At 36.5% G+C, this 203435-nt stretch overlaps 1 protein-coding gene and 1 non-coding gene across 7 annotated transcripts; one reads left to right on the top strand and one right to left on the bottom strand.

The window, feature by feature from the left end:
• Positions 1-15583: 15583 nt before the first annotated feature.
• On the bottom strand, positions 15584-164803 carry SLC23A2 (solute carrier family 23 member 2). Of its 6 annotated transcripts, none has more exons than XM_074208066.1 (18): positions 164655-164803; positions 160890-161006; positions 157098-157156; positions 115193-115460; positions 102730-102828; positions 100381-100497; positions 97435-97592; positions 95013-95101; positions 93914-93984; positions 92683-92864; positions 90024-90144; positions 89261-89417; positions 80626-80773; positions 79504-79609; positions 71919-72048; positions 70942-71079; positions 68846-68941; positions 15584-36442 (listed from the first exon to the last, which is right to left on the bottom strand). In XM_074208066.1, the coding sequence occupies exons 4-18, from the start codon at positions 115295-115297 to the stop codon at positions 36315-36317; spliced, it is 1845 nt and encodes a 614-aa protein (XP_074064167.1). In that variant the 5' UTR covers positions 115298-115460; positions 157098-157156; positions 160890-161006; positions 164655-164803; the 3' UTR covers positions 15584-36314. The 6 variants fall into 6 exon arrangements, with proteins under 6 accessions (XP_074064167.1, XP_074064127.1, XP_074064141.1 ...); XM_074208026.1 differs by lacking the exon at positions 15584-36442 and adding an exon at positions 66569-66898 and having other exon boundaries at positions 164655-164802; XM_074208040.1 differs by lacking the exons at positions 15584-36442; positions 164655-164803 and adding exons at positions 66569-66898; positions 161485-163822.
• A 28582-nt stretch (positions 164804-193385) lies between these two features.
• LOC141510615 (U1 spliceosomal RNA) lies at positions 193386-193547 on the top strand. Its single transcript, XR_012475061.1, has one exon. It is a non-coding gene; the product is annotated as a U1 spliceosomal RNA (small nuclear RNA).
• Positions 193548-203435: the final 9888 nt, after the last annotated feature.

The raw sequence follows: 203435 nt of genomic DNA, 5'->3' as shown, positions 1-203435 counted from the left end.
CCCCTCCGATTGTCTGCCTGTCTCTGCTCTCCTTTTTCTTCCCGGGGCGCGGGAGAAGGCTAGGGGTTTGGGAAGACGGACTGTGGTCCCTCTGCGAATGCCCTGGACACCCCTTCTCGTGGGGGTGCGGGGAGAATCAGGGACCGGAGACTGGGGGGACACTTCCCAGGGGCTTAATTGAGCAACTAGCGTTTATTTAGCGCCTACTGTGTGCTAGGGGATATAACGACAGAAATTTCCTCAAGGTGCATAATATTAATGCACACATACAGATTCACATATATGTATACATACGTATGTTTGCAGGTGGACAAGATGAAAGGATCGCAGATTTCAAGCTGTAGGAGACCTCAGAAGTCATCCAGTTCCACCCCCTCAAGATGAGGAAGTTGGGGCCCAGGGAAGTGACTTGCTTGCCCAAAAGTCACAAAACTTATGTCTGAGACAGGACAGGAGTCTAGGTCTTCTGAGTCCAGAGGCGATGAATGCTTTTTTCACTCCTCACCCTACACCCTCTGTCCCTTCCCAGCCCCACCACAACTAGTCGTAGAATTTAGAGCTATAAATTAGGGACGTTACCAATTCTAGCCCCCACCATACAGTCATTCTCTCTCTCTCTCTCACCCCAACATTCACTCAGTTGCTATTTTTTTATTTGTACAATATAACTTAGAATCCTTTCCTCTTGTCTCCCAAATGCCATTGCCTTAGTTCAGACCTTCAAACCTCTCCTCTGGTCTGTTCATCAATCACCAGGCATTTATGAAGTGTTCGATAATATATCATACAATGAAGCCCTGAAGACTTTTTCCCAAAAGAGACAAAAGCAGCCCCTGTTCTCAGTTCTAATGAGGAAGACACAAATAAGTATCAACATACATACTAGATTCATAGAGGTAAAGTAGAAAGTACCCTTAGCAGAGAGAATCATAGGATCTTGGATTTAAAAGCATCACCAAGTCCAACCCCTCATTCTGTAGATAAGAAAAACTGAGGTTAAGTTATCTGTCCATGATCACAGAGCTAGCTGAAGACTTCAAACCTAGATCTTCCTGACTCCCCATCATATCACAATGCCTTCAATTAAGAGTATTTGTAGAGTGCTTTAGTTAACAAGGAATTTAAAGATTGTACTGTGGAGACCCGAGTTCAAATTTGATCTCCAATATTTACTATCTGTGTGATCCTAAGCAAATCACTTATTCTTGTTTTGCCTCAGTTTCCCATCTATAATATGAGCAAGGAGGAGGAAATGGCAAACCACTTTTAAGATCTTTGCCTAGAAAATCCTCCATAGGGGTCAAGGACAGTCAGATATGATTAAACAATTAAAGTTTGCAAAGTAAATTGCAAGAATCTCATTCTAGTCTCACAACAATTATAGGAAATATGAACTATTATTATCTCTGTTTTAAAGAGAAGGAAACTGAGTCCCAGAGAAATTAACTGACTTGTCTAAGGTTACTGAGACAAGTTTTGAGCTCAAGTCTTCCTGTTTCTAAACCTCCATCTATCCACTGAATCATTTCTCTGACCCTATTTCCAGTCTATTTCACATAGTCCTCTCTCACCAATTATAAGAACATAGAAATGGAGTTAGAAAGTAGCTCAGGTACCACCTAGACCAATTCCTAGAATTTACCAGTGTCTCCTAGTCTTAGCCCAAATCACATGAAGTGGGTCAATGGTAGTACCAGGGATAAACGTTCCATCTTCTAATTCCTATTCCATGAGTTTTCCGTGGCATCATTCTGCCAATCATAAAACATTGTCTCTGCTCTCATGAAAGTAAAAATATAAAATTAGTTAGGGAAGCAAAGCATATATCAAGTAATTAGAGAACAATTTCTATATCGGGATGGCAAATCTTTTTCTTCCCAGCATGCAGCTGGTGCTGAGGTTTTTCCGTCCTCCCTAGTCTAGAAGTTTAAGGAAGTAGCCCTGGGGAACTTGAATAATTTTGCTCAGCTGTTCATTAGAGAAAGAAAAGTCACCAGAGAGAGGAAAAAGACTCATCCTCTCCTTCCTCCCTCTCCCTTCTATCTTCACCCCAATCCCTGGGACTTAGCAGACAGGCACTAGGGGAGAGAGGATGCAAATGGTAACAAATCACTGTGAAAAAACCAGGAATTGGGGGGGATCTGCTTTTAGGGTATAACTAAGTCCCCTGGGAGACCTTTTGTATGTGATACCATAATCAGTACAGACAGTCTGTGAAAAAAAGTTTCTGAAGAAGAGAGGAGCTCAGATCATATAGATGGAGCTGGGAGGGAACTTAAAAGAGTTCATCAAGTAAGAGGCGCCTACATGGTGTAGTGGATAAAAGCACCGGCTTTGGAGTCAGGAGTACCTGGGTTCAAATCTGGTCTCAGACACTTAATAATTACCTAGCTGTGTGGCCTTGGGCAAGCCACTTAACCCCATTTGCCTTGCAAAAACCTAACAACAACAACAAAAAAAGAGTTCATCAAGTCTAACCCTCATTTTATAGTTGAGGAAATTGTGGACTATAAAGGTTAAATGACTTGTTCAGGATCTCAAAGTCATTAAGTGGCAGGTCTGGGACTCAAACCCTCATCTTGGCTAGCATTTTAATAATAATTAATAATAATTATTATTATTATTATAACTTCTGCTTATATAATGCCTGCATTTTCTCATTTAAGCTTTTTAATGATCCTGTTAGGTAGGTACAGTTATAATCTCCATTTTACATATGAAGAAGATGAGATTTGAAGAACTTGTCCAGTTCACACAGCTAATAAGTCTGGAGGGAGGAAAGATTTCAGCCTCTGACACTCAATCCAATGTTCTTTTCATCATGCAAGGGACCACAGCTCCATAAGGTCCAAGGTCTTGGCTAGGCCCTCTCAAGGTGGGGAATAAGGGCAGTCCATAGGACAAGGATGTGGGGATGAATCTTCTATTGAGTAAGGAATAATCAGAAGTTACTCATACAGTTCTTGGAACAAAGATCATAGTGAAGTCTGAAGTAGTCCAAGTCACATTGTGGAATGAGGTCAAATTCAAAACAGGATGGTGGATCAAAACCAGAAGTTCAATCAAGCCAAGTGAGGTTGATATAAGGTGTAAGGTAGAGTTGAAATTGAGAGAACTAAAGAATTAAAGACTGGGTACATGGCAGGGTGACAAAATAGACAAAAGTCCAGTTTGTCAGTCTTTGGGTATATTTATTTTGGATGGGTCACATTTACCTTATTCCAAATTCTGGATAGCTGGAGAATTTTTACTTTCCCCAACTCTGATAGGAATTGGGGAATCTATGCTGAGGGAGCTAGGACTTGTTAATTATGATCAGAGGACTGAGAAATAGGCATCACATGAGGAAAATCAACCTTGCAGGGGCCAGAAGAGTGGACTAGAGAAACATACCCTAGAGACTGTTGGAATGATTTAGATCTTCTTGAGATTGAGATAGGGAGGGGAGGAGAATGTAATTTGTGCTAGGGTTGATGACCTGGAGGGAAAACTGAGAGGTGTAGGGAATGGAAGTAATAGTAAGAAAAAAGAACAGATTTCTAGATTGTAAAGCACATGAAAGGACAGAATGATAAAAGAATATAAATAGATAAAGAAATTTCTGAATTCATAAGATGGAATTGTAATTCTTTTGGATGTCAGCAAATTTAAGGTTATGACCTTTTTTGTGGGCTGTGATGAACAGAAAAGTATGTGAGAGTAAATCTGAGGAACTGGTAATTTATGGCATTCAAAGGACTGCTAATGTATATGTTTAAGTACCCTAGTGTTAATTCAGGTGTTGGAATGGAGAGAAAGACTCAGTGAGGAAGAAGAAGAATGTTTAGGGAAGTCAATAAAAACTGGCTACCAGGATCTGGATTGGGTGATAAATCTGGATAGCATATGGCTAGAATAAATATTCCTAAAATGTCACTGTAATCCATATTAGTGATTGTATTAATCATGCTCTCTGGACATAAGACTGAATCTAGCCAAAACCAGTGTCTCAGCACTTATTGGTTTATGGGCACATGTGCAACTCGGTCCCCTATATCTATAATTTTTGATTCCATTTACCTAGAAATCTCCCATTATCACTCTCTTAACTTCTAGAATAATTGTGGAATCCACTCTGAAACCTGGAGGCAGAACAATTTTATATAATGTAGTAGGCAGAAGAGAGCCTTTTAGATTATTAAGCAAAGGAGAGCAGGATATACTTTGTATTTTAAGAGGATTAACATGGTAACTACAGGTAGAGGTCACTTTTTAGTGACCTCTGGCAATCTCATGTTAAGCCCACTTTATAATTGGAGAATATGTCTTTAATCCATGTCACAGGAATTTCATACATTAGCAAATAGGTGATGTAATTTTTTGGCAGGGGATCTCTCCATGCTCACCTAACATAGAAGCTTAAGACATCATCACTGTCCTCAAGAAATTTACAATTTGTAAAAAGAGGTGAGACATAAAATACATAAAATAAATGACAAAATGATGGTTCCATTGGAGCCTCAAAAGTTCAGGAAAAAATGGAGATGAGTGATGACAGGCCACTTTTCTACTCAATACCATCAGAGTCACCAGCAACAGCAGTTCTTTTTATCTAATGTTTCCCTCAGCTAGTCTTTTGTGAACCACCTCAGTTCCCAACTGGTAATAAATTAATAAAATTTAGCCTCTGTCTGGGTATAGTAGAAAGAGCACTAGACATCGAGTAGATGACTAGGGTTCACATCCCAGGCACCCACTATCTATGTGACCCTGGGCACCTCATCTGAATCTGTAACAATGAGAATAACAGCACCTGCCCCACAGGTGTTGTAAGAATCAAATGAGATAACCTATGTGAAGCACTTTGCAAAACTTAGAGTATCACATAAATGTTACCTGTTGTTACTGTTATTCTCATTATCATTAAACCTCTCTGGGTCACAGATTTTTCATTAACAATCAAAGGGGTTGAACTAGATCAGGGGTTTTTATGTGAGACGAACCACTTTGGGAGTCCCCTCTTCAGAAAAATAAAATACATGAAATTATAAAATAAATCAATTGCTTTGAAACAAAGTTAAAAATTATTTCAAGGATACCTGATCTAAGAGGCGGCTAGGTGGCGCAGTGGATAGAGCACCCATCCTGGAGTCAGGAGGACCTGAGTTCAGATTCAGCCTCAGACACTTAATGATTACCTAGCTGTGTGGCCTTGGGCAAGCCACTTAACCCCATTTGCCTTGCAAAAACCAAAAAGAAAAAAAGGATACCTGATCTAGATTACCTTTAAGGTTCTATCTAGGCAAGGATGTGTTTTGTAAATTTTTTTGTGGGGTACATTAAACACATTCTAAAGTTTAATCTACATTATTAATATTTTCCCCCATTTTAAGACCTTGGGTCCTTCCTTAGATGTTCTTAAGTCTAGACAATCAACAAAAAAAGTAAATGAAGCCCTGATTTGTAATGTTTGCAAATTTCTAAGATATAAATATGCACTCTGAAAATTTAAGTTATTTCTGTTGAGTCAATTCAATTTCCACTGAGTTAATTCAAACTGACTCCAGTACATCTTGGATTTAAATCTTCAAATGATGTCTTAACCTCATCCTCCTATGACATACATCCAACTAAAAGTGATTCCATGTTCCTCTGCTTTCTCAACAAAGCAGCACAATGGATAGAACTTGGATCCTGGGAGATCAAGACGACTCATCTGAATCCAGTCTCAGACACTTATTAGTTGTGTGACCCTGGACAAGTCACATAACCTCTGCCTATATTAGTTTTCTCAACAGTAATATGAATATAATAATAGTACTTGCCTCATAGGGCAGTAGAGAGGATCAAATGAGATAATAATTAGAAAGAATTTAACACAATATCTGGCATATAATAAATCCTTAGTAAAGACTTATTTCCTTCTAAATTCATGTCAAATTAATTTTACTAATGCATATGGCCACATTTATGGACAGGAATCCATGTCAGAATAGGACAAGTTTTAGACGATTATAACATGCTAGAAATGCCTCCATTATGGTCCCAGCAACAGACTGGGGGCAGGCATCAATTCTGTAAGTACAGAAAAGCTCATCATCATCATCATCAATAAGCTGGCTACCAGGCTATAAGTTTTAGAGCTCCCTCTTATTTTAAAGATGAGGAAACAGAGAACTACTAAAGATAAGTGACTTACCCAAGGTAACTTAATTAGTAAGTGACACATGAGTGATGAATTTATTGACCATGAAAATGCATGAAACAAAAAAATTTTAAATGACTTTCAGTCCTGGATGGCCCTCTTCCAGTGAAAGTATAGAATAGTGGAAAAGGCAGAAGATGCTAAGAATCACACAATTGTGGGGTGTTTTTTTTAAGCCTATAAATATTAACTTAGCTGTTGATAATTTATTCGTATTCTACAACCAACAAGCTGCCATACATTTAGAGAAACTGAATTTTTATTAACCTTCTCACTTTAAATGATACCAAAAGATATTTGAATGTAGTTGAATGGAAGAATGGAAGAATGACACACAGCTTTTCCTTGGAGAGGCAAGTAAAGGTATTGGAAGAATTGGTTCTATCATTTGCCTAAAGGCAACAAGACATCACCTCATGGAGTCACTGGTTACCTTGCCTTGCCAGTACTCAGAATGAGCATAAGCAAAAAGACTACCATGATAATATCCACAGCTCAAACATCAACATCTTTACCTTTACCAAACCAAGTCCATATACTCCATAATACCTGGCAATTTCCTTACAAAGATGGATATAGGGAAAATTCTAATGAATATGTGCATTTATATACATAAATTTATTATGACTAAGCACAGCACTCCCCTCACTCAAATCTAATTAATGTGCTTGTCATGGCATTGCCATGTAGTCTTCTTCAAGAGTGAAGGACATGTCAGATTTATGGAAAGGGAAGCAGTTTATGACTAAGGAAGAGATGGAGAACATCACTAAAAACAAACTAGATGATTTCGATTATGTTAAATTAAAAAGTTTTTGCACAGACAAAGCCACTGTAACCAAGATCAAAAGAAATGTAGTAAACTGGGAAACAATCTTTACAACTAATGTTCTGATAAAGGACTCATTTCTAAAATATACAGAGAACTGAGTTATATTAAAAAAAAAAAGCCATTCCTCAAATGAAAAATGGTCAAAGGATATGCAAAGGCAATTAACAGATGGGGAAGAGCAAAGCAATCCATGGTCATATGAAAAATTGCTCTAAATCTTTACTTATTAGGGAAATGCAAATTAAAGCTTTTCTGAGGTACCATCTCACACCTCTCAGACTGGCCAATATGACCAGAAAGGATAATGATTATTGTTGTAAGGGTTGTGAGAAATCTGCAACACTATTACATTGTCGGTGGAGCTATGAACTCATCCAACCTTTCTGGAGAGAAATTTGGAAATACAACCCAAAGGGCAACAAAAAATGTGCACACCCTTTGACCCAGCAATACCACTACTGGGTATATACCCTGAAGAGATGATAAAAAAGGGTAAAAACACCACTTGTACAAAAATATTTATAGCAGCCCTGTTTGTGGTGGCAAAGAATTGGAAATTAAGCAAATATCCTTCAATAGGGGAATGGCTTAGCAAATTGTGGTATATGTATGTCATGGAACACTATTGTTCTATTAGAAACCAGGATGGGAATTCAGGGAAGCCTAGAGGGATTTGCATGAACTGATGCTGAGTGAGATGAGCAAAACCAGAAAAACACTGTACAATCTAACAGCAACATGGGGGCAATGATCAACCTTGATGGACTTACTCATTCCATCAGTGCAACAATCAGACAATTTGGGGCTGTCTGTGATGGAGAATACCATCTGTATCCAGAGAAAGAACTGTGGAGTTTGAACAAAGACCAAGGACCTTTAATTTAGAAAAAAAACTGATATCTTATTGTCTGATCTTTCTATCTCTTATACTTTATGTTTCTTCCTTAAGGATATGATTTCTCTCTCATCACACTCAATTTGGATCAATGTATACCATGGAAACAATGTAAAGACTGACAAACTGCCTTCTGTGGGGGGTGGGGGAGGGAAGTAAGATTAAGGGAAAAATTGTAAAACTCAAAACAAATAAAACATTTAATAAAAAAGTGAAGACAAACATCATCATCTTGTTATTTATAAATAAGCATACATAGATATGTTCATATATATACATTTTCATGTGTATATGTGCATGCATTTGAAAACATAATTCAGGAGAACTTAGAGCAGATGAGTAACTAACAAAATGAAAACAATTATATACATACAGGATGCCCCAACAGGCTTAGTGCCATATTAATCTTTAAGACTTTGATGGACTTAAAAATGACTTTTGGGACACATTGTTTAGTGCCAGTCAATGAATAGGTAATTCAGTGAACAGAGTACTGAGCTCCAAGTTAGGAAGATGCATCTTTCTGAGTTCAAATATGACCTTAGACACTCAATAGCCATGTGACCTTAGACAAATCAATTAATTCTTTTTGCCTCAGTTTCTTCATCTGTAAAATTAGATGGAGAAGGAATGGTAAATCACCCCAGTATCCTTTTCAAGAAAACCCCAAGGGCCACTAGGTGGCACAGTGGATAGAGCACCCGCCCTGGAGTCAGGAGTACCTGAGTTCAAATTTGACCTCAGACACTTAATAATTACCTAGCTGTGTGGCCTTGGGCAAGCCACTTAACCCCATTGCTCTTGCAAAACAAACAAAAAAAAAAAGTAAAAAAAAAAAAGAAAACCCCAAAAGAGTTATGAAGAGCCAGACACCACTAAAACAACTAAACAATAAAACTTTGGCCAAAGAAATACTCTCCTTAGTAAGTGGAGAGAGATATAAAATACTAGTTCAAAATATAAACTCATTTGTAAAACTTTATGGGACAGGACAATGAAAAAGTAGTTGTATTGCCTCCTGAAGAGGCAAGAAGAGGCAGCAAAGAATGAGTTTACTCATGGTTAGTATGAGATACAACTAAGCCAAATAATAAATGGGCCAAAAGTATATTATCTGTCTTCATCTCAATAACAAATCATTTTCTCTAATAATAATTGAACCATAAAATTTAAATTCCAGTATCTTTGACTCTGATGTGATATATGTCTGAGGAAGTGAGAAAGGAACTAATAAAGTTGAAAAGGAAAAAAAGCAGCTTGACTTGACTAAAAATACCCAGAAGAAATATATGCTGAAGGCAATTTACAGATGAGGAGATCAAAGCAATCCATAGCCATATGAAAAAATGCTCTAAATCATTAATTATTAGAGAAATGCAAATTAAAGCTTCTCTGAGGTACCACCTCACACCTCTCAGATTGGCCAACATGACCGGGAAGGATAATGATCATTGTTGGAAGGGTTGTGGGAAATCTGGGACACTATTATACTGTTGCTGGAGCTGTGAACTCATCCAACCCTTCTGGAGAGCTATTTGGAACTATGCCCAAAGGGCAACAAAAATGTGCATACCCTTTGTTCCAGAAATACCACTACTGGGTCTATACCCTGAAGAGATGATGAAAAAGGGTAAAAACATTACTTGTACAAAAATATTTATAGCAGCCCTGTTTGTGGTGGCCAAGAATTGGAAATCAAGTGAATGTCCTTCAACTGGAGAATGGCTTAGTAAACTGTGGTATATGTATGTCATGGAACACTATTGTTCTATTAGAAACCAGGAGGGACTGGGATTTCAGGGAAGCCTGGAGGGATTTGCATGAATTGATGCTGAGTAAGATGAGCAGAACCAGAAAAACATTGTACACCCTAACAGCAACATGGGAGTGATGTTCAACCATGAAGGACTTGCTCATTCCATCAGTGCAACAATCGGGAACAATTTTGGGCTGTCTGCAAAGGAGAGTGCCATCTGTATCCAGATAAGGAGCTGTGGAGTTTGAACAAAGTGCAAGGACTACTCCCTTTAATTTAGGAAAAAACAGATATCTTATTGTCTGATCTTGTTACCTCTTAGACTTCTCTTCTCTTCTTTAAGGATATGATTTCTCTCTCATCACACCCAATTTGGATCAAGGTACAACATGAAAGCAAAGTAAAGACTGACAGAGTGCTTTCCATGGGGGGGTGGGGGGGAGGGAAGCAAAGATTGGGGGGAAAAATGTAAAACTCAAATAATATCTTTAATAAAAATAAATTTAAAAAAGAAGAGAAAAAAGAAATATATGCTGGATGTGATATAATTTCAAGGGTGTTCAAAGATGAAAATATTGAATGATTAGGAAGAAATCATTGACATTTTTATTACCAAAATAAAAGTAATCTAAATGAAAATGATAGTTTCTAATTCAGGAAGGAAGGAAGGAAGAAGGGAGAGAGGGAAATGGGTATTTCTTAGGACTTACTATGTGCCAGACACATAGGAATGAATTATATATTTTTCAAGGTGGATCTTGATGAAAATATAAGGAACACTACACATCAAACCACATCAGTACAATACAATGGAAAGAACCCTAGATTTAGAATTCAAGGTCCTGAGTTTTAAAATCAACTTTCTCTGGATTTGAACTTTCTCATTTATAAATAAGATAGTGGGAGTAGATTTCTTTTTCTTTTTTTAGGTTTTTGCCAGGCAAATGGGGTTAAGTGGCTTGCCCAAGGCCACACAGCTAGATAATTATTAAGTGTCTGAGGCTGGATTTGAACTCTGGTACTCCTGACTCCAGGGCGGGTGCTCTATCCACTGCGCCACCTAGCCGCCCCTGGGGGTAGATTTCTAAAATCCTTTAGCACTAAATAATTCCATAATCTTAAATCTAATTTCTCTTCTACATACCATCCCTTTGCTATTTAAAGAAATATAGGACATCTGTCAGCAAACATTTAGTAAAAGGCTATCACATCCTAAACACTGGGGATACAAAGAAAATTAAAGGCAACATGCATTCTAATGGGGGAGGACCATATATAAATAACTAGGTGTAGACAAGATGTATAAAGTTGATGAAAAGTAATCTCATTCATCCTCCAATCTTCTTTTCTCCAGACTAAAATATCCTCACTTCCTTTAGTTGTCTGATTCCTTGCAACCACGTTAGGGGTTTCTTGGCAAAGATATTGGAGTGGTTTTTTTATTTTCTTCATCAAACTCATTTTACTGATGAGGAAACTGAGTCAAACAGGTTTAAGTCACTTGCCCCAGGGCACAAGTTAGTAAGTGTTTGAGGTCAGCTCTAAACCTAGGTCTTCCTGACTCCACACCTAGTTCTCTATCCACTGTGCCACTTAAATATCCTCCCTTCCTTTAATCGACCCTTATTTGGTATGATCTCAAGTATTCTCACACATTGTGATCACTCTTCAGATTATTAATGGATGTTCTTCCAAAAATGTGATGCCCAGAACTATTCTCAGATTCCAGATGTGAAGTTGATTAGGGAAATTTCTTTCTTTTTTTTTAATCAGGACAAATTTCAAAGGGATTATAGCTTTCCATTGGCCCCTCCCAGAACTAGAACTAGAATAGTCCAATTTCTAGAAGAATTACTTCTACAACTGAACCAACGATTCTGGAGAACAATCTGGAACTATGCCCAAATAGAATTGTACATACCCTTTGATACATCAATATCACTAACAGATCTGTATCACAAAGAGATCATAGGAAAGGGTAAAAAACCCACATATATATGTATATATATCAGCTCTTTTTGTAGTGACAAAGAATTGGGGATGCCCATCAATTGGAGAATGACTGAACAAATTATAGTATATGAATGTTATAGAGAACTATTGTTCTGTAAGAAATCATGAGTGGCCAAAACTTTAGAAAAGTCTGGAAAGATTTGCATAAACTGATATTGAGTGAAGTGAGCAGAACCAGCATTGTGAGATAATTAACTCTGATGGATGCAGCTCCTCTCAGTTGTTCAGTGATCAAAGACAATCCTGAGAGACCTGTTATGGAATGCCATTCACATAATAGAGAAAAAAAAACCATGGGAGTCTGAATGCAAAGCAAAGCTTAATATGTTAACTTTTTTTAAAAATTTTTTTATGTTTTTCCTTTCTCATGGTTTTCTTCCCCTCTTAACTCTAATTCCACTTTCACAACATGATTAAAATGGAAATATATTAAATGTGATTGCACATGTACAACTTTTACCAGATTGTTCACCACCATGAGAAGGGAAGGAAAGTTGGTTGAAAAATATGGAACTCATAAACATGAAAATAAATGAATGTTGAAAACTACCTTTGCATGTAATTGGAAAAATAATATAAAGTTATAAAAAAAAAGAATTTCTTTCACATCTCTAACTTGTGATCATAGGATTTTTGGATTTAGAGCCATAAAGAACCTCAATTAAAGAACATATTTTCATTTTCAAATGAAACTGAGGACTAGAGAAATGGTTTGCTGGAGATCACACAGCCAAGAGAGTCAAAGATCAACCCTCAGGACCTTTGTCTCAAAGTCTTATGCTGTTTTCACTATCAATCATCTCTTAAACACTTACTATGTACCAGTCCCAGGAGATTCAAAGTAAAAAAAGAAACAGCTTCTTCCACTAGGAGTTTATGCTCTTTCCGTGGAGACATCACGCGCATCTTTAAGTATATACAAAATAAATACACAAATACAAGATGGGGAGAAGTGCCAGCTACTGGGAAGAATGAAGTAAGGCTTTGAAGGTGGAACTTGAGTTGAATTTAGAAGAAAACTAGAGATTATAAGAGGCAGAGATAAGGAGGGAGTACATTCCATGCATGCTTGAGGAGTGGAAGGAGAGAAACAATTGAGCAAAGGTGGGAGATGGAAAGGAACTGCAGGAAGAACAGTAAAGCTCATGAGGATTAATAAGTATTTAGTCTAGAAAGATAATTTGAAATAAGGTATTGAAAGACCTTGAATGACAACGTCTTTATTTAATCCAAGAGGTATTAAGGAACCACTAAAATCTGAATAATAGTGACAATTTAAAAAATGCATCATGGCTGAAGAGTCTCCTCATTTCCATTTGTTCTAACTGATATAAATCAGAGTTGGAGACTCTACCAAGGAAAACTGGAGAAGGGAGGTTGAGGACAGGGTCTGAACATCCAAATCATTTAGACATAAATCTGACATGGCAACTTGGTGAACCCTAGCTCAAGGGGTCCCTTGATGGTTCATTCGAGATTTTGGAATGAGTCTTTTTCTGACTCCAAACTTAGGAGGAGTCTGACTTTGGTTTTTCAACAAGTTAGACAAAATCACTGAAAAGATGCTGGCACAGAGACAGACCCAGAATGTACTCACGCTCCTGGCTGCTATGCCTGTTTTTGTTTCAGGACAAGCAGCTCAGAAATCTCTCTAAGCCTCACTTTGTTTTCTCCCACCCCTAAGAGCTCTGGGACTGTAGTTCTCCATCCCCCCATGTATGGCCTTTGTCCAAATAGCAGGATTTAGAGAACATGCTAACCCCTCCTTTCCCAAAGCAGAGAAAGCAAACTCCTTAAAATGAAACAGAAGGCTAGCAACCCTGTTTCACCCATAGGGTGAATCAATCCCATTCACAATCAAAGGGACTACTTAGTCAAAGACATTACACTTTCTCTTCCACACTCCATTAGATTGACTTCTATACACAATATGGTGTGATGGGAAAAATGCTGAATCTGCCATTTACTAACAGCTCAATTCTGGGTAAGTCACTTCTCCGTAACTCAGTTGCCTCCTTTGTAAGTCTCTGACCACTCTGACCACAAACTCATGGTGATAAATTCATAGGATTGTAAAACTATACCAGAGGTGGCCCCAGGCCCACCACAAATCTCACCACTTTCAAAACTTTGCTCTTCCCCCTTGATCCCACTCCTCTCAATTCCCCTGTGTTAGCTGAGGCAAAAGTTCAGTGTCTTCATTTCTACAACCTACCTAGTTGTTCTGCCAAGGAACCTTCCTACAGACTAGTCAAACAGCCCCCACGCCTTCCTGCTGGGTCCTTGATTAAGAACAGTCCTCAGCAGCCTGGGTCTTCTAGTTCCCCTAACCACTTCCTGCTTAAAACAAAGGAGGGTGTCTTAAGATCTAACAGGTTGACATCTCCATTAGAATATTACACTACTCCTACCACACTCAAGTAGAACACGCTTCACACACAATATGGTGGGATGGGGAGAAATACTGAAACTGTTCTATCTTGAGCAAATTACCTTGGTTGAATTATTTGTAAATAAAGACAAAATATTAGGACAGGGGTTCTTAATTTGAATGTGTCACAGACTCCTTTAACAGTCTGGTGGCGCCTATGTAGTTGTTCTAAAAATAATGTCTTAAAGTAATTGAAGAAAATGATATATTTCCATTAGAAGTTAATGAAAATAAAGTTGTCGTTTTTCCTCATCCAAGACCACACACATCTTGAAGTCTATTCATGGACTTCTAGGGGCTCCATAGACCCCAAGTTAAGAGTACCTTGGCTAAATGATTTCTGAAGTTTCTTTCAGTTGTTATATTCCATAATTCCCTGAATAAAAGCATAAAAAACTAAGTGGCTCATTAATTTAGTGCAAATCATGTGGGAAGTTTACAGGGTACACAAGGCAAAGGAAGATTCTGAGATAATTCAAATCCATAAACATTTATTAAGTGTCCATTGTGGGCAGTTCACAGTCTTTCTTCTAGGCACTGTAAGAAATTTAAGATTTAGATAAGATATAGTTATTGTTGGAGTGTTGAACTCTTTGAGACCCCATTTGGGGTTTTCTTAGCAAAGAGACTGGAGTAGTTTGGCATTTCCTACTCCAACTCATTTTATAGATGAGGAAACTGAGGCAAACAGGGATAATAACTTGTACAGCTAGTGTCTGAGGCCAGATTTGAACTCAGGAAGAGGAGTCTTTCTAGCTTCTCTTAAAGATATAGTATCTGATGCATATACAAATTCAATTGCAATATTTAAGTGCATAAGGATGTCTTTGAAGAAGCTCTGTAATATTCTGGAACTTTATACAATCAGCATATTATCATTTACAAACCAAGCAACTGGAATACCCCGCCCCCCCCATCATCTTTAAAGAATCTCTCTTTCAGTAGAAATAGAACTTATTTCTCAGTACTGAAGAACAGAAGAATATGCAAACATGGAGGAAGGATTAGGGAAAATGGACATCTGGCAAGCTTCCTTATCTGAAATGCACAAAGGAAGGCTGAACATATATACACACAAACTTTTGTGTAGAAATACATCAAACTAAATAAAGAAAAAAGCAGGAAAGGAAGGAAACAGTTAAGAACTAAGATAATATTAGGGAGGGGAATAGCTAAAAGCAAAATAAACTTCCTGATCTAGAAGGGGGGAGTAAAAATTAAAAAGAACTAGAATGGAATAGGATGCCTTTGATTACATGTTATACAATTGGATAATGGCTGATCAAGTTCTAGTAGAAGAATGCTCTAGAATATTATTGTGACAATGGAAACTGATGCAGAGTGAAATAATCAGAACTGGGAGAACAATTTGTTTTTTCCTTTCTTTTTTTATTAAAGCTTTATTTGAGTTTAACAATTCTCCCCCCATCTTATCCGCCCCCCCCCCCAGAAAGCAATCTGTCAGTCTTTACTTTGTTTCCATGGTATACATTGATCCAAATTGAGTGTGATGAGAGAGAAATCACATCCTTAAGGAAGAGACAAAAAGTATAAGAGATAACAAGATCAGACAGTAAGATATCTAGTCTTTTTTCTAAATTAAAGGGAATAGTCCTTGCACTTTGTTCAAACTCCACAGCTCCTTATCTGGATACAGATGGCACTCTCCTTTGCAGATTGTTCCCAATTGTTGCACTGATGGAATGAGTGAATCCTTCAAGGTTGATCATGGCCCCTATTTACTGTTAGGGTGTACAGTGTTTTTCTGCTTCTGCTCATCTCACTCAGCATTAGCTCATGCAAATCCCTCCAGGCTTCCCTGAAATCCTGTCCCTCCTGGTTTCTAATAGCACAATAGTGTTCCATGACATACATATACCACAGTTTGCTAAGCCATTCCCCAATTGAAAGCCATTTACTTGATTTCCAATTCTTTGCCACTGCAAACAGGGCTGCTATGAATATTTTTGTACAAGTGATGTTTTTACCCTTTTTCATCATCTCTTCAGGGTATAGACCCAGTAGTGGTATTGCTGGGTCAAAGGGTATGCATTTTTGTTGCCCTTTGGGCATAGTCAGGAGAACAATTTAAAGGAATCATCACAGTAAAGGAAAAATAACTTTCAAAGTTTTAAAATCTCTGATCAATGCAGATGACGAAATCATATCATCAGAGGATCTATGACAAAACATATCTCCTGGCAAAAAGGTACAGGTTATGGGTGCATATGGCCTCTAGGTGGATTTGGTTTACTTAGTTATGCTTATTTGTTACAAGGGTCTTTATTTTATTTTATTTTCTTCCAATCTCTCAAGTTTTTAATTGAAGTTTAGGATAGGGGGAAGTTAGTGATAGTGATGCCAAAAATAGAACAGCCATTGAAATATTTTTTTAAATGAACAAAATGAACAAATATACATTGAGAAGGAAGTACAAACAAGCAAAAGAGTTTTGAAAGCAATGCATGCAAAATCTATTGTACACATTTTTAAAAAGCAGAATGTGATAGAGATTCAGCTTCAAAGAAAGTCCCCTTTAGTATACTGCTACATTTATACTCCATTTTTTGATGTTTTAAATTCAGAATATTTAACAAAATGCTTTTTGACATTTCTCTTCCACCGATTTGATAAAAATAACTTCCCTAAGTACTATTCTGACCATATTGTTCCTGTCTTTGGTAGCTAACTATGCCCTCTAAGATAAAAAAAAAAAATTCTTCACCCTGGCATCTAAAACCATTCAGTTTCAGTTCAGACCTTTTTTTGGTTTTTGAGGCAATCAGGATTAAGTGACTTGTCCAGGTTCACACAATATTAAGTGTCTGAAGCTGCATTTGAACTCAAATCCTGATTCAGGGTTGGTGCTCTATCCTCTGCTCCATCTAGATGCCCCTTCTAAGGTATCTTCACAGATTTTTTCTCTTTTATTCTTATCTTCTATTTGCTAATTAAACTGTCGTATTTGCCATTCTCTGAACTTTTTTGGACCTTCTGGTTCAAACCTTTATAAAAGCTGTCTCACTCACTGCTCACTATCAGCTCTTGGAACCTTAGCTTCACCTCAAAGGTGCCACTCTCTTACAGAAGCCTTTCTTGATACCCTAGTGGTCAGTACTCTGACTCTGCTTAAATTTTCTTTCATCTTTACTTTTAACTTAAGAGTTTTTATCCCCCAGTAGAATATAAACACTTTGAAGGCAGTATTTTGGTTGCTGTTACTTTATTTTCTCCTTTGTATCTTAGGTGGTTAATAAAAGTTTATTGAATTAAAATTTTCTGGACCTTACCTAAAATATCCTCTATGATTGTTGCATACCTTCTCTGTCTCACTTGACAAAGAGTCACTGAAGGAAGTTATTTTTGTGTTTACATTGATCAATTAATCTTGTATCACTTTAACATACACCTAGGAGACAGGTTTTTGATTATGAAAAAACACAAAAAAAACACTGTTGGGCTCAGGTTTGCTGAACAATTCTCCCAATCCAAGGAGTCTCCCTCAACTGGATACACAAGCATTTATGAACTAGGTTCAAACCTGGGGGAGCTTATGCCCTAAAGAGAGAGGGGTCAGGCTCTTTTCTTTGAACTCTACGACTCCTGATGCTTCAACACTGGAACCCTACAGAGACTCATTTAAAACTTAGAATTCATCTGCTGTGAGGGGTGGGGAGGGTGTAGAAAAATTCTCATTGAACAATGGAGATCCAGTAGAGGACAACTATTTATTTCCTACACTGCAACACAAAAAGGAAAGCTTGACATAAAAGACTTACAAGAGCAAATTGACCAAAGACTTAAGCAAGCAGCAGTAGTAACTTTTAGCTATTATTAAACTCTCCTGGTAGAATGAGATTTAAATATAAAAATATTAACTTGGTGGGAAAACTGTAACCTTCACCTCATGCTATACAATCCAAGCACTTTCTTGTGGCTCAATGTCTTCTGTCAAGCCAGGTTAAAGGTTGTATTCATCCCCTCTGTCTATGGTCCCCATGCTAACATGGTTTACAGGAGTTCCTTCTTGGCTGAACAAGTTATGTTATATGAATGTAATGACATACTATTTTTTAATTATACAAATATTTCGTTTTTCCAACTACATACAAAGGTGAGGTGTTTTTTTTGCAACATTTTGTGTTTTACAATTTTTCTCTCTCCCTCCCTTCCCTTTCCCTTTTCACCCTACAGAAAGCAAGCCAATATAGGCTCTACATTTGTAACCATGGAATACTATTTTTCTATAAGAAATGATGAATAGGGGCGGCTAGGTGGTGCAGTGGATAAAGCACTGGCCCTGGAGTCAGGAGTACCTGGGTTCAAATCTGGTCTCAAACACTTAATAATTACCTAGCTGTGTGGCCTTGGGCAAGTCATTTAACCCCATTTGCCTTGCAAAAAAAAAAAAACCTAAAAAAAATGATGAATAGGTGGATTTCAGAAAAACCTGGAAAGACTTACATGAACTGATGCTGAATGAAGTGAGCAGAACCAGGAGAACACTGTACACAATAGTAGAACATTGTCATTGATCAACTATGATAGACTTAGCTGTTCTCAGCAACAGAGTGATCAAAGACAATTCCAAAAGACTCATAATGAAAAATGATATCTTCAGAGAGAGAATTGTGGAGTCTGAATATAAATCAAAGCATACTATTTTTTCACCTTTTTTGTTTTTTGTAGTTTTTCCTTTTTGTTCTGTTTCTTCTCTCAACACATGAAAAATGTGGAAATATTTCCATGATTGTGCATGTATAACTTATGTCATATTTCTTCTTGTCTTAAGAGAGGTAGAGGGAAAGGGAAAGAAGAAGAAAAAATTTGGAATTTAAAATCTTATAAAAATTGAATGTTAAAAACTGAACTAAAATAAATTTTAAAAAATTTCTCCTAAAAATATAGCAGTCAATGAATGATTACTTTAATAGGAGGAAGCTCCAATGTCTCAAACTCCCACTGGAATTAACCATTTCAGAGTCACCTGTTCTCAGGATATAAACACAAAACAAAAAAAACCCATCTAGGGTTTTGAGATTATCTTTTTTTTCCTATTGAAATTTTAATTTTTCCAATTATATGCAAAGGTAGTTTTTCAACATTCATTCATTTTGGGGCAGCTAGGTGGCACAGTGGATAAAGCACTGGCCCTGGAGTCAGGAGTACCTGGGTTCAAATCCAGTCTCAGACATTTAATAATTACCTAGCTGTGTGGCCTTGGGCAAGCCACTTAACCCCATTTGCCTTGCAAAAAAATCTAAAAAAAAATTCACTCATTTGTAAGTTTATGAGTTCCACATTTTTCTACCACCCTCCCTTTATTCCTTCCTCCCTGTGGTTGTGATTAATCTGATATAGGTTGTAATAATACTGACTGTCCTTCATTCTCAAAGAAGACCATGACGTCAGAGAGGTGATACCATGACAAGCACATGAATTGGATTTGAATGAGAAGTTGCTTTGCAAGATCACTAGGCTCACTTTCTCCTCCAGAGTCAACTTGTCCAGTGGCCAGATAGGAATCAGGACAACTGGAGATGGCTCTGGATGTGAGGCAATCAGAGTTAAGTGACTTGCCCAAGGTCACACCAGCTAGTAAATGTCTGAGGCTGGATTCAAACTCCCGTCCTCCTGACTCCAAGGCCAATGCTCTATCCACTGCACCATCTAGTTGCCCTAATATAGGTTGTACAGGTACAGTAGTGATAACATAATTCCATGCTGGTCATGTTATGAAAGAAGAAGTAGAATTAAGAGGAAAATATCATAACAAAGATAAGGAAAACATAAAATAAGTTTTGAAAAAGTGAATATAGTATGCTTTGCTCTGCATTCAGATGCTATGCCCCCCCCGCAAGATATGGATGGCATTGTCCACAATAGGTCTCTCAAGATTGTCCTTGATCACTGAACTGCTCAGAGGAGCTGCATCCTTCATAGTTGATTATCTCTCAATGTTAGTTGCTAATTTGTACAATGTTCTCTTGGTCCTGCTCACTTCATTCAGCATCAGCTTCTATAACATCTTTCCATGCTTCTCTAAAGTCCAGTTGCTCATGATTTCTTACAAAACAATAATACTCCCTGGAATTCATATATCATAATTTGTTCAGTCATTTCCCAATTGATGGCAACCCCTCAATTTCCAAATTTTTTGCCAATACAAAAAAGAGCTGCCATAAATATATTTGAATATGTGAGACTTTTCTCATTTTTTATGATCTCTTTGGGATATAGACCTAATAGCAGTATTACTTGGGAGATCAAGCCTTAAGCTTATCTAGGTCAATATATGCCCTGGTTGCCATGTGTGAACTGGGATGGAAGGCTGCAATTCCCTCTCTTAGTCCTACAGGAAGAGACTCTAATAGTCTTAACTCCCCTTAGCAGAAGAGAAGAGAGTTCCAGAGGAAAGAATCACTTCCCCTAAGATCCATTAAGTCGGTCAGAGCTTATCACAATGACTGGAACATTTGTTGTTGTTCAGTCATATTTCTAGTTATGACCCCAGTTGGAATATACTTGGTAAAGATAATAGAGTGTTTTGCCATTTCCTTCTCCAGCTCATTTACAGATGAGGAAACTGAGGCAAACACATTAAGTGGCTTGCTCAGAGTCACAGTTTCAAAGAGTCTGAAGCTAGATTTGAACTCAGAATTTGACCCCAGGACAAGCACTCTTTGCTCTACACCACCTACCTGCCCCTCCCTAGAATATAGTGGGTACTTAATAAATGCTTGGTGACTTGGGCTATTCCACCTATCTCGGTTTCAAATTCTCTGAAACAACCTCTCCTACCCTTACCCTACAGTTAGGGAGGAGAAAGGAAGAGAAAGAAACCCAAGACTTGCTGTTATCACAAAGTGGTTAAGTACTTCAGATATATAGTAGTCTTTCTCTTTCCTGGAGACTTCTATTACTGAGACCTAGATTCAATTTAAATATCTTTACCATAAAGAGAGGCTGAAGTTGGCTACTTCATAGCATAGCATAACATAGCAAAAATCAATAATGTTTGTCTACTGGATTTTCCAACATCAGGTCTTTACCTGAATAAATTCTCTTCCATGTCTCCAACATAATCCCTCCTTATTGTTTTCCTTCAAGGATCAGTTCATTCATCACCTCCTGAAGGAAGTCTTCCCTGATCTTCCCAGCTAAAGGTGCCATTTCTGCTATGTTTTTCCTAAGACACTTTTGATCTCTCCTGTGCCCCTCTCCCACTTTATCTTGGATTATATGATTTTACATGCATATTGTAGGCATACATAAAAGTTAAGCTCCTTACAACCACAGACTGGGTTTGTTTTGTTTTGTTTTATCCATTCATCAATTTCTTTTTTTGCATTTTCAAATCCAAGCACAGTATCTTGTGTTTAATTAATATTTCTCAGATTTAACTTGAGAATACCATATGCTCTACTGGACAGGTTCTTTGGGTTCATACTCAATTCAATTCAGTAAGTTTCTTTTAAGATCTCCTATATGTTTACTTATGAATTAAGCATGATGAGAGACAAAAGTATACATAAGACATGTGCCCAAGAAGCTTGTTAGGGAGCTAAGACATATATATATATATTATATATATATATATAATATATATATATATATGTGTGTGTGTGTGTGTATGTATATGAAGGGACAAAATGAAGAATATTGTTAGGTCAGGATACTGCTCTTGATCCAGGAAAGAGATGAGAAAATGATGAGAAAGATGAGAAATTGAGGATGTGATGATGAGAAAGTTATAATCCTGCTCCCAACAAGGTTGTCTTACTCTCTAATAAAATCTATGCTTCTGAATATACCTGTAGAAACCCCAATCAAACCATTGACATAGTTCTTGAAAGAGATTCAGAAACCAAAAGCTCTCTTTTGGAGGTTGAGGATGAGTTCCTGGATTTATTGGAAACTGAGTCTGCCAAAAAAAAGTGTAAGAGCAGAAAGTGCATTGGGATTAAGATGAGGGATACCAGGATATTAGCTCAATTATTGGTCAGATGATAGGGAGCAAATCATTTAATCTCTTGGTCTAATCACAGAGCTGATTCATCTATAAAATAAGGGATTTTAAATCAATGTTTTCTAAGTTATGTTCAATTAGATTCCAAAAGAGATTTTGGAATCAGAGATCTAGAAGGGACTTTTGAGATTCCTTCTAGACATTCCTTTGGACATCACTTTGATGTCCAAGCCTCCCATTTTACAAAGGAGGTAAATGAGATGGTAGATGGTTCTGTGACCTGGGTAAAGTCATCCTGGTATCAAAGGCAAAATCTTAACATACTCTGGCTGCATTTAGTGATCTCCCCACTGTAGAACATTGTCAGCATGATGAAGAATGCTGGAATTGGAATGAGTGAAAAAATGTGGTTTGGGATCTTTTGCTCCAGTTTAGGCAAGATATTTGTCTTTTCTCAGGTTCAGTCTCCTCTACTGTTAAAAGAAGGGTTTAGATAAATGGTCTATGTTTCTTTTCAGCTCCTGAATCTCTGAATTTCTTCCTTCCATAGATGATGTGTAAAATAACTAAAAATTTTTTGAAAGTCAGAGTTTCCTTCTTTCACATCCAGAGAGTTCCAAAGAAAGTAGAATCAGATACTCTAAGGATTTCAAATGCTCTGGACACCTTGCACCACGAAGGGTTCCTCCAGAGAGCTATCCAGGGTCCTAGGTTATCGTTGCCCTAAATACATACTCTGTGACCCAGGGGCCCTCCATTCTTGTGTCTGACCTACTCATTCTCTCTCATCAGAGTGGTGGGGTGGTACAATAAGGAAAAAAACACTGGATTTTGACTTCAAGAACATGTATTTGGTTCTCTAACCATATGACTTAAGAAATAAGAAGACCATTAAGATTTGGACAAAAAATTAGAGGTAATGTAATAGAGAGCTGAACTTGAAATCAGGATTGTAAAATTGCAAAACCTTGGACAAGTCACTTAACTTCTCTTGGCCTCAATTTTCTCATCTGTAAGATGAGAGTGTTGAACTAGAAGATCTCTAAGTCCCCTAAAGGTATTATGATGCTAAGTAGGAGACAAAACTGTAGTAATAATCTGGAATCAGTTTGGGAGTGAAAGGAATTGAATGACAAGAAAAGGAATTTAAACTTTATGCTTTAGGCCATGGGAAGTCACTGAAGGTTTTTGAATAATGGAACACAATTATGAGAATTGCCTTTCTTTTTAAAAAAAATTTTATTTATTTAAGGCAAAGGGCTTGAGTGACTTGCTCAAGTTCACACAACTAGACAACTATTAAGTGTTGAGAACTGCATTTCAAGGAGTTCAGGATTTGGAGACTTCTTGGGCTGACAAGAAGGGAGAATAATGAGAAAGTGATCAGAGGACATAAAGGTTAATGTGAGTTAGAGTAGCTTGAGTAGGTAACCTGGAAAAGATGGAATATAGGTTGGACTTTGAAGAATTTAACTAGGTGAAGAGATGTGAGGAAAGCAACAAAGAATCATAAGATATCTGAATTCCTAAGTAATGATCATCCATTTGATTGAAGGCCTACAATAAAAGAGAATTAAGTACCTCTGGAGGCAGCCCAATTCAGTTTGAGACCTAATTATAGGAAATATTCCTTACATCAAGTATAAACAGAGACCAATGACCTGGATCTTGAATTAAGGTTAGTTCTAACTCCACTCATTTGTACATTTTTGCTAAAGGAAAATAGAAATGCCTTTTCAGGGGTTGTAGCAAATGAACTATAGAATCCCAGACTCTCTGTGGGCCTATCTGGCTCCCTGCATAGGTTCTTTAAAAGCTTCACTGAAACTCATCAAGAATACCAGGGGACCATTTAGTGAAGTATAACTTCAAGGCACTAAATAGTCCTCAGATGGCCTAGAAGAATTAACTGCTTCCAAAGTGGTGACTCAGAAGGGGAGGAAAAAAAAAAAACCTGACTCCATTAGTACAATATTGGATAAGTCCAATTAATAAACAAATATCATTCTTCTAGGAACTACCAGGGCACTGAGCCTAAAAATGGGAATAAAAGAAGTATAAGAAGTAGTCCTTGTCTTTTATCAAATAGACACAAACAGAGGCAATGAAGAGTCACTGAAAATTTTTAAGTAAGGAACAGTTTGAAGAAAGCTCTATTTTATATTGTGTCCTCAGCCAAGAAAGGCTTGATTGGAAGATTGTGATATCACTTTTGTTCTAGGATCCTATTTTGAAAGACATCAGAAAACCCCTAAGATGTGAATACTGTATATGATTTTTAAAAAAATGAACTCTTCATAACATCCATTTAAGATAGGTAGTGTTGTTTGTCCTTGGTCCTTGATTTGCTTTTTTTTTGGGGGGAGTTAGGCTTTTGCAAGGCAATGGGGTTAAGTGGCTTGCCCAAGGCCACACAGCTAGGTAACCATTAAGTGTCTGAGGCTGGATTTGAACTCAGGTACTCCTGACTTCAGGGCTGGTGCTCTATTCACTGCACCACCTAGCCACCCCCTGTCCTTGGTCCTTGAAAAAGATCAGGTGATGCCATGACAAGCATGTGAATTAAATTTGAGGGTGTGCTGTGCTAAGTCACCAGCCTCACTTTCTCCTCCAGAGCCACCTGGGTCCAGTGGCCAGATATGAATCAGGATGACTACAGCTGGCCCTGGATTCAAGGCAGAGTTAAGTGACTTACCCAGGGTCACACAGCTAGAAAGAGTCAAAAGTCAGAGGTTGGATTTGAACTCATGTTCTCCTGACTCCAGGGCTGGTGTTTTATTCACTGTATCATTTAGCTTTCCAAGGTAGGTAGTACAAGCATTATTAGCCCTATATTAAAAATGAAGCAGTTGATTATCAGAGAGAGGAAGTGATTTACCTAAGATCTAGTAAGTATCAGAGCTTGACTTTAAACCCTTTACCCAGTAAAGGAACCTGCTCCCCTTCAGTCACAAATATTAGTGTTCTTCTTGATCCTGGAACTGTGACCAAGTCTCCTACTCCCTTCTGATTGAACACAAGTGCTCCTTTCTGCCTTTGGAAATTGAGAGGATGCCCATCAACTGGGGAAAGACTGAACAAGCCGCAGTATATGATTGCAATGGTACTGTAAGAAATGATAAGCAGAATGATTTTAGAAAAATATGGAAAGACTTCCATGAAATAGTGAAAAGTGAAATGAGTAACACAAGAGAACATTTGATACAGAAACAGCAATATTGAATACCTAAGTTATTCTGACTATTGCAAATACTCAAATCACCTAAAAAAGGATCTCTGAAGGAAGATACTATCCACCTCCAGAGAAAGAATTGATTTAAAGAAATATTAATATGGTTTTACATATATGTGCATATATACATATACAAACACATCAATATACATATATGCACAATTACATGTGTGTATGTGTGTGTATGAGAGAGAGAGAGAGAGAGAGAGATATGGTGGTCTTCTCTAATGCAGGGGTTGGGAGGGAGGAAGAGAAATAGTTTGGAATTTTAAATGTAACAAAAAATAATAAATTAAATCAAACCCTAGCCTTTTGGGATTTTATCACTGTACCACACTGCAAATGTTTCATGATTAAAGAATAATGATCCAGAAATGAATAAAAAATGTCCTTTTCTCAGATCCTGAGGTCTAATTTCTGAGCCACAGTACAATTCAGCTTGACAAACGATATTAAACATCTACTAAGAGCAAAACTTAGTACTGGATTCTGGGGATACAAATTTGCTATATACATGTCCTACCCTCAAGGTGCTTATGAAATAGCATTCTTTCTAGTTATCTTATTGTCCTCTTCTCTGAGAACTGTGCTTGGTTTTCAGGGTCCTATTTTAGGAAGGACATTAATAAGCAGAAGTATCCTTAGAAAGGCCAGCAGGATGATGATCGGCCCTCATGAACCTGCCACATGAGGATAAACCAAAGGAATAGGAATGTTTACCCTGGAGAAGAAATGAGTTAGGGGAACATGATAACTATTTTCAATTATTTTTCAATTCTGTCACATAGAAAATAGATTGAACTTGTTCTGCTTGTTCCAAGAAAACAGAACCAGAAACACCAATGAGTAAAAAAAAAAATTTGATAGACTTGGCAAAGGCCAAGTCCTGTTTGTTTTACCTTTGTAACATTTCTTTTAAAGTCCCTCTTTACTTCTGGTAAGTCAACCAACCTAGCTCAGCCCCTCATCACCTCAGACCTGAATTGTTACAAAGGGGTCTGGTTACTCTGACTACCATGTTTCTCCTTCTCCAGTTTATTCTCTAGTGAGCTTTTCCAAAAGTAGTTATGTCCATGTCAGCTTCCCCCCCCCCATTCAATAAACTTCATCTCATTACCTCCAGGATCATATATAAAATCCTTTAAAAGCCCTTTCCAAATTGCCCCTTACCTCCACCTTTGCAATCTTCTTACATTTTATAGTCACTCCAAAAAATTTTTTTGATCTAGCTCCATTGACCTCCTTGCTGTTTCACATACATTACAATCAATCTTCTGACTCCATGAATTTCTTTTTTAATTAAATTTTCTTTTATGTTTGTGAAGATCTTTGTTATCTTTCTCCTATATCTCCATCTCCCATAGAAACAAGAAAAATAAAACCCTGTTACAAACATGTATAGTCAAGCAAAACAAATTCCTACATTGGCCTTGAGCCTAGGCATTTTCACTGACTGTGTCTTGTGCCTGGAATGTTCTCCCTCCTCATCTCCACCTTATGGCTTCCCTGGCTTCCTTCAAGTTTCAGATAAAATCCCACCTTCCACAAAAATTCATTTTCAGCCCCTCTTAATGAGATTTCCCTCTGTCTCTTCCAACAATTTATCCAGCATATATCATTGTTGTTCATAGTTGTTGGCATATTATTTCATTAGATTGTGAGCTCCTTGAGAGCAGACTATCTTTTGTCATTCTTTGTATCCTCAGAATTTGGCAAGGGCTTCATAGATGCTTATTGACTGACTACTTTTTAAGTTGAGTTTACCTATAAGACTAGATGGTCCCTGAGGTCTCTTACCTCTCTGAAAGTTTGTGAATTTGTAAGAGATTATAAGGACAAATTCACATTAACTGATATAAGGAATAGTGCCTCCATAAAGTCCTATTTTTATAAGTTATCATGGCATGAAGATGGCTCTAAGTTCTTTGAAGCAAACTCTGGGAAGTTCTAACAAGTTGGAAAGGCTTTGACCACAGTCCTGGAAACAGATATTATTTGCTATTCGTGGACCAATCTAGTTCATCAAGAACCTCATCTCCAAGATGGCAGCTATTTTGTAAATTCTTCAGCCAGATTAACTCATTAAATAAAATCCAAAATGGCCCTCAATCATGTATGAATTCCTTTGATTTATTCAGACAGAAAGAAAAGAAAGCAAAAAGTGCTAAGAATCATATGGTTGTTAGAGTACTTATAAAATGTATGTTAACTACTGATACCTTGAATATGAGATTCTTGTACAATGACTAATGAGTGCTTATGCCACTAGAACTGAACTGTATCAATCATGATATTCTCACTACAAATAAAATTAAAATAGAGAAGGAAAGTACCCCTCCATGGAATAATGATCCATAAGTTCTTCTTGGGGAGGCAAACAAATAAGTCGGTAGAGTTTATTGTGTTATATTTCCAAAGGCAAAAAGAATTTAATTTCTGGGATACTGAGTTATCTTCTATTGCATAGTTTATAATAAGTAGTTATAAAAAGCCAACCATGAAAACCATTGTAACGTTTGCACCTTCTCTTATAGAGGGTAAAGAAATAAATTTTTAAAGACTTCTACAACACCTTCCAACTAAAATTAATGCTTTCTTTGATGAAAGGCAGCATGTCATAGCTGGCCTCAGAGACAGAATGACCTGGATTCAAGTTCTGCCTCAAACATAGGACTTAAAAATAACACAAAATCAGTCTTCCAATTCTGTCCTTTTAAGTTAGAAGGAAACTTAGGGATAGAGTTCCCTATTATCATTCAGTCATATCCAACTCTTTGTGACCTTGCAAACTATGGCACACAATAATGTCCATTAGATTTTCTTATCATAGATACCGGATTGGTTTGCTATTTCCTTCTATAGAAGATTAAGGCAAGCAAAGGTCAAACGACTTGTCCAGTATCACACAGGTAGTAAGTGGTCAAATTTGAATTCAAATCTTCCTACCTACAAGTACAAGTTCACTGAGTCACCTAAAATGCCTTCAGCATTCCCTATACCAATGGTATTAAAAGTCCAAACCAAAAAAGTAATACTTAATTTTTACATTTTTTTTACTTCAATGCGAGATTAAAAATAGTTGTGCACAATGAAAAATTATGCTGGAAAATTTGAATAAAGAAGTCAAAAACTTGAAGTTTACACAAAAAGTTCATGTCTGTACTTACAAATTCCATCTTCCAAAAATAATCATTAGAAGGTACTTGGTATGATAATGCCTAAATAACATCACCAAACCCATAAAAAAGAAATTGATTTTACTTTAATAGATTATACATGGATGTGGGGGGAGGCTAGGTGGATAGAGGCAGTGGATAGAGCACTGGCCCTGGAGTCAGGAGTACCTGAGTTCAAATCTAGCCTCAGACACTTAATAATTACCTAGCTATGTGGCTTTGGGCAAGCCACTTAACTTGCCTTGCAAAAACTAAAAAAAAAAAAAAATGATGTGGGAGTCATTATTGAATCAGTTCTCTACTTATAGTTAGGCCATTGACCTATTAGAGCAAAGATCAAAATTAATAACAAACTTGAAGAAAGAATAAAAATGAGGGAAAAGTATGGCATGCAATAAAATACCTATTGAAATATTTTTGATAGCAAAAAATGGGATATGTATGGAAGGACAAAGACACTAATTACAATAATTTCATGGAGAAATCTGTTAGCTTTATAGCTCCAGTTTGTTGTTGTTCAGTCATTTCAGTCATGACCAATTCTTTATGACCCCATTTGGGGTTTTCTTGGCACAGATAGTGGAGTGGTTTGCCATTTCCTTCTCCAGTTCATTTTATAGATGGGCAAACTGAGGAAAACCATTTTCCTGACTCCAGGATCATCACTAATGCACACTACCTAGCTGCAGACAGAAGTTTAGAAGTTGGCTTATCAGAAGCCATAAAGAGAATATCAAAAGAACCTAGAAAGTTCTTTGGTTAGCAAATACTTGCCTTATCTTGCTAAAGAAGAAAGATATGACAACCAAGGACAACCCCAGTTTAGAAATATGTGTTTGTGAAATCTTGTATAGAAGGATGCAGAAGATTATGAACAGTATTGCCTCACTTTAAAACAGAAGGAAGTGGAGAGTAAAAAATGTTTGACAAATGACTAAACTCTGAAAAATTTATTCCAATGATATTTAAGGGTGAAAGTTGCAGGACAAAAAAAAATATGGAAAAGATCTACAAAGATTCTTTATAAAAAACTTTTTATTATTAAGGATTGTGGAAGTGCTTGTATTTGGATTCTAGATATGCTTATAGAAAATGTAGAATACAATACTTCTGTGTGTGTATATTATTTGTTGACTACTTGGTTAAGTAGAGGAAAACATTGCATTAAGATCTCTCTTCTAACAAGATATCTTACAGGAATTCATCAAGATTATGTAAGAATTATTGAAAAATAATTGAAAAATACTATAACAGAGACTACTTTGTCTGACCACCTTATGATCAGGCAAGGCATGCCGCAGGGAGATGCATGGTTAGTAAGTGTTTGCCATTGTTATGAATGTGGTCTAGTTCAGAGTCTATGCTGAAGAGGGATTCCCTGTAGATAGCAATGTTCTCCAGATTCTCCCAATTGTGGGTGAAATTTTGTGGACTTCAGCAAGCCCTAGCACTAACGTTGCAGAGTTCCTTGAAGAGATATATAACTACATAAAAGAGGGGAAAGTTCAGCAATATCAGCCAACAATACATTGATCAAGTGAGTGGAGTTATAGTACAATTATTTGACATTTTCTTTCCAGTAATTATGATAATGATTTGATGACTGTTCTCAGAGGAAGAGACAGACAATGGTAAGGAAGTGTCCTGAAGATGCCTGTAGGACTGTAGTGGCATTGAATTGGGCTAGTTATGATTATAGTTTATCAATCAGAAGCCCAGGGACCTAGAGCTCAGATTAGAGACTGACAAAAAGGTCACCAAGGTCCTGGGGTGGGTATAGAAGAATAATAAGAATGAAGATAGCTCACACAGAATTTTTCCCATCTATAATATTATGCAGTATAATGATTGTTTAGCATAATCATTATCTCCATTTTATAGGTGAGGTTTAAAGAGTTTGATTGATTTGTAAAACGTTTCACAGCTAATAAGGATCAGAGTTAAGACTCAAACCAGTGTCTTTTCACTCTAGAAGTCAATGCTCTTTTCATTCTACCACACTGTCTCTCAAAACAAGCACAAGGCAAGAAGATGAATTAACAAATGTTTACCAGGCACTAACTTTGTGCCCATCCCTGTGGTGGTTCTTTAAGAAAAAAAGGAAGAAAGAAAAAAAAAGTATACATTTGATACAAAAGACTGTAGACTAAAGATCTGTAAAATCCAGACTAACCATGGGAGGAAATATGTTCTTGCTCATTCTCCAACCTCAGCAGGTCACTGCAACTTTAAGAACCCAAATCTCACTGTCATTAGATGCCAAACATGATGAAAATCTTGAATTCTTTTGTCTTGGGACCATATGTTTGTGGTCATGTGTTATGTGTGGGCCAGATGGCAACAGTCTTCACTGTTTCAAAAGTCAAATGTTTGTGTCCAACACAAACTCTTCAGTGTAGCTCTAGGGCTTTAATTTGGAGATGAAGGAGTGGAGAGAGACAGGATGGGAAGGAGGGGCTGTTGAAATGTTTCATTATTGTTTATCTAGGGACAGAGTTGGCCCTAGGCAAAATGATAGATTTTGAAGTTGGTCAAGTCTGTGCCCAATGGAACATCCTAGATTTCACCAGTCTCTGCTTTCTTGCTTCTTTTATCCTATTCCACCCCACACCTCACTCCTACTTCAGGCGCTCATGTCCTTGAGTCAGAGAAGAAAACAATTTAATTTATACCAGGGCGGCTAGGTGGCGTAGTGGATAAAGCACCAGCCCTGGAGTGAGGAGTACCTGGGTTCAAATCCAGTCTCAGATACTTAATAATTACCTAGCTGTGTGGCCTTGGGCAAGCCACTTAACCCTGTTTGCCTTGCAAAAACCAAAAAAAATAAAAATAATAATTCATACCAAAGTATCTTTATGAAGTGAAAAGAGGACAGATTTTATTTGGAGTTCAGAGACATAAGTTTTAGTACCATCTTTACAACTGACTAACTCTGGAATCTTGGGAGAATTGCTTGACCTCTCTGGACCTCAATGTTCTTGACTTTAAAATGGAGGACTATTGCCTATTCTGCTTACTTCACAGGGTTATTCTAACTCAACATGTTCAAAACTGGAATGATCTTCTTTCCCCAAAGTCTTCCCCTTTCTAAATTTTCTTTTTTCTATCCAAAAGATGATCATCCTTCCAGTAAATTGATGGTGAGACATGAGACACACTGGCACAGAACCTCCCAACACAGTATGCCCACATCAAAGAAGCACTGTGCTCCATCAACAAAATAGAAGTGTTGTAGTTCAAAAGAAATGCAAGATGTGCAAATTTAGAGACTTCTACACTCCAAATGTTCATATGGACTATTTGTGCCTAACCTATGGTAGAGTCTTCTGAGCTTGTATTAGATCAGCCACAGATGAATATAATATACCTTGACACCAACATAGTGATGTCATTCTGGTCCCCTTTGAGAATTTAAGGCAATCATTCCAGGTTTCTAGTCTTGGCATTATCTTTCAAATCTTCACTTTCCCTCTACCCAATATGGTTGCTAAATCTGGTTATTTCTACTTCACAAAAATGTCTCCCATCTGACTCTCTCTTTCTTCTGAACCACATTATTTCAGCCCCTCATCATTATTCTCTCAGCCCTCTGTTAGATCTCCCTGTCTTGAGTCTTTCCCCACTCTCGTCCATCCTATATACAGCCACCAAAGTGTTCTCCTTAAAAGGAGATCTAGGAGCGGCTAGGTGGCATAGTGGATAAAGCACCAGCCTTGGAGTCAGGAGTACCTGGGTTCAAATCTGGTCTCAGACACTTAATAATTACCTAGCTGTGTGGTCTTGGGCAAGCCACTTAACCCCATTTGCCTTGCAAAAACCTAAAAGAAAAAAGAAAAAAAGAGATCTAATCATATGACTCTTCCTTTTCAGTAAAATGCTATGTTCACTATTTTCTTTAGGATAAAACACAAATTCTGGCTTTATTCTTTGACTTGACCTTGGGGCAAGTAGGTGGCACAATGGATAGAGTAGTGAGCCTGGAGTTAGGAAGACTCATCCTCCTGAATTCAAATTTGAATAAAGATATTTAGGATCAGTGTGACTAGGTAAGTTACTTGCCTCAGTTTCCTTATTTGTAAAATAAAGAGAAGGAAATAGTAGACCATTCCAATATCTTTGTCAAGAAAACCCCAAATGGCATCACAAAGAATCAGATATGACTGAACAAGACAATCTGAACTCAACTTATACTTCTGATCTCATTGAACTCAACTCTTCTTCATTCTTTGATCCAGCTAAATTAGTCACTTTGTGTTTCTCACGTATAAGAATGTACTTTCTTGGGGCGGCTAGGTGGCATAGTGGATAAAGCACTGGCCTTGGAGTCAAGAGTACCTAGGTTCAAATCTGGTCTCAGACACTTAATAATTACCTAGCTGTGTGGCCTTGGGCAAGCCACTTAACCCCATTTGCCTTGCAAAAAAAAAAAAAGAATGTACTTTCTCTTCATCTCCACTTCAAAGAATTTTTCTTTTCCTTCATGATGCATCTCCAGTTTGAGATTCTGTGAAGTCCTTTCTGATGCCCCCAATTAGCTAACACCCAACCATTCTTCATTGTATTTAACTATTCTATGTTTTCTTTTTATTTATTCATAACATTTATTATTTATTTTCTCTATATAATATATTTAATATTTGTTTTCTCTTTAAAATGTTTATTATACACATATATATATACACAAATATATTTTCATGTATTTTTCTTATATACTTGTTTTATCCCTTTAAAATGCAATTTCCTTAAAGGAATGATTGGTTTTCTTAATTGTCTTTATAGCCCCAGCACCTAGCTGGCACACAGTAGGTATATAAATGCTGTTGATTGTTGCTTTATAGACAAAATAGTATGATGCCTATGAAAATGCCCTATGAAATGTATGCACGTTTGTTTGTTTATACAGCCAAGATTTAAACACAAGGTCCTCTGGCTCCAAATCTGGCTCCTTTCCCATTACATTATGCTGCTACTAACCTTTATGGTTGTTAGTGACAATATATTCTCTCTCCTAGAAATGTTAAGATTTTAAGAAGCAGCTCAGGTAATGCTTAACTCAAAGGAATTCTACAAACATTTGCTAATCACTGTGTATGAGACACAACAAGAGAGATAACATTATCCCTGCCCTCATGGAGTAGCTTACTATTAAAATCAGCAATAAATATAGCACGGGACGGCTAGGTGGCGCAGTGGATAAAGCACTGGCCCTGGAGTCAGGAGTACCTGGGTTCAAATGTAGTCTCAAACACTTAATAATTCCCTAGCTCTGTGGCCTGGGGCAAACCACTTAACCTCATTTGCCTTGCAAAAAACCCTAAAAATAAACAAACAAACAAACAAACAAACAAATAAATAAAGCATGTAATATAATAGCCTGAGACAAATAAAAATAGCTAGACGTGTCCTATGCAAGGTCAGAGAAAGAAAAGGCCATTTTTTCTCTCTATTTTATTTTATTTTTCTTCAATTACATGTAAAGCTAGTTTTCCTCATTCATTTTTTGTAACTTTTTGAGTTACACTTTCTACCTCTCTCCCTTCCTTCCCTCCTCCCCTTGACAGAGAGTAATCTGATATGAATTATACATATACAACATGTTTAAATACATTTCCATACTGGTCATGTTGTAAAAGAAAAATTAGAACAAAAGGGAAAAACTGTAAGGAGAAAAATTCATAAAACAAATTTTGAAAATAGTATGCTTTGGTCTACATTCTGTCTCCATAGTTCTCTCTCTGGATGTAGATGGCATTTTCCATTACAAGAGAAAAGACCGTTTTTGAAGGGAAATCCAGAGAGACACTTTGGAAGAGTTAGAATTCCAATTCATTAATTAAGATAGGAACATAAGGGTATTCTGCTCAATGTTTAACAAGCAGATCTCCAGAAAGTTGGGCATACTTTTAAGTTTGAACTACATCATCAACATTTTCCCCATCATTTCTTAAAGCCTAGACAATGGACAAAATGATAAATCAAGAGCTGATTTAAGATATACACTGAAATTTTTAAATTGACTCTCTTGAGCCAGTTACTCCTAGTTCCAGCACAAGCTTTGAAAGCAATGGTCCTTTATAATTCTACATTTTAGTTTATACAAGAAAAAACTTGAGACATAAAGACATTGAGACAGAAGGAAAGGGTTTCAAGACAAAGGATGATTGTCAGTCATAGGAGACAAGGTAGGGGAGGGTAAGGAGAGACAAGAATAGGACTAGATCAAAGTTGTCCAAGGAACAGGATACAGACCTCAGTCAAGGAAATACAACAAAAGCATCTCAGTCAGCAGTGGTAAGCCTTGGATGCAACGAGCCTCAGGCCAGAGCAGGAGGAAGGAAAAGTTGATGGTCTTTTGAGAAGTCCATCTTTATACCTGGACTTGACCCTCCAGTTTCCCCTGGCCCTTGTCATTCCTGCTTGTTTATTATGTTTTGATTCCATCTCTCACACATCAACACTACTCTGCTGAGCAGAATAGGGCCAAGGTTTTAATTGGGGATGGTGGAAGGAAGCATCTCTAGCAAGTGTGTCTGATTGGTTTCTGGTCTCTTATGTCTCAGGCCATGAGAAGCCAGGAAGGATGAAGAGGCTCAGATAAGAACAATCTAGAGGGGGCAGCTAGGTGGCACAGTGGATGGAGTACCTTGGAGTCAGGAGGACATGAGCTCAAATCCGGCCCCAGACACTTAATAATTATCTAGTTGTGTGACCTTGGGCAAGTACCTTAACCCTATGGCCTTGTAAAAAAATGAAAAAAATTAAATTAAATTAAATTAAAATAGAAAGAACAATCTGGAGCTTCAAATTTATAACCTGGAAAAAACTAGGAAGAATATGGGAAAACAAGAGTGATGAGACTAAGCATATGCTTCTATTCTCATTCTCTCTTTCTCTTTTGAATGGGTCCCTTGGAACCCTCTCAGCCCTCCCTTGGACATCATGACCGGAGTGGAGAGAAGAATTTCTCTTCCTTCTCTCTCCCTGGTAATATCCACTGTGACAACACAGACTAATTCATCCATGTACTTGGCTAGGCAAGCCAGAGACTGTCCCTCCTGTCCCTGGCTGTTTGCGGTCTGTTGTGTTTCTTTCTCTGAGCTCAGGTTGACTTGATCCTGAGATGAATGTTTCTAGTCTTGACAGCGACCTCCTATGTTTGAAAGTTCAAGGAATTCCATAGTCCAGCTGCTTCTTGGCAATGGCAGTGCTTATGGGGGAAAGCGGATGATCACTGGTGATATCAGTGGAACCTGAAAGCCCAAGGTGTAACTCAGCTGACCAGAAGACCTAGACCTTCAGTTACTACTTGGACAGTGTACAATGAATGAAACTGAAATCTATTCAACACTCCTTCAAGTTTCCTGAGAGTCTTCACTCCTAGGGAAAATATAATTGAAATCGGTGATGGATATGTGATATATGTGTATGTGTGCGTGTGTGCATATAAATATAGAAGGAAATATATGATCTTATATAAAGATGTATGCTTTGATATCCATTTATGGGCTACTGTATTTTGCATTCTAATATTTTGCATCCTCAAATCCCAGATATTTATATCTTCTAAGAGATTAGGAATACTGGAATACAGTTTCATGTTTTAAGTAACTGTCACTATATGCTTATGAATGTTTTGTGTTTCTCACTTTTTCTTTTTTTTGAGGGAGAAAATAAATAGCTGTCCTATACTTGCTATTTACTGCTTTGTACATCATTTTTTTTTGTAGAAGGGATTTTGTTAATTCCTTTGTAATCCAAATCTCCACTTTGGGGAGAGAAGATAATGTAATTTGAAAAACATGATCCTAACTCTTAAGTGTCAGATTTCACCAGTAATGAATTTGGTCCACTTGAGTCCAGAGCAGGAACCTTTTGTGGGAGGAGGGTATTGGCTTCTTCACTAGCAGATATCGCCACAAAAGAGGCAGAATAACAGTGGTGGGCAGAAGAACACCTATTTAAAAGAGAAATAGTACATTTGAAAAAAAAGTTAAGCACAAAAAGCCAGAGAAATTGTTAGAACAATGACAGTTTGGTAGGATTGTTTTTTTACTTCTTTTTTAAATTGTGGGTTTTATTTAATTAGCATGCACCTTTTCTTAGTTCCACTTGCAGAACAGCACATGGAAACAATAATCAATATCCAATAAATATTAATTAAGCACCTACAGATACTTTCCTAAGCAGAGAATATAAATATTAAAAAGAAAAACAGTTCCTGCCATCAGATATTTTACAATTCAATGGGGGGAAACTACCCACAAAAAGAAGCTGAAAAGATGAGGGTGCAGAGAGGGAAGGTTGAAGTTTCTCAATGAGGCCCTTGCAGCTTGGGGTTGGAGTGGGGGACTAATTTGCATGGAGCAGGCCTAGACTAGCCTACCTTTAACTAATATTCTATATTGCTCCTTTTCACAACCAAACTTCTTTCTCTATTATACTTATATAATGTGTGTGTGTATATGTATATATTCTGTCTCCAATTCTCTTCTCATTCACTTGAAAAAACTTTTCTTTATATTGTTTCTTAGGGAGCCATACCCTATAACAGATATTTTTGTAAAAACGAAAAAGAAAGAAAAGATATAATCAAAATCATGACAATAAAAGCTATCTTTTACACAGCACTTTAAGTTTTACGAAATACTTTACAAATATTAACACATTTTATCCTCACAACAATCCTGGAAAATATTAACTTTATTCTTAAGATAATGAAATTGAGGCCATCAGTTTAGTTTTTTTTTTTGTAAGTCAATGGGGTTAAGTGGCTTGCCCAAGGCCACACAGCCAGGTAATTATTAAGTGTCTGAGGCCGCATTTGAACTCAGGTCTTCCTGACTCCAGGGCTGGTGCTCTGTCCACTGAGTCACCTAGCCACCCCGAGGCCATCACTTTAAATGATTTTCCCATGTGACAGTAAATTATGAAGATACATTTGAACATGGGTCTTCCTGACTCCAGTCTAGTCTTCTATCTACTGTATCATCCATCAGTATGAGCATGAATCATATTGAAAAAAACTGTAATATATTTTATGTTATATGCAATATTTTTTCCTGATGGACCTTGACCTCTGAAAAGTAGGGTGAGAAATATCTTCTTTTATCTCTTTGGTTCCAATGTGTTCTTTGCAATTTTACATAATGAATTTTCAAATTTCTGTTCTTTTTCCCCCCCATTTACATTGTTGTAATCATTGTGTGTATCATTTTCCTGACTCTACTTACATCACTTTACATCAGCTTATTTAAGTCCATGCTTCTCTGTATTCATCATACTCATTTCTTATGGCACAGTAGCATTCATATATTAAATCTGTTTCATTCATTCCCAATTAGCATCTACTTTACCTCCAATTCTTTAATACCACAAAAATACTGCCATAAATATTTTTATCTTTATGGAGTGTCTAGTTTTATAGAAACGGGACTGCATGACAAAAATTTTCAGTATTTCTTGTCTCTTTATAGTACATTCATAGCAGAGTTTGAATTTGCTTAATATTTTATAGAGTTGTCTATGAGAATTAGGAAGATTAGGCAGGAGGAACTACTCAAGTTAGGAGCTCAAGGTCACACAGGAAGTTCAAAATAGAGATAAAATTAATATTTTATTTCCTCTTCCTCCTCCTCTCTTCAACATGACCCCATTTCCTGTGTCAGGTCAGTCTCTCCACTTCTCCCTCTCCCCACTTGCCTTGCTCAATAAATCCCCCCTCTCTATGAAACTTTCCTAAATTACCCAGACCCATGGAGCTCTTTCCCTTCTTTGAACTCATGAATTTAGGCTTTGTTTCAACCCCAGTTAGCTCTTGAGTTTTTTAATTTTTATTTCTTTTATTTTTAATTTATGGAATAAAACAAACATTTCCATAACATATCATAATAAAAGAAGATTGCACATGAAACTCCAAATTTCTTATGTACAACTTATTTCTTTTGTTAATAAAGTTATCATGTATATTTTTATCCTTCCCTTCCCTCAGTAAAGACTACTATTAAGTGACTACACCTATATGTGTGTATGTATGTAAAATCTATACATCTATTTACCAATACTTTTTCTGAATTCAGATAGCATCTTTCATGTCCTTTGTAGTTAATTTAAATATAATAGTCAAAATGACTTATTCACCCAATATTATTACTAATTGCAATGTTCTCTTAGTTCTGTTCATTTCACTCTTCATTATCTTGTGCAAGTCTTTCCATGTCTTTTGAAGATCATACTGCCTTACATAATTATATAAATCAATGGTCACCAACTCCAATTCCCTCATTTTGCACTATCATTATCTAAATCTTTTTTAAACCTTTGTTTCTACTCACAATGATTTATTGATGCTTCTGCATAGTCTTTTAAACAAAGGACTACATTATTACTTTCATACATACACACACACATATATGAATGTATAAGGCAGAATGGATGTTGTCTTCAAGGAGTCTAAAGGAGCTGGTAGGTTTGAGATGCTCGCTTTATTTTTTTGTGTGTATTAGTCCCATCTCCTAAACTAGTCCTAAATTCCTAAACTGCAGAGCAAAGAACATGTATTCTTCCTTTCTTTTAGTCTAGTTTGAGTACACAGTAAAGACTGCCTCTTATAAAAAAAAGTGTTGAATTTAGAATCAGGAAGACCTGGGTTCAAATATCACATCTAAGGCTTAATGATTGTATGACCATCACTCACAACTCTAAGTCTTAATTACAAGTCTGTAAAATGAAGGTAATAATAAAAATACATATCTAGCCCACAAAATTTTGTGGAGGCTCATGAGAATATCAAATGTTCTGTAAATATTACAGTCAGTTATTAAGAGATGTTCAACAAATACTCTTTGTCCTACTTGTCATTAAGAAAATACATTGATAAGGCAATAATTAACTGGACTCTGGGACAGACTCTATCTCTATGCCTTAGATCCAAATTAAGAAGCCTACATAAGGATGGACCAAGTCCTTAGCCTGATCTAAACAACTGAACCACAGGGATAAGGTGTGGCTCATGAATGTGGTTTAATGATTAAATGTGTACTGAAACAACACTGAACATCTGATATTAGAGCTAAGCAAACTCTAGATGATGCAAGTTTTTCTACATTTTTCTACATTTGATTTCTACATCTGATTTCCATTTTCAAAGTCACAATTAATTGGGCAACTCAAGTTAATTGGTCATTTCATTGCTTACAACAATGAGACTTTCTCTGTAGCTTTTTTTTAATGTTAAGTTGACACATAATTATACTGTCTATTTCCTTTTTAAGAGTCTATTCTTATTGGGATTCAGGAACTAGAAACCATTCTCCTTCTCCCTGATCTAAGGCTTTGGTTTGGGATACCATGGGTGGGTTGTACACTATATTATGCAGTAGTGCTCAGGGATGTGGGAAAGGGGCAAAGAGTTCTCAGAATGAAACTTCAACCAATTATTCAAATCTTTTGACCCATATTGGTAATTAAAGTCCATATTAGCTTTGACTAGTTCCTTTTCAGACCTTTAGGACAATGAGTGGTCAGGAGAAAGAATTCAGTTATAGCCTGAAGAACAGGAATCAGTGGAAAAACACAGGGGGTTGGGTTTCATGACATCTTAAGACTTCTTTCAGTTCCAAGTCTATATTCTTATGATCCAAACATTATTCAAACAGAGTTTCCTACTGAGGAGTCATACCTGGTTACTCTGATGGACTGGTCATTTGTTTGAATTTAAAACATACATTTGCCTAAAAGATAATTTTACAGAGAATTCACACAAGACAGGCACTCACATGGATGTCAGGAAAAGTGATACAAGGACACTCTCAAAATTTCTCTAAAGAATTTTGGAATCAATTGTGAAACAAATGGAAACATTGGCACAGAACCACCCATCATGGTCATGTCCACATCAAAGAAGGCACTATGCTTTATGTGCAGAGTAGATTTGCAGTAACTCAAAAGAAATGTGAGATGAACAAATTTAGAGTCATCTTCACTCCAGTATAGACTATTTGTGCCTGACCTGTGATAAGTGTGATCTGAGGTCATATTGGTCTGATCAGCTAGTTGGACACACTATACCTTGATTCCAACATAGTAATGTCATTTTGGTCCTCTTCAAGAATTAAGGACAACAACCCACCTACAATGTTTCCCTCTGTTTCTGGTGCTCATTTGAATATAGAAATATGGCTTCTGGAAATGCAGTTTAGTAATCTAGCTGAACAGATTTAAGGTCCTAGAGATAGTTGTGGAATGGGAGAAGGGTGGAGATGGATAAGAACTGTGATTTATAGCCTAAGGGCCAACAACAAGCAGTTGATAGAGAATAGAATGCCCTATTTTAAAGGAACTGGTTAAGAATATAGTTTGGTTTAGTTATCTTAATGGATTGATCTACACATTGGTAAAAATATCAGTTTTTGGTAAGATATGACTAGGCAGACTACCCACCTATCTAGAGGAGACAAATTATGCAGATCTTCACATGGAATGTTGTGAACAGCATAATCAAAAAGTAATTAATCAACTACAGTTATGGTCTCATATGAAATTTGAGGGCAAATTCTGGAAATCCAAGGAAGGTCACTGGATGAGATCTTAATTGTGCAGACTCTTCTCTAGTGAGCATTGGATAACAACTGGAGGAGATTTAGCTTAGAGAAGGGAAGAAAAGATTAGGGGGTGGGGAGATTGTATGACTATAGTCTTCAAATGGCTGTCACATAGAAGAAAGATATTTGTTTGGCATAGCTCCCAGATAATGATAATGATTAATAATAACTAAATAATAACTATCATATATATCTATGTGTGTATATGCATGCTACAATGTGCCAGAAATGAAGTATTTTACAAATATTATCTCATTTAATTCTCACAACACTCTTGGGAGACAGATGCTATTGATTGCTCAGTTTCACATTTGAAGACACTGAGGTAAACAGAAATTGAGTTATTCAGGTTCACACAGCTAGTAAGTTGTCTGCGACTGGATTTGAACTCAGTTTTTTCTGAATCCAAGCCCCACATTGTATCACCTATACTACCTAGTTACTTCTAAAAGACCTTATTATTACCAAGAATAAGAAAAATCATATGACAATATCAATACATTTCAAAAAAGTTTTTGACAAGATAATGCACATCATGTATAAAAATTTTTTAAAAGAGAAAACAAAAGAACAAATACTTTTCCTTAATCTGTATATATCTATGTAAAACCAAAAACCAGCATTATATTTAATAGGAAATCATGAGAGACCTTTCTAATATAACAAGGGTATAATGTTATTCAGTGTCAACTCTATTTGATGTAGTGTTAGAGATGCTAGCTATAGCAATAAGTTAAGAATAAGAAGTCAAGATGGTAAAAATGGGACAAAAGGAAACAAAGTCACTGCTTTTTGAAGAAGTTATGACAATAACCTCAACAAAGTTATAGAATATATGATAATTTTACCAATAAATTCCATCAGGAAGAGATAAAGTCCATTTCAAATAATTACAAAATATGTAAAAATACCTAAGAGTTTGCTTACCAAGATATATAGAGATAGATGTATACATATATTAGATTATATTAATTAGATTATATTGTTTTATATATATATATATATGAATGCAACTAAAAAGCCCTCTTCATGGAAATAGAGACCTAAATAATTGGACTAATGTTAGTTATTTATGAGTAAGTCAAGTTAAATATAATAAAAATGATACTACTATCTAAATCAATCTATTTACTAAGTGGCATGCCAGTTAAACAATCAAATAATTACTTTATAGAATTAGAGAAAAATAATAAATAAACCATCTGAAGGAATAAAAATTCAGAATCTCAAAAAGAAATTATGAAAAAGAAATCAGGAAGGGATCCTAGAAGTACCTGATCTTTAACTATATTACAAAGCAGTAATCAGAACAATTTAGTACTAGTAAAGAAACAGAGAAATCAATTGTGAAACAAATTATATGCACAAAATACAAAGGTAAAAAACATAATAGTTTAGTGTTTGATAAATCTAAAAATTCTAGTTACTGGGATAAGAATTCACTGAAAAAAGACTTTTGGGAAAGCTGGAGAGAAGTCTGGAAGAAGGTAGGTATAGATCAGCATCTCACAGCATTTAACAAGATAAGCTCTAAGGGTGGCATCATAAATAAATTGGAGGAGCAAGGAAAGCAAGATCTATATCTAGGGGAAATATTCACAGTCAAATAAGGGAGAGTGAGAGTCACAGAAGATAAAATGGGCAATTTTTGTTTCATAAAATCAAAAGATTTTTCACACAAATAAAATCAATGAAATGAAAATAAGAGAACAGACAATTTCAGAAAGAAATCTTGTCAGAACAATCTGATAAAGATCTTAATTCCAAGACACGTAAGACTAAGAACTATTCCCCAATGGACAAATGGTCAAAGGATATATGCACAGGCAGGTTTCAAAGGGAAAAAATCCACACTATCAACAAACATATGAAAAATGCTACAAATCAATAATAATTAGAGAAGTTCAAATCAAAGCAACTCTGGGTTTCTACTTCATAGCAAAGTGAATTAACAAAGTCAATAAAAATGGAAACAAATGACAAAGGAACTATGGGAAGGAGATACATTAATATACTCTTTTTTTTTTTTAGGTTTTTGCAGGGCAAATGGGGTTAAGTGGCTTGCCCAAGGCCACACAGCTAGGTAATTATTAAGTGTCTGAGACCAGATTTGAACCCAGGTACTCCTGACTCCGGGAACGATGCTTTATCCACTATGCCACCTAGCTGCCCCATTAATGTACTCTTGATAGAATTGTGAATTGCTTTTCATTCTGGAAAGCAATTTTGAACTTTGCTCCACAAGTTATTAAACTGAGCATATTCTTTGATCTTGCCATCAGACCTTAAGACCTGTGCCCCAAAGAGATTCAAGAAAAAGGAAAAGAACTCAAATGTACAAGAACATTTATTGCAACTTTTTGTGGTAGTGCAAAAGAACTGAAAAAGAAAAGGGTACCTATCAATTGGGGAATAGTTGAATAAATTACAGCATATGTATGTGGTGGAAAACAATTTGTATCTTAATTTACAAAAGGGATGGATTCAGGAGAAATATAGGAATATATCTATGAATTGTTGTAGTGAACTGAGAACTGGAAGAACATTTTCTGTAACAATAATACTATAAAGGCAAACAACTTTGTTTTGTTCAATGCAATGGCCAGTGATGTCTCAAGGGATTATTGATGAAATTTGCTACCCAACCCCTATCAAGAGAGGACTCAGGGTGCATAATGAGACATATGTCTTTTGGACAAGTCCATTTTGGGAATTTGTTTTGTTTGACTAGGTATATTTGTTACAAGGGACTTAGGACATTTTTCCTTTTCTTTTAGTTAGTGGGGTGTGTGTATGTGTGTGTGTCTGTGTGACAGATACAGATTGACAAAGACAGAGAATATTTTGAAACATCTTGATGTACTAACAATGTACAAATTCCCCAATTACTTGTTGGTCTAATATTACAAAGTCCCAACTCATATGCAAGGACGCTATACAGCAGTTGGTTTCATCAACTCTTGCAAAAAATGCTTGCCGTCCTTGAACAAGAAATCCTGCAGTTGGTTTTTTGTTGTTTTTTTTTCCTCAAAGGACTTCTTTTACAATTGTCAAAGTACTTGGTCTCTTCCCCTTCTCTCCTGCCCTTAAACAAGAAATCTTTTCTTATTTCAATAATAAATCTTGCCATCTATTGCATTCCATGCATTCCCCTTTCCTCTTTAGCTGACCTTCCTTCCATATCCCTCCCTCTCCTTTATTTATCCTAATTTACCATAGAATACGCTGTTTGTGCACAATATGCAGGCTTAAAAGGTTATCAAAACCCAATCTGTTCCCAGGAATATGAATCTGTTCTCAGTGAATCCCAAGAATGCTAAAAAAAAGTTCTACCTTCCTTTTGGCTTACCATCTTTGAACCATGGTCATGGGATGCCTGCAGATGGATGGTGCTTCTCTCAAGAAATGGAGAGAAATGGGGCGGCTAGGTGGCTGAGTGGATAAAGCACCAGCCCTGGAGTCAGGGGTACCTGGGTTCAAATCTGGTCTCAAACACTTAATAATTACCTAGCTGCATGGCCTTGGGCAAGCCACTTAACCCCATTTGCCTTGCAAAAACATTAAAAAAAAAAAAAGAAATGGAGAGAATTCTCAGAGTCCACAGGAAGCTCTCTTTGAATGTGTGTGCTTCTTGGTTGTAGTCCAAAGGTCAAGTCATCAGAGAGTTGCGAAGCTACAATTCTTCCTGACTTGATATTATTCTCCCTGAAGTTGCCTTTCCTTGATGGCCTTCATCGGGCCTCTCCAAACTCCTTAGATGGATTTTTCCTGGTTCGGGCTGTCTGACAACATGATCAATTGAAGAGAGGGAGAGAATGACTCTCTCTATTCTCCCAATCCCTCCTTTGCTGCCTTCATGTTCTGTCATAAGGGCCAGATGGAAAAAGAGATAAGAATGCTCTCTGAGGAAAACAAATCCTTCAAATGTAGAATACAGCTAAAGGAATCTGATGACTTTACGAGAAGTCAAGACACAATACCTCAAAACCAAAAGAATGAAAAATTAGAAGAAAATGTGAAACATTTTATTAAAAAAAAAATTGATCTGGAAAACAGATTCAGAAAAGATAATTTAAAAATTATTGGGATACCTGAAAGTCATGATCAGGAAAAGAGCCTTGACCTCATTTTTAAAGAATTCCTACAGGAAAATTGCCCTGATATCCTAGAAGCAGAGGGCAAAATAGAAATGGAGAGAATCCACTGATCTCCCATAGAAAAAGATCCAAAAAAATACAAACCCCAGGAATATCATAGCCAAGTTCCAGAACTCCCAAGTCAAAGAGAAAATATTATAAGCAGCCAGAAGGAAACAGTTCAAATATCGTGGAGCTGTAGTCAGGATCACACAGGACTTAGCAGCAACTACATTAAGGGCTCATAGGGCTTGGAATATAATATTCCAGAAGGCAAAAAGAGCTTGGAGTGCAACCGAGAATCAACAGCCCAGCAAAACTGAACATCCTCTTCCAGGGGAAAAGATGGACTTTCAATGAACCAGGGGAATTTCAACTGTTCCTGTTGAAATGGCCAGAGCTGAATGGAAAGTTTGATCTTCAAATACAGCATTCAGGTGAAGCATAGGAAGTAGAGGAGAAGGGGAAAATATGAGGGACTTAATGATATGAACTGCATGTATTCCTGCATAGAAAAATGATATTGATAATACTCATAAGAAACTTCTCATTTAATAGAGCAGTAGAAGGAACTTTTATAGATGAAGCTCAGGAGAGAGCTGAATTTGAAGATATAATATAGTGTAAAAATGGAGTCAATGGCTAAAAGGGAAATGCAGCAAGAGAAAGAAGTGGAATAGGCTATGATATTTCATATAATAATTTTTTATTACAATGAGTTATTGCAATGATATGGAACAGGGGAAGGCAAGGGAGAATGAGGGAAACTGCTCTCATCAGAGGTGGCTAGGAGAGGAAACAGCATATATACTCAATGGGGTATAGACATCTAGAGTAAGAAGGAGAGAAGGGGGATGGGGGAAGAAGCGTGATGTGAGTGATGGAGCAGAGGATGGACCATGGGGGAGAGTGGTCAGATATAACACATTTTCTTTTTTACTTCTTGTAAGGGGCTGGGATTGTTGGGTGGCCTGTCTGGGACCACGGGGCCGGGTGGTTGCTGGGTCTCAGGTGTGGTTTGTGGGCTCGGGGCCTCTTGGCACCAGGGCCAGTGATAAGTCTTCTGTGCCTCTCAGCTACCTTACAGAATATTTAAGAAGTGGGACAGAGTGAAAGGAGAGAGAAAATATAGTATATGGTAGTGGGGAAGTATGAATAGAGGGAGTTGCGATCAGCAATGATAATGGTGGAAAAATATGGAAATAGCTTTTGTGATGGACTTATCATAAAGAATGTGATCCACCGGCAACAGAGCTGGTAGTGTTGGAACACAGACTGAAGCACATTTATTATTATTATTATTATTGTTATTATTATTTTCTCTTTCCTTTCCTTTATTGCTCATGAGGGTCTATATCTTTTGGGGGGGAGGGGGTATTACATTTACTCTTAAAAAAGAATATTTTAGTAATGTATAAAAAATCATTTGTACAAAAATAAAAATAAATATAATAAAAACTCAAAAAATGGAGTCAATGGCTAAAAGGGAAATGTACTGGGAGCAAGAGAAAGGAGAGGAGGAATGGGCTAAGATATTTTGTATAAAAGATATAAATTTGCAATGAGCTTTTGCAATGTTATGGAAGGGGGAAGGGGGAATGAAGGAACCTTCACTCTCATCAGAAATGGCTCAGAGAGGAAACAGCATAGACACTCAATAGGGTATAGACATCTAGAGTAGAAAAAGAAGGGGGACAGGAGGAAGGGGGGGAATGTGGGTGATAGAGGAGAGGGTAGATCATAGGAGAGAATAGTTAGATATAACAAATTTTCTTTTTTTACTTTCTGCAAGGGGCTGGGATTGGGTGGCCTGTTCAGCCTCAGAAGTGGTATGTGGGCTCAGGTTCTCTTGGCCTCAGGGCTGTACCATTCAGCTACCCTACAGCACATTTTAGAAGAGGGACAGATTGAAAGGAGAGAGAAAATATAATATATGGTAGTGGGGAGGAATGGATGGAGGGAATTACAATCAGCAACAGCAACAGTGGAAGAATATGGAAGTAACTTCTGTGATGGACTTACGATAAAGAATGTGATCCACCTGAGACAGAGCTAATGGTATCAGAACACAGACTGAAGCACATTTTTTTCCTCTTTCTTTTACTTTATTTCTCATGAGGTTCTACATTTTTTGGGGGGGAGGGGTATTATGTTTACTCTTAAACAAGAATATTCTAGTAATGCATATTAAAAAATCATTACTTGTACAAAAATATTTATAGCAGCTCTGTTCATGGTGGCAAAGAATTGGAAGCCAAGTAGATATCCTTCAATTGGGGAATGGCTCAACAAAATGTGGTATATGTATGTGATGGAACACTGTTTTTCTATTGGAAGCCAGGAGGAATGGGAGTTCAGGGAAACCTGGAGAGATCTGCATGAACTGATGCTGAGTGAGATAAGCAGAACCAGAGGAACTTTGTACACCCTGAGTGGGGGGGGGGGTGATGATCAACCTTGATGTACTAGCTCATTCTATTGGTACAACAATCAGGCACAATGCTTTATTTTTCTTCCTTAAGGATATGATTTCTCTCTCACATCACATTCAAATTGGATCAATGTATACCATGGAAACAATGTGGGGACTAGTGGACTGCCTTCTGTGGGGGGTAGGAGGAGGAAAGCAAGATTAGGGGAAAAATTGTAAAAAATTAAAAATTAAAAAAAAAGAAATGTTAAGTTTAAGATGCCCATGAAACTCTTTAAGTGAAGATTGTGGATCACATAGTCGAAAACAACAGATTAGAGTTCTGAAGATAGAGAAAAACTGGGATATGTAGATTAGGGAGTCATTTATAGTCATTTACAATTGATGGCCAAGGAAAATTTATAATCAAAGAAGCATTTGGGGGCGGAGCCAAGATGGCAACATGAAGGGATCGAGTCTTAGGAGCTCTCTGATAAAAACTCATAAACTAAGGACTCTAACTAAACTTTCAAGAGACAGAACCCACAAAGGGACACAGTGAGGCAGTTCTCCTATTCAAGGTAACTTGGAAAAAAGCAGAAAGGCTCTGCTCCCCAGGGTCTGAGGGGCAGCCCGCCAGAGGGGTGGCCCACCAGAACCAAAGAACTTCAGCCTCCGGGAGGCAGCCCCAGGGCGCTGGGAGGTGCGGCTCACAGCAGCGGTGGGAGTCTCCTGAGCTGCACCCCGGGGAGCACCGGCACAAAGTGGGGGAACAGAAGGGGACCTCTGCCAGAGTGAGCACGTGGAGCCCAGCCCTCAGGGCACACAGCCAGAAGCTTGGTCTTTCTGCCGCCTAGACCCAGAAACAGAAGCAGGCAGAGCCGGTAAGCAGGAGCCCCCAGGGCATGAGCCCATTGAGCTGAGGGAGGGGAGTGAAGAGAGACTGTGAGCTCTGTCCTCTGCCTCTGGAATAGGACTCTGGGGCTCTGACCACATTCAGATCCTGATCCCAGTCTAGGCCCCCCCCCCACCTCGGCCCCATGGCAGAGAGGGGCACTTATGTTCATTCACAGACCAGGAGGGAGGACAGAACCTCACACACTGAGACCCTTGTGGGAGTGTCCCAAAAGCTCAGGAAGCACCCCCAAAAGCAGGCTTAGGCTGGGAAAATGAACAAGCAAAGAATCAAGAGGAAGACCATTGAGAAATATTTTGCAAATGAGCCCAAGAAGGATCAAAATACTCAGTCTGAAGATGAGGAAGCACAAGCTCCTGCATCTAAAGACTCCAACAAAAACAGAAATTGGGCTCAGGCTGTGACAGAGCTCAAAAAAGACTTTGAAAATCAAATGAGGGAGTTGGAAGAAAAACTGGGAAAAGAAAGGAGAGAGATGCAGGAAAAACATGAAAATGAAGTCAGCAGCTTAGTCAAGGAAATCCAAAAAAATGCTGAAGAAAATAGCATGCTAAAAACTAGCTTAGGTCAAATGGATAAAACAGTTCAAAAAGTTATTGAGGAGAAGAATGCTTTAAAAAGCAAAATTGGCCAGATGGAAAAAGAGATAAGAAAACTCTCTGAGGAGAACAAATCCTTCAGACAAAGAATAGAATTTAGGGAGATTGATGAATTTACCAGAAATCAGGAATCAATACTTCAAAACCAAAAAAATGAAAAATTAGAAGAAAATGTGAAATATCTCATTGAAAAAACAACTGATATGGAAAACAGACTTAGGAAAGATAATTTGAAAATTATTGGAATACCTGAAAGTCATGATCAGGAAAAGAGCCTTGACATCATTTTCAAAGCATTACTACAGGAAAATTGCCCTGATATTCTAGAAGCAGAGGGCAAAATAGAAATGGAGAGAATCCACCGATCCCCCAGAGAAAGAGATCCCAAAAAACCAACCCCCAGGAATATTATAGCCAAGTTCCAGAACTCCCAAGTCAAAGAGAAAATATTACAAGCAGCCAGAAGGAAACAGTTCAAATATCGTGGAGCTGCAGTCAGGATCACACAGGACTTAGCAGCAACTACATTGGAAGCTCGTAGGGCTTGGAATACAATATACTGGAAGGCAAAAGAGTTCAGAATGCAGCCAAGAATGAACTACCCAGCAAGGCTGAATGTCCTCTTCCAGGGAAAAAGATGGACTTTCAATGAACCAGGGGTATTTCAAATGTTCCTTTTGGAATGGCCAGACCTGAACAGAAGGTTTGATCTTCAGATACAGGACTCAGGTGAAGCATGGAGATTGGAGGAGAGGGGGGAAATATGAGGGACTTAACGAGGATGGACTGCATGTATAGAAAAATGATACTGATAATATTCATATGAACCATCTCAGTTAATAGAGCAGGTAGAGGGAGCTTTTATAGTTGAAGCACAGGAGAAAGCTGAATTTGAAGATAAAATATGGTGTAAAAATGGAGTCAATAGAAAAAAGGGAAATGTAATGGGAGAAAGAAAAAGGAGAGGGGGAATAATCCAAGATATTTCACATAATAAGATGTGTTGTTTTTTTTTATTACAATGAGCTATTGCAATGATATGGAAGGGAGGAGGCAAGGGGGAATGAGGGAACCTTTGCTCTCATCAGCGATGGCTAGGAGAGGAAACAGCAAATATACTCAATGGGGTATAGACTCTGGAGTAAGAAGGAGCGGGGAGCAGGGGGAAGGGGTGGGGATGTAAATAAAGGAGGAGAGGATGGACCATGGGGGCACAGTGGTCAGATATAACACATTTTCTTTTTTACTTCCTGCAAGGGGCTGGGATTGGATGGCCGGTCCAGGACCATAGGGCCAGGTGGATTCTGGGCCTAAGGGGTGGTATGGGGGCTCAGGGCTTCTTGGCCCCAGGACCAGGGATCTGTCTGCTGAGCCAGTCAACGACCCTACAGCAGAGTCAGAGTGAAAGGAGAGAGAAAATAGAGTACATGGTAGTGGAGAAATAAGAAAGGAGGGAGTTGCGATCAGCAATGGCAACGTTGGAAAAATATGGAATTAACTTTTGTGATGGACTTATCATAAAGAATGTGATCTACTCACGACAGAGTTGATGGTGTTGGAACAAAGACCGAAGCACATTTTTTGTTATTATTATTTGGGGGAGGGTGCAGGGCAAGTGGGGCTGGGTGGCCTGCCTGAGGCCACATAGCAGGGTGATCTTTGGATGTCTGGGGCTGGATTTGGACCCAGGTGCTCCTGGCTCAAGGGTCAATGCTCTGTCTGCCACCCAGCCACCCCTACTATTATTACTATTTATTTATTTTGGGTCTTTTTTTTTCCTTCTTTTTGGTTTTTGCAGGGCAGTGGGGATTGGGTGGCTTGCATGTCACATGGCTGGGTGATTATTGGGTTTACAAGGCTGGATATGGGCTCGGGTATTCGTTGGCTCCAGGGCTGGTGCTTCATCCATTGCGCCACCTGGCCATACCTACAATTATTACTATTAGTTTTTAAATTTTAATTTTTTTCTCTCCCCTTTACTTTTTCGCCCAAGAAAGTCTATCTATATTCAAGGGGGGAGGGATATTTTGTTTACTTGTAAACAAGTATATTTTATTAATGTAAAAAAAACCCATTTGTACAAAATGAGAATAAAAAATAAATTTAAAAAAAAAAAGAAGCATTTGTACCCCAAGGTCTGGGCAGGGCCAATCTTTCATAGATAAGTTGGTACATGGTATATACCTCTAATTGATTGAGGTCTAGGTCCAGGAATGTGCTAGAGTCTGCTCCTATCAGCTTACCCAGTAAAATTTTTAGGGGAAGCATTTACATCTCATAAACTGGCAAACTTTGCAAATTGGGTCTTGATTTATTGTTTTGTTGATTTTCTAATCTTAAGAAATAGTGGAGAGGAAGCAAGGTGGATAGACCCTGGAGTCAAGAGGACCTGATTTCAAAACCAACCTCATACATTTAATAATAATTACCTAGTTGTATAACCTTGGGCAAGTCACTTAGCTCCATTGCCTTGCAAAAAAAAAAAGCAGTGGAGAAATACGATGAATAATTCAGATTAAACTTAAAAGGCTGCCAAACATACATTTTTTCCCCTGGAGAGCTGGTTGGTTGTTAAAAATTTACAATATCACTGCTAGAGCCCACTGTAAGCAGGGGTGTAGCATTTTGATGGAACTGCTGATATATGGAGCCAGTATTTGGGCAAAAGAATTGGTTTTCTACTTCATACTTTCTCACATTATTTCTCCTAACTCATCATTCTGCAAGATCAAATCAACTTTGAAATGTCCCCCCCCCCCAGATCATTGTTCACCCTATGTCCCTCCTCTGGTACTGCCCTATTCTCTCCTTTCCCATTTCTGTTCGTGTGTTGTCTACCTTCCTCCCCACCCTACCCCCCACCTTAGACTGCAAACTTCTTGAAGGCGGGGATTATTTAATACCTTTCTTTATATTCCCAGTCCTTAGCACTGAGTCTGGCAAATAAATGTCTATTGATGCTGACTCTGACTCTGAAGATAGTAGAAGGCTTATTACATCATAATAAATGATGGAGATTATTTCAGAGAATCAAGCCAAGAAAAAACAGCAGAATAATTTTGCAAGGACAATAACATTGTAAAAGGAAAAAAGTGTGAAAGACTGAATGCTGGTTAATGAAATGAACAACCAAGACTCCAGAAGAATTTTGAAAAAGTTTGTTATCTTCCCTAGACAAAAGTGCTTATGGACTCAAGGTCTGGGGAGAAATAGCAGTTTTTAGCTTATCTTTATTTGTTACAAGGCTTTTTTTGTTTGTTTTCTTTTCTTTTCCCTTTTCTTGTTTTTTCATTGGGAAGGTCTTGAGTGGGAGAGGAATTAGCAAGCAGTGATATAAAAAACAAAAACACAAAAGGATTAAAACCATGGCTATTGAAACATTTTTTAAAAATTCACATAAGATAACAGGAAGAAATTCAGAAGGAAATACAGATAAGTAGGACAGTTATGAAAATCATGTGTAGAATGTTACATGCTTTTAAAATTATTTTACTTTTCTCCAACTATATGTTAAAATTATTTTTAACATTTATTTAAGTTTTGAGTTCCACATTCTATTCACAACCTTCCTCTCTTCCCTTCTCCTTGAGATGGTAAGCAATCTGATATAGGTTTTATAGGTGTGATTATGTAAAACATTTCCATATTAGTCATTTTGAACAAAGCCAAGAGAGAAATAAAGAGAGCAAGGAAGGAAGGGTGGGAGGAAGGGAGAGATGAAGAGAAGAAAGGAGGAATGCTTCAGTCTGTATTCAGATGCCATCAGCTGTTTCTCTGGAAACAGATAGAATTTCTCATCATGAGTCCTTTGGGACTGTCTTGGATCATTGTATTGCTGAGAATAGCTAAGTCATTCACAATTCATTGTACAATATTACACTGTACAATAATACTGTGTACAATGTTCTCCTGGTTCTGTTCTTTGCATCATATTATATGGAGACCTAATTTATATATAATCTTTTTGTGGTTTGTTTTGTATGCGGAAGTGGTTCTCTCTCTCATTTAAGTTTAAAACAAAAAAAAATTATTTTAATGAATGCCAAAAAACAGAAGTACTAGGAGCAAGTTCATGATCTCAGACTATTAAATTTGCTCTGAAGTTTTTCAAAGTTTCAGAATGTCTTACAAGGTGTGTGGAATGCTTCACTTACACCTTCTTGCTTTTTCCCCCTAGGACCCAAATTCTGAATTTGACTTTGTTAAAGTCTAAACAAGACACACTCACTTCCTCCCCTTTCTTTCCTAGTTCCTACACCTGTATAAAAAAATAATAAAAAATTTTAAAAACCCAGTCTACATGATAAGCATTTTGATGCAAAGTCACCCAATCAACAATTTATCACCAGGCAAGGTGCTGGGGATACAACGAAAAGCGAAACAGAATCCCTGCCCTCTAGAAGTGTTCACAGTCTCATGGAGGAGACAACATGCAAAGAACCATGTGCAAACAAAGACAGATGTAGAATTAAATGAAATATAATCCCAGAGGGAACTAAGATTAAAAGACTATGGGGGTGGCTAGGTGGCATAGTGGATAAAGCACCGGCCTTGGAGTCAGGAGTACCTGGGTTCAAATCCGGTCTCAGACACTTAATAATTACCTAGCTGTGTGGCCTTGGGCAAACAGTTTTACTGACATGCAAAATTACATAAGGACTTTTGGAACACTATCTCCAAGCATTCTCACAAAGATCAACACCCTTGACTTCCATTGCAAAGAAAAGTAGGGTTCTTCTGCAGTCCAATTTGGGAATCATGGTTGACCCAACAGAGAGCCAGATGGACCATATACCTCAATTTCTTCTCTAAGAGCAGTTCTGAAGTGATACTTTACACTCACCCAACACTTCCTATCTCTTGAATACTGCTCTTCAACAATTCATTAAGCCTCTCTCTTGAGAGGGGAGTATTAGTTCCCCGATGAGTAGATTAAGACTCAGAAAAGGTGTCCTAGTTACTTAATATCATAGACTTAGTGCACACTGGAAGGGAGCTTCAAGGTCATTCAGCTCAGCCCTGGGCCTATGCCAGAAGGCATCAGAATGGGGACAGGACTTGTTCCTCATCTTCTCACTCAAGTCCATTGATCATGACATTTTGTTTCAGAGACAAAGTTACTTTTAAAGGAGCAGAGGAACACATTTTGCAGATAGACATAGAGGCAGTGATTTGACCCCAGATTGTTGGAACAGAGTTGGTAGAATCAGCTTTAAGAAAAAAAAATCTAACATTTATATAATTTTAATAATACATATTACTTGTCTCATTTGATTCTCAAAACAATCTTGGGAGCTTGTATTATTATCCCTATTTTACAGATTGAGGCAACTGAGGCAGGTCACAACTAGTAAGGATCTGAGCCTGGATTTGAATTCAGGCATTCCCAACTCCAAGTGCAGTGTTCTATCCACATAATAGTCATTTATGCAGCTTTAAGGTTTTCAAAGCACTGGTTATATATTATTTGATTCTCACAACAATTCTTTGAAGAAATTGCTTATTATTATCTAGAGAAGAGGTCATACAACTTTTAAATGTCTGAGATGACATTTGAACCAAGTTCATCCTAACTCAGGTCCAACACTCTATCCCCTGTACCACATACCTCCCCCCTTCTTTAAGGGATTTAAGTGGCCAGTTTTTGTCCTGTCAATATACTTGGCTCCTTTTAATTCAAACAAGGAAAGGATGATAGGGAATGGACAATCAAACAAATTACATCCACTAACTCCATCATAGAGAAACTTGTCTATTTTGGGGTATGAGTATTAATGGTTATTAACTAATGCAACTAAGATTAAAAGGAATGCAGTAAGATGGGAAACAATTTTGATAGCAAGTGTCTCTGATAAAGGCTTCATTTCTAAAATAAGAGAACTGAGTTAAATTTATAAGAATACAAGTTATTCCGTGAATTGGGAAATGGCCAAAGGATATGAACAGGTAGTTTTCAAACAAATTAAAGCTCTCTATAGTCATAGGAAAAAATGCTCTAAATTATTTTTAGAGAAATACAAATAAGGGTATCAACTCACACTTATCAGATTGACCAAAATGAAAAAAGAAAAGAAAAAAGATCACATGTTGGAGGGAATGTGGGAAAACTGGGACACTAAATACATTGTTGGTGAAGTTGTGAACTGATCCAAGCATTCTGGAAAACAATTTGGAACTATATGCCCAAAGGGCAAGAAAACTGTGCATATCCTTGTTACAACAATATCACTACTAAGTCTTTATCCCAAAGAGATCATAAGGGAAAAAACTCCCATGTACAAAAATATTCATAGCAGCTCTTTTTGTAGTGGCAAAGAATTGGAAATTGAGGGAATGCCCATCAATTGGAGAATGGTTGAACAAATTGTGGTATATGAATGTGCGGTTCTGTAAGAAATCATGAGTAGCAGGACTTCAGAAAATGCTGTAAAGATTTGCATGAACTGATGCTGAATGAAATGAGCTGAACCAGAACACTACTCAGCACGTTAACAGCATTGCGTGATGACCATCTATGATGGACTTGATCTCAATAGTACAATGATCAAAAACAATTCTAAAGGACTTGTGATGAAAATACCATACTGAGGCAACCAGGGCTAAGTGACTTGCCCAGGGTCACACAGGTAGTATACATCTGAGGCTACATTTGAGCCCAGGGCTTTCTGACTCTAGGCCCAATGCTCTATCCACTGTGCCACCTAACTTCCCATGTTGCAGGCTAATAATGTTTAATTGAAAAGAAGGCAAAAGTTCCTCAATTGCAGTTAGTTTTTGAAACATGAAAATTTCTTTTGCATTGAGGTCTGAAAATATTACTGGAATAGAAATTTGAGATTAGAAAATAATTTCTGTTGCGAATTTGTTTGGTGATGAAGGTCTTGTTTGTTGTTTGAACTTTTTACAGCGATGGCAATGATTAAAACAGCTTGGAAATGATTTGTGATACAAAAATATCAAATTGACTTTACCACATTTGAAGTTTCAATGTATAATTTTACATTGAATTCATTAAGAAGCATGATCAAATCTGCTGTAAAATCTAATTTTTGAAGCCCTTGAAGTGCTTGATAAGTGGTTGAGTCCTTAAAAAGTTCAAAAAAATTTCAATCTTAAAATAAAAAGAAAAAAAAATTTCAATCTTGACTATGAGCTCAAGAAAATCAAGAGAAAACTTTTTGTTTTCAAGTGATGAGCAGTCACAGTGATAAAAAAAAAATGCAATACAGAATACACTATTTAAACTAACATGAAGTTGTACCAAGTAGCATATCAGAATCAATGAGAGCAGCTACTTGCTTCTGTCATGGTGGTGGTAGAATCAGTTGTAAAGAAAGACATAAATCAATGTGCATGGTTGTGTCCTAGTAAAGCTGTTTGTGGAAAAAAAAATTGAATTTTTGCCTATCACAAAAATTATTGTTTTTGTAAAATGATATTTTATTTTTCCTGATACATGTTATGAAAGTTTTTCAAGATTCACCCATATGTATATACAAATTTTGAAGTTACATAACTTCCTTCCACTCTCCCTTCCCACCCCCCTCCCCTCAACAGTGAACAGTCAGATGACACATTTGTGTTAAATATGTTTACAGATTTGTCATTTTTGGTATGAGGAATTAGGATTAAGGGAGAGAGAAGCATAAGTTATTTTTTAAAAAGTGAATGTAGTGTTCATCAGATTCTGAAGGGTTTTTTGTTTTGATAATAGTGGTTGAGTTCTTCTCTGGATGGGAATAGCATTGTCCAGAGCCAGTCTAAAAGGATTGTCCTAGCTCTCTGGACTGCCCAGAGGAGCTGTCTCCACCAGGGTTGATCAACTCATAATGTTGTTGTTCATGGGTACATTGTTCTCTTGATTCTGCTCCCTTCACTCAGCATCAGATCCTGTAATTCATTCCATGTTTCTCTTTTAGCCGTGTAAAAATAAAAATTCTTTGCTCTTGAGAAATACAAAAAAAAAAAGGGCTAGATTCAACCCATGGGCTATTATAGTACAACAACCCTTTCATTTTATAGATAAGGAAACTGAGGTCAAGAAAAGCTAAGTGATTTACTCAAAATCATAAAAATAGTGAATGGTGGGCGGGAATGTGAAACAAGATTCCCAAGTCTTTAATCTAATTCCTTTTCTACTGCATCATACATCTTAGTAATAATAATAATTATATTAATTAACATTTATATAAAACCTAAGAACTGATAGTATCAATAGACTGAGGCATGTTATTTTTCACTTTCATTTTTTTCTTTTGAATTTTCTTGTACAAAATGACTATTATGGAAATATACTTAATTGAACATATAAAACCTAGCTTACCATTCCAGGGAAGGGTGGGAGGAGAGGAATAAAAAGAGGAATAGAATTTGGAACTCAAAAGTTTAAATAAAAATATCTTTTTAGGGGCGGCTAGGTGGTGTAGTGGATAAAGCACCGGCCTTAGAGTCAGGAGTACCTGGGTTCAAATCTGGTCTCAGACACTTAATAATTACCTAGGTGTGTGGCCTTGGGCAAGCTACTTAACCCCATTGCCTTGTAAAAACTAAAAAAAAAAAAAAAAAAAATTAGCTTGTGATTCCTAGAAACATATCATGACAGGTAGTGGTTAAGAACCAACTTTGAGGGCGGCTAGGTGGCGTAATGGATAAAGCACCGGCCCTGGAGTCAGGAGTACCTGGGTTCAAATATGGTCAAAATGGTCTCAGACACTTAATAATTACCTAGCCAGATGGCCTTGGGCAAGCTGCTTAACCCTGTTTGCCTTGCAAAAAAACTTAAAAAAAAAAGAATCAACTTTGACCTCTCTCTCTAGTCAATGATTTTTTTTTCCTGATTCAGAGCTGTAACTTCACTGGTTTGTAAGAAAACCCTCTTAAGCCATTTTTCTGTAACCCTTAAGTGACCACCATGGTCATATAGTTGATATAGATTGGACACAGGAAGGACCCAAGTCTGGCTCACCTTCACTCCCAAACCAGTCTTTTTTATAACTCTTTGCTTCGTTTTCTGTCTCATTCCTTCTAAATTTCCAAGTGAGGAGTTTGAAAAATGGGACAGGCAGTTTTTTTAGAATTAGAAAGGACTTCAGCCCTGCCTAGACTCTTCCCCTACAAAAAAAATCTTCATTATAATATTATGTACTGAGGACATCCAACCTTTGCTTAAGATGGTCAAATGAGAATAAATCTACTACCTCCGGAAGCAGCCCTTTCTTTTTTGTGATAGGAAATATTGTCTAATTTCCTAGATTTTCCCCTTTGAAACTTCTACACACTGCTCCTCCTCTTACCTACTATCAATGTAATCCCTCCTTCTGTGGGTCAGTCCTTTGAATAATGGTCTATTTCATAGTGGGAGAGGGTAAATGGGACCAAATGAAAAATGTATGGAAGATTCATAGAATACTTCCTGGTCAGGAAGAGATTTCATATATACAGACAAATCTCATTTTATTGATATTTACTTGATTGCACTTTGCAGAATGTTTTTTTTTACAAATTGAAGATTTCTAGTAACCCTATAAGAAGCAAATCTATTGGTATCATTTTTTTCAACACATGTGCTCATATTATGTGTCACATTTTAATTCTCATATTTCAAACTTTGTCATTGTTACATTAGTGACCTGTGATCAGTGATTTTTGATGTTACTATTGCAATTGTTTCGGTATGCCATGAATCATGTCCATATATGATGTAAACTTAATTGATACATGTTCTGTGTGTGTATGTGTTCTGGTTGCTCCACCAACCAGCAGTCCCCATCTCTCTTCATCTCTCCTTGAAATTCCCTATTTCTTAAGACATCACAATACTAAAAAAATGAGCCAATTAATACTGAACAATAGCGTCTTAGTGTTCAAGTGAAAGAGTCAATTGATTCAGCAAACTTGATTGTTGTCTTATTTTAGGAAATTGCCATATCACTCCAACCAACAGCAATCACTACCCTGATCAAGCAATAACTACCAACACCCAGGAAAGACTATCAACAAAAAAATTTTGATTCACTAGAGGCTCAAAGATAAGGTTTTTTTTTAAAACAAACAAAAAAATAAAGGTATGTACACTGGGTTTTTTTTTTTTTAAAGACAATATATTGCACATCTAAAAGACCACATGCTGGTCAACCTTTTTTTTTGCTAAAAAAAATAAAGGTATGTACACTGCCTTTTTTTAGACATAATATGTTGCACACACAGTATATTGGGGCGGCTAGGTGGTGCAATGGGTACAGCACTGGCCCTGGAGGCAGGAGTACCTGAGTTCAAATCCGGCCTCAGACACTGTGTAGTCTTAGGCAAGTCACTTAACCCCACTGCCTTGCAAAAAACTTTTAAAAAAAGAATACAGTATAATGGAAACATAACCTTTATATGCACTAGGAAACTAAAAAATTCATGTGACTTGCTTTGAGATAATTCACTTCATTGCAGTGATCTAGAATCAAATCCACAATATCTCCAAGATTTGCCTGTATCAATAAGTGTGCTAGACCTATAATTAAAATCTGAATTCAAATCCAGCCTCATTCACTGAGACCTCCCTGAGTGATGTAATTTTTATCTACCTCAAGTTTTCCCATCTGTAAAATGAGAATAAAAATAACATCTACCTCAAAGGGTGATTGTGATATTCTTAATAGTGCTTTGCAAACATTAAAGCACTATAGCTAAACCAGCTATTAATTAGTTCAATGATTTCCACATCTGGAGGTTTATGACTACATCCTCTTCAACCATATTACACTTAGCAAAAATTCATCTTAGAGGGTGGGGAGTAGTCCACATCTGCTATGACACCTCTACTCAAACATTCACAAATCACTATTCTTCACTCTTCCTGTCTTCTCCCCTTGAGTATACAATGCCAATTTCCTTGTCTGCAACAATTCCCTTAATGTTCATGAAATGTTTTCTGTGTGCACCTTGTTTGTAGTTGTATGGAGCTTCCAGTCTAATGGAATCATGTTTCAGTTCCAGAGTGGAATTTGACATTTATTCCTTACAGCTCATCCTTTTCTCATTACCCAACCAAACCTTCTGAATATTTTTTGAACCCACTGAAAAGCAGGAAATCAAGTAACTCAGAAATGTTACTTCCCCCACCAGGCTGCCATGTCTCTTCCAATCTGGCTATTCATCTCTATTTTTCAAGTCATATGGTATCAACTTGCTAACAAGCACAGATTCCCAGTGGGATCACACCCTTGTAGGAATGAGGTGTTCTATACTTATTAAGCACTAAGCACTTACTGTGTTAAGTGTAAGAAGACAAAAGAACCCCACTTCTAATGAAGCATGGCTATGAGATCTGTTAGCAAGCCAAGCTAGGGGAAGCTTCATAGAAATTGGGTGTAGAAATGGGCAAAGGGCCAAACCAACATGTGCTGAAGCTCTAATCCCTCCATTTTGGTTGTAAAGAATGTATCCATACTTCATTGGATCAATGACTAGGAAGGGACTTGGTTACCTGAAATTTTAGTAAAACTAATTTAGTAAAATAATTTTAAGCAGTTGTTTGAAGCATGGATAAAAGGAAACAGTGTGAGTTAAGGAGGACAATTAGAATACTACTGCAATATCCATATCAAAGTTAAAGAACTCATTAACTAAGGTAGTGGTTGTAGGAGTAGAGAATAAAGGGACAGATCAGGTCACTGATTGGATATGTAGGAATGGGGTACAGATAACAAAATTAAGGACACATTTTAAGTCAGGGACAAAAACATGGGTGACTAGTATCCTCAGCAGAAACATGGAAGTTTGAAAGATGGGTGATATCTGTGATCCAAATTACAATCCATTGATGCCTACATATCCTTTGCCTCATTCAGTTTGACTATATACTTAAAAGGGTTTGTCCTTCAATCTAGGGGTTAAGGAAAAATTTCCCCAATGGCACATACATCAGTTGCTGCTAATTAATTCAGGTTATAATTGCCACAGGGGCTTTCATCTTAAAAGTGAGGAAATTAGGAGTCTGAATGGCAAAGGAAGAGATCAAGAATAGTAGACTATTAGAGCTATTTCAGCAAGAGTGGAATCCAGTCTTTCTCCCTCAATCCATCAGAAAATTAATCCCTTGGAGTCAAGGTTCAGACAACCTGAAAAGACAGCTTCTTCCTTTCCACACTTTGGAGACACTGACCTACAGTGAAGTTATTTCAAAGGTTTCCAATCCCCCAGTTCCCCTGCATAAGACAAATACCATTGAAAATTCTCATAATTTGACCATGTCAGTGAGACACTTTTCAAATGTCTACCCACAAGAACACAATGACACCTTCATCCTCCCTCCCACCAGAAGTTAGTGGGAAGTCTTTCAATTGAATTAAATATGAGTGGTATTTTTTTCCTCTAAGAATCTACCCATTAAAGATGATGACACAGGAACACAGGATTGCATCTAGGTCAGCTTTTATTTATACTGAACAGCTTTAAAAATACAGAATAAAATAGCTTTATCTCTACTATTTATTCACAACATCTGGTCCAAATATTACATATTTTTAAATATTTAAACGTTTAATGAAGCCATGTTAGAAAAACAATATGAAATCTTTTAAAAACTCCATAAAAGAATTACACATCTCAAACCCTTTCCCCTACCCCACCCCCCAAAAAACAAAAAAAGAAACCCTTGGTATGCAAATAAAAGACAAACAAAAAAGAAAAATAATCCCTCCCCCCATAAAACACCAAAAAACCTCGAAAGGTTTACTGCCAAATTCAGCCACAAAACTCATGAAAAATATAGGCATCCCCACTGTTTTAAGAACATCCAGTCTGTTAACAAGTCAGAGGCTGTTATGAAACAACAACAAAAAAATACAATAATTTGAATTATCAGCGAGATGGCAATATTGGTCAAGATGTCCTAAGTGCCTGAAAAATACAAACAGCAATCTAAGCACATTTGATAGTAGTAATAATATATACTGATGACAAAGCACAGTCACAATCAACGTAACAAGACAGGAATGTTTTTGATGTTGCTAAAAATGAATTCCTCAATATAAAAGCAGCCCAACCAGAAGGATGGATCCTTTGGCAGAAGCAAACAAGGGTATGGCCTTCTTGCAATACTGCTTGCTAATGACTGGCAGACTGTATGGTGATGCAGGAGGTGTCCTATTCTCTTAAAAGCCACAACAGGTAATACTATGATATATACAGCAAGTGGAAATCAAGCCATTGGTCACTACTTCAATTAGTCTCTTTGTAATAAGGGAGAGAGTTGCCTTGTTTTTCATCTACGGAGTTAAAGAAGGCCACTCCCTTGGAGCAAGACCATTCCATTGGAGCATGGCTTTTGTGTTAGTGCATTATACACTGTACATTAATATATGAATTATGTACTTTACCACAAAAAGGGATGCGAACTGTGTGTCCAACATCTAATGGTAATCTTATTTTCAAACTAGCTATGTCAGTTATGGTTAACAGGTAGTCCCCCCTTACGCCACAATTAAATGTAATCTGCTGAATGTTCTCTCTGCAAAACCCTGAAATTCTTGGTGTAAGGATATTACCACAGCTGACTGTTCTCGACTGATGCATTTGGCTTAACCACTCTTGTGGCACATCAAAGCACTGAGGATTACATCTGCAAATGTTCACTCATTTCCTAATATCAATACTTCAGCAGGGACATGAATAAAAGAAATCACTTCAGCTCTTCGTTATAAAACAGAAGCATGGGCAAATAAAGTATACACAACAACTAGAGATTCATCAATGGAGAAATTCTATTATCACATGACATTGTCATGAAAATCATATCACTCCCTCCCTGGAAACCTGTGACCATTATCCTGGGTGGAAATGTTATTTTAACATATGGAAATACTGCGGTATTCATGTACAAACCAAGCTGATGTATTTAAAGTCAGTATCCAAAGGTACAAAGCAAATCCTGTGTTATCTTTCACACCTGGAAACAGGAAGAGTGACCATTTCATTGATCTGACATTTACCATCGTAAATCAGATAATTTGCAAGACTGAAATCTAGGGGTTCCTTTAAACAAGAACCTGAATTTTAGTGTACTAATTCTCAGTTACACTGCTCGTAAGTTGGAGAAATCCAGGGTGAGTTTCCAATTCTTCTAATGACTATGGTAAAGAAAGTGACTATTTCTGCCATGAATCAAGGATGAAATACTTTTTTATTGTTCATTCTGAACATGACAGGCATTTTGTAGATTTTCTACTATATAAGTGATTTAGTGGATAAGCCAATTCACTAAATTGCTTCAATCCACAAGAAAAAATGTAGTGTGACAAGACACAATCAATCCACCCTTACATTACCCTCAGCTTCAAACCCATTTCTGTAAACAGGAAATAAAGACACATCAAATTATCAACCTGAACCAAATTAGCATCTTTTGTTCCACAGCTTATTTGCTAGCAGTTGAAACTACACTGTATTATGTGATTAACTTTATGCACTGTGCATATGCAAGAAATTTATTACTGTCCAATTCAGACACTGGACTACTATACCACATCTAGTTACAGGGACCTGGTATATTGTTCCTTTCACCACACTTCAGGATCTGCTTCAAAAATAGTTCAAAAAGATCCCTAATCTGGTGACTCCCAAAGTTCATCCCACCAAACATCATATCAAGTTGAGACATTCTAGAGGAAGCTTAGTTATTGTATATGTCTTCCCTATTTGTTTAAAGAGATATTACATGTGGGTGGTTACAAAGTAAGAGATTCTCCTATGCTGATGAGTTGAAAACAAACCCTGAAAATCTTTTGCACATTATGATTTCAGAAGCAGTTTGGCATCTGAACCTTAATATACAAGCTTTTCACACTGTTCTGTGGAGGAAAAATATCAAAAAGGCAAGCCACCATCAATGTTAACCAGGATGTTACTGAATTACTGTGAAAAATGTTTTGAGCCTTCTCTGAGATATTTGGCAGCACTACTGTGCCAGACAGCTAGAAATAGTGTCACAGCACACTTACCAAATATCAATTTAGCAGTTTTCTCCATTTGTCAGGGCAAAGGAATCAAACAGGGCTAAAGAAAGCACAGTTTAACAGAGTGTAGTATAGTGCTTGACTCACTCTCACACAATAAAAAGGACAAGATTTGACTGATCTAACTGGGTGATTTTCTTTTAATCAACACTGTGTATCTAATATAAACTAAAAACAGCCAGAACTTTTAACATATAAAACCATAAGCAATTCTGAATTCATGGCTTCGTTTAATTATAATAAAATCTTGGCACAAAATGCAGACTCTTATGTCAGGGTGTCCTAATGCAATGTTCCCTGAAGCTCATGCTTTCTGGAGTCAATGGGTTAAAAATACATAGCTTATTTAACCAACAACTTCAAAAGGCGGCTAAGTTGATCTCAAAGTGCTTCTCTCTTATTTATAAACAAATTAATCTTGATACACTCTTGAGGGTCAAAGACTGGAGTTTCTTAAGCTAGAAATAGACACGCAACAAACAATATTATAAAAAGAATTTTATGTTATTTGAAACTATTCATCTTATTTTCCTGGTAGCTGCTCAAACAGCAGCTGACTAACCCACCTTTGGTACCTGGTATAAATGTAGTCATCGAACTAAGGTTCTGATTCTTCTCTTTCTTTACCTTTCCCTGAGCTGAAAACTCCAAATCAAATAAACAGGTTATTTTTTTTTTTACTGACAGTTTAGTGTTCTCAATTAGAGTGCTCAGCAAGGGAGCAGGCATTAAGGCAACATTCAACCAAATTCAACTCTCACTTGATGTGGATCAGTGACAAAAAGAAAAAAAGAAAAGGTTTTGTTCACATACGTGGTATAACCATTACCTATTGGCCAAGAAGTAACATGGACTATCTCAACTATAATTAGTATATACCCAAATGGCAAACTATTGAATGTTTCCATGAGCTAAGACAGCTTGAAAATGCCTTCCTTGAACAGCTGTGCAATAAAGATTTTATGGAGCATTTCCATAAACTGGAATAAATGGATTTTAACTTAGATGTTGAGTCATTCAATGTTGATTGATCCAATTTATTTTTTTCCTCCTTGATCTTATAGCAAGACTCAAGAGAAAACCAAAAGCCATGCTCTGGTCTAGTAGTCAGTTCAGATAAATAAAAAAGTGAGTTACAGTATATACCTTCATTTCATCAAGAAATACAAAACACAAGCACAGAAATATTATACTGGCCTTTAGAGCACATTATATTAAGCTTCCCTGATGATTTCCACGACGTAAATTGTGAGATCTTCCTGTTTTTTCTTTGGGGAATGGAGTGGGTGGATATGGGGATAAGCAGGACAGATCACAATGAAAAACAATGAATGTCAAACTAATTTGTAATAGTCGGTACACTGAACATAATCATAGCCTCACGATGCCTGAAAACTAACAACATCCACATTACAGGCGAACCAAAACTTTCATCCATGACTACTATTCTCAAGGTGATACCTGTGCCCATTCAATAACCCTGGGGATCAGGATACAACCTACATATACAGTGTCTCTGCTAATAGGAAAGAATATGCTGATCCAGAAAATCTATTGCTCTAGTCTTGAAAGGGAAGATAAAACATATGGCAGTAAATTATTTCCTAGTAGACTCTCGGACAGGTTCCTTAGTGTTAATAATTTAGTATGAATCATACCAAGTTAATAGTTTAATCGACATTGACTCAAATTATGTATAACCCATCCCCTGCCCCCATATTCATTCAGAAGAGTTTCTATGATTCTCACAAATATGTGTTATCTACATAAGCCATAGGATAATCCATTCCATAATTCAAGTTCAAGAAAGCTTCCTAAAATAATAATGTAAGAGGAAAATATGGCAATTAACTATTAAATTATAATGATGCAGAAGAAAATGCATTTTTGTTCCCCCAAAAAACTTTTTTAGGCACAGATAAGATGAAGAATTATGAAAAAAACTATTCAAGGAAGTAGATACGAGTGTTTAAAGGACCAGATGTTTTTTCTAGCCCAGAGACAGATCCTATGAATTCGCCTGTACAGTGGATAGAGAAAGTGAAGATGATTGAGAAACTGTGGATAGGCAGGCATCTTGCATGACTTGGCATGCTGTCAAACATTCAGAATGCTGGAATAAGAGACAGCACATATCCAAAACTATGCATTTACCAAGGAAAGAGGAATGAAAAAAGCAAAAACAAAAAACCCAAAAGAACAAAAAATCTGCAACAAATACCACACATCTCTCTTCCACAGGAGGATAGGGAATTTTCAGGTGCAGCTATCATTGCCAGCAATGGATGCCCTGAAAAGAGCCAGGATCAAGGGTTTAAATAATAAGATGGTCGAGACACTATATTAGACAACATCACCACCCACAACAGAAAAGCTATTTATAATCGATCTCGGCTCTGAGTTTCAAAATTTAAATGCAGATATACAAAACATATATTTTAATGCTTATTAATCAGCAAATAACTTCAAATACATCTTTTACTACAACTAGATAATATAATTTCAACCAAGGCTATACGGCAGCCTCTGAATCTTCATCTGGATTTCTGCAGTTACTGCTTTTCCTGAAACCTTTCCATGTGTAACCCATAAAGGTTGGGCTGATAGGTAAATAGCTAAAACATCGGAATTTTTTGATAATGTTCATGCCAAATGGCAAATCATAGGATTCCATGCCATCAAGTGATTTACTCCCTTTTCCAACTCCTTTCTTCCATTTTCGTATTCCTCTTTCTTCTGGAGTACCTGTCAAAAAACAGGGTAAAAGCACAAAACAGTGGAAGACCCAAGATGGGGGAAAAAAAGAAACAAAACATGTCAGTTTAACAGTCTTATTAAGAGAAATATATTCTGCTCTAAAGAAAACTGCCTCATAAGTAAGGCAATCCTAGAATACATATTTCACTTGAAAGAATAAATAGCTGCTCAGGTTCTGGCTTAATAAGTAGATAGGATACTTTGCCTTGCCAGCCAATACCTTGCCCATTTGCTATTATGTTTGATGTGACAGAAAGAACAAAGGATATAGAATCAGAGACTTGGGTTTAAAATACTGATCTGGGGTAGCTAGGTGGCGCAGTGGATAGAGCACCGGCCCTGGAGTCAGGAGGACCTGAGTTCAAATCCGACCTCAGACACTTAATAATTACCTAGTTGTGTGGCCTTGGGCAAGCCACTTAATCCCATCGCCTTGCAAAAATTAAAAGGAAAAAAAAAAGGAGAGAGAAAAAAAAAGAAACTACTGATCTGACCATTCCAGAGGTACACTTAAGGGCACAAAGTTGTATTTCTTGGTTTCCACTTATGCAAAATAAAGAAATTAAAATGTTGCCTATGTCAAAGGGCTATTGTGAGAAACACTATATAACTGTGATTTGTTACTATGGAAAGAGCTCCAGATTCCTAGTAATAAAAGTGGGATCCTCATCTTAGACCTGCCTTTCAGAGAGTTACAGCACCTCAGGTCAAGGCACTTTTTTCTACCAGAGCCTCAGGCTCCTGTGAAGTGAGGAATGTAGTGAGAAAAATCATTAAAGACAGTTATATGGTGATTATATGAAGTTTTCTAATCAGGGAAGATGTTTAGAATCTATGAAGAATAAATGAAAGAAATTACAACAGCAATCTAATCGAGTTTATTTCTGAATAAAAATCTTTAATCCAGCCTATGCCACAAGAATTAATCCAGGCCTGTCTTAAAGACCTGAAAGAAAGAAAAAGAGAACTTAAAGACCTCAGTAAAGAAAAAAGAGAGATTGAGTGCACGAGAGTGCACATCAACTAAACTCCTGAGACAGGACATTCAGTAGCTGTAAAGATATCCGGGTGATGATCAATCTTACTGGATCTGCTCATTCCATCAGTACAACCAATCAGGGACAATTTTAAAGCACCTGCAATGGACAATACCATCTGTACCCAGAGAAAGAACTGTGGAGTTTAAACAAAGACCAAAGTCTATTACCTTCATTTTTTTTTAAATAAAAAAAGGGTCTTATGTACTGCTTATTTTTGCTATCCCTAATATTTTACTTTCTCCTTAAGGATATGATTTCTCTCCCAAAACATTCAATTTTGATCAATGTACAGCATGGAAACAATGTCAAGATCACCAGACTGCCTTCTGTGGGGGAGTTGGAGGAGGGAAAGGAGAGTGGAGCAAAGATGGTAAAATTTAAAACCTTATAGAAAAATGATGGATAGAAACTACCATTCTATATAATTGGAAAAGAAATAAAATAATAACTTAAACAAAAGATATAATGATTATGTGGTTTTTCCTGATAGACCAAGCCTAAACTTACCTCTTCGCAACTTCTAGTCATTGCTCCCAAATGGGATCAAAGATATGAAAGTGGTGGTGGGGAAGGAAAAAATGTCTTAAAATTTTCATTAAAATGGTGACATATTCACAATTGTGCTAAAGCAAGGCTTTGCTTATTACTATTAACAGTAGTTGACTGGAAAGGGACAAAATAATAAAACAAAAGGAAACTAAAAGTTGTGCCCTTATTGGAAACAGCTGCCATTGAACGATTTGCATCAGATTGGTATCAGATTTTACAGTCAGATTTTTCCAGCAGATTCATTATTATAAATATTAAAATATTTCAATTATTTATAATTAATTTTTAACAATAGTAAATATTCATCACATTAGAAAGTAGATGAAATAAAAAAATTAGCACTTACCTGGGATGGTGTTATCCAGAACAAAAGCAACACATCCACCTACAAACATTGCTGTGGTAAGAAGGACATTTAACACTTGATCAATTCCTGTGATCCCTAGAAAAAGAAAGGAGGAATATAGAGATTAGCATCTGCTGACAATAAATATGCCTAATTAGCCTTATTCTATGATTTAAAAATTTCATCAATGAAGATCAAAAAGGTCAGTATCTCAACTAGATAAAGAATTGCTTAAACAGATACTGTTTTTAAAAACTTAGAAAATATTACAGGTATATTTAAAATAGTGTGGCAAGGAAAACAGTGGATTTGGAACAAGACCCCCAAGGTCCAAATCCAAGCTTTGCTCCTTATTTTCTGCATGATCTCAAATAAATCACCATCTTCTCTGAAACCAGCTTTCTTCTCTGCAAAATGAATAAGTTAGATTAAATCATTCAGAATTCTATGACCCTCCATGAATCCAATTAACAAGATTCCCAGTTAAAATCATGTATTGAGACACAATGGAAAATTGCTAACAAAGAGTGTTTGCAATTTTAGTTGTGTGTGAAATAATCTCTGGTCAAAGCAATGGTGTAGTCATCAAACAAACAAAAAACCCCATCAAAAGTAGTGAGTGGGTTTTTTTTTGGGGGGGATGATGGAGAGTAAAATAAATATTTCTATATTAAATATATGATATTATTGCACTGTTACATATAATATAAAATATGATAATTATAAATTAGTATTTATAAGAAATATCAATAAAATAAATAAAATTTCATCTTTGGTAACATAATTGATAATTTTTTTTTTAGGTTTTTGCAAGGCAGATGGGGTTAAGTGGCTTGCCCAAGGCCACACAGCTAAGTAATTATTAAGTGTCTGAGGCTGGATTTGAACTCAGGTCTTCCTGACTCTAGGGCTGGTGCTTTATCCACTGCGCCACCTAGCCACCCCTACATAATTGATAAAATTTTGAAAGCACTTAAAAGTGAACATTGAAAATTAAAGCAGAAAACCTGGTACAGTCAGTCTGCAAGTAACAAGTGCAAACAGCATTTTATATGTTCTTTTTAAATATTTAATTATCATTTGTTTCTAATTGGAGAAATAAAGCTGAGGTTCAATCAAAGGTCAATAGAGGGATGCACAATGGATGTGAGAAGGCTCACATTTTAAAATTAGGAATTATGCAGACTTTGCCAAAGAAATGTATTACTGGAAAATAAGATGGGTTGGCCATATAACAAAAGCAAGGAATGGCTAGCCTGCATACTTCAGTAGTATTCATGTAATATCAAGAGAACATGAGGGAAGCTCCTAGCACAATAATTGGACAACTCTCTACCATGGAATTACAAAGGGACATCTAAGTGACCCTAGAGTCAGGAGGACCTGAGTTCCAGCCTCAGATACTTAATAATTACCTAGTTTGTATGACTTCGGGCAAGTCACTTAACCCCATTTGCTTTGCCAAAAAAACCTTATTTGTAGAAAGACATGAACAAGGGTTGCAAGAATAATGGTGTAAGCATAGATGGGCTGTAATTTGTATTACTGGAGAGAGAGTATTCAATAGAGTATTAACCATTGTTAGCATAGATAAAATGTCTGAATGACTATAGGATCAGATTACTTAGAAACAATGACAGATCATCTAGTTCCACTTTTTCATTTTCAGATGAGGAAATTAAGATATAGCAGTAGTAGCTGTTAAAGTTGTTCTTTCTTTGTAGAACATGATTAATAAAGGATCAACACAGGGATTTTAAATAGGTTTGATTGTGATCTAAAAACTATTTTCTTAACACAAATGAAATGCCAAAACAGAAATTCTTTAGAGAAATATTTTAAAAGATAGCCTTCCATTTGGCATTCTCCAAGAAAAAGATAGAAAGAAACAGATTCTTAATTTATATGGTAATTATAAGTGACTAGCTGGATTACGATTCAAGTTTTAGGTTGTGTGAGGTTACTACTGACAAATATGGATTCTAGATATAAGGGTTACATGAATAGACAAAACATTTCCTATTAAAATCTAAAGTAGATTGACAGCTAGGCTATGACTCAAACCTTCATAGAGAATAAAAGTTTTTTCTCAATACCAGTGACTAGTGGATTCTGCTTGAGGTAACTTGGAAGAACAAGTCCAAAGAAAATGGAAAATCCCAGGACAAAGAGGTTACGTGAAGAATTTAAGTCTATGAACTGAAGATTTGATAATCCAACAGCAGTGATCATTCCTGAGAAGAGAGGTAGACAAATACAAGACTTAGCAACTCCCTTTACAGAGGAAGCACCTTTGCAGAGGCACTTGAAAGGTAATCAATTATTTAGAAGGGAAAGAGGAATTGGCATGGATCCAGCCCCATCTATGTGTCAGATAATGCCCTTACAACTACTCTAAGGCAGGCAGTTAAGAACAGCTGAGGAAATGGAGGTAAACAAAAGGCAAATTGTCTTGCCCAGGATCATACAGCTACTAAGTATCTGAGGCGGTATTTGAACTCAGGTCCTCCTGAGTCCAGACACAGCGCTCTATCCACTGAGTCCCCAGTTTTTAACATCTCATTGTGTTTATTTTGTTCTGAGGGAGTCAACATGGATGTATATTACATAATAGAAATAGCACCGAAATGACAAAGACATAGAAGTGTATTCTAGATTTCTAGTTTGCTGTTCTGTGAGCATGGGTAAGTCATTGAGCCTTTCTGACCCTCAGTTTCTTTCTCTCTATGCTCAAATAACAAGATTCAAACAAATAATTAGTAATCCTTTTAAAATGAGATAGCCCGGTTTGCAGAGAAAAAAAAAGTTTGTCTTTGGTGGGAAGTTTCAGCATTTATTCTTTATCAAATATTCCTATTTTGGGTATGATTTAGCCTAAGTCCTCCCCAGCTCTAAACTTGTAATTTTAGAGGTTACCCAACTAGATGTGTTGAAGGTCTAAGTTCAATTATCATCTTTAGAAAACAAGTCATGTAAAAATCTCACTGAAGCTGTAAGGGCTTCAAAATAGTCACTGTACAGAAAGAAAAGGGGAATGAGGAGAAAACAAGATATGACATAAACATGGATTTACCAAAGAGTGTGCAGAAGAGGGCGCCGAGCACTGGGTCTGGAAGGGAGGCAAAGAGCGCACTGAATTTCCCAATCATTCCAAGCATGAGCATTAAAGCTGCACCATACTGAATGACTCGCCGACTTCCTACCTACAAGGCAAAGTAAGAAAACAAGAATTAAAATGTGGGAAATTCTGTCATCCAACAATAGGTTTTTCATTTGAAGAGGTCCTATTACAAAAGAGATACCAGGAAAATAACTATTCTACAGCAACTGCTTTTGACTCGGGGTCAACAACCTACACTATCTCAGGGTCAACAACTTACACCATGTTAAGTAAAAACAAAGGAGTTTACAAACAGTGTTTAATTGGTAATAGTATAAATTGTTTTTCAAATTCTCAAATTGAAGTTGCTTATTACTTCAAACTTAATAAGCAACACAGTAACTATACTCACAATTTCACTGATATGAGAAATTCTAGATGAGGAAAACTTCCTTTACCAACACAAACTGGCAAATTGACTGCAACTGAGACTCAGAATAGCCCAGAATTGAGACTGAAGTGATTGCTGTGCCCATGGTAATGGATAGCCAACATAGGTTAAGAAGGCAAACTTGAATGCAGATTTTCCTGGTTTTGAGACTGGCTTTCTATCCAGTCTTTAGCTCCACTCCATGCAGCTACAACTAAGGGTACAGTGTACAAAAAAATTGGTTTGGGAATCAAAGCCCTGCTGGGCTGCAAAGTCCTGGATCATTAAATGCATAACCAGAACAAGACTTCACCATCCTAGAGAGATTTAGTCTCTCTGCTTGTAAAATGAAATGAAATTAGATGGTATCCTAACTGTAAAACACAATGATCATATAGCGTTTGAAGCAAACCACACATTTCAAAGAAGTGCAGTACTCCAAAAGAATCTGTAAAGTTTTTGAAAATTTGAAGATTAAACAAGAATGTTTATTCCTAAGTCAATCTAAATTTCACTAAATTCTTGGTTCACATTTCAGTCACTTCAAATACAGAAAGATTATCTATACAATGAGCCTGTCAAGTTTATTTTATATAAATGTAAAATACTCTAACATTCCCACATATACCTAAGACATTACCTGAGCCTAACTAATGAATAAATAAGACTACCCATCAACTTTTGTCAAATACGTACTTTCCTAGATTTTTTCATTATTCACTTTGATATTCTAGATAAGTTAAAATTCATTTAAAAAAACCCAACTTATCTGGCTCTGGTTGGTAGTTTCAATGGCACAGCACTATACTTCACTGTGGGCAGAATTGTTTTTCTTACATTGGCCCTGCCCAAGCATGAGCACTGAATACTCTTCCAGTTTTACTGAAGTTCTTTGTTTAAAGAATATTTTGTAATTATATTTACATAGGTACTATGTTTTGGTGGAATGACTTCCAGAAATCTTATTTCATAGTTAATTTAAAACAGGGAAGCTTCTTCTGTTTATTCCATCTCTGATTTTGCTTTGCTATACTAAAATAAAACTAAGTCTTGATTAGTATGAAAAACCAATACTGTTAAATTGGATTCGCATAGCACAAATCCACCAGGCTGGAACCAATAACTATGTTAGGTCAAATACACTCAACTATTTTACAAGATTAATTAAATAATTTGCACTAATTAGGACCTAGCTGTGTTATTCTTATGAGTTTATTTTGCAGCCTAAAACTTTACTGAAACTTGTCTTAGATAATGTATTTGCTACTTTTCCAGAAATGTCTAAGAAAATTACCATGTCATCAACAAATAAGGATAGTTTTCCCTCCTCTTTGCCCATCAATATATCTTTTCATTTTCCTTCTAGCTTTTCTGCTATTGCTAGGTAGGATTATGAACAACTGTGTCTGCAACTCCATAGGAAAAATCATCACTGTATTTCCAAAGATAAAGTTTTAAACAGTTATGGGGCATAACAATGGAGAAACTCATTAAACTGAGGCTGAAGATAAGAGTCACACTCTTCATCTTTTTGTGAAAATAAATTGAGGAAAGAAATATAAATATTTAAGGGTCTAATAAAAGGCAAAATTAAAAGTAAATAAAAATTTAAATAGATAAAATAAAATTTTAATCTCCTAGAAGTACCAATAATGATGATGATGATGTTTGTCCTTCATTCTCAAAGAAGACAATGACATCAAGGAGGTGATGCCATGACAAGCACATGAGTTAGATTTTAATGAGGGGTGCTATGCTAAATCACCAGCCTCATTTTCTCCTCCAGAGCCACCTAGGACCAGCAGCCAGAAATAAATCAAGAGGACTGGAGATGACTCAGGGTTAAATGACTTGCCAAATTTAGTAAGTGGCAAGTGTCTGAAAGCCACATTTGAACTCGGGTCCTCCTAACTTGGGCTAGTGCTCTAACCACTGCACCACCTAATTCCCTAGAAGCACCTCTAGTAAATCAATCAGCAGGATTAAACATGTAACAGAAGCTTAAAATACTTAGAATCAACTAACAAGCATTTTCTAACATCTTCTATGTTGTTAGAAAGTATAGTTAGGAAGGAACTTTCTTTTCCTTATCTAGAGACAACTTGTGAATCTATAAGTATATGCAAAATGTATACAAAATAAACCAAGATAGTTTCAGGAGGGAAACACTCAAAGCTTAGAAAAGCGGAGAGGATAGACAAGATCAGCCTCACATAGGAGAATGTTCAAAGAGTGGTATAAAGAGAAAAGTAACATTTTTCTTTTGGACATGTTGAGTGTGAAATATATTTAAATAGTCACTGTGAAAGTTCAGGAGGTAGTTGGAGATACTGCAAGGTGAAAGACCCTTAGGGTTATACTCACAGACATACTGTCTTATCTACATAAGAATGATTATCAACCTATGGAAGTTAATGAGGTCACCAAGAATACAGCCTTGGGATGCACCTACAGTTATAAAGTGAGTAATGATCCAGGAGAAAAGACTTAGAAATCTTCATCATATAGGGCAAAGAACAAAAGAAGATATGGGTAGGGGAAGCTAGGTGGCGCAGTGGATAAAGCACTCTAGCTGTGTGGCCTTGGGCAAGCCACTTAACCCCATTTGCCTTGCAAAAAACCTAAAAAAAAATTGGGAAGAGGGTAGACAGCAGTGACAAATACTGCAGGCAAAAAGAAGAATGAAGACTGAGAAAGAATCTTTTGAGTTTGGCAATAAAAGTATTATTGGACCAAACTATCAAAGCACCTATTGTATTAGCAAAGAAATGAAAGAGGAAAAAAAAAAGAAATGTCCATCAATTGGAGAATGACTAAATAAGTTATAGTACATAACATAAATGAAATATTATTGCCCTTTAAGAAAGAATAAACATGAAAAACCCAGAGAAGCATGATAAAGTTGATGCAAAAACTAAACATCATGAATTTTAAAAACATATTAAATATCAAGAGAGCAATTTCAGATGAATGCCTTTTATTTTGCATTTGGTTGATTGCCAGAATGCAAAGTATTGAAAAGTGGATGCAATTAGAAAAAGTGGAGACAAGCATAGACAATTTTTCAGGGAGTTTATAAAAGCATAGGGAATGGGAAACAATAATATATGATAATCATATAGTGCATTTAAGTTTTACCAAGCATTTAATAAACCTGCACATCCAATGAAGTAGGTGCTAGTAAAATCTATTATTTTACAGATAAGGAAACTGAGACTCAAAATGGTTAAGGCTCAGCCCCAGGTCAGGCAACCAGTGTCTGAAGCAAGATTTTAACCTTCGCCCTTCATAAAGCCTTTCCTGATTACATTATTTGTTAGTCCTCCCCAACCCCACCTTCTGCTGCCTTGATGAAACCATCCTTTAGAGATTTTTATATATAATATCCTATATTTACTTATCTGCCAAGATATAGGAATATAAGCTTCTTGAAAAGCAGTCATTGTTTTGACTTCCTCTCTATCTTCTGGTATCTGGTACAGTACAGAGATAACCGTATCACAAGAATCTCATAATCCTACTGCTATCCTTTATTTTTTTTCAATGACCTAGAAATCCTGTTTACTGATGGACATGTACATTTAGACAACAGACGTGAAAAATTCATCATCCTGCTTTTGAGCAGTTCAGCAAAAATTCCAACATCAAATTTGAGAGGCTTTTCAGATGATAATCTTCCTCCTCACGTATACTCAGTAATGTGAGTCAGGGAAATGCAAAACCATTTCCTGAAATAGTGTAACTGGCAAGAATGGGCTAGTGTCCAAAGGTACTCGGAAGAGGCATCAATTAGCTCGTTAAACAGAGCTGGCATAATGCCCTTTCAGTAATAAACTGGCACAATTCATGTTGCAATTGCAAGTAATTCAAAGTTTTAATGAAGATAATTATACCTACACTCCCCTCAGTAACATTTAAGAATGAAGTCTTTTGTAATATTAATGAGTACTGGTTATGCACTTCAACAACCCTGGTTAAGTTACAAGTTGAATGACTGCAATGGTAAAAGCTGAGGGACCATGTTGAAAGGGAGATGTCATTTTTTTTCTGGTTTTTTTTTTTTTTGCAAGGCAAAAGAGGTTAAGTGGTGTGCTACACAGCTAGGTAATTATTAAGTGTCTGAGGCCAGATTTGAACCCAGGTACTCCTCACTCCAGGGCCAGTGCTCTATCCACCATGCCACCTAGCCACCCCCCCAACCTGCTACCTTGTTAAAAATGGCTCTGCCCAAGTCTCCCCTACTATTTATCAACAATACTCTAGATGCATACCTTAACATTAATTACCTATTCAAAGACTGCTTAGGAGAGAATAGTCTGAAATCTACATCATTTGCAAGGTAGTTTCGAATTGACAGAAACCTCTCAAGAATTGCATCACTTATTTAAAAAAAACCCCTATGGTCTAATTTTCCAGTTTTTTTTTTTGGTTCTCATATACAGTAAACAACAGTACCAAAAAAGTTGACTTTAAGAACATCTCTAGTACCATTTAAGTTTTCTCAGAACTATTGTTGTAATGGAACTTTGAAACACATTCAAAAATTGAAGAGTCAGCAGATGGTACTTCTGAAAGATTTTATGGAAATGATCTTCCCCTCCCAATTTGCTTAAAAAAAAAAGAAATAAAGAAATCGGATCTGCAGCATAATATACTACAGAATTCTGCCCAACATCATGACCTATCCTTTGCTCTCTGAATTACCCTTAATTGTAAAGAAGTATTACTCCTGTTTATTTTATGGTACCTTTACCACTTTAGTACTCTTGTAAAGATAAAGGAAATCTCACAAGCTATGTCTTTGGATCCTAATAGACTGGAAAAACTTAACACACACACACACACACACACACACACACACACACACACACAACCATACGGAATCTGATGAACATTTTATATAAATTAATTTTTAAGTATCTCTTTCCCTTAATCCTGATTCCTCATACCAAAAATTACTAATCTGTAATGTTTATCAAATATGTAGGTACAATGATAAACTGACTGTTCACTGCTGAGGGGAGGGGGAAGGGAGGGTGGAAGAAAATTTTGTAACTTAAAAATATACATGTGCATATGGATGAAAATAAATTTTAAAAAAGGGGGGGGGGGAAGAAAACCAATGATCATAAGGCTGTGTGATGAATAAGAGCTATTAAAAATGGAATGGGGGGCAGCTAGGTGGCGTAGTGGATAGAGCACCGGCCTCGGAGTCAGGAGTACCTGGGTTCAAATGCGGTCTCAGACACTTAATAATTACTTAGCTGTGTGGCCTTGGGCAAGCAACTTAATCCCATTTGCCTTGCAAAAACCTAAAAAAACAAAATTGAATGGGATGCCATGGAAGAGAGTGGTCTGCCCCATCACTAGTGGTTTTTAAGCAAAGGCTGTATGATTATTTGTTGCCTATTTTTTTTTTTGCAAGGTAAATGGGGTTAAGTGGCTTGCCCAAGGCCACACAGCTAAGTAATTATTAAGTGTCTGAGACCGCATTTGAACCCAGGTACTCCTGACTCCAGGTTCAGTGCTCTATTCACTGTGACACCTAGCCACCCCTTATGTTCAGAGATTTCTGACTGTTTTGGCCACAGGATCTTAAAGTAAGGTATAAAGCAGGAAACAATGTTTTCAAATGGACAAAACCAAATACATAGAAAGATATCAAAATGTCCAAAAAACCCCAAAAGTTCATAGACCCCAGATTAACAATCTCAACAATAATAGAGTACTGGCTCTAATACACTGAAAGTAGGAGAAACTTTCCACACTAACAATATCATGAACACTTTTGTGACATTAAATGCTATCTACAGATTACAGAATCACACAGGTTAAAAGGGATCTTTACAGCTCATTAGTTGAGTAAGTTGAGTGCTAGAGAGATGAAACACCTTACCCAAATTTTCTTACTTAATAACTAAGACAGGATATTTAGCTACAAAAATGCTTTTACTCCAGGTGAATCCAATCATTTTTATATCTATGCATGCTTCCACAGGATATAAAGAATGACCCAATTAAAATTTTTCTTCCCAAGAGGAATCATTTGAGAAATGAGGGGGCTTCTTCCAGTTAAAACAGTCTGGAAATGATGAATCTAGAAGATTATTATTAACAACAATGATTACATTCATGGGATGTTAGAATTGGAAGGGAATGTTACAGACCATCTGAGTCCCAATATCTACTACCCTGCCCCTCCCCTCAATTTGAGAGCATGGAAAGTGAGGCTGGTCATGGAATGGATCACAGGGTCATAAAAGCTGAAATGGGTCTTAAAGAGATCAGTCATTTAGTCCAATGTCCTCATTTTTACAGATGTGTTAAAGTGAGGTGGCCCTGAGAGGTCACAGAGGTAGAAAAATGACAGAAAAAGAATTTGAACCCCCAATTTCTCAAGTGATTTGATCAAGATTACAAAGTTATCTCTCTGCCTCATGCTACATCTTCTGCCTTCAAAGGTTAGTTTGAAACTGCCTTTTAAAAAACTATTTATAAAAATCTTTTTTTATACCAGGTGTTATGATACAGAATTGTAAGGTTCATAAAAGGACTGGGCTTAAAGCTAGAAAAGTTCAACTCTTATCACAGAATCAGATAATTACATAGGCTCTTCAAGGGATGTTACTTACTATACACCTTACTGGGTATGTTTTCTAGGGTGTAAAATGACAACTTTGGCTTAAGAGTTTAAAAATAATATTTAAAGTCATGTCCTGTTCTAAATTCCATGAAATTATAAAAACTCAATTTTAAAAATAAGTAAGCCAAAGCACATCTGTGAATAGCAGTTATTTGGTTTACTGCATTTAGGATAAAATGTTCTTTTTCTAGGAATAAGTTACAATATTTTTAAGAGAAAACACTTACGGAATTTTTTTGGCAATACACCACAGAAAAGGGCATATATCCCCTATGCCTATTCTAGATCTTTATAAAATGCTTTTTATCATCATCATCATTATTATTCCCCTATATCCAAACAAAGGATAATTTTCTCAGTCCTAAATTAAAACCCATAAAAAAAGAATAAAGAATTAAGCCTTTCAAAATACAAAACATTCAGGAAGAAGACAATGACAAAATATACCTAAATTACTAGCTTGTTAACTAGAAAAAATTTTTTACCTTAGTTATTCCTAAAACTCCAATATTGGGACTTGATGAAGTGGAGCCATTACCAGTACCAAACACACCATCAAGAACACAGGACAGTCCCTCAATGAAAATCCCCCTACAATGCAAAGGAGAGATAAAGAGAAACAGGTTTATTTTAAAGCCAAATTATTCTGAAACCCTAGAATGAAAACGATGATTAAAATTTTATATTAAATTGATCATTTCTCTAAATCTATGGTATTTAGCAAGAATTTTGCTAGACAAGATAACCAATTTTGAGGTAATGTGAACTTAAGTGTAATCACTACCAGAAGAGTATATTAAATTCTAATAACATAAAAAGACATTTCTTAAATCTTTTAAGCACTAAAAATTATAAGCAATAAAGTACAAGCAATCTAGTGATTAGTAATATCTTCATTAGAGATATGGGAAAAGAATAAATATAAATAAGTCTAACAAGGTATAATAAAATAGTATAGAAGAAACAAAGCTCATTTGAGTAAAGATCTCTTATTTTAAAAGAGGTTTTTTATTCACTTTTGTAAACCTTTTTTCCTTTATCTTTTTCAAGTTCTCATGAATTCTCCCCTGTGTAGGGCTGAGACATACCTGGGGGGGGTATGCAGTAGAAAGGGACAAACTTTTAGTCAGGGTCACCTGGATTTAGTCTTGTCTTTCACTTATGACATCTGATTGGTCCACTAACCTCTGTGACTAAAGCAATTCTCTCGGAGGATAAGTTACAAAAAAAATGGTTACTGGTCTGCTCAGGAGAAAGGAATTGTGTATACTGATGAAATCACAGACGTGGGAAAAACAGAACTCTTTATAGAGGGTCTGCACCAGGCACACAGGGTGGATCAGAAGACTTGTCTTACTAAAGATATGAAACTCCTTTCCCCCTCAGTCTTTTTCAAACCACCAAAAGAATTAAGACAAGAATGCAATCATTCTTGATCACGGAATCAGAGTTGGAAAGATTTTCAGATCATCTAATTCAATCCATACCTAAAGAACAATACCACTCTGCAACCTACCTGGCACCTGGTCAGTCAACCAACCTTGGCTTAAAGAGCTTCAGTAAGAGGGAATCCATGAAAGGAAGACCTTTGATTGTCAGATACTTACCTATTGATTGCATGAATGGGAGGTGGAGGAGCACAAGATAATCTTGCACAGGCGTAATAATCACCAATGGATTCAATAATGCTAGCAACCACTGCACTGAGCATGCCTATAACCCCAGCAGCTGAAACAGTTGGAAGTCCCCACTGAACTGTGAAAGAAAAAATAAATATGAAATTCTTATTGGCTGTCTCAAATAAGCAAACTAAAATTAAAATTCTTAATCTTAATAAAGGCTAAAAAAAGAATTATTGAGTCAGGCAGGACACAAATTGTTATCCATCCCTTTAAAATAGTTAACAGTTATAGAGCTATTTGATTTTTTAATCCAAGTCATCAGATTCCTGTGACCCAATGTTAATTCAGATGGAGAGAGTTATAACTGGAATTACTTTTGCATGGGGTTTTACTTAAGAACAAACTGCCAGGCCAGAAGAGAAGCTTTACAATTCATCAAATGCTAATGAAGTTCCAGCTACTTGCCAGGTACTGAGATGTGAATGGGGGAAAGGACAGCATGGGACCTCACCATCTCTACTGCGGCTCCTGACTGCAGCTGCCGCATTGCTTGCTTCTGCATTTCCACCTCCCTTTTCTGTACTTAAAGGGAGAGTTGTAAGTTTATCCCTAGAGATCAACTGAGATTTCTATTTATGACAGAGTAACTATGAAGTAAAAAGGGAAGAGCCAGGTGAAGTTTCTGAGTACTAAGCTAAGCATCAAGGAAAAATAGTGAGTCAGGGTCCAGTGGGTACCCATGTGTTTTTTTAATTGTTCTAATTGATTCACACGTCCTTTAAGCAGCTTAAAAGCTAAAAAAGACACGGGGCGGCTAGGTGGCACAGTGGATAAAGCACCAGCCCTGGAGTCAGGAGTACCTGGGTTCAAATCCAAATCTGGTCTCAGACACTTAATAATTACCTAGCTGTGTGGCCTTGGGCAAGCCACTTAACCCCGTTTGCCTTGCAAAAAAAAAATCTAAAAAAGACAAATAACTGAAATAAATGAAATATAAGGGCACAGAAGAATAAAGCCAAGTGCTATAGAAAATCTAAAAGATTATTTTCATACAAAGGTTATCAGAAAAAGCTTCATTGGGGGGAGTTAGGTGGTGTAGAGGATAGAACACTGATGCTGAAGACAGGAGGACCTGAGTTCAAATCCAACCTCAGACACTTACCTAGTTGTGTGATCTTGGGCAAGTCACTTAACCCCATTGCCTTAAATAAAATTTTAAAAAGGAAAAAAAAAACCTTCATGGAGAAGGCAACATTTGAGAGGGGCCTAAGGATAGTAGGATCCCAATATGCCACACACCAAGGGACAGCAATGCCCTTGACAGAAATAAGCTTAGGGAGAAAAATAATGATTTCCATTTTAGAGACACTGAGTTTGAAATTCATTCTGGCATATCCAGATGGAGATGACAGGCAGAAGGCAGTTGGCTGCCTCAGGAAAGAGGTAAGGCCTGGGTACGTAGATTTGGTTGTTACCTGCATGGGCTGACCATTGGAGCTGTTGAGAATCAAGGAGGTAGACAGAGAGAAAGGCAAGGATGGAACAGTCTTCTGAAATCATGGATGGCCAGAGATAGGAAAAAATATAATGTGTAGAGCCCTAAATTCTTAATCATGTTCCTCTCAATTTAAAAACTTCTCTATGCTCCAGAGAATCATGGGACAGATTTTTAAGGGATCTGTGACCTGGCTGGGGAAAAACTGCATTTTTTGTTTCAAGATACTCGATTTTTTTTTTGATTTTTCAGCATTTAGAACTATAAAGAGTTTATGATTACACCAAAGGGTTCTACAAACACAAGATAGGTTTAAGTTAACTGAGATTGTTTTTCCTTCTCATGTTAAGCCACAGCAAAGCATAGAATGAGATTGTAGGTAGCAGGAGGCATTACACCAGAAGCAATGCCATCAAGTCGAAGCAATGCTGGTCTGGGAATTAGAAGACTCGGGTTCTGATCCTAGACATGCCAGTATATCTAGGAAGAGGCTGTTTCCCCACTCTGGGTCTCAAGCTGCCTACATTTAAAATGAGAGGGGATGGACTAACTCCATCAACTAATCAATAAGTATTCAATCAGCACTACTGTGTTCCAGAAACTCTGCATGAAGATCACTGAAAATAAAAGTGAATCTCTTTGGATCTTTTCCACATATGAAATTCTATGTTCTGCTAACCATCCAGTTTATTTAAGACCTGACTCCTTATTATATGCACTAGAGAGGAAATTCTGATATAAATCATTGGACTTCTTAAGAATAAGATTTACCAATATGCTCCCCTCCCACAGAAAAAGGGAAGAAATCTTTTCTCTTGGTTTCCAGTAGTCAAATGGAGGTGCGCTCATAATTTTTAACAATTCCCCAAAAAAGAGGAAATGTAAGACATACTTTCAAATGTTTCATGTGCATCATTAACGTGTTTTCTTAAATCTAGATAATTAAGAAAATGATCAAGCTCTGATTTGTAGTATTTGCCTAATTCACACTGCAAAATTCGATATCTGCCTCTGATTTGAGCTGGCTCCAATACAGCCCTGCCAAGCCCCTGCCTTCACAATCCCTTCATTAAGCAAAAAAAAAAAAAAAAAAAAAAAGTCAAGGTATCCTGTACTACCATTACCACAGAATGGGCAGCTGTGTACATCCACTCACAGGTTATGACTACTGATTGCATGAATGAACTTAAGCCTATGAGTAGTTCCCAGTTGGAGTTAGGAGGTGTGAGCACCTACCATTTTTCAATGGAGAATTTTGATTCTCTAGGGAGACAATCTCTTGAAGTGACAGAAGTGGAAAACCAGGGGTGGGTGGTACATGTGGGGAAGGGAAGGAAAGAATGAACCTTACTTACCCTTCTCAGGATGAGGGAATGAAGGAAGCCAAACCTTTTGATTTTTATTACAAATCTACCTCCTTCACAGTGAATGGCTTTTGGAAGTGAATGTCCCATCTCTGAATTATCTTCCTAGCACATGCTTGATGTCTAAGCTGCTCATTCCTGACTTCTCCAGGCCTGCCTTGCCTGCCATGACCTTGCCTATCGCCCACTGCCCAAGTTTGACACTGGATACAGGGAGAAGGCACTGTCAAAACTCACAGGGAAGGGACAGCCAGGTGGCATAGTGGATAAAGCACCGGCCCTGGAGTCAGGAGTACCTGGGTTCAAATCTGGTCTCAGACACTTAGTAATTACCTAGCTGTGTGGCCTTAGGCAAGCCACTTAACCCCATTTGCCTTGCAAAAAAAAAAAAAAACTCACAGGGACTGACCTCAAATTAAAGCTAGTTTCTTGATTTGGGGCAAGCTACACATTCCAAGAACAAAGGCAAGGAAGACTGAGATGAATTCAAGGAGTAATTGGTTATGTGGAAGCACAGAATGAAATGAGAGATACTGGAGTCAGTTTATTACAGTAGATAGCAAAGAAACACTAAAGGGTTTTAAGAAGGGGGGCAAAATAAAGGTGCTACTCAGAAGCCACCCCAACCCATGAAATAATAGTAATACTTCAAGACACCCTATGAGGGATGTTACCTGTATAGTAGGCCCATTCCACCTGTAGACAACTAGAATAAAATATGGTACCCTACAACTGTTACCCAATTCTTGCCTTTGAGACTAAGCAGAACCAAGTCTAAAAATCTCTTCCACAAGACAGACCTTAAAATATTTTATGACTATACAGTTCTACTGTCTACATGTAAAGAAAATAAAATCAAAGGAAATATAATTATACTCTCAATCAAAATTAGTGAAATAGAGAATGGAAAACTACTCTTACTACAATGCCAACATTGCACATTCAATGTCAAGGAAAATTAGAGTTGGAAGACACTTTAGAAAGGACTAGTTCAAGGCTCTCATTTTATAGTGGAGGAAATTGGGGCCCAGGAAGGTTAGTTAAGTGGTCACAGTCACCACCCAATAGACAGTGGAGTCAGTCACTGAATCTTAAGTCCTGTGATTTTAGGTGTGGTTCTCTTTCTTCACTGTAGAACTTTTTATGGATTCACCATGAGGAAGTGACTGATAGCATTTTACTCCTAGTTTTGCCTCTTTAACATGCTATACTGCCTCAAAGTCTTTCCTGCCTCACCACCCAGTGGTGAGGAACTACAAAAAAAGAAAAAGTTACAAATAGGTATAAAAATCAATGAAAATAGATTTTCACATTGGCTATGTAAAAAAAAAAAAAATTCTCATTCTGCACTGTGATTCTTTTGCCTCCCTATAAAGAGGAAGTCAATTTCATAATGGGCCATTATGCTAACTAAAGTACCCAATTCTTTCCAAGTTGTTTGCCTTTTACCATATTTCTGTCATTTTATAAATTATTCTGATTCTTTGATTTCATTTGGCATGAGATCACACATTCCTCAGTTTCTCTGAAATCTTCATCGTTTCTTACAAAACAGTAGCATTTCATCATAGTTATTACGAATACCTATTCATCCATTCCCCAATTTATAAACACCCTCCCCCCTTAGATTCCTATTCTTTGCCTAAGATCAAAAGAACTAGAAATATTTTTGTTACATCTTTAGGAGTTTATTTTAGGGGCGGCTAGGTGGTGTAGTGGATAAAGCACCAGCCCTGGAGTCAGTAGTACCTGGGTTCAAATCCAGTCTCAGAAACTTAATAAGTAATTATTAAGGTAACTAGCTGTGTGGCCTTGGGCAAGGCACTTAAGCCCATTTGCCTTGCAAAAAAAAAAGTTTATTTTGCTTGGGACTAATCTTTCCCTTAATACATTCTTCTTTTAATTCTCCCCCAGTCTTAGCTCTCTTCTCCCCATTCCTCCTGGTTCCCTAGTGAGTGAAATGTCCTTTAAAAAAGTTCTCCCTTGGGGCACCTAGTCGGTGCAGTGCAGCATGGGCCCTGGAATCAGGACTCAAATTCAAATTTGACCTCAGACACATAATTGCCTAACTGTGTGATCTTGGGCAGATCACTTAATCCCATTTTCTTAAATAAAAAGTTCCCCCTTTAAACAGTTCAGTTGAGTAAGGTCAAAGTGCTGACTGGTCCCTTCCACCCTAGTCTCCTTGTTTGTATACCAGTAATTATATCATTTCCCCTAATCTTTTCCCTTACTCCCCCCACCAGTAATTATTATATAATTTCCCTTTATCTTTTCCTTTACTCTACCCCCTCCCTCCATCCTTGCCCCCATTAAAATTTTCTTCCCCCTCTCTTTCCCCATTCTTCTGTTATTATCAAGACATAAACAGAACAGGAGACAAATGTATCATTTCCCTATATCAGTTTGTAAGCAATTTGTCTTTTTATGTATGATCAATTAACATTTCTCTTAATTCCTGTATTTGAACTTGAAAGTTTCTAGATACAGTTCTGACTGTTTTCAAGAGGACTCTAAAAACCATTATTTCATTAGTCTTTTTTTATTAAAGATTGTTTTTTTCAGCCTAAAAAACATTATATTCAAGTTTCACTGGTTAAGTTATTCTTGACAGTAAGATTATATATCCTTTGTTTTCTGTAGTTAATACTTTTCAAGTTCCCTCCTTCCATTTTCTTTATATTTTGCACTTTGCATTTTTTTCTTTGACCTAGAAGCTCTAGATTTTGTTTAATGGCCCTGAGAATTTTTACTTTGGGGTTTCTTTTAAGTGGCAGCTGGTAGATTTGTTCAATTTCCACTTTTCAATCTGGTTTTTGGGTAGATTTTTTAAAGATTTGGGCAGTTTTTTAAGATTTCTTAAAATACCAATTTTTTCTCAAGTGCTCTCATTTCATTTATAAAAACACTATCTAGGGGGCGGCTAGGTGGTGCAATGGGTAGAGCACCGGCCTTGGAGTCAGGAGTATCTGAGTTCAAATCCGGCCTCAGATACTTAATGATTACCTAGCTGTGTGTCCTTGGGCAAGCCACTTAACCCCATCTGCCTTGCAAAAACCTTAAAAAAAACCCACCCAAACCACTATCTAATTCTTTTGTTTAACTCTTGCTTCATTTCTTCTTCTTTTTTAAGGTTTTTTACAAGGCAAATGGGGTTAAGTGGCTTGCCCAAGGACACACAGCTAGGTAATCATTAAGTATCTGAGGCCGGATTTGAACTCAGATACTCCTGACTCCAAGGCCGGTGCTCTACCCACTGCACCACCTAGCCGCCCCTCTTGCTTCATTTCTTTGGGGAATTCTAGTTCAATTTGCATCCAAGATATTCGTTGCTCTAAGGCATTACTTATAGCTGTTTTGGAATCAATCTTGTCTATGTTTGTGTCTTAAGCATTCCTTTTTTTGCTGGTCATTATTTAACCCAATTCCTGTTTTCAATCTTCCTGTTAGGATTTGGTTCTGTCCCATGTCTGGAGGGATTCTGGAGGAGTTAATCCTGCTGTTGCTTTCTTTGACTGCTAGGTTATTCCAGCATCTCAAGGACCAGCTGAAGACAAACAAGCTTTTCAGTGCTCCAAAGTAATCTAAGCCAAGCTAAAATCAGATTGCTGTTCCCCAAGCCCAAGCACTGCAAGTTCCTGACCTGAGTATTGGTCAGAACAGACCACTACTGGACTACTGGACTCAGCCTCTACCAGCCAGGTAGAAGTTCTGTAGTTCAGAGTAAAGAAGTGACAGAGTGCCCTTTGGTCTTGGATTTTTTTTTCTGTAGTAATTTCTCTGCAGAATAGGCTGGATTCCCCTCTGCTCCTAGGTTCTGAGCCAAACCCCTTCTGCTTATTTACGTCCCCCTTTCTCTGCAGATTTTATTAAGAATGCTCCCTCTTAGATGTGTAGCCAAGAACTACTGGAAAGGCAGTGACAAAGTTCCCAACTAGCACCTGTGCCTACTGAAGTGCCCCAGGGGGCTTTAGACCAACCTCCTCTGACTGTGCACAGCCACTATGTAGTTGCTGGACTACTCCTTACATAGGTATACCCCTAACTCCTGTGGAGTGGGAAACCTCAGTACTCAATGTCTTTGATAGCAGGCACCTCTGTCTTCCTATGCTAAGCTGGATTCAGACAAAGGATTCACTGGAACTTTTTCTAGATTTCCCCCATCAGAATTCAGTTTGATGATATTGCATTATCTATGACTTCATGGAAGAATTTTGTGGATGAGAGCTCTGCTACATTGCTTCTTGCTACTCCATCTTACCAGTAAGTCTTTTTATTTAATATAAAAACTTTCTATTTCAGATCAATACAAGTGCTAATAGTAAGTGTAAATGTACAGAAACATTTAAATATTCCACATTATGTGTCTTCTCTGTACAGATTAATATAGACTAGTACAAGAGAAAATAGCCATATTAAATAAAAATAAAAGGCACATCACAAGGAAATGTATGACAATACCATATACAAATGGGAAATATTTTTAAGTTCATAGGAGGAAAACCAATATGACCTGAAGTGGATAATAAAAAAGAATACCATAACTAACAGAAGGATGGTGCAGTTAAAGCGTGAGAAGGTTTTGTGAGCAAACCCATTCAATTATAGAGGAAGGTTTTATGTAAGGGAATAGTAACAGAGATAAAGTTAGAAAGCTCTGGCAGCTCTGAAAGACTCTAGAGACTAAAAGGGAGGCCCACTTTAGATTTCAGAATGTAAGCAATGGGGATTCACTGAAAGTTTTTTGAGTGGGAGGTAATTATAATGAAAGCTTCTGACATATTAATCTCCCTAAAAAGGAGTTAAAAAAAACTCTCAGGGAAGAAATATTAATTTCCAAAATTTCCAGCATCTACCCACAATTTTAAAGTATTTGCTTAAAGCATACAAAAAATATACAAATATACAAAAATAAAAATATCTGCTTAAAGTATACCAAAAACTATAGCCTCTAACAAAGAATAAATAGCCTACTTTGACCTAAATTCTAAAAAAAAAAACTATCAAGGCACCAGGTTATAGTCTTCAAAACACTAAACATAAATCCTAACAATTATTTTGCTGGGCCTTGTGCTTCAAAATTCAACTAAAAGTTAATCAACTCATCTATTATAACTGAAGAGCCATAATCCTCCCATTTGTGCTTGTTAGTTTACATATAATCAATTAAATCAACTATTTTTTGCTATAAATAAAAGAGGACCAAATAATACAAATTACAATAGGTACATTAGTTCACATATAATCAATTATATCAACTGTCCTTTTTGCTTTAAATAAGAGGACCAAATAATACGAATTATAATAGGTAGCTATAAATATTTATTAACCAATTATTCCTATACATCTCAATATTCTTTGGTACCCTCCATCTTCTCTAGCTCTTTTCTGTTTATAACAACCTCCATCCACGATAACCCACTAGTTCTTCAAGTATCCACAACACAAAACTTGCCTCATGTATCTCTTATAAATACCACGATCTCTTCCACCAAAACAAATCAGTCCTTATCCTCTCCTCTCAAAGGTATTGACAAGCCAATTTGAAAAACTAATACTCTCTGGTCAAAATGAATTGCTAAATGTAGTTCCCATGAAACACATGCATTTTAATTGTCTTTCTTTAAACAATATTCAACATTTTTGTAGTCCAAATCTCAGTGCCTCCACTGGTAAGAATCTCAGGTCATGAAGACTACAAATGACTGCTTCCACTCGCTCCCCCTACAAGTAAAGCCTGCACTGCCTTAAGTATACTTACATGGATATGGAACTTTAAACCAAGGTGCCACAAAAAGCACGCCTTGTCTAGCATCTGTACGAGCATAGAACCCGTACTTTGAGCTGTCAGGTGGAAAGACATCTGTCACAGTGAATATGAAGCACAGTAACCAGGACACCAAGATAGCCAGGATTATCTGAAATTGGAAAGGGAGAAGACTATTCCAGGCTAAGTATATCAGTGGTTATTGGTGAAACATTAAGTTACATGCTCTCTCTCTCTCTCTTTCTCTCTCTCTCTCTAGTTCCCTTTCCCTTCCTCTTTGCCCAACAAGGTACCTTGCCATCAATAACTTAAATGCAGAAAACACTTATGAAGGCTTTAATGGATTTTCTTTTAATGAAATTGCATTTTAAATGCTTCACAAACCTAACTAGTTTTATTTAAATGACAAATAGCACCTAGTAATGAATATCTCAATGATGACTCAATTCATTTTTGTAAAAAAAAAAGACTGGTCTAGAGCTAACCCTCACTAAGTAACCCCAAGGGGAAATGGGAGAAGTCTAACAATATTTTTCATTGTCACTTTATCTTTGAACATTACAAAAACATGCCTCTCAAAAGTTTAGAATTGGAGTGTGTTATTTGGTTTCTCATCACTGTGAATAATGATCATTGTGTGGCTTGCTTATTATGGTTCCATAACACAGAAATTTAAAAATCAAAATGTCCTTCATAGGTTCTCAAAAGATATGCATTGACAATAACTTTTAAAGTAAGACAGAAATTGATTACTTACAGGGAACATTTTGAAAAGCTGCAATTTGTAGGCAGTCCATCCTTTTTTGGATTTGTAAATTGGGAGAGGAAATTTAACATTTCTGGCATATTGAGAAAATAACAATACTAGAAAAATTGTTCTGGGGGAAAAAGAAAGATTAGTTAGGTTCACACACTGTCTACTGTAAATAATCCTTTAAGATTTGAAAAAGCTACTAGAACTCAAAATTTGATACTTCAGTCTAAGAAAATTATTGCACAGCTCTCATTTAGTTGGTATTTGAGAGATTATGCCACCTTTCTAAAATTACCTTTTTAGACAGAACTAAGAACTCTTATCTAATATTACTTAACACTAGAATAAAATATCTTAGTAGAAGAATTATTCAACAGATCATTAACATGCATAAAAGGAGAAGATAGCGCTGGTGGAACTTTGTGATGAAATTAAAAACGTAGGAATCTACAGGTTGGAGTTTAGGGAAAATAAGGTATAGCTTTAGAAATTGCTTCTTCTATTCTGAGACTGATGACTTCATAATACAAAAATGAGGGAAGATAATTCAATCTGAAGACAAGGAGTGGGCAGAAGTTGTCTAGAAAAAGATTCAGAAGCAAAATGAAGAAAATCTAAATCCTCCATCAAACTATTCTCAAGTTATCAATGCAATCAGTTTTTACAACTGATACAATTACATGACCAAACCATCACTTTCACCAGCCTATAAAGGCCAATTCTCTCAAGCTACATGACCTCTAGTTCCCAGAATCTAGCTTGACTCTGTAATTCTTGAACCTAATGCTCTTATTAAACCTATCCCTGCCCTGCTTCTATTCCTACCCCTCCCACTACAACACATAGTTCCCTTTTCCCCAAGCTAAACAGTATCACTCACAACAGAATATTCAGTGGTCCATCTCTCAACAACTTTGATTAAAGTCTACCTCATTCATCTATTCTAAATTCCAAGTTCATTCTCCATCAAAGTCTGATTGCAGATGGGTCTTTGGTACTGTTATTCTCACATTCTGTCTTAATCACTATCTAATCAATTACTTCTCAAGAGTGAGAGGGGACTAAAAAAAGAAGAGAGGGGAAAAAAAACATTTTATAAAAAATATTTTTAAAATTGTGTCCAAAATTGGGGCGGCTAGGTGGCACAATGGCTAAAGCACTGGCCCTGGAGTCAGGAGTACCTGGGTTCAAATCCGGTCTCAGACACTTAATAATTACTTAGCTGTGTGGCCTTGGGCAAGCCACTTAACCCCATTTGCCTTGCAAAAAAAAACCCTAAAAAAAAATTGTGTCGTCTCAAAAAAGATCGACTCAATTCAATTTAACACTTACACTTAGTTTATCTTCAATGTTCCAATGACTATTCACAAAGTACCAAAGGTAATTTGTGGTAGAACTTGGGCTTGAGTTCAGATTTAATGCATCCCAATTAATACTCTATTAAACTCATGACACTTCACTTTCAACAGTTTTTGAGAGGAACCTTTCAGTAGTTTTTCTACTGATTCCCAAATAAAGGCCAATTCCTACAGTCTACATGACCTCCAGAATACCTTTCAGTCTTCCCAGTTTTTCCTTACACTATTGCCTTCTATATGTTTTATGCTCTGGTTGAAATGGAGAAACCTGCTATTCCTGCACAAGAACTGTGCTAATTTACCTCCATGCCTTCTGCTTAGGTATTTTCTTTTCATCTGGAATTATTTCTATTACTTTTTATTTGTTTAAACTCTAATTCTGATCTTTAACATGCTTAATAACAGCCTTTCTTGTTTTGGGCTTCACATACAGCATTTGGATTATACCTCTCCTATATACTTCTTTTGTTTCAGTTATATGTCATATATACTAGCACTGTTATTTTATTCCTCTCACTGCCTATTAAAAGGGTCTGTGAAAAGTAGATTTTATAAAGAAAAGTGAAAAACTGAAACAAAGAGGCAGTATATGACTAAGAACATTTAACTTATGACAAATATGTGTGCATAAGAAAGACCCCTTCTACTTCTATTCTCATAAAGCTATTGTAGTTCTGTCCTTCAAAGGCAAGTGAGAGGCCACCGTGCTTAAGACTATAAACATCAAAATATTACCTTTGGGGCTAGCATGCAAATTATTAAAGATTAGAATAAACTTTTGGAACAGAAATATGGAAGTCAATGATTTCAGGACTGCCAGGTGGGTCAGTAAGAAATATTTCCTTTTTGATTTTTAGGTGGTTTAGATCAACAAACAATTTTCTGATATAAGCAAGATATATTAACTTTCCTATGCGAAAAACTATTAAACTGTATGTACAACTTGTCAATAAGAACAAAGATTTAAAGCTAGAAGGGACCGTAGAAATTATCTAATCCAAACTATAAAAGAAACTGAGGGCCATAAAATCCTTATCTGAAGGTCATATGGGTAGTTAAGTAGGAAAACGAGGACATGAAACCAGGTTCCTGTAAATTCTGTGTCTTGTTCACAATACAAACACTTACTGAATAAATTTGTTTTTCTGGGATCAAACAATTTTCTATAAGACACAAAAAAAATATTTTCTATAACTAGGAGGAATTTTACTTTCCACATTTATTATTATTACTTTATTTAGAAGATAAAGGAGATGTATCACCATAATATTCACATTTAAAAACAAAAAGTTAAGTGAACTTACAGCATAGCTATGCCCCAGTGTTTCCCTGCTCTTTCTCCTGCTGCTTGGAAACCAGAGAGACCAATCAGGGCCACTGTTGGTGTAATAGTCAAAGGTCCAATATATTTTAACAAAGCACCTGGTAGGCCAAGGAAGCCAATTACAACTTCTATCAATGAAGACATGATAATGGCACCTTGGATCTAAAGCAAGAGATGAGAAAAGACATTATCAACCTATTCCCATTCCCTCTCCCCTTTTAAATGCTGCCTTTATTCTTTAACACAAAAAAGCATAAACATTAAACTAACCAACACTGTTAATGTATGCCTGTAGTTATTCACCTCCCAAGTGTAAAAAAGGGCATATGCCACATATATTCTGTAAGGTATATAAAGTATTTTCCTCACCACCATGTCTATGAAATAAGGTAGTCTAAACTTTATAATCTCTATTTTTGTAATCTCTGAGGGGTGAGAGAGATGAAATGACCCCCTAAAAACACAAAAGCTATTAAATCATAAGTCAGGAATTTGAACTCCAAAAATCTATTTCTTTATGCCCATTTTACAAGACTAGAATTCCACAACTCCCAAAGCTGAACAAAATTCTGGAAGGTTCTCAAGTATGACATTCTCCCTAGTCAGTTGTACTTAGGGATGCATCTAAGGGTATTGGAGAAGGGGGCAGGATATATACCTTTCAGGGCAAATCTAGAGAAGATGTACAGAAATATTAAGGAAGAGGTTTCTGACACAAAAGAATTTCTATGCAGACTTTGCAAACTGCTTTTGTCAATGCAGTTATCTGTTTTTCATATGACAGTACATAAGTATCAATTTCATTACTGGTGCTAGAGTTTAATCATGAATAATCACACACATCTGTGGATTCTGAAATCTATTTGAAAAATTTTGACAGGCCTGAGGGGTATATATTTTGCAAAGTAAACTTCTCATCCTGCAATAAAGTCTTTTGGAACAAAGACACATGACTATTTCACTACTTGATAATATCGACAAGACCTAGCAGTAAAGTTCAATTCATAAAGCTTGATTTCACAATTTTAAATTCATTTTTATGAGATATCACTATTTAAATTAAATATAATATCCAAAAGAACCAACAATTAACAAATCAAAAAAGAACTGTTGGATGTTCATAGACGACCTTTATCAAACTTGTTGCAACATAATAGAAGTTTAAGATTGATAATAAGAATGACAAAGAAAAAAGAATGCTTATTTCTTACCTCCCGTATTCTTGGATACCAGATATGCTCAGTATGCAATAATTCTGTTGTTTCATTGGCAACAGAAAGATCTTGGGGGGAAAAAAAGAAAAGTATTTTTATCTCTTGATAGCTGAAGAAATGCTACTTTAATATGATTCAATTAATTTTACTATTTTAAAAGTGACCTGTTTTGCATATATATATATTTATATTTGTAGGCAAAACCCTAATTTTTTTTTTAGGTTTTTGCAAGGCAAATGGCATTAAGTGGCTTGCCCAAGGCCACACAGCTAGGCAATTATTAAGTGTCTGAGACTGGATTTGAACCCAGGTACTCCTGACTCCAAGGCCGGCGTTTTATCCACTACGCCACCTAGCTGGCCCCTAATTTTCAATAAAAGTAATGGAATTATGGTATAATTCACTATTCTTTCTTATGTAAAAATCAACCTTTACAAGTAGCAAACTAAACTGTGGTAAGCCATGACCTTTGCTGAAATCTTAAGAAATTTGAAAGATTTCAATTCCAGAAGTCAACAAGGAAAACAAGTAGAGAAAAAACAGCTCCAAAAATCTAAAAATGTAGTTTAAGACTACATGTATGAAGCAGACATTAGGAAAGGTAAGTCTGCCTTCAATAGTTTCAAATTTTCCCTATCTTCTCCATAAGCTGATCAAAATATTTAAAGTTTTTATATTAGAAACATTATTTATAGGAAATGTAGATCTATGTATTTCAAAAGGCATTATTATTCTGATGTATCAAAGTAACAAGAGCATGACATATTTCTCACCCCCCCACACACACACACTTTCACTGGGTCTAACTGTATCTCTTCCTACATCTCCTTGTAAAGACACTCTGAGCAATGTGTAAACTATACTCTTAAGTAAAAAAAATTAAAGATGGAAATGACTTAAGACAAAGGAGAAAGTAGTGATAAGTATCTAAATATTCCATATAGTGATTCTATGTAAATTTTTTAGTTTAAATATTTAACTTTTTCCCCCTTTTCAAAACAGATCTTATTTTATGGGTATATTCAACAAAGGGGACCTAAGTAGTAATAAGCAAAAAAACATGCTAAGAACAAAAGAATAGCAAGTCAGTATTTACCTGTAGTATTACATTTCCACTTATCCAGAGACAAAATAGCTCGAGCTGGGGCCAAAAATGCAAAAGCACTGGCTTGAAACAGAGGCAACCTAAAAGAAATGAAAATAAAACCATAATCATAATGCTAAAAACAATTAATGGTATGACTCAAAATTAATTTCCTAAAAACCTAAACTAAGCAAACCTGGGGCAGAACACATGAAATTAGAGACACTCACTGAGCTAAGAATACCCAATATGCAAAAAGTATCATATCTGAATGACTGGTTATGTGCTAAGCCAACCCAAGCAAAAATCACACTGAACTGTCACCTGTGTGGTAAATGACTCAATCTCTCTTCCTGGTCATCTTTTTTCCCCCTTCAGGGAGAAGAGATTATCCACTGTTCACCCTCATTTCTTGTAAGACTTAGAAACAGAAAGGATCAGAGAAAATTCAAAGTCCAAGACTATCTCCATGGAATCATGGAATTTAAGAGATGGAAGAGTTTTCAGTAGCTACCATTCATACCTGAATTCATATCTGAAAAAACAACTCACTATGACCACAATTAAGAGGTCATGAGAGAGAACCCATTACCTAAGGCAGGCTATTCCAGTTTTGAATAACTAATTGTTAGAAAAACAGCCCAAGTTTTGAGTTCCCTTGTAATACGAAGACCTATGATTCTATATATAACCAATAAAATGTATGCATAATACATGAAAAAAAATTTGACAAAAAAGAACATAAAAATTAGGAAAAACTAAACTCACTAATCCAATATTTGATAAGTCCAAAAACAAAGTACTTGGAAAATAATTCCCTACTCAATGTAAGATTGACAGAAATTAGATTTGGACTAACACTTGCATTATATGTCACAATAAACTATAAAATAGACATACTACCTGAATGACTATATGACTAAAAATAGAGAACTAGATCAGATAGCTAAATGTCGATTAGAGGTTAGTGAAAATAAAAATGTAAATTTTTTTCCCCTGACAAGTTCATGAGCATGATAAAACAAATCCAGAAACCCAGAAATCAAAGGAGCTGAACTAGTCAAACCAACTCATTTTAAAGGCAAGAAAACAAATAAGGAGGCTGGGTGACTTGGCTAGCCCCAACAAATATTAACGATCAGAGGTAGGATGTAATACCCAGGGTCTCTGACTTTAAAACCAATGTTCTTTCCACTATGGGGAATAAGGAATGAAAAACAAATCCTATGAAGTGGTCTCACTATTCAAATTCACACTGCATATTTCTGTTGGGATGTAACCAATGACCACATTTTACAAAATTCTAACTCTGAATGAGAATTCAAAAACTAATGAATCCTGTGAAGTGGGATTCATTTGCAATAAATGAGATATGTCTGTAGATAATAAAAAGGGGCAAACAATAGATGGAAATATCAAATTGCTTTATGAAAATCTGAGTGGAAACCAGAGATAACTTAGCAGGTAAAAACCTCACATACAAAAAGTAGTACCTGATCTGAGCAAAGGAGGAAAAAGTGCAGATGTTTGTGAATAGAGACCACTTCATCCTGGATGTGTACTGGGATAAAGAGGTGTAATTTGGGAGATCAGAGTACAGCTAGCAGTCCAGGATGAATAAAGTAGGTTAACGTGTAAGCCCGGAAAGACAGCACAGAGTCAGTTAAGGCCATCAATGCCAAGTCTAGAGGTTTGGAGCAGGGGAGTATCATGATACAATGCAATTTTCTCCATCTCTACTACACAAGTTCTCTTAAGCAATAACTCAACTCAATTCCCACATGTGTAAACATCCCCCGTTATTTAAAATTACTGAGTGACACAAGACTGAGTGCCTGCAAGAGCCTGAGCTTTTCCATGCTCATTTTTTAGTCTTTTATCATCAATGGACTCCTGCTAAATGCTACACACCAGTGAGACACTCCCTGAAAAACCTGCATTCAAAGTAGTGTCTGTCTAAAATGAAAACACTCAAAGAATCTCTATAACACTGCAATTTTATCATCAAAAAATAATGGAATGAGAACACACGCATTCACATAAATGTGCACACACAGTGATATAATCCACAGTGCTCAGTGTCTAGAGACATGAAACAAGTTCTTAGGCTCAGTTGCTTTTACTTCATTTTAGCCAGCAGAGGATCTAATAATCCCACAGGTCACAAAAGTATGACAGTGCTCTGGGTCCTATAAATTCATTCTCATAAATAAATTCATAATCATAATTCTCTGGACACTCCTTTCCCTGTCTGACCACATTTTGCCACCTGCTCAGACCAATTTTTAGTGAGTATGTGGCAACCTGATATTTCATTTGATCCCAAGCAGGGTTTAGGGACATATTTCATAAAAGTATACACACAAACATTAACACAATCCTATGTTCCAATGACTGATTTTTAATTAGAACAGTTTAGCATTCCAAATCTTACCTGCATCCAAAAGTTGTCTGTAACAAAGTTGTGATTCCCACACAGAAAAATATGGTCCCAATAAGCTGGCTTGTGGCCCACTGGTCATATCCAACACACATGGCATCAGCTAGCAAGAAGGGCACTGCTATGGTACCACTGAAACAGGTCAGATAGTGCTACAAGCACCAGAAAGACAAAGATTATTTTAAAATACATACATACATACATATATACATATATATATATATATATATATATGCGCACATCTCACATTAACTCCCTGTCCCACCTTCTAATTTAAAAATAACCCCATACTAATTCAAAGTTTTAACTTTTGATTATACTATTAAGAGAATGTTTAAACTAGATATCAATACAGATTTTTTTTTCATTTTTGTAAAACAAATAATATTTAAGTAACAATTCATGAATGGTTTCTCAGCTTCTAACATTTCCCAAAAAAAGCAGGTGGAAGGAAAGGAAAATTTAAAAATATATTCCTAAAAAAGACTGCTATAAAGTTAACATTAACTGTTTAAGGAATGACAGGCAAGTTATTCTTCCTGCCTCAGTAACCCCTTCTGTTTGGAGGAATGAAAGGACAAGAAAAGATGATGGTGATTGGGGGGGAGAGGGGAGGAAAAGAGTACAGACCGTTATGTGACCTACTACCTATGTAACCTCCCACTACATTACCCTAGGACTTCCAAAATCTCTCCACCTGTCCTGCAGCTGGCACTTTCTTTTATCTTCTCTTCCCCAATTAAAGTTTAAATTCCATAAGTATATTTTTATTGTCTATTTTTATCCATAGCACTTATAGCATAGGGCTTTGCACAAAAGAAATGCTGCTTAAATTGTTTTTCTTTCAATGAATTCATTCATGAGAGCCACTTGATTGGAAAATAGCTTTTAAGCCCTATATAGAGCATATTCTGTATTTCCTTGGATCCAGTGTTGAACCCTGTTTTGTCAACCTGCTTGTTCCTTCCTGACAGAGTCACTGGCTCTGTATTCAAATGATACCAAGCCTCAGCACAGATGGGAGTGAGGGCACCCATGCCCTAGTTCTTGTCATTCTCTTGGTCATCCTCTCCCCACACTTGCTGTGGCATCTTCCCAGCTTTCACATATCACATCTATCAGTCCCTCACAACTGCCACCACCTATACCAACTGTTGGTCTCCTTGGAACCTTTTCTACTTCCCCTCTAAGTTTAAGACAGAAATGCCAGAATCTAAGAACTGTGGTTCTACTTTCCTTCAAAGCAAAAATTTTGTTCTAACAAAAGAGCTTTTCGATTTTTATTGTTTATTATCATCCTTCCATTTTCATCCTTAAATATTCCCACGGGATAACTATGATGAAATGAATGTCTTGCCTAAGTTTTTTTAAAATTAGTTTTTTCTTCCAATTCTTTTCTTAGTTCTATAAGTCAGATGATCAAAATCATCATTCTTTTTGTAAGATTGGATTAATGAGTTTATATTCTATTACCTTTTCCATCCATCATTCCTCACTTAGCAAGTGAGTCAAATGTTTGTTGACTTACAGGGTCTTCTGAGTTCTTTTGTTATTCATGTCAAGGCAACTGATTTAATTCCATTAAACCTCTGTATAATATAAAGTTGCACGGACATGAAGTCAGGAAGACATGAGTTCAAATTCTGCCTGAAACAAGTCACTTAAATCCCTTTAAACTTTCGTTTCATTAACTATCAAATGTAGAAGTTGAACTTGATGGTATCTACGGCCCCTTCCAATTCTAATATCCATAAGCCTTTGACTATCTGTGTCCATATCATTTCAATTATCCATTTCCCATTTTTAGTATCACATGTTTTAGAGAATTCAGGATTCAGTTATCGTAATTGTATGCTGTATGTTTTTCATTATTTTTTCTTCCAGAATAAAATTGCAGAGGAAATTGTAGAAGATTGTACAAGGAGCTCAGTAAGACCCACTAATTTACATTAATATATACAATGTACACTTTCGATATAAGGTCAATGAAGATGGGGGGGGAAAGGATTCAGTGAGGAATATTTGGGAAATATTTGGAATATTGGTTAAGGAAGAAGAAATGCAAAAAGCAATAGACTTTTTTTCTACAAGAAAAGGGAACTAGACACCACAAGTATTAAATCTAAAAAAATTGTATCTATTTTAGTCCAAAAGAAAACTATTAATGTAGGAGCTATCCCTAAATCACTTATCTATGCAGAGTATGAATTTTGCTTCAGAATAGATTAGAATTATAGTGAAAAAAACAAAAGAATATTATCACTACTATAAGTAAAATCCTGGGCTTTTTTTTTTTTGTTTTTTTTGCAAGGCAATGAGGGTAAGATCACATAGCTAATTAATTATTAAGCCAGATTTAAACTCAGGTCCCTCCTGACTACTGAGCTGATGCTCCATCCTCTGTACCACCTAACTACTCCCAATCCTGTGTGATTCATGAAATTCTGAGATTTTTCAGGAGTAGGGGAAAAAGGGGAAGCAATAATTTTAGGATGGAATCGTTGAGAATAGAGCTGGTGGCAAAAACAAATTTTACCCATTTCTACTCCCAAACTTTTACATCTAAGTATCTTTCTCCACCACTTTTATCTTAGAAGCAGTAGGATTTTAAGGTAAATGTGAATGAAATTATAATAAGGCCAAGGAAAAGTCATCTTTCTTTGCTTCTTCCTTCAGTTTCTTTTCTAAATACTTCTCAGCTATCTTTTCTTCCTCTTTATTATTTGCCATACCTGTACTTTTCTTTCTGCAGCTCCTTCCACCATAAATATAAGAAATTTACCATTTTATAAGAAACTTTTGGTTACTCTAATAAGATTTTTTAAAATAAAATTTAGAATATATAGTTATAAATTAAAATCAAAGCAGAATTTTATGACAATAGAAAAGTATAACATTTACAAAGTAAAAACTAATACCTAATGATATTTAAGATCTTACCTGGAGCCCCAAGAAAATACAGAGATACCAAGGAGGTACATCTTCTATTGTATAAATCATATCTGTTCTCTGGGGATCTAAACTTCCAGTACTGTCTAATGTCTCTGCAAGAGAACTCTGTAGAATGAAAATAATAACTAATTAGCATTTTGAAAAAATAAAATCTTACTTTGGGTTAATGCGGCAAAAGTTTAAAAGAAGCTGAACTATGTAGTGACCATAATGAAATAACAAGAGTTACGCTAAACAGTTTAGAATGGTATTAAGAGCATAAGTTTAAAAAAAACCTAGAAAAATATACTTATGGATAACAAGTCCACGAAGTCAGTGTGGTACACTGCAAATAGCACTTGGGTTAGAAATTTGGCTCAGAAATTGTGTGACTTTTCCCATTCAAAAAATGATGAAACAATTCCTTTTACTACCTACATTCTTGGGTAATTTGAAAAAAAAGCATTTTATAAGCATGTTGCACAAGAAAATGGACAGCTTAAAAGCAGACTGTACTGAAACATTAAAGAGCCCAAAGAAAGATAGTCAGCATACTTGAAACGTCTTCTATAAAAGATCTGTGGGGGTGGCTAGGTGGCACAGTGGATAGAGCACCAGCCCTGGAGTCAGGAGTACCTGGGTTCAAATCCGGTCTCAGACACTTAATTACCTACTGCCATTTAACCCCATTGCCTTGCAAAAAACTAAAAAAACAAAACAAAAACAAAAAGATTTGTGTCTGAGTCTGTAATGTCTACTTATCAGGGAGATAGAGACTAGTAGATAACTTCTGCTTGGGGGTCTCTAAGCAGCATCCATATGGTGAGCCCCAAAAAGCAAAAGGGGTGGGAATATCAGAGAAGAAATAAAAGCATGTTAAATATTTCAAGTTAATCAATAGTGGGATTGGGCCAATTATTAACTACTGCACTTATAGATTGGACAAGATAGAACCCTAGTTTGAAAAAAATTAAAAAAGGAAAGAATCTATGGAATATGGGACTACAAAGGGCACTAAAGAATGGATCATTTTATAAATGGCCCAAGAGGGTGGAGTATCCACATAGATAAGATTGTGATTTCAAAGTAGGAGAACTATTTAAGACAATAAACAAATGGAATACAATTTAACTATAACACATTCACACAGCATAGCTTTTTTGGTTTGTTTTTGCGAGGCAATGGGGTTAAGTGATGTGTCCAAGGTCACAGAGTTATGTAGTTGTTGATTGTCTTTCCTTCTCAACCATGAAGTCAAGGAGGTGGTGCCATGACAAGCACATGAATTGGATCTGAATAAGGGGGGCTGTGATGAGTCACCAGTCTAACTTTCTCCTCTGGAGCTATCTGGAGATGACCTTAGATGTGAGGTAATCAAGGTTAAGTGACTTGCCTAAGATCACACAGTTAATAAATTGGTTAAGTGCCTGAGGCTGGATTATGATGCCTGTCCTCCTGATCCCAAGGCCAATGCTCTTATCTGCTCTACGTTAAGTAATTATTAAATTTCTGAGACAGGATTTGAATTCAGGTCCTCCTGGCTACAGGGTGCGTGCTCCATCCACTGGGACACCAAGTTGTCCCCATAGCTTTTCAAAGTTTGCAGACCACCTACCTCTTTATAAATGAGGCTCACACAGATAGCAACTAGAGTATTAGGATTCAAACTCCAAACCAGAACTCTACCCAATCACACTGCAATGTATTTCTATGCTCAGTATTTGTGTAGATGTATATTTATGTGGAAAAAACTTTGTGGAGTATGTTCAATATATATTTATAGAAGTTAATTTTAATGCTTTTTTTTTGGTTAAGCAAAGTTAATTTCATATAAGCATTTTAAAATCAGAAGCAGAAAATGAAATAAAAGTAAGGACAACATTGTGTACTGCTTTGGAGTTAATCCCTTAGTAATAACAGTTGACATTTCAACACAGCTTTATATTTGCAAAATAGTTTTTATATATTTTATCTTATTTGTCTAACAATAACCATGTAAGATTAAGCAATACAGAGGCACCACTATACCCTTTCAATTTTACATATAAGGAAAAAAGAGACAGAGAGCTTAAGTGACCTGCCCCATGGTTACATGTCAATGAATTTATGAAGTAGGATTGAAACTTGGGTTTTCCTGACTCAAAAGTTTTTTTGCTTTTTTTCAAAGAATTTCAGATATGTGATAATTTTCTATGAAGAGTTTAAGCACCACCTATGCAGAAAAATAAGCCCAAGAGATGGGTATTTATTTCTGGTCAGATATGAACTACAATGAAGAAAGTATGTGAGTATATTTAATCAGAGAAATTAAAAGGAAGAGACAAAGAGATGGTTTCTTGCACAAGAGAAAAACATTACCTTTTCAGCTATACCATTTTCTGTGGTATAGATTGCCATAAGTTCAGTATCCTCATTGTCCTGTTCACCACTTGATGTGGCACCTCCATTTATCACCACCTAAAAAAGAAATATTCCTTTAAAATGTTATTTCAACTTGCTTTACTTTCAGTAAATAAATATCTAAAGCTTTTCTGTAAATCCTATTAAGACCAAAAAGCTGAGGTAGGTTTTAAAGTTTGCCAAAGATCTTAAAATAACAGCTAATTTATTCTAAAAATGCATTGTGAAAAATGTAACAAAACCACTACAATAGGGCAAATTTCACTTCAAACATTTTTTATATTTAACTGTAAATATTCATATGATTTTAGCCAAAAGCAAATTTTAAAATCCTCCTCATGGATTCTTAACAAAAGCATATTTGGCTCTTAACCACTGTTCACCCACAAAACAAAACATTCACAGAATATGTGTTCCCTGCTAAGCGTCTCTGTTCTGTATCAACATTCATTAACCAGAAGAACATTATTGCTTACTACACTAAATTTGCTAATTAACTTGACTCTACTTTTATTATTGAAATTCTGTTCCAAATCATACTATGAACAGTACGTGACCTATTAAAAAAGAAATATGAACACAGTGAACTCTTCAAAAAATAAAATAAAAACCAGGCAGGCCTACCACCAAACCCACAGGGTAATAACTCAGTTCCAATTTTAAATCTCATACTGGCTTAAGATAGTCTTCATTTTTTGCAATTAACCTTGTGATACTGCACAAAACCTACAGTATGAATTTTATACTTCTAGTGCCAATAAGAAATTGTTGGAGCTGACAAACTCAGACTGCTCCCTCACTTGACATACACCCAAGGAAATGAACAAATAAGTACTAAAGTAAGCAATCCCCAACTTATGGAGAGATTGAATTACAAAACTTTAACTCTAAGTCAAGTTGTTTGAAAATCAGTAGTTTTCCCACAGAAACAATGTTATTGAGTAATAAAATTTCCCAAGTCTTATTTAAGATCCCAGGAGTCTATTTAACCCTTAGGATTAAACTGCAACACTAGAGAAATTTTTTTGTAAGATGTTTTAAATAAAACTGGGAGACAGCAGGAATACATTCATATACTGCTCCCAAATATACATGTCCCATTCTGTAACCCCCAAAAAACTATTTATACATGCTAGCAGTTAGGGTTTCTTCTTCAATTTTCCTATATATTCAGCTTTTATAGGCACTTGCAGTGGGGGGGGGGGGGGGGGCCTAAACGGGTAGAGAAGAATTGTAAAGCAAGATGAAGACAATGTTTAGGCAAAAGAGGGTAAAATTTAACAAGTAGGACTACCAGAAGAAAAAAAGTGGTAAGAATTATTAAGGCAGGGGCAGCTAGGTGGTGCAGTGAATAGAGCACCTCCCTTGGAGTCAGGAGTACCTGGGTTCAAAATCTGACCTCAGGCACTTAATTACCTAGTCATGTGGCCTTGAACAAGTCACTTAACCCCACTGCCTTGAAAAAAATCTTAAAAAAAAAAAAAGAATTATGAAGGCAGGGAAAGTTCTTAAAGAGACCCTTTCTGTTGAAATGATTCCCCAAGGAGGGATAGAAGGGTTCAGCTGGTTCCCTTAGGCCTCTTAGGCTATTTCAATTCCATCTCTTCATCTACAATCCTATGATGAAAAGGGGGCATTGTGGTAGAGGAAGGGAAGCAGGGAGGTATTCACCTAATAAAAATCAACCAACTTGATTGATAATCCAATCTCTTAAAATACATTTATAATTTAATGCAAAAAACAGTTTAAGAGTTTTGTAAGGTTTTGGAGAAAGTGCCTTTAAAACTACTGGATAATACAATTTTAAGAGTTACTTTCAAAATATTATTTCAACATTAATAAACTATATCTAAGAAATGTAATGATTGTGGTTTTCCTTTATAGTATTTGTAGTATTGCTTAGATAATAGGAAACTTTCACTGCCATTTCACTTCTTCAATGGGAAGTTGTTCCTATATAACATTAGCAATTTGGGGGGATAAGATATACTTTTATCTCATTTGAGACCTGTAATTGTTTTAATTTCATTTTTTTCTTCACTAAAGGTAAGTACCCAACCAGCCAAACAGCTGGCTGTTCTAACTTCACTATGAGTCAGTGTTTATTAGGTATTTAACAAGTTGCATGGATTTGTGAACTAAAGAGCTTATATATTAAGTCGGTTTTTATAAAGTTTCTTCTTTCCTCACAATATTAATAAATATCATTAAAACAGCATTTTACAATTTCCAAGAGTTAAAATAAGATTTATGGTTTTAAAGTCTCTATATTGGTTTTAAAGTCACTAAATTATCACGCTATATATACTAGTAACTTTATAAGTAAAGAAACTCATGAGATAACTAGTAATAGAATACAGTCCATAAATCACTTAAGTTTTCAATGTGCCAAGGCTGCTCAATCTGCCTAGTTTAAAGGAATTTTGCTTTATGGGTTCCTATACAAATTAAATCACAGTTCTAGACCCTCCCCCCCCTCACCATCCTACTAATAAATTCACTCTTAAGTAACAACTTTTAGTTAATTATTATAACAAGAAGAACTTGGATTTAGGAATACTTTAAAGTTGTAAACTGCTTATGTTTTATTTGTCACAATCCTAAAAAGCTGGTGGCTTATTATCCCAATTTTATAGAAAGGGAAAATGAGGTAAAAAGCGTCATGTTACTAACAAGTTTCTGAGGACAAATTTGAAGTCAGGACTTCCTGACTCCAAGACCATCACTGAATTCAATGTACTACAGAACTGGCTGGGCTAGAGTGAACAATGAATCTATAAATAAATAGGAAACTCCCAGGGCTCTAAAACTTCTGAGTAGCTGGGACCTTTTTTAATGTGACTAGCACTAGCGCTTATCTTACAGCAACACACATTCCTACACGTGTACTAACCTTAGTTTTAGGGCAGAAAGGGAAAAATCCAAAACTAAAAAGGAAAGTTACTCTCTACTGACTTCAGAGCAGCAACAAAGGAAAGTTTTTATTATACTTCCTGCCCTGTACCATCTCCCTTCCTCCCTATCCCCTAGTTCTACAGGGTAATGAATAAAACACAAGATTTGAAATAGAAAATGGGCTTTGGAGATGCACTTACAATTCCAGAATTACAAATCACTGAAGTGACAAGCTCCTTCTGACTGATTTCTACTATCATTTTCCTCAGTTATAGAATGGAAATAATATTTTCCCCATGTAACTCATAGATACATGAGGAGTAAAAGTTCCTGCAAATTCTCAAGTGCTATACAAATTTGGCTTTTATTCTCTTTCTCCTTTAGTAAACACATAAGCTGCTATTGTTTGTCCTTCATTCTCAAAGAGGATCAATGACATCAGGATTGTCTGACTTACAATGAAGTGGATTTAAGTGAGGCAAGGAAATAAGGTTATTAGTTTCATGCTTCTCCTCCAGAGTCTTTGGAGTTCAGTGGGCAAGACATAGGTCAGGACAACTGGTGATCGTCCTGAATGCAGTGTAAGACCTTGGCCTTTAAGCTAAAGTCTTTCCCAGGTCCCAGTTTGTCTGGGACAACACCCATTCAATGATTAAAATTCAATCTAAGAATGGAGGCAAAAGATGGACTGACTAAACTGACCTTCACAAAAGACTCCAACTAAAAGGGGAAGACCTTCAAGAATTTTTGATCAGAACCAAACAAAAACTACCTCCCATTGAAAAGTGTTATAATATGAAAAATAATTTTTTTTTTGCTTTTTTTGTTTTTGCTTTGGCAAGGCAATGAGGTTAAGTGACTTGCCCAAGGTGACACAGCTAGATTAATTATTAAGTGTCTGAGGTCAGATGTGAACTCAGGTTCCTGACTCCAGGGCCAGTGCTCTATTCAAAATCACCTATAATTTATATATTTTTGACAGGGTGAGACATAGTGGAGTACTCAATAAACACCTACCAACTATCATGCTAAAAATCTACTAATGCATCTTTTTTAGTGGTTTGTATCAATTTTGAATTTATAGTACAACCCTCTGCAAAGAGGAAATATTAAATCTTAAAAGCAAGTAGTTAAATTTCCTAAGTTTACTGTCCTCTTAAAAAATATACTATAGCAGGGGCAGCTAGGTGGCACAGTGGATAAAGCACCGGCCCTGGAGTCAGGAGTACCTGGGTTCAACTCTGGGCTCAGACACTTAATAATTACCTAGCTGTGTGGCCTTGGGCAAGCCACTTAACCCCATTGCCTTGCCAAAAAAAAAAAAAGTGAGAGAGGAGAGAAGGAATAATATGTACAAAAAGATTTATAGCCACTTTTTGGTAGTTGCAAAAAAACCCTCAAAATTAAGAGAGTGCCCATCAAATGAGGAATTTGCCTTGCAAAAAAAAAAAAATATATATATATATATATTTATATATACATCAGCACCTTTCAACGGTTGGTTCCATGGTGAAATGTGGCACATACAATAGCCTTTATCTTTCAATATAGATCTTCCACAGAGAGAAAATACTTGAAAAAATTCAAAAACTGCAGGTCTGATATACTGATTACATAATAAAAGTCAGATTTTTGTAGTGCTTTCTAACATCCTTGGGTCAGGTACATTGAGTAATGACGGTCATACAGTCAGAGGGTTGCCAAAGCAAGAAGAGAATTTAGGTCTCATGAATTCTGTCTACTCCAAAGCTCTAGCTCTCTCCTTAGTTTGTACTCCCAATCTTTTTCAGGTTTGTCAGGTATTAACTGGAAAGGTTCTCAAGACAATCAATAAGCAGTCAAGTACTTACCATGTAAAGCAAACCCAGCTCCAGTCTCCAGGTACTTACATTCTAATATGGGAACACAGGATGCACATAAATGCATTCATACACACAAGATTCACATAAAGCAAATGCAAATTAAACTCAGAAGGGAAGACATGATAGCTTACGGAAACAGGGAAGATTTTTAAGAGAACTATAATCTGGCAAGTTGTCAGTTCCTCAAAAAAAGCTAAGGTGAGGAGGATGAGTATTGCAATCATAGTGATCAGAGGATGGAACACTGTGTAAAAAGAACAGCATGCAGATTATCATGGCTGGACAGCAAATTTGTATATGAAGACTATCATAATAGAAAGGGGCTTGTTAATAAAGGACTTTTAATACCAAAAACAGGAATCCAATAGGAAATTGAAGGAATTATTGAGTAGAAGGTAATATGGTCAAACCTGGATTTGGGGTTCTGAAAGGGTAACCCAAAGAAGAAAGAGTAGTCAACAACTGCCAATATTGCAGAGCTCAAGAAGGAGGACTGAGAAAAGTTCACTCAATTTGACAATTCAGGAATTACTGGTAGTTTTAGAGAGAGGTTTTGGTCAAATACATTATTATTTGGGGTAAAGGCTAGCATTCAATATATATTTGTTAAGCATCTACCCCCAAGGTATTGCATAGAAGGAAAAAAATAGTCCCCCCCCCTTTCTCAAACCCATCTTCCTAATTTTCAGTATGTCTAGGATTATCACTACCCTTCTAGTTATCCAAGTTCATAGCCTTAGAATCAAGTAGGACACTTCACACCCTCATCAATTCAGTTGTCAAGTCTCATGGATCCTACCTCTAACATCTGACATGTCTCTGCAATCTCACTAAGTACCACCCTATTTAAGGTTCTCATAACCCCTTTGGCCCAGATTAGAATAGCCCTCAACCTCTCAACAATCCAATCTAGCCACAACAAAAGTGACAATGTGGTAATCCCACAGTATGCTTCTGATCTCATGCATATCTCCTCCCTGCAACATTTCATCGCTCCCTATTTCCACTAAAATGGCACTTAAAAGCTGGCTAGACAATCCAACTATCTAATTTCCATCTAACTTTATAGTTATAGTCTTCTCTGACACAACTTAGTAGGCCTGCTTGCTGCTCCTCTCCTTTATCCAAACCTTTGCAAAGGCTGCCTTTGATGACTGGAACATAATCCTTGCATCCCTAAAAATGTCCTCCTTAGAAGCATGGAAATACTTGCATGAATTGATGCTGAGTGAGATGAGTAGAACTAGAACATTGCACACCCGCAACATTGTACAACATAGGATGATGATCAACCTTGATGGATTTGCTACTCCATCAGTGCAATAATCAGGGACAATTTTAGGGGATCTGTGATGGAGAATATATCTATATCCAGAGAAAGAACTGTGGAGTTTAAACAAAGATGAAAGATTATTATCTTCAACTAAAAAAAATGTAATTCATAAAACCTTGTGAATTACATTATTTTGCTACCTCTACTATTTTCTTTCTTAAAGACATGGAGTATTTTTCCTCTCAACGAAATATTCAATTTTGATATATGAATAACATGGAAACAAATGTAAAGACTATCTTCTGTTGGGGAGAAGAGAAAAAACTGTAAAATTCAAAACCTTGCCAAAAAAAAAAAGACTGGTAGAAACTACTATTGTATATAGTTGGAAAACAAATAAAATATTTATAAAAAGAAAATCTCCTCCGTAATGACCCACATTTGAGTTCTCCTACCTCAGCTACTTTGTACATATCTTGTATGGACTTTAGGGGAGAATCCACCGTTATGGTTTATCCCAGTACAAGCTACACTCCTGAAGGTTAGTGTTTTGCTACTCTCTTGGTAGCACCCAGCATCTAGTCCCACTGAATGTTTTCTGAATGATTAACTGGAGGAGAGGAATGAAGGCTAGAGAAAACAGTGTAAGGGGGGAGAATTTTTTAATGTTTTGATTTATAACTAATCAATTTACATGTGTTTTATATGCAATTCCCAATAAATCTCTTTTATCAAAGATTTAAAAGTTCAGAAAAAAAAAACCTAACAGTGTGCATATATGCAATGTTCTACCTCTCCACCTTACAAAGCAGGTATATTTTCTCGAATTCTTCCTTAGTTTTGGTCATAATTACATTAATAATTATGTAGTATGCAATTTCATTTGTTCTTTTTTCATATACATTGTTGTAGCCATTGGGTATATTATAAATATCTCCCAAAATTATAAGAAATTTAGGTGACCTATTTAAAAATGTGTAATATGAAAAACATTAAGCACTCACTATATGTCACACAAACTAAGTGCATTCAAAGTTGTTTAAATCTGATTTACTTTCATGAAACTAAAAGATTCAACTTTCCTTAAACCACAATGTAATTAAAATTCTTTGTTCCATAAATATTGATAAGACTAATATTTGGAGGTAATCTATGAGGCAATGAACGACTGTAAAATCTGAGAAAACTCATTCTTATGTTATAATAATAATAATAATAATAATAGTAATAAATAACATTTATACAGCACCCCTGTTTTGTGAAAGGCATATCCCCTAGTGCTTTGTATTAACTATCCCTTCAGGTACTTCTTAGATTCAGGAACATTTCAAGCTTACACCCCCCACCCCAAGACCTGGGCACTTGCTCTACTCCTCTCCTAGTCAGCCTCCTCCACACAGCTGTCTAAGTGTTATTCCCAAAGCACAAGGTCAATGCTGTCACTCACCTCTAAATCCCAATTACTTGGCAGGGAAGACTCTTCAGAACCTGTCTCTTGCCTTGCTGTCTGGTCTCCTCAGTCACTCCAACTTGTACATAAGGCTACTGACTGACTAGCTGGGCTGACTTGGCTGCAGTTTACAATACACAACATTGCCATCTCTTGCCTCCAACATCACTCCTGCTGCCTGTCTTGCTCATCTCAGAATTCCTAGCTTCCTCCAAGCTAAGTTCAAGAACCACTTACTCCATAATACTTTATGGCCCTCCAATAAAATATAAGCACCCTGAGGAGAGATGTTTCCCTTTTTTCTTTTAGTCCCAGAACTAGGCACAAAAATCTGGTACTTAGTTGATCCTCATCAAATGATTTTGGATGAACAACAAAATTCAATATCAATATTGATTGATAAACTATATTCTTATATGAATTATAAGTTACAATTTTAAGCTGGCTGAAAGGAGATATCTAACTATTAATGTCAACATCGTTGAGCAGGAAAATCATTTCCAAAATTTATCTTTTGGAAGAAAGAAAGGTTATAACTATAAAATCTGGACTAAATCTTAAGGGAAAAAAACGTTCTGGAATTTAAAGAGTTAAGGACACTGATGATCTAAGTTGGAGTATCTATCATTAAATATTCATAAAAGAATTTAGTATTTTGGTCTTATAGTTCCTCTGAAAATTTTTTTAATCCCTGCCTTTAATTTCTTTCCTTTATAGTTTACTGAAAAAATTTTTTTGAAATATGACACTTTTTAAAATCATCACAAACCCTATTATTTCTCTAAAAGGAAAAAACAAACCCATATATTTTTCCTATATTCTACCATTCTCTTAGTTTTCTATATTTGCCATTATCATCTACTATTAACTTTCCACTACTCACCTCACTCCCATTCCATTTATCCATCAGTTCACAAGTTACTATTCTCTTGTAATCTTTAGTCTAATTTCTGGAGGTATTGATTCACTGTCCCTTTTCAAAGGCTGCTTTGAGCTCCTTATATCCTCTCTTTTAAAGTTCTACAAACCAAGTCCCACCTACAATTTGACTTTCCTTCCCATTGTGTTAATAGTGTGGCTCCTCCCAAATCTGGACTGGGTGATTTAGTACCTTACTATACTTGCAATTAATACCTTTCTATATATCAGACAACATCCCCTCATTTCTTAGTTTTATTTCTGAAAAATCCTCCAAGCAACGCCCTAATCAAACAACTATTTCAAACCTAGCTGCTGTTAACTTGGTATCCTTGTCTTAGAAATTAAAAATGAGAACAGTCTATTTTCACTCCTTAAAACACCAATTACTTTCTTGATGTTCATAATAAGCTTTTTACTTTGTTCGCCCTAGATTATAAAATCACTTTAATTAAATGCTAAGTATCAATTTTATAGCAAAAAGAAAAACTCTAGTTACAAATGGAAAAAAAATGGGGGGGAATTAAAACAGGTACTCTGAACTCCAAATTTCTACCAGTTACAATCTATAAGATTTTTGAAAAACTCAGTTTCAAAATAAGAACACTAGATAACAGGTGATAATTTTGTAATTTTTTCCCTATTTACAGACATATCAAACTTTCATCTTAAGTTATAATATATTGCAAATTAACAATGGAAAGAGTTTATTGTCAATAAAGTTACGAACCGTTCTTTCTTCCAAAAGGTAAGTTTTGGAAATGATTTTCCTGCTCAAATATGCTGACATTAATAGTTCAATGTCTCCTTTCAGTCAGCTTTAAAGTACATTCAACTGTATTAAAATGTGAAAATTAAGGGGCAGCTAGGTGGCGCAGTAGATAAAGCACTGGCCTTGGAGTCAGGAGTACCTGGGTTCAAATCCGACCTCAGACACTTAATAATTACCTAGCTGTGTGGCCTTGGGCAAGCCACTTAACCCCATTGCCTTGAAAAATATAAAAATAAATAAATAAAAAATAAAATAAAATGTGAAAATTTTATGTTCACTTTATGAGAACTGCAGAAGGATTAAGTTTTTGAAAGGGATGACTTAGAATCATGACTTTGCCTTTACAGGAAGATTCTTATATTCTTCAATATCTCTAGTTCTGCAGAATTCTTAAGGAAGAAATAAAACATATTAAGAAAATCTTAAACCATTAAGTTTAATGATACACTAAGATTTTTGGCACTAACAGAAAGAGCACTAGACCAAGAGCTAAAACTAACTTCAAATACTAGTTCTATCACTTAATGTCTGTAGGCATCTTTCTATAAAATGGACATAATACAGTTTCCAACTACTACCTCAAAGGATTATTTACAAGAGTATGATTTCTAAAATCTATAGTTGCTATACAAATATGAACTTTAGTTAGCACCATTAAATACATTTTCTTCTGTAATCCATCCTACAATCATAACTCTTTCACCGTTTTCATTTTCTGTTTGGTTAGGCTGAACCCCAGAAATTCACTTTTTATATTACCCAAATATGTAGACCATAAATCCTCACCCAACACTCACATACCCCTTTTCTGCATTAAAGAACCTGCTGTTTCCATCCAAAGAAAAGGTATAAATAATACTAGACAAAACGGTTTTTAAAGACAAGTGGGGGAAATAAAAGCTTAAGCATTCTTAAAATATTTCCTCAAACCTGAGCTCAACAGCAAAATACTGACCTTGCTGAAACAAACAGTGGATTATATTACGTATCTGTGTCTGTGCCAGCATTCATTTAGTTCAGGTTATTAACTTGGTTTCTTCTGGATGTCCAACAGGTTCAAACAGTCACTAAGATACTAATCCATATAACTGGCAGTAGAGAGCTGACATACTATCTTTCTCTGGCTGTACTTTTCTGAAGATATTATTGACAAATGATTGCTCTTCAACAATTTCTGCTATGTTTTTTGTTCCAATTTATTACTATACCTTTCCTCAAAACTGTGTAGCTTACTTTTGGATTAACTAATAGGTATGAAGTTTAATCTAATATTGATGAGATTCAATCATAGCAGTGAATCCACAGTGAAGCTGGCCCAAATAAAGTAAGAATGGAATTTATAAAATGCCTGTGGAGTGACAGGCAGTATTCAGAGTGTTAGGGCTAGAAAGACAAAATTGAAGGCATCCCTGCCCTGAAAGGGGGTTTCTATTCTAGCGGGAGAGACAATATATAAATTGACAGCTATATGTAAAATAAATAATAAATGCAATCTTTTTTTTTTAAGGGATAGAAGTTTTAGCATGGGGGGGGGAGAGCTCGGAGCTAAACTACATCTCCCTGGATCTTCCCCAGCTCCTGATTCTGCCTTCTGGGGCCAAACAGAGCGGTTAATTCCTTTGACATGACAATCTTTCAGGCACTTGAAGGCTGAGATTAAAAAGACATTAATGAACATAGGCAATCTATCCTTCAAGGAGGAAGTAACACATGTTGTTTTCATATCTTAGCATATCTTATTTCCTTCAAATCTCAATTCAATCATCAACTCCTACACAATGATTTTCCTGATTTCCACCCCACAGCTGATAATGTCTCCCCCAACCCTTCAGAAAAATGTTGAATTTATTTTACACATGAGCTCTATATTTACATGTTGTCTCTTCCACTAGAAAATTAAGCCTCCTTCAGGGTAGAGACTATTTCAGTTTTGTCTTTATATGCCCAAAGCCCTGAAAATACTGCCTCTCACACAACAGGCATTTAATAAATGCTAGCAGAATGACTGATTGGTTTCTATTTCTTCTACTATTCTGTCCATCTTTACTGTTAAATCACTACTATGATTCAAGATAGGGAAATATTTGCCTCATTCTACACCCATTTCATTTCATCATAGCTTCTCTTTTCACTGAAAAACCTTCCAAGGAGAGAGATCACTGGTCTTTCCTGATATTCTGCTGTTTCTAGTGTTAATACTACGGTAACTGCAAAACTGGCATTTCCTCCTTGCATTCCCCACTAGTCCTCCAGTCCTGCATGAAGTCTGAATGTGATATTGCATAGTTAAAAATATCAATAGGATACATGATTTCATCAATGTGGGTATTTCTGCCAAGAACAGTGCTCACATTCCCTCTTAACACAGCATTATTAGGCTATTCATGAGCATTTTTACTACCAAGCCAACTTCTGGAGAAAAGTAACAAGACCACATTTCAAATCAGTTAGGTCTTATTAAAGGTATCATAAGGTAAAGGAAACATCAAGAATACAAAAACATTTAAGAAGTTCAAATACTGAAGGATTTTATTCTCAGGTGTTTTTAAATGCAAAATTATGAACATAGTACTAAAGGTAACTGCATTATTTTACAAGGTATTCCAAGGTATTATTAAGTCCAATATCAAACATATCAAGTAAAATAATGACTAACAATCTTGTACAGGAAAATCTTCATTGGTATAAAAGGCAATAAATACCAAAGAAACCTTAAAGGCAAACCCATTCAAGAGATTTTAAACCAACCAGATTATCCTGCATCTTGAAAAATAATGTTGGTATTATATATAATACATTTAATCTAACATATCTGGTTGATATCACTTATTCAGATTAAACTTATTTCACCTTTAATTATAAACATTTGTTTTCTGAACAATGAAATCCATTCATTTTTTTTACTAGTAGTTCAAGTTTACAAGTTGAGTAATATCCTACCATGTTTTTCCTGATAAATTTAAGCCTCAACTTTTCCACATTGTCACCTACATCTAGCTCTAAGTTTTTAATGACAATATGCGCCTTCCTGGATTTAATTCCCACTAAGCACTTTTTATAAGTAAAATGGGGCTAAAAAAAGGAAAAAGATCAAAATCAGCCACTAACACCACAGTAGTTCTTATAATCAAATAATCAACTCTCTTCCTTCAATGTCTTACCCTTGGATGAAAATGCAGTTTATCTAGTTGTATTGGTTAAAAACTAAAACTATTTAGGGTTATGAATAAGAAGATTATAAAGATTGTTACCGGAAGAGTGAAGAAAGCAGGATGCTTAGATTCATCTTCATATTTGCCCTCAGTAGAGCTTCCAGTTTCTACTGATTTTGATGTGGTGTTTTTGCCAATACCCATTATTAAGAGAAAACAAAATGCTTGCAAAGCAGCTTGTTCCAAGGAATAGGGCTGAAGGTAACTATGAGAGGAGTATGACAGATTCAAAGAGCAGATCTTCCAAAATTTGAAGCATTAGGTCCTCAGAGAAGCATCCTGTTCCATTAGCACTACTACATAGGACCTAGAAGGGGGAGAAAAAAAAGAAATCAAATGAATTCTAACAAATAAACAGAAACAAAATACTTCAAGTAATACAGAAAATAAAAATTATATTATTATTTGTACTTAGAAGAATGCCTCTAAATAAACATGCTGTTGTGGAAATGTAACAGAAAAATTCTTTCCACTGTGACAGTAATCAAGGGAAAGCAATGGCATAAATAACTCAAAACACAGCCAATAGCTGAAAAAACATTTTGCTTTTTCATAATCTCATCTTGACAATTATATTTGATATAGTCTAATATTAAAATTATTCCATAGTAAAGCTACACAAATACAGCAATGATAAAGGCAAAGGGGCATACTACTCTGCCTAAAATCTTGTTCTTCCTGACTCCCTCATCTGTCAAAAAGAAACCCATTTCTCCAGGCTTTGAAGCTAATAATTTCAAGTCAATGGGGAACTTTGTAGAAAACTTTGAATGCAGAGGACCCTCAGATTCATATCCTACTTCTGATGATTATCTTCTGGGTTTCCTTATGCAAGTCACAAATTTCCTCAGTTTCCTCATTTGCAATATGAGGGGCTGCATAAGAAAAGGCTTCTTTAGTTTTGCAATTTGGAACAATGATCTTTAGGTTCTCTTTTGTAACCCCAAACATTCATCCAATTATCAAGAAATTCTCTTTCATCTCCTTCACTTTTCCTACCATCACACTGTCCTATTTAGGCTCTGTCTCTTGTATGGACTTCTTTGGAACGGCATCCTTGCTAGTCTTCCCTGCCTATCACAGTCTCACTTCATCCTGATCCAGTCTATATATTCCTCCTGCCAGATTGATCTCCTGAAACACTGTTATGATTTCCTTAACTTCCTTAATCAAAAATAAAGACTAAGAGGTGGCTAGGTGGTGCAGTGGATAGAGCACCGGCCCTAGAGTCAGGAGTACCTGAGTTCAGTCTGACCTCAGACACTTAATAATTACCTAGCTGTGTGGCCTTGGGCAAGCCACTTAAACCCATTTGCCTGGCAAAAAACCTTAAAAAAAAAAAGACTAAACTGCTTAATTTCATATTTAAGACCAGAGATACCCTAAGATAGCACAGACTTAAATGTTTATTTGAAAGTTCTTAACATACTTCAACTACAACCTTTCTTTTGGTCTGATCTCACACATTTCCCTTTACGTGCTCTATTTAAACTATACCTTCTATGCTTTTTCTACCTCCACAATACCTTTGCTCAGATTGTTCCCTATCACCAGGAATGTTCCCTAACAACCTCATCTCTACCAGCTGAGATGATTTATCCTTCAAAGCTTAGCTCAAATGCTAATACCTTCACAGAAGTGATTTTAGCTTAAATCCAGTCAATTGCTAGCTGTGTCAGCCTGAGCAAGTCACCTCACCTGTCTGCCTCAGTTGCCTCAACAATAAAAGGGGCACAATAATAGCACTTACTGAAAAATTACTGTGAGGATCAAAGAAATTATTTGTAAAGTCATTTTTAGCACAATGGGCAGGCACCATGTAAATGCTCTTCCCTTTGTATCATGTAAGATAGAAACGGGGAACCTATTTTTTCTGCCAAGGGTCATTTGGGTATTTATAACATCATTCACCTGCTACATGTAATCAAACAATTCACCTCCTAAAAAACTCCTAAATTTATTGAATTTCAAGTCCAACCTGTGGTTGCCATGGCAGCACCAGACCAAATGGCCTATAGGCAGGATGTTCCTGCCCAAGACATAAGGGTCTGAGACCTTGAATGGCTCATAAACCTATATATTCACAAATCAGCGAAGACCAGAAATGACCCATTCATAGTTTATAAAGTATAAAGAAGTAGTTGCATTTCACGCTTCTTTGGAAGGCAGAAAGAAGTTCTTAAGACTAGCCATTAGCTAGTCATACAACTGATTTTTAAAAAGCAAGCTGGGGGCAGCCAGGTGGCACAGTGGATAAAGCACCGACCCTGGAGTCAGGAGTACCTGGGTTCAAATACGGTCTCAGACACTTAATAATTACCTAGCTGTTTGGCCTTGGGCAAGCCATTTAACCCCATTTGCCTTGCAAAAAAAAAAAAAACCTATAAAAAAAAGCAAGCTGGCTGATTCTTCAGATACCTTCAAGTAAGTGAAGGAGCCGTGCAATTAAGGAGATACAGACAAGACTCCCACCTGTATCTTTGGAGGGAACAACACTGATGAAATTTTAATATTCTGAGTAAAGAAAAATATTTACAACAATTAGCTAAAATACCCAGAAATAAAACAGGCTGTGAGGGGCAGGTGGCGTAGTGGATAAAGCACCGGCCTTGGAGTCAGGAGTACCTGGGTTGAAATCTGGTCTCAGACACTTAACAATGACCTAGCTGTGTGGCCTTGGGCAAGCCACTTAACCCCATTTGCCTTGCAAAAACCTAAAAAAAAAAAGGCTGCGTCAAAAGATAGTGTGTGTGTGTGTGTGTGTGTGTGTGTGTGTGTGTGTGTGTGTGTGTGTGTGTGTGTATACACACATGGAAGTCTTTCAAGTACAAGCTGACTCAGCTGGTTATTTATTAAGGTAGATTCTTGTTCCAAATAACCTATAAGGTCCCTTCAAATTCTTAAATTGTCATTTTAGGATTCATATAGCATTTATAATCCACAAATTTTCACATATCATTTGATCCTCACAAGAACCCTATAAAATACTTCTACAAATACTATTAATCCCCCATTTTACAAATGAGGATCTCAAGGCTTCGTCTTGTCCAATATTACAAAGTTTCAGTTCCTATACTATGGACATTGGGCTAGGTGTTAGAGATAGAAAGATAAAGCCACAGAATGTCCCTACCTTCATACAGTAGTTTACTGGGAGGTTGGAATGACAAGTTGGGAGAAATACATCTTCCACCTACAGATAAATTTAAAAATATAGTAGGGAGAAAATGAAGTGTTCAGGAAAATTCTAAAGCATTTGCTGTCTCCAAATATTTCAAAGGTTATTATATGGAAGAAAAAATAAACATACGCATTTAAGCATTACTCCAGAATACCGAACTAGATCAATAAACAGAAAAGTGTTTCCATATTGTCTTCTCCTTGAGGGCAGATTCTTGTCTTTTGCCCCTTTCTGTATCCAACAGCACTTAGCATGCACGTAGCAGGCACTTAAAAATGTTTAATAATTAAAATAAACCAACCTCACATGAAAAAATGACCCAAATGATTAATAACAATGAGACGTTGGAGCCCAGGTTGGGGCTTGGAGAGTGTGGTATCTTGGGCACTCCAGGTGATGTATGGGCTTCAGGACTGGAAAAACCCAGAAGTGGCTCAGTGCAATGAGGCTTCCCCCCCCCCCACTGGGAGGCAATCAATGCTATCAGAACTAGAACTGAGACTAGATCAGGGCTACACCCTGCACCCAAACTACCTGGAGTACCAGCTGTTGGTCCCTTTGACACAAGGGTCCCCCCTGGGCACCCATCAAGAGACAGAGGCCAGAGCCTCCTAGACAGCACAGTGACAATTTAAAACAAAGGCCCATCACCTAAGGTGGAGAGTGAAAGCATTCCAAAACCAGGAAAAACACAAGTTTTATTCCAATGTTAGGACAATATTCTATTATTCCCCCTCCCCAGAATGGGTTTCTTTTTTCTAATGCATATTTAAAATTCAACCAAAATAGCTTCTTAAGGTATAAAATCTAAAAACTGTGGCTGATAGGTCAACCTCTAGGTCACAATTACTGAAGATAGCATTATTTCCCTTTTACCAGAAAAACAGAAGTCACAATAAATCCCCAAGTGCCCTCTATTGGATTCTAAAGACTAACAATTTCCACTCTGTTCAGGGGGTTCCCCAAATTCCAAGTCAGCAATGAAATGGTGACTCCACTCCTTTCTTTTGCCCCCTGAAAACATCACTCAAGACCTTTCTTGTAGTTATTGCTTGATATTTGCTACAAAACATCACAATGTGGGGAAATAAGGATGGAGGGAAGAAGTTAAATTAGTTAACATAAAAAAAGAAAAATCATCATTTGCAACTCCTACAGAATCCCACTTTTCTAAAGATTTGTTACTTTTTTTATGTCACAGACCTTCCCCCTCAGTAGTAATATGTAACCAATGGACCCCTTCTCAGAACATATTTAAATGCATAAAATAAAATACACAAGATATAGCTGTTATTCTCCCCTCATTCAATTTCACAATTCAGGGACCCAGGCAAGTTAAAAAGCCAGGCTCATTTTTAAAGGACCCTGGTTAGCTCTCTACCAGCTTTTGGTAATTCTTCCTGATCCCATTTGGGGCTTTCTTTGGCATAGATCCTGGAGTGGTTTGCTCATTTTACAGAGAAGAAAACTGAGGCAAATAAGATAAAGTGACTTGTCCAGGGTCACACAAAGCTAGTAAATATATATATATATATATATATATATATATATGACAAATTAGAAAGCCAAGTCTTCCTAACTCCAGGCCCAGCATCTCTATTCACTGTGCCACCTTGGCTACTACCATTTCTTTCTTTTCTCCAGTCAATTCACTCTCAGTTCCTCTCACAAACTACAGAATTATTTGAATGCACCATCACCCAAGGGTAGTTAGGTCTCAAATATTTGGTGAATTTGAAAGATTGCTAGTATTTCTAAATATTCTATAAAAATGAATTAATTCAAGTAAATATCCCTGCTTTTTTTATAGGTGGTTTTTAGCCAATAGTACTGGTCACATACTAAGTGTTTTAGTAAATAAAATTGAATTTGATTGAATTGACAATCTTACTACTCTTCTCCCCATTGAACTTTTGGTTTGAAATCAATACTTTATTGTGTTTAGGAAAGATTTTTTTTAATTTTTATCTTAATGTGTTTTAAAACACATTAGAGTCCTTTCTACATCTTTCTAGATTTTAAAAAAATAGGTTTACTAATATTTTTGTGTTCTTAGTTTTAATTGGTTTGTTCATTCCAATCCTTGGTTATCAGAGAAGAGCAAAATGACATGTTTGAGAATCTGGGTTCTGATCATTATATTCTATCAGTTCATAAGTCTCTTCATTTCTTAGAAGCAATGACATCAAACTCAAATAGAAACAGAATTCCTGTTGATTTAGGAAGCCACAAATTAACAATCTATACTATATTTATTTCATTAAACATTTTCCAATGCATAGTATTATTATATATATTTGTAGGACAAAATTTTTTCAGTCAATCTCCAGGCTGTCTCATGCCCTCCCCCAACTTTTAGATCTTTATCCCTCTTTCTTTGGGATATAGGTCTAAAAGTAATTTCTAAGGTCAAAGGATATGTATGGTTAAATAACTTTTGGGGCATAGTTTCAAATTGTACTACCTCATTGCCAGTGTTGAGATATTTAGAAAGTAGTCCCAAATGTAGATAAGGTTAGAGATAGATTATGTATAGATTGCCCCAGAAAGATAAGCAAAGCCCCTAAAATGAAATCTCTTTTAAAGGGGAAAAAAATACTACATAGGCATTTTCAAAAAAGCAATACTCAGAGGCAACTAGGTGGCACAGTAGATAGGTCATTGGCCCTGGAGTCCAAATCTGATCTCAGACACTTAATAATGACCTAGCTGTGTGACCTTGGGACAGTCACTTAACCCCATTGCCTTGCTAAAAAAAAAAAACCCAACAACACCCCCCCCCAGTCTTAGCTCTGGTTTTGGTTTTCTCTCTCTCTGGCTTTTCCTTTAAATAGAGGAAACACTCTAGCGCTCTCATTCCTAGGTGAAAGGTCAAGAAACGTGATTAGTTTTCAGGGAAAAAAGATCTTTCCCAGGTATGTTCACACACAGTTCCCTTCTATAAATCACTTAAATACCCTAAACTGAAAAACCAAGTATTTTTGATCTCCTTTAAAGCTAAATTTATCTTTTGTGTGACTATTACATTGGAGCTCAAGCTGGATACCCCTTTAGTAAGAATTGTTAACTTTTTGTTTAAATCAGTGCTGTGCTTATCAAATTCTTAAAAGAACGTTTTTATAGAGGTGAAATTTTTAAAAACATATAGGAAGAATGAGGTAAAAAAATCCTAGAGCAGGGGTGGCTAGGTGGCACTGGCCCTTGAAGTCAGGAGTAACTGAGTTCAAATCCAACCTCAGACACTTAATAATAACCTAGCTATGTGGCCTTGGGCAAAAATATATATTTATATATCCTAGAGTAAAATGGGGGGGGGGGGGGGTGTGAGAAAAATGATTTTTCAGTACCAACTCTCAAACAGTGCTACAAAACATTAACCATTAAAACAACTGGTCCTGGTTTTTTTTTTTTAAAGGAGAAAACAAAAAACCTATTAGCAACATAAGGAAGTAAACATAGAGGCATGATATCTGACAAACATACAGACACTACTTATTAGGGGTGGGGTTTACTAATGTAAAAACTTCTGAGAAAACTGGAAAGCAGTCTGACAAGATTTGGATTAAAACATTACAAATGGATACATAACCTAGATATAAATGATCACATCTTAAACAAATCAGAGATGAAAGGAAGAAATTACCTATAAGATCTATGGATAAAAGGAAAAGTTCACAACAAAAGAATAAAAAAAAAAAATCACACAATTTGAAATGGCTAATTTTGATTATATAAAATTTAAAAGATTTTGTACAAATCTAATGTAAATATCTGAAAGAAAATTTAATGGGAGAAAAAAAATCTTTGCAACAAATTTATCTGATAAAGGACTCATAGCCAAGAGAAAATAATTCAAATTTTTAAGAGTAGGAACCATTATCAAATAGTCAAAGGATATAAACAAGAAGTTCTTAAAAAAGAAATACTAACCATCACACAAAAAAAGTACTCTAAATCACTAATTATTAGAGTAATGCAAGAAAGTAATTTGTCATTCTGATTGGATGATGAAAAAGAAAAGTGACAGATGCTGATGGGGCAGTAGGAAGAGGAAAAATAATAATGCTCAGTTGATGGAGCTGTGAACTGGTCCAGTCCAGCCTTTTGGGAAAACAAATTGGAACTATGCCCAGAAAGTCACCAAACCGGGTCTCTTACTCAACTATACCATTACTAGGGGAAAAAAAAATCAGAAAGAAAAGGAAATATATAGGAAAAACATTTATTTGAGTTCTTTTGGGAGCAAGTAGCCAAAATGTTGAAACTAAAGTGGTATCCTATTGAAGAATAACTAAAAAGTTCTGGTATAAGAATTTCTTTTTTTGTTTTTTTTCTTTAGGATTTTGCAAGGCAAATGGGGTTAAGTGGCTTGCCCAAGGCCACACAGCTAGGTAATTATTATTAAGTGTCTGAGGTCGGATTTGAACTAAGGTACTCCTGACTCCAGGGCCGGTGCTCTATCCACTATGCCACCTAGCCGGCCCCGGTATAAGAATTTAATTTAATTTAATGGAAGTGAATCATTTAATGAAACATAATTGTACCACAAGAAATTATGAAATGATTAATTTCAGAAGTGGGAAGACCTTTATGAGTTGCATATTGTTAAATGAATAGAACTAATAGAATAATTTATATGATGATACTATCATGTAGATAAACTCTGGAAGACTTTAAAACTTTGATCAACATGATGATAAACTCTAAGTTCAAAAAAATGAAGATGAAACACCATTCACCCACTTAGTAACAGAAAAGTGGTAAACTTAAAATGCAAAAAATATCATACATTTTGGGATACAGCTAATGTGGGAATTTGTTCTGTTGGACTGTGCAGAGATGTATGTATACCAAGGAGTTCATTTTTTTATTGCCCAATTTGAGGATGGGGGAGAAGACAGGGACACAACAGAAAGGAAGAAGGGGGTCAGAAGAAGCAATACTGGACACCATGAAGGTTTCTCTTAAGAATTTTGGAATAGGGGCAGCTAGGTGGCGCAGTGGAAAAAGCACCGGCCCTGGAATCAGGAGTACCTGGGTTCAAATCCAGTCTCAGATACTTAATAATTACCTAGCTGTGTGGCCTTAGGCAAGCCACTTAACTCCATTTGCCTTACAAAAACCTAAAAAAAAAAGAATTTTGGAATAACAAGGGAGACACTGGCACAGGGCCACCCAAGACTGCAAGCCCTCATCACTGAGGAAGTAGAGGTCTATGAAGAAGATAACATTGAAGCAGAAAGGGAACATGACATACATAAAAATTTAGGGTCCCCACCCCAAGTGTTCATATAGACTATTTGTCTCCAAGCTTGATTTCCTCCCGTTTGCAGAAGTAAGGGATTATGGGTATGAACACTGCATACTGTTTCAGATTGGGTGATTGATGTGTTAACAGGTGAGTTTTGAAGGACTTTTTAATCTTTTTTAATTCCTTGCTAAAAACAAAGCACAGTCTTCTGAGAAAATAGAGAAGGAAAAGACATTTGAGGAAATTAAAAGATGGTAAAACAAAAATTAAATAAACTTTAAAAAAAGTAGTCAGAGATCAGTGCTACAAATGAACTCTTCAAACCGACAATTCTAAAAAAGGTTTGATAATAAAGGTTAAAACAACAAATTTCTTTTCTTATATAAAAAAATTAAGAAAATAGTTTATAAAAAATAATCACTTACAATGAAAAACATTTAGATTTCTGAGATTTGACTCTAGACTTGAATATTATTTTATAAAGATAACTATACAACAGAAATAAAATAACTGGTGATGCACTAAATATTAAAGTTTTATGAATCTAGTAAAAATATATTTCATAAATTCACCAGTTTAATGTAACATTTACTACAAATGATTTTTTAAAAATAGAACAGAATAAAATTATAACAAATTCTTTTTTTTTTTAGATTTTGCAAGGCAATGGGGTTAAGTGATTTGCCCAAGGCCACATGACTAGGTAATTATTAAGTGTCTGAGGTCGGATTTGAACCCAGGTACTCCAGACTCCAAGGCCAGTGTTCTATCCACTGCGCCCCTAGCCGCCCCCAAAATTATAACAAATTCTAAATGGACAAATAAGAGTACAAGAATTCAAGGCATACTTTGAACAGTATTTGATAGTAAAAATAAACTGAGTTGTCTCCCCCAAATTCTGATGGGGCAATTCAAGAGAAAGTCATAGAGAATCACTTTTCCTGTCCTTGTTCTCCTAGGAAGACAAAGAGATCTGGGGAGACTGGAGCCTGATCTGAAGCATGCTACCCAAAATGTCAGTGCAAGGAAAAGCTGTGCACTAGGGACCATTTGGGGTACTTTGTATAGGCTGAGTGAATAAATGCTAATTGATAACTTTGTTGCTTTCTTCCCAGTACTGGGTCACATGTTGGGGTAGATTGAGGAAAGGGGTAGATAGACTGGGCAGAGGGTGGCTATCCAGTGAGAAAAGTCATGATGGGGCCTGAACCTACAGAAAACCTACAACAGAGTAAATTCAGAAGCAAGCAGCAGTGATGAAGCCAAGAGCTTAGGAGCAGTGTGGGTTTTCTCAGGTCCATTTTCTAGGTCAGTCTGCCTGCAGAGGAATAAACAGGGCAGAAAACCAAAGGCAAGAGTGCAGTTCCATCACAAAGAATCCATAGAGATTTCCAGCTGGCTGGTAACAGCTGAGAACAGCGGTAGTTTACTGTTGCTCAAACCCAACCTCAGGTCAATAAACTGCAAATCTGCTAGGGGGGGAGGAGGGGTGGCAGGGCAATGCTCAGGCTTTGTCCCGAAACAAACCATTTTGGAAGAAGCTCTGTCCCTAAGAGCCTGGAATAACACAACACATTACCCCAAAGAAAGCAGCAGCAGGATCAATCTAGATTTTCCCTCCAGAAGTACACAGAGTCTCATTCTAACAGTCTGAAGTCAGAAGTAGGCTCAAAGAATGAGCAAACAAAAAAAGAATCCCACCATAAAAAATTATCAAAAAAATCAAAAAGTTATCAACCCCAAGAAGAGAATGACTCAAATATCTACAAGTAAAATTTCAAAGAAATACATGACTTGGGCATAAATTCATCTAGAACATCTGGAAAAGATGAAGAGGTTTTTTTTTTTTAAAGTTTTAGTAAGTGAGAAAGTGCTGGGGGGATGTACTGGAAAAAAGAGATTTGGAAGAAAGAACTGGAAAGGGAATATAGCTTGGCACAAGAGGTAAATAATCTTGCCCAAGCAACAAACACTCCCTGTAACTAGAATGGAGGTGGTGGTTATTTGTCCATTATCAAAGAAGACCACATCATCAGGGAGGTGATACCATGACATATACGTGAACTGTAATTGAATTGGGGGGGGCATGCATGTGGCAGCTAAGTCACCAGCCTCACTTCGAGAGCCATTTTACAGAAAAGATCAAAAAGATTACAGTAATAATAAGAGCTAGCATTTATATGATTCAATAAGTTTTGCAAAGTGCTTTATAAATTTACCTCATTTGATGCTCACAACAAGCCTGGGAAGTGGGTGGTGTTATCTATCCCATTTTAAATGATGAGGAGGGCAGCTAGGTGGTGCAGTGGATAAAGCACCCGCCCTGCAGTCAGGAGTACCTGGGTTCAAATCTGGTCTCAGACACTTAATAATTACCTAGCTGTGTGGCCTTGGGCAAGCCACTTAATCCCATTTGCCTTGCAAAAAAAAAAAAGATGAGGAAAGGAGGACAGACTTGCCCAGGATCAAAAAACATAGCTTAGAAGTATCTGAAGCTAAATTTGAATTTAGGTCCTCCTGACTCAAAATTCAATCTTCTTCTATCCCACTGCTATCACCTAGCTGTCTAGACAAAAAATATTAAAATAAAGTCAAAAAACTGAAAAAAAAAACTGACTAATGAAACATTAGTAAAAACAACTTAAGAATCATGGGAGTACCTCAAAAGCCACATCCCCATAGCCTCCCTTAAAAAATGACAAATATACTATATTTCAAGAAATCTTAAAAGAAAACGGCCTAAATCTCTTAGGGCAAAAGTAGAAAGACACTGGTCACTTTCTGAGAGAAATTCTCCCTACAATATTATAATCAAAATCTAGAGATTACAATCAAAAAGAAAATACTGAAAGGAGCCATAGTTAGAATCACACATGATTTAGTAGTCATTGCTATAAAGGAGTGGAGAGCTTGGAATGATACTCTAGAAGGCAAGGGATATAGGCTTATAGTCAATAATTACCTACCCAGCTAAACTATAGTCCTTTGGAGAATACATTGACCTTTAAATGAAATATAGGACACTTCAATGCAAGGCATAGTTGGAATAATGTGGTTGCTCCCAGTACCCCACCCTCTGTTTGCATCATAAACAAAATCAGCTTGAGCCCAGGGGAACACACTCCTTCCATACTTTTTCTTCATCAAACTAGGAGTGACTTGGTCTCCAAGGGGGAGAACAAAGGGTTGGGGGAAACCTCATTGAGATGATTTTTTGTTCTTGTGAGCCAGCTAGAGACAACTGGGTCTCATCAAGCAATTAGCATTTCTTAACTGCCCCCAAGAGGAGTGGTGAGTCTTACTTGAAACCCACTTTCCCATGTTAAAGACTAATCTTATTCACCTGAGGATTACTACAGTGTCCTGAAGAAAAAGTAATAAGGAGAAATTAAGAGAACTCAACCTACCAAACAGAACAGTTTTACCTTTGCAAGGTGCAGTCCAAATGATGTATTCTCAGGCCAATCAGAAGGAAGACACACCTAGGTTTAAAAGATCCTATTTGGCTTTAGGCCTCTCAATTGAGAGAGGTCACACTAAACTAATTTATAGGTTGTAGATAGTCTAACTGATCATGCTCAGGGGTTCCTGGGCTTTTTGCCTGAGATGACCAGCATGATCCATTTAACGAATTATTTACATGTTATTGTTAATAAAATGTCATCTTGTCCTTGAGAAAAGTTTCTCAGTCTTCGTTGCAATTTTACAACAAAATCCAATCATTAATGATCTTAGAGAGCATATGTCTTAATTTTCTTAAAACAAGAATGGAAAGAAAGGAGAAAAGGAATAGGGGAGGCAGGAAAATCACCTTAATCAGTATGGTAAGTAGAAAGCTATAAAAAGTGATGAGAGAAAACAGTCGATACCTGAACCTTACTTTCACCTGAAATGATCAAAGATGGGAAGCATACATACATATACATACAAAACTGGGTTCAGAAAACACATTCAACAAGGAAATAGGAAAGGAAAGAATGAAAAATTAGAAGGGAAGGGAATTAAGATATATATATATATACACACAGGTATTAACAGATCTCAAGAGAGAGCTCAAGAGAGAGCTCTAAGAATGGAAAATAAAAACTGAAAAAAAAATTTTCATTTTTCAATTATCTTTAAGAAAACTGGAATGCAATGTGGTCAAAAATTAGGAAATAACTTTACTAAGCCCACCTATACCACACAAAGTTTTTTTTATTAATGCATAAAAACATTGCACAAAATGAGAATAAATATTAAATTAAAAAAAGGTGAGGGAGGAAAGCGGCTAGGTGGTGCAGTGGATAGAGTAGCAGCCCTGGAGTTGAGAGTACATGAGTTCAAATCCGGCCTCAGACACTTAATAATTGCCTAGCTGTGTGGCCTTGGGCAAGCCACTTAACCCCATTGCCTTGCAAAAAAAAAAAGTGAGAGGAGAGAAGGAATAATATGTACAAAAAGATTTATAGCCACTTTTTGGTAGTTGCAAAAGAACCCTCAAAATTAAGAGAGTGCCAATCAAATGAGGAATGAAGTAACAAATTATAATATATGAATATAACAATATTAATGTGCTGTAAAGAACTAAAGAGACAATATCAGGAAAATCTGAGATTTGCATGAGCCAATACCAGGAAAACAATTTACACAATAACAACATTGCAAAGACAAAACAATTTTGTAAGACTTAACTTTCTCTGATCAACCACAATTCTAGAAGACTGATGAAACATGCTATTCAAGTTCTGATAGAGGTGAAGGATCCAAGATACAGAATGAGATAGGCTATTTGAGCGCATGGCTAATATGGGAATTAATTTTGCTTAACTACATATTCATTATAAGAAAAATTTTCCCCAATGAGTGTGAGAAAATAAAAGCTTAACTGAAAAAAAAAACAACCCAATGGTAAAAAGAAAATATTCTATATTGAACTAAAAATAGAAAGAAAGAAACATACATTTGTTTTAAGTGGGAAGAAAAATAAAAATCTTTTCTGGGAATATTTTCTAAGCTTGCTTTTTGATCACTGATTAGTTCATTCATAATAAAAGGAAATAAAAGTAAATAAGGGGGGCAACTAGGTGGTGTAGTGGATAAAGCACCGGCCTTGGAGTCAGGAGTACCTGGGTTCAAATCCGGTCTCAGACACTTAATAATTACCTAGCTGTGAGGCCTTGGGCAAGCCACTTAACCATTTGCCTTGCAAAACAAAAAAGTAAATAAGGGGCAGTTGGTGGCTGGTGTTTTACACCAGCCCTGGACTCAGGAGGTCCTGAGTTCAAAACTGACCTCAGACACTAATTACCTAGCTGTGGCTTGGGAAAGTCACTTAACCCCATTGTCTTGCCCCCACCCCCAAAAAAAAACCTAAAAAAAATTTTAAATAAATTTTTAAAAAGTAAATAAAGTGATTTCATCCCCCATAGCAAAGTCTCAATGCATTTTTGTAAATTATGGAGAATAGTCTTAAAACTAGAAAGGACCTTAAAGTCTATCTATTTCAACCTCTTCATTTTAGAGAAAAGGTTAATTAATTAACTCAGAGGTTAGCTCAGAAGTGAATTGACTTTTCCCAAGTCACAAAGTAAATTACCACCAGAATTCAGAAGAGAAGTCCAGTCTCTACTCTTTAAGCCCAGGGATATTCCATTCTAGCACATTTTGGTGGCTAAGAAAACAAAGCATTTGGTTTAATGTAAACAACAATAAAAGAAATCCTGCCAAAATCCTAATTTACTAAATGACTCATAAAGGTTTCAAGTCTTTACTTCCCTTTAGTAAACTTAATGTTTTTAACTCACCTAGATTCATTACTACACTGCTCTTTACCTACCACTCTAACATTGAATGAACTATTTTTTCTCCCAGATTTAGACATCATACCAGTTCTAAATCATTCCATCACTCTTCTCTCTCACCTTTCTTCCTAGCTAAACTAACTCCTGAGATTCCTTAACTGTAATGATTTTGCTTATTAGAAATGATATACCCTCACTTAAAGCTCTTACCAACATACTAGTTCTTTCTTGCCTAGATTTCAACACACTAATTTTGAAGTGATCTTGTGAAATAAACTGGATGCCATTTTAAAGTCTTTCATTTTCAGCAATAAATTAATTTTTTCATTTTTACTTTTATGAACTTCCATTAGCACTCATATAATTTCTCAGATTTAAGGAAATTAACATTTTATTATTTGTACCCACAGTGCTTAACGCGATGCTTGGCAACATATTAAAGAATTTACCAACATCTATAACCTATGGTTTATTAGTTTTTTTTCTTCTACCTTCTGCAGTCATCTTATCTAGAATTCTTAGCTCTTCATTTGTCAGACAATTTTAAATTTTCTTTTGAAATATATTTTCCACTAAATGTTTTAAGTAATAGTTCCTTTACCCTTCCTTCCTGCTTTCTCCAACTGATAAAAGAGTGAGAATGGGCAGGAGGAGACAATCTTAAATCACTGAACTGAATTTCATCCTTCTCTGTTGGAATACTACCTTAGTTTATTTGGTGCTTTGCCTAAATTAGAGTATTACTGTCTGGAGCACAAAGAATATGTCATCTCACATGTCTGTCAGGTTAAAAAACACAAACAGTGAAGAAGGTAAATAAAATTTTCCTTACCCTTCAAGAAAACGTATCTTAAAAATACTCTAGAAGAACTGACCTCACAAATAGCTTTATTATGCTTTGAATTGATGACTTTAAAACTCTTACTATCTCTGTTTGATTTTTTCAAATCAAATACTAAAACAACAGGACTTAAAAAAAATTTACTTAGTTTACAATTTAACATTGTATATATGGAATGGAAAATCCAGAAAAAAATCTCATTTACATCATGCATAGATGTAATTTTAAGTAATCACATACTATAACAGAAAAAGTCCAAGCTCTGTTAACTTTTAGCATAGCAAAAAAGTTAAGTCCAGCCAAGAAATAGTCTATGAGCTTGTCATTCAATGAATAGCCAGTCAAACTCAGAGAATCAATTATCTCTTTGCTGACCACTAGATGATTGGTTATTTTGAAGATTATTATTCATGAAGAGTTATCTATTAAGGAAAGAATTTCTCTCTTCTAGTTAACTTTTGAAACATTCCATTTGTTTTCCCCATCCTTCTAATTTCCCCAAAATTTGAAATAATCTTATCTTTTTTTTATAAGCCTTTAAATAATTGCCCTTGACAGTTTACATAAAAGGAAAACCTGAAGCAAACTATATATTATTTTGGCTATATCTGTAGTTTTCCCATTTTGGTCAAATGAATAAAAAAGATCTGAACACAATTCAAAATGCTAAATATTTTTTGCCAATTGAATTTTTAATCCCCCCCTTAAAAAGTTGTCAAGTTTTGATTTTATTCCTAATCTTCAGTTTAATGTATAGGCTAAGTAACTACAGTACTGAACTATTTTTTAACTTAAGTACTTGAATTTAAGATCTAATAAAGTTACTTACCATCAAAATTGAAGATTTTTATTACCTGAAATAGTCCCTTCTCAATCTTGGCTTGGTCACCAAGTTACTGGGTTGGAGACTGCACAGTATTGTAATCTATGGCTTTCATTCTTTAAACACCTAGACTTACTGCAGGAATTTCGTTTTTTATAAGCTGTATGGGCTTGCCAAATTATATAACTACTCTACCCAATCAGCAACTCTATATTACACAACAGCCACCACATGGATACAAACTGTTACTGCATGTCTCTGTGATACTCTGTGACTTTAAGTAAATATACAGTAGGTTTCTACATAACTGGTTGATGTTCTGAAAACAGAATTAAGAGCTTTTACATTTCTCAAGTCTTCAAAGATAAGCAGCATTACAAAAACAAAGTCCCTCTCTAAAACAACTCAGATGTTTACATTATTGAATAATCACAATAAAGTATAGAAAAAGACTGTTTCAGTCTGTCAGAGAATCAGGATTTTAGAGTTGGACAAAAAATTAATACACTATCAGGTCCACCTCATTTACAGATAGAGGGCAAATGCTAAGTATTCCTCAGATAAGGAACCCAGATCAGATCATTACAGGTAAGGTCTAGCACAACTAGAATATCCCCCCAATAAGAAGGGAGTTGCACAGTGGATGGAGGCAAAAGCCTTGAGTTCAAATCCAGACACTAAACTGTGCCATTTGGGCAACTCATTTTAACTTCTGCCTGCAACTGTTTCCTGAAACATATCTCTCAGATATGAGGATTAAATGAGATAATATTTGAAAAGGATTTAGCAGAGTACCAGGCATATAGAAGGCCATTTTTTAAAATCACTGATTATTTTCCTCTCGTTCCTCTAGACCTTCCTTCCTTTCCTGTGTTTAAAAAAAAAAAAACAACTGGGGGTGCGGCTAGGTGGTGTAGTGGATAAAGCACCGGCCTGAGATCAGGAGTACCATTCAAATCTGGTCTCAGACACTTACTTACCTAGCTGTGTGGCCTTGGGCAAGCCACTTAACCCTATATGCCTTGCAAAAAAACCTAAAAAAAAAATTGAGTTGGATTTGAGATTCAAATTGCTAAAATATTTACAAAAATGGGAAAATCTCAAAAAAATTTTTTATCTGATTAAATTTACAAATCACGGCCTTTTACTGGTAAAACACACATACACACAATAATTAAATTGGCCACATTAAAAGCCAAGCTGTAATTAAAAATTTTCAAGACAGTGAAATTTGTAAAATTTGTAAAAAATGTAAATACATAAAAAGAGTTGTTGGTATCTCTGGATATGAGATTAGGCTACTAGAGATTTCTACAACAGGCTAATAAATGTTACAAAATGACAATTTGATGCCCTTGCCATTTTAATACTTAATGGCTATATACTATTCAGTATATTCACATTCATAATAATTGACCAAAAAGAACCGTAATTTTCAAAAAAGAAAATGAATGCAAAATTCCAGAAACACTGACTAACAGCACCATCTAGTGCTCTAGTGTTTGGATGGCGTCTGTGGAAAACAGGAATCTGTAGGAGGGATCAGACTACTAGACAAGACCCTGACCTAGACTAACTCTTTTTACAGATGAGGAACCTGAAGCCTGGAGAGACTGTTAACCTGCCCAAAGAATAAGAGGTATGACACAGCCAGCATTTGAATCCAGGTCCTCAGATTCCAAATTCTCTTCCCATTATTAAACACTGTCTCATTTCTCAAAATGAATTCCTGTAGCTCTGGTTCAGGAAGCTCTGGAAGTTTATTACATTATAAAAAAAAATTTTTTTTTAATTAAAATATCTTTCTCTTGATGTCAATGTATTCTGGGTAAATACTCATAATAGTTTTAAGATAGTCTTAACCAATCTTTTACTTGCCAATACCAAGGGAAACTACTTAAAAAGAATTATTATGAAATAATTCATCTTAGCTTATTTCTCTTGTGTAATTGTTATTAATTCTACCTTTACATCATGATCTAGATGCCTACAGATATTTTTAAATTTTTTTTTTAGGTTTTTTCAAGGCAAATGGGATTAAGTGGCTTGCCAAAGGCCACACTGCTAACTACCTAATTAGTAAGTGTCTGAGACCAGATTTGAACCCAGGTACTCCTGACTCCACTGCGCCACCTAGATGCCCCTCCTACAGATATATTTAATCTAAAACTCATAAATTCTAAAACTGAACTCAATTACAAAAATTTCCATATTACTATCCTCCCAGTCATTCAAGAGTCAGGTCATCTTCAATTCTTCACTCTCTCTTCCTCAACACCCAGTTAGTTATTATTTCTGTTAGTTTAAAAATTAACAACTCTAGAAAGCACACCAACTAATACTTGTCACAGCACAGATTAAGAAGTATTCATCTGAATGTTATTCTATTAAATTAAGGACATTTAAAATATATTCCCTTTTCTAAATGTTCCTAAAACAAACTCCAGAGCAACCAAGGATCAATTACACCTAGTTAAGAGAAGGAACCTTCTGCCCACCCCACCTCCCCAAGAACTCTCAAAGTGAAATTCAAAAACAAGATACAAAGTCTTAAATTACCTAGTTTAACCATAAAACCAATTTACTTATTTTAGACAAGACAAGAAAACCTGGTCTCAATCCCACCTTTAATACTAATTTCCAAACTGCTGGTAAGCTGCTGAACCTATTTTTGTTAAATATAGGGTTTTTAAGAGCTAATATAAGATCTGAAAATAAGATTCAACAAATTAAAAACAGAAATGACACATGAGCAATGTATCAGAAAGTCTTTAAGTATTAATATTCAAAGATATTTCAAAAGAAAATAGGCTACCTTAATATTTATGCATCACTTCATTTCAAAATTATGCAAGGCTTATTAACATGATAAAAATTAAAATTCATACAATTCAACCATTGCTTTTAAAAGAAATCATATGCTATAGTTTTTCCTATACTAAGATTAGTCTCTCAGTTTAAGGGATCTTTATAATTGCTTCTGACTAACACTAACAAAAGCATGCTTTCATACCAAAGTCTTATTTTCACAATATGTAATTGACCACATATCAATTCTTCTCCTACTCTATTAAGTAGGGGAAGGAGTGAAATCAAAATAAATGCTACATTAGTTATATAGATTTATATTTCTAGGTTTGAGAAATAAGGTGATATAAGGGAGAGAGTCCTGCACTTGAAATCTGGCCATATTATCTGGATTCAAATTCCAGTTTTGACATTAGTTAAGTGACTTCAAGTAAGTAATAAATTTTGAACCTCAGTTTCCTCAATTCTATAATTCCTTAAAACAGGAATAATACTTCATTTATCAATCTCTCTCAATGTTGTTTTGAACAGAGCATTTTATAAACTCCAGAGTTTTATAAATACTATTTACAGATAATCAAAAGTTAATCACTAAGCAAATCACTCACAAAACTAATCAGTTATTTAAACAGAATACCTGATTTTCAAAATTAATGACAGAATACCAAACCCTAGACTTAAACATAAGGAGTTGGAAAGAAAATGACTACAGATAGGCTAATAAGCAATTCTGAGTGGATAATCAATTCTATTCAATAAACACTTATTAAATGTCTACTGTGCAAAAAGACCACTGGGGATTAAGGGATGGGGGGTCATCTTTAGAAAAAGAAGATAAAATACAAGGTTTAGATAAATTCCTGTTCACAGGGGAAGATATAACACAGACATATAATTATACAACAAAACAACATGACAAGCATAATTAGAAAGATGCATGTAAAATTCTAATACAAAATGGGGGCAGCAGAGAGAAAATCTTCAAGAAAGATATGGCATATCTGGACTAGACTTTAACAGATATGTTGAAGTTTGGGAGAGGTGACAGAGATGGGGAGAAACTAAGAATATTTTCCACAAGAAGCCTGAAGGCTGTAACTACCATCCACCACCTAATATCTGAAAGGATGTCTAATGAACTACTTCTGTTTAGGCCCATAGAGCAGAACTAGAACCAATGGGGTAGAGATGTTATAGGGATGTAGATTTTAGTCAACAGCTGTTAAGTTTCTACTATGTGCCAGCCACTGAGCTAAATGAAGCTAAATATAAGAACAAGCTTCCTAATGATGAGTTATCAAAAAATGTAAATGAACTGTTTCAGAAGGTCATGAACTCTACATTATTAGAGGAATTCAAGAGCAGGCATGTTGAAGATATTATGGAAGGCATTCAAGCTAAGGGTTAGGCTAGATGACCTCACTATCACTAAAATTCTGTAATTAAGTCCATTTATCCCTATTAAGGTTTTCCAAATGAAGCTTTATATTCCCAATTCTTAATATAAAAGATAAAGTTATATAATTAAGAAAGAAAAAAATCTGTTAGAGAAAAAAATTTGAATTAACAATCTCTAAAAAAGTCTAATTCAAGATGTCAGGAATTGACAAATACTTGAGAACAAACAAATTCTCAATAGTTAAGTTTTCAAAAAATATGAACTGTTTTCCACAAAGTGCAAAATAACTAGATAGTTGGTTGAAATGATGAATACAAATTAGAACTGTGATTTCACCTTATACTTAACAAATTGTAAAGATCTAAGTCAAATGTTAATGTTAAGAAGGGCTATAAGAAAGCAGCAATACTGCTATACTGCTAGGGGAAACTACTAAAATTCACATCCCCAGCCCAGAAATCATACCATTACGCATAGATCTCCAAGGAGGTCAAAGATAGACAAACCTCAAAAATACTAAAACTCATAGAAGTACTGTTTGGTAGTAAAAGAATAAAGTGGCAATGAAATAAGTGAATATCAATTGGGGAATGGCTGAATAAACTGCGATATATATAAAGATAGTAGGATATAATTCCTGCAGTCATAAAAAAACAAGTAATACGAGGAATTTCAAGGAAAAAATGAGATGATGTTCATAAATTGAGTAAGATGCAAAGCCAGAAGAATATAAAGAATAACTATAATGATATAAATGAAAAGAACACAGCAATCAGCTTCCTTGTAACTATAATGGCAACTAATCTCTTGTACCTGGAAAACACGATGACATACATAACCCCCTAATTGGAAGCATTCTATTACTACATGTATAATAGAAGTTACCTTTTTTGTTCAACTGCCTTCCTTTATTTCAAAGAAGCATCAATGAATCAATGGCAATGGAGATACTCAAGAAATAGCCATTATTTGAAAAGAAAAGAATTCAACAAATTGTATTTTTTTTAGGCTTTTGTAAGGCAAATGGAGTTAAGTGTCTTGCCCAAGGCCACACAGCTAGGTAATTAAGTGTCTGAGATCGAATTTGAACTCAGGTCCTCCTGACTCCAGGGCCGGTGCTCTATCCACTGCCACCTAGCTGCCCCTACAAACTGTATTTTTAAAAAACTAAAACCACTAAGAGAAACTTTCTATTAATAAGAGAAAAAGAAAGAAATGCAAACTGCTTTTCCTTTTTATTTGGTGTGTGGTGTGTATTTTGTGTATGTGTCTCAAATCTGGGTTCATACATGTATTAGCTCTGTGACCCTATTCAACTCAATTCACCCTGTTTGTCTCAGTTTCCTCAAATGTTAATGATCTGGAGAAGGAAATGGCAAATTACTCCAGTATCTCTGCCAAGATAACTCTAAATGTGGTCAACAAAGACTCAAACATAACTGAACACAGAAAACATAGCCATGATAGTAGAAAAAGTACCCTTAATTTGTCTTATAAATTTTCTTACCTAACAATCACACAAATATTATATAGTCAATGATTATAATTTAAGTCTTTGAGAAGAATGGAAACAATCAAAATACCCTTACTATCACATACCATGATGACCTGGAACATCAGAGTCCTCTCTGCCAGGACTCATAGATGGAGTTAAGTTGAAAGTTATCATAAGGGGCAGCTAGGTGGCACAGTGGATAGAGCACCGGCCCTGGAGTCAGGAATATCTGGGTTCAAATCCAGTCTCAGACACTTAATTACCTAGCTGTGTGGCCTTGGGCAAGCCACTTAGCCCCATTTGCCTTGCAAAAACCTAAAAAAGAAAGTTATAAGGCATTCTTATGGATGTTATAACACTTACCAGATCCTAATACTGTGATAATAAATTTTGTTAAGGTCAAGGTTTGTGCCCATTAGGAAATGATCTAACATCAATGCATAAGATGGTTACAATGTATTATTCAATATCTGATGCAATTTCATCAAAGACTGAAGTAAAATAAATTTTTTTAAACCAGCTTTAAGTTTTAAATCAGATTTTTAATGTTGTTTTGTTAAAAATGCAACATGGGCTAAAGCAGGAGGGTCTATGAACCTGGAGCTTTAATATTTTGATAACTATTTCAACCTAATTAATTTCTTTTTAATTTCTATGCATTTTATTTTGTGCATTTAAAAACCATTCTGAGAAGGGATTCCTAGGTTTTTAACAAATTTCTACAGGAATGTATACACAAACAAGATCTCATTCTAAAGAGTTTGTCACTTAAGATGAGAAATGCACCAGATACCTTTGAATGAGGAGAGTTGGGTTCTAGTTCTGGTTCTACCAATATCTAGAAAATGATTCCTAGGAAAGTCATTTATCTAGGTTTCAGTTTACAAAAGAAAGGAAATGGATTAAATGAGGTCTAAAGTAACTTTATACCTCTAAATGTTGATTAGAATTCTAAAAACAGACAAAAATGAGAAAAGAATTAGACATCAGGAGATATCAATCTTTCACTGCTAAAGATGCTTCAAAGAAACCAGTTCAACATAATTCTAGTTAAAATAAATATCAAGTCTCAGAGGGAGACACTAAAGAAACATGCTTGCTTGTTCAGTCATCTTTGACTCTTCATGACCCCATTTGGGGTTTTCTTGGCAAAAATACTGGTGGGGAGGGGGTTGCCATTTCCTTCTCTAGTTCATTTGGAAGATGAGGAAACTGATACAAATAGGATTGTCTGAGGCCAGAGCTAGTATCTGAAGCTAGATTTGAACTTGGGAAAGTTCACACTCTATCCACTGTGCCACCTAAGTACCCTGTGTGTGTTTTATGGGGTTTTATAATTTAATGAATTTTTATCACTGAACTAATTTTTTTTTTTAGGTTTTTGCAAGGCAAATGGGGTTAAGTGGCTTGCCCAAGGCCACACAGCTAGGTAATTATTAAGTGTCTGAGACTGTATTTGAACCCAGGTACTCCTGACTCCAAGGCCGGTGCTTTATCCACTGCGCCACCTAGCTGCCCCTTAAAGTAGCTTTTTAAAAATCAGTTAAAAAAAAATAGTAATAGATTAAACATATAGCATGATAATCCAATTTATACAATACCGATTAAATTGATTAAGATTTAAGGAATAATTTCCTCTTTAATTTTTCCTATTAATACCTTTGTTTAAAAAAACTGAATCCAGTCTTCCTGAACAGTAATTTACATCAAAGTCACCACCCTCTACAAAGCCTACAAATGTGAGTTTTTTTAGCTTAATTCTATTCCTGCAGCAACATCTCTAGAATATGTAATCTTTCCCAGTTCCACTAGATGGAGTGTTAGTTGTAGAATCAGACAATCTAAATTCAAATCCTGCCTTAAAATATTTATGTAACTGTGACTCTGGGCAAGCCACTTAAATTTCTCCTAGCCTCATTTATCTAATCTATAAAATGGAGATAATAATATTACCCACCTCATAGGGTTGTCATGAGAATTAAATGAGATAACAAAGATCTGAAAAAAACTAAGGCTTAGTATAAGCCAACTGAGAAATGGCTAAATAAACTATAGAATATTAATATAATGGAATACTATTATGCCATAAAAAATAGCAAAACATTAAAAATTAGAAAAGAAATAAAATGAAAACCATAAAAATCATTAAGTTAAAGGCTAGTACTCTGAAAAACGAACAAAATGGATAAACCTCCAGCCAATATTAAAAAGAAAGCAGTCAAATCAGTAAAATAGCAAACAAGAAAAAAGAGAAAAAAAATCAGAATTAATTCTGCAGTTATAGCTATCAAAAAAGAAACACAAAATAGAGGAATGTCTTCAATAATATAAAATATTCAAACTAACAGAAGAAGAAATGGAGATCTTAAATACTCATCTTTAAAAAGAAATAGAATGAGGTACGTACAAAGGAACTACAAAAGGGAAAAAATGCTTTGCCCTGATAGAAGTCACAATAAGCTTTATTTAATGCTATAACAACTAGCAAAAATAAGGCAAAGAATCAATATAATCAACCACATTGTAAAGAAAAACATCCCAAACCATAAAAATAGAAGATAGAAAAAACATCTTTGACTAAGTACAACACCCATTTAAAATTTTAAAAAACCCTACAAAATAGAGGAATACAGAAACCTTTTTTTAATATCAAAAAAGTATGTTCTCTAAAACCAAAAGCAAACATATGCAATAAAGATACATTAAAAGCTATTAGTAAAAGAATAAAAGCAAGGATGCCTATTCCCCCTACCATAACTTGATAAAGTATTAGAAAAAGCCAGCAGCAGCTGTTAAAACAAGATTAAAAAATAAAGCTAGGTAAAAGACAAGGAAAAAACCAATCCCTTATTGGTTAATCACATATTTTTCTTAGAAATCTTTTCCCAGATGTCTACATAAAATTAAAAAAGCAACCTCACAAATACAAGCTAATTTGTCCAAAAAAGAACTCTGTGCACACAAAGATCAATGAATTAGCAGCCATATATGAGTCAAAAAAAAAAAAAGCTAAATTAAAACTTGAGTTGACCTTTAGAAGCATGCTGGGAGTATCACTGTTCAGTTCAGGTCTGGGAGTCACAGTTTAAGATGAACATTGTTGAGCTGTAGAGGTTCCAAAGGAAGGCTACCAGTATCCAGGATCCATATCTTTATGGGAAATCGGTTAAAGGAACAGGCCAAGTGAAGACAAAAATGGATTGGGAAAGGAGAAGAGGGAACAAGAAGAGGGCCCAAATAGCTGTTTGTATTTAAGTTGTGGAGAAAGGACTGGAGTTATTCTGTTTGGCCCCAGATGATAGAATCAGAATACAGGAAAAGTTGCAAATAGATCTAAATAATTAGAACTATCCAGAAGTAGATAACTATCTTATAACTATTCTAGTAGTAGGTTCTTTTTTAAGTAGAGCTTCAATTAGAGAAGACCAACAATAGTCAACAATCAATCATTAAACACTTATTATTATCAGTCACTCTATGTTAAGCACTAGAAAAAGAAAGCCAACAACTATCCCTATTATCAAGGTGCTTCACAGTCTAATGAGAAAGACAATATACAAACAAGATTTATATGATAAATTGGGGCTAATCTTAAAGGAGGCTAAAATTAAGAAAAACTGGGGAAGACTTTTTGCAGAAGGTAGAATATTTAATCTTATTGTTTGAGAGAATAAGGTACAGTGATCACCTATTCTCAGTATTTCAATGATACAAAAAAATTCCAAGGAACTTGTAATGAAAAATGCTATTTATCTCCAGAGAAAAAAAATTGATGCAGTCTGAAATTGTAGAGCTAAATAGTTTTGGGTTGTTTAACTTATTTTTTGGTCTTTCTTTTTAAGAAGCAACTGTTAAAAATATTTTCACATATTATTAGGGAAAATAATTTTTAAAAATAAAAAAATTATTTAATATCAATCCTGAAGATAATTTCCAATACTTATATATCCAACTCTTAAAACTCAGTCTACATACAAGTTTTAAATCCACTACTTAAAATAGTGGAGGAAAAAAATTGAAAATACCTTTTCTATCCTCCATGGTAGCTTCAAAATATTTTAAGTATTCAAAATAGGATTTTCAGTGCAGCAAAGAAATTTTCAAGAGGCATTAAGATATTCAAAATTATTGTCAAATTATAACCTTTTCATATATATGTATATATATATATGACAAAGACTACTAGTCACGTTAACCGACACTACAATATGAATCTTTGATAATTTGATAATTATCTGCACAAATGAATACCTCTTATTTTAATTGAATGGGTTATAAAGGGTTTAGAAAAGTCATCTTATCACAAAAATCTCTAGTGCCCTAATGTTCTAAAGCAGCACACATTAACCTCTTCTGGCACTAACAAGTCCCCTCTCCTCCAGGATACCTTTAATCACTATATCACCCCAGATCTTTCAGCTCCACTGCCAAATTTCTCCCATATACCTTCAAATACTGTAATCTTTATCTCCACAGATTTCTGCTGCTTTAAAAATTTACAGATTCCTTATATCTCTCCTTATCTTCCATTCTCTTAGCAATCTCATTTTCCAAGGTCAAATGTTTGTCACTTTAAAAAAAACCCACCATGAAAAGAATTGTTTCAAAAAAACCTAAACAAAACAAAATTAGATTTTAATTTTTAAGTCTTATGCAAACTAGTAATTTTAAAAGACATCAATTAAAATGTTAACTTTTTTTGGAAGATACCTTTTAGAAGGTATAGAATAAATAAAGCAAATAAATATTGAGATGCCATCTGCTATTTATACATGTTAATTATTCCCTATAATAACTATACCTTATTAAATTAGTTTGCAGAAATATAGGCCAGGCAGCATTCAAGTAAGAAATCAATCAACAAGCAATCATTAAGTAGTTATCATGTGTCCCATATAAGTGCAAGGATCCTGGAAATGAAACTTTAAAAAAAAACTAACAAACTAGAAAACACTGTATTACATAAATTGTTAATGCTAAATTCCTGTTATGAAATACCAAAAAAGGAAACTTCAAGTAATGAAACTGACTGTCCTCAAATCCTCATTGAGGAAATAATGCTAATCCACGCATCTCAAAATAATCATCAGTCCAATTCTCCAAATGCTTGATTACAATTATGCAAACATATTGCATATATCAAAAAATTCCCCCATTTAAGAGTCAAATTAAAGTTTACATAAGAATAATACTTATTCAGCTCTACTATGCTGTAGTGAAAATAGGCAACATACTAATTCCATTTTTGTATGCCACCATTTTGTGATGAAATGTTTTGATAGTTTTCATAATTTGTTTTTTCAAAATTAAGATAGGTATAATGTCTGTTCATAAACTGATACTAGGACCTTAGAAAGACAAACCACCAATGGAAAAATTTGGAAAACAACCTCTATTAAGGGTCCTGTTGACATTTTATCATTAGCTTGTCATCAGGTGCTAATTAAACTAGGTCACTTGCCACCAATCAGAACCTGGGTATAATCAGCTAATATCCACTGCCAAAACTCCGAGGAACCCAGCTGAAGGTTTCAGACTTCCACTTGCTCATTGGTTAGACCAACACTTTTACTTATGTGCTGGCACCTGGGGGAGTGTTCACTTGTAGGCAGCACTGACTTAATGACTTCACTTGCTGGCCAGACCAGACCACGTCAAATATATGGGTCTCCAGCTCCAATGAGAAGAGTCTTGAGCTTGAGTAAGAGATACTGGTAAGGTAGGAAGAAGTCCTAGGAAATCAGATTAGTTGTTTGCTATTGATGTTTGTGCTGTCCAACAAATATTATAAATTAATGTATATACAATTTTTTAAATAATCACGTTTATTAGCATTGAGAAGATTAAGACTAATTAGTGTATCCATTGTACTAGGTTAGCAGAGGGAATGGTAATTGTGCCCACAAAAATCTGCATATTGGGGCAACTAGGTGGCATGGGGAAGTTAGGTGGCACCATAGATAGAACACCAGCCCTGGAGTTGGGGGACCTGAATTCAAATCCAGTCTCAGACAAAAATTAAGTCACTTAACCCCACTACCTTATATATCTGCATATTATCTACCACCCAGCCTATATTTATAACACATAGGATCATGTTAATTAAAAAGGTGAAATTCATCTCAGACAATATAAAATACCTGGGAGTCTATTTGCCAAGGCAGACTCAAAAACTTTTTGAAAACAATTACAGAACACTTCTCACACAAATAAAATCAGATTTAAATAACTGGGTAAATATCAACTGCTCATGGATAGGTAGAGCTAATATAATTAAAATGACAATTCTACCAAAACTAAACTACTTGTTTAGTGCCCTACCAATCAAAATTCCAAAAAATTACTTGAATGAGTTAGAAAAAGTTGTGAGTAAATTCATATGGAGAAATAAAAAGTCAAGAATTTCCAGGGATTCAATTGAAAAAAAAAGTGCAAAAGAAGGTGGCTTAGCCTTACCAGATCTAAAATTATTATATTATATATTATATATAAAATTATATATTATAAAGCATCAGTCATCAAAACTGTCTGGTATTGGCTAAAAAACAGTGGTGGACCAGTGGAACACACTAGGCACAATAGCAGGAAATGATGCAAACCCAAAGAATCCAGCTTTTGGGATAAAAACTCTCTGATAAAAAATTGTTGGAAAAATTGGAAGTTAGTATGGAAGAAACAGATTAGACTAACACCTCACACCCTATATCAAGATAAGATCAAACTGTTAAGAACAAGGAGTAGCTCACCTGTCAGATCTATGGAAAAGGATGCAGTTTATGACCAAGGAAGAGATAAAGATCATTAAAAACAAAATAGGTAATTTTGATTACATTAAATTAAAAAGCTTTGGCTCAGACAAAAACAGTGTAAACCAAGATCAAAAGAAAATGTAGTAAAAATTGGGAAACAATTTTTACAACTAATGTTTCTGACAAAGGACTCATTTCTAAAATATACAGAGAACTGAGTCAAATTTTCAGAAATAAAAAGCCACTCCCCAATTGACAAATGGTCAAAGGAAATGCAAAGGCAATTTACAGATGAGCAAATCAAAGCAATCCATAGTTGTATGAAAAAATTGCTCTAAATCATTACTTATTAGAAGAATGCAAATTAAAGCACCTCTGAGGTACCATCTCACACCTCCCAGACTGGCCAATATGACCAGAAAGGACAATGATCAATGTTGGAAAGTTGTGGGAAATCTGGGACACTAATACATTGGTGCTGGAGCTGTGAACTCATGCAACCTTTCTGGAGAGCCATCTGGAATTATGTCCAAAGGGCAACAAAAACGTGTATACCCTTTCATCCAGCATTGATCTATATACTCTGAAGAGATTATGAAAAGGGGTAAAAACATCACATGTGCAGCAATCAGGGACAATTTTGGGCTATCTGCGATGGAGAATACCGTCTGTATCCACAGAAAGAATTGTGGAGTTTGAACAAAGACCAAAGACTATTACTTTTAATTTAGGAAAAAAAAAAACCCTATCTTATGTAATTTTTCTATCTCTTATACTTTATTTTTCTTCCCGAAGGATGTGATTTCTCTCTCATCACATTCAATTTAGATCAATGTATACCGTGGAAACAATGTAAAGATTAATGGACTACCTTGGGGGGGGGGGGCAAGATCAGGGGAAAAAATTGTTAAACTCAAAATAAATTTTTTTTTAAAAAGAAGTTTAAATTCTTGGAATAATCTGTCAAAAAGTCTTCAAACTAAAGACAGGACCCAGAACTTGGACAAAGATCAATCAAAGTAAAACACAGTAAGACAGTAAGGAGACCCTCTTCAATGCTGTCATTTTAAAAATTTGACATTTCTATAACTTTCCAACAGGATTAATAAATACAGAAAAAAAGTTTAAGAACATTTTAAGAATGAAAACAGAAATAGTCAAAAAAAAATTTTCCAACTCACTAGACTATCTTAAAGCAGTTTATAAACATCTATTTTTATTTCCACACTGGGGTACTGATGAATAAAAAAGGTTAAATCCATTTGGGAAATCTCATGTGCAAAGTGTACATACTAGAATTAACAATGAAAAAATACAGCTAGGGTCCATTCAAAAGTAAGAAATTAAAATAATTCTCTTGGCATGGATCACCCGTTAGCTTATAAATCTAGCCCCCTACATTTTCTGTGGCTGTTCATCAATCCAAAACAGGCTATTCAAATGATGCTGAGGTCAAGTTGCTATTCTTGCCACCTTTAAATAAAGCACTTGGCATTAAATTTTCAGTCATGTCTATGTTTTAAAAGCAATGGTTTTTAATAATGCTGCAAAAAAACCAATTTTTACATTTTTCTAACCTTAACAGAATATATTTGTTCATTTTCCAGGTTCAATCATATAGTAAAGTAAAACCTATCAAAACCAACGTACATTTATTAAGTCATCCTGTATGCACTAAAGCTTAAAGTGAAAGGGCATGAAACACTGCAGATGCTTAAGAAAACTCCTGCCTTCAAGAAATTTACAATCCACTTGGTTCAAAAAATAACAATGAGTATTTAAAAATTTCAAAAGATTCTAAGAGTTCTACAAAAAATATTGTGAAGATCCATGGGAGTGCCATCAATAAGGAGTAAAGCAGGCACAGGAGGTTTGTTTCCCTGGAGAATGAATCTTGCCTTGGGAAGAACAGGACTGAATTGCTTTGGCAAAAAGCGGTAAGTAAAATTGCCAGAGTGACTGCTGCAATAAATATGCAGGCAATAAGACTACAATGAGTGAAGGGTTAAGATGACTGAGCTTCCAGTTAAATTGGAGGTTACACAGTGGACAGAGTGCTAAACCTGAAGTGAAAAAGCCTTAGCTAAGAATTCAAATTCTACCTCAGGGCTCAGAAAATTACTATGTCTGTGACCCTGGGAGCAAGTCCTTAACTACTGGGCCTCCGGGCCTTCACCTGTAAAATGTGACTAACCATCCTCTTTTACAGAGTAGTTGTGAGTAGCAAATGTTAATAATAAACAAAGCACTCTATAAATATTAGCTATTAAGCAATCAAAATGCTTATTGGGTTAAATAAAGACAAAAACTTTTCTCCCTGAATGGTTTGTATAAATCTAAATCCACCTGATAATGAGTAATGCTTTTTATTTTTATTTTTGCAAGGCAATGGGATTAAAATTATGAATTATACCCAAAGTCACACAACTGTTAGGTAATTACTAACTGTCTGAGACCAGATTTGATCTCAGGTCCTCTGGACTCCAGGACCAGTGCCCTGACAACTGTGTCACCTAGCTACCCCTGAAAATGCCTATGCAGTATTTTTTTTCCCCTTTAAAAAGAGATTTCATTTTAGGGGCTCTGCCTATCTTTCTGGAACAATCTAGATGCCACCTATCTCTAGCCTTATCTACATTTTGGAATACTTTCTAAATATCTCAACATGGGCAATGAGGTAGTTAGTATAATTAGAAACTAGGGCTCAAAAGTTACTTAACTATACATATCCTCTGACCTAGCAAAATTCCCAAAGAAAGAAGAAAAAGATTCATCTATGTACAAAAGTATTTCTAGTAGCTTTTTGTTGTGATAAAGTTCTAAAAATTGTGAGGGCAGGGGAGAATGAAAAAATTTTGTCATTCAAATATGTGTTTAACAAAATAAATAAAAATACAGCATAGATTGTTCATTTGTGGCTTCCTAAATCAATTATTTCTGAGTTTGATGTTACTGCTTCTAGGAAAACAGACTTATATAAGCTTAAGAACCCAGGAGAATAATTTTAAAAACACTGTAAAGAAATAATTTTGAAAGACATAAGAATTCTGATTAATGCAGCAGTGATCACCATAACTGAAATTAAAAAGAAAGAATAATGATACTCTCCTGACAGAAGTAAGGAAATATGCAGAATAAGACATATTTTGACATAGGCAATGTGAAAGTTTTATTTGAAAAAAAATTAAAAGACTACTAAAACAACTAAAGACTAAAATCAAAATTCTGATTATAGACTATTATTAGCTGGAATACTGTTTCTCAATATATTGTATACATTTTTTTGTGCTATGGAAAGAGGACTAGTCAGGAGGGTAATAAAGAGGGAAAACTAGAACTACTAAATAATTAATAGCAAGTGCTGGAAATGAGGACTTCTTGCCTTGACTCCAGCCTTCAGGCAAGTCGCTCACCACTGTTATGATTAATAAAGTATCACTTGCTTGTCTCACTCATTACTTGATAATGATGTCTTCTTTAATGTATATACATTTTTTCACATTTCCCCCCATCCAAAAAATCCTCCATTTAAATATGTTCCCATGATAAATTAAAAGTCTAATAAAAAGGATGTAAATCACCTATCCTATCCACATTAAGTATACTGAAACTCAATTCTTTTTCAAAAGTGCTGTCTAAGTAACTCCTCCTATCTTATATTTGAAATCAATTTATAATACCTAAGTGCTTAAGGTTTCACATTTATTCTATATTAACATCATGTTATGATTTGTTCTTTCTATAAATAGAATTCAGAAAAAGTTTTTTGATTATTTTAATTAGGTTCTAATTGACTTTAAGCTGACATACTTTTAATGTGTTTTTGCATCCTCCACAATGAATATGGTCTCCAGTAGGTCCCCAAATGTTTTTTGCCTAAATAGCATATCTTTATAAACAGATGCTTAACAAATGTTTAAATGGAAATGAAGAGGTAAAACAGGTATTTAATGCCTATCTTTTTATAACAGATTATATTTTATAATAAAACAATCTATTACAGGATGTTGTATAAGGTCCACACTTTAACATAAAATCTTGCATTGAATAACAGACCATTCTGACCTATCACTAGTATTACCTAAGCATTTCATTATGATGATCTATAGTCATAATTCTTAATTTGTGTCAAATTCAAGATAAACCAAAGTACCAAGGACTTCAGAATAATTTGCCCACCACAAGGCGAGGAAAATATTAAAGCCTTTAAATGATCTATATAGGTTGAATATATACGCAGATTACAACTACTCGATGATTTCTATGGGTCAGAGGAGTACAATATAGAGACCTGAATAAGAGGTGAAAAAAAGTCTTTTATTTTGTTCAGTTCCATGATCTGTGTCTCTATTTCATTCTTTAACATTGCCCTTCATCTTCAGATTTCTACACTTAACAACCACGTATCCAAGTAGACTATCTTACTCAGTTCCATGAGTTTTAGAAGATGAGACCTTAGTCTAAACCAGACTACTTTACAAACAATGAAACTGAAGCCTAGAGAAATTAAGTAATTCTCTCAAGGTCACACAGGTAGTTAAATTTGGCCTGGGATTCAAGCCCAGGTTGTCTGGTTCCAATTATAACATTCAAGAATGGTTTACTATCTTGACGGAACAACAGAATAAAATACAGCTATCAAACTCTTTAGTAATTCCACACTTCCTTTATCCAAAATTTAAGAAACTAGATATTTTTCCTTTTATATCTGAGGAAGGGGCAGCTAGGTGGAGTAGTGGATAGAGACTGGCCTTGGAATCAGGAGTACCTGAGTTCAAATCCGGCCTCAGACATTTAATAACTACCCAACCGTGTGGCCTTGGGCAAGCCACTTAACCCCACTGCCTTGAAAAATCTAAAATAAATAAATAAATAAATAGATAAATAAATAAAATATATTTGAGGAAGAACATTAAACAAAGTCTTGGGATGTTTACAAGTTAAAACTAATCCAAAGATACATGAAGAGGGGTGGCTAGGTGGTACAATGGATAGAGTACTGGCCCTGGACTCAGGAGTACCTGAGTTCAAATCTAGCCTCAGACACTTAATAATTACCTAGCTGTGTGGTCTTGGGCAAGCCACTTAAACCCAATGCCTTGCAAAAACCTAAAAAAACAAACAAAAAAAAGATATATAAAGAATTTGATACCTAACACTAAGAGTACCAGGGATAAATTCCTTGCCTTCCTAGAGTAGTTGGTACTCCATTTACACATTTCCTAAGATATGCCTAAAATTGGGGTGGCTAGGTGGGGTAGTGAATAAAGCACCTGCCCTGGAGTCAGGAGTACCTGGGTTCAAATCCCGTCTCAGACACTTAATAATTACCTAGCTGCGTGGCCTTGGGCAAGCCACTTAACCCCATTTGCCTTGCAAAAGCCTTAAAATAAAAAGATATGCCTAAAATTATTAAATTTAAAACATTTCTCCAGCCATGATAAGAATGAAACAGAGAAAAACAGGAAAATCTTAATACTACTGTAAAGTCACAAAAGTGAGATATAAAGGAAAACACATCATAATAAAAGTGAGCACAGCATGAAAAAAAATGAACCATATAACAAAAATTGGTAAGGGAAATTCTAATAAAATGATAGAAAACATTTTAAGAGGAATTGATTATTACTAGTAAAGATTCATTTTATCTATAAACCAACAAAATCCATACAAGTAGGGAGTCAAAATCTATGGTCTAGATTGAAAATTAGTTTTGGAATATATTTTAAGCTTTTTAGTTTTACAAAATTAAGTCTTTGTGGGGGAAACTTTCTAACTATCCACTAAAATTCTGCAGTCAATATAAAAATTCAGTAGAAAGTTATTTTTTTTAGGCTTTTTTTACTGCACCACCTAGCTGCCCCAAAAGTTATTTTAACAGAAATATGTAGCACATTACCCCTTAAAATTGAAGAGTAATGGGTGTGGCTAGGTAGAACAGTGGACAGAGCACCAGCCCTGGAGTCAGGAGTACCTGAGTTCAAATTCAGCCTAAGACCCTTAATAATTACCTAGCTGTGTGGCCTTGGGCAAGCCACTTAACCCCATTGCCTTGCAAAAAAACCTAAAAAAAAACCTGAAGAGTAAGGAAAAAAATAAACCTATTAGTTAATAATCTGAGTATCTTTTGAGCTTCTGTCCCATGACTGATTCCCTTCTGTTAAGTTGGGAAACTCAACTTGTATTCCTTTGGAAATATGAAAAATTACCACATTGGAAACAAGCCAATGACTTTGATCAAAGAAAAATTATGCATGAATGGTTAAAGGAAAATACAACTCATGAGTATTGGCTAATTTTCCACTCAAACTTTCTCCTTTGAGATACACACTAAATTCCCATAAAACTACTGCAAATTTATTTGAAAATGTGGAGATAAGAACTGTCCCATTAAAAATGTTTACAACACATAGAAAAAAAGCACAACATAAAACACATGCTTTTTTTGCTGTTTACTTATATTACTAAAGCTTAATTATCTCCAGAAATATTAAAAATCCTTCACTTAAATATTTTCCCATTAAAAGAAAATTCTAATAAAGTATGCAAATCACCTATCTACATTAAGTATACTGAAACTCTCAAGTCTTTTTCAGAAGTATACTGTCTCCTAGTTTATACTTGAAATTGATTTCATACCTAAATGCTTAAAGTTTCACATTTATTCTTATGATTTTTCTTTCTACAAATAGAATTTTAAAAAAATTGTTTTTGATGAGTATTTCAATTAAGTTCTAATTAACTTAAGTTTTTGCCAGTTTGCCTGGAAGGTAATAAGAAAATTAAAAGTTAAAAACTGTTCAAGCTGCCTTCAAAGATGGACAGAAAGAAGGCTATTCTATATGGAAGGAATCAAATTTGAATAGTTAATAAGAGATAACTACAGCAAATGGAGGAGCACTAAATCAAGAAGTCTTCTCCCAGGTTCAAAGTCTACCTCTAATAAAAACTAGAAATGTGAATAAAGGCACATCCTAATACCTCTCAGTACACCTTGGGGATTCAAAGTTGTAAACAAATTGCATCTGTGCCACTTATTTATATATGAGGAAGGAATTTCCAAACCAGGAGTTTTCCAATACCAATGAAATTTACAGAATCAGAGCAAAAAAAATTAATTTGATTAGACTGGTGCCCCCCCACACACACACAGTTTTGTTGCTCCAAACACTAGTCATGTAAGAAAAATGAAGATTTCCCACCTAAAGGGGAGACAGACACCCACAAAAGTTTGCTGCAACTCAGTAACATAATACCAAGGGAAGACAATGAAGTTTATGCACAAAAGCACACAAGAAAAAACTGAAAGCTACAAAATCATCTCACCTAATAGGAACTTCAAGGGTCACTGCTATGGCCAGATATCTAGCAACAAGGTGTAATTTTAAAATATACTACCTACTGACTGTACCACTGTGTGGACCCAAGACCTTGACAGTCTTGGAAGGACCATTACACAAAGCTGGTTTCCATCTGATCACCCCAGAATCATCACCATCTTGGCAAATCCAACTTTGTGCCTTCTGGATTTTCTTTCATGCTTCGTTCATTACAATATGGAAAGGCATCTGTGACTTAAGTGATATTTTCATTGGGGTATACTATACCATCAATAATACCAAATTCTTCTCATCTTTTAAAATTCTTATCCATATTTCTCAATAAGTCTTAAAATAATCTCCCTAAATTCATAGGAGGCCTTCCCTCTGGAACAGTTTTCAAGCATTAATATATACCTACAATATTACTGTTTCTAAGGAAGGAAGTTCAAAAAAGGAAAAAAATTCTGCCTAAATCAACTGTGTACAATAAGGATAAAAAAAAATCTAAGAAAAATTTTAGCCATCCTTTTTTCTTTAATCTATGTCACTATATGCTAAGATTTAAGCTAGCACCTTACAACTTCAAAGTATAATGTATACATATTACATATATTCCCTACCATCCTCAAGAAAAGAGCCACTAGGAAAAAAATTCAGCCTAAAGAATAATATACTCTTTTATATCATATTTATTATTTTACAGGCCTTCTCCCCTACCTTCCCCCACCAACAGAAGGGAGATGGGTGGGAAATAAAATGAATACTTATTAAAAATATTTAATTAAAATTTAAAAATAAATATAATGTGCTACAATTCTTCCAAAAGGGCTTAAAAATTAGTTTTTATCTGAAGAGGCCCTAAAAGTGATTCCCATTCATTGCACTTTGCAATTCTAAATATGACACTAATAAGGCTATGTAATACAAAGACATAAGAACTAAAATCAAAAGCACCTTTCAAAAAAATTGTTTTAAAGTCACATACAATAATTTTCACAATGGGAAAACATCTGTTTAACCAGTAAGCTAAGCATGTAGTAAGAAAGAACTCCATAGCCAAGCACCCTATCCTTCCCTCCCAGTGGCCATCACAGGAAACAAGTATGAGGAAGTAAACAACTCTCTAAAGGAAAGAGTGTTAATGTTATCACTGCCAATACTGCTTCTATTATTGGAGAAAGAGCTTGTTTAACAGTCAGCTTTTGTTCCAGATTAAGCCCTAGCAGCTTACAAAGCTACCCACCCTTTTATCTATTCATTTTTGACCAAGGGATTGGTCAAATTGGATTGCCATCCCAGATTGGGAACCAATAATCTAGTCCAATGATCCTCATTAACAGGTGGGAAAACCATGGACCAGAAAAAAATTAGAGAAGGAAGAAAATAAGCATTTATTAACAATTTACTCCTATTTTAAAAATGTGATCTGTATAATAATTTTCATAGATACGTGCTTACAATCCCAATTTAGCATACTAAGTATTTGAATCTGGATTTGAACTCAGGTCTTCCTGACTCCAGGTCCAGTTCTCTACCTACTGGGTCCCTCATCCGAAATCATGAAACTTGCTCAAGTTCATTCACAGCTAGTTAAAGGAAAAAAGATAGGACTTTTACCTAAACCCTCTGACTCCTGACCAGTTTTCTTTCCATTTCAATGTGCTATCACTCAGAGTTCCATAATTGGTTTTGTTAACATGACTGAATTCTTAAATTTGATCAGGTGTAAAAAAATTTTTTTAAATAAATCAAATATATTTCCAAAGGGGGGGAAAAAATCAATCCTCAAAGATAGTTAAATATTTCTTTAACATATACAGAGTACGGGTGGATAGGTGGCACAGTGGATAGAGTACAGGCCCTGGAGTCAGGTGTACCTGAGTTCAAATCCAGCCTCAGACACTTAATAATTACCTAGCTGTGTGGCCTTGGGCAAGCCACCTAACCCCACATGCCTTGCAAAAACCTAACAAAAAAAAAACAAAACATACAGAGTATTCCAAAAGTCTTAGTACAATTTTAAGTTAATAGGCTTAAATCTTGTATTTAAACTCAAGAATAAAGCAAAATAGTGCACTAAATGGGGAAGACAATTTTATACTGGAAACAAGATGTAATACTTGCCCTTAAGTATTTACAATCTAGTAGGTAATACTAATTCAAACATATTAAGAATTATTATATGGAACAGAAATGTTGTTCCCCCCCCCAAAAGGAAAGAGGTTCAATGAGAATTAAATTACATTCAAAGTAACTGCAGACAACATAAAATATTTGGGAATCTATATTCCAAGACAAACCCAAAAACTGTATAAACAAAATTACAAAATACTTTACACACAAATAACGTCAGATCTAAACAACTGGAAAAACATCTATTTCCCATGGTTAGGCCAAGCAAAAAAAAAAAATAAAAATGACAATTCTACCCAAATTAAATTACTTATTCACTGCCAAACCAAACTATCAAAAAAAACTATTTTACAGAGCTAGAAAAAATAGAAACAAAATTCATATGGAGCAACAAAAGGGTCAAGAATATCAAAGAAATTGATGAAAAAAAATGTGAAGGTGGCCTAGCTCTACCAAATTTAAAAACTATACTATAAAGCAGCAGTCATCAAAACTGCCTGCTCCTGTTAAGAAAGCATAATGGACCAGTGGATTAGCATAGATACAAAAGAAGCAGTAGAAAATGACTATATGGGGCAGCTAGGTGGTGTAGTGGATAAAGCACTGGCCCTGGAGTCAGGAGTACCTGGGTTCAAATCCGGTCTCAGACACTTAATAACTACCTAGCTGTGTGGCCTTGGGCAAGCCACTTAATCCCATTTGCCTTGCAAAAAAAACAAACTAAAAAAAAAAGAAAAGAAAATTACTGTAGTAATCTACTAATTGAAAAACTTAAAGACATTAGCTTCTGGGATAAGAACTTACTCTTTGACACAAAAACTGCTAGGCAAACTGCAAAATAGCATGGCAAAAACTAAATACAGACCCACATCTCACACCCTATATCAAAATAAGGTCAAATGGGTACAGGATTTAGACATAAAGGACAATGTCATAGACCAACTAAGAAATCAAGAAATAATCTGTTAGATTCATGGGAAGGGGAGAAATTGATGACCAAACAAGAAATAGAGAATGTTATAAATTGCAAAATGGATGACTGTTATATTAAAAAGATTTTGCACTAATAAAACCAATGCTGCCAAGATTAGAAGGAAAACAAAGCTGGGAAACAATTTTCCCAACCAGTGGGGTTCTAATAAAGGTTTATTTCTACAACATATAGAGAACTGAATCAAAGTCATTCCCCCAATTTAAAATGGTCAAAGCCCTTAAAAAAAAATGGTCAAAGGATGTGAAAAGGCAGTTTTCAAATGAACAAATTAAAGATATATATTATCATATGAAAAAATTATCTAAATTATGGATTAGAGAAATGTAAATTAAAATAACAATGAAGAATCACCTTACACCTATCAGATTGATCAAGAGGTTGTGGGAGGATTGGGACATCAATACACTGCATTGCACCTAGAGTAATCTGGAACTATGCCTAAAAAGCAAATTTGACCCAGCAATACCAATACTAGGTCTACACCCAAAAGAAATCAGAAAAAAAATCAGAAAAGTCCCACATATTTAAATGTATTTATATCAGGTCTTTTTTGTAGTGCAAAGACCTGGAAATTGAAGAGATGCCCATCAACTGGGGAAAGGCTGAACAAACTGTGGTATATGAATGTTATGGAGTACTATTGTTCTTTAAGAAACCATGAATGAGGGGAGGTTAGGTGGCGTAGTGGATAAAGCACCAGCCTTGGAGTCAGGAGTACCTGGGTTCAAATCCGGTCTCAGACACTTAATAATAATTACCTAGCTGTGTGGCCTTGGGCAAGCCACTTAACCCAGTTTGCTTTACAAAAACCTAAAAAAAAAAAAACCCATGGTCGGACTCTATAGAAGCATGGAAAGAATTACAGGCACTGATGCTGAATGAAGGGAGCAGAACCAAGAGAACATTGTTCCCACTAACAATAATATTGTGAGTTGATACAACATTGTGAGTTAACTATGATGTATACAATTCCTCTCAGTAATTCAGAGACCTAGGACAATCGATCTACATCCAGTAGGGGTGAAAAATACCATAGACTGAATGTATACTATGTTTACTAACTTCTCATGCTCTTCCTTCCTATCCCACCGGTTTTCTTTCTTCTAAGTCCTAATTTCATTTTTTTAGGGTTTTTTTTTTTTGCAAGGCAATGGGGTTAAGTGGCTTGCCCAAGGCCACACAGCTAGGTAATTATTATTAAGTGTCTGAGGCTGGATTTGAACTCAGGTACTCCTGACTCTAGGGCCAGTGCTCTATCTGCCCCACTAAGTCCTAATTTCTCATACACAAAATGACTAATATGTAAATGTTAAAACACAATTGTACATGTATGCTCAACTTTTATCAGACTGCCTCCAAGGGAAGGGAGGAGGAAAGGGAAGGTGGTAGAAAAATATGTAATTTACTAATATGCAAGAGAATTCACGTTGAAAAACTTCCATAGTATGTGAAAAATAAAATATCAATTTAAGAAATTTTTTAAAACAGAGATATGAAAACTTAGCTGTCCCACATATATTCAAAGATATAAAAAGAATACCCAATCACATACTGATCAAGAGATCCAAGAAAAACAGTAAATTTTCCTGTTCATCCTAGGATATCACACAGTCACAGAGACAGATACAGACTACATACACCAACCCCTAACAAATGGGTTCCACCAGACACTGTGAGAGGAGGTCAACAGCCCCAAAGCTTGCAGCTCTTATGACCAGAGATGAGGCGAATGGGCACTAGTTCTGGATAGGGGAGAGCCACAGGCATTAAGCAGTCTGCCTATGGGAAGAGAAAAGTGGGTGGAAAGTTTATAGACCACAATCCCCAGCCCACAGAACTCTGACCAACAATCACAATGAAAAACAGAAATTCTGCCCAACAGAAGAAAGTAACTTCACAGCAACTATAAACATGAACTGAGAGGGAAAAAAATATTCTGGCCACAAAAAAGTCTGGAATACCTGAAAATGAAGCAAGAGACAGAAAATGAAATCAGAGGAAAACTTCAATAGATTAACAGAAAGGACAAGGAAAACTTATAGTAAACTCCCTAGAAATTAGGTTGAAATAAACAGAATTCAGACTCCTAAAGGCCACAAAAAAAATAATATTAAAACAAAGTCAAAAGATTAAAACAGAGGAAAACGTAAAGGTTTCTACTATCAGCAGCAAATGACAGACAGAGAGATAGCATCATCAAATTCCCTAAAGAGTTGTATAAATAAAAGCAACTAAAAGGGACTGAATAATGAAGTACTTATATTCTAGCAGGAGAAAAAGATAAATGTCTCTTGAGAATCTTACTGTCTCCAAGGGTCACAAGAGTTTAAAAGATAATTCCAAAGTGTGGGGATAGTTTTGTTCTGAAGCTTTAAGGAAGAAAAAAAGACACTAAAGTCCCCATTATTTCTTTCAGAGTTTTAAGAAAATTTCAGTGGAAAGTTAAAAATTAGGTCATAATGTCCAATAACAATATTTTAAGTTCTAAACAGCAATTAGAAAGTCCCAATTATATTCACAATATATATTTATTGTTTGATCATGATGATTGTGTTAATTAGAAAGTCCCAATTACATTCACAATATATATTTATTGTTCGATCATGATGATTGTGTTAAGTATTAAAAGCCCAGGAAAATAAGAAAGACTTTGTCTACGAACATTTACAAAATTCAATTTATTAATATCTTTCCATATCTTCCTCTAGAAACAGGTCAAAGAATACAGTGGGAAAGATAGGTGATGCAAAATAAAAGATGCTGACAAATATTCTTATTATTCTTAAATATTCTTAAAAATAACCTTTCCAAATTTATAAGTTTAAAATAAAAATGTATGTCATAAAATGTACATGTATTCATAAATTAAAATTTATAAAATGTACATTTATATTTTTATTGAAAAACAAATATGAAAAATGATAAAGTCCATCTTTAAAAATAAAAAACGATAGGTTATTTCTTAATCTCAAACATTTCCTTTAATATTCTCAAATATGAATAATAAAAGTTACAGCCTTATATTTTAACCTTTGGGAAAAGATTCATGTGAGACAGATGTACAAATACAAGTGATATTCATATGTTAGTGAAGTTTCATGAATAAATTCTATTATCTTGGACAAACCAATAAAAATGTATTCAAACAATTAGTTTTCATCCTACCTTCTACTACATCATGATGCACAGACTTTATTTTGTCAGTTTTCCGCTTCTTGAAGTATCTGTGGAAAACGAAACAATATTTAATTTTTGGCACTTCCTTTCCAATTCATTATTTCTTTATAAATGTTCTATTTAAAATATTTCAAAAGCACAGATTTTTCAAAGAAATCATGGTATTCCCCTGCAACAATCCCTTCTAATTCCTACAATGGAAGGCCCAAATAAGTCACTTTTCCATCAGAGAGCTTTTGCAGGCTGATTTTTATTCAGTATCTTAAATTTCCCAAATGAATGGGCACTAAAAGAGCCATAAGTTTCCTACATAATCTGCCTAATCATTCCTCAACACTGCTGGGGGAAAAAAAATCATAAACAAAGAATAATAAAAAAGGAAAAATGTTGTAGAATGGCTCTGAAATCAGATAATCTCTATCTTCCAGAAGCCTTTATTATTTTTTTTTATTAAAAACACAGTCAAAACTACTTTCTAATGAAATCAAGAGCAAAGAAAAATAATTATTTCTTTGGTGAGATCATGAAAAGATGGTCTATTTTTCTAACAGTATGCATTATGTCAGCAAATGGGAAAAATAAAGGGAAAACCCCCAAAATAGGTACCATTGTCATCCCAATTTTAGAATTTAGAAACCTGAGCTTCGAGAGGGTTAAAAACTTGCTCAATGATACACAGTTGGGCAGCTAGGTGGCATAGTGGATAAAGCACCAGCCTTGGAGTCAGGAGTACCTGGGTTCAAATCCGATCTCAAAACACTTAATAATTACCTAGCTGTGTGGCCTTGGGCAAGCCACTTTAACCCCATTTGCCTTGCAAAAACCTAACAAAAAAAAAAAAAGATACACAGCTAATAATGTGGGTCAGGAAGCCTTCCTGATTCTAAGTCCAATGTCATATAGTTACTTCAAGAATGTATAGGGTAGCCACTTAACCTCGTTTGCCTTGCAAAAACCTAAAAAAAAAAAAAAAGAATGTATAGGGTACAATACCACTATTACGTCTATTTCCCAAAGGTAACCAGGGAAAAAGGAAAAGGGAAACATTTATAGCAGCTCTTTGTGGTAGCAAAGAACTGGATATTGAAGAGAGATCCATCAATAGGGGAATGACTGCTAACCAATTATAGTATATGACTGGGATGATATAACACCAGTACTATAAGAAATGATGAGCAAATTGATTTTAGAAAAAACATGGAAAGACTTGCATGAAATAATGAAGAGTGAAAATGAGAAAGACCAAGAGAATCTTGGATACAGTAACAGCAATATTGTTAGAATAATAACTGGAAACAACTATTTTAAGTATGAAAAAATATTCAAATTAATTACAAAGGACCAATATAAAAGAAGATGCTACCCTAATTTCTAGGGATGGAACTGATAAATACAAAGTGCATAATATAGTTTTACACATACACACAAATGGTGGCCTCTGGTGTAGGAGAAGGAGACAGTATGAAACTTAAAAACACAACAAAAGAATTTTAATTAAAAAAAATTCTTTTAAGAGACAGGAATTACAGGGAAGCCTAGAGGGATTTGCTTGAACTGATACTGAGAGAGATGAGCAGAACCAGAAAAACACTGTACACCCTAACAGCAACATGGGGGTGATGATCAACCCTGATGGACACGACACGCTCATTTCATCAGTGCAACAATTGGGAACAATTTGGGGTATCTTCGATGGAGAATACCATCTGTATCCAGAGAAAGAATTGTGGAGTTTGAACAAAGTCCAAGGACAATTCCCTTTGATTTAGAAAAAAAAAAACCAAACTTGATATCTTATTGTCTGATCTTGTTATCTCTTATACTTTATGTTTCTTCCTTAAGGATATGATTTCTCTCTGGTCACACTCAATTTGGATCAATGTATACCATGGAAACAATGTAAAAACTGTGAAAGTGCTTTCTGTGGGGGGAGGGAAGTAAGATTGGGAGAAAAATTGTGAAACTCAAAATAAATAAAATCTTTAATAAAAAAATAAAATAAAAGAGAGAGGAATTAAAGAATGACTCCCAGATTCTGAACCTAAATTAAATGGAGAATAGTGATTAAGAGAATAGCCATATATACCATCACTAGAAACAGAGATTTCAAGATCTGAAGGCAGTTGAGTCAAGTTTTAAATATGAATTTGAACATCCTGATGGATGTCTGGCAAATAAAAAAAAAGTGGGCCTTCAGAATCAGGAGAGTGAGATGATAAAATTAAGAGATATACTAAAAAATTTTGGATATTGGCATGACTTTCCCCACAAAGCTTGCCTATATAAAAGCTGAGTCAATCTTATAATCAGGTTGTTGTATTTAACTCATTTTAATCACCACTATTTTCTTTGTAAAAAGACAAAGAGTAATTATAACAAATATAAGTATCTTGACTTGAAATAAAAGAAATGTAAATAATATTTTACAGTAAAATTCTCCCTCCTATTGACTTATAATTACACTAGCAAATAGGCACATTTCCATCTTCCAATTAGAAGATAAGCTCTTTGAAAGCAAACACTGCTTTTTTTAGACTCCCCACTAACAGTATCTTGCATGTGATAAACGGTCCATGTTTGTTTAAATGAACTGAATTTTTAATAAGGTAATATTACTTACCTTATTAATGTTACAAGGGATATGGGTGGGGAGAAATATATTCAGAAATAAAGATATATTCAGAACTGTTTTAAGAACTTTTTAAGGGGCAGCTAGATGGCGCAGTGGATACAGCACCAGCCTGGGAGTCAGGAGAACCTGAGTTCAAATCCATCCGCAGACACTGTGTGGCCTTAGGCAAGTCACTTAACCCCATTTGCCTTGCAAAAACCTGTAAAATTATTTTTCAATGAAGGTGTCAATTACACATCCCTATATATAAACAAAATTTTTCCCCCTTCTTCAAAGAACTGCCACTGTAGGAGTGAGAGCTATATAAGAGATTAATTTATACTAGCAGCAGATTAATGATCATCCCAGAAAAGCTATCACTGAAATTATAGGAATAGATGCCATAACAAGGGAAAGATAAAAGAAAAAATTTAAAAACGGCACAAAATGTCAAACATTTCCACTTTCTTAATGTGGACAGAGATGGTGACAAATCAGATATATGTTATCTGAGGACCAAATAGCTAAAATAGGAATCATCACTATTTTTCTGATCATAGTAACTCTGGGAAGTTTACTATCACAGATCCTTGAATTATTTAAATTATTTAAAGTATTAGTTATTAAAATTATTTAAAGTATTAAAGTATTAGTTATTAAAAGCAATATTTTTTTATTTGTGCATTACATCTAGAGTAGTTAAGTTCCCTCAGACAAGACTCATAAGGTTTTTTCTTCTAGACCATTTACTCCAAAACTCACTGATTAAAAAGGGAGTTATCATAGAAAAATTCAATTTTTAATTCAAGGATGTAAAGTACCCGCCAACAAAAGCAATGAGTTCTTTTAAAGAGAATAAAGTTTCCTAAAGGAATGGATTCCTTTCAAAAGAGTGATGTCATAGAAGTTGTACAGTACAATAAAGAGAACTGAAACCTGAGCTGGAGTTGACTGCCATCTACTCATGACTTACGTAGCTTTTCTGTGCTCTTGTTTAGTATCCTCCTCTGTAAAAGAGGAAGTGGGTTTTACTAATATTTGCCATTTCTACCCCGACTACTTTCACAGGGTTGTACAACAAATGCTTATTAAATCTCAACTACATACAATCATATAAAAATATTGTTCCCTGCTCTTAAATAGCTTACAATCTAGCAGGAAGTACTCACTGTTTCTGGAAGTCTATCATTTTTCACTGCCACCACCTTTACCACTGATGACCTTTATCACTGCTTTATTTCAGAAGGATCATGTGATATAATGCACATGAAAAATCTTTGTAGACCCTTTATAAAGAAACAAGGAACAATTATTAGCTTTATATTTTTGTGCCCTTTTCGGGGGCTGCTCATCCATCCACCTTGATATCCACCTGATTCACCCAACTCAAAGCTGCGGGTGAATTAGTAGGGATTGTCAACCCCAGTGAAGGCTTTCCCCAATGAATTAAGGCAGTTGAGAACAATTTGTTCCAATGGCCATGAAAGCTGCTGAAGCAGAAGCTGTGGAACACTTAAGAGCTTAATCAGACATCAAAGGCACCAAGGTCATTCACTACTATCCTGGGTCATCACTAATTGCCTTGACTTTTGTTTTGTCGATGGACTTCAATGACCCTGGTAGAAAGAATGAGGCCAAAGACTCTGCCTGACTTAAATCCATGAGCAAATCAATACATCACCCAAGTCATGGCATCACTTTGGAAAAAAGATAAGTCACCACCTCCTTTAAAACTAAAGTCTTGGGAGAATTGCCAGGAGATACCTCTCATAATTGACTCGCCCAAGGTCACTCAGTCAGTAGGAGTCTAATTAGGATTTGAACCCAGGACTTCAAGACTCTCTCCACAAAACAACACCAATGATGCACCTAAATGACAAAGAGGCAAAAAAGTAAATCTATAAAAGATGGGGGGGGGGGGGTGTAGGACAGCCCCAAATGATAAAAGGGAACAAGTGGCTATGCCCAATGTCCAAGAAAGAATAGAGATAAAAGGAAAGAGTAAGACCACAGTTTGAAGAGTTCTAAGAAGATTTATGGTATGCAGAAGTACAAAAAAGAATAGCAGAAAGCCTGAGATGTGGAAGTGACAGAAAAAAATTTAAGGAGGAAAAGCAAAGAGGGAGTTAAAAGGAAACAATAAAGAATTAAATGTCAGAGATAATGTAAATTTTAACTGAAAATATAAATAGGTTATATTATATCACTAGACCTGACTCCTAGAACTGAGACTTTTAGAGAAATAAGAAAAAAGAATGAAAATTGAGATAGAGTAGAGTTTGAGGGAAGCCAAATGTATGAAACCATTTTCCTTCTCTTGGGGACTGAGGAAGAAAAGGGAATTTGGTTAACAGACTTCAGAATAATTAGATCTAATATGTATATGTGTAGAAGAAAGTGAGATAGGGTCAACACTTGTGATTAGATGGATGGGGAACTCCTAGTGTGGCTATTCACAGATATACAAACTTGTCCAAGTAGTATGAAGAACTTAACCCAAGTCCTCCTGACTCCAAATCCCACCACAGAGTCTATCAAACCATGTTGCCATTCTAAAATACTATTTTGTAATATAACCCATGAAGCCAAAGTGAGAATTTAAATGAAAGGTACCATGCAAACTTAAGGTATTATTGAACTGTAAATGGTTTTCAAATCTAAGAATAGCCAGATCCTTTAATAAACCATCTAGGCTGATCTTTCATAAAATTGAGAATAGGATCAAATTGCCATTTAGGATTTCAGATTTTGCTTAAACCGGATACATACTTCGTTCCTAAGACATAGAGCCTGACAGTACTGAATGGGTACAGCAAAGCAAAACACCACTTTTACCTTTTATAAGAATTTCTTGAAACAATTCTAAATTAAATTCAACTTAGCAAGTTAGGCAGACTCAGACAGCACTGAAACTGTTTAGAGGCTATTTAAAAGAAAGCACAAGATGAAAAGATCTCTAATTTAGCTATTTTTTAAAAATTCCCAAAATGCACCAAGCAAGAGAAACTTGGTTAGCATGCACAAGATATTAGAAGAAATTGGTCCCAGTTTTGACGAAGAAAATTGTTTGGCAAACTGAGTTCAATCATCAATTGTCAAGTTAATAAGATCTTGAGCTATTTTAAGAGATTTGCTGTCTATAACAAAAAAAAGCTTCAATTGGTCAAATCACACCTAGAATACTATATTTATCCTAGATGTCCCTTTTTCAAAAGGGTTTGCAAATCTCGAAAATTATGGTGTATGAGAAATAGTGAACAAAACATGTTGCAGTGTAGAGAATACTTAGGGTTAACACAAAGGGGTAACTGCTATCCTCATATATTCAAAGCATTATTCCTTCTCCGAGTGCCAAAAAATACAATTGCTGCAATGGATGGAAATCATGGAAGTGAAGATTTCAGCTCATCTAAAGAACTGACAGTTAGAAACTGAAATGGGCTACTCCATGACTGCGAGTGTTCAAACACAAATTAGAGGACCACTTGTCAGGAAAGTCCTTCATTTCTTAAGGTCTATAAGTAGATCAAACTTTCTTGACACGCTCTGTCTGCCAAGATTTAGTACAAGTGCTTTGTGCCCCTGCTCACGGCATCTGAAAAAGGACCAGTGATCTGGTAAGGTGAGTTAACAAACAAACAAAAAATCATCATACTCAGGGGCCCGGTGGAAAGCCTTGGGGGCAAGACATTTCATTCAGGAATGGGATTAAATGAGAGAGTTTGGATAAATTTCAATAAAAGATTTCTGTTCCCGTCTGTCACGATACCCCGAGAACAATTAAAAGCTTTCCGGCCAATGTGTCCGGCTCTCAGTAGCTACTGAAAATACCCAAGGCTCGAAAATTTCTTATAGGTTATTTCCCTGCATATACATTTAATTCCTGTTTTGTATTTATATAGGAAAAACCCTAAACTCTGTACGTCTAGGGGAGTGCAAGAAGCAAGGAGCTTTTAGAAGGATGGGTTATCGCAAAGGACAAAAGACACCTCTGGCAGATCGCTCTTTATGACAGGAAACTTTGCACAGCTTTCATCTTCTGGGCGGCTCTGCGGGAGGGCCAGCGGCCTCTGCCCCTCTCAGCCATGCTGGGCCGGCCCAGGCCCGTCGGACCCCGAGCCCCCACCCCTCCTCTCCCGCCGCATGGCCCGCACGGCCCCCGGGCACACAGGCCGGGCTGCCGCCCTCACGCCGGGCACCTGCCGCCGGCTGGGCCCCTCAAGGGCTCGGGCGCCCGAGGGGCCAGCGCGGAGCGCCGGCTCCTCCGGCGGGATGCCCGGCTCCTCCGGCGGGATGCGGGGCCGCGGCCGGGCAGCGCCCCGGAGGACGCCTGGGGGTGCCCTGCGGCGGGGGGCGCCGGCCCCGCTCACAGGTCGGCGAAGAGGCGGGAGCACGAGCGCAGCAGCCGGAGGCCGGCGGAGAGCTGGCAGCGGGGGGGGGTGCGGGCACAGCGGGTAGTCGGAGAGGAGCGGGAAGGGGGAGATGGGGAAGGACGCCGGGCTGAAGACTTCGGGGGGGAAGAGCGGCGGGGCGGCCTGGGCCAGGAGCGCGCCGAGCCGGGCCCCCGGGCCCGCGGCGGGGCGGGGCGCGGCCGGGGCGGCGGGGGGCTGCGGCATCCTCCCGGGCCCGGGGGGCCCCGCTGCCCCGCTGCCCGGCGGCGGGGGGCTGACGGCACAATGCGGGGCGCCGCGGGGCCCGGCCGGCTGTCAGCGCGCGGGGCTCCGAGCCCACCTGGCCCGGGGCGCGGGGCGGCCGAGGATGCGCGCGGCCCCGGGAGGCCGGGGAAGCCCCCTGCGGGCAGGCGGCGGCCGGGGCTCCCGGCTGCCCGGGCCGGCCAGGCCGCGCCGGGGCGGGGGGGGAAGGGGTCCCGGGCGGGGGCGGGGCGGCCCGGCTCGCGGTGGGGCCCCCGCCGGGGTCGCGGCGCTCGCTCTCACCTGGGCCGGGCCGCGGGCGGCCGCGCCGGAGCCTCGCCGGGCCGAGCAGCGCCGCGCCGCGTCTCCTCCTCAACCTGCTCCCGCTCCGCCTCCGGCCCCCGCCGCCGCCGCCGCCGCTGCCGCCTGCAAAATGGCGCCGCCGAGGGGAGGGCAGGAGGCGGGGGCGGCCGCGGGGAAGCCAACCCCCGGCCCTCCCCCCCCCCGCCGCCGCCGCCCCCCCCTCCGCCCCCCGCCCCCTCCTCCGCCCCCCCCCCGCGCCCCTGCAGCCTCCGCGCCGCACGCGCCGCGCCCCCCCCCCGCCCCGCCGCCGGCAACGCCCTCCGCCCGCCCCCCCCCCGCCCCGCCCCCCGCCCGCGCGCCCGGCGCCCGCCCCGGAGCGGCGGGGCTGCTGGCCCACGTGGCCAACCTCGAGCCCTTTAAATGGGCTGAGCGACCTCCCGCCCCCGCCCACGTGCCCCGGCCCTCGCACCTGCGGGCTCGGGCCGCGCCCGGCCCCCGGCCCCCGCACCCAGGGGTCCCCATCAGGCTCCTTTCCTGTGATGCGGCGCCTCTTGGGCGCGGATTTCCCACGCGGGCTTAGCGGCCCCAGCGCGTGGGAGCGCGTCCCGGGCGGCGGGGAAGGGCGCACTCCAACCGGAGCGGCGCTCCCCAGCCCGGGAAGGTGGGCCTCGCCGCGGGGCCTGGGCCGGGCCGCCCGGAGCTGCGCTCCCGGCCCCCAGGCCCGGCATCCCGGCCAGCATTAACTCATTCATCCTCGCCACGGGCCTTCCAGGAGGGAAGAGCTTGTTCCCGATCAGATTTCACGTTCGGAAGAAACAGCTTTCGTGATCAGAATTATAAACCTTTATAAACACTTTTCCACACTGGAATTATATTCAGGACACACATCCCCAGTTCACATTTGCTGGGTAGGGGGTGTGGTGCAGAACTAAGAATTATGGGAATCTTCAAGAAATTAGAAAGAACTCGGTGTGGAGCTTTGAAAAACTCACACGTTGTTATCTGTAATTTTCTTTTCCCAAATAACCTTTTAAAAATGAATCAGGAAAAATACTTATCTTTCTTAAAGTGAATTACTAACAGGAAATGCAATGATTTATTTTTTGGTATGTCTTTTTTAAATTCATGAAACATGGGAAGTCTCCTTCCTTGGCTTCTACTAGATCTGATGTGACCTTGGGTTCCCAGCAGGTCAACCAAGTCCAAGGAAAAGCTCGGAGTGCAAGCGTAATCCATCATCCCAGGACCAACTAGCTAAATTTGTAGTAACTTGTCATCAGAAGGTTGGCCACAATTTTTATTGTCTGCCACAGCAACTAATAAAAAGCATCTATTAAGGATAGGAGGGAAGCTAAATTGTGAATTTGGATGGAGTGGGAGAACTCATTTCCTGAGTTCACTCTGATCTCAGACATCCACCAGCTGCATGAACTTGAGTAAATCACTTAATCCCGTTTGCCTCAGTTTCCTCCTCTGTATAATGAGCTGGAGAAGGAAATGACAAATGACTCTAGTATCTTCGCCAAGAAAACCCAAAATAGGGTCACAGCGAGTCAGACCCAACTGAAATGACTGAACAAAATTAAGCAACCATCTACATTAGTAGAGACAGTATGAAAAAAACTAAATCCCAGGAGCTTGGAAGACAGAAATGTTGAAAACTACTACACTTCCCCCCCCAAAAAAATAGCAATCTACTCAATTATTAAAGTTTTCGAAACATCTACTTTCTTTAGGAAAGAAAAATATAATTTCTGGATATAGTGAACAAAAAAAATCAACTATTAAGTATATGTATAATTTATTTTTACAATGTAATTCAATGAAAAAAAATGTTAGTTGCTTCCTACCTTTACTAAAGTATTTGCAACTATACAGAATGTCCCAAAGATCTTAGGGCCTAAAACCTAACTAAGACTTTTGGGCCAGCCAAGATAAAAGACATGTCTGGTGTTTTTATTCCTATTAGAGATGGGAAAAGTTTGCAATGCAGTTTTATCATCACAAAGACCCTGGGGGGTTAGTCCTATTATTTTTATTTCCTCTTTTAGAGAACACTTTGACATGAGGTAATTTAGTTATGAGGCAGGATTTGAACTTTGGTCTTCTAGACTCCAGGTCTGGAGTTCTGACAGATCAGTGAGTGGCTTCTCTAAGCTTCAATTCAGATGATCAAATGAGGTCTTTATAAAAAGTGGGGGGGAAGCAACTATGTCCATTAATACTTCCCTTCCCAATACAGCAAAGATCAAATATTTGCTATGTTCAGCTGCTATGCAAGGTCCTGAGGGAACATACAAAGTTTAGACAAAATAAAAAATGATAGATTTAGTACAGGTCATCCTGGATCTGTCAATTAGGAAGATGGGATAAGCCAACCCCATGACACCAAGCACTACACCTTTGACTCTCCAAATCAAAGTACCCCTTCCTAGCCACCATCTACTGTCAGTCAAAAAACACTTAAATTTTATTGATACTTAACATAAGCCATTTAACATAAATATAAACCATTAGCATTTCTATATATGAATAAAAACACTAGTTAAACATCTTATTAAACAATATATGCTAGGCACTATGTTAAATTCTAGGGATACAAAGACAAAAGCAAAAGACAGTTTCTGCCCTCAAAGAGCTCACAATTAAATTGAAAAAATACCAAGTGCCCATTAAAACTGAGGAGATAAGATGACTGGTGGGACTAGGTTGTGCTGAAATCTTGCAGCCAGGTGGGAAATTAAGATTGCTAGCCTATGGCAACCTCTTTAAGTGAAGGATCTGGAAGGAAGTCTCCAATGTCCATCCTTCACCTTCTCCAATTACAGTGAGAGCAGGGTCCCAGGGAAAGGGACACTGAAGAAGTGTGAGTTTTGGAGTGGATTTCACTAGAAGATGAATTTCTAAAGACAATGATGAAAAGTCCAGGAGAATGACCTCAAAGGAAAAGTGTTGTCTTTCCCTATTAGAAGATAGCTTCTTGAGGATAAAATCTGGTATTTTTTTTTTTTTGCTTTTGTATATGTTTTGCTTACATGTGAATCACAGTGTGAATACTCCTTTTTACACATTCATTCTTTATGGAGGACTTCAAATATCAATCAGAGTATTTTATATTGATTCCCAGAGGCAATAGGAAGTCCCAGGAGTTTGTTGATTAGGGATGTGTCTGGATCATATCTGTGCCTTAGGAAAGTCACTTTGGTGGCTGAAGGGAGGACAGACTGAAGAAAGGAGAGATTTGAGGCAGGCAAACCCTCCAGCAGGTACTACGATAGTCCAGGTGTGGGGTAATGAGGGTCTGCAGTAGAGGAATGATGGGAAAATCAGGAGAGAAAGGAGCATCAGCAAAAGCTCTTTTGTAGTGGCAAAGAATTGGAAATCGAGAGAATGGCTAAACAAGTTATGGTACATGAATACTATGGAATATCATTGTTCTATAAGAACCATAAATGGTTGAACTCTAGAGAAGCACAGAATGACATAGAATCTGATGCTGAGCGAAAAGAATAGAGCCAAGAGAACAATGTACACATAAACATTATGAGATGAACAACCTCGATGGAAGCTGCTCCTCTCCCAGTCCAGAGAGCTAGAACAACTGTATTTGGCTGGTTATCCCCAACCAGACAAAGAAAAACAAAACAAAACACACAGGAAACAAACCCTTCAGAATCTGATGAATACTTTATAAAAATTATTTCTTATGTATCTCTCTCCCTTAATCCTAATTCCTCATGACAAAAATTGCTAATTTGTAAATATGTTTTAACAAAATATGTATGTATGTAAAATGCTAACCTGACTGTTCCCTGATGAGGGGAAGGAGGTGGGAAGGGAGGATGGAGGGAAATTTTGTAACTTGGAAATATGCATGTACAAATGGATGAAAATAAATTTTAAAAAAGGAAAGGGGCTTCATCAAAAGATGTTGCAAAGGTAAAATCAACAAAAACTGGCAACAATTTGGATATGGGACTAAGAGGTAGTGCAGGAACCAAGATGATGCCTAGATTAGGAGCTTAAAGGATTGGAAGGATGGTGTTGCCCTCCATATCTCCTGACTATCTAAGATAGCTGAGAGGTAATTAAGAGATGTAAGATTGGAGATCAGCAGATGGACTGGGGCTAGATGGGTAGTTTTGAGAATCTTTGACATAGTTAGGATAATTAAATCCATGAGAGGTGATGAGGTCAGGAAAGGAAAGTAGTATAGAGGGAAAAGAGAAGAGGGCCTAGGGCTAAATGAACCCTGCTGACATCTCTGGTTGAGAAAGAAGAGGGTTTCAAGGAAGTGATCAATAGTGTCAAAGGCAAAAAGAGGTCAAAAAAGAATTAGGATTGAAAAAAGACCATTGGATTTGTCACTCAAGAGACTATTAGAAGGGCGGCTAGGTGGCATACACTTAATAATTACCTAGCTGTGTGGCCTTGGGCAAGCCACTTAACTCCATTTGCCTTGTAAAAACCTAAAAAAAGAGAGAGAAAGAGAGAGAGAGAGAGAGAGAGAGAGAGAGAGAGAGAGAGAGAGAGAGAGAGACTATTAGAGACTTTGGAAAGAGTAGTTTTGGTGGAAAAATTGAAACCAGATTATAAGGGGGTTAAGAAGAGGTTAAGAAGAGAGAAAGTAAGGAACCTATCATAGATAACCTTTCTTTTAAACTCTTTTTTTGTTTGTGGTTTTTTTTTTTTTTGGCCAGGCAATGGGATTAAGTGACTTGCCCAAAGTCACACAGCTAGGTAATTATTAAGTGTCTGAGGCTGGATTTGAACTCAGGTACTCCTGATTCCAGAGTCTGTGTTCTATCTACTGCACCACCTAGCTACCCCCATAGATGACCTTTCAAGGAATTTAGTTGCAAAGGGCAGAACAGATAAAAGATGATAGGATGGAAGGACCAATGAAATTTTTTATCTTCAGTTTAGAAGAGAGTTGAGCATGTTTGTAGACATGAGCTAATAGAGAGCAATAGAGTTCAAATAAGAAAGACAATAACTATTATGACAACTTACCTAAATATGTTAAATACAATTGTACACATACAACTTTTACCTTATTGTTTACTGCTATGGGGAGGAGGGAGGAAAAGGAGAGTGGTAGAAAAATGTGTAACTTACAAATTTTCAAATGGATGAATGCTGAAAAACTACCATAGCATGTAATTGGAAAAAATAAAATATCAATTAAAAAAGAGAAAAAAAATTAAAGGGGGGGATTCAAGAGAGAAGGACATGTAGACTTGAATTAGTTCATCAAAGAACCAAGAAAATAGCTAGTGCAGGGGAGATTACCTGAGAGAGAATTGAGGAGTTGCAGGATTGGAAGTCCTAGTAAATTTGAATAGATTTTTGTTCTGTTTTGTTTTTTATAAGGTAATGGGCTTAAGTGGCTTGCCCAAGGCCACACAGCTAGGTAATTATTAAGTGTCTGAGGTCAAATTTGAACTCAGGTCCTCCTGACTCCAGGTCTGGTGCTCTATCCACTGCACCACCTAGCCACCCCTTGAATAGAATTTTGTAAGGGAAGGCTGTGAAAGAAGTGAAAAGTCAAAAGATACTGATAGGATAAGATTTTAAAATTCTTGAACATAGAGGTGGTACATATTAAAGTAATGGCAAGATTAAGGGTATGACCATCTTTGTGTGTGTGGTTTGGATTAGGTGTTTCCAGTAGAATACTCCCAGGAATTTGTGCTTACCCTATGCTATTTTAATTAATGGCTTAGAAAAATAGATGTGGCACATTTATCAAATTTCAAATGACATAAACATAAGAGTGAATATTGTTGTTTGTCCTTCATTTTCGAAACAGACCATGAGATCAGAGAAGTGATGCCATGGCAAGCACATGAATTGGATTTGAGTGGGGGGGGGCTGTGCTAAGTCACCAACCTCACTTTCTCATCCAAGGTCAACTAAACCCAGTGGCCAGATATGAATCATGATGACTGGAGATGGCCCTGGATTCATGGCAATCAGGATTAAGTGTCTTGCTCAAGGTCACACAGCTAATAAGTGGCAAGTGTCTGAGATTGGATTTGAACTCCCATCCTCCTGACTCCAAGACCAGTGTTCTATCCACTGTGCCATCTAGCTGCTAGTTAGTACATTGGATAACAGATCAAAAATATCTTGACAGGTCAGAGATTAAATTCAATAAGTAAAAATGTAAATCATCTTAAACGGTATAAAAAGTCACTGTAAATACATGATGGAGGTGCATTTGACTGCAAAAGAGGCCTGAGGATTTATTGGACAATAAAGTCAATGTGAATCAGCAATGTGAAATGGCAGCCAAACAATCCAATGTGCTCTCCAGCTTCCTAAAAAAAATGGCCCAGCTTCCAGGAAAAAAAAGAGGTGACAGCCCTCCTGTACTTTGCCCTCATCAATCTCATCTGAAATACTTGTTAAATTGGAGATATTAGAAATGAGAACAACCAGGACAGCAAAGAGCCTTGATCATGTCACATGAGGAGTAGGTGACAAAACTGTAGTTATGTTTCAAGAGAAGAGAAGACTGGGAAAGAGGGGAAGGAAAGATAGTTTTTTCAAGTATTTGAAGCACTGCTATGGATAAAAGTTTAAAATTCTTTTTTTACTTGTTTGATCTCAGGAGGCAGAATCAGGAGCAATGGGTAGGAGTTAGGAATAAGTGTGACCTTGGGCAAGTCACTTAACTCTGATTGTCTTGTACCCCTGTGTCAACTCCAGACATCCTAATTCATATCTGGTAACCAGACCCAGTGACTTCAGAAGAAAAGGGGAGACTGGTGACTTAGCACCCCCTCAGTCAAATCACATGCATAAGATGGGATCATCTCCCTGGTGTCATGGTCTTCTTCCAGAACAAAGGACAAGCATCATTTCCTGTTTCTCTTTATAGCTTATTTGTACATAACTGTTTGCTTGTCATTTCCTCCATTAGACTTGAACTCCTGGAGGTCAGGGATTACCTTTTATCTCTTTTCATATTCCCAGTACTTTAGTATAGTGTCTGGTACGTAATAAAAAATTACTGACTGATTCTTTAGAAATCTTTAAAACAGAAGCTGGATGACCCATTAGTTGGATATGCCTATTATAAGGGATTCCTTTTATATATGGGTTAGATAATATGACCACTAAGATCTCCACTAATACTCAAATTCTATGATTTTGTGACATTCCCATTTATTTGAATTCACCTTATTTAATTCAAAGAATAGTTGGACCTTTTCCCATATGGTTTCCCTTGGGATTGTGGCTGGTACAAGCAGATATTTTTAAACATGTTTAAACTGGATTAGTGGTTGACATCAAGAACAGTTTGTGACATAGCTAATTTGATTGAACTTGTAGTCATTTCCTGGCCACCTCACTTTAATATTTTGAAAGATAATTTATAGCATGGAACAAACCTAAAGCACATGTGAGACATCATCTGGTGCTCTACAACCTTCACCCTGAATACGCACTTCTTTCTATTCTTTGCCTTTTGGTTTCTTTTAGCACCCAGAAGTGACCTAAGACCTTCGTGATGTTTACAGAAAAATAGTAAATGTTAGGATCAAGTAGGATAATGATGTGGAGGAGGATATACTTGAGTACAGGAAACGTCTCTTTAGATAAGGAAAACTCTGAGACCAAACAAATAAAGTGATGGGCTTTTGTCAATAGAAACTCTCAGACTTTATTTTATTTCCCTTCTTACTTGTAAGAACTACAGGCTGAGTCAGACAGATTGTATCTCAAAAGCAGCATCCACAATCTTAGAGATTACTAACTACAGAGAAATTCATTTTCCTACAGCAGATCCCACCTAATTTTTATCATCTCCTCTGATTTGTAGACTTAAACACTGGACTCCCCTTTTACTTTTCTGCCACAAAGAGCAAAACATTACAAATGGGTTGCATAACCAAAAGAAAACCTTAAAAGCTATAAAAACCCAACCACTACCCCAAGAGGCTAGAGAGAGGCTACTAATTGGAGCAGGGGAGTAAATCTTTTCAGATTTACTATCCAGGCTATTTGATCCCCAAAACAGCAAAATAGATGGTGGGCGAGATTCTCCCTGGAACACTCCAAGAACACTGGAGAAAATTCCCCTAATAATGACCTCTTAAGTTCTCTTCTTTCACCTTCATGATATAATGTTTGGGAAAAATAGTAGATATTGAATTTCTTAGGACTGCCACAAAATCAGGGTCTAAGCAACACTGTATTTTCTGACGGCACAAAGTATATCAGTTAAAAACAAAATTCATTTTTATGCTCCAGGAGCTTGGTAGACTTTCCACTACTGTGATCTCTAATTGACTCTGAGAAATACTGAATCTAGATATTAAGGATTTTAGAAAGGATTGTTTTTAAGTAGCACCACAGGTACAGTCCTATGCTTTAAGGAAGTAAATTGGCATACACTCTTAGGTCTAGAAGGGAGGAGAGTTTTGTCTGCCAAAATAGTTTTCTGACCCTAAAGCCTGGAGAAAGGGATTCTCTGCCTGTGATAGTCAAAGAGAATCTATCCCCCTTCTTTTTCCTTTCTTTCTCCAATAACCCATCCTTCAAGAACTAACCCCTGGTTCACTTCATTCATTCATTCATTGATGCACTGAATCAATTAACAAATATATAATGGAGCACTTAATATGGGCAAAGTGTGGCCTCCATGCATCTCCTAACCTTTATCAATCATTATAATTCATGGGGATCTCTCCTGTGAACTCCTACAATACTCCCAGTTGGAGTCATGTGGCTCAACACTTGTTCTGTTTCATATAGTTTTGCCTCAGTGACTCAAACATTTAAAGATGGAAGAACCTCAAAAGTGTATCTATCCCTTTCATTTATTAGATTGTAACCTTCAGATTGCAACTTGGTACTTCCATTTTCTTGAGGGTTGGAATAGTTGTGCTGGGGATGAAGAGAGATGGTCCTCCAGGCATTCAAACTTATCCTAATCAAGATCATTCATGGATAATCTTTTCTCTCTTAGCATCCCAGTATACCATAAACTACCAGTTTTTACAATCTCTTCTTGACCTTTGAGGGTTTTTTTTTCCTAGTGAAAACTTTAAATTATATGCTCAGTCAATTTAATCCAACAAAAGTTTAAATTTCAAATATCCTGAGCTAGGTATTGAAAATCTCAAGATAAAAATGTGGTAGAGTCCCAAACTTCAAGAAACTTAAATCCTAGGGAGGGAAAGGTGAATATCTAGATAAGCAAATACAAGATTATTTCCATTAAGTGAAGAGATCTGAAAAGGGCTTCCTGTAGAAACTGACACCTGAACTGAAGATAGAATATAAAATAATAGCTAAAAATGCATTAAAGTTTGTAAACTATACCTATATTTACCTGCTCAATCCTTTGCTATAGGTGCTGTTATCATCCTCCTTTGATAGATGAGGAAATAGAGGCAGGCAAAGGTTAAGTAACTTTCCCAGATAACACAGCTAGTAAGTGTCTGGGACAGAATTTGAATTCAGATCATTCTGACTCCAAGTCTAATTTAGCCATTCCACCTTTCCAGTACCTAGTTGCCAAATGCAAAAGATGTCAAAGCAAATATTGATTTATTTTATTTTTAGATTTATTTAGATTTAATTTAGATTTAATCTATTTATTTTTTTAGATGTTAAAGATTTTATTTTTGAGCTTTTGAGTTTTACAATTTTTTCCCCAATCTTACTTCCCTCCCCCCCACCCCCCATAGAAAGCAATTTGTCAGTCTTTACATTGTTTCCGTGTTGTACATTGATCCAAATTGAGTGTGATGAGAGAGAAATCATATCCTTAAAGAAGAAACATAAAGTATAAGAGATAACAAGATTAGACAATAACATAGCAGTTGCTTTTTTTTTTCTAAATTAAAGGGAATAGTCCTTGAACTTTGTTCAAACTCCACGGTTCTTTACCTGGATACAGATGGTATTCTCCATTGCAGACAGCCCCAAATTGTCTCTGATTGTTGCACTAATCTATTTATTTTAAAAGAAAGAAGATAGTGATTTAAAGAGGGAGAGATCAGAAGAGTGTAGATTCCAGTGTAAATCCATGGAGGCAAGAGAAGAAATTTCAAATTCTTATACTTTACCTAGTAGTATAGTTTGGTTACTCCTGTTTCCAGCTCTCTTCTCTTTGCTTTTTACACTATTCCTTTACAATCTAATCTGTTCCTATCACCAATGCACAGATGACTTCTACATTTCTGTTTCCAGCCCTGTCTACTTCCCAAGCTTCAGACCCATATTTCTAACTAACTACTGGACACCTCCCTACATATCTTAGTCATATTTCAAGTACCTAGAAGTAATAATAATCTTTCTTCCCAAACTGACTCTTTTGTTGTTTCTGACTCTTCTGGACCCTATTTGGGTTTTTCTGGCAAAGGTACTGGAGGGGTTTGTCATTTCCTTCTCCAGCTCATTTTACAAATGAAGAAACTGAGACAATGGGGTTAAGTGACTTGCCCAGGGTCACTCAGCTAGTAAGTGTCTGAACCAAAGAAAATGAGTTTTCCTGGTCAAGCCTAGCACTCTATCAATTGAACCATTTAGCTGCTCCAAGTGACTATATCTCTCCTTTTTCCTATTAATATTATCACCAAATTCCTAGTTACCCATGGTTAAAAACTGAGGGATATAGTTGACCCTTCTCTCATTCTTATTTCACACATTCGACCAGTAGTCTTATTGATTGTCATCTTTGATATCTCTTGAATCCATTCCCCATTATCTGTTATATAAAATTTCCAACATTCCTTAATTACCTGATTTTAAAATCCTTAATTGCCACCATACTTCCCAGCTACCTTAGTCTAAAACTGTCTTCTAATTGGTTCATATAATGTAGACATAAACCTGGGAGAGGTTATTTATTCCAGCTTAGAATCCCAGCCCATTCAGAGATGAGGAAACTGAGATCCAGAATAGTATTGCATCTTTCTCATTTATCTCCAGTCAGTCAACTACAATGTTCCAGGTTCTGTTCTAAGTGGTGAAGACACACACACAACAAAAAGATAAAATAAACAAATATCATTTCTGCTCTCAAGGAATTTATATATTAGTAAAAAAAGGCAACATGCCCAACAATAATTGTGTATACAAGGTATATAATACTATAATTGGAAGTAGTTTCAAAGGAAAGGGCTCCTTGCAAAGAAGGAATTTGAGTTGATTTTTTTTTGGTGGGAAGAAGGCCATTGGAATGACACAGTTTTTAAACAAAATTAAATTTAAATTTTTAATTTATGGAACAAACATTTTCATATACAATAAGATGATTGCACTTAAAACTGCAAATCTATTATATACAACTTATTTTTCCTTTTAAATATATAATAAAGTTATTATATGCATTTCTTTTTTCTTTTTCTACCCCTCTGCCCCTCTACCTTAGAGATAGCTATCATTAGACACAAATAAGTATGTGTTTGTGTGTGTGTAAAATTATTCTATATACTTCTATTTGTCCTTTACTGTTAATATGTTTTTTTAAATTATCAAATGACTTATTTGCTCAAAGTTGATCTTAAAATAATATTGTTGCTACTATATACCATGTTCTCTTGGTTCTGTTCATTTCACTTTTCATTATTTTGTACAAGCTTTCCAAGTTTTTCTAAGATCAGGCCCATTTAAAAAATTTTAATTTAATTTATTTTTTTAAATTTCCCCCCCCCATGCAAAAACAAGTTTCAACATTTACTTCCAAAACCTTGAGTTCCAAATTCTCTCCCTTCCTCTTACCCTACTCCCTACATTGAGAAAGTAAGTTATTTGGTGCAGGTTAAAAATGTGTAACCATGAAACACATTACTACAATAGTCATGTTGAAAAGGAAACATAACCACCACCACCACCCCACATACCACCAAGAGAACCTCAAGAAAAGTAAAGTGAGGGGGCAAAATGTATGCTTCAATCTGTATTCAGACACCATCAGTTCTGTCTTTGGGTTGGATAGCATTCTTTATCATAAATTCATCAGAGAAATTGCTTCAACATTTTTTCCCTACAGTTGCTATTGCTGGCTGTATTTTCCTCAATTCTATTCTTCCCCATCCCCATTCTTTTCTCTCTCTTCTTTCACCCTGTCCCTCCTCAAAAATGTACTGTATCTGACTATCCTCTCCCATGCTCTTCCCTCTCTTCTCTTACCTGCATCCCCCTCCCTTCCTCCTGTCCCCTTTTCCCCATCCCTTTTCTCTCCTATTTTCCTCTAGGATAAGATAGATTTCTATTCCTGACTGAGTGTGTATGTTATTCCCTCTCTGAGCCAATTCCAATGAGAGTAAGGCTCACTCCCCCTCACCTTCCCCCTTCCACTCCATTGCAAAAGCTTTTTCTTCCCTCTTCTACTCCTCCTTTCCTTTTCTTCCAGTACATTCCTTTCTCCCCCATTAATTCCATCTTTATTATATATTATGCTTCAAATTCAACCCCCTCCTGTGCCTTGTCTATATATACCCTAATAAATGAGGAGGTTAAGATGAGTTATCAGTATCATCTTCCCATGAAGTTCAACATCATTAAGTCCCTCATGATTTGCCTTTCCTGTCCACCTTCTCTATGTTTCACCTAAATTCTGTATTTGAAGATCATGTTTTCTATTCAGCTCTGGTCATTTCATCAGGAAAGTTTGAAAGTCCCTATTTCATTGAATGTCTATCTTTCCCCTGAAAGAAGATGTTCAGTTTTGCTGAGTAGTTGATTTTCAGTTGTAAACCAAGATCTTTTACCTTCTGGAATATCATATTCCAAGTTGTTCAAGCCCTTAATGTGGATGTTGCTAAATCTTGTGTTATCCTGACTGTAGTTCCACAATATTTGAATTATTTCTTTCTAGCTGCTTGTAATATTTTCTCTTTGACTTGGGAGTTCTGAAATTTGGCTATAATATGCCAAGGTCTCTTTCAGGAGGTGATCGGTTGATTTCCTCAATTTCTAGTTTTCCTTTGCTTCTAGGATATCATAGCCATTTTCTTGGAGAATTTCTTGAAAAATGAAGTCTAAGCTCTATTTTTGGTCATAACTTTCAGGTAGTCCAATATTTTTTTAAATTATCTCTTCTGGATCTGTTTTCTGGGCCAGTTGTTTTTCTGTTTTTCTGCTTCTCCTCATTGGTCTTTTGAACTGCTTTTTTCCATTTGATACAAACTGGTTTTTAAGATACTATTTTCTTCAGTATTTTTGTAATTCCTTCACCAAGCTACTGAATTGGTTTTCATGATTTTCCTGCATTGCTCTCATTTCTCTTCCCAATTTTTCCTCTACCTCCCTTACTTGATTTTCGAAATCTTTTTGAGCTCCTCTATAGCCTGAAATAATTCACATTTTTCTTGGAGGCTTTGGGGAGCGGCTAGGTGGCACAGTGGATAGAGCACCGGCCCTGGAGTCGAGTCAGGAGTACCTGAGTTAAAATCTGGCCTCAGACCCTTAAGAATTACCTAGCTGTGTGGCCTTGGGCAAGCCACTTAACCCCATTGCCTTGCAAAAAAAAAACCCTAGAAAAATAAAAGAAATATCTTGAAGGCTTTGGATACAGAAGCTTTGACTTTGTTACATTCTGAGTGAGAATTTTGATCCTCCATGAAACCAAAGTAATTGTGGTTGGATTTTTTTCTTCTGTTGTTTGCTCATTTCCCCAGCCTATGACTTGATTTAACTCTTTGTTGAGGTGGAGCTCTGCATCCAGGGTGAAGGATGCACTGTCCTAAGCTTTTGAGGGTTTTTGAAGCTGTTTTCAGGGCCAACCTCCAGGGACTTTAATTTCTCCAAGATCTTATGAGAGACTTTGACCATTCTCTTGGCCTGTGCTCTGATCTATGGATGGCCACCCTCTGCCCTGGAACTGTGAGGAGGGTCCTCCCTGCTCCACTACTAAGCTCCTTTTCTTGAAACTGGGGCCCCAGACTGTGTCCTGGATCTGAGTATGGGTGAAACCACAGAGTCCTGCCTCAGGGATAGCAAAGAGACTGCTGCAGTCTCTCCCAACACCCTTAAGTCTGTGGACTGAGGGATCTAGAAGCAGCTGCCAGGTGGCTCCCCAGACCTGTTCCTGGTCCCCTGGAGGCCTGCTCTGGACTGGGCTCTGCTCTCACTCTGGTGAGGTGTTTTCCTGCTGACTTTCCTTATTATCTGGCAATTCAGGCTGTGCTGCAGGCTCTTTCTAACCTTTTTATAACAGACTCTTACCATGGATCTTGCAAGTTGTCTTGGGCTGGAAAATTGCTTCACTTGGTCTTTTTGTGGGTTCTGCCACTCTGGAATTTGTTTGAGTCATTATTATTATTTTTTTTGCAAAGCAATGAGGTTAAGTGGCTTGCCCAAGGCCATACAGTTAGGTAATTATTAAGTGTCTGAGGCTGGATTTGAACTCAGGTACTCCTGACTCCAGGGCCAGTGTTCTATTCACCTATCCACTCCTTGAGTCATTATTTAAAGGTGTTTGGAGTGGTTTGGGGGAAGAGCTTATAGGAATCCTTGCCTTTACTCTGCCATCTTGACTTCCACCCAAAGCTCATCAATTTTTACACAACAGTAGTATTCCATCACAATCATATACCACAGCTTTTTCAGTTATATTAAATTAATATTCCAACCTTACGTTTTAACTTTTAACACATTCTTAAATGACTATCTTATAAACATATTTTTGGATCCTGATTTTTTAATCCATTCAGTTATGTGTTTCTGTTTTATGGGTGAGTTCAATTTTGAGCTGAATCTTGAAGAAGGTCAGGGAAGCTAGGGAATGGAGGTGAGGAAGAGAGAACATTTCAGGCACGGAGGATAACCAGTGAAAACCCACTAAGAACAGTGCTGTGGGAGGAACAGCAAGGCCACAGTGGCTAGATCCTAGAGTTCCTGAAGAGGAGTAAGATGAGAGAAGACTGGAAAGGTAGGGAGGAGCCAGACTGTGAAGGACTTCAAATACCAAACAGATGATGGAAGTAATAAGTAACAGGAGTCAACTGAATGGGAGTTGGGGAAAGGGGGGTGTTATAGGGTTGGACCTGGACTTTAGGAAGATCCCTTTAGAAGCAAAATAGCCCAAGAAGGAAAGACTAGCCTAATGATAAGGGTACCATAAGAGAGCAATGTCATGAAAGACCTGCCTAGAATTGGATTGTGGGAGTGGAAATGATGATGAGCCCATTGGCCAGGCTGGTATTTAGTGACTGAAATATTTACTAAATCTAAAGTACAATAGAATAGATATAGCATGGATGAATTTGTGAATATATTAATGGAATTACCTAGGAAATGAAACTTCAGGTATTTGGTCACAGGAGAACAATAAACATGTTGCTGGGTGGGGGAGGCACAAAAACCCTAGAATGGACTTAAGGGAGATGGGTCAATTGATTGCTTGCCACACTTTGCTTATCTCCAGAACACTGTTTCTGCTCAGTCACCTTCCCCCAGCTTTGAGTCCCTTTACTTTAGTCTAGACTAGAGGAACTGTCTAACTCTTCCTCTTTTTTTCACTGCACCCTCCTCAGGTTCCTAGGAAATCACTTTTGAAGGAAGAAGGAAAAGTCTCTAATTATGCCACCTCCTTGAATGAGACTGTTGTAGTTGTGATGCAGAATGGGATTCTATCTTTAAAGAAAGAGTACAAATTACTTGTTGTCTTGGAAAGAGGGAGGGAGATAAATGTGGAACTCAAAATGTTCCCAAAATGAATGTTGAAAACTATCTTTAGAAGTAATTGGAAAAAAATAAAATGCACACACACACACACACACACACACACACACACACACACAAACTTTGGGGTCTGGAGCCAAGAATTGTTCTCTAGGACTACCTTTGTCCTATATTCCGGTCAGTCCCCACGCCCAAAACACACCCTGCCAAACCTCTTTACCCAGAGGCAGCAACTATACAAAAGTTTGGAGAAGAGGGGAAAGGAAAGAGGGAGACACTGCCAGGGGAGGTAGCCTAGAAGTCACCCATCTATGTGCGGCTGGGTAGAGAAGCCAGCCCTCAAATAAGAAGCTTCTTGTTCCTCTCCTCTCCTTCCCCAATCCAGAGCTGTGTGACTTCTGTAACGTGAGAGGTTTGGACACATATCTTTAAGACACTATCCCATGGAAATCTTCTATGATCCTATAGTTGGAATTACAGTCAGTTGGTAAATGTTTTAACTTTTACTTTTCTATGGAAAGTAAAGCCTATAGTCTGACATATTTTAAATTTAATCTGTATTATTACATTTTTTTCACACATTTTTTTCTTAAGTTTCTAGACATCAACAAAACAATTGATCAGATAAATTTCTGAAATTCTCATACTGAAAATTTAACAATCCAGAACCAGTTCGAACTGGTCCCAGCACTCCCGAAGAGTTCAAGACCAAGGATCTAAGTATCTATTTCATCGACTTCATCTCCAAAAGTGAGGTATAGAGAGGTCCTAGTTAGTGCTTCTAGAGTGGCCTGATTAGGTTTAATAAAGAGTGAACTTTAGGTAAGAAGGTACTTTAGTATTTTAATTTATGTAGAGGTTATATTTAAAAAGGTACTGGGCATGGAATAAGGAAACGGGTTTACCTCCCGGCTCTGACATCTAATAAATAGTTTAGGGATCTGGGGCAAATAGTTTTCCTTCTCCCGTCTGTTTAAAAAAAAAAGAAGATGAAGGGGAGGTATTAAAAATGCTACCTAGTTCATAAAAGTAAAATAAAGAAAGCACCCCATAATCCTAATAGCTACTTTCTGATAAAGGTCATGGGTTCAGGTTCATGTAGTTTTTTGGACATGATCAGTGGAAGATTTTATTTTGCTTGACTTCACATTATTTGTAGCAAAGACTTAGTTGTTTTTTTCTTTTTCATTGGGAGCTAGGGAAAAGTAAAAAGCAGAAAAAAAGGTATACTTTTAAATCTTTTTTTAAAAATTTAAATTATATAAGGAAAAAATAATCCTTATCATATCTACATGGAATAACAGTATAGTTGCTATTATTTTTGCTGTCATGAATATTTTGGATATATATATTTCTTTCTGTAGAAGTTTGGATGTTTGTGTATATATACATTGGATACAGTGCTAGTTTGGGAGTCAAGAAGACCAGAGTTCAAATTTGACTTCACACTTACTGTGTAGGACTGGGGAAGTAACTTATAATCTATTTACCTCAGTTTTCTCAACTGTAAAACATGCATAAGCATTTATGATATCTTTGTGAGTATATAATGAGATGAAATTTGTAGAGTTCTTTGAAATCTTTAAGACACTCTCTGACTCTATTTTGATTTATTTTTCCCTGGTTACTTGTGAAAACAATTCTAACATTCATTTTGAAAACTTTGAGTTCTGAATTCTCTCCCTCCTTCCCATCCCATTCCTCCTCACTTGAGAAAGCAAGTCTATAATTCTGTTATTATTATATTAATAGTATAATACATTACAATATATAATTTTAGTAGTAGTAGTGGAAAGAGCATAGGACTTGGTTGGAAGCCCTGGACTGAGTTCTCAATCCTACTACATATAAATTGGGTGGCTTTAGGGGAATTATTAAACCATTCCTCCTCAGTTTCCTCTTTTACCAAAGGGACTAACTCTAGTCAAAGCCCTCATCTTCTAAAGCAGTGGTGAATTTTGTATTCCTATCTCCAAAGACTAAACTAATAAGGGCTTTGCTTGGGCAACCAGATGAATGTCTGCTGAATTAAATTCAAATAACTTTTTTTGAACAGTCATTTTATCTCCTTAGACCTGAGTTTCCTCATTTGTGAAATTATATGCCTGCCATATTTGTCAGACATGATTATAGAAAAAATTAAATGGGATAGAACATGGTTGTGAAAGTATCTGGGGGAAAAATCTTTTAAAAGGCACACATCAAAATTTTTTTTATCATTTCTCCAGCTGGAGGGCTCATGCTGCTGACTCATGCTCCACCATCACTTCAGATAACTTTCTGGCATAATCTTGCACAACCAGTCCTTCCCTATCTCCAGTTTTTGGTCATTTGTTTTTTCCTCCACAGATTTCCTCCTCCCATTCATGCCTTTGTTATTATTACAATTGCCATTAACTATATATTAGAAGGTTTGCAAATACATTACATAGCCTATCTCATTTATTACCCTATAACTACCTGTTGAGTAAGTACTCCAAAGCATTATTATTCTAAAAGTGAGGAAATTGAAGAGAAATTATGTGATTTGTTCAGGCTCTCACTGAGAGAAGAATACTCCACATTCATTAATGCTAAGGTTCACAAAATATTTATACAATTAACAGCCCAATGAGATGGGTAATGAAGATTTTTCTAATTCCATTTTAGAGGTGGGGAAAATAAGGTTCAGAGAGTTTTAGTCATCAATCAACATTTATTAAGCATTTTCTACCTGCCAGCCACTATTGTATCTTGGGATACAATCAAAGGCAAAAATGTGTTCACATTCTAATAAGGGAAAAAATACAAACAACGATGTACAAATGTGGATAAGCTGGAGATTATCTTAGAGGAAATCACTTGTATTAAGATGGAGCAAGAAAAACTTCAAGAAGAAGAGATTTGAAGGAAGTCCGGGAAACCTGGAGATAATGAGCAAGGAAAATTCTGGGCATGGGTGACAGTAAAAGTGGCCTAAGTTAAAAGATTCAGTGTTTTATGCAAGAAATAGCCAGGAGACTAGTATCTTGATTGTAGATGATGTACAGAGGAGTAAGGTGTAAGAAGACTGGAAAGGTAAGTAGGGGATAGGTTTTAAGGGATTTTAAAAGTTAAAGAGGATGTAATGGGAAATAGGTAGGCATGGAAGTTTATTAAATCAGAAGGGAGAGAGGGGGTTAACATGGTCAGAGGGGTGGATGGGGTTTTCAAGGAGTACTAGCACCTCTGCTATGAGTGCTTCTGAGAATTTTTCAAGGCTGCTCATCCATGTTTGGTGTCTACCTATTACCCAATTCTCACCTGTGGCTCCAAGAAGCTGTAGCAGCAGACAGGTTAAATCAGGTTGAGGATAACCAACAGACCTCAAACTGTCATTGAGTTGGGGGAAATATGAAGGTTCTCCCCAACAGGATGGGCAAATGGGAACATTTGTTCCAATGGTCGTGAAAGCTGCCAAAGCAGGTACTATGGAAGGCTTAAAGCTTGGTCAGACATCAAAGATGCCAAGGTCATCTAGGGCCAATCATTGTCTCTCCTTTGCCCTGTCACTGGACTTCAATGACTCTAGAAGAGAGAGTGAGGTCAACTGTGCCTCACTTAAATCCAATTCACACTCAAGGAGTCTAACAACCACAACAATCATATGGTCAGACCTGTGTTTTAGGAAGAGCAATTTGGTAGTTACATGGAAGATGGTTTGGAGTGGAGGTCCAAGTATGAGGAGATGAGAACCTACTCCAGAATTGTGGCAGTGATGGAGGAGAGAAGGAGGTTTATAGGAGAGATTTTGACTGGTAATTTGTCCAAGGTCACACAGCTTAAAAGGGAGAAAGGTCTGAACCCAGATTTTCTAATGAGTTTCTCATTACATGAGCTTCTTTTTTACTCAACTCTAGTCTGAGTGTAAGAACTATTTTTCTCTAATCTTTGGGTCATAGTGACTAATGACTAATTTCTGACAACTTACCAAAATAAATCACTACATAAACTAGTCTGTGAGGGCAACAGGAGAACTTAACATTTGCTGGGGGCATGCATAGCTAGGAAACTGCTTGGATGAATGTGAGATAAGGAGGGAAGGAGGGAGACAGAGAGACAAAGAGACAGGGACAAAGAACCATATACAGACATAGAGACAGAGAGTTTACACTCATATACTGAGGCATTCTCTAAAGCTTAATCACTGCTAACTTTAAACTATCACTTTATAGCTTTCAAAGTGCTTTACAAATATCTCCTTTTGTTCTTACAACAATCCTATTATTAACACCCCCATTTTCCAGATGAAGGAACTAAGACAGACAGTGATTAAGTGACCTATGGTTGATCATACAGCTAGTGGGAGAAGGAACAACCATTTAGACACTGTTTTAAATGTTTTACATATTTTATAGTTAATTCTCTCCTTTGCTTCCCAAGCTTCCTTCTCTCACATTCATATGGAGCACCTTGGTCCACCCTACCCCCTGGCATGCCCCTACCTTAAATGCCCCAGGAGCCCTTCAGTAGCATAAATGAAAAGCAATAATTGATAGACAGTGTAGACAGGATGGACACCCATGGAGACTAATTCCATCTTTTCCCTAAAAACAAGAAATTCTCATGAAAGGAAAATCAGAAAACAAAACCCCCAAACTTTTGTATACTTGCTTTAAAGAGAATTAGGGACCAGATCCATGATTTCACTAGGAACTCCTAGGTAAAGAATTTTTCCCTACCAGAGCAAGTTGCTACCTTCTCTGAAACTCAGCAGCTAGGTGTCTAGAGGATCAAATTCTGGACCTGGAGTGAGGAGGGCTTGAGTTCAGATCTAACCTCAGATACTTACTAGCTGTGTGATTCTGGATAAGTCATTTAATCTGTTTCCTTTGTCTGAAAAATTAGAATAAAATGAGATGATGTTTATGCAGTACTTTGCAAAGCTTAGAGGGCTATATAATCATCAGCTATTAAGTGAAGCTGGGGAGGGTGACTTGCCAGGGTCACATAGCCAGCCAGCATGTGTCATGCTGCCCCTATATTTTGTACTTTTCAAAAACAAAACAAAACTTTCCCACTCTGAGGCCAGCTGCTTCTGCAAGGTCTTCTATTCTTTAATGTTTATAGTTGAGCAATCTCTTTTCCCTGTTGCCATCATGGGACTCCAATTTGCCTTCTATCACATCTGCTGGTTCCACAATCATAGTCTTCTGGTCCCACCACTAGAAACAGCTTGTGTGCATTTCCCTTTCAATCCTCATCCCTATTCAGATTGGCCCTTGTCCTACCTAGGGGCATAGCAACCCAGTAAGACCCTTTTGGAAAATGGCTTGGGAGTATATCCCTACCTCCTTATCTATTATTAGCAAGTTTCCTTTGACCTCTAACTCTGCCTCTAACTCAAATTTAACCAAAACCTGACTTTTCCCTCCATTCCAAGATATTTTGACTCTTCTCTATCAAATCACTTCCAAAATCTCTCTTTGCTCCCCACAACTAATTGTAGACTCTTTCTTTACCAGGTCAACAAATCTGATTTCAAGTTCCCAGTTGCTAGTAGTTGGACCTTAATTTCTTCCTTAAATAGTCGTTGAAGTGTATGCAGTCCTAGCTTCTCTCCATTCTTGTTGCTGGCTTCCACTATCTCCAGACCACTCTCCTACCTTTCCCAACAATCTTTTTTAAAAAACTTTTATTTAAGACAATGGGGTTAAGTGGCTTGCCAAAAAAATCACACAGTTAGGCAATTAGTTCTGAGGTCAAATTTGAACTCAAGTCCTCAACTCCATGGCTACTGCTCAATCTACTGCACACCTAGCTGCTCTTCAACAATAATTGTTTGCAAGGTTTTGAGGTTCACTTTTTTCTCCCTTCTCCTAATAGAAAATAATCTAAAATAGGACATACATGTATAACCAAGCTAAAGATAAATCCATATAAATCTCTATCTTTCTTAACACAGACTCTAGTTCACAGTCTTGCCTACCTCCATCCCACCAGCTTTTTGAAGACTTCTAAATTCCTGATGATGACTTCACTAAACTTTCTAATCACATATTTTCTGATTTTTCAATTCCAATAATCCCTTTCCCCATCATGCTAAAGCCAGAATCCAGTACAATCCCATCATAGTTCTCACAATCTTAGGAAACTGGGCTACTTCCAATATCTTGAGATTTTAAATTTCTTAAAACACTTTAATCACAACCTCCTTTCCTTTACCTATGGGTTGGTAAGTGGCCCACGATGCCAAAACTGGAGTTAGGAAGACTCCTCTTCCTGAGCTTAAACTGACCTCAAACTATCTGTGAGATACTGGGCAAGTTACTTCACCCTGCTTGCCTCAGTTTCCTCATCTGTAAAGTGAAGTGGAAAAGGAAATGATACACATTGGCTATATGACCCTGGCAAGTCACCCTCCCCAGCTTCCCTTAATATTTGATGATTATAGGGGCAGTTAGGTGGCTCAGTGGATAGAGCACTGGCCCTGGAATCAGGAGTACCTGAATTCAAATCCGGCCTCAGACACTTAATAATTATCTAGCTATGTGGCCTTGGGCAAGCCACTTAACCCCATTTGCCTTGCAAAACAAAACAAAACAAAACAAAAACTCCTCCAAAATATTTGATGATTATATGAACTTCTAATATCTTTACCAAGAAAACCCTAAATGGGGTCACTTATGAAGAGCTGGATAGGATTGAAAATTACTAATCAACAAGCTTTCTCAGAGATACCAAATCCACTCTTAGAGATTCAATTCCAAATATATGATCCTATGACTTTCAAGTCCCTTAATCTCTCCCTATTCTTCCATTTATCTTCCCCATTCTGGTTTTACTTTCTCCTCAACTGATACATGTAGCTTGAACATAGCTTAGCATCTTTAATGATTCACTAGCCACCACCCTAGAATTCCTCATCCCTGGACAATAAAATGTTCCTCACTTTCATCAAACAGATAATTCTCTTGTGAATATCTTCTTTGTCCTGAAATAATATAGTGCTTTATAAACTACAAAGTAGATTTTTAAAATGTTATCTATGCAGAGGAGTAGATCTTTAACTAATCTTCCCAACTGAGAAAGCCCAGGATCTACTCATAGAAACTAAAAAGCAGATAATGGAATGTTAAATAAACTAACTGGAAAAGAATAGCCTGACTGGTGATTGATCCCTTTATGAAGTTAGATGCTCCTGATTCCATTAGAAAGGAAATCTTGAGGGGCAGCTAGGTAGTGCAGTGGATAGAGCACCAGCCCTGGAGTCAGGAGTACTTGAGTTCAAATCCGACCTCAGACACTTAATAATTACCTAGCTGTGTGGCCTTGGGCAAGCCACTTAACCCCATTTGCCTTGCAAAATCCTAAAAAAAAAAAATCTTGATATTAGAGCAAAAAAGTTAACCATGCACCCCTACAAGCCAGTCATTTAATTTAAAGAGGAGTCAATTTTGGTGAGATCAGACCAGAAACAACTTGTATGTTTTGTGTGACTTCAGCAGAATAGGGGAGATAGGAGGAAAGGGGAATATTTATATGTCCAACTCTATTGGATAAGCCCACTAACAGTGAACCTACTCACCCCACTGGAGATTCCCTGTCCAGTAGTTTTAGAGTTTATCACACTAAGAAACTTCAAGGCATATTTGAGGGGGAAGAAGGATATAATTCAGTCAGAAATAGATGCTCTTGAAGAGGGCAGCTTACCTACCGAAAGGAAGAGACCCAGGGAACCCAGCTGAGTAACATGCCTACTAAAGATAAGGCACTCTTATAGCATCATGAATTCTACATATGGAGAGAAAGGAGCTAAGAGCCCTAGAGTATCACAGGTATATGTCACATTTCTCTCTGCACGAGTGCCTTGGCTATCTTTGTAGTACAGATTTGTGACCACACCTCCCAGAACTTCATAGGACATTTACCTTTTCCTCATGGCTTCCTTCTTCCTAACTCAGAGGAAGAGTTATCCCTATTCTTCTTCCAGTGTCATTGATCCTATAATCTTCTGCCTCCTCCAGGACCTTGCTTCAGAAAGCATTCCTTCTCTCTCATACATACTAAAATTCTGTGTACAGAATAGTTACTTATTTTCTTAAAAACATATCCGGGTCTTTCTTAAATGGAAAAAAAAAAGAATTCTTCCTCATTGTAATTATAATGTCCCTGGAGAAAAGTTGAGAAAATACATTTCTAAGTAGAAAACCATGATCCAGAAATACTGTATATCCTGTCTGATACCACTGACCACTAATATGTTGATTTGTTTTGCTGAACTACTTTTTCCTTTTTTCTTTTCCTAAAATTTTTGTCACAAGAATTCTTAAGGTAGGGATGGGATACATGTGGAAATGCTCTTATGAAAACACATAAAAATAAAAACCATTTTTAAAATTCCATTTGACATCATATAAAGTACTTCTGGAAAGAGAGATGAAAAAAAGATAGATGAAAACCAAATAATGAATGTTATAAGCACAAGAGTAGCAGATCATCCCACAGCCAGCTACTACTGTTCCATCTCTCTCTTCCCTTTTAAAGTGAAACATCTTGAAAAAGTTGTCTACCCCCAGTTTTTCTGTTCTGTTCTCACTCACACTTTCTTCAGTCCTTTGTAAACTGACTTTTGTCAGTACAGTTGAACTGAAACTGCTCTCTGAAAGGTCAGAAATATTCTCTTGATTATCACAATGCAAAGATGTTTGTTTTACTTCTCTGTACAGCACTGGATATTGTGGGCAGCCCCTTCGGTTTCTATTGGAACATACTGATTTGGCTCTCTGTTATGACTCCAGCCCTATTTCTGTCCTCTCATTCACTTCCTAGCCCCTTAAAGGGGATGTTCCACAAGGTTTTATCCTCTTCTCCTTTATTCTCTATATTTTCTTTCTTGGTGATATAATTTACCACCATTTATTCAAGATCTTTACTCTTCCTTCAGTATCTGATATCTAAAGTTTATTTTTAGGATATAGAACAGCTATAACAACATAAGAAAAATAGTATTCAGGTTTCATTGGAAAGTCACTGACACCCTTACCTGGCATTGGAAAGCTACTCTGACATGACCATAGTTCATATGGTATCATAATGCAAATTTTGTCTTTTACTAACTGTTGCTCTCCAAGATGATCCTCAGCTGGGAACTGCTCTGGACTCCATTTTCAAGTCAAATTGAGTCAACTACCACACACCAGGCTAACCCCTGTGGATACAGAGAAAGGCAAAAATAAGGTCCCTGCTCTCAAGGAATCCCATGTCTAATGAGAGAGACAACCTGCAAACAATTATGTACCTATAAGAAAAAATCAGGATAAATTAGAGGGAACCTCAAAGAAAAGATACTTCTATTTAGGAAGACTAGGGAAGACTTCTTAAAGGTAGAAATTTAGCTGAGATTTGAAAGAAGACAGGAAAGGTAGGAGACTGGGTTGGAAAGCATTAGTTCATGGATTTTATCTTTTTTTTGTATTCTGGTTGTTGTAGACAAACTGGAGATAGCTGAAATTTGGTGCATAATAATCTTTGGTGCACAGTTTCTGTTTTTGAGAGATTTAAGAAGTCTTGGGAATCAGACAAAATATTTATTGTACATCTTGTTACTCATGTGACCTCGGAAATCAACATCAAGTTTAATAGTCTTAGCAGATTTACATTATTCTAGTTTTTGAAATTTGGCATGTTTGCCCTGCTCTAGTTATATAGCACTTTTCTTGTTCTGCATGATTCCTCAAAGATAATTGACAGTAGGTCAGCAAATTTATCTGTAAATTCTTTCAACATCCAAGGATATAATTCTTTTGGATCAGATGACTTGAACTTATTTAAAGTAATTATATTCTTTCTTTTTCCTTATTTATTTATATGGGATTTAAATTACCTCAAATAATTTTGTTCTACCTTTTCATCATAAAGATAATTCTCTTTGCTAGAGAAGACAAAAGTAGTCAGTAGTTCTTATTTTTTAAATTAATATTAAGTTTAAAATTAATTTGATTTTTTAAATTAATGTTCATTTATTTTGTCTCCCTTAACCATTTAGGTGTTTAAGTGGATAGAGCATTCAGGAAGATCTCAGTTCAAATTTGACCTAGCTATGTGACTCTGGAGAAGTCATCTAACCCTGTTTGTCTCAGTTTCCTTATCTGTCAAATGAGCTAAAAAAGAAAATGGCAAACCAATGCAGTATTTTTACCAGGAAAACCCCAAGTGAGGTTACAAAGAACATTTTGTTTCCTCTCAACTTTCACTATTGAGAAAGAAAGAAAAAAAATAACGAATTTTGTAAGAAAATATGTATAGTCAAGTCAAACTTTCACATTGACCATGACTAAAAATGTATGGCACATTTTGCATGTTGGCTTTTTGACCCTTCTGTCAGACATTCTTCATTCTTCATTCATTCTTTAGAACTCTGAGTGGTCATTGCATTGAACAGAATGTTTAAGCCTTTCAAAGCAAGAACATGGATTTTTAAAATAATTGTTTTCTGTCCTTAGACCTTTTCCCAAACCTCAATTCATTCAGGCTTCCTGACACTCTTAAATAGGTTCACTTCAGGCTATGATATTTATCCTATCTTCCTTGGTGAAGCTTCCAAAATTTGTACAAATCCTTTTATAATCTGAGCTTAACAGTCTTTTGATCTATTAGTTCTAATATTGGCAATATATCCTAAGACAGTTATAATAAGAAAAATGGCTATCAATTCAAATATATATTTTATGTGTGTACAAATGTATGTACAAATATACATATATGTATGTATGCCTATACATATGTGATATATCTTTGTAAAGATACACACCTATTAAATATATGTCAGTTCAAAGAAATATATACATACATAAATATGTGTATTTTTATATTGTTTATAATTACAAAGAACTAAAAACTCCCTAAATGTCCAACAGTTGATGAATAGGATAAACTATAATAAATCAGTGAAACAATATTGCAATGCCATTAATATGACAAATATAAAGAAATTTGGAAAGTGTATTCATTATTCCCCTTTATACATCTTCATTCTAGCCAAGTGGCCTTCTTGCTATTCTCATTCAAGTTTATGTTTAGAAGATACTCCTTCCTTATCTCTCTTCTGGTTAGAACACAAACTTCATTTAACTTCAAAGCTTCTATTCAAGGTTTTTCCTGATCCCGCTCTCCCATTTCCTAGGACACATGTTCCATATTACTTTGACAATATTGCAAACGTTCATTGCATATAAGTCTCTTCCTTCAATAGATTGTAAATGACTAGAGAGCAAAAAAAAATTTTTTTTTTGCTTTTGGATCTATCCATAGCAGGAGCTTGTTAAAGGCCAATTGATTGCTTGAAAGATGTCTTTGAGATGATGGGAAACCATGAAATGAGAACTCAAACAAGATAGATCAGTGCTATATAAAAAGAACAAATATATTCACAAATGCAAATGTATCAATAGACAAGAGCAGAAAAGGAATAAATAACTAACAAACTATTATGAACATATTTTATACATATTCATGCCATTTATTTTTATGTATACTTTTTTTTTGGGGGTTGTTTTTTTTTTTTTTGCAAGGCAATGGGGTTAAGTGGCCTGCCAAAGGCCACACAGTTAGGTAATTATTAAGTGTCTGAGGTCAGATTTGGACTCAGGTACTCCTGACACCAGGCCTGGTGCTCTATCCACTGTACCACCTAGCCACCCCTGTATACTTCTAAATGCTTACTCTATTTTCTATTTTTCCTTGTTTCCTGGGTTGCCATATTAAATTGTTTTTTTAAAATTTTAGTTGATTGTATTTTGATTCAATTGTAAATTTAATTGGTTTTGTTGATTTTTGTGTGACAAATTGTTATTATTGTTATTATTTAGGGGTTTTGGGGGACAAGGCAAATGGGGTTAAGTGGCTTGCCCAAGGCCACACATCTAGGTAATTATTAAGTGTCTGAGGCCACATTTGAACTCAGGCACTCCTGACTCCAGGGCTGGTGCTCTATCCACTGCACCATCTAGCCACCCCAGTAACAAATTATTTTTAAATGTTTTAAAAGCTGGGCTAATTAAAAATCTCCTCAGTAGTCATATCAGCATTTTTAAATACTTTCCTCATTCCTAGCTAGTAATAATAAAAATAATAATGGTAACAATAATAATAACTAGCATTAGTATAGTGTTTACTATGTGCCAAGTGCTTATACTGTGCTAAGTAAGGGCTTCACAGTTATTATCTATGATCCTCATAATAACCCTGAAGGATAGATTCCAGTGTTAGCCCTGTTTTGCAGAGGAGAAAACTGAGGCAGAGGTTAAGTGACTTGCCCAGGGTTACACAGCCAGTAAGTGTCAGAAATCATATTTGAACACAGGTCTTCCTGACTCATGTCTGGCACTCTATCCACTGAACTACCTATCTAGACACTCATAGATATCACAACTATCTTTTAGATTCTTCTGTTAGGAAGGATTAGGGCTCAATCTGCAATTTCAATGGTATAGGAAATTCACAGGTGAGATACCACCTACCCCACCCCACCACCACCCAGGTTAGCACCTTCTCTGAAACATCTAGTGTTAACTAATTGATGGGAGTACTAAGAGATCAAGGGACTTGACCAGGATCCCATGTCAGAACTTGAAACCAAGCCTCTCTGACTCTGGGGCCAGCTCTCCATCTGCTGTGTCCAGATGCCTTCTTCAGGTCACAAGAGCATAGTGATATTTTCTCTGAACTTTATGAAAACCAATTTTGTTTTGTCTTGTTTTTTTAGATTTTCCAAGGCAATGGGGTTAAGTGGCTTGCCTAAGGCCACACAGCTAGGTAATTATTAAGTGTCTGAGGCCGAATTTGAACTCAGGTACTCCTGACTCCAAGGCCGGTGCTCTATCCACTGCGCCACCTAGCCAGCCAGCCACCCCTTGGAAACCAATTTTGAACCATCTAGAAGAGACATCACAGTATGACCAGGTTTCCCAAAATAGATCTCAGAAACATCAGGATGACATCATTTTCTTGCAAAATTTCCATCACTTTCATTTCTCCTACTAGCTTGTGAGTACTCTGAGGGTAAGGACATTTTCCATGGTGCTGAGTCTTGTCCCTCTGTTCATAGGTATTAATTCAATTCAAATACTTACTTGGCAGGCGTGATTCCATGATCATGAATGGTTTCCCCAGGGGAAAGCTAATCCATTGCACTCCGGACAAGCTGACCTCTGCAATTTTCCCAAATGCCAGAAACTCTATTGAATAATTTGTGGTTGTGGGGAATTTTTTTTGCACTCTCCCCTAAAAAATTTTCAATTCAATAAATCTTTATTCAGTAACTATGTGCTAAACACCGTGCTAAACAGTGGAACTACAAAAAGAGGCAAAAGACAGTCCCTTCCTTCAAGGAACTTAAAATCTAATGTGGAAAACAACATGCAAGCAAATATATACAAAGCCATAAACAAGATAAACAGGAAATGATTAAAAGCTATGACTCAGAACTAAAGCCTTATGATCCTGGGGCTCAGTTGAATCTTAAAGTCTTCTAATAATTAGTTTTCTTTAAGATATGCTTGCCATTACCCAGAGCTCAGGACCTCTGAATGGAGATTTTAACTTGGTTTTTAAATCTCTCTTAAGGATGTTCATTTACCTTGCCAGCACAGATCTAATAAACCATGGCAAATATAAGTCTATTATACACAATGAAGACTATGGAAAAGGCTCATATTTGAGCCCATTAGATAGTCAAGTTTTGAAATATATGCAGCAACCCCCATTGTTTCCAGTTTCATCTTCTGGATTGCATTAGTCATTTGGGTTTTGGGAGGGCATCAGGGAGGCTGCTACATGAATTTTGTTCCTACCCTGTACCAGTTAGTAAGCATGTAGTGTGAATCACATGAGTTTTAATCTCATCTCCTAGCAAGGAATATTTGGAATACATAAGAGCAGTTACCATGCATGTTCACTATCACATCTCCTCATTTAAAATGTGAGTCAATTATAATACTTATGGAGGATCTTTGGCCCATCCCCTTTTGGTGACATGCACCTACCAAAATTGCCTTTCTCATTATGAATAATTGTCTTTAAAAGTGATTTGGTTTGGAGTGGCTAGGTGGCGCAGTGGATAGAGCACCGGCCTTGGAGTCAGGAGTACCTGAGTTCAAATTCGGCCTCAGACACTTAATAATTACCTAGCCTTGTGGCCTTGGGCAAGTCACTTAACCCCATTTGCCTTGCAAGGAAAATCTAAAACAAACAAACAAACAAAAAAAAGTGATTTGGTTTGAATCCCTGAGGCTGTTCCATGTGCCCAATCTATCAAAGTAGCATTTCTGCCTTGAGGTTGTTGTTGTTGTTGTTTTTTAAAAAAAAAATTAATTTTGTCATCCTCTCATTTTCATCCTCTTGAGTTTGACCTCTATTTTCAGGGTGAAAGACCAGAGCATAACATTTTCCCTTTAACAATCTTGGAAAGGGGTGGCTAGGTGGCACAGGGGATAGAGCACCAGCCCTGGAGTCAGGAAGACCTGACTTCAAATCCAACCTCAGGCACTTAATAATTACCTAGCTGTGTGGCCTTGGGCAAGCCACTTAACCCCATTTGCCTTGCCAAAAAAAAAAAAAAAACACACCCTAAAAAAAAAGCCAATCTTGGCAAGTCAGCCAGGAGATTTTTCATTTTGAAGGTCCTTTTCTATTAACTATCACTGGGGGTCTGAGGGTGGTTTGCTCCATCATAATTTGGAGTGGATTCCCTTCAGTGCTTAACTAGCTGTGAAGGAATGGAGATTTTGACTCCTCAAAACTCAGAATGGATAAGGAGGAATCAGCCCCATACCCAAAATGGATTTTTCCTTATTTTTGTTCATGAAGAAATAAAAGGGCCATATGGAAGAGAGCAGTTAGGGGTACAGATGAATACTTCCCAAAAAGCAGGTGGTGTTAGCATCACTACTGTGCCTCTGGTTGATTCTCTATTAGGTAAAATTTTTAAAAGTTTGTAGAAAAAGGAAAAGACTGCCATAATGAAGTAGAGGAAATGTTAAGAGAAAACTGTTATATAAACTGTTCCCTCTACACTGACCATGCACCTTAATACAATGACCATGACCATTAACATTGACCACCACATCACCCCTCATCTCCTTGTCCAAGCTATCTAGATGAGGTCAATGAACATTTTAGTAAAATATCTTGCCCTTCCCTGGCAAGGATCCCCATAAATCCCAGTTCCCAGGCACAAGACAAGCTACTATCTCTAATTACCTCATCTCTGATCTCTGAGTTACTGCCCTCTCAAGTATATCTAAAATATCTCATCTTCCTGACCCTTTAAAAGCTCACTTCTCAGTTGAATTTCTTGTTTCCCATTAAAAGGTCATCCTGCTCCTATGGAGCATAATTCTCAAGATAACCTTTCATACCCTTCCCTACACCTATTCCTTGATGGCTAATCTTCCTTTGTGATCCCCCACATAACCTCTCATGCTCCTATACCTCTCTTAATGCTACTTATTCTTCTACTGCTGCTGCTGCTGATCCCATTAGTGGATCAGTGACTTCCTGCTTTTCCTCCCATAAGCTTCTGTTAATCATAGCAATATGTAAATAAACTTTTTTGTCCCTAAATTCTTCTGGGTTAGAGTTGATCGTTTAACTCTACATATTAAAATTATACAAAGTAGAACCTAGGAGGTCTGTGTGTGTGTGTGTGTGTGTGTGTGTGTGTGTATGTGTGTGTGTATATGTTACCATGACCATGGGACTCTTATGAAACCAGTTTTGTTGGAATAATCAAAGAAAAAGAAAAGGAAGTAAAGATAAAAGAAGTAAAGAAGTAAGGCCCAGGAAGAGGGATATAGTCAATAAGGAAGGGCTTGAGTGAGCTTCTACTTCAGAAATTCCCTTATTTTTACTTTAGAGAATTTTGAAGAAGGACACTTTGGTACCCTGAATAAGAAAAATTGTGAGGTTCTTTCTTATTCTCTGCTTTTTCAATCCTGGCCAGGTTGGAATCTGTAGCGAAAGATGAGAAAATTCTCATTTGTAGAAAGATGAGAAAAATTAAGGGAATCTCTTTCCAGTATTATAGTATGATAAACTAGAGACTAAAATTTGTAACTGAAATATCATATCTTTACTATAAATTTCCAAATTATGGTTACTACTAAAAAATGTTACTGGATAGTAGAGGTTAGAGAGTAAACAGAACTGAAGTTAATTTGAAATGTTTAACAGAATTTAATTGTTTAGATAAAGTCATATTTGTCTCCTATTAAGGACAACTGTACAGGAAAGATTTGGTGGAATGTTAACTAGAATATGGGTTTTTTTAAGGGGTTTTTTTTTTTGCCTTAAGGGAATGGGGTTAAGTGATTTGCTCAACCTCACACAGCTAGGTAATTATTAAGTGCCTGAGGTTGTATTTGAACTCAGGTCCTCCTGACTCCTGGACTGGTGCTCTATCTACTGTATCACCTAGCTGCCCCTTAGACAAGAATGTGATTGAGAAATAAAATGAAATGTACTTAAGAAGATAATGAAAGTAACAGAGAAATGAGGAAGTGAGAGTGTAAAATGAAAGGTTTATTTAAAGAAAGTTTAAGTAGAGAAAGGAGGAAATAGGAAGAAAACTGAAGAAAGGTAGGGTTCATTTGCACTGATCATATGAATAGAGGTTAACATGAAGGAAAGGATTTGGAGTTTGGAAAGGAGTTTGAGAAGGTTTGATTCCACTGAGATAAGAAAGATTTGAGAAACTTTTGGAGAAATGCCTCTGACAAAGGGACAGCTAGGTTCAGTGTATAGAGCTCTGGGGTTGGAATCAGAATCTTGAGTTCAGTCAAAGTGCTGCTGTAGAGAGGGACAGCTGTGGTTCATTTGGGTGATGAAATCAAGGATGTCTCTGGCTCAGGGAGGTAAGAAAGGCTTATAATTTAATTCACAGGTTGTACAAAAAATCTACAAAGTTCACAAGTTAGGTTCTTTGAAGAAACAGAAAGATAAGAGTAAGGTTCAGTATTGACTTAAAGGACAGGTTGATTACCAGAAGCTGAGCGAAAGAAGGGGTAAAGTGAAGGCAGGAAACCATGATCCCTAAAGGAGGGAGAATAGTCAGGTGGAAATCAAGTATAGATCCTTTAATAAAGTGAAGCAAAAAGAGAGTTGAGGGAGAATAGCAAAGAGGATAGTCAAATTAGAAAAGGGGGGGAAAGGGGAAAGGAAAGGAAACATCCTTGAAGCAGTGACTGGTTTAGATCAACACAGATCCAGCTGCATGGAGCTGGGATCATTTGGATCCAACCTGGAGAAAGGAACAGGGAAAGAAACCAGAGCAGCCTGGCCTGGAATTGAGTAGGAAGAGTTCCATGAGGAAGCAATGTATTTTCTATGATGAATGAATTAGATGATGCTTGAGGAGAAACCCCTGGTCTAAGTGTGGTTTTCTACTGTGTATGCCACAGGATCAATCCCCAAGGAGAGGCCAAGGTCCCTCCTGGTACTAAGATACAAGGAATCTGTCCTCTCTTAGACAAGATAACATTTTTTTTTAGGTTTTTGCAAGGCAAATGGGGTTAAGTGGCTTGCCCAAGGCCACACAGCTAGGTAATTATTAAGTGTCCCAGACTGGATTTGAACCCAGGTAGTACTCCTGACTCCAGGGCCGGTGCTTTGTCCACTGCGCCACCTAGCCACCCCAAGATAACATTTTATAAAGATGATACCCTTTGATGAGATTTTGTGCAACCTAACAGAATGGCCCCCAGGGAGGTTTAATGTTTGTTTATCCTTGCTCAGTTTATAAATATCCTGGTCTCTTGCTCAAGGTAGTTATTTTATATATTTATGACTTCCACCTTTGGCTTTCTTGATAAATCCTAAAGAATAAATTGCTTGTCTAATTTATTTTCTGTCATTTGATATTAACTCTAAATTTTTAATTCAAATTTGGCCTCAGTGATTAACAGCTCTGTGACCTTGGGCACATCAATTAACTCTGCTTGCCTTAGTTGTCTTATCTATAAAAGGAGCTGGAGAAAGAAGTGGCAAACCATTCCAGTATCTTTGAGAAACAAGTAAACAACTCTTTGTTCAAGTACTAAAAGTCTTCTTTAGCACTTCCATTCCTCCAAACAATTTTAAAATTACAAAAGAAAACTTGTAGGACTTTGAATAGTTTCAGGAACTCACTCTTTTCTCTTTGAAAAAGTACTTTAACAAATGCAAAGTAGCTGTCTTGTAAAGAAGGTGTTGTTTTCTTTGGAGGAATGTGGTACTTATAGTAAAGACTTTCTGTTTTTATTTTTATCTTCTTTATTCATTTATTTATTTATTTATTTTTGCAAGGCAAATGGAGTTAAGTGGCTTGCCCAAGGCCACACAGCTAGGTAATTATTAAGTGTCTGAGGCCCAATTTGAACTCAGATACTCCATTCTCCAGGGCCACCTAGCCACCCCTCTACAAGGCCAGTTTTTTTAATTTTTAAAGATTTTATATGAGTTTTAAGTTTTTACAATTTTTCTCCCAATCTTACTTCCTCCCCCACCCCCACAGAGAGCAATCTGTCAGTCTTTATTTTGTTTCCATGTTGTACATTGATCCAAATTGAGTGTGATGAGAGAAATCACATCCTTAAGGAAGAAACAAAAAGTATAATAGATAACAAGATCAGACAATAAGATATCTGTTTTTCTTTTCTAAATTAAAAGGAATAGGGGCAGCTAGGTGGCACAGTGGATAAAGCACTGGCCTTGGAGTCAGGAGCACCTGGGTTCAAATCCGGTCTCAGACATTTAATAATTACCTAGCTGTGTGGCTTTGGGCAAGCCACTTAACCCCATTTGCCTTGCAAAAACCTAAAAAAAGAATAATAATTTAATAAATTAAAGGGAATAGTCCTTGAAATTTGTTCTAACTCCACAGTTCTTTCTCTGGATACAGATGGTATTCTCCATTGTAGACAGCCCAAAATTGTCCCTGGTTGTTGCACTGCTGGAATGAGCAAGTCATTCAATGTTGATCATCGCCCCCATGTTGCTGTTAGGTTGTACAGTGTTTTTCGAGTTCTACTCATCTCAGTCAGCATCAGTACATGCAAATCCCTCCAGGCTTCCCTGAATTCCTGTCCCTCCTGGTTTCTAATAGAACAATAGTGTTCCATGACATACATATACCACAGTTTGCTAAGCCATTCCCCAAATGAAGGACATTTACTTGATTTTCAATTCCTTGCCACCACAAACAGGGCTGCTATAAATATTTTTGTACAAGTAATGTTTTTACCCTTTTTCATCATCTCTTCAGGGTACATAGACCCAGTAGTGGTATTGCTGGATCAAAGGGTATGCTCATTTTTTGTTGCCCTTTGGGTATAGTTCCAAATTTCTCTCCAGAAAGGCTGGATGAGTTCACAGCTCCACCAACAGTGTAATAGTGTCCCAGATTTCCCACAACCCTTTCAACAGTGATCATTATCCTTTCTGGTCATATTGGCCAGTCTGAGGTTGTACCTCAGAGAACCTTTGATTTGCATTTCTCTAATAATGATTTAGGGTAATTTTTCATATGGCTATGGATTGCTTTGATCTCCTTATCTGCAAATTGCCTTTGCATATCCTTTGACCATTTGTCAATTGGGGAATGGCTTTTTCTACAAGGCCAGTTTTGAAGGAAATATTTGGCATAACTTTTTTTTTGTTTAATATTTCCTCTACCCCATTCCCCACTCCCCCCTCCAAAAAAAACAATTCAGGACCAAATTCACTTGGGTTTTGGGATGAACGTCTTTAAAAATCGTTTCCTGCTGAAAAGTGCATGTAGAGTTGTCTGCCTATCAGGTTCTATTTGGGAAGGATTTGAAGTGCATCCAGAAATCAGCTGAGGCACAATCTCAGGGATGTGACTCCCAGGATTGGGTAGAGATTGATATCCAACCAGGGTCACTAATTAAAAATGCACTGCCTCCAATCTGGAAGAAATGAATTTCACAAGAAGATTAAGTAGATAGGGACCAAAAATAGGAATGAGATGAGTATAGGAATCTGTAAGAACTGCACCTAGGATCCTGAGGAAAAATAGCAATGGGAGGAAATATAGAGTGACCCCATCACTTCCACCATATCATTGTGTCCCTGTGTCACTGTCACCATTGTCACTGCAACCATGATCAGTGCTACCACTTCACTTCCACCATATCATTCCACGATCCCAGCAGAGACTGGTAAATGTTATCAGTGTATCTAACATATATCTTATAGCAGTTTCCCAATCCAGATACTTTCAGTATGTAGGGGGACACTATGTGGCAATAGGGCATATTGTGTATGCACTCTTGTCTCCTATTGACTACTTGTTCTGAATATTGAAGTCTGAATTTTGACATCTAGTCTGAGATTACTAACTTTTCAGTCGCAACCCTGAATTTTAATTCTCAGCTTTCTGCTTCTAAATTTTGACTCTTTGCCTCTTATATTTGGATTCTTGGATATAGACTCCTTGGCACTTGAAATAGGACTCCTGGATTGATGATAACAGCAAGAGTCAATTTAATAATACAATTGAATATAATAATCATTATTATAATACAAATAATTATTAGGTAGTATCTCCTGTGTCATCATTACATGTCATTATCACTGTCACTATTTTAACACCACTGTTTCACCATCTCATAGTGCCTGACACTGTCACTTTGTCATTGTCATCATCCACATTACCAATCCTAATCACTGTCATCATGTCACTTTATCACTTTCTCCAAGGTCCCAACTTGCTACTGTCATGGGCACTATCACAGAGTCACCTTGTCACTATCACCATCTCATGATTTCTCTCAGGCATTTTGTCACTGTCACTGTGGTCAATGCTACCTTATCACATCACCACTTTATCATGTCCCTGGGCCACTTAGTCATTGTCATCAGGTCTGCCTGTCACTCTCTCACTGTTGTAGTGTAATCTGGTCACTGTTACCACCAACCATGTCTTTGTGAAACCATTTCCACATCCCCATTTTACTTGGTCATTGTCACATGTGGTCATGTTCCTGTGTTACTTTGTCACTGTCATCATGGTCATGCCAATTTGTGATTCTTAAAATGTTTTCATGACATTGACTTTCTTTCCTCATATCTCTTTGTCATGTCACCATGTCACTCTGACCATGCCACCATGGTCACTGTCACAGCAACCATGTTCCTTGTCACTGTCACCATTGTCACTGCCACCATGATAGTGTTACCATGTCACTTCCACCATATCATTGTGTCCCTGTGTCATTGTCACCATTGTCACTGCCACCATGCCTTTTTCACCATATCATTGTGCTCCTGTGTCACTTTGTCACTGTGTCTGCCACCATGATCAGTGCCACAACATCACTTTCACCATATCATTGTGTCCCTCTATCACTTTGACCTTTTTATCAGGTTATCATCTCTGTCACTTTGTCACCATCACTGTCATTTTGTCATTGTCAGTGGTCACTGCCATTATGCCATTGTATCCTTCTGTCATTTTTGCCACTGTCATTTTATCAATTCTCACAAATCATGATCATCGCCACAAGCCATTCTCACAATGTTGTGTTCCTGTGTCACTTTGTCACTGCTGTCATGTCATCATATGCCATGTTCCTTTGTCATTCTCACTGTGTCACCTTATCACTGTCACCAAGGTCAGGGTCTTTTTGTCACTATTACCATATCCTTGCAACATTGTCTCCATTTTGCTTTGCCATCTTCACCATGGTCACTGTCAGTCACCATGTCATCTAGTACTTATGTGTTCTCTCTGTCATTTTCCACTGTCACTATTGGATGCACCATGTCATTGTCACCCTGTCACCATCACCTGTCAAATTTATTACTGTTAATGAGTTGCTACTGCTGTGTCAACTTGTCACTGCTACCATCTTTTACAACAATCTCTTCCTTAACAACCTATAGACTTTTATCCTGGCCCTATGCTGTGATTTGTTGCTATCTGAGGTAAGTTCTCCTACAACTGTAATTTGATATTATTCTGAATTTTTCTTTAAGATATGAATGCCTGAATTGTTATAAAGTCAGGAGTTGACCATTCAAAGGGAAAGCCATATGCTGTCTAAAGTGAGTGAGGTCTTAGTATTACAGGTGGGTGTCTGTATTTGGGAAAGTTGAAGGGACAACCTTGCATAGGCAAAGCTAGAATCCTCTTGATTCAGTTTTCCCATGGTGCTATTGTTTGTCTGAGTATGATTTTTTTTTCACCTGATTCATTCTGAGCCTGGTTTTGATATATTATGAATAATGTGGATCTTCACCCTATGAGTGGTTGTTAACAGTGTCCCTTGCCTAGAATCAAAGGGAGCTGAGACAAGGTTTTTACTCTCCATTTCTGGCTTGTGTCATATCAATCTGTGCCCTTAATATTGGCATAACCATGACCCTCTTTTCCCTTTCATAAAAAATTTCTAAAATCATGGTAAGCAAATAGTGGAAATTTGTCATCGTAATAATAAATCTATTAATTAATAGATTACCATTAAAACATATGAGTTACTGTATGAGTTACATAAGTATGAAAGGTCTTACTATTATTCATCTGTATTTGTGATCAACTCCATATCCTAGGTAACTAGGAAAAGGCTTCTTAGGCATGCAGTCTCCTTGTTCACAATTATATATTAGTGTATAAGAAGAGGTTTTTAAATTATCTCATTCCTTCAAGATTACATACAAATAAATAACATAACTAAGTATATGTGTGTCTATATTTATATGTCCTCCAAAAGGGGATAAGAAAAAAGAAGTAAAAATCCTTAAAGTTAACTGAAAATAGCTGGGTAGCTAGGCCTGGAGTCAGAAAAAATTCATCCTGTGTTCAAGGTTGGTCTCAGATACTTACTAGTTGTGTGACCCTGGGCAAGTCACTTAACCCTGTTTACCCCAAATTCTTCATCTGTTAAATGAGCTGAAGAAGCAAATGACAAACCATTCCAGTATCCTTTGGGGACAATTAGGTGACCTGGAAATTAGGAGGACCCTATTTAACCCCAATTGCCCCCCCCAAAAAACAAAAGAAAGATAAAAAAAATTAATGTAAACTTTGAGAAAGCAGTAAGACTAGACTATGAAATATGAAAGAAAAATATATATATAAATGTATATAAATATACATATACACACACACACATATAT

Source organism: Macrotis lagotis, chromosome 1 (genome assembly GCF_037893015.1).
Source record: "Macrotis lagotis isolate mMagLag1 chromosome 1, bilby.v1.9.chrom.fasta, whole genome shotgun sequence".
Lineage (NCBI taxonomy): Eukaryota > Metazoa > Chordata > Mammalia > Peramelemorphia > Peramelidae > Macrotis > Macrotis lagotis.
This window is presented reverse-complemented; position numbering and strand designations above follow the sequence as displayed.

Coding starts and splice junctions, on each gene's coding strand:
- SLC23A2 (XM_074208026.1), bottom strand. CDS start 115,297: ATGGGTATTGGCAAAAACACCACATCAAAATCAGTAGAAACTGGAAGC. Junction 97,593..100,380: donor GTATTTTCTTGGGGCTCCAG/GTAAGATCTTAA, acceptor TGGTGCTTGTAG/CACTATCTGACCTGTTTCAG. Junction 66,899..68,845: donor TCTGGATAACACCATCCCAG/GTAAGTGCTAAT, acceptor GTTTTTTGACAG/GTACTCCAGAAGAAAGAGGA.